This window comes from Panthera leo, chromosome C1 (assembly GCF_018350215.1).
Source record: "Panthera leo isolate Ple1 chromosome C1, P.leo_Ple1_pat1.1, whole genome shotgun sequence".
Lineage (NCBI taxonomy): Eukaryota > Metazoa > Chordata > Mammalia > Carnivora > Felidae > Panthera > Panthera leo.
In genome coordinates this window covers 201,537,606-201,818,400 of record NC_056686.1, presented here as the reverse complement: position 1 = coordinate 201,818,400, position 280,795 = coordinate 201,537,606, and the positions used below count along the sequence as shown (strand labels likewise).

Sequence of the window (280,795 nt, the reverse complement as noted above, 5' to 3'; positions counted from 1 at the left end):
GAGTTTGAAGAGTTTGGCTGCCAGCAGGAGGAGTAGGAGAATCAAAAAACCAAACCACACTAAACCAAACCAAGCTGAGTTTCCATAATGGCAAGAAACTGAAGCCCTTCTGATGTTGAAGGCATTACAATTATAACCCAGTCACAAATTTTACTTAGGGTCCTAAGTCATCTTGTAGTTCTCAAATTATGTCCTAGGCTGTACAAGGATGAGCTGTTCTTGGGGCACCTGGGTGGCTCAGTTGGTTAAGCAACCGACTTCGGCTCAGGTCATGATCTTGCAATCCATGAGTTTGAGCCCCTCATTGGACTCTGTGCTGACAGCTCACAGCCTGGAGTCTGCTTTGGATTCTGTGTCTCCCTCTCTTGGGCCTTCCCTTGCTTGTTCTGTTTCTCTCTCTCAAAAATAAAACATTTGAAAAAAATTTTAAAAAGGATGAGCTGTTCTTGGTTTCTTATGAAATATATGTTCATTGATCTTCCTGCCATATGTAATTTTAGAATAAAATGTCATTGGGGCTCCTAGGTGGCTCAGTTGGTTAAGCATCAGACTCGATTTTGGTTCAGGTCATTATCTTACAGTTCATGAGATGGAGACCCACGTTGGGCTCTGTGCTGACAGCTCAGAACCTGCTTGGGATTCTCTCTCCCCTTCTCTCTCTGCCGTGCTCCCTCTCTCTCTCTCAAAAATAAACTTTAAAAATAAATTTACATATATGTATATGTGTGTGTGTGTGTGTGTGTGTGTGTACATATATCACTCTATTCTCTTCTTGCTTGCATTTGCACGGTTTCCATGCTTGCATGAAAAAGTTGGATGTAATTCTTATCTTTGCTTCTCTATAAGTAAGGGGTTTGTCTGTTCTGGTTTCTTTCAGGATTTTTTCTTTATCTTTGAATTTCTGTAGTTGGAATAAAATATACTTAAATGTGGTTTTCTTTGTTATTCATCCTACTAGGTGTTCTCTGAGTTTCCTGGATCTATGGTTTAGTGTCTGACCTTACTTAATTTGGGGAAAATTCTCAGTCATTTCTTCAAATCTCTTCTGTTCCTTTCTCTTTCTTCTTCTGGTTTCCCCTTATGTGTACATTACACCTCTTGTAGTTGTCCTACAGTTTTGGAAAGTCTGTTCTGGCTTTTGTCAGTCCTTTTCTGTTTCCTTTTTAGTTTTGGAAGTTTGCAATGAAATATCCTTAAACTCAGAGATTCCTTCTTCAGCCATGAATGTCCAGTCTACCTATAAGCCCATCAAAGGCATTCATTTCTTTCTTTTTTTGAATTATTTTTTTAATTGAAGTATAACTAACATGGCATTCTTCATTCCTATTACAATGGTGTTTTGTTGTTTTTTGTTTGTTTTTTTTTTTAACTCTCTAGTATTTCTTTTTGGTTCTTTCTTTGAATTTCCATCTGTTTACATTGTCCCTCTGTTCTTTCATGCTGTCTGTTTTATCCATTAGATGTCTTACCATATTAATCATAGTTGTTTTTAATTCCCAATCTGATAATTCCAACATGCCATATCTGAGTCTGGTTCTGATACTTGCTCTGTGTTTTCCAACTGTGTTTTCTTCTTTCTACTATGTCTTGGGTGCCTGGGTGGCTCAGTCAGTTAAGTGTTCAACTCTTGGTTTCAGGTCAAGTCATGATCTCACTATTGTGGGATCAAGCCCTGCATTGGGCTCTATGCTGAGCATGGAGCCTGACTGGGATTCTCTCTTTCTCTCTCCCTCTCTCTCCCCCACTCACCTGCACATGTGCTCTCTCTCTCCCTCTCTCTCAAAATAAATTAATAAACATTAAAAAGGAGTCACGTTACTGGACTTCAAGCTATCTTACAAAGCTATGATCATCAAGACAGTATGGTACTGGCACAAAAACAGACACTCAGATCAATGGAACAGAATAGAAAACCCAGAAATGGATCCATGAACAAATGGCCAACTAATCTTTGACAAAGCAGGAAAGAATATCCAATGGAATAAAGGGTCTCTTCAGCAAGTGGTGCTGGGAAAACTGGACCACTTTTTCACACCATACACAAAAATAAACTCAAAATAGATGAAAGACCTAAACATAAGACAGGAAGTCATCAAAATCCTCGAGGAGAAAGCAGGCAAAAACCTCTTTGACCCTCAGCCACAGCAACTTCTTACTCAACACATCTCTGGAGGCCAGGGAAACAAGCAAAAATGAACTATTGGGACCTCATCAAAATAAAAAGCTTCTGCACAGCGAAGGAAACAATCAGCACAACTAAAAGGCAACCGATGGAACGGGAGAAGATATTTGCAAACATATCAGATAAAGGGTTAGTATCCAAAATCTATAAAGAACTTATCAATCAACACCCAAAAAACAAATAATCTAGTGAAGAAATGGGCAAAAGATATGAATAGACACTTCTCCAAAGAAGACCTCCAGATGGCCAACCAACGCATGAAAAAATGCTCAACATCACTCATCATCAGGGAAATTAAAATCAAAACCACAATGAGATACCACCTTACACCTGTCAGAATGGCTAACATTAACAACTCAGGCAACAACAGATGTTGGCGAGGATGCAGAGAAAGATCTCTTTTGCACTGCTGGTGGAAATGCAAATTGGTGCAGCCACTCTGGAAAACAGTATGGAGGTTCCTCAAAAAATTAAAAATAGAACTACCCTACAACCCAACAATTGCACTACTAGGTATTTATCCAAGGGGTACATAGGTATGCTGTTTCGAAGGGGCACATGCACATCCAATGTTTATAGCAACACTATCAACAATAGCCAAAGTATGGAAAGAGCCGGCAAACGTCCATTGATGGATGAATGGATAGAGATGTAGCATATACATACAATGGAGTATTACTCAACAATCAGAATGAATGAAATCTTGCCATTCGCAACTACGTGGATGGAACTAGAGGGTATTATGCTAAGGGAAACTAGTCTGTCAGAGAAAGACAAATATCATATGACTTCATTCATATGAGGACTTTAAGATACAAAACAGATGAACATAAGGGAAGGGAAGCAAAAATAATACAAAAGCAGGGAGGGGGACAAAAACATAAGAGACTCTTAAAAATGGAGAACAGACAGAGGGTTACTGGAGGGGCTGTGGGAGGGGGGATGGGCTAAACGGGTAAGGGGCATTAAGGAATCTACTCCTGAAATCATTGTTGCACTATATGCTAACTTGGATGTAAATTAAAACAATAAATTAAATAAAAAATTTTTAAAGAGTCACATTATTAAATATATATATGTCTTATGATTTTTTTTTTTTTAATGGCCAGGCATGATGTACTGGGCTAAAGGAACCATTAAAAACAGTTTTTAGGAATGTGGTAAATTATAGGGGGAGAGAAAGCATTCCACAGTCCTATGGTTAGGTCTCAGTCTTCTGGTGAGCTTACACCTCTGGACTGTGAACTTCACATGTGCTTCTCAGTCCCTCCTACTCCATATTAGGTGGGACAGGATGGCCAGAGGGAGCTGCGGTTAGGTATTTCCCTTCCTCCAGGTCAGTTAAGCTCTGATAAACCCTAGCAAGTTAGACTCCAGTTAAATAGTTTCTCCAGAAGCCAACCTTGCTAAGACAAACAGAATGCTCTAGTGTATTTCAAAATGGTTCCTTTTCCTCCTCCCCCTGCCAGAAGCATGCAGAAATTTTTCTATTTACTCACTGTGAGATCTGGGTTGAATTACAGAAGATAAGGGGCCCCTGGGTGCCTCAGCCAGTTAGGCATGCAACTTCAGCTCAGGTCATGATCTCACGGCTCCTGAGTTTGAGGCCCGCATGGAGCTCTCTGCTGTCAGCACAGAGCTCACTTCAGATCCTCTGTTCCCCTCTCTCTCTGCCTCTCCCCCACTCTCTCCCTCTCCCAAAAATAAATATTTTTTTTAAATAATTTGAAAAAGTAAAGAATTACAGAAGGTAAAACTCACAAAAGCTTGGGGGCCTCTGGATGACTGTGTTCCCCCTGGAGTTTCTAACTCTCAGAATTGGTCATACTCAGCTCTGAGCAAATCATAAGCTATAGCTTATTTGCCCTATGACCTCACTTCTCTTACAAATCAAAGACTTGTTAATTTTTCAGTTTGTTTAGCTTTTTATTTGTTGTTAGGACAGAGTGGTGACTTCTAAGTCCAGAAACCGGAAGTCTAATATTTTATTATTACTGATTTCCAGCTTATTTGTCAAATTTTAATCCTGCAAGATTTGCAAAGATTTCCTTTATGGTCCAATTTAACCAAGACTTGGAAGGATCAAACTGCTACCAAGTAACTTAACTGCATCCCAGAACAAAGTTCAAACATAATTAAAGTTAACAGAAAATAACCCAGCACCCAATAAAGTAAAATTCACAATGTTTGGCACCCAAAGATTACCTGGCTTACAAAGAAGCAGAAAAATGTTATCTAAAAGGAAGAAAAAAAATTAATTAAAACCAACCCAGAACTGATACAGATTTTAGGATTAGCAGACAAGGGCATTAAAACAGTTATAGTAACTATATTATATATGTTCAACAGTTAAGTGAACACATGGAAGAAAGTTTTAAAAGACCTAAATTGGGGTGCCTGCGTGGCTCAGTTGGTTAAGCGTCCAACTTCAGCTCGGGTCATGATCTCATGGCTCATGAGTTCAAGCCCCACATTGGGCTCTGTGCTGATAGCTCAGAGCCTGGAGCCTCCTTCAGATTCTGTGTCTCCCTCTCTCTCTGCCCCTCCCCCACTCACACTCTGTCTCTCTCTCTCTCCCTCAAGAATAAATAAACATTAAAAATTTTTTTTAAATAAGTAAAAATAAAAGAACTAAATTAACCATCTACAAATGAAACTACAATGTGTGAGATAGAAAGAGATTAGGAACAGATTAGACATTGCAAAAGAAAAGATTAGTGGATTTGAAGACACAGAAAGTGATAAGTTTAAGATGTGTACTATAAACCTCACAGCAGCCACTAAATTAAGAACCACAGAGTTATAGCTAATAATCCAATGAAGCAAAGAGTGGACTAACAAAAAGTACTCAATCCAAAAGGCAGAAAAGGAGGAAAAGGGAGCAAAGAACAGATAGGACAAATAGAAAACAAATAGCAAGGTAATAATCAACCTAACCATATTTAAAAACCACATTAAATGTAACTGAATTAATTAGGGGTGCCCGGGCAGCTCAGTCAGTTAAGTGTCCGACTTCAGCTCAGGTCATGAACTCACGGTTTGTGAGTTTGAGCCCCGCGTCGGGCTCTGTGCTGACAGCTCAGAGCCTGATGCCTGCTTCGGATTCTGTGTCTCCCTCTCTCTCTGCCCCTCCCCTGCTCATGCTCTGTCTCTCTCTGCCTTTCAATAATAAATAAACGTTAAAAAAAATTTTTTTTAATGTAACTGAATTAATTAAACGGCAGAGATTGTCAATTTGGATTTTTAAAAAAAGATTCAACTATGTGTCTCCTAAAAAAAAAAAGAAAAAGACACTTTCAACATAAAGACACAGATATTTTGATAAAAACTAAATGGGTAGAAAAAGACATATCCATGCTACACTAAAAAAAAAAAAAAAAAAAAAAAAAAAAAAAAAAAAAAAAAAAAGCCAAAATGGTTACATTAATACCAAAGTAGATTCAGAGAAAAAATATAACCAGGAATATAGAAGGTCATTATATAATGACAAAGGGGTCAGTTCATCAGGAGAACAACAGAATCGTAAGTGTTTATGCACTTGAAAGCAGAGCTCCAAGATTCATGATGCAAAAACTAATAGGACTGCAAGGGGTAATCCGGAATTATATTCAGAGGTTTCAACATCCCCCTGTCAATAAGGGATAAACAAGTAGACAAAATCCATAAGGATACGGAAGGTATAAGCAACACTATCGACCACCTTGACCTAACTGACATTGATAGAACACTCAACAACTGCAGCATACATATTCTTTACAGTCAGATATGCAGGTCTGCAGCTTAGAAGAGCCTTCTATGTAGGAAAGAGACTTGAGAGTCATTAGCTTTAAGATGATAATCAGAGCCTTGAGAGTGGAGGCAAAGAGAGTGTGGAGGGTGAGAAGAGAGGATGAGTAAAGGAAGAAGAACCAGCAGGGCAACCTGAGGAGCAATCCAGACGTAGAAGCAGGAGAGTGGGTGTAATCAAGACCACTGAAGAGTGTTTCATGCAGGTACCAGCCCATACAGTCAAGCCTGTATTTACTCATTCAATAATTCTGAGCACCTGCTACATAGCAGGCACTGTGCCGGGGACACAATGGGGAGAGAAAAAGCAGACTTTGACTCTACTGTCCTGGAGTTCACAATCTAGTGGGGAAGACAATCAAACAAATCTCACCAACAAATCTGTAATAACAAAGATGGCTGTGAGAGCATACACCAAAGGAATGTGAGCTTCCTGAGGAAGTAACATTTGAGCAAGATCAAGACAGGCAGGCACTAGATAAAAAGCACAGGCAACAAAAGAAAAAATAGGTAAAGTGGACTTCATCAAAATTAAAATTGTTTGTGCTGCAAAGGACATCATCAAGAAAGTGTAAACATACCCTGAGCACAGGAGAAAATGTTTGCAAAACATGTATCTGAAAAAGGATTTCTAACTAGAATATATTAAGAACTCCTAAAACTCAATAATAAAAAGACAAATAATCCAATTTATTTATTTATTTATTTTTAAAATTTTTTTTCCAACGTTTTTTATTTATTTTTGGGACAGAGAGAGACAGAGCATGAACGGGGGAGGGGCAGAGAGAGAGGGAGACACAGAAGCGGAAACAGGCTCCAGGCTCCGAGCCATCAGCCCAGAGCCTGACGCGGGGCTCGAACTCACGGACCGCGAGATCGTGACCTGGCTGAAGTCGGACGCTTAACCGACGGCGCCACCCAGGCGCCCCCAAATAATCCAATTTAAAAATGAGCAGAGGATTTGAATAGACATTATCCAAAGTCATACAAATGGCTAATAAGCATGTAAAAGTATGCTCCAGATCATTTGCATTAAGGAAATGCAAATCAAAACCATAACGAGATACCGCTTCACGCCCAAAGGGATAGTCATAATGATAACTTTTAAAGTGGAAAATAACCAGTGTTGGAGAATGTATTAGTTTGCTAAAGCTACCATAACAAAGTACCATAAACTGAGTCCTTAAACAATAGAGATTTACTATCGCATAGTTTTAGACGTGTTAAAATATAAACTAAAGCGCATTAAAATTTTTAAGAGCTGGGGTCCCTGGGTGGCTCAGTTGGTTGAGTGTCAGACTCTTGATTTTGGCCCAGGGTCGTGGGATCAAGCCCCACCTTGCGCTCCGTGCTGAGAGTGGAACCTACTTAAGATTCTCTGTCTCAAATTAAAAAAAAAAAAAAAAAAAAAAGAGTTTATTTGAGCAAAAACTGATTTGAATCAGGCAGTATTCAATCTAGCAGACAGAAAGGACCTCTAAGGAGCTGTACAAAATGAAAGACTTTCATAGGCAGAAGACAGTGGAATAAGGAAGTTACAGCAGCAAAAAAGGAGCTTGGTTATTGCGAGGTTACTTTCCCTTAGGGGACGGCAGAGGTCTATCTAGTGCTGATCAGGTGATTCCTGATTGACTGGTTTAAGATTCCATTTCTGGGACAGTTGAAACTATAATTAAGTTAACTCTCAGTTTGGCGATGTGGGACTTAGTATAAGTGACTCCACTGTGGGTCTGTTGTCTTGCTTTTAACAGAGGCTAGAAGTCCAAGATCAAGGTGTCAGCAGGGCCAGCTCCCTCCAAAGGGGCTAGAGAAGGATCTGTCCCAAGCCTCTGTCCCAGCTTCTGGTAGTTGCTTGGTTTGTGGCAGCCTACCTCCAGTCTTCACAGGGCATTCTCCTTGTGTGTGAGTCTCTGGGTCCAGATTTCTCCTTTTAATACAAGACACCAGTCATTTTGGATTAGAGGCACAACCTGCTCCAATATGACTTCATCTTAGCTAATTACATATGCAATGACCCTATTTCCAAGTAAGTTCACATTCTGAGGGACTCTGGGACATATGAATTTTGGAGGGACATAATTCAACCCATAACAGCAAGGATGTGGAGAAATTGGGACTCTCATACAGTGCTGGTGGGAATGTAAAATGGCGCAGCTACTCTGAAAAACAGTCTGGCGGTTTCTCAACATGTTAAACACAGAATTACCATATGATCTAGCAGTTCCACTCCTAGCTATATATCCAAGAAAATGAAAACATATGTCCATACAAAAAATTATATACAAATATTCACAGCAGCATAACTCATAAAAGGCAAAAAGTGGAAACAAACCAAATGTCCTTCAACTGATGAATGGATGAACAAAATGTAGGATTATCACACCACAGAACATTATTTGGCAATAAAACAAATGAAGTACTTAAACTTACACAATATTATACGTCAATTATATCTCAATAAAAACATAAATGAAGTACTGACACATGACTCAGCATGACAGCATAAATGAACCTTGAAAACGTTATGCTAAGTGAAAGAAGCCAGTCACAAGAGGTCACATAATGTACGATTCCATTTATAAGAAATGCAGGTTTGGCAATTTTGCAGATGCAGAAAGTAGACTGGTTGCCTAGGGCGGGGGAATTTGTGGAAGGTAGGGGGAGCTGGCTATTAATGGGTACAGGTTTCTTTCTAGGGTAATAAAAAGGTTCTGAAATTGATTGTGGTGATGGTTACACACTATGAATATACTAAGTTTAACTGTATACTTCCAGTGGGTGAATTTTATAGTATGTGAATTATAGCTTAACAAAGCTATTACTTAAAACTAATAATAGGGGCACCTGGGTGGCTCCGTCGGTTAAGCATCCAACTTCAGCTCAGGTCATGATCTCACTGTGAGTTCGAGCCCCACGTCAGGCTCTGTGCTAACAGCTCAGAGCCTGGAGCCTGCTTCAGATTCTGTGTCTCCCTCTCTCTCTCTGCCCCTCCCCTGCTCATGATCTGCCTCTCTCTGTCTCAAAAATAAATAAAAACATTAAAATTTTTTAAAAAATAGAAATAAATAGGAATAAATAAACTCCTTACCATGCAAGCAAAAGAGGGAGGGGGAGGAACATTCCAGTAAAAAACAATCACCAGAAGGTGAGCTCCAGAATGGCAGCAATTTTTGCCAGTTTTGTTCACTGCTGTAGTCCCAGCACCAAAACAATGTCTGGTAAATAGTAGGTCTGGTGTGTGTATACACACACACACACACACACACACACACACACATATAGTATATAATATAATGTATTATATAGTAACATGTGCAAAAGCCTTGTGGCTAGCTGTCTGTAGAGCATGTGGCTCTTGATCTTGGGTTATGAGTTCAAGCCCCAAGTTGGGGGTAGAGTTTACTTAAAAAAAAAAAAAAAAAAATTAGAAAAAAAAGTCCTGGTATCTAGAAAAGAGCACTGGCCTCTGGAGAAAAGATTCAGTGTGTATGACTGGACGGAAGAGGATGGGCAGACTGTGCAAGTTAGAGATTTGTATCTTAATCCTAAAAGCAATGGGGAGCCACTGAGGGATTTTTAAGTGGAGATGATCAGATTTGCATTTCAAAAGACCCCACCAATAGCAGGGGACAGTCAATTAAGGTAAGGACTGAAAAGTTGGATTTAGCAACAAAGAAGTTGTTGGTGACCTTGGACAAAATCAGTCCAGGTAGTGAGATGGAGTGACTAATTTTGGGAACTGGAAAGGAAGTAGAGCTAGCAAAATTATCCTACACTTGGTAAGACCTCTCCTTATTCTCAAGTCTCCAAGGAAACCGACCAAAAATATACTTGGCTTGGGAAATAACAAAAGACATGTTCGCATGAATATTCACACACAGCCGGTTCACCAGCTGATTCTGTTTCTGTTCAAGGATTCCACACTTCTCACCCTGACACAGACTGAGGACCTGTGGCCACAGCGCTTGGTTCTCTCTCACCAAATGCTGGCCTTTCGTTGCTGGGAGCGGTGGATGGAAGGCCACAGAGCAGGCTGCCATCATCTGAGATGTGGGGGCGCTTCGGAAACAGAACTTGTCCCCTTTTAGCTTCGCTGCACCTCTCACCTGAACTACGTACAACCCAGAACCCAAGGGCAAGCCAAGTAGATGTACTGAAGCCCTATTCACAGAAAACTAAAGGGAAAAGCTTTTGGAATAGGGCACTTGTCCATAGTGACCAGATGTCTGAACTGAGAACCAAAAAGACTGGGTTCTAATTCTCATTCTGCCAGTCACAGTAGCAACTTAACCTCTCCAGGCTTCCATCTGCTCATCTCCGAAATTACGAGAATAAACACATGCCTTGCCCTGATCAGAGTGATTAGGAGGAAATGACAACTGCACAAGGGTGTATCTAGATTTTGTGGGGCCTGAAGTTTTTATCATTTCATAGGACCCCTTTAAGAAAAAGAATATAAAATTTTAAGAACAAAATTAGGTACAGATGTGAATATTTATGAGAAATTACATCAAACTACAAATTTTAAAAAGGTAATGCAAAAAATTTTTCTATTTTTTTTTAAATTACACATTTGTTATATTAATTGCCTGGCATGCCACTATCCATTTTTTGTCCACTACGTTTTTTGGCTACAAATTCTTTAATGGTTTCCTCAAACAAGTTTGTAATGTTTTCTATGAAGGAAGATGATTCAGTCTTTTTCTCTCACTGTTGATCAAAATTTGCTCTTTATTATTCCTAGTTCAAAAAGGTTCTTCCGTCATCCCCACTTATTATTTTAAAATCATTCTCAAGTTTGGGGAAATCTCCATCAAGTTTCTTTTCTTTATGAGCTATACGATTTCAAGGACTTCCGCATTTTCTTGTGCAGTGATTAATCTTTTATCTCTCTTCATTCTTCTGGTGCTGGACACTCTAGGAACAAAGGACCTCTGGTACCTTCAGGTCACCATGCTTGTGATTCAGCACAGTGGGGGTTAGAAGTATTCTAGAAGCCTCTACTACACTGGGAAGGTGAGCAATAACTTAACTATATACAGGAACCTAATATATGTGTCCTACTTAACTCAAATTAAGTGTATTCCCTACTCCAAAATGCCTAAAAATGCTCATGGCTACTTCAGTGCCCTCCTCCCCCGATAGGGAAGTCATAGGTGAAAAGAGACCACTAGTGGTCTTAACAGAGTTGGGTTAAAATGTCTTAGTTTGGGGACACCTGGGTGGCTCCGTCGGTTAAGCGTCTGACTCTTGATTTCGGCTTAGGTCATGATCTCACGTGTAGTGGGTTCAAGCCCCATGTGGGGCTCTGTGCTGACAGTGCGGAGCCTGCTTGGGATTCTGTCTCCCTCTCTCTCTGCTCCTCCACCACTCGCACTCTCTCTCCCCCGAAATAATAATAATAATAATAATAATAATAATAATAATAATGCCAGGTTTTACTACCTTTATAAAAACACGACCTCTTCCATGGCCATAGAGGGGGCCTGGGAGAGTGAGGATCCAGAAAAAGAAGTTGCGTCAGCATTGCAAATCACCTAAGGCTACAAAGGGCTCTTTATACGGCTGAGTCGAGCCAAGAGGGAGGAAAGGTTACTCACGTTTGGAGGGAGGTTCAGCGGCCTGGCCAGCATGGCTCACAGCTCGTGGCCGGCCCAAAGCGTGCCCAGTGAAAAAAGCTGTGGCCACTGCCAGCCAAACCCCACGCAGAGGTCCCCGCCGACCCACTTGCCCCCTCCTGTGGCCCCCACTCGAGGTCCGGAGTGTCAGATGCGTCCAGCCCACCTTTAAGATCGGTAAATCTCCACCTCCGGTTTCAAAAGGAGCGCGCTCCCTCGGACCCGCCCCTCACTTCCGTCCTGAAAACCCTTTCATCCCACCAGGTCTCGCGATATCACGACTTCTCGCCTGTCCCGGCTAACCCCGGAGAGCAGCCCCCGCGGGACTCCTGGTGGTGACTTTCCCTGGTGGTGACTTTCTTGGGAAGTGTTTGGGATGAGAGCTCTTCACCTGGCACGCTTTCTAGCAGCATGGACCGGGCTGTTAAGGCGCACTTAAGTCCATCAGGCCCGAGGTTCGGATCAGGAGCGGAGGGGTGGGGATCCGCCTTCAACCTGACCCTGGTCCGGTTCTGTCGTATATGGGTGATAAGGACTCAAAAATATTAATGACTGCCGGACAGTGGGCTCTATACACGTCATGTCTTTTAATTCCCACAATAACCCCAAGAGAAAGGCGTGGTTTTTACCCTGGTTGTACAGATGGGGAAACAGGCTCAAAAATGGAGGAATCTGCTGAGAGTGGGAAAGGATGTGACCAGTATGACTGTAAGGCCTCATTACGTGGTAAAGCAATTTGTCAGCAGACTCCTAGATACCTAGAGGACACTGTAGCTCAATGAAAAGTATTCCATCTTTGGGTTCACAAGACTCATGTTCATATGCAAATACAGACACTTTCTATGCTGTGTGACCTTGAACAACTTGCTTAACCTTTCTGAGACTCAACTGATAGATAAGGATATTAATACTTTCACGGGATTATGAGGATTGGGTGTATATTCAGTGCCTACTCCAAAATAGGCATTCAATAAATGGAAGTTATAGCTATTAATAATCTTTTTAACCCCTTATATGTTGTGCGGTGTTCAGTGTGTAGGAGGTACTTAATTTAATAAACCATAACTGAGTGAGTGAATGAATGGAGGGAGAAATGAAATAAGTCTGGCCAGATACCAGGTGGTCCCTGCCTCCAATCCCCTAATCTCTTACCCCACTTCCCTGATATGGCTACACCTCAGAGGGCTTGAAGTAGAAAATGACTGTTCATCCTCCTTTTCCCAAACAGCTGTGTGTATGTTAACTTGTTACCAAAGTAGCATACAGAAAAGTGCACAAATCTTAAATGCACTTAAGTTCTTATGAAATGAACACACTGAATGGTATAACCAGCTCCATGATGAAGAAGCAAAACATTACCAGCCCCCAGAATGCCCTTCATGTTTCTTTCTAATCATACTCCCACTATGGGATAACCACTATCTTGCCTTCTAATAGCTGAAATTAATTTTGCTTGCTTTTGCACAGGATGCACCTGGAATCACACAGCATGTGCTAATCTGTAACTTCCTGGATTTCCCTGTCTCCTTGATTCTAGTGGGAATCCAAGAAGAAGCCCAGTGGGGTTGCCTCCCAGGTGGTCAGGGCTACTCCCCAATGCCACCCACCTCAACATCATGACTAGCCTGTCTACATGCTCACTGGCCCAGGGATTCCTGTGCCCATGGACTCCTGGCACACCTCTCCCTTTCTGAGGTAAGAAAGAATCTTCTGCTGCTTCTTCTCAGCTTTTCATAAGGGTTCCCATGATAGAGGTGTATGTCCCTGGTGACCCCTGCCTGTGCTCTTATACCCCAGATCTTTCCTTCTCCACCAGGAAGGCCCTGGGAGAGTAGAGGATGGGGATGTGCTGATTCACAAGGTGGTCATGCCCAGCTTCACACCATTCCAAGTAACACCTCTCCCCCTGCTTTGTTCAGTGTGCCCCTTCCCGCTCCATCGAAAACTCTTTCTCTCTCTGGGTGATGAACTCTCGGGGCCTCTGCTGTTCCTCCGTGCAGCCTAGCACCTGCCACATTCTCTCTCCCCACTAGACATGTTTGTTCATTCCTGAACCCCAATTGCGGGCATAGTTTTTGTCTTCTTCCAGAGGATTCCTGATGCCTTGCAGATTGAGGGATGTGGCTTAAGGGTCTTGGGCGTTCTGCCTCGAGGGGGCAGTGTCTCCTCACACCACAAGACAGCCTAGGCTTTAGCCCCGTCAAGAAGCCCCATTATACAGATATTATCATCAAACCCATGTTACATATGAGGAGGGTAAGGCTCAGAGAAGTTTAAGGGATTTGTCCAAAACTATTTCGTTCATAAGTGACAACAGGTAGACCTCAGGAATGCCAGTGATGCAGGCCTAGAAGGCTTGGTATCTGCTAAAGGCTACCGTTCACTGAAACTAAAATGAGACACATGGATATTTTACAGATTTCATATCTTGTCCTCAAACAAATCCAGGAGAAAGGTTTTCTAATTTCCAGATGGCAGATACAGAAACTGAGGTCCAGAGAAATTAATTATTCTGCCTGAGGTCACAGGGATAGAGAAAGGCTAAACTAGATTCAGCCCCTCCCATCCCACACATGGACCCGAAAGCCTGGCTCTTTCCTCTGTGCTCTGCCACACTCATCAAAAGGATTCTGACAAGTGCAGATATGAGTGGCTACATGGGTAATATAGGACAGTGGGGACTAGGCATTTACCCAAAGAATACAAAAATACTAATTCAAAGGGATACATGCACCCTGATGTTTATAACAGCATTATCGACAATAGCCAAACTATGAGAATAGCCCACGTGTTCATTGACTGATGAATGGATAAAGAAGATGCGTGTATATACACAACAGAATATTACTGAGCTATAAAAAGGAATGAAATCTTGCCATTTGGAACAACATGGAAGGGGCTGGAGAATTATTACGCTAAGTGAAATAAGTCAGTCAGAGAAAGACAAATACCATACGGTTTCACTCATATGTGGAATTTAAGGAAAAAAAATGAGCAAAGGGGAAAAAAAGAAAGAGAGGGGCAAACCAAGAAACAGGCTCTTAACTGTAGGGAGCAAACTGATGGTTACCAAAGGGGAGGTGGGGGAGAGGGTGGGGGAAATTGGTGGGGATTAAGGAGTGCACTTGCTGTGGTGAAACTAATATTACACTGTATGTTACCTAACTGGAATTTAAATAAAAATAATTAAAAAAAAAAAGACAGTGGGGAAGCATTCCAGAGAGAGCAGAATACGGACCACCAAGGGACAAGTTTTGGTTCTCTATTAATGTGTAACAAACAGCCCGCCCCCAATTTAGTGGCTTAAAATAAAATTTTATTTTTATCTTTCACAGTCTTATGGGTTGACTCCACTCAGCTGGGCACTTCTCACTGGGGTCTGTCATGCATTTGCAGTCAGACTGAAGCTGGGGCTGGAGTCATCGGAAGGCTCATCTGGGCTGGATGTCCAAGACGGCTTTTTATTTTATTTTTTTTTTCTTTTCAAATTTGTTGCAATTCTAGTTAGTTAACGTATAGTGCAATATTGGTTTCAGGAGTAGAATTCAGTGATTCATCCCTTACATACAATACCCAGGGTTCATCACAGCAAGTGCCCTCCTTAGTACCCATCACCCATCTAGCCCATCCCCCACCCACCTCCCTCCATCAACCCTCTGTTTGTTCTCTATTTTTAAGAGTCTCTTATGATTTGTTTCCCTGAAGCCCTCCATGATATGCCACAAGCCATCACCTCCAGTTTTTCTCCTTTGCACCCCATGTTACACTGAAACAGCAGAGTCCCCTAATCAAGTTGATCCTAAGGCAAGACCTGACTGAGGTTCTGGTTCCTTAGCCTCTCTTGGTTCCTGACTATTTCCCGAACCTGATTCTGGAGGCTTCATGTCAATTTTGTGTGTTTCCGGATATTATTCCAGGAAATTTCTCTTCTACTTAAGTGAACCAGAGTCCATTTCTGTTGTCTGCAATTAAGAACCCTAGTCGGCACAAAGACCCATTGAAATCTTCAGCCAGAGGAAGTGACATGATCAGAGCAATTTATGGGCGAGAAAAATAGAAAAATCTGATAAAGATAGATTGAAGAGAGAAAAACAGGAATGAGAGAGGCCAGTTGGGAGGTCTTCATGACGTTTGGGGTGTATGATGAAGCACAATATTGCCAGTGCCAAAGAAGTGGGAGAAACAGCAGCTTTTGGCCACTGACTGAATATGGAAAAAAGAAGAGAAGGGAAAGTCCACGTTGACAGAGTTTTGAGTCTTAGCAACTAGGAAAACAATAATGTTACAAAGAGAAACAAGCAAGTCAGGGAAAACAGTTTGGAGGAGGAAATCTTCCATTCATTTATTCAACAACTATTAATTGCCTGCTCTATGCCAGGCACTGTTCTAGGCATTGGGAAGACAGCAGTGGGGAAAACAAAGTCTCAGTTCTAAATTAATAAATACATACGTGAGATAATGAACCTGCTTTAATAAAGCTTCAGTTTGTGGTGCCACAGACCCACATCAGAACATATCTAACTGGCAGCCAGAACTTCAAGAAAAGTCCTAGGCTGGGCCTGAAGACAAATTGGTAGTCATTGTCATAGACGTTCATTCATTTATTCATTCACTTGTTAGAGTACCTACTATGTTCTCAGTACCATTCTTGCCATAGACATACAACAAAAAAAATAAAAGAGGGGCTCAGCTCTCGTGGAGTTTCCATTATAGAGTACAGAGGCAGACAGTAAACAAATACACAAATATGTCAGATATGTGATGTGTACTATGAAGAGAAATAAAGCAAGGGAAAAGGAAGAGGAAGTTTGCTGTTTTAGATAAGATAGGTTGTTCTGCAAAGTCCCCTCTTGTAAGGAGATATCTGAGTGAAGTCCTGAATGAAGAGAGGCAACATCCACATGGTTACTAGGGGAAACCTATTTCAGGCAGAGGGAATAGTAAGTGCAAAGGCCCTGAGGCAGGACAATTTGGTTTCCGCAAAGAACAGCCAGGAGAACAGTGTGGCTAAAGTAAATGGGTAAGGGCAAGAGTAGGAAAAGAGGTAAAGGTGGGAGTGGGAGTGGGAGCCAGATCCTGTAGGGCCTTGCAAGTCATTGCAAGTACTTTGGCTCTTGTTCTGAATGAGATAGAAAGACTTTGGAGAATTTTGAGCAGAGGAAGCACACGACATGACTAACACTTTAAAAGGATTGTTCTGGCTGCTATATATAGAGTAGACTGGGGGTGTGCAAGGGCAGAAGCAGGGAGACCAACTAGCAGACAACTGCAGTCATTCAAGGCAAGAGACCCGGGGTGGCTTGGACCAGGATGGTGATGAGGGAGGACATGACATGTGATCAGACTCTAGAAATAAACAGAAGGAGAACCGACAGGATTTTCTGATAGATTGCATGTGAGGTGTCAGAGAAATAAAGGAGTCCAATGTCTCCAGAGCTTTTAATAGGAGCAGCTAGGAGAGCAGTTGCCATTTACTGAATAGAGAGAATTGAGAATTATATTCAGAGCTTCAAGAAAGAGTAAAACTGGGGGCGCCTGGCTGGCTCAGTCGGTTGAGCGTCCGGCTTCGGCTCAGGTCATGATCTTGCGGTCTGTGAGTTCAAGCCCCGCGTCAGGCTCGTGCTGACAGTTCAGAGCCTGGAGCCTGTTTCGGATTCTGTGTCTCCCTCTCTCTCTCTGACCCTCCCCCGTTCATGCTGTCTCTCCCTGCCTCAAAAATAAATAAACGTTAAAAAAATTAAAAAAAAAAAAAAAAAGAAAGAAAGAAAGAGTAAAACTGTCCCCAGCTTTCCTGCCTGGAAGGAATAATTTGGCTCCCAAGCCATGATGGGGGCCCAAAGTAAAGCACTCCTGTGGGGGCAAGGGGCAGGGGTGCATTAGCCTAGCATAGGCTATCAAGGCTGAGATGGGAGAAGCTGAAGTCTGCAAGGGGAGTGGAGGGAGCAGCAGCAATGGCAGCGATTTACAAAGGGATTGAATAACCCTTCTAACAAGGGAGGAGGACATCACAGAAATAGAAAGGGAGAAAATGAAAATATTTAAATGTTTGTTTATTTTTGAGAGAGAGAGAGAGTAAGGGAGGGGCAGAGACAGAGGGAGACATAGAATTTGAAGCAGGCTCCAGGCTCTGAGCTGTCAGCACAGAGCCTGACGTGGGGTTTGAACCCATGAGACGTGAGATCATGACCTGGGCCGAAGTCAGATAACCAACCGAGCCCCCCAGGCACCCCAGAAAGGGAGAAAATTAGAATAAACCTTGTGGTGTTGGACTGGAATTGAAGGTATGGTGTGCACTCTTGGCTTTCTGCATAGAGAGATTGATTGATCTATCAATAAATAGAAATGTGTGTGTGTGTGTGTGTGGTGTGTGTGTATATATATATACATATATGTGTGTGTGTGTGTGTGTATATATATATATATATATATATATATATGTATATATATATATATATATATATGTATATATATATATATATATATTTCCTAGCACTGTCCACTGAGAGGCCCAAAAGCAGTGACACTCCAAGAACAATGAACACACCTAGCACCCAGATCGTGATTTCTAAATATCACTCTCCATTAAAAAAGAACAAAGGTGCCTTGGATAAATGGCTGGTTGCAGGGCTGGAGCAGAGAAAGTACAAGATGAGCCTGGAAGTAAGGAAGTGCTCAAAGAATTATGATAGAAGCCAGCTTGGCAGGTGGCCAAATCTGGGAAATTTTTGAGCATCAAAATAAATAACGATTCAACAAGTAGAACACTCATGCCTATAATAATGGGGCCAAAGATGCATACCCCTGATGTAATCATGAGGAAACAACAGATAAACCCAAATTGAGAGACATTCTGCAATATAATAGGTCTGCAGTCTTTTGAATTGTCCTGATCATGAAAGCAAAAGAAACCTTAGACACTGTCTCAGACTGAAGGAGTCTGGAAAGACATGATAACTGAACGTAATGAATAATTCTGGACCTGGATCCTTTCATCATTAGGCCAATTGATGAAAGTGCAATAAGGTCTGGGTATTAGACAATATGAATGTATCAATGTTAATTTCCTGATCATGAGCATTGCATTGTTATGTAGGAGAATGTCCTTTAAAAAAATCTATTCATTTTTTGAGAGAGAGAGCGTGGGTGGGCAAGGGACAGAGAGAGAGGGAGACACAGAATCTGAAGCAGATTCCAGGCTCTGAGCTGTCAGCACAGAGCCCTACGGGAGGTGTGAATTCATGAACCTGTGAGATCATGACCTGAGCTGAAGTCAGACGCTCAACCACTCAACCGACTGAGCCACCCAGGTGCCCCAAGAACGTCCTTTTTTTGTGAGACATATACACCAAGGTATATGGAGTGATGGGACATCATGTAAGCAACTTACTCCCAAGTGGTTCAAGGAAGGGGAAAGTTCTTTGTATATTGTAATTTTTCTTTTACATCAAATAAAAAGAAAAAAGACAAGGAAGGAGTGAATGAAATCCCTGAGGCAGTGGGGAGTGAGGGGGCGTGGTCAGCCAGTGCACAAAATAGTAGAATATTTCTAAGGAGAGGGCAGTTAAAGATGTTTCATGTTGCAAAGAGATGGAAGAGGAGCAAGACTGAGAAAAAAAAAAGTATTAAACTTACAAAATTGTTTCTATGTTATCAATCAGGGCAACAGCTGTTTACATATGCAGCATAATGGGAGCTAAATCAGTTATTCACGAGAATGCTGGCTGTGCCTATGGATTTCTACAACTTCTTGGCATCCTGGGCCTTGGGATTCAGAGGCTGGAAACCTGCTTTCACTACAAACCATCATGATTTTAAGAAGAAAATCCTAATGACATAATCATATTAGCTCTTGTCAGGAGAGCAGATCTCCTTAATTCCTAGTTTTAGAAGGTTCCTTTCTTAAGTTTAGTACATTCTCATTATATGCAATGCTCACATTTGGGGCCAAAAACATTCTGAATCTGGAATTATTATTGTGCCCAAGTAATACATGTTCATTATAAACAAAAATGTAGATAGAACAAATTTTAAACCACCTATAATCCCATCATCCAGAAATAGTTTCCATTAGCAATTTGCTGCTTATTTTAGACTTTTAAAATTCAAATCACATCTATAAATTTTTGTTGCACTAAAGGAAGGATCCTGCCCTGTGCTATTTTGTATCTTGCGCGCGCGCACACACACACACACACACACACACACACACACCATATAGAGCAAACACTGTCTCAGTCACTAAATATGCTTCAACCACCTCACTTTTAAGGACGCTGTGAAGAATTCCATTGAGCAGATGGGCGTTGATTTATGTAATCATGTTCCTATTTGAGGACTTTTGCATTGGGCGCAGAGAGACCGCGCCTCAGAACTTGCCCACGAAGCAGGGACGACTAGGGAGGATGAGAGGTTGGGGGATAGCTAAGTCACAGGGAACAAGGTTTCAAGTACACAGAGGAAAGGTCATCGAGGCCACGGCCGGCAGAATTCGAAGAGCTGAAGGAGTCAGGTTGTACCCCAGGACACGGGGCGCCGAATGGGTGGACCTCGAGACCCGAAGAACTGAAGCGAGACCCGTGGTGGTGGCGGCGGCTGCGGGCGGCCCAGGCTCGAAAGCTAGTGCACCGCCGCTCCTCACCAACAGAGGGCGCTGGGGCCACAGCAGTACGCAGTGGGCGGGTGCCAGCTGCCGGCCAGATGTGGGGAGCTGGACCGCGGGAGACGCTAGCTCAACCCCAGCCCCTCCAGGCCTGCAGGCAGGAGAGAGCGAAGACGAGATGCAGGGGGCAAGGGTGATGGCAGAATACGCCACCATCGCTGCTCTGCAGGGTCCTAGTTTGCCTTCCCTTGTAGGGCAGAAGTGAGGAGAGAGAAGCCTCCTGCCCAGAAGGGACTCTGATTCGCACAAAAGCAAAGTATGGGCTGGCAGCCACCCTGAGGCTGGCTCAGCAAAACAGAGCCAGGTCCACCGGGTGGGGCTCCGGGCCAGGGGAGACCCACGCGACTGTCTGCGGCGGGAAAGAGAGCCGGCCTTGAGGGCTTTGAGCTTCTGGAGTACCCAGCCCTCGAGTCCAGACGTCCAACACACACACCACACCACACCACACCACACCACACCACACCACACCACACACAACCTCCCTGCACTCTTTCTGCCCGGGTGCGGTGTGCATTCAAGAAGAGAGAAATTGAGGCACAGCCGGACAGAGCACTAACTAGACCTGTCCCCCCCATGTTGCCTGCAGGGGAGAAGTTGGGCTAGAGGGCCACAGTTCGAAGTTCCAATTAAGGATCCTGGGCCGGGGACAACCCCAGGGACCCCGCCCCCTTGGCCTGCCAGCTGTCCCCACCCCGGCTGCTTCCCTGACTCCGGAGTAATCAGCTGCTGCGCACGGCTGTAATTGACGGTGCAGGCCCGGTCTGGCAGAGGGCCGGCGGGCGGCGCAGGGGCGGGCGAGGGGCTTAATTGCAGGGCTTCAGGTCGCAGTCTGGGCTGCAGCTTCGCTTGGGGTGGGGGGAGGAAAGGGACAAACACTAAGCTCGCAGAGCCTGGTCTCAGGGGGGAGCTAAAAGACCTTCCATTCGGTAGTAGGGGATTCCTTCCCCGGAAAGTGGGGATGGAGGGGCTTGAACCCTAGCGAGAGTTTCGGAGGAGGAGCTGGACGTCTCTGGAGAGCTAGGCAGAGGGGGGTAGATTCCAAACTCCCCACCCCAACCCCAAGGAGCCCTGGTTCATCCTGTCCGAGACTCCTCCCCTCGTTATGACCCTCCCTCCACCACCACACGCCGCTTCCCTTTCTGCCGCCCCCGTCACCCCCCCTTCTCGTATCCCCAGGGCGCTCCCACCCTGGGGAAGAATGTGCCCTCCTAGCGCACCCTTGCCATGGTAACGGCACACCCCCACCCCCGCGCACCGCAGCGGCCGGGCCTGGCCCGCAGGGCGGCGAGAAAAGGGGGAGTGGGCGCCTCCCAGCCCCGCGGACACACCTCGACTGCCCTGGTTGCCACAGTAACCGGGGAAGTTTCGAAGTGCGCAGGCGCAAAGTGGCACAGGGCTCTACTCCTGATCCTTCACCCCTCTAATCCACCAGCAGAGAACCCTGGCTCCTAGGAGAGACTGCCACTCATCCCCCTCCACCCCCGCGCAACTTCAAGGACAAAGTCTGGAGAGGGATCATGGGGGCGTCCCAGCTTCCACGCACTTCAAGCCTAGGGAGCAAACGTGGCCAGAGGGCCCAAAGAGTCTGAAACCTGAAAAGGGATCCCCCTGTCCCCAGCCCGTCCACCTCCCCAACAGAGCCTGAGGGGGGCGCTGGCAGCAGGAAGCCCGGAATGGCCCCGGAGGCGCACAGGCCCCACAGTGGAGCGGTGATTACAGGGACCTGTCCCTCCCGCCCCCGGCTCCCACTCTCATTAAGTCATTTTTTCCCCTGTTGGAAAGTCCCCGTGCCTTGAGCGCAGGGGTTGGGGCGACCGCAGGCAGCTGCCGGCAACCACATGAGAAGGGGGGGGGGGGGGGGGTGGAGGGGAGGAAGGGGGCCGCGACTAGAGCCTGGCCAAACTCCAACGTGGAAGGTCCCCTGCCGGGGGCTAGCTGGGGGCGCATTGATCTGGGAGGAGGAGGGCTTGGAGAAGCTGACCTAGCTTCTCATCCTGGGTCTTCCTAGAGTTGTTAGGGCCTCTACTCTGCCTCTTTCCTCTTATTTCAGCCCTGGGACCTTGGGTGACTGGAAAGCAGGATGCCTGGGTTCTGATCCCCACCCCGGTCTGGCTGCCTCTCCCTGACCCTTAGCCTGACCACTGCCTGCTGATCTGTCCACCACCCTCATTCTCTGTTAGTTCTCCCCCTCCCTCCAGCTGGAGCCATCCAGGCTCTATTAAACCATACTAGTTTTTCCTCCTGCAAGGAGGTGACCCAGGGTCCATCAAGGTGAAAGGTATTGGGGACCAGGTCAGTTCCCTTCCCCTCTAATCTATGGTCCACCATTTGTTCTTATTCCAAAATTGCAACCCTGGTCCTCCCCCCCCCCCAAGCTATTTGGCAAATTCTTCCTCCCATCTACCTCCATCACCCCCAATTTCCAGTCAGCACATTGATTTCTGTCTCGCCCTTCAGCCAGGATGCCTAAGCCCAGTGCCCCTTGGGCCCTATTTTCCCCTTCATCACCTCCACATCTCCCTTTAGGACCATTGCCAGATCCTACATCCCCCTTTTCAGTTGTGGGGTCCAGCTTTTGCCCTGAGACCCTAGCCAGCTTCTGGCCCAGAGGGACGATATGGAGTGGGTAACACCTTGTTTGTTCCTTCCCCAACTTTCACTCTCTTCCTTTACAGATCCTGCCAGCATATATCAGCTCACCAGGACTTGACTGGAACACGTCCTTCCCCCCACAACGTGGTGTCCAGCCCCTGCCCCACCCCACCACTCACTCCTCTCTGGAGGCAACAGGCTCTGCAGTATTCCTGCTCCTACCTCATTACCCCAGCCCTGATCCTGTATCTCTCCAGTCTCTCCTCCCCCTGGCTCTGTGCTCCTTAAGCCTGGAAGGCACCGGAGGGTGAGGTCAAAGCTAATACAGCAGCAGGGGACACTAATTAGCAGGGGACAGCTAATACAGCAGTGGACACTGCTGGGGGTGGGAGTGCTCCCCACTCAGGCCTCTCTTCCTCACCCCCCCCACCTCTTTTCTCCTCCTCCCTGGGATGGGAGGGAGCAAGGGGGCGGGGAACCCAGCCCCCACAGCTCCCTCCTGGGTGAACAAGAGGAAAGGAATGAGGCAGGTGTGTCGGGCTGCTCCCGCTTACCCCTCCTCTCCGGGGGACTCTAACCCGCCTGCCTGTGGGGCTGTCTTTTGGGGGTTGGGGAGAGAAACTCTGTCCTCCCCAGAAGCAGCGGAGCTGAGCATGTGTAAGGCCTGGCTGTCGTGGGCATGTCCAGGAGCTGCCGGGATGCAGGCAGTTGGAGGAGAGGAAGCTGAAGGCAAGCTAGTTGGGGCAAAACTCTCAACAGGGATACACCACCATAAGAGCGTCCTTTCCTTCTCACCCCTACCCTGAGGTAGGGAGACATGGGCTAAGGAAATATGGGGATTCGTGTAGGCTGGCAATCGGGAAAAGGAACAAGACTTCATCCTTGTCTGGTTCATCCAGAAGGGTGCCATTCTGGGTAAAATGAGGCAGGAAGCAGGATCCTCAACTTGGAGCAGCAGGAGGTCTGGATGAAGTAGGTGAAGTGTTCTTTCTCTGAGATCCCGACCACTCTACCTCCATCTCTACCACCCTCCTCCTTGAGGGTTTGGGACAAAGGAGGCCAAGGAAGGATGTCTCTTCGCCTCTGGCCTTACTTACATACCCCATCTCCCCTGCATGCACTCAGAGAGACCAGCATCCAGACAGTGAGTCTCCTGGCCCTCCCCCACCACCCTCCTCCCTGCCGCACCTTCTAGCCCCACCTGCTCCCTGGGGCGCTGGGCTGGCTGGGTTGAGCTGGGTCTTGCCCAGGATTACTCCTCGCAGAGTGCCTGTCTCTGCCGAAGGGTGCTGCTGGGCACCGCCACTCGTCCTGGCTTGTGGCAGAGGGCTCAGGCACAAGGTGGACAGCTAGAGCTCTGGAATTAAGAGCTCCGGATCCAGCTTCTTGTCAACATCCCCCTGGCCTCCATTCAGGCAGGTCCCATCTGGTTTGGAAGATGGCTGTAGTTTCCTAACTGGCCCCCTGTTGTTAACTCCTCCCCTCTTCATTCAGTTCCCCAGCACAGTGAGCCAGGTGGGAATCAGACCATGACACTCGCCTGTTCAAGACCCTCTGAAAGTTTCTCATTCCTCTGAAAATCCCAACTCCTTACGATGGCCCAGAGGGACATGTGATGTGACTCTTGCCTGCCCTCCCAGCTCCTCTCCTGCTAACCTGCCCTTGACTGCTTCATCCGATCACACTGGCCTCTTGGCTGTTCCTCCTGAGGAGATCTCTCTCACCACCGACCTTTGGCATTCACATGGCCTCGGCCTGGAAAGCCCTTTCCCTCAATCTGTGCGGGGCTATCTTCGGCACACAGGTCTCAGCATGAGTAACAACTCAGAGAGGCCTTCTCAGACCAATGACTTTATCTAAAGAGGCCACACTCCTACCTATGTGTCTTATTCATCAATACCTTGTACCTTATTCATCAATAAATGAATCAATGAAAAAGATGTGGGGTGTGAGTGTGTGTATACATGCAGCCATAACGAAGGAGGAGATCTTGCCATGTGCAACCATATGGATGGACCTTGTGGGTATTATGCTAAGTGTAATAAGTCTGACTAGAAAGACAAATACCCCATGAGTTCACTCTTATGCGGACTCTAAAACACAAAACGAATGAACAAACAAAAAGCAGGATCAGACCTATAAACACAGAGAACAAACTGATGGTTGCCTGAGGGGAGGTGGGTGAGGGGATGAACAAAATGGGTGAAGGGGAGTGGGAGATAATGGGCTTCCAGCTAATGAATGAATTAGTCACAGCACTACAAGGCACGGCATAGGGAATAGAGTCAATGGTATTGTAATAGCATTATATGGTGACAGAGGTATAGAGATGTTGAATCACTAACGTTGTACACCTGAAAAGAACATAACATTGCGTGTCAACTGTACTCAAATAAAAACAGGCTTTTAAAATGCAAACATAAAAAATAAAAACTAAAGGGACCCCACTCCCCACGCATCACTCTACATCCAGCACCGTGCTTTATTTGCTTCATGGTACAGAGCATTGTCTGAGATGACCTGGTTTGTATATTTACTTGTTTATTGTCCCTCTCTCCCAACCAGAATGTAAACTCCAAGAGGCCGGGTGCTGTGTCTCTCTTATTCACATCTGTCTCCCCAGCACCCATCATCCCCTGCAGAGTGCCAGGCCACAAAGAGTGCAAAATAAATATTTGTTAAATGAATGATGAGGGACAGAGGCCCTTGGGGGAGGGCATCCTAGGTCTCTACAGAATCACTTCAGCTCAGTTACGTCCATTTCTTCTTTTCTAATCATCTTTCCCTGTCCTTCAGCTTCCAGGGTTAGAGGTGAAGGCACGAAAGGAGACAGGCCCAGAGGCTGCCTGGCTGACACTTGCCCTCCGGTGTGGGTGTCGGGCAATCCCCAGCCCAGCTGAGCCGTCTAAGCTTAGGGCAAGAAGCAGGGAGGCAAATCTGTCCTGGAGCCCCCAGAAGTGAGTGGTGGGGTCCAGGCAGGCCTGGACTCTCCCCTGATTGCAGACTTGACCCTCAGAGCCGGGAGGTTCCTATCGGATCAGATGGTCCAAACTCCTCTCCCAGGAGCCAGGGCGACGCTGCTGCCAGGCCAAGACGGCAAGCCGCAGAGGGCCGGGCTCAGGGAGGGGAAGGAAGCCTTCCGCTCACTTGCAGACGCTGACCCACTCGGTGATGCGGCACTCCTCACAGACCACGAAGCAGCACCAGTGGAAGCGGCAGTGGCAGCGCTCGCTGCGCGTCTGGCGCAGGATGTTGTGGCCGCGGCCGCAGCACATGCTACCGCAGCCGTCGGGGCCCGCACTGCTCTTGTTGCACAGGCGGCCCACGGTGCCCGCCGAGTCCAGGCGCGGCTCGTGCTCGCAGAAGTCGGGCGACTTCTCGAAGTAGACCAGGTCGGCGGGGCTGGCGCGGCGCCGCGGCCCCGGGACGCCCGGGGCCGGCGAGGGGGCCCCCGCGGGGCCGGGCTCCAGCTGGCCACCGTTGCGGTTGTGCGGCCGGATGAGCGTGGCGCGGTGGAAGCGGCTGCGCAGCAGCGCCCCCACGGCGCGGAACTCCGGCGTCACCTGCCAGCACGTCTTGAGCTGGCAGCTGCCTGACGTGCCGTGGCACTTGCACTTCCGCCGCATGTTCTCCATCACCGCCTGCAGAGGGAGGCACGGCGAGGGGTGACGCCCGCGGTCGGCCCCACGGCCCTCCTCCCAGCGCAGGCACTGGCCTGCGAGAATCTCCTCGGAGACTTCTGAAACCGACTCCCATTGAACAGATGCAAAAGCTGAGGCCCCAAGCGGGGCAGAGTGGGGAGGCGGGCGCACAGCTCCTGAGCTAGGCAGTCGGGAGAAGAACTCCGCCTGCTCTTCTGCTGTTCTCCCATCCGCCTCCCACAAGGCCAGGTCCTGGGGGAATTCCCTCCTTCCTCCCCTCTTCTCCTTTCCCACCAGCTGCAGGGGGCCCTTGGGGCTGGAGGCTCTTGCTTCCTGAGGGGGGATCCCAGATCCTCAGGGAAATTCCCTCTCCTTCCATCCCTCAGGTGGGGGCCAGAAGCAGGGGGTTGCTGGCCCCACTGTATCCTATCCCCAAAGCCTCTGGCCTCGATCCAGGCTGTGAGTGGGGGCTGCGGGGAGGCTGAGAAAGCCCCTTTCCTTCTCTGGGCCCTGCAGCCCTTTGCAGGGAGCCTAAGGAGGGGACAGGAGCTGAGGAGTCTCCCCTTCATCCCATTATACCGGCTGGAGCTTATTCTGCCCACTGCTGAATGTCACAGTTCCTCCTAGGGAACAGTGAACACCAAGCGGGGCCAAAAGCTCTACCTGAATACAGAATGGGAGCAGCCCCCAGAGAGCCAGACCCTCAGCCCAATGAAAGCGAGAAGTTCCCAAGCATCCAAGGGAGGTAGTTACAGGGGTGTGGTATACCGACCCCCTGCCCAACTCTCAACCTGCCCTAGAATCTCCTCCCAAAGGACCCCTTGACATTATCCTCATTAGAGACACCGGAGACATCTTCCTTTCCCGGGACTCCATTCCAAAACACAGCTGCAGACAGGGAGACCAGTGATCTGGGGCCCTCACACCTGGGCGGTTAGGGCCAGAAGAGAGAGACCCTGCCCTCTGAGTGTTAAAGGGCTCCGCAGCTTGTAGGTGCAGCCTGTGGTGGCAACACCATGGAGGAACGAGCCCAGGGCCTCGGCTGGCCAACGGCTCCAGAACATTCGCTTCCCACAGACAGCAGCCATTAATTAACCAGTTTAACGAGGAGTAGGAGGCACTGTTGGTATGGGCTGGGACAGCATGGGAGCTTGGGAAAAGAGCTGCACTAATAGGGCAGGGCTGGGTGGAAGCTGGATGTGACCTAAGGGTGGATATGCCTCAGTTTACTTCACCTCTAAGTCAGGACGGGAAGAGCTGAATCAGCTCTGAGTCTTTGTGGAAGGAGCTGGTGAAGCACAGGGCCGAGAGGACAGGAGAAAGGGGAGTCAGGAGGCGCAGGTGCCAGGCCGGGTGAGGGGAAGCCAGAAACGAGGCCTGAGCAGGCCAGGCAGAACCGAGAGAAGGCATAGGGGCTGAACAGCCAGAAAAGGAGGGTGCTGGGCTACCACGAAGGCTAAGGAGGCATCTTAGTGGAGGCACGCACCCAGCGCAGACGACCCTGCGGAGCAAAAGGCTCAGCTGCCTGGCGATGAATCTGCCTCTATCCCTTCCTTACCAGCTGCACCACCTTGGGCAAGCTTCTTCATCTCTCTGTACCTCACTTCCCATATCTGAACACGAGGCTGCTACTAGCACCCTCATAGGTAGTTGTAAAGATTAAAAAGGCTAATATGTGGTGTGGAGCTCCAGACGGTACCTAACACATAGTAAGCACTCAATAAATGCAAGCGATTGATTATTCCTTTCTTTCCTTTCTTCTTCTTCTTCTTCTTCTTCTTCTTCTTCTTCTTCTTCTTCTTTTTCTTTTTTTTTTTAATTTATGACCTTTGAGGGAGTACGAACATTCAAGGATAGGGAGAAAAAGGAGGAAGGTAACCATAACACAGGACCTCAGTGGCCCCGAGGAACCTCCCCTTGCAGGAATCCCTCATTCTGCACAGAAAGGCTGGGAGAACAGGTAGAGGGTCACAGCATAGGATAGCACAGAATCATGGAACGTTAGAGCTGGGCCAGGGCAGGGGAGACTAGGGAGCTGGATGACCCAGTTCAACCTTCTTGCTTTATAGGGGAGGCCACAGAGAGGCAGAGCAAGGCCAAGGCCCCGGAGGCCCTGTCTGCAGCCCTGTCCCCCCCTCCATCCAGTGCTCACCACAAAAAAAAAAAAAAAAAGGAGCAGGCTGATCCAGGACAGGGTTTTTCTCATCCCTGGATCCCAGACTAGTCCAGTGCCTGGCACACAGTAGGTATCCAATGCATGTTTGATGACTGGATTAGGCAGGGACAATGAGAGAGTTGCTGAGTAAGGGGGGAGCTCTGGGTCCCAGAGCAAGGCCTGGGGGGAAGGGAGGAGCCCTAGGCAGAGGGATCTGGAGCAGGCCCAGGCGGATGTGGGGCTCTCACCTGCCTCCCAACTCGGTTGTTGTGGAGCCTCATGCGCGCGTGGATGTCTCTGTGAGGCTCCCGGGAGTCCAGAAAGTCCTTGGAGAAGCGCTCCCCGAAGCCCACGTCGGGGCTACAGCCGCCCCACTCCCAGGAGTCCTGCAGGCCCGGGCTGGCAGGGGGCAGGGCTGGGTGTTCCGGGACCCCGTGGCTCAGGCCCTTACCGCGCTGCAGCGCGTCCAGCTGCAGGCGGTGCAGCTTCCGACGGAAGGCCTCCTCGTCCCCGCGCCGAGAGGCGTCGCAGCCACAGGCCCTCAGTTTGCCCAGGGCGCAGGCATTGGACACCGCGTGCACTACGCCCGCTGCAGCGATGGCGTAGGCGAAGGCACTCTCTCGGAAACCTGAGGGTGGAGATCCAGGGAAAGGACTCTCAGGGGCCTCCACATTCATCCCTCTGCCCTCCCTGCCCAACCTTCTTACCACACAAAGGGGAAATGGAGGCGCAGTGTTGGGGGAAGGTCTGGGACAAGGACACAGATTCAAAGAGGGGCAGAAATCACATCAGAAGTTCTCCATGCAGGGTGGAGTGTGGGAGGTCTCCCCAGAGTCTTCTTTTGTACTTCACTCCCTGTTCCACTAACATCACCCTTAGCAAGCTCAGAATTCGTGTCTACCTCTCTCCTGTTGGGCATAAAGTATCTGGGAAACATTTCTTTTTCAGATCAGGGACTTCATCTGTTACCTCTCATGTGATATTTGCAATTTAAAAATAAGCCTGCGGAAAGAAGGCAAAATTTAAGCTAAAAAATAAATGACTAGAGATAGAATTCCAGGCCCCAGAAGATGTTCATGGGCAGAAGGGTAACTAAGAGGAGGGTGTCCTCTGACAGCTCCCGGCCCCAAGATTGCCTGCCTGGTGCCACCCCCTTAGGCTGACTGCCAGATTCAAGAGGCAGAGGAAAGAGCCAGCAGAGTTTCCCCTTTTCCTGTCCACAGGACATCCCAGAAAATCTGCTCGGAGACGGGCGTTGCCCAGCCACGCTGCCTGCAGTGGGTCTAGGTCATCTGAAGAGGTTGTTTGAGGAATGCTGGAAATAAGCCCATTGCCCTGCAGGAGTGTTGAAAATTGAGAGGGAAGGGTGAGTTAAGGCAGACACCTTCTTTTTGATGCTCTGGGGCACAAAGCCCCTGATGACCACTTGCAGGGGCCCAGGACTTGTCTACACTACTTTTCTCCTCGGTGTTCTCAGCCTGAGCCATCCTCTGGGAAGGTCTGGGCCTGTGGCAGGGGGAGGCCTACTTACAGAGGACGGTCTGCCTCCTGGCCCCACAGGCTGCTTCTTCCTTATTCTGCATCTGAGAGGGGACCAGCTAGCAGCGTTTTACAAGTTTCTGACCAGCCTCTGGAACCCAGAGAGTGTGGGCAGTGGGAGAAGAAGCCAAGAGCAATGAGAGCCTCCATATGAAAAGGAGAACTCACCTGTGCCATAGGCACCTGTTGTGGAAGCCCAGACCTGGCTGGAGATTGATGGCTTGCGGGAGGCCAGAGATTCAGAGGAAAAAAAACTCTAGATCCTTCCACCCTAGTGCTGAAGCCTGGAAGGACATGCTCTGGGAGTTCCCGTAGTCCTCAGAGAGCCAACCAGGACTGAACAGAGACCCTAGCCCAAACCTGCCCCTCACACTCACCCTCTGCATCATAGGGTCCTGTCCTCCTTTTCTTGTCTAGCCAAAACGACGAAGACGACGACGACGACAACAACAACAACAACAACAAAACTTGACAAAACGTGTAGTAGTTAAAAGTATGAACTCTCAAGCAGCCAGATTGTCTGGGTTCAAATCCTGGCTCTTCCACTTACTAAACTGTTAATAGCTACCCAACTTTGACCAAGTGACTTGACCTCTGTGCTTCGGTTTTCTCATCTGCAAGACAAGATTGTTTTTATCTGCTTCATTTTTGTCCCAAGGATTAAATTAGTTAGTAAATTTAAAGTACTTAGAAGAGCACCTTATTCATAGTAAGTACCGCACAAACATTAGCCATTATTGAGAAGTTCTTCCTGTTGTCTGACTTCACTCACTACTGCCGTAATTTTAGGCCATTGCTTCTTGTTTTCCCCAGTCGGGACAGAGCCCAGAAGCTCAAGACCCATTTTAGAATAAATCACATGGGCCACTAGAAGCCCATGAAGCAGGCTGTCCCTGTCTATCTTCTCTCTCCAGCTTGTGGCATCTCCAGACCTTTTCCGTAAGGAGCCCAGCTATGAACAGACAGGAGGGGATGAGGATTGGGCTGGAGCCTTTTAAAGGGATGTTGGGAATTGGTGGGAGCCAAAGAGGAGTAGACACTGACATGGGATGTAGGGCCCAAGAGAAATGGCAGACCTAAGTCCCTGGGGAGCACACTCTGTGTTTATCCCTTGCCTTGTAGCTGTGGAACTCTGAGCGCTTCCCTTATTGCTAGGGGAGTCATTAGCCCACTCCTAGGACAAATGGCAATACTCAGACTTCCAGAAGCAGCCCAAGCCTCAGAAATCATCTCCCCCTCCAACACACACACACACACACACACACACACACACACACACACACACACACTGTGCAAAAGGGGGATGCCCAAGGTCACAGGGGTTACAGAGCAGAACCAGAGCAGGACCCAGGCCCAGCTCTCTCAGCTCCCAGGCCTGGGAACTGGCTGCTAAAGGACATTTGGCTCTAGGGAAGACATGTTCCTGAGTAAGAAACCCAGCCAGCCCAATTTCCAGTTTCCATGGCCCTATCTATGCACAGCACCAAGAAAGAGCAAGAGGCTGGTCTAGGGGGATGTGCTGGGCCAACCACCATCTTCCAGGCTCTTTACATTCAGAGGCAGGCCTGGAGGAATCTGGAAAAATGTAGTCTACAGTCTACATAGAACACCCCTACCTACTCAAGGCAGCTAAAGACACCATCCCATGGCCTCTGGCAGCTGTCACAGCCACGTTTAGTGGTGACCAAGCAGGGCTTGTGTGACCACCCTCTGCTCCAACATCCAAGATTCAGAGAAGTCCAGACTGCTGGGCCTCTGCCCCCAGCTCCCACTCAGGGCCCCAGTTTCGGTCCTGGCCCCGGCTGTCTGGGGCAGACGCAGGCACTGTGCCATCTGGCCAGCTGGAGGGGGAGAGGGGTGGGGCCATGGCCAGCTGGGCTGCCTGGAGCATGGAGGGAGGGGGGGGTGCTTGTTAAGACGCACAATTAGCCGTCCTGCCTTTGATCTGGGACAGGGACTGCCAGCATCTAAGTGGAGTCAGCTGCTCCTTCAGGCTGCAGCCAACGGCCAGGAAGGGGCTGGGGGAGGAGGTTTGGAGGGCAGGGGAGCATGGAGGAGAGAGGATTCAGGAGCCAGTGGGAACCAGGAGGGGTCAGAGAAGCTTGAGCCCCGCCTATTTGAGTCAAAGAGGGAGGGAAGGGGAGAGATCTGGTCACCATTCCCTCCATGCATATAATCTGTGCATGCTCATGTGCCTGGCCTGAGAGAGAGGAAGAGGTTGTGTGCATGTGGGAACACTTAGGGGTGACACTGAATGTGGCTACACGTTTGTACAGACAAAGGTAGGTATCTGTGTGTGTGTGTGTGTGTGTGTGTACATGTGAGTTTCATTTCTTGGACTACTCCATTGTGCCACTCACCTCTGGACACATGGTGGGAGCTTGGGAGGCAGTATGGTAGGGGGTTGAGTGCAATCTCTAAAGACAGCTGGCCTGCATTTGAGTCCTGGCTCTATAGCTCACTTACAAGCTGTGTGACTAATGGCAAGCTACCCAACCTCTCTTAGCTTCATTTGTAAAATGAAGATACTAATAAGACCTATCGCATGGGGATTGTTCGAGGATGTTAAAGTACAGATAAAGTGCTTTAGAACAGTGCCAGACAAACAGCAAGTACTTAATAAGTATTAGCAAATTCACCGGGTGCTATTAGAATAATGGAACTTTAGGTGATCCTGGAATATAATTGCCTGTGCCTCTTCTCCTCATCTGAGTGCCACCACACACCCCACGCCTGGAGGCCTAGCCATAAAACCAAGACTCCTCAAGGATGAATGTAAAAGAGAGGTGGGAGAAGAAAGAACCAGAGCCTTGGAGAACAGAGGCCAGACTCTCAAACTGTGGGCTTCCATTGGGCTGAGAACCCTGCTTGCTATAGAGCCTCATGCCCCCTCTTTCCACCCATTCCAGATGGGTCTGGGCCCTGCCTTCCCAAGCTTGTCCACTCCAGGTGCTCAAGCACTCTTCTCTCCTTCACTGGAATTCCATCCCTTCAGCCCAACCCATTTTCAGGGAGATGTCAGGACAATTAGATGGCAGTAACAGTATTAAGGTGGCAGGTCCCAGGGACCACCTCCTCCCTGCAGTCTCTGAATTTTAAACATGGCAGAGTGCACCTTGAAGAGAATCCCACTGGCAGTCTGGGTTGGAAGAGCGGTCAGCAACCAGTACTCCACTTGGGGGAAACAGGTCACCTGACCCCACATGGGACAATTCATAACTTGAAAAGAAGGGGAACTGGGGGAAGGACCCCATCCAGGGGAATGGCTGCCACCAAGAGTGGCCCCGTGGAATTCAAATTTAGGTAGTCCTCGAAGTGATGGGCCAAGATGGACAGCGACATAACCCCAGAGGAGGGTGAACACAGATACCGAGAGAGGGCTGTAATGGTGGCCCCTGGAAAGAGAAAGTGGCAATTTCTTCCAGAAGCCTAGAGTCCCCTCCGAGGAGGGACAGGTAGAAAATGGGATGTCTCAATGCAGGAGCAAAAGCCACATAGGTAGGACCGTGTTCCAAGGCCAAAGGAAAGAGCCCAGCCCCCCAGCCAGAGCCCGGCCGGCCGCAGCTGTCCCGCCCCTCCCCACGCGCTGGGCGCTGCCCCGCCCTGGCTAGCCCCGGCAAGTCTCCCCCCCTCCACCCCTAACCTCTCCCCCTACCAGTCCCCCCAGCTCACCTCCCGCTTATTAAACTGCAGGTGAACCCGGGAGCGCCTGGCACCGCGCCAACCCCGCGTGCTTCCACCGCTCTGAACTCACCCTTGAGCTTCAAAGACCCCACGTCCTCCACCAGGCCACAGGGGCCTCAAGCGGGCGAAGTAATCAGGACGCGTGGGCGCGCTCTATCTAGAGGGGGAAGGAGGCCCAGAGGGGAACTGGGGACACCGTGGCCGGGAAGAGGGATGAAGAGCTTGTCTTGCCTTGCCTCATCTGGAGCGGCAGGGGTGAGAACCTCAGCGCCTATTCAAACCCCCGCGAGCAAAACCCAAAGCAAGGCCTCCGGTGTCCTCACCTCCCGGGCCCGGGTGCTGGAGGGAAAACGGGGCGTCGGGGAGCGCATGGGTGACCTAGAAACCCGGAGTGGGAGCAGGCGCGCGGCGGCGGCGAGCGCCGGCCGGGCCCAGCCCGGGCAGGAGAGAGGCACGGGTCTGTCACTTGGCGTGGGCGAGCGCTGGCCGACCGGGGAGGGGCGCCCCGCCGGGGGTCCCGGGCAGCCGCAGACTGACGGCTGGCGGGGCTCGGGTGCGGCAGGGCGGGCGGGGCGGGAGCGCGGGGCAGGGGCGGGGGGGGGGGGGTGCCCCTTGGAGAGCCGCGCGGCCCGGGCCGGGAGCCGTCTGCCGCGGCCCGCGGGGATTAGTTCGCGGCTGCATGCCGCCACACGCGTCGGGCTGGGCTCGGCCGGGTAGAAACAGCGCCCCGGGCGCGCGGGGGAGGGAGGTGGGGAGGGCGCGCGGGGGCGGGGCGGGCGGCCTGGGGCTGGGCTGGAGGAGGTGGCGGTGGCCCCTGACTTGGGGGCCAAGGGGATGCAAGCAGGGGTCCTGGTGAAAAGGGAAAGGCCCCGGCTTGCCGAGTTCTTTCCGGAATAGGGTGCTTTAGAGTCTGACTCTCCTAGAAGCTTCTGGACCCCAAGGGCACAGAATATAGGGGTACAACTCCTCCTCCACTGGGCAAGAAAATTGGACAAGTCTCACAGTGCCAGGTCCCCACACTGTCCCACTCAAGCAGCTGAGAGGAGAGATGGATAACGCCTGTCTTCCCCCAAAAGGCCTGAGGCAAGGCCTAAGGTACCAGGGCAGGAGACGGGTGGGAACAGAAATGAGTGACAAGGCCTCCTGCCATCTCCAACCCTAAGGGTTGTCAGGGTAGGCCCTGGGTCACTCAGAAGTCACAGAGGGAGGACAGGGAGAAGCTGTGGCTTCTCTGGGCTGTGAGAGGAAGAGGGATTGGCAGGGCGGTCGGGCCTGCTGGGCAGGAGGCGGGCACACACCCAGTGCCTCTGATTCAGAGAAGGTTTTCGGGGGCGGTGAGAATGACACAGAGGCTGGTGGTGTACCTTGCCGGAAGAGCTTCTGCAGAAGTACAGACATTTTACCTGCCCCAGCTTCCCTCACCTACCCCATTTGGCAAAAGTCCTCCCTACTGACTCTGGGTACTTTATCACGGGCTCTCCATCCCAAGTGCTGTTTACTAGAGGGTAGAGGGTAAACTGAGGAAGGTAACAGATACGGATATTTCCCAGGCTTGAGATATACAGTGTCAGTGACCAGGCAGGATAACCCAGGAGTCAACTCTCGGGCACGGAACCTGCTAAGGTCAGCCCACCCAGTGCAGGCTGGAGACACATCTTCCCCGTTTGGCTGGCCCCCACGGACTGTCCAAGACCAGAAAGAAGCAGAAGAGCAGCATGGTTGGTAGATGGGCACCTGGGGAGGTTGCCAGCTTGAGGCAGTGGGGATGGTTGGCAGATAGCTTTGGGGGTGGGGTGCTGAATGGGGTGGGCAGAAGGGCAAGGGCGAGGGGCAGCTACCTCTGCTGAAGATGGGACTCTCATAGGGGATCTTGTTTCGAGTCTCGAGACTAGAGCAGTTCCAGCGCTGGTCCCGGAACTGGTGCTGGCACTCGTGGATGGCGATCTGGATGCCCTGGATGGCTGAGGCGGCCACGTCGGGGTGCCGCACACACACTTCCATCTGCCGCCTACTCAGGCCCGGCAACGTTAGGCACACCGTGTTGGCATTGAGCACAGGCTCCGGGGGGAGGCGGAGGCCCAGAATGTCGTTGGGTGCAGACCTGCAGGTGTGGGGGTTGGGTGTGGGTGAGTGTTTTGGGGAGCTAGGAGGGCCCCATTCAACAAGTTACACTCAGTCCCAAAGGCCACAGTTCCTCTTCTCCAACGCCTGCTTCTGAAGGTTTGGCCCATCATGTATATTCCTAAAGCACTCTCCTGTCCTTGATCCTCTCATTTCCTCCAACACCACCCAGCCAACCGCACACCCACACAGGTTCACGTGTAAATGGACACACATCCGAAATGCCTGCGTACACGGTATTTCATAAGTACATCCCCAGGCATAGATGCTCACATATGTAGCGATCCCCAGGAGACCACTCCCAAGACATGTTTCAGACAGTCACATTCACACAGACACACTGCTGCACACATGGAGATGGCCACCCAGACCCAGGAACACTTCCACGCATGCACGCTTCAGTCAGGCATAGTTATACACACGTACACAAAGACACTCACAAGCATACACACGTGTTCATCTTAACATACACTGATCCAGAAGCTCGCACATTCACACATATGTGGACACACAGACTGCTATTTAACAACATAGCTTGCAGGGCTCACAATATCACACACACACACACACACACACACACACACACACACACACACACTGAGAACCCTTCCAGCTGCAGTGTCACAGTGACCCCCACCTGAACTACTCCCTTCCAGCCCCCAACCCGTGCCCCTGTCTGGGAGCGATCTCCAAGGAGGAGCAACGCAGTCTGAGCTTACTCCTGGGGTAGGGGTGCATTGCCCTGGCCTGGCATGGACTCCAGGTTGGCACTTGCTCCCCTCCACACACACACACACACCTCCTCTTCCAGTAGCCATCACTTTCCTGGGCACTGCCTTGCCTCCCTGGACTGCCCATACTCTGTCACCAGTTCAGCCCCCTCCTGTGAGGGCACTGTCTTTCATTGGGCACCAGCTCTTTCCTGAGACACTGTCCCTCCCTCCTTCCAGGGTCCCCTGCCCCAGCGGGAACGCCGGAGGCCCCCGTGGCTGGGGGTCCCAGCTCTCCAGGAGGGCGGGGCGTAAGGTGAGGGCTCACCTGGGCACGGCGGCAGCCAGCAGCAGTAAGAACAGGAGCGCGCAGAGCGCGGGCCGCGGCTGGGGCCGAGGTCGGAGCCGCAGCCAGGGGCAAGGGTGGGTGCTGCCCATGGCGCGCGGGCCGTGACGGGCCAGGAGTGGGGGGCTCACAGCCCGGCGGGACCGGCGAGCCAGGGGCGACGGCGCATGATCCGCGGGGGTCGGGGCGGCTGCGACACGGAGCTCCGACTCGGGTCACGGCTCCGAGAGCAGACGGCGCCCGCCTCCCCGCTCCATGGGGCAGCGCCCCCGGGCACCGCCCTCGGGGTGGGGGGGCGGGCGGGCGCACCGGGCACCTCCTGGCACAGGGGTCCGGGGAATTTCCCGAGGCCCCCCTGCGACAACTCCCGGTGCCTCTCGAGGGTAAGGGGGGCCCGGAGGTGCTGCGGGCTGGGGATGAGAGGCTGGGTGCCGGGGAGCCCCCCAGAGCAGCGCCACGAGCCTGTGCTTCCGAGGGCGTGCGAGGAGGGCGGGGGGGGGGGGGCGGGTGGTGTTGAAGGGGGGACGGCGCTGTTTGTGCCCGGCCCCACCGCCCAGAGAGTGAGTGACTGTCCCGGCTCAGGGAACTCTACCGCCTCCCCTTTCCTCCCCCCCCCCCCCCCCCCCCCGCAGAGTGTCTCAGGGCTCTACCCCAGGTGACGTCACTACGGGGGGTGGAGGCGTGTATGGGTCCTGAGGCCACAGCGCCCTTCGGCTCCGGACTCGGGGTGGAAGCGGCGGGTGCAGAGGGCTGGGGAAGGAGAGGTGTTGGGGTCTGTGCGCGCGTGCACGTGGAGATGCCAGTGCCGGGCGCGCTGGTTTGTGTGAGAAGGTGTGTGTTACTGCGAAGTGTGTGTGTCTGGCTGAGACACAGCTGTCGGGGAGCGGTCCTCCCCAATATACACACCTGCAGGGACTGGAGGGGAGGGGCTGCCCCCCCCCCCCTTGCCCGCCTCTCCCACCTCAGGAGGGACTTCCCAGGCTTGGCTGGTGTAGCAGGTGGGGGGGGGGGTGTCCTGTAAAGGGGTTTGGCAGCCTCCGGATTTTGCTCTTCTTCCTTGTGTGACCTTAAACAGGTGCCTCGTGCTCACTGAGCCACCCTCTGCCCTTTCGTGAAATGAGGTTACTGAGGCTCACCTCATCTGATCAGTGAGCCAATGAAGGTCAAAGTGCTGGGACTCCAGTAAATGTCTGGGAGCAGAACTCCCTGGGGTGACACACCCTGGGAGAGGTATTAGAGAGCCTTCTAATCCCAAAAGTGTGTATTTTGTCCCCTTTTATTTCTTAAGAAAATGAGGCTCAGAGAGGGCCATGACTTACTCAAGGTCACACAGCAAATGAAGAGCTGGAATCCAACCCAGTCCTCTTGACTCTGAGCACAGCAGCAGTGGCCCCAACACTGAGCGCTGCTTGCCTGGGCCTTCCTGCAGATGCTCCAGATCTTGCCTGGCCCTTGCTACCTGTACTTGGTTCTCTGGGAGCCACCCAAAACCGGACTCCTGACCCAGGCCCACTCCTCTCTGGGATTCCTTCATGTCCTCTCGCCCCAGCTGAACACTACAGCCAGGCAAGGACCTGAGGAAACATCAGGCTGGGGACAGAGGCTCCAGCTTCTGTTTCTGGTTCTAACCTGGGCCCCGATAGTGAATCCTATTCCCACTGTGGCCTTAGCATCCTCCTCTGTACAATGGGCACAAGCCTCTCACTCTACTACACACATACCTCCCTCCCAACCTCATTGCCCTCTCCCGGTTTAAGGACAAACTACCGGGAGACTCTGGGCTCTGAGACCAAAGGGGCCCGTTCCTGGAATTGCCCATCCCTGGGGAATTGGAGGAGAGGGGTGGGGCTTTCCCTGTCCCCAGACTGTCAGGTGGTGGGGGCAGCCCGAGCAACAGCAGGCTGACGGCATCCTCCCCCCTCCTTTCCCCCCCATCTCTGCCGGCAGCCACCGCAGCTGTCAGGAATTAAGGGCTTGAGGCTGCTGGGGGTGGGGGTGGGGCAATGGGGGGAGCAGTCTGGCTGGACAGCAGGAAAACAGCCGGGGGCAGGAAGCAGTCTGCGTCAGCCAGAGCCTTGTTTGACCCCAGCCGCCCCCTGCCCTCCCCACTCTCCTTCACCATGCTGCAGGACAGGGACAGCTTGGGACTAGAGTTTGGGGAGGGTTTGGGGTATGGGGAAGGTTAGGGCAGGACCAGACTTAGCACAGGAAGGTAGGCAGGAGCCTGAGGTGGGAGAGGGCACCACAGGGACAAGCCAGGCTGTTGGGGAAACTGAGACCCAGAAACGATTAGGAAGAGGCCCAACCTGGGACAGGGAATGGCTTCATAATCCAGCTTGCAGACCTCCTTACTCCCCAGATACAGCTCACACTAGCCTTTCCAGGCTTGATGCCTCATCATAGGTATCCTCTGGGGTATGCCATTGTGGGGAATACTGATTCCCGGTCCAATGCAGCTGAATCAGCCTGTCGGGGGGGAAGGCCTGGGGGTCTGCATTTCTAGCAGTATCCCAAGTGATTTTCATGAGGACCACATTTGGGAAATTCTGCTGACCTGCTTGAGGGGCTGATTTCTTTTTCCTTTGACCTGCCTCTGCCAACGGGAGGTCTCTTTGCTCCCCCACCCTCTAACAGCTCAAGAAATACAGAGGTGTAAAAGAGAGGGAGAAGTCCCTTTCTCTGAAAATCCCAGGAGGCAAGTAATGATTCTCAAGCCTTGTTTGCACTGGGACGTAGTTCTGGCCTGATGTCATGAGGGTCTAAAAGTGCCCAAGCCTGGGGCACTTCTCAGTGCAGAGAGGAGCGGGCATATGTAGGTACAGGGGCCTTGGCATATGCGGAGATGAGGCCCAGAAAGAGTGTGTGACTGGAGCCCCAGTCCCAAATGACCCCTGCCATGGGCAAGCCCCTATCAGCAACCCCCAGACCCCACCCTGGCCCTGCCCTTGGCTCTGGCCCTCAGCCCAGCCCCAGCCCCCGCAGCCGCCAGCTGAGACCACAATTACAGGGGCCACTGGGGGTGGGGGGGGGCACCAGAGATGAAAGGCAGCTCAGAGAATGGTTCCAGCTGTGGCAACCCTGGAGGAGGTTACAGGGAAGGGAGGGCTAGAGGAGGCACCAGGGTGAGAACAGGTGGGACTCTCACAGCCCCAACCCGGACCAGGCCAAGCTCAGTCCTGATGTTCTGCAAGAGAACATCTTGGTGAAGAGGAGGGGAAAGCAGCCCCAGACCGAGAAAAGAGCTTTTTATCCCATCCTTCAGGCCTCAGGGACCAGTGCCCCTCAGCAAGATAAGGGGGGATAACTGGCTGCTTTAGTCCCCCAAACTCCTAGTGTATTTGGTCATTGGAAGGAAGGGGAAATGAGCCCTTGGCCTTAGGCTGATCCTGGGCCTTCCAGCAGCTTCCCCACCCATCTGCCTGCATTCTCGCTGTCCCTGATGTGGTCATGCACACATCTGGGGCGCCTCTGTGCTCTTCCCCCATGTCCCTGGTACCACATGTCCCCCACCACTCAGCCAGCAGGGAACCTTCATGGCTCAGACTGTGCCTGGGGCTGAGCAGCTGGGTAAGCAAGGGGGTTGGGGGGGGGGCGTATTTCTGAGCTCTGCTTCCAGCCTTCTTCCCAGGCAGCAGTGCAAGAGCACAGAGCCATCTCTGAGCTTAAAGATGACCAAAATAATGTTCAAAATGGTGCCTCTCAGGCCAAGGCTCTCACCCTTCACAGAAGGCGGTTCCCAGACTCCTGCTGAGCTTGGTCAGGGAAAATGGACCACCAACATGAGACCATCGGTTTGAAGATTGCAGTGCTCTCTTCCAGTGTACTAAAAAGCTATCAGGCACCCTCATTCCATGACGGGAGAACTGAGGCTTGGAGAAATTAATTGACTTGATCAAGGTCAAGCTGGCAAACTAGGCCTTTCCTCACTGTTATCATGTTACTTCCTCTGAATTCCTTTTCACCTGCTTGGGGTGGTGTCAGTTCATGCCACTGTCTTAGTTTCCTTCTCTGGCTCATGGGGGAGTCTAGCATCACCTACTCCACACCACGCACCAAGACCTGGCAATAGACACTGGGACGCAGGCGTCCGCCCCTAGGTCTGGGTCAGCCCAGAGGTCTGAGACAGTCTGGAACCCTAGAAGCTTGGCCCAAGCTGGTCTGTGGGTCTCCTTGCTTCCTTTCATCCTACCCTCTCCTGTCCAAGGCTCTCTGAGTTCCCCAGATGCTTGCAGGTCCTGTCTCTTGGTCCCTGTTAATAGGGAAGCTGGGCTCTGTGCACCCTCTTGTGGTCCCTGAGAGAAGTGCAGGAGATTTTTTTTTTTTTTTTTTTTTTTTTTTTTTTTTTTTAGTATTGAACCCAGCTCTGGGGGAAGGCAGAGCCCTGAAGATAACTGTAATTTAGGAAGCTTCATTTCTCCTCCATGCTGCCCATGATGCCAGTTCCACTCTCACCCTTGGTAAGTTGTCAAACCCCCTTGAGTAGAAGAGGTTCTGAGTCCAGATTCTCTGAAGTTTGGGCATTTGAAGGTTCCGAGTCCAACTTCCCTGAAGCTCGGGCGTTTGACCTAAAGGAGTCAAGATGAGGCAGGAAGGAAAATTTAGATGCCCTTTCCTTCCCACTGCAGCCTGATACCCCTCTCCATATATGCCTCACTCTGGGATCCCAAACGTGATTCTTGAGGGCTGAACCAGGCTAGGTCAAGAGGCAGATGCAGAGGCATTGTGGGGAGGGAGGACAGATACACTGAAAGCCATGGTTAAGGTCTGTTACATCCAGGGTGAGTTCCCCTTCCTTCTGTTTCACTGAAAAACTCTACTCTCCTCCCTGTGCCCCCAATACCTGTGGTCTTAGCTCAGGCTGCCAGTCCCAATCACTGTAGTACATCTTCCTGGACAGTTATTGCTTTGGGGGTGGGCAAGTGACCCCAGCTGACCAGATCAGGGTCTTCCTTAGGACTTTGGCTAGGAAAGCCATTCTTTTTTAGATCACCAGCTCTAAGAATGTGGGCATAGGGCTGACATATAGAGAAGGTCTATCTGCAGCAGGAGATAATGAAGGCAGTGTGAAAAGAAGGGCAGAGATAAGCTAGAAACCATAGATGTTGGGGGGGCGGGTAGTGAGGGAAGAAGACAAGGGAGAAAGACCTATGACATCGTCTGGCCCTCTGGGTTCAGTTGTGCTTGAATTCAGTCTCACCCCTGCACTTCCCAGGTAATTAATTCCCTTTTAATTGTTTTTCATAGTTAATTCCCTTGACCTAAGCTAGTTTGAGTTGAGTATCTTCATTTGCAATCAAGGTCTGCCCAATACCTGCAAGGCATCAGTTCTCTATTCCCACTCTCACAGAAACTACCATTTATTAAATATAAGCCTGACATAAACTATTGTGCTACATGCTATGCTAAGTGCTTTTCATGTCTCAGAAGAATCCTCCCCATGGTTCTATGAGGATGTGAATGGTCCTGATAATGGTGCCACTCTCCCAGTGAGAGATGGTGTCCCTTTCCCCTTCCCTTGAATTTTCACTGGTTCTATGACTTGTGTCAACCAACAGGGAGTGACAGCAATGCTGTGTCACTTCCAAGGCTGGACTGTAAGGAGCTTCTGCCTTCACACTCAGCATGTCCATTTTGAAAGCCAGCCTAGGTAAGAAGTGTAATTAAACCAAGGCCCCCATGCTGTAAGGAAGCCCAAGCTAGCCACATGGAGAGGAGGAGACCCTGGAGGAGCTCTGAGGCACTACTTAGACATATGAGTCAAGCCTCTTAGACTGTTCAGCCTGGCCCAGCCACTGCAGAAGGCAGCCAGGTGAATGACCACAACCATTGGTCCCTGCCCTAAGGAGCAGAGCCACCAAGCTGAACTCTGAAAAAAATCCTAACCTAAAGGATCAGGAGAAGTAGTTATTTGGGGGTCCTTTGTTATGCAGCCATGGATAACTGAAACATGATGGTATTCCATTATATAGGCAAAGAAACTGAGGCTAACATGCCTATATTGTAAACTTCTTAACAGCAGCAGCAGCAGCTTCAAACACAGAGTGCCTGAATCCAAAGCTCATGCTTTGCCTACACACCTAGGCAGTCATTCTCTCCTGCAGTATTTGGACTGTGGGAAAATTGGGGCTCTGAATCCTAGCCATTTGCCTATGCCCCCGCCCCATTCTCTCTGTGGGAAGATGGAGGCATGAGATCCAGATCTGGAGAACCCAGAACCTCCAACCTTTCCTCCCTGTCCCTGCAGCCTCGACATCAGCTTTCTGAGAAAGAACCAGAAGGGAGGAAATGTGGTTGGGTGCCCGGAGAAACTTGGGACAACTTTGCATCCTCCCCCACTGAGTGTGACTAGAAATGCTGATCGGGGCAGTCTTTTCAATGAAGTTAGTTTTGGTGGTTAAAAAGCCTGATGTTACTAATAACATAATCTCATCACATTCTACAGTTTACAAAGTGCTTTAATCCTATGGGCTTGGGTGGCCCTAGAAGTCTACCCTCAAAGTCCCCAAGAATCACAGAAACAGAAGGGCAGATAAGGGTGTCACCCTCCCCAGAGAAGATGAGGGCTTGACTGAGAGCTGAGTACACTACCAGAGGCTTTGGTCTTCTTTTCCTAGACCTTTTCAGTCTGTCCCTTTAAAGAAGGACAGCTAGGTTTTTCCCAGCTTGCAGATCCAGGCCAGAGATGTTTGACAAGGGTGAACCAGAAGAATCGGCACTCTTCTCCACGGTTGCCAGGAGAACCTAATTCAGTAGGGGAGATAGGGACCTAAGGTGATAACCCCTGAGATGCTAGTTCTATCAAAACCATCTTCCTTTACACACTCCTTCGGAAGCCTGGCCCCATGGTGGCCCCCAGGAGGCCAGCTCCCTCCCAAACTGTGGGCCCAGTCCTATTGGTTTAAATATTTTTATTGATACTAAACTCACCCACCCACCCCATAGCCAGCAGTTCTAAGGCGTCCTGCGTCCAGAGGCCTCGAGTTTGGCTCCCCCATATGGGGGCCAAAGAGCGAGAGGGACTACATAGCCTCCCCCGGGGGCCCTCCAGAGCGCTCCCCCGGGGTGGATGGCCTTCAGCGTCCCTCGCTTTCGTGGGCGGGCGTGTATCTCAAGCCCCGCCGCCTCACAGTTGGCGGAGGCCTGGGAGATGGACCTTCGCTGCGAGCAGCGGGGCAGCGCCCCCGCCGGAGTCCAGAGGTCCCGCAGATGCCGAGGGGCGCGCGGTTTGGAGGTTTGGAGAGCCGGACGGCGCGTCAGAGGCAGAGGCTGAGCTCCTTGCGCACGCGGCAGCGGTGGCACTGCACCACGCAGCACCAGTGGAAGCGACACAGGCAGTTCTCCTCGAGCTGCACGCTCTCCTGGCGGTGCCCGCGACCGCAGCACAGCAGGTCACAGCCGCTGAGGTCCAGGGCACTGCTGTTGCAGGCGCGGCCGCGCGTGCCCGGCGAGCCGGTGCGCCGGTTGGGAGCGCAGAAGTCGGGCGAGTCGGCGGCGTAGAGCAGGTCGGCGCGGCCCGGCGGCTTAAGAGTGCGGACCGCGGGCAGCAGAGCCTTGCCGTCGTTGGTTCCCATGACACGCGAGGCGCCGTGGAAGCGCTCGAGCAGCCGCGCGCCCACCTCCCGGAACGGGGGCAGCTTCTGCCAGCAGGTTCGCAGCGCGCACGAGCCCGACAGCCCATGGCACTTGCACTCGGTGCGCGTGTGGCTCCGTACGGCCTGCAGGGAGCAAAGGAGCCGGCGGATGCGGACAGATTGGGGGTACCGGGTGGGGAAAGGCCCAGAGGACCGACAAAAAATTAGATGGGGAGGGTGAGGTGGCCGGAAGAGTGAAAAGAGCAGACCAAAACCAAAAAGGAGAGCGCAAGGTGGAGAGGAGGAAACCCAGGGAGCAACAGCTCCGAGAGAAGGAAAAATTACAAAGTCGGAAGAGTGAGAGGAGTTGGGGGGAGTGGGGCGCAGTGTGCAGCAGAGATCGCAGGACGCAAAGTCAGGGAATGGGAGAGAGAGAAAGCAGAACTGACGGCTGGGGTGAGAGTCTCCCTAGAGGCAGGGAGGGGTTGCAGCTGTCGTGCTCTATTCCTCCTGCCAACCTCCTTCTGCCAACAGGGCCCCCTCGTTGCTGCCCCTCTCGGCCCCAGACAGGGCTGAGCAGAGCCAGCCTCCTGGGCGTCTGACAGGTATGTGGGCCTGTCTGGACATTCCTCTCTGGGCCCCCTCTTACTCCCTGCCTGATGCCTCAGGGCTGAACCCTAGAGGACACAGGATGTGTGTGTGTGTGTGGGGGGGGGGGTCTCTAGAGCATCTTAGAACTAAGGCATAGGTTTCAGGATGGCCGACGGTGAATGCATTACTGAGAACCAGAATCCAGAACCCCTGCCCCTTATTTGCAATTTGTGCCTGAAGCTGGGGTCTAAGAGTCACAACCCCACTAAGATTTATGGTGTCAGATGACTCAGCAATATCATCTGTGGAAGCTCAGAGTCCAGAGGCCAACCTGAAATGCAGACTTGTGCGCCCCCCTCCCCTTCCCAGGTTTCTTTCCTTCCTCACCCTCCCTCCTGGAAACATCTGACGGAGAGCTAGGGGGCGGGGGTGGGGTGGGGGGTGGGGACTCCTCGTTGAAGAGGGAAGGGGAGAGGCAGGGCCCAGTCTGGAGTTGGTGGGCAGCCAGTTGGCAAATGCCCAGGTTCAGTCACAGCTTTCCTGGCCTTTAGCTGACTCCCTCCTACCTTCACCAGCCTTGTCTTTCACACCTTTCCAAGCCTTCCTTGGCCACGTTCTGGCCCTTTTCCCTGGCCTCCCTCACTTCTCCCAACTCCTCCACCTCCAGACCTTTGCCCCAGCTTCTATCTTCTCTTTCATCCCCAGCTTTTGTCACCCTCCTCTGTCCCTGTGCTGGTAGCCAGATCTCTACCTATCCCAGCCTTTGCCTCACCTGTCGGGTCTCAGAGGTTTGTCTTCCCTACCTGAGGTCCTGAGTCCTCTTCTCTGGGTGTCCCCTCCCCATCCTGCCCACTAGACCACCAGCTCTAGGCCTTCCTAGGCCTCCCAAGGGACTCCCTCTTCTAGGCTGGCCACCTTGCCTCCCACATGCCCATCCACATGCCCCCAGCCAATCTTCCCAAGTGCGCCCTTTCTGCCCCGCTTCCCACACACATTAACATACTCCTGCACATACACGCCCTCATTCGCACCCCCATTTCCTCACACGTCTACAAACACGCTCCCGCACACCCCACCGTCACCCACGTCCACTCACACCTACCCACACCCACACATTCATACCCACACACTCTCTTACACACCCCTGCCCATACTCACCAGCCGGCCGGCCTCGTTGTTGTGCAGTTGCACCAACGCACGGATGTCTCCGCGTCCCCGCTTGTGCCGCGCGTCCATAAAGAGCCTCGACTTCTCGTCCCCGAAGTCCACGTCGTCGCCGCAGCCCCCCCACTCCCAGGCGGCGCTGCCGTCGGGGGAGCCGGCGGGGCCGGGGGGCCCAGGGGTGCCGGGCAGGCCCGGGGGACGCGGCGGGGCCCGCCCTCGGGGCGCCTGGCAGCCGCACTGCAGCAGCTCGCCCATGGAGCAGGCCTGCGTGACGGCGTGGCTGGCGCCCGCGGCCGTTATAGCGAACACGAAGGCCGTCTCCCGGATGTCTGCGGGCCGGGCGCAGGGTGGGGGAAGTCAGCCGGCAGGGCCGAGGCTGGGTCCCCGGGGGTGGCGGGGAGGGGGGAGGCGCTACGGTGGGCGAGGCAGCATGGCTGGGAGGCAGGGTCGGGACAGGGTACCCGCAGACAGGCGGGAGAGGTGGGGCTCCCGCAGCCGCCCCCCCCCAACCGCCCCCCCTCTGATCCCCGAAAAGAAAAAGCAGCCCCCCAGGTGCTCTTCCCACACTGACCCTGCTGCAGGATGCGCCCGAAGGCCTTGCTGTGGCTGGAGCAGTTCCAGCGGCGGAATCGGAACTGGAACTGGCACTCCCGCACCCCCAGCCGGGCGCCCCGGGCTAGCTCTGCCACCACCTCTGGCTCGGCCTGGCACAACTCAGCCTGCCGCCCTGCCAGCCGCCGCGCTTTCCTGCAGATGCTGGTAGGATCCATGACCAAGGGGCTGCCCACCGCCCTAGAAAGCAAAGAACAGCACGTCCAAGATATGACTCAAAGGGCTGGGGCGGGGGCGGGGAGGGAGGCCAGTCCCGCTCTGCCCACAGCTAGCCGCTGGGACGCGCCTCTTCTCTCCCCCCACCCCAACTGAGTGTGAGATTGTCCCATCTGGTTCTCTTACTGTCCCATGTCCCCTTTCACTAGAGTTGGGACCGAAATTGCTATAGAGCAAGGATTCAGCGTTATCCTTCTGTGCACATCTTCATTAATAAGTCCTTCTAGGAATTTGACTCAAGGTGAGGGCACCCAGCACCAGGTGAGCCAAAAGGGAGACAAAGAACAGGCCTGACCCCAAAGGGTGATGAAGCTCACACCCCCTCTCTAGCTCAGTTTCTCCTTCTGTAAAATGGGAAGGTTGGGCTTTGATCCCTAAGGTGGGCCCTTGCACGAGGATATCCTCTATCTCTCTGAACTGGAGAGCAGGAGGAAGTAGCTGGGGGACTGAGTCTCTGAAGCATTATGGTGAAGTAAGTGACACTACCCTTCTGTTCCAGGGTCTGTGACTTTTTCAGAGCAGGATGGCCGGCAAGGCAGGCCAGGCCCTGACGTCACTGGTTGTGACCTAACTGGTTTGGGGAAGGGGAGTGCCTGTTTGGCTTGGTGTGGGTAAAGACCGAATGGGAAGTTCCACACACTTCCAGAAATCCTTCCGTTCCCAGCCTTCATTCCACCTAAGGAGAGAGCTGTTATTTGGTTTCCATAGACCAGACCCCTGAAGGTTAAGGTTACTCGCAGCTGAGTGGAACTCCTTGAATCAGATCGCTCTTATTTGATGAACGCTTAGCTGTGGTCCCTGTGCTGCAGGAATGAGTGGGCAGAGCACTTGGACCTGAGAGTAATTTGAGATCACACAAAAACCCTTCAGCAGAGGACAGAAAAAGACGCCGGGTGGGGAGAAGTAGCACCAGGAGACAGAAAATGTCGAGGAAAATGGTGGGAGATAGGTGCCAAAGGTCAAGGTGGCCTACTTTTCATTTTAGCCTTCATGCCCATCAGCCCCCCTGTCCCCATTTGCTCCACAAGAACAGGCTGCCCAGGCATGTTCTGGCCCCACAACAATGAGATGTAATGGGCTTGAACAGCAGCAAGAAGAATTTAGGTCTTAAGGTAGAACTTCTCAACTCTGGGGAGCGAGATGCTTAAAGAGGCCGTTGTAAGAAGATGTGTAAGTTCAGTTCTTTCTAAGGTAACCTACTCCCCCCCCCCCAACACACACACCCCACCCCATCAGATCATTGTCAGCCTCCCCACCCAAGTAGTCCTGGAGCCAAGATTCTTTTCTCAGTGAAGAGTTATAGTCCAGACTCCTTCCTCCATGCTTAGGACCTGACCATCACTGCATTCCAACTGCAGCCTGGAAAGGTCCAGCCCCAGCCCATTCCCAATCCTAGAAAAGTGGTGGATGGAGCAGTGGATAGTGTGTGCCATGGATAGGGCAGCACAAGGTGGTTCCCAGTGGCCCAGTGACCACCAAGAGTTTATCAGTCTCTTTCTCTCTCTCCGTGTATCATCGATCCTCCCCTCCCCCCATCCACTTATCCACCTCATTACAAAAAGGATTTGAGATGGCTTCCAGCCTGGTTATATAGGGTCAGTAGATAAGACTATGAGCACCTTGGGAGTTAGAACTGACGTTTTCTTTTGTTTCCTGTGGCAGATTTTTAGGTGCTTAATTCGTATTTCCCCCAATTTTTGTTATGAAAATGTGCAAATGATTACTATAATACTACAATATTACAAATGATTATTCTAATACTACAACGAACACCATTTAATCCATGTTTTTGAATGAATGAATGAATGAATGAATGAGCCTTCTAAGGAGAATGTCCTCATTTGGAGTCCAGGCCCTTGTCCACATGAGATTCCATGACTGCTAATCAGCTTCCTCTCTCTCCACCCCTCCTCTGCCCACCCCCCACTGGATGCAGAGGCAGGGAAGCAGGCCTCCCCATGACTGTCCAGCTCCTTTCCTGCCACCTGATTGTCCAGGCCTCCACCTGGGAGTCTGGGGCTCTGCAAACTCTTCTTCCCCAAATCACCCCACCCCCCATGCCACTAAGCTCCCCAGTCTCTCTTCCCAGCCCTGCCCTCTGCTAACTCCCTAATTTCCCAAGGTTGACTGGTTTTATCCTCTCAAGGTTACTCTGACCCCATCCCTCTCCTCTCCCTCCTCCTGCCCTAGGGAAGCAAGAGAGGGTGGGGGTATGCAGGGAGAAAAGCAAAAACCTCCTGACCTTGTCTGCTTGCCAGGGGCTAGAGATAGGAGAGAAATCGGGAGGAGCAGGAAGGGTAGGGCCCTCCCAGAGGTGGGGCCAGCCCTTTGCAGGGTTGAGGGGCTGCCCCAGAGTCAGTTGCTGGTCCGGGTCTGGCTCCCCAGGCTGGCTTGCTGCCTGGGAACAAGGCTTGTTTACAAGCTGGTCAGGAGGAGGGATGGGCAGTAGTAGCAGCTAGAATCCCAAGGGACCAGCTTGCTCCCTGCCCTCCTGTCCTCGCTCCCATCCCCAAGTCACAGGAAAGGAAAGTCCAGAAGAGGAGTGGGGGGTGGGGGGCAGGGCATCGGGCAAAACATCAAGCGTCACTTCTGCACCCTGGTCTCTGTCAACTCTGGGTGAGCTGAGCCACTGTGGGCAAGTCAGCTCTCTCTCCGCGCTTCAGAAACAGGAGAAGTTGCCCGAGAAGCTCCCTTGTCCCCTCCAAGTTAACACTGGACATAACATCAAGAAATAACTCCCCCATCTCCCCTCTTTCTTTACCCTCCTTTCTTCCCTTCTGCTTCCTTAGGGAATCAACTCTGCTTTTTTGGCCTCTGAGTCAGCATTGGCCTGGGGTCAGCCCAGAGAAGATGTACCCTTTTGGGAGCATCTGCTTGTTTGGGGGGCTAAGCACAGTGGTGTAGGAGTTATATAATACATAGCAGGTAGGATCTGAGATCCTAATCAAATAGCCATTCCTGGGCATAGAAAAAATGAGGCTAGTCCTAAAGGAAATCTTGCAGACAAGAAGGGACAGGCCTAAGGTTGGCCATTCTAACTGGCTTGGCAGATGCCAAAATCTCCCTCCCAGGGACCTTGGTTGGTAGAATCGATAGCCAAGTGGGGTGGCGTTAGGGACAGCCAGCTCCTACTGGCAACAACTGTAGCTCTAAGCCCTGGGGGCCCCAGGTTCTGCCCTAACCTACCTTTCCATCTCCAGATTCAGAGGGCCAAAGGGAATGCCAGAAACCATCTACTCCTACTCTACCCACTTCACCCCCATTATACAGACGAAATCTGAGGAAAGAGGTGGCTGACCTTGGCCACTCAATGGAGGAATCCGTTCTTCAAGAAGTTTAGGTGAATGTTATTTTTTAAGTTTATTTGTTTATTTTGAGAAAGAGAGGGAGCATGTGTGTGTGCGGGGGAGGGGCTCTCAGCTCAGGGCCCCACAGAGGGCTCGAACTCATGAACCAAACCTTGTGATCGTGACCAGAGCCGAAATCGAGAATCAGACGCTCAACCAACTGAGCCACCCAGGCGCCTCTGGGTGAATCTCTTTAAAACCAAAGGGACTGGAGGGAATGACCACGTGGGGTTTCGGAAGAGCTGAGATGCCCTCGCATACCATCCTCCACACAGCCCTTCTGCCAAGCAGGGTTGGCTCACTGCATCCATCCCAGATTACACCTCCAGCTTTCTGGACTCAGAGCTACCCCCTCCCAATTCCTAAGTCATCAAAATCACACCCGGCATCTTTCCGAGCTCACCTCAGATCCCTGTCGCCCCTGAGCCCAGCCCTCACTGACCACCCCTCCCCCCCATCACCTCAGGTGTCGCTCATCTGGGGGTGCTCATTATCCTGCCAGTGGCATAACTATTTTGTCGTGTCGCTCTGTCTTCTCTCTCCACTTAGGTGAAAGACACACTAAAGACAAAGATCTCACGCGGAAGCACGATGTCATTCGTGGCACACGTGCAGAGTCTGGGGAGTCTGTGACTTGGGTTTCGATCTGGGCTCCGCCATTTGCTTCTCCTAAGACGTCAGCAAGTCCCTTGCATGTGAAGTGGGCACTTAATATTTGTTGAATGAATGAGACCTGACCTTCGCAACCTCAGTGTCCATGACTGTCAAATGGGAATCATGATACCTGACACCTTCCCTGGTACACATGAGAAGAGCCTGCCCAGACGGTGAGCTCTAGCAAAGTGCTTTTTGTCCTCCCATTCACACCCCCATTCATGTCTTGGGCCTGCACAGAGCAGGGCAAATGGTAGGAGTGCAGGCAGCTGTTTGTGGATTCACGAGAACACCCTTTCCTCCAGCTGTCTGCCTTGACTTCTCAGCTGGGATCCCTGTGTTCCTTCCTCCCTCACCGGCCCTGCCTGTGAACCAGAAGCACCCTCTGGGACCCTCCCCTTCCCCAGAGAGCACTCGAGTGGATTATCCAGGCCAAGGAGATCACAGACCCTTTTGGTGCCCAACTTCCTCTGAAGGGCCTCCTGGCCAGCCACCCTCTATTTCCTCACACTCCCCACCCCCAGGGTCCTTAGTCTGACCCCCACCTCTTAGGAGCCAGCAGAGGGAGCCCTGAGCCCTGGGGCTGTGGGTGGGGGCTGTATGGGGGTGGGGAGGTGGGTGGTGGAGAAGGGGCAGAAAAATGTTGCCTGACGGCTGCTGAGGCGGCTGGGCCCGGGCCTGTGCCCGCCCGCCTGTCCTGTCCTGCTCTGTCTAACTCGATAATTACTGCTCCCCATCCCCCAGCCACTACCCCCACCCCAAACACCACATCAAAGCCAGTGATGCCCCAGCTCCATTAACCCCTGCCTCCCCACCGCCCACCAGATACCCCATTCCACCCCTCTCCCACGCTGGCCCAATTTGGTTCCCTCTGCCCCGTCCTGGACACTGTCCTTCCCACCTCCTCACGCTGCTCTCCTTCTCATGGCTCTTGGAAGAGGCAGGGGCTTTCCCTTCCCTGATGAACGTCACCAGTCAAGAGGGCTTCCTACTGGTCAGGGCTGTGGGAGGCAAAGGAGTGGACACATTGACCGACCCCCCCCCCCAAACACACACTGGATTCTCTGAGGAGAATCTGTCATGTGTCTTCTGCTCTCCCATAGTGAGGTGGGGAGCACCCATGTGAAGGTGGGGGTGGGGGGCAGAAAGGGCCTGTGGAAGGCCCTGTACCCCTTTCCTGACTGCACCCCCCCCACCCCTCACTGCACGCAGGGATGAGGTACTCGGCAGGAGGTAGACTCCCAGCCCTAGTGCTCACTGCCTGCATTCTGGATGGCCCGAGGCAAGTCCCCTCCAGTTCCTGGACTTTGCTGGACTTCTAACCATAAGTGAAATGATTGGCCTAGATGATCTCCAAGTCCTTTCTAGATCTAATTTCTAATTTCTGGCTTAAATGGAGGGCTTGGAGCTGGAGGAACCAGCTTTGGAGGCCAGGTGGAATACCGGAGCTCCCTCCCAGCGACCTTTTCCCTCCCTCAGCTCCTCCTCAGGTGGATCAGGGGAAGCACCCAAGGTCTCGCCCCACCCCGCCTCCCGCAGGAAGGAGGATATAGGCTAGAGGGCGCTCTGCCCAGTCCCTAGGGACAGGCTTCTGTGTTCCCTAGCACCTCCGGCTCCGGCTGGCCAGGCGCCCTGCTGCTGCCAGCCTGACCCCGGCCCCGGCTTCCCCACCCCGCCCTCGCCTCATCCCCTCCACAGCTGCATTTCTCCATCAAAGTACACATTCTGGAATCCCCCTCGCTGGGCCCTGGTGATCAAACTTCCCACTGACCTCCCCCCACCAACTCCTGGCTTCCGATGAGAACAGGGCAGGAGGGGGCTGCCCCCCCCCTCCAGGAAATGTCACAGTGCCAGGGCTCTGGTGGGCTTGGGGCATGCTCTGGCCCAGATAGAGCCAGCCTCCTTTTGCCCCTGCCCTTTTCTGCTCACAGCCCCATTGTCTCCCTCCAGGGGAAGCTGCCAAGGCGGGAGGCCTGGAGGGGGGTACTGGGTGGCCACCCCCCCCAGTCCCCACCCCGCCGGGAGCTTGGTGGGGGCCAGGAACAGGACTGCCCACAAAGGGTCAGATAAAGACAGGATGGAGGAGGATAGCCAAGCCCAGCCTGGGGTGGAGGGGGGATTCCAGCTGGAAAACCTGGGTGTCATGAAGAAGCCTGGGTCCTTTCCCTGACTCCCTGTGGGGCCAGAGATGAGGTTGTCCTAGGCCTCTGGTTCCTGTTTCCTTTCCATAATGGGTGAGGGGGAGTGGGGAGGGGGGGGGCGGAGAAAGGCAAGATGAGATGGGGGAAGGGAGTGAGACTGGGTGGTATTTTTGCTAGTGGAACAAGGGGGGAGGGTTGGTTTCTTTCATAGAAAATATAAAACAGAAAGAGGAAAGAGGAAGAGAGAAGGGAGATTGATTTGATCTATTCTGTGAGAGTGAGCTATTTTCCACATGCACTGATTGAGAGCATAAATAAAGATGGGTCAGACATTGAGGAGAACTTCCTGGGGGAGGGTGGGAGGGGCTCGGAGAGCAGGCTGGTGGGGTGGGTGCTGGTGACCAGGAAGCCACAGACTTTCTCTCTCTGCCTCGGTCTCAAAATGGGATCTGTCGGGGCCAGGGCACATGCTGGATGGCCTGCAGGCAGTGGGCTGGACAAGATGACCTCAAGAGAGCCTGGCCAATGTCCTGGAATCTGGGATTCTGTGATTTACAAAGATATGGTTACAGATGGGAGAGAGACAGACAGAGAGGCCGGAGGCAGAGTTTAGAAAGCATGCATTGCATGGAGGGGGAATGAGGGGGAGGGGGAAAGGAAGTGGAAGGGAGACTTTTCTGGAACCTGGAGCCAGGTACCTGAGCCTATTCCAGGCCCTGGATCATTCCCCTACAGGAGCCTCCTTTCCTAATCAGGACCATCCAGTCACTCAGCGTTCCTGGGGTCCTCTCTGTTCCCACCCTGGAGGCTATTAGCATGTCGGGATGGCGTGCAGGGCTGCTGCTTCCCTGCCTACTGCTAGAGCTCCAGCCCGGCTAGCATTCTCTGAGAAGCAGGGAAAAGAGGGCCAGCAAGCAGGTCAAAGAACGACCTGGAAGCCCCTAGCCTGATAAAGTTACTAGCCTAAGTGAAGCTGGGGTAAAGGGCAGTGTGGGGGTGGGGGGTGGGCAAAGAGTGACGGGAGCCTTAGGCCACCAGGGATGCTGGGTCCAGCCCACCAGCCCAAGCCTGATCTCAGAGAGCAATGGTAGGATGGGGTGGGGACAAGAGTGTCAGCAAGTAGAGTCAAAGATCCCAAGAAAGGAATCTGGACTGAGACCAAAGGAATGAAGTGTCGGAAACAGACAGAGGAGAGTGAGGGGGCCGGTGCAGGTGGGAGAGGCAGGTTCTCTGTGGGAAGCATCTGAGCGAGGCAGTTGCTGGACACCTTATCACCCCAGCCTCTCACTCTTCACCCAGCTTGCTCTGCAGCTGCAGCCATGAAGGCCCCTGTGTTCTCCTACACCTGCCCTCCTCACCTCCTCCCCCACTCCCTGCTTCCCAGCTTCAGGGTCAGTCTCCAAGGGACCAGACTCTCTCTCCCTCTGGCTTGTCACCCACCCACCAACCCCTCTTGAACAAAAGAACCCCCACAATACAAGCCCCAGGAAGGTGAATCAACCAATTCAGCAACATTCCACAATACTTCCCCAGCACCTTTAGCCTCCAGGGCCCAAAGACAAAGGCTCTGACTTCCCGGAGCAGGGAAGAGAGACCACAGAGGGGATGGTTGTCAGTAAAACGCAGTAACTGGCATGGTTGTCCCATGCATGGGGTGCAGTAGGAACACACAGAAGGCAAGGGAGGAAAGACAAAAAGACAGTGTCGTGGAAGATGTGCTGTTCTAACTGGAAGGATGAGAATGAGCTGGATAAATGGAAAAGGAGAGGCGGGAGGGTGGCTACCATCTGGGAGAGACCTCTGACCCCATACCTTGAGAAAAGGCAAAATTAGAAATGTGTGTCTGGGAAACAAGACAGAGATTCTTTTACGAAGTTTTGCTTGGGACTCTTGGAATTTTAAATTTAAATTAATCCTTTTCACCCCTACAAACTCTAGCTGGAAAACCCGCAGCGTGGAGGAGGAGACTTACACTTATGGATGGAGCACCTCCCAGTGTCAAATCATTTTGTAGATCCTCCCATCTAATCTTCCTATCTAGCTTACCAGGTAGGGGGACTGCTTCCCAGTTTTAAAGTTGAGACGTTGAGGCGCGGGGAGAAGTGAGTTGCCTAAGGTCACAGACTTATTGTCGGCCGAGATTAGATCTCAGGTCTGTCTATTTCAAAACTGACACAGCATTATACCAAGCCAGGATCGAAGGACGCATGTTCCCTGGCCGGGACCTGGGTCATCCTCGATTTGCTCCCTCACTGACACCCCCAAGGGACATCTCTCCCGCATCACGAAAGAGGGATAGCAGCCAGCAGCTCCCTGTGTGGGCATCCAGCTCTCTATCTCCCGGGGGGAGAAGGATCTGCCTGCCCCACCCCTCCATCCAAAGGTGGGGGGGGGGAGGGTGGAAGAGGAGCGGAGGATAGGGAATCCAGCCAATGACATGGCCCTATGCAAATAGACCAGACCCTGCTTTCTTAGGATTGGCTGACGCATCAGCGGTATTGTCCAAGTCCCTCCTCTTTAAACTCTGATCTATTCCAGGCGGGTCTTTGCAGCTCCAGAGAGACTAGGAAGGAAAAGAAAGTCTCCGGGATCCGGATCTCTGAGAGGTCTCGACCCGGCACCCACCTTTCCAGTTGCTGTCCATCCCCAAGGCTCAAAGTTCCCGCGACCTTAGCTGCGTAGGTGTCTGCTCTAGCTAGGGCCCGGTCTGGAGGCCAGGTCTGGGAAGACGTCCCCATCTCCTGGCTGGCCAGGCCTCCCTCTCTTCCACCACGACCCTTCACGATTCTCAGTACCTCCCGAGCTGCATTTTTTTCATTTCTGACCCCCCACATCTGGAAGGGTCGGAGCCTAGGTCCCTTTCCTGTCTTTCCTCCTCTTCTTTGCTCTGAGGGAAGGATGTAGAGAAAACCGCGGTCCTGACTCAGTTTCCCTTTACGTTTTTTCCCCGCCACTACCATCCACTTTGAAGTAGCACTCAGCTTCTCAGCGAGAAGCTGGTGGGTTGTTGAGCAAAGTAAGGCGGGGAAGAGACAGCTGTTGGACCTTCCTTGCTTTGTGGCTTACCACCTTGTTCTTCTCCTTCCCACAAATCCAGTCCTCCTCCCCTAAATCCAGGGCCCTCCTCACACACTCTTTTCTTTGGATCTCTCACAGCAGATCCTCCCGCTGTCTACCCGGTAGCTCTTTCCTACCCGCGTGCCAGTTCCTTGAGGACCTGGATTGAGCGCATAACCGGAGGGGGTTGAAAGAGAGTGGGGAGGGTGTGTGGCACAAGGTAGGAGGAAATACAATAGAATGTGCGGGGTGTGGGTTTAGGAACATCTGAATGGCAGTTTAGAAGTGGCCCAGTCGGTGTCTGGCAGGAGAGCGGCACGCACCTCCCGGCACCTCCCCAGCTGCCCTAGGGCTCGGTTCCCGCTCGCTCGCAGGTACTGCCCAGAGGCAGCGGGACCGCGTTTCTGAGCCACCCGCCACCCCTCCCCGCCAGTCAGTCCCGAAGTCCCCACCCTTGAGCTTCAGGAGCCACACGGGGACAGCCAGCCCGACACAGCACTCACCACCACAGTCCGCCGACGTGCGCGGGACACAGGAGCAGCAGCAGCAGCAGCCCGAGGAGGGCGGGCGCGGGCGGCAGCATCGTGAGCGCTCTACCGCGGGCCGGTGCGGTCAGCGGGCGAGGCTGCGGGGCCAGCCGGTGCGCGCGGCGGCGCGGGCTTCAGGGCGAGCGCGGCTACGGCGGCGGCGGCGGCCGGGAGGCGATGGCTCCGGCGGCGGCGGGGGGGCCCATCGCGGGCGAGGAGGGCGCGGCGGAGGCGGAGAGCGGACGGGGCAGCCAGCGCCTGTGTCTCCCGCCGAGCTCGCTCGGGAGAAGAAATCAGAGCCGGGGGCGGGGGTGGGAGGGGAGCCGGGCCCGGGCGGGGGCGGGGGCCAGGGGGGCCGTGGGGTGGCAGTTGCGACAGTCAGGCGGCGGGACTCTCGGGAGGGAGCCGTGCGCCCCGGGGCTGGAGGCGCGGAGCTCCGCGGAGGGCGGGTGCGAGGTCCCGGGGCGGGGCCCGAGCGCGCCGGTGGCTGCGGGACCCGCCTGCCTCGCCCCTTCGCTTTGCCTCTCTCGGACTGGGAGACCCCTCCGCCTCCCAGAGTCGGGGGCAACGAGGGGCGGGGAAGTAGGGTGGAGAGGGGTAAGGGGGGGTGAAGAGGAGCTGGGGAATGGGGGACGGGCTGGAAGGGAGACGTTTGACAGGTTTGTTGACTGTAAAGAGAGAAAACTTCCCAGGAATGAGGGAGTTGGGGGGGTGGGGGCGGTGGTTCGGAGGGAGATGCTGGTGAGAGAGCCGGGAGAGGAAGTCTGCCTGGGGCGCTGGGTGCTCCGGGAAGGGGTGTCGAACTCTACCGTCTGCCGGGCGGACTCTGGAGGGGTCACCCCTTACCGGCCCCACCTCCGCGCCGCACGCCCCTTTCTCAGCCTTTCCCCAGGAAAGGAGGAAGCCCCAGGCCTCCGCTCTCGCTCCCCCAGCCACCCCGCCTCTTCGAGCCCGCGTTCGGGGAGGGGGGTGGAGGGCTGCGAAGGGGAGATTAGACAGCAAGAGGAACCTCTTGATGGCCTGCGCTCAAGCGCTCGCACGTGTAAGCGAGCGATAGAGCTGAGGTTGCAGTCTTGCGAGAGATTAGTGGAGGCAGAACTCGGGGCAGCCGGGCCTCGCGTGTCCGCGGGTGCCTGCCTCTCGTGGCTTCCCCAACTTGGCCCGGGCCAGAAGGGGTGGAAGAGCCAGCTGCAGGTGAGATGGCGTTTATCCGATTCTCTAATGCCACAAAAATGTCTTTGATGCCCCTGCCACCCCCCAGGTGGGGGGGGGGGGGAGATCAAAGGCTCCGTGGGGAGGAGGGACAGCTCCATTCATCAAGCCTAGCGTACTGGCTGTGGCTGCAGTCCCTGCTCCGCCCCCGCGTGCCCCAGGAGTGCCGAAGGACAGGTGGTGCAGGACATTCCTCAGCAAGGGCCAGTCTCCCTGTCACCACCAGCTAGAGTGGCATCAACCGTTGGGGGGGGGGGGTGTCTCCCTAGTGGTAGAAACTTCAGGCACTCAGAGGAAAGCTCCTGGTCTTTTAGGATGGAGATAGCACCTGAACTCTGGGAGGGAGGGAAGCCACTGCCTAAAGAGATAAACATCCTTGGTGAGCAGAGACAAGGCAAGATTGAGTCCCCAAGAGAGTGAGGACAAGTGGATAGAGACGAAGCTGAGGGACTAAGGGGATGCGACAGAAGACCATAGATGCCTAACCCCGGAGAGGAGGCAGATCTGGGGAAGGCCAGAGGAGCCAGTGGAGAACCGAAATGGAGAAACATTGCCCTAGGCGCAAAGGGAAGTTTTGCTTCCTTAGGTTTGCTGCAAACCCAACTCCATGGCTGTGGTGTCTAAGCTGTGTCAATCTAATTCCCTGTACTGGGTACAGAGAATTTTGGTGGTGGTGGTGGGGGTGGTGGTGGTGGTGGCTGGGGCACTCTAGAGAAGAGGTAGGGCCCCTAGTGGCTGAGGGAGAGTGAGGGGCACAAGGCCCAAATGTTGCCCCCTCCCATTTTAGCCTTTAATAGCATCCAGCTGCCGCCCATGGCCCCTGCACCTATTAATTTTGTACACAGTTGCTGTTTTTCCAGGGCAATGCCAACTGTGGACACTATACACTCAAAGACATACCCAGATTGGGCACACACTCAGGCCAGATGGTGCTAAACAGGCATCTGGAGAGCTCTGAGGGTTCCTAAAGGCTGCAGGTGGCCAGTGACCAGACCCCTGGGAATCACTGCCTGGGTTCTAAGTCCCCTACCCACCCCTGCCCCCACCCAGCTACTGTTATTGCAGATTATGAAATGCTCTCCCTATCCTGCATTCTTCTCCGAGGCAAGAATTTTAATGTATTTGTCTTTGTCATCAGGGGACCAGGGCTCTGGGACCGCCCTGCCTCTGCCTGAGGAGGGAGCGCCCCAAATCTAGTCCCTGCTGTCTCCAGACCCCAGCCTCTTTCCATTACCACCCCCTCATGTCCTAGCCCTGCCCCTCGCCTCCCTCTCCTAAGACACAGTCTCTCTGTGGGGTGGATAAAAATGATGTTATTGAAACAACAGAATTGGGAGCAGTGGCAGGGAGCAGGGATCAGCGCAGGAAACTGGGGCGTTTGCCAAGAAGCCTTCTCCCCCGCAGGCGGCCTTTCTGCCCCCACCCCCCACCTTTCCTACAAACACACACAGATCGCCCCACCCCTCCTGCAGCACTCTCTCTGGCCAGATCGTACAGAATATTTGGCCATCCCTGGATTCCCTAAGCCCTCATCTCCCCACAACCCCCCCCCCCCCCACACCCAGAGTCCCATTGCAGAATCTATTGGCCCAGTAGTGCCTGCAAAAGCACTGGGGCAGAGAAGGGGTCTGCTGGAGTCTGTGATGGGCAATCCTCGGCTCCCAGGGCCACTGTGTCTCTGCTCACTCTCTTTTGCCTTCTCTGCACCCCCCTCTAGGGGTTGGCTGGCATATGGGCAGAACCAGAGCAAATGCTCTTATGGCCTCCGAACCTTTAGAGAGATGAGTTCAGATGCTCCTGAGGCTTCAGTCCCCCACTATTAGCTTAGAAAACTTTTCATGGAGCAGGGCTGGGGATAGAGACGGAAGTACACAAAGACAGATCAAGATGCATGCACACACACGTGCACACTCGCACATACCCACAGCTGGGCACAGGCGTCCAGATAACCCACAGACACCACAGGACACCCTTGCCTCCCTTCGACAGTGTTGGGTAACTTTCACTTACAGGTACAGATGGACACACAGATGGGCTGACTCAGACTGAGACACATGCCTGCCTCTCTGGAGATTACATGCACATGCAACCCCATCTCCCCCCTCCCCCCTCCCCCACCTCTGCACACGCATGAATGTGGAGGAACGTTCACAGGAGACCGGAATGGGAACACAGCAGCCCAGAAGGGGGCAGCATGGAGGGGGGTGGTGCCTCTCTGATCCCCCTCTGCCTGTCCTCTGGGCACTGGGCCCCCTCCACCTCTTCCTCCGTGGCTCTGCCTTCAGTCCTGAAAACCTTTTAACTCCACATCTAGGCCCTGATGCAAAAGAGAGAGGCGGAAGGAGCACAAGGATGTCTGGCTGCGGAGTGGGAGCGGGAGGAGGGGCAGAGGTGGGGACTGGGGAGGGGGAGAGAGGCAGCTGGAGACAGATAACATCAGAGTCGCTGCAGGGAAAGCAGAGCTCTCTGTCTGTTAGATCCTCTCTCCCCATCTTTCCGTGTGTCTTTTCCGTGTGTCTCTCCCATCTCCAGAATTTGGTTTCCATTTGTGTCTGTCTCTAAATCACTTTCTCTGCCCCTTTGTTTCTCAGAATGACTGAAGCTGCAGGAGCCCAGGAATTTGGGCCTGTGACCCTTCCCCTCCCAGGGACCTCCCTCTCTCCCTCCCTCTGCATTGCCCTCCCTCTTCCCCAGCAAGGGGACCCAACTGCCATTCCTTTAGGGTGGTGACAGGACTTGAGAATTCCTAAGGGCCCTGGGTGTCTAGGTCCCTGGAGAATATAGAGAGGAAAGGCTAGCCCTCCTCTCTAAAGAGATGGAGGGAAGGAAAAATAAAAAGGGTCACTTTCTTCTCCCTTCCAAACCCCCACATGGCCCTACCCCAGCTTTTCCAGCCCACCTGAAGTTAGGATGGTGCGACTTTCCAGCCCAGGGTGGGAGCTTGGATCCCTGATTCCCAGCATTAGCTCTTTGAATCCCTGCCTTGCAGACCTAGTTTCCTGAGACCCCCTCTGGGCCTTTGTCCAAGGTGACCCCAGGCTCCAGTTCCCCACAGGGCCCACCTGCCCCCACATCTTCCGTATCTCTCACCCTTACCTATGCCCCAACCTTTCAATCACCCCATCAGTCAAAGGGAGAAGGAACTGGAGGGGGTTGGGAAGGGGCTCTGAGGAGGGGAAGGGGAGCAGGGGCTGAGAGGGAGGGGCTGCTTGCCCACCAGGACTGGGCTAGGAAATCCAGGGAACATTTGTTTCCACTTAGCTCAGCCCCAGTGGCCCCGGGTGGGAGTGGTCAGACCCAGGAGCCTCTCCGGCCATCCCAGTCCAGACCTGGCTCCTGCATTAGGGCCTGGGGGTGGGCAGAAGGACCCTGGCATGGCCTCAGGTATTCTGAGGGGAGCCTCCACCCTCCTCTCCATTCTTCTCCAGGAGACACCCCCTCTCCACACTGCTTCAGGTCCCACCTCTGAGGGAATCAGGATGTTTCAGTCTCGGTGTCTCTCCTAATCGTCCTGGTATCTGCTGGCTATCCCTGGGCAGTAGCCAGCACATTTTTAATTGAACACCTACTAGGTGCCAGGCACCCAGCTACGTAGCGGAGAAACAATGGTGAAGAAAAGCAGACCTCAAGGAACTCGTGGTGATTAATCATATCATCTTACAAACAAATGGAAAAACGCAACCTTGACCTGTGTTGTTGAGTAGGGAAGGGCTGTGAGGCTCTGGTGGTGGGGATTGGCCAAGTCATAAGGAGAGAATGCTCCCACTGAGATACAAAAATAAGGTGGGGTTAACCGGGAGACACAAGAGAAGGAAGAGCATTTCAAGCTGAAGGAACAGCCTTGGTAAAGGCCCTGCAGGGGGATGGAGAAGGCGTGGGGGCACTGAATCAAGGTTGGCATGAGTTGAAAGAGAGTGAAAAGCAGCCTGGTGGGAGATGAGGCTAGAGAGATTTAGGGGGATCAAACCAAGTAAAGCCTTACAAGCATGGAAGGGAATGTTTTTCTAATTTTAAACGCAATGGGAATTCTACAAGACAAATACATTGCAAGAGGGAAGAAAAAGAGATTGGGGGAGGGGTGGTCTCTAGATTAAAGGAGAACTAACATATAAACAAAAAGCCAAACAGGCAAAGTTGAACTACAGTAGTTAGTGACACGTGGTCAGATGACAGAAATAAGTAAATGCTTACCATAGAAGTCAGGCTAGGTAGTTGCTCAGGGGTGGGGGGAGGTGGTCGTTCTACTTTGAGGAGCACACGGAACGGGATGTCTGGCAACGTTCTGTCTCCCTTCATGGCAGTTGGTTTCAGGGTGTTCAATTGTACATTTGTTCTATGCTCTTTTCTGTATCCACGATCTTAACAGGGTTAAGGGCTTAAGAAAAAGGGCGAAGAAGAAAACCACTCCCTTGGGCCTTTGCAGGAAGCCACTGTAGAGATTTCCCCGGGACAGTGAGTGGCATGGCCAGTTCTACATTTTGAAGAGATGGTCGTGGTGTGGAGGGGGGTTGGCAGGGGAGCCCGAGGTGAAGTCAGAAGGCCAGCTCGGGGGCCCTGCAGTGGCCAGGGGGAAAAGCCAGGGTAAATGGCAGGGGTGATAAAAAAGAGTGGACAGTTCTGGTCAGTGTCAAGAAAGTAGGGTCAAGTGGGCTTGGGGAGAGGCTGGAAAAGGGGACGAGGAAGAGGGAGGCGTCAAGGGTGCCTCTGAGATGTTTCCCTGGCCTGGCCGGATGAATGGTGGTGGGTCCGCTCAGCTAAGGAACACCGGAAGAAGGCCAGCATTAGGCAAGGTTGGGTGGGAGTTTGGGACCTGGGTTAAAGACGCTTCCAAAACATTCCCTGTCGGGAGTAGGCAGTTGGATATATGGCTCTGGAGCTCAGAGGGGAGGCCTGGGCTGAGTCATCCTGGTGCAGGGTGTAATTAAGCCAAGCACAGGGCCAGGATCTCCCAGGAGACAATACAGAGGGAGAGGAGCCCCCGTGAGTATTTAACGGCCAGATGAAGGGGGAAGAGGCTGCAGAGGAGAATGAGGAGGGCCTCCAGAATGTAAGAGGAAAACGCATCGTGGTTTCATGGAAGCCGAGGAAAGAGCACCACCAGATGAGGGAAGGGGACAATGGTTGCAACCATTTCTGAGCTGTCAGTGAGATGAGGAGGAAAATGTGTCCATTGAACACGGAAGGAAAACCACTGAATCAGCTCAACCTCAGGCTGATTTTGCCAAAGCACAAATACGACCTTGCCATTTTCTTGCTGTAAAAACGTGCATAACTTCACCTCCCGAATCAAGTCCGGACTCCTTAGCTTGGCATTCAGGTCCCACCACGGTTTGTCTCTTTGCGGGCTCCCCGCCTCACCTTCCTTTTCGTCTCCACCAGAGCTCCAGGCTTACTGTGGCTCTTGGTCAGGCCCCAAACCCCGGCCTCCTCCACACTCCGCTCCCCCGCCTCCCCACCCCAGCAGGCCCAGCTGTGCCTTTCCTCCCGGATCCCACACACCTATCCACACACTGTGGAAGGTGGCCTCTCCAATTCTCATTAACTCATAGCACTTTGAACCTTTTTTATAGGAAGCACTGCACTTAGAGTTGATTTTGTCTGTATATTTTTCCTCCACTTGCTTATGAGGTGTTTTTTGTTTTGGTTTGTTTTTGTTCGGTTTTGCAGGGTGTGAACTATCTGGCCTGCTGTGAACCTTCATAAACTTGGGTTCTTTTGAACTTTGAAAGCACGGAAGGTACACTGCAGGGCCGGGCATAGCAGCCCCAGCACGTGAGGTGTCACCGCCTCACCAAAAACCAGGTCTCTGAACTCAGGTGGGGAACTGGGGCTCCAGGGGAGACCAGGGGATTTCTTAACATCCTCTCTGCTGATGCATGCACACGGCCCACTCCCCGGCCGACCACTAATACCACGGTGCCTAAGGACAGGGTCACAGCGCCACCTCCTGGCAAGATAACACACTGTCCCTCAGGAGCAAATGCTTTCTGGAAGGTCTGTGTAGTAGAGACATGCAGATTAAAAATGCGAACCAGAGGGGCGCCTGGGTGGCTCAGTCGGTTGGGCTTCCGACTTCGGCCCAGGTCATGATCTCGTGGTCCGTGAGTTCGAGCCCCGCGTCAGGCTATGTGCCTCCGTGAGTTCGAGCCCCGCGTCAGGCTATGTGCCGGCAGCTCAGAGCCTGCTTTGGATTCTGTGTCTCCCTCTCTCTCTGCCCCTCCCCTGTTCATGCTCTGTCTCTCTCTCTCTCTCTCTCTCTCTCTCTCTCTCTCTCTCTCTGTCTCAAAAACAAATAAAAATACTAAAAGAAAATAAAAATGCAAACCAGGATGAACACCAACCTGTTAAGCCAGAAGATATAATTTCTGAGTTTTCTGGAGAGCATGCTTCAACACTGATCATATCCCTTGTGTGATGTCACTGTGGACTAATACCCAGTGTAGTTTACTTAAGAGAAAAACAAAGAAACTATGCATGCGAAAACAGCTGCCTTTTCCATGTTAGTGGAGACCCCAAGGCTTATGCAATGCCTAGCTAGCTGTGGGGTATGTTGGCCACACTATAAATATTGTTCAGGCATTAAACTGACAAAAATGTTCGTGTCATTGACGCAAGAAACAGTCTCTACAAAATAATGCTGAATTACAAAAAGAGCACCCGAACTGTTATTTTCATTTACAAAGACTACAAAGTAGAAACAGTTCACGCAGCTATAAGGATCAGAAGAGAATTAAAAGTCTTATGATTAGTTGATTTTATTCAACGGCGAAGAAGCATTTTGAGTTATTTCGCTTATGTATTGGCTCTCTGGTGGAAGCTTGTTTTCAGTTTTTGTTTTTGTCGTTGTTTTAAGTTTATTTTGAGAGATTGCATGAGTGGGGGAGGGGCAGGGGGAGAGAGAGAGAGAGAGAGAGAGAGAGAGAGAGAGAGAGAGAATCCCAGGCAGGCTCCGCGCTGTCAGCTCAGAGCCCAACGTGGGGCTTGAACTCATGAAACCATGAGGTCATGACCTGAACCAAAACCAAGAGTTGGATACTTAACTGACTGAGCCATGCCAGGCACCACAGAAACTTTTTTTTTTCTTATAGAGACTTCAGCTATTCAATGAAAAGAAATCAAATAAGGAGGGAACTGGTTAGGAAGATGTCCAAAGCTCATGGGGCTGGGGAATGCCCCTTGGGACAATCAAGGTCAGAGACCTTCCCTGAAGCTTTCCCCCCAAATTTTCCACCTGCTAGCACAGGATCTTGTATATAATATATGTTCAGTAAATGTCTGTGAAGCCACTAAACGAAAATGATGTCATGCTTGAAATACCAGCCATCTTCCTCAGTGCCATTCTTTCAAGAAGCTTCTCTCGATTGCCCTTCAGCCCTTATGTCTTTAAGTCATTTGCCCTGATTCCATAAGGGCCAGATCATGCCTTGAGGCTGGCATTGAACCCCACAGCCTGACCTTCCTACTGCCTTCCATGCCTCTACCCAAAATGGATCTAGGACTGGCCAGGAAGGAGGTCCTGGATTTGGATTCATATCTAGCATCATTTCATCAAACCTAGCATCATGCCTCCTTTGTCCTGGGCATGTAAAATAAGTATGTCACAGATTGGGTCTTCCAGATGCCAAGATGGCTTTTGGGATGCAAAGGGTGTTTTTGAAAAATGAAGGAGGCTGAAGCAGGATTGGGCAGAGGGAGGAGTGGGGCTGTGATGAGGCTCAGCTAAGCCTCCATCAGCACAGGCACTGCCTGCTCTGGGGGGAGTTTTGCCACTAGAGTGTCCCTCATGGCTTGAAATGGCCAGGCCCTGATACCCCTATCTCACTTGGTCACCAGATATGCGCGCAGCCCCGGGAAAGGAAGAGTACGTCCTCTGCAGCTGACCCTGAAGGAGCTGACAGCCAGACACTGTCTGTTGACCCCACTCCTCATGGGTGGGCAGCAGCTCCTTCTGTGAAAGGAAACCTGGGTGGTGCATCTCTGTGTTTACTAGAGGGACATTCGGCAGATGGGGAAACTGAGGCCAAGATCATAGCCATCGAGTGGTAGAGGAGGGAGTCCAGATTGTGCTTCTGCTGCACCTTACCGCCGCCTGTTTCCACCCAGCCCACCGCGGCCCAGCACCGTTGCCCATTGAAAGGGGTTCCCATGGAGAAAATGTTACTGAATGACCCGTAAGTGATCAGAAGGGGCCACAGGATATCTAACAGTGTCAATGGCATTCCCTAGGACATCAGGAAGATAGAACCTGGAATGCCCCTCTTAGCTACTTGCATCTCCTCCCTCTGCCCCCACCCCCTTGGATTTACACCACACAGGTCCTCTGGTGCTCCCTATGCCTATAAGCCAGGATACCATACTTTGCCCCGTCACAACATGGCCCCGCCCACTGCCCTCTCATGTCCTCTGTCTGCCTCCCCTGCATTCGGAGTCCCTCCTGTCATCATCTTTTCACTATAGCTTTGCATCATTTTACTTTTAATTTCAAAAGACAACAAGGTCACATCGGTTGGCTTTAGAAAGAGTGTGATCAAATTCAGCTCAGCCATCTGCCAGCTGTTGGGCAACTAATGATCCTGCCTGTGCCTCACCTTCCCCTGAGATAAGAATACCCACTGGAGCACATGGGTGGCTCAGTCGGTTAAGCGTCTGACCTCAGCTGAGGTTGTGATCTCACGGTCTGTGAGTTCGAGCCCTGCATGGGGTTCTGTGTTCAGAGCCTGGAGCTTGCTTTGGGTTCTGTCTCTCTCCCTCTCTCTCTCTCTCTGCCCCTCCCCTGCTCTCTCTCTCTCTTTCAAAAATAAAAAATAAACATCAAAAAGTTTTCTTAAAAAGAATACCCACCCCATAGAGATGTAATGAGGATTCAATAATATAGTGAAGACACAGAAGTCAGTACCTGAAATAAACCGAGCTCTCATTCACTCGCTAGTAATGGTTTTTATTTTTATTTTTAATTCTTTAAAACTAACTTGTTTGCTTATTTATTTATTTATTTATTTATTTATTTATTTATTTTTGGGAAAGAGAGAGCGTGCAAGCACGGGAGGAGCAGAGAGAGACTGAGGATCCGAAGCAGGCTCCGCGCTGATGGCAGAGAGCCCGATGCAGGGTTCGAACTCACAAACAGTGAGATCGTGACCTGAGCCGAAGCCGGACACTCAACCGACTGAGCCACCCAGGTGCCCCTAATGGTTACTTTCTAAATAAAGAATTCAGGTTGAAGATCAGGCCTGCTTGCAGTCAATGAAGACAGCAAAGACTCGAAGACAATTCCTAGGGAACCAGAGGTATCTATGGATCGTCATCCGCAGGAAGGGTGATGTATGTCCTTTTAAGTTTAAGATGAGGCAATTCAAAGAAAAGTATTAAGTAAAAGTATAGTCTAGGTGATCTGTGGATATGGCAAAATCCACGAAAGGGCCTACAAATAATGGTGTACGGGGAAGCACAGTCTATACCTTGGGCTTTATTAAATCTACTCCGTGCTTTGAGGGGGAATAATGACATGTCCCAGAGAGGGCAGGAGGGTCACTGCCTCAGAACACAGCGGAGGGCAAGCTGAGCAGAGGGTTCCCTCCCCTGATGAGAGTTCCTTAGAGCTGCCAGGGATGTGTGGCCGGTGGACTCTCCCAGTCTTGGAGTCCAGTCTGGCATCTCCTATGTCTTCATTCCTTCCAACAACGGTGTGCTGGAAACAGTGCTGGAAGATGGGTCAGGAGGCATAAGTTCTGGTCCTAGGAGCTGGTTTGCTTTGTGTCCTTGAGCCAATCGCCTCCCCACTTGCTGCTTCGGTTTCCCCATATGACAGTGGGGGCTGGGAATGAATGAGCTCTAAGCCAAGGTGCACGTTTGACCGTCCTTTGCCAATTGTGGTGAATCCTCTATGCCAGCAGAGGGCGCCAGACCCTGAGGCGCAGATTCGAGGCTCCCTTCGCACCATCCAGTAGAGGGCCGAAAGAGCCATAGTGAGACTGGAAAAGTGCAAGCTTCGATCGGGAGTTGGGGTACCCAGGAGACTGACTAGAGGGCAGGCTCCTCAGAAGAAAGAGCTCTGGGTAAGGACAGGGAGAGCGGTGTCCCAGTCTGGTTCTGGACTAACGGTAATTAGAGACCAGCTGGCATTCAAAAGCAACTTTCCTGGGCGCCTGGGTGGCTCAGCTGAGTGGGTTAAGCCTCCGACTCTTGATTTCCGCTCAAGTCCTGATCTCCAGGTTCCTGGGCTCAAGCCCCGCATCCAGCACTCTGTGCTGACAGCTGGGAGCCCGCTTGGGATTCTCTCTCTCCCTCTCTCTCTGCCCCACCCCCGCTCGCACTGGTGCTCTCTCCCTCCCTCTCTCAAAATAAATAAATAAATAACTTAAAAAAAAAAAAAAAAAAAAGGCAACTTTCCATTCCAGCACAACCCTCCCTTGACGGCCTCTGTTGTTGGGTGGGGTTTGGAGATCTCTCCCCAATCCCTCTCCTGACACAAATATTGTTAAATATTTGGAGAAAAGTAATGCAGCATCATGGGAAAGTATTGTATTCTACAGAAGATTCAAAATTCATCATTCTTACTTCATCTAAGTTCAAAATGTATTTGCTATCTCAGGATTTTTGTTTTGTTTTAGAGAGAGAAAGAGCATGCAAGCAGGGGAGAGGCGCAGAGGAAGAGAGAGAGAGAGAGAGAATCTTACGCAGGCTCCATGCTCTGCTCAGTGCAGAACCAGACTCGGGGATGGATCCCATAATCCTGGGATCATCACCTGAGCGGAAATCAAGGGTTTGTGCTCAACCAACTGAGCCATTGAGGCACCCTCAGGATGTTTAAACAAGACAGCTCATTAGCACATTACTGGTAATGGGGGGTGGGGGAGGGAGGGGGGAGAAACAACTAGAAACAACCTAAAATGTCCATCAGTAGGAAAATAATTATCTATATTACAGCAAATACCATAAAATACAAGCTCTGTGCATGTACTGACGGGGTCAAGACATACGGTTCACGAAGCAGACAAGAAACAGTATGCCAGGATAAATTCTATAAATGGGTAAACTTCTGGAAAGAAACCCAAGGAACTGTTCACAGGGGCTACCTTTGGGAAAACAGAAAAAGGGAGATTTACTTTTCAATTTTATACCTCTGTATATAAAACTGGGAATTCTCAAACATCGTGGATTGTGTGTATTGTTGTTTTTGTTTTGTTTTTTTAACGTCAACAGAGATTCTCTGATGGTAACATTATGGGCCAACTGTGTATCTTTTTATTTTTATGCTTTCCATTTTTTAAGACAAAAATGTTTTGCTGAAACTAATATCACACTGTATGTTAACTAACAGGAATTTAAACAAAAATTTGAAAAGAAAAAAAATTTGTTATTTTGAATGGGTGACATAAGGTTCAAAAAACCAGGACAATATAACAAAGTATGCATGGAGAAATCTTATTCCCACCCTGTTCTCATCTACCCCATCCCCCTGCCCATCTTCTGCCAAATCCCATAGGCAACCACTTTTCTTTTTTACCTTTTGACCCCCTTCACCCATTTGTCCCACCCCAGCCCCGTCTCTGGCAGGCACCGATCTGTTCTCTGTATCTATGAATTTGGTTCTGGTTTGTTTTAGGTTCCACATACAAAAGAGGTTATATGGTATTTGTTTTTTCTCTGTCTGACTTATGTCACGTAGCACAGTGCCCGCAGAGTCCATCCATATTGTTGTAAATGGCAAGAATTCATTTTTCAAAGACCGAATAATATTCCATTTACGTAAATACCACATTTCTTTATCTGTTTATCCATCGACAGACACTTAAGTTGTTTCCACATCTTGGCCATTGTGAGTAATGTTGCATTGAACATGGGGATACATCTATCTTTTTTGCGTGAGTGTTTTTGTTTTCTTCAGATAAATATCGAGAAGTGTGATTGCTGGATCATAGGGTAATTCCATTAAAACATTTTTTTTTAATGTCTTATTGTTTATTTTTGAGAAAGAGAGACAGGGAGTGAGTGGGGGAGGGGCAGAGAGAGAGACACACACAGAATACAAAGCATAGAGCCTGATGCCGGGCTTGAACCCATGAACCATGAGATCATAACCAGAGCCGAAGTCAGATGCTTGACCGACTGAGCCACCCAGGCGGCCTGGGTAATTTCACTTTTGACTCCATAGTGTTGTCCATAGTGACAGCACCAATTTACATTCCCACCAACAGTGCACAAAGGTTCTTTTTCTCCACAACCTCACCAACACCTGTTATTTCTTGTGTTTTTGAGGATAGCTATTCTAACAGGTGTGAGGTGATCTCTCAATGTGGTTTCGATTTGCATTTCTCTGATGATTAGTGATATTGAGCATCTTTTCATGTTGGGCATCTGTATATCTTCTTTGGAAAAATGTCCATTCAGATCTCCCGCCCACTTTTAAAAATTTGATTGTATTTTTGCTATTGAGTTGCGTGAATTCTTTATATATTTTAGACATCAGCACCTTATTGGATATATAGTTTGCAAATATTTTCTCCCATTTGTTAGGTTGCCTTTTATTTCGTTGATGGTTTCCTTTGCTGCACAGAAGAGTTTGAATTTACTTTAGTCCCACTTACTTATTTTTGCTTTTGCTTTTGATGTCAGGATAAAAAAATCACCAATGAAAACGAAGTGGTATATATATACAATGGAGTATTACTTGACAATCAAAAAGAATGCAATCTTGCCATTTGCGACGATGTGGATGGAACTGGAGGGTATTATGCTAAGTGAAGTAAGTCAGAGAAAGACAGATATCATATGTTTTCACTCATCTGTGGAACTCGAGAAACTTAACAGATGACCACAGGGGAAGGGAAGGAAAAATAAGATACAAACAGAAAGGGAGGAAAACCATAAGAGACTCTTAAATACAGAGAACAAGCTGAGGATTGATGGGGTGGGGAGTTAGAGGGTGGGTTAAATGGGTGATAGGCATTGAGGAGGGCACTTTTTGGGATGAGCACTGGGTGTTGTAAGTAAGTGATGAATCACGGGAATCTACTCCTGAAGCCAAGACTATACTCTATGTTAGCTAACTTGACAGTAAAAAAAAAAAAAAAAAAAAAAAAAAATCATCACCAAGACCCATGTCAAAGAGCTTACCACCTGTTTTCTCCTAGGATCTTTATGATTTCAGGTCTAACATTCAAATCTGTAATCCACTTTAATTTCTATGTATGGTGTGAAACAGGGGTCCATTTTCATTCTTTTGCATGTGGCTCTCCACTTTTCCCTACACCGTTTGTTGTTGAAGACACTGTTCTTTCTCCATTGTACATTCTTGGCCCCTTTTTTGTAAATGTGTTGACCCTATATATGTGAGTTTATTTCTGGGCTTTCTGGTTTGTTCCATAGATATACATGTCTGTTTTTATACCAATACCAAACTGATTTAGTTACTGTAGTTTTGTAATATTGTTTGGAATCAGGTAGTGTGTTGCCTCCAGCTTTACTTCTCAATTGCTTTGGCTGTTTAGGATCTTTTGTGATTTCATACAAAATTTAAGGTTATTTGTTCTATTTCTGTAAGAAAGGCCATTAGGGTTTTGGTAGAGATTTCATTGAATCTGTAGACTGTTTTTAAGTGGTATAGACAGTTTAGCAATATTGATTCTCCCAATCCATGGATATGGATATCTTTCTACTTATATATGTCTTCAATTTCTTTCATTAGTATCATTAGTTTTCAGTATACAGGTCCTTCACCTTCTTGGTTTAAATTTATTTCTAAGTATTTTATTCTTTTGTATGCAATTGTAAATGAGATTGTTTTCTTAATCTCTCTTTCTGATAGCTTATTATTAGTGTATAGAAATACAACAGATTTTTGTGTATTGATTTGGTATACTGCAATGTTACTGAATCCATTTATTAGTTCTAATGGTTTTTTGATGATGTCTTTAGGGTCTTCTCTATATAGTATCATGTCATCTGCAAATAGTGACAGTTATACTTCTTCCTTTCCAGTTTGGAAGCCTTTTATTTCTTCTTCTTGTCAAATTGCTCTGGCAAGACTTCCAATACTATGTTGAGTAAAGCAAGTGAGAGAGGCATCCTTGTCTTGTTCCTGACCTTTGAAGAAAAGGGTTTTTTTTTAGCTTTTCACTACTGAGTATGTTTGTTGTGGACTTGTCACATATGGCCTCTATTATGTTAATGTATGCTCTCTCCATACCAGCTTTGTTGAGAATTTTTATCATAAATGGATGTTGAATTTTGTCAAGTGGTTTTTCTGCATCTACTAAAATGATCATGCGATTTCTATCCTTCATTTTGTTAATGTGATTTATATCATTGCCTGATTTGTGGATGTTGAACCATCCTTTCATCCTTGGGATAAATTCCACTTGATCATGATGTGTGATCCATTTAATGTATTATTTTTGGATGATCACTTTTGTTGTTTCATGTAATCCTACTATTGCTTCTTTGTGCAGAATCAAGCACATAAATGTATAGTCTAATCCCTCTTTCATATACAAAAGGTAGTACATATTATTATGTACATGATTGCATCTTGCTTTTTCCATTTAGCAATGTGTCCCGGATATCTTTCTATTACTAAAATATGTTTCCCATCTTTCTCCTTCCCCCTTTTCTGCAAAAATACTCTGCAAAATACTTTTGCAGAGTATTTAGTGCTATATATTCCCCTTTCAGCCCTGCTTTAGTCATTACAGGGATGTGGAAATCAAGCCTCAAAGAAAGCAAGTGATTTGCTGATAGTCACACGGCTAGTGTGGTAACATTTCTTGGCTGGGCAGAGCAGGAGCTCTGTTGAGACCCAGACTCTTCTCAAAGGTTCTCTGTGGCCTCTAGGTAAACCAGGGCATTTTAGGAAAGATACCCACTCAAGTGTGCATACTACTCAGGGGCTATGTAGGAGAGAACTTGAACCTGGCTTATTATTGTTATTTAAACATGTACAGTTGTTGGACTGGGATTTTATGAAGAACATAACACTGAGGGAGGAAACGAAAGAGAGAATGAGATCATTAATAGGTCCCCAAGATAAATTACTGTGTGAAAGAAATCTGGGAGAGGGCAGTAGGGTCAAGATGTTGGAGGATGCTGTGAATCCAGGCGGGAAGTGAGGCTACACATGACCATCATCCATATCCCCCTCCACACTCTGAGATTCTGATAATGGGGAAGCTGTGGTGCAAGGGAATGAAGGGTATTACTTGAGGCCAGCAGCTTGGGTTTTGAAATAGCTAATCTGAAGAAGTAGATGGAAAGTTTCTGTGGCCAAAGAGAGGGACAGAAGCCACAGAGGTCTGTGGTCAGAGGAATAAGGAAATGGCACAGGCAGTGGTGTGGACAGTAGGGTGGCCTCAGTCAACAAAGAGAAGGATGGCAAGAGCAGGGGGCAGCATAGCAGTGAGACTGCAGCCCAGCATAACGGATCTCACAATGTGCAGAACGTGTTCAACCTCCTAGAAGGAATTGGTAAGGAAGAGGGTTAGTCCCAGGGGAAAAGAGCAGAGATTTTTTTTTTTTTTTTTTTGCTAATCAAAAGGGAATCACTTTGAGCTGCAGAACTTTGGCACATTAGCTGCAAACGTGACACCTTTATTATGGATCAGCAGCCGGGATATAAATATACACAGCTCTCCTTGGTTTATTTTTGTCACGATTTCAATTTAAACCAGCCTCACAACCTGCATAGCAGACATTATTATTCTCATTTAATACATGAGGGCACCAGAGTCAGAGTTTTCCAAGCTCACACAACCAGAAGTGGTCACTTCATCCCCCTACCCATTTTCTTTTACATCTAGGTGCACATTACTGATGTGATGGAGAGGTCTGCACGTCTCCCAGAGATCCTGGATTTGCCACTGGATACATAACTAGATGAAGTGTAGGTGGTACTATTTCAGAAGGGCACGAGTGCATGTCATTTAGACACAGGGATGTCTGAAGTGGTCTGTAACGTGGCATGAAGTATGTATATGCTTATTGGGCAGCTTCAGGGGAAGACTGTGGTTCTGGTGGTTCTGTAATAGCCATTCTATTCCTCCTTGTTTGGGCTAGCCATGCAACTGGGAGAATTGACTTCAGTTGAGGATGACCCCTGATTAATCTCAGTCAAATCTATTCTCTCAATGATGGAGACTGGTTCTGGAATGCGCACATGGCTCAGCTTGGGCTAATGAGAAACAAACAGGGGCACCTGGGTGGGTCCGTTGGTTAAGCGTCCTATTCTTGATTTCAGCTCAGGTCATGATCTCACAGTTTGTGAGTTCGAGCCCCACAGGGGGTTCTGTGCTGACAGAGCAGAGCCTGCTTGGGATACTCTGTCTCCCTCTCTCTCTCTGCCCCCCAACTCTCTCTCAAAGATAAATATATAAATAAACATTTAAAAAAAGAAACAAGTTTTCCAAGGGCTTTTGGAAGATGTTTCCATCTCTTAGAAGAAAGGACAGGAAAAAATGAAAAATGCTGTCTTTTCTTCTGGATGTTGTCGGCCATGGATAAGGGACCCAGAATTGCTTCCACTCCCTTAGTACCTGCAGCTGGCACCAGAGGAAGGGAGAGGTAAGAGAATCAAAAGAAAAATATTTCAGAGCCATTGGATTAAATCAACCAGAATCAATCAACTTGTTAAGTGAATCAATAAGTCTCCATCTTGTTTAAACCAACTTGAATTGAGTTTTCTATTACTTGTGTCTGAAGCCATCCCGACTGATACAGCTTACCCTCTGAGACATTTAATCTCAATTCAGTCTCCTCAGCTCCCCTGGGGTTATGTCTAAATTCCCATGCACTTCTGTAAAGGCTGAGCTTTGGGGAGTGAGAATAGGTACTTGGTCCCCAGACATCATCTTTCCACCCAGCATCCACTGAGGCACCCATCAAAGCCATCTGGTCCTTAGTTGGCGGGGTGTACAGGTCACTGTTGTGCTGTCCCTCATTCCCAACAGCAATCTCTCTCTCTCTCTCCCTCCCTCTCTCTCTCTCTCTCTCTCTCTCAACTTCTGTCCCACTCTTGGGCACACAATAAACATTCTTGCTGTGTGGATGCTATGCTGGGTCATAGGAAATGTTATATAATTTTCAAAAGCTTGGTCCCCTCCTGCATTGCTCTTGGGTGCTAGGATCATTTTGCCGCCCCTTTACTGTGCTGGGTCTGGGGGAGCACTGTAAGGTCCTGTGTCCCCACATACACCATGTATCCCTTTCTACTCTGGATTCTGTCAGGAGGCACAGACCACATCTGCTCTCAGATCCCAAAAAACCAAATGGGGGTGAGGGTATAGAGGGCAGAGCTCTCCTTCCTTAAGAGCCCACCTCTGCTCACCCTTGTTTCCCATATGATTCTTGTCTTCCTGCCAAATCAAGACATCTCTGTCTCCTCTTGGGGCCAGGAAAGTCTCACTCTTATTTATATTTATTCTCCTAAATGTTTTGTGCTTTCTGTTTGTCCTGCCTGTTCTGTTGTTTCTTTTCTCTCTCTCTCTCTCTCTCTCTCTCTCTCTCCCAATCTTTCAGTTTCTTCTTCTTTTACTTATTAATCCTATTTGTATTCTTTTTCTAGACATTAAAACATTCATGATTAATATATCAAAATCGAAAGCTAATCAAAACCCAAAACATTTCCTCTTCCCGGATAATACAAGGATTTTCAAATGCTTCAGGTACTCCATTTTTCACCACTTTTAATTCTAACCCCACAGGACATTATAATCCTTATCCCTCTCTCTCTCTTCTTTTTTTGCAGTTATGATTAATTTACATTTATCTACATTTTTACCACTTTCCTTAATGTTTATACCTTCTGAAGTCTCAGATCTACTCTGTAGGATCATTTTCTTTCTGACGCATGTTCCCTAAAAATTTCCTTTACTGAGGTGATGAGCCCCCTGTTTTTGTCCGTCATACAAGACATTTTTCATTTTCTTTGTAAATTTTCTTTTTGTGTAACATTGTAAGTTGGAAGTTTCTTTCAGCACACTGAAGATATTCTACCGTCCTCTGGGTTTCCACTTTCTATTGAGAAGTTAGGTATTAGACTGTTATTTCTTTGAAAGTATATTTGTGGGAATGCAAGCTGGTGCAGCCACTCTGGAAAACACTAGGGAGGTTCCTCAAAAAACTAAAAATAGGACTACCCTACGACCCAGCAATTGCACTACTAGGCATTTATCCAAGGGATACAGGTGTGCTGTTTCGAAGGGACACATGCACCCCCATGTTTATAGCAGCAGTATCGACAATAGCCAAAGTATGGCAAGAGCCCAAATGTCCATCAATGGATGAATGGATAAAGAAGATGTGGTATATATATATACAATGGAATATTACTCAGCAATCAAAAAGAATGAAATCTTGCCATTTGTAACTACGTGGGTGGAACTGGAGGGTATTATGCTAAGTGAAATTAGTCGGAGAAAGACAAATATCATATGACTTCACTCATATGAGGACGTTAAGAGACAAAACAGATGAACATAGGGAAGGGAAACAAAAATAATATAAAACCAGGGAGGGGGACAAAACATAAGAGACTCTTAAATATGGAGAACAGACAGGATTACTGGAGGGGTTGTGGGAGGGGAATGGGCTAAATGGATAAGGGGCACTAAGGAATCTACTGCTGAAATCATTGTTGCACTATATGCTAACCAATTTGGATGTAAATTTTTAAAAAATAAAAAATAAAACAAGTTAAAAAAAAAAAGAAAGTATATTTGACCCTTGAACAACATAGGTTTGAACTGTGTGGGTTTGATTATTTGTGAATTTTTTTCAATAGATATATTGGAAAATTTTTTGGAGATTTATGCAATTTGAAAAAACTCACAAACCACATAGCATAGAAATATTGAAAAAATTAAGAAAATTTGGGTATTATTGTAAGGATACAGTATATATTAAGGGGCGCCCAGGTGGCTCAGTCAGTTGAGCATCCAACTTCAGCTCAGGTCATGATCTCACAGTTCATGAGTTCAAGCCCGGCGTCAGGCTCTGCACTGACAAGTCAGAGCCTGGAGCCTGCTTTGGATTCTGTGTCTCCCTCTCTCTCTGCCCCTTCTTCTCTCACACTCTGTCTCTCTCAAAAATAAATAAACATTTTAAAAAACTATATAATAAAAATAACATACAAAATATGTGTTAATTGACTGTTTGTGTTATTGGTAAGGCTTCCAGTCAACAGGAGGGTATTAGTAAACTTTTGGAGCAGTCAAAAGTTACACTCGGATTTTCAACTGCACAGGAAGTCAAAGCCCCTCACCCCATGTGTTCAAGGCTCAATTGTAATCTTTTTTTTTTTTTTTCTTTTTGCCTTTGGTTTTCTGCGATTTTCACTATGATGTTTCTATGTGTGAGTTTCTTTCATGTATCCTCCTGGGGATGCATAGGCTTCTTGAATCTGGGGATTGTTATTATGTATCGGTTCCAGAACACATCAAGCAATCTCTTCAAATAGCACTTGTACCCCATTCTCTCTCCACTCTCCTTCTGAGACTCCATTTAAATGTGCTTTTCTGCTTTAACCTCTATGTTTCTTACTCTCTTTCATATGCATTTTAGTTTTTTTTTACTTTCTGTATTATTATACTCTAGGCAACATCTTTTGATCTTACATTCAGTTTTCTCTTCAGCTGCACTTAATCTGTTGTTAAGTTCATTTATTTTTTACTTTCACTTAGGTCTTTTTCGTTTCCAGAAGTTCTGTTTGCTTTTTCAAAAAGTCTGGGAGCACCTGGCTGGCTCAGCTGATAGAGCATGCGACTTTTGATCTCAGGGTTGTGAGTTCGAGCCCCATGTTGGGTGCAGAGATTACTTAAAAATCAAATCTTAAAAAAAATGAGGGGTGCCTGGGTGGCTCAGTGGGTTGGGTGCCTGGCTCTTGATTTCAGCTCAGGTCATAATCTCACAGTTCGTGAGTTTGAGCCCCACATGGGGCTCTGTGCTGATGATGTTGAGCCTACTTGGGATTCTCTCTCTCCTTCTCTCTCTGACCCTCCCTCCCTCTCTCTCTCTCAAAATAAATAAGCATTTTTTGAATGAAAAAAAAAAACCCACAAAAACAAAAAGAATCCATTATGCTGTTTTTCTTAGTTTCCTATTTGCTCCGTACTTTTTCAAACTCGTATTTCATTTCTCGTATTTCATTAAACGTAATAAGCATGTTGTCAAAATATGATGTGTCTGATAATTCCAGTTTCTGAAATTTTTATGGGTTTATTCCTGCTCTGTCTTTTCTGCTGGCTCTTACTCACAATTCTTACGGTATCTCATTATTTTCAACTATGTGCTGGATATTGTTGGAATAATTTGTTGCTTTGAAGAAGCTTTGTCCAGAGGGCATTTGTGTTTGCTTCCTCCAGGCAACTGGAGTCATGACTGATTTAGTACCACCTTAAACCAAGTTCAAGGTTTGACACTCTCTGAACCACTCAGATGAGGAAACCCTTGTCTGTATATTTCTGTAAGAGCTAGTTTGCTTCTGGATTACACTTACTCTGAGGGTGTGGTCCTTTGAGATCCCAGTTTTTTTATAGATCCCAATTTTTCATACTCCCAGCTTGTGTGCGTCCTGGGCCCCCATTACATGGATGGCTCTTGCTAGAATCGTCAGATGCCCTAGAGCAGAGCCACGTCTCTTTTCACTAACTCTGTTGTGTGCTCATTTTCCTTTCAGTTGAGCCTAGGAAGTTCTTTTCTATCTTGTCTTTTCAGGGCTTTTAGGAAGATGCCCTTTATATTTTATCCAGCAATTTTAGTTGCTTTTAGTGGGATATATTTTCTGAATAAGTTAGCCTGCCAAAATTCCCAAATCTTTTGTTTAAGCCAACGGTATTCCCTTTCCTCCCAGAAGACTTCACTTTTGAAACTTAAAAGCCAGAGGATGCTTTTCTTTGCACTGTATCATTTATTCCCTGAAGCAATAAATAAGGAAACTCCGTGTTTGAGGGAGAAAAGGGCTACAGAGTAGAAGAAAGTACCCCTCGACTGGGCTACTATTTCAACATATTGTTCTGCCACATATGTAAACTGCTTAGCCTGGTGTCAAACACATAGGGCTCAGTAAATAGTTGCTGTTATCATTATTATTTCTGTATCCAAACTCACCTTCTTTAGGAAACCTTCTTTCACTAATCATTAACCTGTCCCATTCCAATTCTTCCTTTACTGTATTTTCTCCAAGTACCTTTTTACCCTATTGATTTGCTCTAATAGCTTTTTCAAATGTGCAGTTTTTCTTGGGAAAGTTCAGTGACTGAAGATCATCCCCAGAAGCCTTTGAAAGTATAGAGATATTGTTTCTTTGTTAACTCTTGTATCAGAAATCTTTCAGCTACAGGTAACAGAAGGCTCAATTTAAACTGCCTTAAAAAAAAAGATTCTACTGGTTAACGTAACTGAAAAACCCAGTGGTAGGTCTTCAGGTATAGCTTGATCCAGGGGTTCAGTAATTATCGGGAGGACTTGGTCTTTCTCATCATGTCACGGTTCTTTCGCCCTTCATTTTCCCTTCATTCTCAGGCAGTTATAGTCTGCGTGGTAGCAAAATCTTCACATTCACATCCTCACAGCTCCAAATCCAGTGGGAAAGTGCTCCTATTCACTCTAACAAAAGTCCCAAGATTCACCCGTATCGGAACTAGTTCGGTCAACACTTCTTTCGCTATGGCTAGGGGAATGTGATGTGCTGATTGGCCAAGTTTGAATCAGAGGTATACCTCCTGGAGCTCACAGTTAAGCCCCTCTGCAAACCATGTGTTTTGAGATCGGAGAAATTGTGGTTCCCTGAAGGAGAACTTGGGGGTTTGCCAAAAGAGGGGTAAGTGGATACTGAGTGGACAAAAGCACCATCTGTCCACTTCAGTCTCCAACAGCTCACAGAAAAAAAGCTCAGCAATGAGGCCTTTGAGGCAGAATAAAGTGCATTAACTAGGTGCTGGTTCTCACTAGGTCTCTGGAACATTGACATAGATTTCAGCCACATACAGATAGGACGAGAGCCGGAACACTTGGATGACGGACATGAAGGGGGCTCTCACAGCCTCCCAACCACTCTGGCACAGCGGACCCCATTTGTAATTCATCAGGCTACTCCCCTTGGCCTCCTCAAGCTGTTTTTCTCCCTCTGATATAAAAATAACGCTTAAACAGGATCCCGACCCCATGTCCCAGGCAAATCAGCTATCCAGATATGGCAGCCAAATTCACCCTAGGGTCAGGGTGCAAGTCCTTATTACACCCAGTTTTGAGAGTGAACCAAGAAATAGGGTTTCAAGAAATATGATACCATGACCAGAGACTAAAAGCAAACATCCAAGGAGTATTTATTTCCCAGCCAAAGCCAGTATCTTCTGCTGATTCGTCCTGCCGATAATGTGTAGGGCTCGCCTGGCCACAGGAGCAGGTGTGGGAGCTCTGAGAGGCAAAGGGCAGGGGCAGGGCAAGGCAGGGCAGGGAGCTCTTTTTTTTTTCCAACTGGAAGATCGCTACGGTTGTAGTGTTGAGCAGTGCTGGGTCTGCCCCAGCTGAAGCCCTCCTCCTTGATCAAGCCATCCTTGATGACACCATCCCATGGTGATGGTCAGAGCGCCCCGTGCCTGCCTGCCTTCAGAGCCTTGTAGCTGAAGGTCTAGGGGGACGGAAAGCAGGTGGCGAGGCAATAATTATAGTAACTACTTACTGAGCATCTACTACATGACAGGCCTGTGCTTTATTTACAGTAAGCTTGGTGCTTAAGAGTGTGGGTCCAGAGCCCAGAAACGCTGGTTTTGACTTTGACTCTCAGCTCCATCTCACCTGCTTTGAGGTTTCGGTCAAGTTAACCTCCTTATGTCTCAATTCTCCCCATCTGTAAATGTTTTTGTAAAAACTTTCTTTCTTTTAGTGTTTATTTATTTTTGAGAGAGAGAGACAGAGACAGAGCATGAGCAGGGGAGGAAGAGAGAGAGAGAGAGAGGGAGACAGAGGATCTGAAGCGGGCTCCGTGCCGACAGCAGAGAGCCTGACACAGGAGCTCGAACCCACGAACCATGAGATCACGACCTGAGCCAAATTTGGATGCTCAACCGGCTGAGCCACCCAGGAGCCCCTCTCATCTGTAGAATTTTAATAAGTAGTATATAACAACATTCATAGATATTAAATATTTACCACTTAAGTAAAAATACATAATAATATTTACCACACAGGGTTGCGAGCGATTACAAGAGATACTGCGCCCAACGTGGTTTGCTGCGTAATTGTGAAGGATCATTACTTATATTGGAATTTCTAACCCTACCCTGATCCTGCAGTGTAATGCATTAGTTAGGGAGAGGCTTGGTTGCTCTCCCTAGCTAAGAGAGCAAAGGTTTGACATGTTAGTGGTTTAAGCAAGACGGAAGTTAATTTCTCTTTATAACATAACAGTCCAGAAGAAGGTCGCACGGGGATGGGAGAGGTTCTACCATTTCCAACTTGCATCTTCCACCATGGGGTTCAAATAGCTGCTCCAGCTCTGACTTTCTTATCAGAATTCCAGTCAATAGGAAGGAGAAAATCTGCCCCTTCTTTCTAAGGTCATTCTGAAAGTTTGCATACAATGCTGATGCTCAGATCCCATAGCCAAGCTTTGTAATGTGGCCATACTATCTGCAAAGGAAGCTGGGAAATATAACGTTACACTTAGCTAAAATTGTGGGGATCACTCATAGAGGAAAAAGAAGGAGAGAATAGATATTGCTCTGCCAGAGCCCACCATCTGGCCACCCTGAGCAGAGAACACATTCAGCAGCCTTCAAAGGGAGGCATCCGGGCACCACACCAGCTCTGAAAAATGAGGCGTGGATGGGATCCCATGGTCCCGTGACTTGTAAACTAAAAGGCAAGTAATCTGCTCCTCCCACTCCCCACAGACAACAGCGGAGGAGGAACAGGATAAACCCAATTAAAACATCCCCTCAGAACAGGAGTCCCCGGATCTTATCAATTACCAAATCTAGTTGGGCTGGAATTGCAAAGCGGCTCCCCCACAGAGGAGTAAGTTCTTGGGCAATGCAACTGGCTGCCACTCGTTCTGCTCTCTGAGAAGACCTCCCCTTTCTCTTGTCCTGTGTGGCCTCCGGTGTTGCATCCTGGGAAGTTCTCCCTTACACAGTACCCTCCACGGCTGCACTGGAAAACATGTCTCTGCAGACCTTACAGCTTCCACAGACCTCTTCCTGCTGGCGCAGGTCTGAGGGGGGCTGGGGGTCACCGGAGGGGGGTCAAACCAGCTTTTGGTGACCAGGCTTATCGTTTCTCGGCCAATGCAACACCCTCGAAATCTTAAAAGCCTTCTGACTGGTTCCATATTTGAGTAACCACAGCCAATGCTCTCATAGAGACACAATTCCTGTGGTATACTTTCTATTCTCTCTCAAACTGCTGGTGGCTATCTTGAGGTCATCTGAAAAAAAGATGTCTGGCTGTAAAGAGGGCCTCCCTTGTTCTGCCTACGAGGCCAGCTCCCCCTGTTTGCTGAACAGAGTGCTTGAGAGAGGTTTGGAACTCCCGGCACAACCTTTGTTAAGTCTGCCTCCTCCCAACCACCTCTTACAACCAGCCTGAGCTCATCCCTCTTGTAGGTCTTCGCTGACAACAGCCAACAACAGCCAATACTCACCAGCAGTCTGTTTCCATCCAGTTTCTGTGACTTATAGGCTCTGTTAGCACGTGATTGACCTTCCAAAGCATTATAGATGACTGCCACACCACAGGGTTTGCTGTCACATAACAATGGTCACCACCTTACCGGCAAACAATACTTTTCTTTGCTATCTGCTCCCCAGTCTTGAAACCAACGCCACTCGTTTTGGACTGTTAGAGCAGTGCCACCTACAGACGCCAAATTCTGCATTCCTTAGGATGCCTGTTTGGTTGCTTTACCAAAGACACGATTTAAGAATGACTTAAATAGGAAAATTTATTTCTCTCTCATATCATAGTCTGTAAGACGGTCTACAGCTGGTAGGGTGACTTTGAAACCCTTAACAAGCATCTTCCATTTTGGGTGCAAGATAGCTGCTCTAGCTCCTGCCATCTCAGGAGCATTCCAGCCAGCAGAAGGGGAAAAGGAAAAGGAGAACCCACCCCTCTTTTGTTGAAGGCCTGACCTGGAAGTTGCCCACATCCCCTCCGCTCACATCCCTTTGGTCAAATTTAGTCACAAGGCCTTATTTGGCTTCGATTAGAAGATTGGGAATCTGAGTATTTATTATATGCAGCCGCTTCAGCTGAAATTCAAGTGATTCTACTACTAAAATAAGAAGAGAAAAATAGATATTGGGAGGCGACTGGCAGTTTGCCCCAGAATGTTTTCATCCTTATTTTACATCGGTAGAAATCAGCCTCGGAGAAAACAAGCAGTGCTTTTTAAGGTCATGTGGCAAACTAACAGCAGAGTGTGAATTTTAATCAGGTCCATCTGACCATAAAACACGCCTTCCATGACACACAGCCAACATATTTTGGTCATCAAAGTGCCCACTGTTTACTTGGAGATAAAGGATATTCACACGTGAATAGTTAGGTAAATGTCCGCTCTGTGCACACTGAGATATGCACACAGATCCTGAGCTATAAGGACACCAGTGCAAGGGACAATGATGCCATCAGGGAAGACTTTTCTTTTTTTAACCATTTTTAAGCTTATTTATTTATTTTGAGGCGGGGGCAGAAAAGGGGAGGGGAGAGGGAGAATCCCAAGTAGGCTCCTCACTGTCAGCGGGGAGCCTTATGCAGAGCTTGAACTAACAAACCATGAGATCATGACCTGAGCAGAAATCAAGAGTCAGATACTTAACCAACCGAGCCCCTCAGACCCCCCAGGGAAGACTTTCTTGAACAAGAGGCCCTCCTACTGGCCCTGTAGGTGGAACAGGCCTGAGGTAGAGGGGAGAATGGAGTATGGCAGGAGAAGGCAATGGTGCGAGCTGCACCTGTTCTGTATCTGGCCTGCTTGTGAAGGTGGCCCAGAGCTTAAGGGTGGGGGAGGTAGACACATCACATATCTCCAAAGATGGTCCACTTGACCTTTCCACCAGGTGAAGTGTCCCACTAGCTGTACCTTAGACGTTCCATCAGCTGGGACAAGACAAGGACATCCCACTGAAGAAGAGCTGTGCTCACCCCTGGTACTACGCAAGACACATGGAAAGGCAGAGTCTCTTCCCCGATCTGTTCTCTTCCACCCTCCCTGTAGGCAGTGCAGGGGCTTTGAGGGGTGATGAGAAATGTGTTCAATACATTCAGCAAAAAATCCAGTAACCCATTACTGAGTGTCCACTCCAGGGCCAGAGACTGGGATGGAAGAGGCTGGAAGGAGGGGCAGAGAGAGGGGAGCTAGAGCAGCTGGGTCAGCATTCCCGATTTGGACACTGACTCAGGCCCCAGGAATGCCAAGGAAGGGGGGTGGGCAGCCACCAGAGCCGGGCTGGGATCCTGTTGGCACCGGGAGATGTAGGGACAGCGGGCACAGAGGGATGTTGGGACGGGGGCTCCCACACACTGGGACCCACCTCCAAACCACTGGTAGAAACAGAGGTCTCTCACTCTGGGCCCTCCAGCCCACCGCACACCTTCACGGTGATTCTAGCTCCCCACCTGCCCCGCCCATCCCACTCCAGCTCCCCCAGCAGAGAGAGGGACAGGCTCCTGGGACTCAGATGAGGACGTTTGGGCATACAATGCCCGCTCTCCCGCGACCGCCCACAAACCCCTTGTCCCCAGCCTCCCTGCTGGCTCCAACTTGCCCTTTCTAACTTCAGCACCTCCCACGACTGAAGTGTGTACAAGGAAGACAGTCAAGCTCTACCTGCGTCCATTTTCCCTCCTTTGGCGCCTGACAACGATGAGAAGGAACCCAGGACTCTGAGAGCCCACTTCCTCCCACCTGGCGCCCCCGCAGCGCTCCAAGCCACCTCCCTCCATCGCAAAGTCCTTCGAGCTTGTCCTTGGAGACCCAGGAGGGAGCCCGGGCCCAGGCCTCCAGATTCCAGGTGAGCCCCTTCCCTCCCCACCCTGCCCCAGGCGGCTGGGCGAGAGCAGCTGAGCCCGAGGAGCCCTCCCTCCCGCTGCCTGACACCCAGAGAGAAACCGATCCGGGGAGGGCAGGGCGCCAGGGGCCGGGCCCAGAATAGTGCTGCCCAGCCTGTGTTGCGCACTTGCTCTGGGTTGGTCCGGGGTTGGCCGCATGGAGCACGCACTGAGCCGGGTACAGGGGTCCCGGGGGACGGGAGCTGGGGCAGCCGAGGCCAGGGGATTGCGAGCACACCACACCCTGTGAACGAGTGTGAATGAGTGTGTGTGCGTGTGCGCATGAGCCTGTGGGTGCCTGTGAACTCGTGTGCGCGCGCGCGTGTGTGTTCTTTGTGTCAGCGACGTATGTGGTGCCCTGCATGTCTGGGAATGGTTGGATGTGTTTTTCCGAGTGTGTCTAAGTGTTGGTGTATGGGTGTGTTTGCGGGGGTGCACCTGTGCGTGCATGCGTGTGCGTGCTTGCACGCGCACACGTGGTGGGAAAGGAAGCTACCCGTGGGTTCGGGGATGCAGGGCGTTTCTCCACCCCTTCAGACATTCTTCTCCTCACAGAACCCATCCTGGAGCAGCCTTGGGGGACCTGAGCGTCAAGGTAGGCGGGGCTGCCTTCTCAAGGGCGTAGCCTCTCTTCCTACTTCGTTTGTCTCCCACCTCTCTGGGCCCCCAGTCTCCACTCTGCTAGCCTGGCTTTTCTGTCTCTCCTTTTTCCTTCTTTGTTCCTCTGTTTCTTTTTTCCCTCATCCCCTCTTTCCTCTTTCAGAGGAAGTAGGGGGAATCTAGAGTCGGAAGACTCCGAACCTAGTTCTGTTAGCACTTAGGAAATAGCTGTGTGAATTGTGGTGAATTGCCCCACCTCTCTGATCTCAGGTCCCGCTTTAGTAAAATAAGGATGATGATAACATCTCCCTTATAAGATTGCTATGAGGTTTGAGTGAGAAATATATTGGAGGAGAACCCTTGGGAAGCTTGCAAATGTGAAATATTATTATTAATAACATTTTAATTGATTTTGTTGTGTTACTCCCCATTAACCAAACAGGCCCCATTCCCCCTTCCAGAGATGAGCTGTCTAGAACAAGGAGAGAACACTTCATGGCCATCGCCGGCCATGACCACAGGCTCAGAAAGAAGCCATGAGAAACAGGGGGCCAAGGCCTCGAGGTGGACAAGGCAGGAGGCTGTGGCGGAAGGGGAGCTGCCGGGTCTGGGGGAAGGTGAGGCCAAGGCCAGTTCTGGGGAGATGGGAGCGGGGGCAGTGGGACATCCCGGAGCCTGGGGCTGGGGCTCTGCTCTGGATCCTTCCAGAGCACAGAGTTGGCCCCACCCTCATCTTGTAGTCTGTCTCTCCACATGGGAAAAGTCACCTGCACAGCAGAGCCAGGGGCCTGACGCGGCCAACTCAGGACAGAGCCACTGTCTTGTGTGACTCTGAGACTCAGCTTTCTCACCTGCAAAATGGGGCCACAGCACCCAGGCTTCCCAAGGCTGCTGTGAGGATGAACAGAGCCAGCGGATGAGAAAGGTCTCTAGAAGACAGACTTACTGTCCTCTCCCCACCAACAGATCCCCAGGCCAAGCCACCTGCTGAGTACGCCGGGCTGGAGGCCACGTTCCCCAAGGCCACACACTTGTCCCAGGCTGCTCCTTTGGCCAAAGTGGGCGCCCCACCAACAGAGTGGGACATCTTCCCCCCTAACCACAAAGCCTCGGCCGCTGGCTCCAGCACAGACGAGCTGGAGCTGGACATAGGGTTCCCAGCCACAGCATCGTGGGGGTATGAGCTCGGCCTGGTGGAAGAGAGGCCTGCCCTGTGCCCATCCCCACGGGCCCTGTTACCCAGGCTGGGCTGGGACGACGAACTGCAGAAGCCGGGGGCCCTGGTTTACATGCACTTCATGCAGGAGCACACCTGCTACGACGCCATGGCAACCAGTTCCAAGCTGGTCATCTTCGACACCACGCTGGAGGTGAGGCTGTGGCTCTGCCCCACCTCCGTTCTCATGGGGCTGCAGCCTCCACTCACCCGCTCCAGGGCCCCCCGCGAGTCCCTTTCCAGAGCTCCTTCTTAGCACCACGGAGACCAGTGCTGGGGAGGACCCCTACTCCCCAGTTGTCATCCCAGCTCTGCCATTGAGTATGTGTAGGCTTTGGCATCAGTCACCGCTCTCATCTCCAAAATGGGAATGGGGGCCCCTGGCTGGTTCAGTCAGATGAGCATACAGCTCTTGATCTTGGGGTCATAAGTTTGAGCCCCATGTTCGGTGTAGAGATTACTAAAAAAAAAAAAAAAAAAGTAAAAAATGACATAAAATGGGGACAGGAAATGCCTGCTTTGCCCTCCAAGTTTCGGAGGACTCCTGGAATAACCCGGGTCAAGTGGGAGCACTTTGTGAACCCCTAAGTATGGGGATGACCTTGCAGGCTGGCTTAGGACAAACAGCAGGGAGCTCTCAGTAAGAGAAAAATAGGATGGGTTCTAGCCCCTGCTCTTCCCTTCGGCTAAGCTATAGAACGCCTGCTTCCATTTTTACCATCACGTATAGCGGAGCAGTGTTTCCAGAAGCATGGCGATAGTATTACTTAGGGTGAAGCCAAATGAGTCAACGTCAGATTTATTTAGAGAAATCTATTTTGCAGATGCAACGTGAATAAGCGTACCTCCAGCACGTAGGTTAGCGAAAACCATAGTGTGTGTGACTGTACGCATGTAGCACCCGAGTAGAAACCCCGAGTGAGTTCGTCACACCCTGATGTGCCAGGTGAAGGCGTCACCACAGTGCCTCCGGCCACCAGCAGCCTCATCTCTGTAGCAAGCGTGCCTGGCAAAGAGCGTGCCAGTGTGTGCCATGGCCTAGGACGGGCAGTCAAGCTCATGCAGAGGAGATCTCGGGAGAAGGCCCCGGGGGAGGACCCTGGTTGGGACAGGGTGCCGCTGAGGGGCAGTGAGAGACTCACCCCTCAGTGTTCTCTCTGGCCCTCAGATCAAGAAGGCCTTCTTTGCCCTAGTGGCCAACGGCATCCGGGCGGCACCGCTGTGGGACAGCAAGAAGCAGAGCTTCGTGGGTGAGGAGGGGCTGGGAGGCAGAGGGAAGAGAGAGATCTTCGAGGGGATTCTGGGACTGAGCTCTGACACGCCACGGGTTCGGGCAGACCCTTGGAGTGAGCCAAGCCGGGGGCTGGCGTGGGGGAACATCCGATCCCGGCCTCGTGGTGGCCAGCTGGGAGACCCCATGAGTGGAGGAGGTGTGACCAGCTGACCACTCCAGCTCTACTCACCCATGGTCCCGTGTCGTAGGTGCTAGATAGGAAAAGAGGAAAGGGAGAGGAAGGAATTTGGAGAATAGAAAAGGGTGCAGCGGGGGCGGGGAGAGAAATTACAGGGGAGGCACAAAAGGCGGGGGAGGGGCTGCCCCGCTTCCCTCTGTCCACAGTTCCCACAGCTGTCTCTGACCTAGGACTCTGGCAGAGCCCGGAGGGGGGTCTGACCCCTCAACCTGCCTCCCACCACGGGGCCCCAGGCTGACCTCCCGCCCTTCCCTCCTAACCCCGCAGGGATGCTGACCATCACAGACTTCATCCTGGTGCTGCATCGCTATTACAGGTCCCCGCTGGTGAGGAGTGGGCTGGGGACCCCAGGGGCTCCCATCTGGGCTGGGGCGGAGGGTGGCTCAGGGAGCCTGGTGCCCGAGGGGCCCGTGTCCGACTTCCGGAGTCCTGTCAACGTCTCTAGGTCCAGATCTATGAGATTGAAGAACATAAGATTGAGACCTGGAGAGGTGAGCTGGCGGAAGGGACCCGGAAGGGGCTGAGGGTGTGTGGGTGAGCATGGGGCCAAGGACCCGAGGTGGAGGATGGGCAGTGGGGATTTCTTGGAGGGCGCAGGGGAAGGGTGAGAGGGAGCCCAGAGGGCCTGAGGGAGGAAGACAGAGGGGCTGCCCAGTGAGGCAGGGTGGCCAGCTCCTCAGGCCTGACTCTGGCTTTTTCCTACAGAGATCTACCTTCAAGGCTGCTTCAAGCCTCTGGTCTCCATTTCTCCCAGCAGCAGGTAAGCGTCCCCAGCCACCCACCTGAGCCTCCTTGCCTGAGCAGTCCCCTTCCGGGTCAGCCCCTCAGTTCTGACCTCAGGGGCCCATCCCGTGGCAGACAAGGCAGCCTGGACACCCTGTCCTTCTGCAGGGGCTGGGGTGGGGGTTGTGTCTCCCCCAGACCCACTGCTCCCACCTCTGCAGCCTGTTCGAAGCCGTCTACACCCTCATCAAGAACCGGATCCACCGTCTGCCGGTCCTGGACCCGGTCTCAGGCGCCGTGCTCCACATCCTCACACACAAGCGACTGCTCAAGTTCCTGCACATCTTTGTGAGCCTGGGCACAGCCTCAGGGTGACCCGAGGGGCTGAGAAGTCATTGGCCCAGCAGACCGGGGAGGGAGCCGCTGGGAGCACTCTGGGGGCTGCTCCACCTTGACTGCCACCTGTCCCCAACCCACCCAGGGCTCCCTGCTGCCCCAGCCCTCCTTCCTCTCCCGCACCATCCAAGATCTGGGCATCGGCACATTCCGAGACTTGGCCGTGGTGCTGGACACGGCGCCCATCCTGACGGCCCTGGACATCTTTGTGGACCGGCGCGTGTCTGCGCTGCCTGTGGTCAACGAAGCTGGTACCTGCACCCAGAAGTGGGGCTGGCTGGGGTGGGGCCGTGGCAGGCAGGGGTCTGTGGGCATCTGCTCGGGACCCAGGGTGGAGTTAGAAGTCTGCCTGCTTAAATCTTGGACCCTTACTTAGCCTCTCTGTGCCTCAGTTTCCTCATTTGTGAAATGGGAATCTTAATAACACCCATCCTCTGACTTCACGGGATGATTTGAAAAGATTATGTGCAGTTAAGAAGCATGGTAAGACGAAACCGAAGATGAGGTTTTTAATGGGAATTCACCCTAAAATGGGCCATGGGATCCAGCCAGACCTCACCTTCTTGCCTTGAAGAGAGGGATTAGAGGGACTACATGATCATTTCTTTGGTTGAACTGTGGCTGTAAACTGTTTCAAAGTCAAAATTGCTGTAATGAAGCTAGATATCAAAAAATGTTTTTTTATTTGTTTTTGTGTTTTGAATGTTTATTCGTTTTTTGAGAGACAGAGACAGAGCACAAGCAGGGGAGGGGCAGAGAGAGAGAGAGGGAGACACAGACTCTGAAGCAGGCTCCAGGCTCTGAGCTGTCAGCCCAGAACCCAACGCGGGGCTCGAACCCACGAACGGCGAGATCGTGCTCTGAGCCAAAGTCGGACGCTTAACTGACTGAGCCACCCAGGTGCCCCAAGAAATGTTTTGATTTATTTTTCATTATGAAGAATTGCAAATGTATGAAAATGGTAGGACAAACTGTATAATGAAAGCCACATATCCGTCACCTGGATTAACTATTGTTAACACATTGCCATAACCAGGGTTTTTTTTCCCCCTATTTTTTGCTAAAGTGATTTAAATTACAGAGATCATGTTATTTTATCCTTAACCCTTTAGTCTGCATCTCTTAAAATCAGTATATGTCCTATATCACCTAACAAAACCAGAATAACTTACTAATATCATCGAATATCTGAATCTAATTCTCATTTCCTCGCCTTCCCCGAGAATATCTTTTTTACAGGTGGTTTGTACAAACCAGGATCCAGTTAAGGTCCATGCTTTGCAATGCTTCTTTTGTCTTTAGTTTCTTTAATCCAGAACAGTTCCTTCCTCACTTAATTTTCATAGCACTGTAATGACATTCCTGGGTCAGTTGTCCTATAGAATGATGTCCCCCCATCCAGATTTGTCTCTTTGCTTTCTACGGACGGCCTCAGTGTTGTTCCTCTGTTCCTGAGTTTCCTGTAAACTGGAAATTAGATCTGAAGGCTTGATCAGATTCAGGCTATCCATTTGAGGCTAGGATATTTCAGAGGTGACACTGTGTAGTCGAATTGCATCACATGGGGAGGCATGATTTCAGGCGTCTCCTCTCTGGCTGTGATGCTGTGTGATCTGTGGGTTTAGATAGTGGCCCCTTGATGCCTGTTTTAAAGCCAGTAGCCTGGGGGCGCCTGAGTGGCTCCACCGGTTAAGCTGACTTCAGCTCAGGTCATGATCTCCCGGGTTCATGGGTTTGAGCCCCGTGTCAGGCCCTCTGCTGTCAGCACAGAGCTCGCATCAGATCCTCTGTCCCCCTCTCTCTCTGCCCCTCCCCTGCTTGCACTCCCTCTCTGTCTCTCTCAAAATAAATAACCTAAAAAAAAAAAAAGCCTGCAGCCTGGGGAGGACATGGAGATGTCCAGTAACTCTTTCTGAAAGGCTGCCTCGGGCCCTTGCACAGCATGCTGGTTCTGACGTGAACCTCTTCCTCTTCTCTCACCACCTCGCCCCCCACCACCCCTGCAGGACAAGTCGTGGGCCTCTACTCCCGCTTCGATGTGATTGTAAGTGTCTGCGGGAATAGGGAACTGGGGTGCCACCGGGAGGCTGTGGGTGTGAGAACCGATGGAGGGGTATCTGTAGCCCGGAAGGACCCTTAGAGGTGTGTAGAGGGCAAGTGGATAGGTGGAGCCTGGTTAAGGGGCTGACTGACATGGCACTTGCCTCCCCGCCCCAGCACCTGGCTGCCCAGCAAACCTACAACCACCTGGACATGAGTGTGGGCGAGGCCCTGAAGCAGAGGACACTGTGTCTGGAAGGAGTCCTTTCCTGCCAGCCCCATGAGAGCTTGGGGGAAGTCATCGACCGGATTGCCCGGGAGCAGGTACCTCGTGCCCCTTCATACATGCCCCCGGCACGTATGGCCCAGTCCCCATGAGCAGCTCCAGCTGTCCTTGGACACCGGACACCTGCCCTGTCCTCCCATTTTATGGCCATTTCAAGCTCTCAGTGTCCACACTGGTCTGCAACTGATCCTGCAACTGGAGATCTGTCCACACCGGTCTGCAACTGGTCCTGCTAAGGGCCACAGACAGCCGATCACCCCAGCGTGGTCAGAGCTACTTCTAACTGGTTTCTAGGAGATACTTTTCGGCTCCCCCGCTTACGTCGTTGCCCCTGAGTCTTGGTGACAATCTCGTTGGTTACCATAGCTGCATGGCTCGAACCTCTCACTGATCCTCTGTGGACCCGCAGGTACACCGGCTGGTGCTGGTGGACGAGACCCAGCATCTCCTGGGCGTGGTGTCCCTCTCCGACATCCTTCAGGCACTGGTGCTCAGCCCTGCTGGCATCGATGCCCTCGGTGCCTGAGAATATCTGAGTCCTCACTCCCAGGCCGTCTTCCACACGCAGAAGCCAACGAAGGGAGCCAGGGAACACGGTCTCCATCTTTCCCCACCCCAGTTTGCTGGTTTGGCTGTGGTTCAGGTAGGCTCTGCCCTGGGCCATCGGCCTCAGCACCAGCCCATTGGTCTTCCTAGGCTCTCAGATCTCAGCCTGAGGCCCCCTGAGGATGGGGGTGCCCAGCTCACTGCTGAGCAGCCCCATGAAAACTACAAGTATCAGGACTCCCCGTGGGGTCCCCACTCTGTCCCATTCTCCACTGAGGTCATGAGGGTCGTCACAAGAGGGGTGGACAGGGGCTGGGGTCAAGGCAAGGGCGGTGATGTGATTTCAGATGCTCTGGGGAGTTTGACCTGCCTTCTTGCAACTCAGCTCCCACCTGCTGGGAATCCCACCGGAAGGAAGCAAGTTAATAAACCTTTGTTGAATGGAATTTCCACGCTCAGTCAGAACTACGGCTAAAAGGAGGGGGTTTCTATCTAAGTAATCATCTCAGTAAATCCGACATGATCTCAGACTCTTTCCTGGTACCGTGTTGGCTAGGAGCTGGCTCAGATTCCACCTGTTTGGCAGTGGATGGCAAGACGAGGTTCCCCTACTGGAAACGCAACCTCTCCTGCCCACGTAGTGACTGTCTTGTCTTCTCTTTTCCTCACAGGCTTCACCAGCCCTCTGTCATTGCCCTTGCCCTGCCTGTGCTCCCAGAAGCCCTCAGGAATTCCCAGTCCTCCATGGGGTGATGAAATTAAGAACAGCTGAGTCGAGCCTGGAGATCTATGAACCAGAGGCACTGAGATTACCCCAGGGCTGCCTGCTCCATGCCTACCCATATCACTTTCCCCCCCACTGGCCCCAGTGGAGCAGCGAGCCCTCAGCCAGTTGGGTGTATTCAGGGGCTCTGGATTCCTCAGCTTCTGGACTACCTGGGAGGCCCTGCTATTCTTCCACACTACTAAGGGTGGCTCCCCACAACTTGGCCACTGCCCTTCTTCCCTCCCAGCATTGAAACAGCAGCCATGTGGAGAGCCTGTTGAGTGGGGTCCTCCCTCCATTCTCATCCCGAGCACCAGCAAACGGTGTTCTCAGTCCCCAGTGACAGCCTGTGTTTGGATCACTGAGGATGAACACTGAGAAAACAAAAAGAAAAAGAACAAGCAACCCGTGCACTTAAATTGTATAAGCTTCACTCCGAAAACGCTAGTCATTTGGCCTGAACTTGCAGCAAGAGCCCTGTGCTTTCTGAATTCAAAGACGCGAGGGAGAATCTGTAATTGACAAACGCTACCACTGGCCTTGCTTTTGTGCATAGAGTGTTAGTTTCTTTTTTCATTTTTTATTTATAACAAAACCATAAAGAAGATGTTAATTAGTTAATGACAGAGTAAGTGCAACTCAGTCCACAAACTCTAATCTGCTAGAGACAACTTTTTTTTTTTAAACACTGAATGTAATTCCTATTATGGACCCCATTTCACCAGGTGGTAGAAATTAATCTCCATTTGGGGTTCACCCACCACCTTTTCCTGGGGTTAAATTCAGTGAGAAGGGGAGGCTTTGAGTAGTGGAAGACTTTGTTCCTCACTTATCATCAACCACACTTGTCAGCACCTGCTAAAATATTCCCATTCCCATCTCTCTGTCACTTGGTCGGTCACTGGTGGGCATGGCCCCTGCTAGGTGCTCCCTCAGTCCCTACCACAAAGCCTCCTTGGGCCTGCCTTCTCTTGGGGCATGAAGACATTCTAGCTCCTGGACCTGCACCCCTCTGGGCTTCAGGACGCTGTGTGGTCCCAAGCACATCTGCTCAGGCGGACAGCAAGTGATCTGTTCTGCGCTGAGTTTTGCTCTGTGTGTGTGTGTGTGTGTGTGTGTGTGTTTAGCCCCGACCCTGGAAACATAGGGCACAGGGCTCTTCTTATCATCTCCTTATCGTTTCCAAACCTCTCTGGGGTATTTATCATATTCACCTCCTCCCTTCAGACACAGCTCCCTTCTCAGACACAGGCCCCAGAAATGTCTACAGTCTCTTTGCCTCCCCACCCCCCACCAACCTATGGAATCTTCACCAGCGGGGCCTTTTTCTCTAACCCGTCATCCATTCTTCCAAGTCCACTGCATGTGTCTTGAGTTCTTGCCACCTGCCTTGAGGGTCAGGCTTTGGAAATTCCAAAGCCAAGGCCAGGCTTCGGTTATGTCATCCCTCCCCTGTGGCAGCGGACGCTGTCTGCTATCCAGTGGAGAGAGGAGAGGTTAATATTTCTAAAATATAATCCCACCACATTTACCTCACAGAGCAACAGAGTGGAGACATTTGTGCTTGATGAGTCAGGCAGTAAATGAAGGCATTTTCTCACAGACACGCAGCTTTTTTTCCGACTTTGCCATAACCCATGGGTCAGTGCTGGTTCTGCTCTGGCCCTGCCTGGGAAGGTCCTGGGCCTTGGGCTCAAGTGGGAGGATGGGGGTGCTTCTCTGGGCCTGTCTCAAGCGACAACCTTGGGGAGCCTGGGGCAGGCTGCCTCCTGCTGCAGCTGACTGTAGGGAATGTGTAGCAGGGTCAGTCCTTTGAGGTGGTGTCCCAGGTTGCTCTGCGTGAGCAGACCGTCAGGTCAGCCCAGGCGTTCGGTGGAAAGGGCAGCCCTGAGGAAATCACTCTCTCCCCCTCCTGCTCCCCCCCACCCAAGAGTAGATAGGTCTCCAGCCTCCTGGGCCCACCATCCTGAGGACCCAACAGTTACCCCTTGGGCCCTTCTCCCCAACCCTCAGTTCCTGACAGCCCTCCCACATCATGGCTGCTAGAAAAGAGGCAAAGGGTTGCCATGGGGACTACTCCCGCCCCAACTCTGAATAAAAGTATGAAGGCCAGCCACTCTGCTGGCTCCTCTGTTCATACCTATGAACCCGGGGCTGGCCAAATGGTGCAGGCATCATTGCCTCCATGCCCCCGACTCCTGCCCTGACCCCCGAGGCCCCTCCGAGTTTCTGTGACCTCCAGGCGGGACTCTCATCCACCTCTCTCATCATCTCACATCACCTCAGCAGTTATCAACCCTGGCTATGCCACAGGATCCCCAGGGGAGCTTTATAAGATGGTAATTCCAGGGCTCCGTTCCTAGAGAGATGCTAATTTCCTGACTTGGGGGGTGCGACCAGGGCAACTGTATTTTTTTGTAGAAACTAGAGGCTTGCGATGCATAACACGTGATGGGCACGATAGCTTGCTGAGAAATACAGGCGCCTCATTTCCATAATTAGGAAAATCGTCTGTCGCCCTATGGCATCTATATTATTTGTTATGACCAAGATCTACAAGAAGAGCTGGCTGAAAGCAGGGGCACAAGGTAGAAGATACACGATTTTCTGGCATTCTCACTAGCCTTACAAACATGTGCAAATACAGAAGAATTCAGCACAGGGTTACATTATGTCCATCCCCTGACGACAACTGTCAGAATTTGTATTGGACGTGCACCTTACATCTGGAATCACAAATAATGAGCTAGAACTGAACTAACATTAATGAGCCAAGATACATCAAGAGCTAAAACATCTGTAGAACACGAGCATGTAGACAGCCAGAAAATATTGGGTACTCGGTCTATTTTTACTCCTGGGAGTGCTGCATAAATGTTTAAGAAGACAAGCTGATGTCAAGGGGCACCTGCATGGCTCAGCCAGTTAAGCACCTGACTCGATTTCAGCTCAAGTCACGATCTCATGATCCATGAGATCTGTGCTTACGGCATGGAGCCTGCTTGGGATTCATTCCCTCTCTGTCTCTCTCTCTCTGTCTCTCTCTCTCAAAAATAAATAAATAAACATTAAAAAGAAGAAAAAGAAGAAGAAGAAGAAGAAGAAGAAGACAAGCTGATTCCTTAAAGTCTTACCCAAAAATATGGATTCTAATTGGATCCAACAAGTTCAAATTAGCTGGAAAGGGAGTAATGAGATGTGCACATTGTTTTCGGTCAAGAGCGTATCTCCTGTGCTGAATTAATGTCCACTTATCCGTAATTATCCTAATTCCTATTGTTCTTTCCTCGCAGTCAGGTCAGGGTGGATAATCGGGGAGCCTCACTGTGACAACACTTCCCTGTGACTTATGTGGGCAGCTCAGAGTCCTCGAGACCCCAGCCCCACCGTGGTCTGAAGGAGCAGACATTGGAAAAGGCAGAAGTTGCTGAGTGACTTGGTGACAGAAATCTCGCACCCCACCCCCTGTCCCGAGCCCGGCCCCCATTCTCTGCATTTATAGGGACCGCTCACAGGTGGATCCCTGCACAGGTGGGGGACAGCTATGCCCTCAGAGTCAGGAATTCCTCCCAGTTCTCTCCAGATTGCTCCATACAGAAAGCTCTGTATCCTCCCCTCTTCTTCCTTCCTCTGCCTACCATCCCAGCCTCTTCTCATTTAACAAACATTTTTTAATCGCCTCCTAGGTGCTAGACACAGAGTTGCTCACTGGGCTCCAAACTGAAAGGAACTTGGTTTGTGCCCTCTGGTGGGTGCACAGCTGGTGGGGGAGACCGTGGGGTCTCCAACAAGGTGAACAGGTTGAGCGCTCAGTTCTCTCATGTGGGTGGGGAGGTGGGGAGAGCACAGAGGAAGTGCTTGTGCTCCCCCCCAGAGAGGTCAGGGGAGGCTTTTCAAAGGCAGTGACATTTGAGCTGAGCCCTAAGGAAGGGCAAGTTCTCTGGGATGACATGGCAGTTGGTGAAGAGACTGTTCCAAGAAGAGGGGACACGAAGAACCAAATATTGAGGCCAGAAAGAGCATAACGTGCTCAGGCAAATACAAGGAGTTGGGGTTCAGCTGTGGAAAGGGTGTCTGGGCAGGGAGTGGGGGTGGCGGGCAGGGTGCCAGAGTCTTCTAAGCCATGATAAGGACTTTGGACTTTGCTTCATGCCTGAGGGAAGCCTCTGAAGGATTTTAATAAGGGCAATGATATGATTTTCTTTATCCTCACAAACAGAAGAAATTTGATTTTAGTTTTCTATGACCCAGCAGGAATTTACAACTGGGGCTGGGCCTCATTGCCTTCTCCGGCCCCCGGTACACCGAGTCTCCGTGCCAACCTGCTTTCCCTCTGGTTGGCTTCCTGTACGGAAGAGGCTGGAAAACTAAAAACTACCATCCCCATGTTCTCTTGCAGCTCGAGCTCCAGCCTCTCAGTTGTATGTGAGGCACACGGAAGGTGGGAGCGAGGCGGCGGTCATGGGGGCCAGGAGTGGGGGCGGGGAGGCTACTGCCCACCTCCCCATCCCCCACCCACCCCCACCAGCCCTGACCTGGGAGACGCGGAGTAGCATAGGGCCCGCAGTTGTAGCGATAGCTTCCCAGCACTCGTCCTCCGGAGGGCGGCCAGTGTGACGCATCCCAGGCTGAGTGCCCAAGGGGCGTCCCAGGAGTCATTCCTGGAGATCCAGCCTAGCGTGCCTTCACCCATGTTTGTAGCACCTCATTACCCCTATCAAAGCACTTCTGTTCAAACGACGGTGCTCCTCTTGGTGCCCGGAGGATTGTTCTGCAGATCCTTCTCGGGCAGGGCCTTGGCCAACAGCGCGTGAAGCCAAGGCCTCTGTGCAAGGTCCAGGAAAACACAGGTGTTCTCATTTTCCATGGAGGGAGATGGCTCCACCTCCCACAAGATCCTTAAGTGGGGACATGGTGTTCCCCAAACACAGAAAGGGGGTCAGATGCTGGGTCATCAAAAAGAATGACAAAGGTCTCCAATTATCAATAAAAGTCCTTTTATTCTATATTTTTTCCAAAGATAGCCATGTGACTGCCGGGGGGGGTGGGGGGCGGGGGGGAGAAGTGGCCTTTTATCTGAGAAGGAAACATTCAAAATTATAAAAGTGGCCAAAGCTCAGGGTTCTACAGAAAGTACACTGTCTTGGACCACTGGCGTCTGGGAGCCTCTCGTCTGAGATACAGCAGTGGCCAGAAATTACTGTGCCAGAGAGAGAGAGAGAGAGAAGGGGGCTGCTCCAGGAAGGCCCGGGCCCAGCTCAGCACTGTCTCTGCAGGAAACGCAGGCCCACCTTCTTATTGGGAACCAGGACGATGCGGGCCACGCTCCTCACCTCCCCCGTCTCGGGGGCCAGGACCACCTCATACTTCTGGATCAGCTGGGAGGTAAAACACACATGGGCCTTAGAATCCGCGATCTCCGTCCCCTGCCCTCCGCTACACGCTCCCTCCCTGTGCTGCCCTTCCGCTCCTCCCCACGGCCTCCATCAGCCCTCCCTGGCCCACTCGGCCCTCCAGCCTCTCCCCCACTCACCCTTGACAGCAGCAGCTGCATCTCCAGTTCCGCAATCCTGCGACCCAGGCAAGCCCGGACCCCATAGCCAAAGGGCACAGAGCCAAATGGATGCTGGACCCCAGGGGTAGCAGGCTGGCTCTTCTTCAGCCAGCGGTAGGGCCAGAAGCTCTCTGGCTCAGGGAAGATGTCAGGGTCACGGGACACCACATAGTGACAGAACACAAACTGGGTCTGCGGAGCGAGAAGGGGCAGCCCATCAGCTTAGGGCCGCAGGGCACCCCGGGAGCCCCAGCTCTTCAGCCCCACTCACGTTCTTGGGGAAGAGGAAGCCACCGACTTCGATTTCCTTTTCCGTGATGACCCGGGAGTTCGTGGGGACCACGGGGTAAAGGCTGCAGGGCAAAGAAAGCACAGGTTCGCCTCTGGTGCCCCAGGCCCTTCTTCCCATCTCACCCCTGGCCCTGGCGCCAGCCCAGCAGCCCCCACTTCCGACTCCTGTCTGAGTCCTCCTCTGCACAGACCCTGTGCTCCTGGGAAACGCAACCTACCGCAGGGTCTCCTTAAGCACAGCTTTGAGCAGGGGCGTGTGTGCTAAGTCCTTGTACTTGGGCACGTGCCCGGGGGGTACCACGCCCACCACTTCCTTATGCAAGGCAGCCTGGATCTCTGGGTTCTTTGAAAGATGGTACAGGGCCCACGTCATTGTGTTGGATGTCTGGGAGGCAGAGGGAGAGATAAAGTGAGGAGGGATTTCTAGGAAAAAGGCTAGTTAGGTAGTGGGGGGAGTGTGAGTGAGCGTGCGCGGAAAAATGAATTTGCCGCGAGCATGGCAGAAACAGACACAGGGGCTCATGGGGACCCTCCATGTGACTCCACGGCAGGATGAGGACCCATACGATGGAGAATCACGTTCTAACAACAAGGAAACCGTAACAGAGGGAAACCCCACGTGACAAAAGGAATGCAGAGTCTGACCAAGAAGGCGCTTGTGGTCGAGCTCTCTGCTTAAATTGCATCTCAAATAGATGTGAGATGTGACTTCCTAGCTGGCCAAGAGAGGCTCCAGGAGGCGATGGGATCCCTCTTACAAAAGAACCATTCCCAGAGCACCTGGATCGCTCAGTCGAGTTGGGCGTCCGACTCTTGATTTCTGCTCAGGTTATGATCCCAGAGTTGCGGGATCAAGCCCCACATCAGGCTCTGTGCTGTGTGTGGAGCCTGCTTAAGATTCTCTCTCTCTCTGTCTCCCTCTCTCCCTCTCCACTGCTCACATGCAGGCTCTCTCTCTCTCTCTCAGATAAAAATAATAAATAAAAAACAAACGAAAAAGAACCATTTCCTGCCCACCTCTGCCGGGTTGAAGGACCTCCCTGTTTTCCTTCTAGCTCTACATCTGTGACACAGAAAGAGAAGCAGGTACCTGGAGGAACGAAGGTCAGGCTCAGATGAGGGTAATGGGGAATTGGTTCAGGACAGGAGCTGGGAGCCCCCGGTCTCCTTGCTGGCCCCCCTCACGCACCGTGTCTACGCCAGCCAGGAGCAGCTCGGGCAGGCTGCCCATGACCTCATGAGCACTGAGCTGTCCTCTGGTGAGCAGGAAGTGCAGGTAGCCAGATATCTGCACTTCATCTGGCCCACTTTTCTGCAGCTGGGTCTCTATCTCCTTGAGTTTCTGATCAATCAGCTTCTTCCCTACAGAGACAGTGGAGAACAGAGGAGGACAAGGTCAAAAGCCATGATCTCCCAGGACCAAGAGCCACTCTGATGGCTGGAAGCATGAGGTAGGGGGTCCTGGGACAGACTGCTGATGCACAGACCCTGGAACCCACCCCACAACCTCCCTCCCTGGCCTCCTCACCAAAAGAGAAGATGGTGTTCCAGCCATCCAGATATCGCTTCCAGAAAGGCAGCAAGGAACGGCTCCACTTGGGGAGGAAGGTGACATAGAGTGAGTTCTGGAACATGAGCCCGACAGATCTGACGAAGGCCACGGTGTCCTGGGGGATGGGTCGCTCCAGGCAGCCAATACGTTTCTCAAACAGGATGTAGCAAATAGCTGGCAATGCACAAAGGCCATCACGAGAGGTAGTGTCATGGCACCCAGAATCCAGGGGGCTTGAGGAGGGGGAACACAACCTGCCTTTGGCCCCTGCCCGCCCCAGCCCCTGTCCCCACAAGGGTACCTTCCAAGGCAAAGTAGTAGAAATGGTGAGCCATGTCAGACACGTGGTCCCCTGAGGCACTCTCTGCCAAAAGATGGTTCAGGTGGGCCAGGAAGTCGTCAATCACCTCATTCAGAGCATCGGTGTAGAGCGCAGCCTCACTGGGCTTCAGCATCCGCTGGTTCAGAGCTTGGCGTAGCTGGTACCAGTGGTGTCCTTCCCTGTGGAGGATGGAGGAACCGCACACTTGTAAGCAGCTGATGGAGGTTAGATTAGATGGGGTCTTCCCCCTGCCCCGAGACCTCAACAGGGTCTAGGAAAATCTCAGACTCCTAGACTTAGAATTACAGAATCACCGAATTTCAAATGACAGAATCTTGGAATCACAAAACTTCAGAATCTCACTATACCATCGTGGGAGTAGTCAAGATGGGCATCTGGAACCAGACTCCCTGGGGTCAAGTCACAGGTCTGATGATTACTGGCTGAGTGACCTTAGGCAGGTGACTTAACGCCTCTGTGCCTCAGTTTCCCCTTCCATAAAAAGGGAATAATAAGCGTGCCTATCTTAGTAGGGTTGTTTGGACAACTACAGTGCTTAGATCAGAGCCTGGCACATGGCGAATGCTTAAGGAATGTCGACCCTGATTATCTTAGGATGCTACAACTCCAGAATCTTCTGTATGTGAAATGAGGAGGAACTATGATGGTTCCAGTCCTCTGTGTGGTGGATGAGGAAGAAAGGAGGAACAAATGAGGGTTCCTGGGATGCTCAGATTCTGGACCTTCATGCTCTGCTTGACTTAGTGGGTCTAAGGGACAGGGAGACCCACCAGGCAGGTGCCCCAGCCCCTCTTGCTACGGGCATCCAGTAGGGGGTTGTGTCCCCATCCTGGTTAGACAGGGATGCTCACGAGGATGGGACCATGCTTCCCACAGCGGGGCTTCATGTTCAGGAACTGTCCCCACCCACAGCTGTCCCCCAAACCTGTTACCTCTCCTAAGCAAGCTGGGTATGGGCCAAGTTTTTAAAAGCTAGTTGCAGACTAATAAGTACAATATGGTCCAATTTTACGAGGAGGAAAGGAAATCCTAAATATCCGTATGTGTATCCACATGTTTCCACATAGAGTAGAGAAGAAGGACCCACCAAACTGTCAGGATTACTTGGAAGAATGGGATGGGAGTGGGCGGTAGGCAGACAATATTTCATCATTGGAAATTTTACAGTAAGTATTACTTTTGAATTTTAAAAACCAAGATGGTATTTTAAAAAGATAGCCGCTAAAAAGGCTTATGGCAAGAATCGGGGTTTATTTTTTTAATTTTAGAAAATTATTTATTTAAATGAACCTGAAACCCCAGGAGTTTTCTTTATTATGTTGGGAAACCCTGCAAAAAGATCAACGAAAAGTGTTGCTGACAAAGAAATGACAGCCAGAGTAGACTCATGTATTGGAACTTCAGGCTGTAGGGTTTCTCTGAGAGTAAAAAATTCTCCCAATAGTAGCGATCAGATTTGCGGAACTTAAATGAGAACATTTTTGCGGTTGTTAAAATATTTCTTGGGAAGACAATGTTTCATAGAATGAGATGTAAAAATATATATATTTATGTACTTATGCACATATATACGCTAAAACAAAAAAGAACTTATCGTTGGTTAGTAAAATAGCTTTAAAATACATGTATATGGTACAATATAACTAGGAAACTGGCTTTAGAGTAAAAAATTAAAAACAGGTGACAAAGGGGTGCACATAACATCCGGCTCCAATTCTAGATCCTGAGCCACCAATTCCAGTGGTGGCCTGACCTGGCAAAAACCTAAGACCCAAATCTTATCCTTGGGGTCAGACATCAAGTTAAAGAGCTCTTGAAACACAGGCATTCTCTGTTCTCTTCCCAGAACTTCGAGCAAAGGGCTCAGTAATTGTTGAAGTTCTAAAACTGTCCACCTGTGAAGGAACCAGGAAAAAGGGGTGGGAAAAAACCACATGTGATGGGAGAATGGACGTATGGGCATCAAAGACAGATGAAATGCACCCTCTCACCAGTTCGCTTCCTTTCCAAAAGTATCAAGGCATTAATTTCTTGAATTCCAGAATCGGAGAGATCTCGTTCGCTAGTGGCAAGCAATGTAAAACCTCTCTAGGCTTCAGTTTCTTCATCTGTAAAATGGGGATTATAATACTATCTACTTCATGGGCTTGTTGTGAGGATAAGGCGAGATAATAAATGTAAAGAGACTAGCCTGATACCTGGCATGTCACAAACACATAGTTAGCTACTATCCTTGGTGCCATTACCACAACCACCGCCAGGATCAACTCTCGTCTCTTAAGAAATGTCGAAAGCATGAGATGTCAAGCAACTAGGGAAAATAAAAGTCGTTCATTACTTTGGAGCTCTGTTAACATACCACAGCAAAAAGAAACCTGTCACAGGGTGAAAGAGGTGATGGGGATTAAAGACTACATTTATCATGGTGAGCACTGAGTAATGTATAGAATTGTAGAAGCACTATTTGTACCCCTGAAACTAATATAACACTGTATGTTAACTGTACTGGAATTAAAATAAAAAACGATTTTAAAAAACCCTGTAATATACCCAGTTAGAACCTGTGACACTGGGAATGGTTCATCGCCAATGATTCTCGATTGTTTACTTCAATTGGCACATGCGTATATAACATGTTCAGCCCGTCCTCGAATTTGTCACTGCCAAAATAATCTTAACTTTTCTGGGTGTAATTTCAAGGCTGAAACCCACATCTGTTTCAACGTAGGGAGAGCACCTGTGAAAGTTATATGCAACAACAAACCTATAATACATAATTTAGGAAATATTTTTAAAGTCAAATTCAGCCTTCCTAATTAATATGGTGACAATGTTTTTTCAACTACACATAGATTATGGTTCACGTTGCGATATCTTCAACCATAATGTAGAATAATGGGGCTGGAAAGGTCCTAGAGAGAGCTTGGAGGCATTCTACCCCAAACTTCCCATTTTACATATGAGAAACATATGGCCAAGGAAGGAGAAATTATTCATTTGTCCAAAGTCATAAAATACATTAGTGGAAAAGACAATGAATGGCCGCTGGGCTTCAGCCCATCCCAACCACTGCTTTCTAGACTGAGTATCAGGCTCAGAGGATGAAGGGAGAGCCTACCCTGCCCATCATCCCCTGGCTTCCCAATGCCATTGCCCTTGGGCCTGGCCCTCTGAGGCCTTGTACCAGTCCCTTTAGGCCCCAGCTCACGTGGTGAAGGGCCCATAAGCCAGGCCCTGTTGGTCCCGGTGCTCCTTCCATAGTTCCATGTCGTTCCGTACTGGGTACTTGCTCTCTTGCCGCATCACTTGCTCCAGGAGTGGGGCACTGGCCAGGTTCACATGCATCTGAGGCCCTAGGCGGGTTACCCACATTGGACCATACTTGGTCTTGTTCAGCATCTGTGGGGGTCAATGAAAGCTGAATAACCACGGCCCATCCAGGTAGGCATTTACTAGAGAGGAGATGGGATGGGGGAGTATCTGATAATCACACCAGAGCAAGTGGGATGGGCGAAAGCAAATTTTAAAGGAAGTAGGCACTAGGATGGCCTGTGGTTCTGAAAGAACACTGGGGGAAAAAAATGAGCACACAGGAGTTAGAATATTCAAAGCAATGAGTATCTGGCAGAACTGGGAGAATTGAGGTCCTTGGAGAAGCGAGATTTTAGAAAAATGGGATGTGGTAAACGGGGGTATGTTTTGAGGTATAAACATATGGGATCCAAGGTTTTAGAGAAACTGAACCCTTTAGTGAGGTATAATAGAATACCTATGGCTTCTTCAAAGAAGCATTTAAATCTACTGCAGCTTGCTTTCAATGAGATAAAGATAAATACCTCATGTATTCAGTGAGAAAAAAGAAACACAGTAGAAACTCCAGGAAAAACAAGAAGCTGAGAAAGAAAGTCAAGATTAAAATATGAAGTAAGGTATGTGGTATGAATTTATTTTTAACAAAAAAGTTATTAGCTGCTCAGTAAAATAATGATCAACTATTTTATCTTAGAATTTCTAAAGCACTTGACAATCGGTACCCATTGCATCTGTGAAACTGGCATTGGTGTAATGTTTTTATAGATGCTGGAAATGAGGGGGAAAATAAGTATACTTTGAGTTTTGGAGGTAAAACTTAAAAAGAATCCACAAACACTGAGACTAAATTTACTGGCTAAGTTAACACCCACAAACTTAAAGAATTTGAAACACAGTGGTTTCTTACTGTGTTTTACTATTGGTGTTAAAAACTAGATTCTCCTAGGACCAATGCGACCTAATTGCCCTCAATATATTACCCAGTTGCCCAGAATCCACCCCGAACGAACAGCCGATTCTGTCAGTTCCTAGGAAAACAGCCTTGACAACCCACCCCACCGACATCTATTTAGTTTTGTTTCCACTTTCACCTCCCAGTAATGCCTACCAGCGTGGTATGATTTTGAACAGATGATTGTGTGTAAACTACAGGGATTCCTGGAGAGAAACAGGCATATTTGTACATTGCTGGTGGGAGTCTAAAATTACACAAACCTACATGGAGGACAATTTGCTAACATTTATAGAAATTACAAATACATTTATAAACAAAGTATGGGAAGTCTACATAAGGGAATACTATGTCACCTTAAAAAAGGAGGAATCAGCTCCTTGTGTAGTAATATGAAAAGTTGGATTGTAATACAGAAATATACATAACCAAAGTAGATTGTTAAATGGAAAAGAAATATACATAACCAAAGTAGATTGTTAAATGGAAAAGTATGATATCTTCTGTCTAAGAAAGGGGGGCTAAATTAGAATATACAGCATTTGCACGTGCTTTTATAAAGAAATATTGGGTCACATCAGAAACTAATTAAAGTGACTACCGATGGGGCAGGTGGAGGGGACAGCAGTGAGAGGCAAGATTGCACAATGTATATCCTGTCATATCGTTTTGAGCTTTGAACTATGAGAATGAATTCAAATTTTTGATTTTTTTTTTTTATTTTAGAGAGAGAAAGACAGAAAGCGTGAGTGGGGGAGAGAGGCAGAGGGAGAGAGAGAATCTTGAGCAGGCTCCACAGTGTGGGGCCTGACTCGGGGCTCAAACACATGACTCTGGTATCATGACCTGAGCCGAAATCAAGAGTTGGACGCTCAACCAACTGAGCCACCCAGGTACCCTATGGATTCAAGTATTTTTAATCTAAAGGGAAAAAAAGAAAGTGTCTTGCAAAACAATGAGTCATCTGCCACTGATCAGGTAATTCCAGAAAGCAGGAAAGGCTGGTCAAACCTCTCAATTCATGTATATACTCCTTAGATTTATAAGGTTCCATTTTGTAAAAGTACTTATATGTCTGTTTTTCTCTACTGAATTCTTTAGGAGAATTATCTTAAACCTAAGTTTTAATTTGTGATTCCAGTTGGTTTATTTAAGATATTAATGACAGGGGTGCCTGGGTGGCTCAGTCGGTTCAGCATCCAATTCTTGATCTTGGCTCAGGTCATGATCTCATGGTTCGTGAGATCGAGCCCCGTGATGGGGCTCCGCACTGACAGCACGGAGACTGCTTGGGATTCTCACTCTCCCTCTTTCTCTGCCCTTCCCCCGCTTGTGCACACACTTTTTCTCTCTCTCTCAAAAATAAACTTAAAAAAAGATATTAATCACATAATAATAATGATAATAATAGTAAATATTTCCACGGAGCTTAGCATAAACCAGATGCTATTCCAAACACTTTACTTACGTTAGAAATTCAGTCCTCACTACCGCTGTATGAGGGGGGTGTAACATTACCACAATTTCATAAAAGAGGAAACTCAGGCCCAAAGAGGTTGCCCAAGGTCACTTTACTGGGAAGTAGAAGAGTCTGAATTCAAACTCAGACCACCTAGATGGTTCTCAACCACCTGCTCCATCGAACTACAAACAAACTTAGGCCCTTTAAAAATACATACTATTGGGGCACCTGGGTGGCGCAGTCAGTTAAGCGTTCGATTTTGGCTCAGGTCATGATTTCATAGTTTGTGGGTTCGAGACCTGTGTGCTGACAGCTCAGAGCCTGGCACCTGCTTCGGATTCTGTGTCTCCCTCTCTCTCTGCTGCTCCACCTGTGCGCGCGCTCTCTCTCTCTCTCTCTCAAATAAATAAATAAATAAACAAACATTAAAAATTTTTAATAAAAAATAATAAGTAAAAATATATACTATTTAAAACCAACGGAACTATGCAATAAACCAGGGTTCCTCACGGCACTATTGACATTTGGGGCTGGATGATTCTTTGTTGTAGTGGACTGTCCTGTGCATTTTAGGATTTAGCAGTATCCTTGGCTTTCACCCACTAGCATTTCCCTGCCCTCAAAGCTGTACAACCAAAAACATCTCCAGACGTTGCCAAAATGTCCCGAGGGAGGCAAAATCACCCCAGGTCGAGAACCTCCACAACAACCCCAACTTTTTTGTTGTTGTTTTGTTTTGTTTTGTAACCCCAACCTTTTAATATGAGTCTTAATGCTTTAATTTTAGAGGACTCTTCTTAAGAAACAATACCTTATTTTGAAGAAATACTTATCTACAGTTTGGGTTTTTTCTCTTTGTGTTAAGTTCAAATACAATTACATGTTACAGTTTTATAAAAATGCAAATAGAGGTGGGGCGCCTGGATGGCTCAGTCAGTTAAGCATCCAACTCTTAGTTTTGGCTCAGGTCACGATCTCCCCAGTTTTTGAGTTCAAGCCCCACATCGGGCTCTGCAGTGACAGTGTGGAGCCTGTCTGGGATTTTCTCTCTCTCCCTCTTTCTTTGTCCTTCCTCTGTGCTCTTTCTCTCTCTCTCTCAAAATAAATAAATAAATAAATAAATAAATAAATAAATAAATAAACAAACTTTTTTTAAAATGCAGATACTGGTAACCTCTGCGTCATGGTTTATAGATAGGTTACTTTCTTCTTTATACTGTGATTTTTTTTTTTTTTTCAGATTTTCTACCATGATCTTAGAATCAGAAAAAAAAAAAAAAGTCATGTTTTAAAAGACTAGATCAACAACCATTTACTTGGGGACCAGCTTCTTCTCTGGAATCCAAAGCCTCTGGCACCTCTTCCTGTCTGTCAGCTTGGAAGTTTCTGAGGCATTTCCCCCTTTGCATAGGCCATGCTTTCTTTCCTCTTCCTTCATATTCCTCTTCTCAGTTTACTCGGTGGAACTGAACAAGGATCTATTTATGTAGGAACTTATTTTAGAAAGACACCATAATACTTGCTGAAAGAGTGTGCTATGTCTGTGAACCTACCATTAGGCTGTAACCTGAGCCAGTTAGAGAGCCCCAACGTTCTCAGATAGATCCTGTCCAAGTGCCACTTTGCAGAACAGAGTCCCCTAGGGATCATCTTCCAGGATGAATGGGAGGGGTAGCTTCCACCAAGTGAGACTCCAAAGGGGGAGAGTGATGAATTCACTCAACATTTATTTATTGAGCTCATATCCTGTTCCTCCTATACTTATCTAGGGTCTGGGGATACAGCTGTGTGCACAGCAGGAACAGCTACCCTTAGAGAGTTTACATCTCAGTGTATGAGCCACACAGTTGAGAATTTGACTACATATGCTTATAAGTTGCTCCCTAGTTAAGTCTTGTCTCTTCAACTAGATTGAAAATCTTCTAGGTCAGGAATGATGTCATACTTCTTATAATTGCAGTCTTTTTTTTTTTTAACATCTATTCATTTTTGAAAAGCAGAGAGAGACAGAGCATAAACGGGGGAGGGCTAGAGAGAGAGGGAGACACAGAATCTGAAGCAGGCTCCAGGCTCTGAGCTGTCAGCACAGAGCCTGACGCGGGGCTCGAACTCATGGACCGTGAGATCGTGACCTGAGCTGAAGTCAGCCGCTTAACAGACTGAGCCACCCAGGTGCCCCCATACTTCTTAACTACCTCCCATGTTGCTTGACATGCCACTACACACATTTTAGACAATATTTAGCAGATGTCAATGAATCAGGTGGAGAAAAAAGTTGCAGACAACACGAAGAATATGAAAGACAAACAGTGACAGAGAAGCGAGGCGGAGAAGGAGATTCACAAGAAACCAGTAACAGTGGCTCCAAAGGAGTGGGAATTAGTTGTAAAAGCCTGGAAAAATAATCCAAAAAGGAAATTAAGAAAATAATCCCATTTAGAATTGGATCTGTTTTGGACTGAATGTTTGTGTTTCCCCAAAATTCATACAAAGCCCTAGTCCCCCAGTGTGGCTGTATTTAGAGATGGGGCCTCTAAGGAAGTAAGTAAGACTAAATGAGTAATTAAGATTAAATAAGAGTGAGTCCCTGATCCAATAGGATTAGTGTCCTCATAAGAAGAGACATCAGAGAGCATTCTCTCTCTCTCTCTCTGCAAGTACACACCAAGAAAAGGCCATGCGAGGACACAGGGAAAAGGTGGCTGTCTACAAGCCAGGAAGAAAGCTGTCACCAGAAATCAACCTACTGGCACCCTGATCTCAGACTTCCAGCCTCCAGAAGTTAAAGAAAATAAATTTACATTGTTTAAGACAGCCAGTCTGTCATATTTTGTTACAGCAGCCAGAGAAAACTAATACAAGCATCCAAAAGAATAGAATACTCAAAAATAAATTTAGCCAAGGAAGTGAAACACTTGTACATTGAAAACTACAAAACATTGCTGAAGGAAACCAAAGAACTAAATAAATGGAAAGATAGCCCATGTTCATGGATATGGAGACTTAATATTGTTAAGATGGCAGTAATCCCCAAAGTGGTCTACAGATGCAATCCAATCTTCACCAAAATGCCAATGACCTTTTCTGCAGAAATGGAAAAAATCAATCCTCAAATTCATACGGAATTGCAAAAGGCCCTGAATAGCCAAAAATATTGAAAAAGAAAAACAAAGTTGGAAGAGTTATACTTCCTAATTTTGAAACTTACTACAAAACTACAATAATCAAAACACTGTGGCAGTAGCATAAGGATACATATATAGGCCAATGGACAAGAATTGAGAGTCCACCATCTATGGTGAATTGATTTTTGTAAAGAGTGCCAAGACCATTCAATGTGGGGAAAGAACAGTCTCATCAACAAATGATGCTGGAACGACTAGATAACCAAGTGCAAAAGAATTATGTTGGACTCCTACCTCACTCCATATACAAAAATTAACTCAAAATGGATCAGCAACCTAAATACAAGATCTAAAGCCATAAAACTCTTAGAACAAAACATAGAGGCAAATCTTCATGACCTTGGACTTGGAAATGGATTCTTAAATTTGACACTAAAAGCATGAACAATAAAAGAAAAAAATAGATAAATAAGACTTCATAAAAAATTTAAAATCTTGTACATCATAGGATATTACCAAGAACGTGAAAAGACAATCTATAGAATGGGAGAAAATATTTGCAAATCATACATCTGATGAGAGTTTAATATCCAGAATATACAAGAGGTCTTAAAAAACTCAACAACAAGAAGGCAGCTCAGTTTTAAAATGGTCAAAGGACTTAACATTTCTCCAAAGGAGAATACAAGTGGCCAATAAGCACATGAAAAGATGTTCAACATCATTGGTCATCAAGGAAATGCAAATCAACACCACAATAAGATACCATTTCATACCCAGTAGGATGGCTTTAATCCAAAAAACAGAAAATAACAAGTTGTTGGTAAGCATGTGGAGAAACTGAAACCCTTGTACATTGCTGATGGAATTATAAAAATAGTACAGATGCTACAGAAAACCATTTGGCAGGTCTCCAAAAAATTAAACACTGAATTACCATATGATTCAGCAATTCCACTACTAAGTGTATGCCCAAGAGAAATGAAAACATGCCACACAGAAACTTTTACACCAATATTTATAGCAGCATTATTCATAACAACTGAAAGGTGCAAACAACCCAAATGTCATCAATTGATGAACAGATAAACAAATTGTGGTCTACACATGAAATGGAATATTATTCATCCATACAAAGGAACAAAGTATGATACATGCTATAACTTGGATGAACCTTAAAAACATGTGCTAAGTCAAAGAAGCCAGACACAAAAGGTCATATACTGTATGATCCTTTTTATATGATTTACCTGGATAGGCAAATCCATAGAGACAGAAAGCAGATTAACAATTATTGAGGGGCAGCAGGACAGAGCAAAAAGGAGAGATTAATTGGTGACAGGGTGTTTTTCTAGGGTATTGAAAAAGTTTTGAAATTAGAATTAGTGATTTCATAACATTCAAAATACACTAAATGCCACTGAATGGTACACTTTAAAATGATGAATTGTATTATGTGAATTCCCTCCCCCCACCAAAAAAAAAAAGCCTAGAAGTTTCTGGCATTTAAAACCTCCAGAGCCTCAGCGAGAACCTGATGTGAACAAAAAATAGCCCCTCAGAAAAGAAAGAACGGAAAGAGGCTGAGGAATGTCCAGTTGAGTCAGTTCTTTGGTTCCAAAATTTTTCTCAACTGTAGATCAAGGAGGAAAGAGAACCAGACCAACCTTTCCTTTCCACTGTTAATTCCTAACCCAGGACTAGGGATCAAGCTTTGAGGGTTATTTGCTGGTCTGTTTAACTGTTCAGGGAAGAACACAGGGGCAGTCTCTGAGAATGCCCTCTGTTATGCAAAACTACTGTGTTTACAACTTTCCTAGAGGGCAATTTGGCAGGCAATACATGTCAAAGCCCAGAACAAAATCTTTTACCCAATAATTCCATTTTAGGGGTTTATTCTAAAGATGGGCATGATATTTAGTGATATATATATCAAAGCTTTTACACATAAAAAAATCTAAATATACAACAATAAAGTTCAGCAAATTCTGGTGAAGCCATACAAAAGAACACTAGTCAGCCATTTAAAACTGCTATAGGTGTACTTGTTGATATAGAAAGGTATGCATATTTATTAATTAATTTATTTTCAAATACTTGAGTGGTTTTTTGTTTAATGTTCATTTATTTTTGAGAGAGACAGAGAGACAGAACTCAAGCAGGGGAGGGGCAGAGGGAGAGGGAGACACAGAATCTGAAGCAGGCTCCAGGTTCTGAGCTGTCAGCACTGAGCCCGACGCGGAGCTCGAACTCACGAACCACGAGATCCTTACCCGTCTGTATTACTAAGGAAAGGAAAACTGTTTCCATTAGACAGGTGGCTGTGGCTACAGATAAAATACTCCCTGGTCATCAGTTCGTCAAAGCTATACTGAATGTATTGTGGGAATAAATGTGTTAAATACATGTAATATTTCTCTAAACTGTAAGGGATGTTTTCGGTGGGGAAACGCCATGATTAGAGCAGTGGTAGTGGGTTGAGTGGACCACCAGGAGTCCACCTTGTTCTCTCGGTTCAGTCATCCGGTATAAGTAAAGTAGTATGGGATTCCAAGGAAAGGGAAGGGGTGGAAAGGAAGATCACTGTCTTGATCAAAGAACTAGTACAGACAAACATGCTTAAGGAAACAATCCAGGGGTGTCTGGCTGGTTCAGTTGGAAGAGGTGCAACTTTGGGCGTAGAGATTACTAAGATAGATAGATCGATAGATCGATAGATAGACAATCCAACGGTACAAACTGCTCTTCCACTGCGGCCAGTCAGTCCTCATGAGACATGTGAGCTACACGTGTCAGTGACTGACATTACACAGACTGAGACCAGTGGTAAAATTATGTGGCCACTAGGCAATGGTTCCTTAGGGTTTTGGACATGGCACTTGCCTGACCTCACCACCCAGAATACCCCAACTGAGAGACAATTACTGGCTTGATATTGAGCACTAATGCACACTGAGACGGACACGGCAAAGTGCTGTTCTACCTGATGTCCCGTGGGAAACGAGAACATCAAGTGGGTACTGCCTGACAAGCATCCCTGATTATGTGGCTGCAGTACATCCAGAAAATAGCACACCAGCCATTAAGTGGTTAGTCGCCCTCTAGATGTGTTGACTCAGATGCAGGGTCTATGCCAACACCTCAGATTTCTTGGGGGCTTACCTTCACTGAAGTTACTGACAATGCCTGGGCCTGGTTCATGGATAGATCAGCTCAGTTGGGGGCCATGGGGTGTCCTGGGGTGATGCTGCCATGTACCCCCCAAAGAAAATAGTCTAAAACTATGCACGGAAAGGAGAACGCTCGCTGTTGTGAGCTGTGCTACTTGCTCTGGAAAAGACCTCCCCAAATACACCCTGTTACATTTTCACTGACTCATGAGCATGTGGGCTGATGCCTGGCAGTGGAATGCCTGGATGAACAAGTCTCAGCCTCTTTGGCAATGATCATGATGGCAGCAGATCACACAAGACCCATACCCTCTGTTCATGACCCGGAGTGACGCCCGTGGCAAAGGTTTCCTTGGATCAACATGGGTGAAATCAGCAAGCTGAAGAGACCTGTGATACAAATGTAAGGACCATAGCCATCCAGACAGACTGCTGCACAGGGCATGGTACTCCATCCACGGGAGCCCCCAAACAAGGCATAGTGACCGCAGTATGTGAAGCCAAAGAAGGTGGCAGATATGCCCAGACCGCCAGCTAGACATTCCAGTGGTAAAAGAAATTTGGGGGCTCATAGTGAGGGGTACTGGACCTGGCCTGTCCTACCAAACAGACTGTACAGGTCCCCTACCATCCTCTTGAGGGTACCATCGGACATCGATTGTAGCAGACACCTCTTCAAGGTATGACACTACCGTCTCCATCTGCACAGCACGAGGGGCACACTATTCAAAGACCCTTCGATGGACAGTGCTATACATTTGGTTTCCCAAGGGCATCCATTCAAACAACGGTTCCCACTTGAAGTAAAAAGGACCCAGCAGTGGCAGCTGCGTGGAACATTCACTGAACCTTCCATGCCTCGTATCATCCCCAGGAAGCCAGTGCCACTGAAACATGGAGTGGACTCTTAAAGGGGAAACTGAAAAAGATAACTGGATAACCCAGCCTCAGCTCCCAGTGGATGACACACCTAAGAAAGTCAGTTTGGAATATCTATGTGACAATTCACCAGGAGGGTATCTGCCATTTCAACAGAATTCTTCATTGTGAGATTGGAGAGCCAGGAAGAGGCCCGAGATAGGCTGTAAGAGACCCGAGCCGCATAATTAACTCTTCTCATTCCCCCATTTTTCTTCCCACACCTACCCCCTTGGAAAACTAACAGCTACTTTGCAAGTAGCGAGAAGAGTCATGGAGTAAGCTATCCTAACCTGGTGCTTCTTTCGCCATCAGTTCTGCTTGCCGCTCTTGGGCAGTAATAGATATGGATGGTAATGGCCATGAATATAAGGTTTCAGCCCCAAGATGGCCCCGATGTGGGGATGGGAGATGTTCTAGAATGCTAGGAAGTATACAAGGAAGAAATCACTGAGGCACCTCAGCAGGGCTCATGTGAGGGTTAGGACACACAGGAGGATTGGGACAAAAAAGTGAAGGGACTGCTAGGAGGTTGTCACATTGTACACATGGCTGTGGGGAGAGGAATACCTCTGGCTTGTGGGAGATAAGGGGTCATCCCCGGGAGGTTGGAGGTGCAGGGAGGGACTATTAATCTCTCTCTCTCTCTCTCTCTCTCTCTCTCTCTCAGCCCCTATCTACAGACAAGGTGGCATCTGACATGTGGCCAAGTTAACTCAGACCACCACCGCCCTCAACTTGACCACTGGCCAAATAGAATCTCAATCTAAAAACTCTTAGAAACCTCCCAAGGGCCAGTGATTTCAGAAATGGTCAGCCTCCAATAAAGACAACAGGACAAGATTAACCTTCTGGACACTGATCTGGTCTTTTTAGCTTCATCCTGTTACTGTTGGCCTCTTGTTCATTTGTCACAGGCTGCTCCAAACCCTTCAGCACGGGTGGTAATAGGCAACCGTAGTGCCCGGCACTTCCGCGGGGTTGGCTGAGGTGGGGTGTGCGTGGTTGCAACTCCGGTTGCCCTTGGATGGGGCGCCTGGCTGCAGTATATACTCCAAACAGGCCTAATCAACCTACAGGGAGTCACGGTTGTGGTGACTCATCCAATATTGCCAAAGACAGATTTGGTAGGCGCTCCCGTCAGTAGAACTGGAATATTTATCTGATGGGGTATTTACATCCCTGCAAATTCTGGGATATGTGAAGGGTCGGGGTCGAACGGTGGAGCAGCCCAGTACCTATCTATGCACACAGAGACTTGAGCCATAGCTTATGAGTTTTGGCAGAACACTTTGCCATCTTCCTGGGACATGGAAGAACGTCTGTGAGGAGTTGCAATAAGGCCCGCACCCACTCACCTCCTTATCTCACTAGGGAGGTTGTCATGAAACAGTTTCTCATCACCTCCCAGGTTCCGATGAAGTGTGGGGTTTCTGCCCACCCCCACTCAGACAAGAGCTGCAGAACATAAAACCCTTTGGCTGCAGTCTAGAAGGAACGCCTCAGCAACGGGATACCCCATAACTCACGCTGCACTCCTCTGGTGGGAAAAGTTTCAGTGTCGTCTTTTTGAATATGCGGGACAAGGTTCATGGGGAGCCGGCACCTTTGCCTTACTCTTCCTTTCACTATTTGGCAATAAAATGTCTAAATCTAACAGTGGCTTGTTGTATCTTTGCTGATTAAATCAGTCCGGCCTTGGCTTTGCCTTTTCTTGCTTGACATTTCCTCATCAGTCAAATAAGAGAATTCTATTAGTAGTTGATCTCAAAGAGGTGCCCTGTGGCTACACACATGTTAAGGTGAATAACCCGAGGCAGGCCATAATGGCAATTACCAATTCACAGATACAATGCCTAAAATGTACTAACCCACCTCAAGGCAAAGGCTGGTAACCTGGGGTGTGCAGACAGGCTCAGGGGTGGGGGATGGAAAACTGAAATTCTATGCAATACGTGGTAAACAGACTCATTTTTTGTTGTTGCAAAGTGCCATAGCTTTCAGATGTTTAAAAGGTTGTGATAGAGATTCTCTCCTTACCAGATTCTGCTCAGGCTCTTCCCAGCCCTCTTCTTAACTGGGCCTCGGCTGGGGCCTAGAAAGACTTGAACTCACGGACATAGTTTCTAACAGCTCAGAGTAGCCTCCATAGGATGACCTTCATTCCGAGGATAAAGGCCCCTTAAAGTGCCGCCCTGAGGGGTGCCTGAGTGGCTCAGTCGGTGAAGCGTCTGCTTTTGGCTCAGGTCACGATCTCACAGTTTGTGAGTTCCAGCCCTGCATCGGGCTCTGTACTGACAGCCCAGAGCTTGAAGCCTGCTCGGATTCTGTGTCTCCCTCTCTCTCTGTCCCTCCCCTGCTTGCACTCTAAAGAACTTCCTGTTTGTTCCGGCTGACACCTAAAGATAAGGCCTCTGTCCAGTCTCTGAGGAAGTATAGGAGTCCTGCTGAGAAGCACCAGTTAACTAACCATATGAGTTTCACATGGACCAGCTGCCCCCCTTCCTGCCTTTTGTAATTTTTCATTTCCCTGACTCTGATCAAGGGCCTGCCATCCTGCTCCCCGCTCTCTCCCTCTTTTAAAAGACATAGTCACCCCTGCCCACACCAGAATGGAGTTTATCTCCTTCCCCTCCTGACAGCCACTACTGAATAAAACCTGTTTTCACCACTCTAACTCATGTCCGCTATGCTTACCTTTGACAGCTGTGGGCACCTTGAAAACTCGAAAGCAACACTGAGCCGAAAAGCGGAAACTACAAAAACCTCCCTCAACCGAGGAGTGGAGGAACACATTGTGGCATATCCCCACCGTGGAATATTAGTCAGCCATAAAAAGGAACAAAGTACTGATGCTCACGTGCTACAACATGGATGAACCGTGAAGACGTCACGCTAACTGGAGAAAGCTTTTCACAGTAGAGCACGTATTCAATGAGCCCATTTATACGAAGTATCCAGAACAGGCAAATCCACAGAGGCAGAGGATAGATTAATGGTTGCCAGGGGCTGATGAGGGAATGAGGCCCCGGCGGTGCTAAAGAGCACGAGGTTTCCTTCCGGGGCAACGGAAACATTTGAAAATTGATGTGGTAATGGTTGCACAAGTCTGCGAATATACTAAAAGCCGTTTAGTTGTTCATCAGGGTGGATTCTATGGCATGCGATTATATCTCAAAAAAGCTGTTACAAGAAAAAAACAAAACAAAACACTAAAATCTCCCCTGGAAAAAAGTGATACCGCAATGCAAGGTTCTATTTTCCTACTTAGTGGCCTGTTTAGTTTAGTGACTGGTAGACTCCTTAGGGAGGCTCTCAGCACGGCAAAAACTAAAAACAAAAAACAAAACAAGCAAACCAAAAACACAACAAACACTCAAAAAGCAAGTAAATAGCGCCAAGGACAAAAGTAAACTCACAAACCTCACGTACTGTTTTGCCAGCGTCACTAAACCTGCCCCTAAAAGTTGGCAGGCCATCAGTTGGATAAACAGAGGGAGAGAGGTAACTCTAGGCACGGGCCACTCCTTTGCCTACACTGGCAGATGGTCAGAAAGAAGGCCCACTCAGGGTCAAAGGTGAAGAGGAACCCCGCTGGGACCGTCATGTCTCAGTGCTGTCAAAGCGTCATGGAGAATTTAGCCCCAACCCCCTCACACAAGTGGAATTCACATTTCCGGGAGACAGAAGGTGCTAAATAATTAACAGCATTCCCAGGTTCTCCTAGCTCTCAACCTTGCCTTGAATGATCTCCAAGATCAGACCAGCCCAGGGGCACTATTTGGACTTAGGATGAGCAGGATTACTTTATTTGTTATTATGAATATTTTAATGTGGGGAGTTAAAGAAAATAACATTATAAATGCACATGCACCCATGCACTCAAATGAAGAGAACTGTTAATATTTGTCATATTTGCTTCAAATCTTTTTCCAAAAGAAAAATATTTCCAAGTTCCTTTCTTGTCCTTCCCTTTGCCCTCCCTCCCCAGGACAACCACTATCCTGAATCAGAAATGTATCCTTTCTGTCAATGTTTATATAATTTTATTGTATATATAGGTGTCCAATGACAGCTTATAGTATTTTTGTGTGGTTTTTAATTTACAGAAATAGTATTCTACTGTACCTATCATTCTATACTCAACCTTGCTGTTTTGAGACTTTTGGTTTTTTGTTTGTTTTTTAAGTAGGCTTCATGCCCAGTGCAGAGCCCAAGGCGGGGCTCGAACTCACGATCCTGAGATCAAGACCTGAGCTGAGATTAAGAATCAGACGCTTAACCGACTGAGCCACCCAGGTGTCCTTCAACCTTGTTTTTGAGTTCTTTATTGATACATTAAGAGCTTGTGCATTTATTATGACTGTTGTATATTGTTCCATTGTATGACTATATCACAATTTATTTATCCTGCTTATGGGTATTTAACAGGTTTCTGAATTTTTGATTTTACAAACAAAGCCACAAAAAAAATGTTGTGCATGCGTGTAGCCCTTACTTCAATCATCATAAAAATGTCTGGTTTTATGTAAGAAGACAGAACTGTCATAAGTTACTAAAACATGTACCAGACCATAGGACAGTAAGAATTTCCCTCTGATTTTGCACTCGTAGAGAAACAATGGGCTGAGGATACAGGGTGATCCATGAAAAAGCATTGCCTGGGACACCCTCAGAGAGGCCGTCAGGGAAACAGAAACACTGCCCACCCCCCACTTACACCCCTCACACACCCAGAGGAAAACCGCAGTATGTTGAGGGCACTCTGCCCACAAAATGGACGAGTCTCAGGTGAAACAATGAGGGCGTTCAAAGAACAAGGACTGCACGATCAGCAGGTGACGCAGAACTAGAAAGAAGATGTAGGCACACAGGTGGAAATCGAAAGTAAGGACCCAGAGCCAAACAAGGGTACAAGGGAAAAGGCCATCGGAAGACCTCAAAATATCATGCGAGACCAGGAAGCACTTGGTCAGCCTTGCATTTACCTCCTGCTTTCCATTCTTTGGCTCTCGTGGTTTTTTTTAAAAAAATTAATAGGTAATACATACATGCACACTGTTAAAATTCAAAACAGTGAAAAAGTAAACAAAAGGACCCAAAAGTTGGCAAACTGTGCCTGGGCAGGGTGATGCCAGAGAAAACCTGGTGGAGGTCCAGAGCAGTCCTGCAATAAAAGATAAGACTTCCTCCTAACTCTCATCTTCAGACTCCAAGAAACCATCACACAGAGGCAATCATTATTGCCGATTCCTTGTGTGTCCTCCCAGAGATACTTCATGTACCTACTAAACATATATATGCATGTATATCTCACATTCCCCCTTCATCCACAGATGATGGCATATAATACCATTTTGGGTCTCACTTTCTTCCCATCTCTTAGCAAGCAATTATATTAATACCCATAGAGCTGCCCCTGTTCTTTTTGGTGGTTGCATAAATTCCACCAGATGAAGACACTATAATCAATTAGACCCTTAATGGGACATGTAAGTCATTCTAATCTTTCCCAATCAGAGATCCTGCTACTTTGAATATTCGGTATTGTCTTTGACCACAGAATTTTATCTGTAAGATAAAAATTCTAACAGTGCAGTTGCTAAGGTGGTATGATTCACACTTTTGACCTTAATACCCGGTTTCAGTTCCCAACCCTGAGGCTTAAAGGCAGTACATCCAATTTTGCCATAGTCTCAAGGACTACCATAATGTCTTCCAGATGAGACTGAAAGCCAAAAAAAGGTAACTAGAGGACAATCTCCGAAGGGCTGGATGGTAACATGAGTACTGGGGCAGAAAATCCATCTAATCAATGGTATTAGCCAAACTGAAGAAAGAATGTGTTAACAGAATGGGAGGGGTCGTTACAAAACCCAGAAGAGGGAAGTCAAACAGCGAGAATTTGGCAGCATTTATCTTTCAAGAGAGAGATACTTAATCTAATGGACAGGCACCAGAGAAGCACATTCAACCAGGTTTCTCCAAGGCCTAGATGAAATTTCCTTCCGTACAATTCCACTCTTTTAGTTCTGGGGTCTCTGCATACTAAGCAGTCCACTAATGCAGGTACTACTTTTTCTCCCTAGGTACCTGGATCCTAGGAAGAGCGGGCAGTGGATTAAAGACGGCCACAGATTCTTTGACATCCTTCCCATTAAGAGGTGAGGTCTACATCTTCTCCTCTGGAATCTAGGTGGGCTCTGTACCTGCTCTGATGGGTAGAATACAGTAGAAATGATGCTGTGCCAGTTTTCGGGCCGAGGCCTTAAGAAACTGGCAACTTGCACTTTCTTTCCCTTGGAACACTCAGTTTGGGGAAAGCCAGGACCCCATAAGAAGTCTGATCATCCAGAGACCACCATGGTGTAAGGAAGCCCAAACTAGCCACATGGAAAGAGAGAGAGATGCTTAGCTGATCTGGTCAAACCAGGCCAGGCACCAAACATGCGACTGAAGAAGCCATCTTGGAAATTCCAGTCCTAGGAGATGTGACATGGGGAAACACTGAGGAAGCCATGGAAACAAATTTAGTTTCTGAACAGAAACATGGCCCCACTCGAGCCATCCCAGCCATATCCAGCCATTCAAACTGAAGCCCTGCTCCCTTGGGAAGCTGAGATAAGTCACTTCTGATGTGCACTGCCCAAATTCCTGACCCATAAAATCATGAGTGTACCAAAATGTTGTTTTAAGCCATTATATTTTGGGATAGCTTGTTATGCAGCAATAGATCATTAGAATAGGGGGTTTCTATGTGATGGAGTATTATGATTCCCGAGAGGGCTGACTTCTTCAGTAAATAAACCGTGGGCACTCCAGTCCACAATTTGTTTCTGTGGGTTTGGCCAATGTTGGTCAGTCCCTAATAGTCTGCCCATGTTCAATTTGCTGATAAAATATAGTTTCTGAACTCGAAAAGTTGAGACCTGAATAGTGAGGCTGACTCAGTCGGCCCACCGCCCTTACTGTCTTTTCACTCATTCTTATGTCAAACAACCCAGACCAAAGAGCTAAGGAGAGTCTCACAAAGTTTACCACCTGATGGAATCACTGCTTGGTACCACTCACAGCCCTTTGGCCGGTACATGACATTTATTTATTTATTTATTTATTTATTTATTTATTTATTTATTTTATCAAACATTAGTAAGAACCTTCCCTGTACCAAGGACTGTATCTGGCACTGGAGGGCACAGAGGTGGGAAAGACACAGGCCCAGCCCTCAGAACTTACCAGCCCAGCCTCTAAGCCGTATAAACAGGTGATGGCATGAAACATGTGCCATCTAAATATATAAAGCAAATATTAACAGATCTAAAGGGAGAAACAGGGAGCAACACAGTAACAGTAGTGGAAATTGATACCCCACTTTCATCAGTGGACAGACCACCGAGACAGAAAATCAATAAGGAAATATTGGCCTTAAGTGACACAACAGACCGGATGGACTTAAGAGATATATACAGAACATTCCATCCAAATGCAGCAGGATACACATTCTTCTCAAGTGAACATGAAACATTCTCCAGGCTGGATCACATGATAGGCCACAAAACAAGTCTTAACAAATTTAAGAAGAGTAAAATCGTATGGAGGATCTTTTCTCACCATCTTTTACCACCACTTTACTTTATGGTAAAGCCATAAAGTATGAAACTAGAAATCAATTACAAAAAAAGAAAAACCTGGAAAATTCATAAATATGTGGAGATTAAACAACATGCTACTGAATAATCGTGGGGTCAAAGAAGAGATCAGAAGAGAAAATCAAAAAAATATCTAAGGACAAATGAAAATGGAAAATACAGCATATCTAAACGGAAAGGGAGAAGGGGTGCCTGGGAAAAGGAGGCTGGGGCCTTGAACATCCCTGTGAGGAGTTCAATGCTGATTCCCCAGGTCCTGTGGAGATTCCTGAGCAGGGGAACCAAACATGTTTTAGGGACACTGACGCAGCAGCGGTACATGCATAAGACTGAGCTGAAAAAACACCAAGCAGGAGGGGGCGCCCAGACACCATCCCTTCCCACAGTCGCCATGGGGCTGTTCATGCTGCCAGCCAAGCCACAGCCAAGCAGGGAGGCTGACCTGGTGCCGGAGCTGCCAGAGCTGGAAACGATATGTCTTCTGCATTGGGCAGAACAAAGCCTGCCACGTTCAGAAGGTCCCAGGTCATCTGGCCTTTGATGCTGATATCAGTGGAGAGCGGGACTGCAGGCTTCAGGGAAAGGGCGGGGGGGGGGGGGGGGAAGAGTGGTAAAAGCCATAATTTATGGAGTGCAGCAAAAGTAATTCTAAGAGAGAAGTTCGGAGTGATAAATGCCTACATTATGAAACAAGAAAGATCTCAGATAAGCAACCTAACTTTACACCTCAAGAAACTAGGAAAGGAATAACAAACTAACCCCAAAGTTAGTAGAAAGGAGAAAATAACAAAGATCAGGGTGGAAATAAATAGAAACTAAAAAGACAGTAGAAAATATCCATGAAAACAATCTGACTAAAAAATGGGCAGAAAATCCATATACATATTTTTCCACAGAAAACATACAAGTGGCCAACAGGTATGTGAAAAGATGCCCAACGTCAAAAATCATCAGGGAAATGCAAATCAAAACCACAATGAGATATCACCTCATACCTGTTAAGATGGACATCAAAAGAATAAGAAACAACAAGTGTTGGTGAGGATGTGGAGAAAAGGGAAGCTTTGTGCACTCTCAGTGGGAATGCAAACTGGTGCAGCCACTGTGGGAAACAGTGTGGAGGTTCCTCAAAAAATTACAAATAAAACTACTCTTGGGGCAGCTGGGTGGCTCAGTCGATTGAACATCTGACTTTGGCCCAGGTCATGATCTCACGGTTCACCAGTTTGAGCCCCACGTTGGGCTCTGTGCTGACAGCTCAGAGCCTGGAGCCTGCTTCCGATTCTGTGTCTTCCTCTCCCTGCCCCTCCCCTGCTTGCTCTCTCTCTCTCTCTCTCTCTCAAAAATAAATAAAAATATTTTTTAAAAAACAAAAGAACAAACAAACAAAAACAAAACTACCCTATGATCCAGCAATTCTACTGTGGGTATTTATTTAAAGAAAACAAAAACACTAACTCAAAAAGATATAAGCACCCCCAAGTTCGCTGCAGCATTATTTACAATAGCCAAGACCTGGAATCAACCTAAGTGTCCACTGATGAATGAATTGATAAATTGTACTATAGGGGCGCCTGGGTGGCTCAGTGGGTTAAGTGTCGGACTTCGGCTCAGGTCATGGGTTCGTGGGTTCGAGCCCCACATCGGGCTCTGTACTGACAGCTCAGAGCCTGGAGCCTGCTTTGGATTTTGTGTCTCCCTCTCTCTCTGCCCCTCTCTCTCTCAGGCTGTCTGTCTGCCTCTCTCTCAAAAATAAACATTAAAAAAATTTTTAATTAAAAAAAAAAAGAAATTGTGGTATATATATACAGTGGAACATTATTCAGCCACACAAAAGAAGGAAATCTTGCCACTTAGGACAACATGGATTGACCCTGAGGGCATTATGTTAAGTGAAATAAATCAGAGAGAGACAAATTTTGACTGATCCTTCTCTTCCATGTGAAATCTAAAAACAAAACAAACCAAAACCGAACTCATAGATATAGAGAACAGATTGGTGGTTGCCAGAGGAGGCGGGTGGGAGTAGGGAAAATGGGTGAAGGGGGTCAAAAGACAAAAAAGTGCAGACAGAAAATAAGTGAGTCCCAGGGATGTAATGTTCAGCATGGTAGCTATAATTATTAGTACAGTATTGTATATTTAAAAGTTCCTAAGAGAGTAGATCTCTTTTTTATGTTTTTAAAATTTATTTTTGAGGGTGGGGGAGGGGCAGAGAGAATGGGAGAGAGAGAGGATCCGGAGTGGGTTCTGCACTGGTAGTAGCAAGATCATGACCTGAGCTGAAGTTGGATGCTCGACTGAGCCACCCAGGCACCCCTCTTCCGGTTATTATTTGCATCCCTCTAGTGGCTAATGATATAGATCATTTTTCCATGTGCTTTTAAGCCATTTATATACCTTCTTTGGAGAAATGCCTATTCCAATACTGCTTTCATTTAAAAAATTGAGTTAGTTATTTTATTATTGAACTGTATAAGTCCTTATATATTCTGGACCCAAGTTCTTTATCAGATACATGATTTGCAAATATTTCCTCCCATTCTATGGACTGTCTTTTCACTTTCTTTTTTTTTACTATTAATTTATTTTCAATTTAGTTAACATACAGTGTCGTTTTGGCTTCAGGAGTAGAATCCAGTCATTCGTCTCTTACATATGACACCCAGTGCTCATCCTGAAAAATACTCACCTTAATTCCCATCCCCCATTTAATCCACCCCCCACCCCCTCCTTCAGCAACCCTCAGTTTGTCCTCTGTATTTAAGAGTCTCTAAGAGAGATCTTAAGAGTTACCACAAGAGGGGTACCTGGGTGGCTCAGTCGGTTAAGCGTCTGACTCCTGATCTCAGCTCAGGTCATGATCTCACAGTTCATGGATTAGAGCCCCTCATTGGACTCCGAGTTGACAGTGTGGAGCCTGCTTGGGATTCTCTCTCTCCCTCTCTCTCTGCCCCTCCGCCGCTCATGCTCTCTAAATTAATTAATTAAAATAAATAAACTTTTTAAAAAAAGACATCACAAGAAAAAAATTGTAACTATAAAAAAAGAGAGGGGCACCTGAGTGGCTCAGTCAGTTAAGCATCTGACTCTTGATTTCAGCTCAGGTCATGATCCCACATTTCATGAGTTTGAACCTCACGTCAGGTTCTGGGCTGAGAGTGTGGAGCCTGCTTGCGTTTCTCTCTCTCCTTTTCTCTCTGCCCCTACTCCGCTCACTCTCTCTATCTCAAAAATAAATAAATAAACATTAAAAAGAGAGGGAGAGAGAGAGAAGAAACATGACACATGAAATGACAATTATGGGCACAAGGCAAAGTGGGGCACATGAAGGCAGTCTGCAATAAGAGCTACAGAATAGATGACTGATCTCACCAGTCTCTGGGTCCCCATCTTTGAAAGACATCAACTTAACATAAGTTTACATATAAATTTAACATATGTTCACATTTCATTTTGCTAGCACTCTTGATATTATTTTCTTTAAGAAAGAGAAGGGACCTGCATTTATGGACTAGCACGATTTTCACATGTCCCAGTCCCTACTCCACTCCCTTAAGTCCTACAATGCTCTCCGGAGCTGACTTTATTATTTTTGTGTGTGATATGCAGTTTCGACCCGACAGTCGAGGGTGCCGAGGGGATATTATGGTCAGCTGCCTTTATATCAACTTCAACTGCTCTGCTTTGTGCAGCACTCACCTGGTTGAGGTGGGAGGGACCCCAACCCCAGCTTTAGAGGTGAGCCTACATGTGTCTAAGCTAATTAGAGTATGTCAATGGCCACTATGATGGGTTCAGAGACAGGCAATTAACCCAGGCCAGTCAACTAACTTTTGCAAGGCAGCAGAGCCAAGAGAACTGCAGAAAAGCAAAACTATAGCTTTGATGATCTCATCAATCTCTAGACCAGGCTATATAGCTGTAGGGCATCCAACTATTAGACTTTTTGGTTATATGAACCAATAAAGCTACTTTATAGTTTAAGCCACTGTGAGAGCCAACCAAACAAATCTGAACTGATACAAAGTGGGTCACTGAAATGTATCCTCCTTCTCAATAGGGGTATTAACAGGGTTTTATAGATGCGCAGGCTTTCACTCTTTATTAACTCACACCAGTCACATGTAATGGGAAGGGCTAGTATAATTTCCACCAGTGCCCTGGGAAGGTTCATGTGACTCCAGATCTCTGGGATACAGGGCAGGAGCCAGGGGACTCTCCAAAATCCTAGCCCTGGCTGCTCCTTTAAAAGGCTACACATTCCTGGGGTGCCTGGATGGCTTAGTCAGTTAAGCATCCTACTTCTGGCTCAGGTCATGATCTCTCAGTTTGTGAGTTAGAGCCCTGGGAGAATCCTCCCTTCGGATTCTGTGTCTCTCCCGCGCTCTCTCTCTCTCTCTCTCTATCAAAAATAAATAAACATTAAAAAAATAATAATAATAAAAGGCTACACATTCCTGGCTTTCTCCTCTTCCTCCTCCACCTCCTAGGGTGGTCTAGAATTTCTTTGGTAGTTACTGCTCTAGAGATAATCCTCAGCAAAACCTTCCAGTAAACTCTCCCTATGAAATGAGGAGGAATCCTTAGTCGCCACCCTTGGGGCATTCACTGGGCCTCTCCTATTTCTAGAGGTTAAATCAAGCAGGAAAAGTTTACAGAACTCTGGTTTCTCAGCTTACTTGGTATCTTAAAGCTGAGCCCAGAAGGAATGATTTTTTAACCAGCTCTATGAGTCTTGTGACCTGCCCACCAAATCTAAGAAACAAGAGCTAAGCACTGCAAGCACTTCAAGCCCTCATAGCCATTTTCACCCTCATCTTCAACTCCCTGTCCAGCTTTGTCTGGAGGGTGCCTCAGATACCGCCACACCCGATCCTTTGTCCCCAGAGGCCCTCTCTACCAATCCTGTCTAATCCATCCTACTGCACACACCATAACCTCGACAGTGCCCCCTAGAGGCCATCTTCACCCCGTGCCTGCTCAAGAGCCCACCATGGCCCCTCGGAGGAACCAGGGCCCTTTGTCTGACCTTCATGGCCCTCCTCAAAGACCTGTCCTATCCCCAGTGCCCAGAGCTCTTCTGAGTTTCTGACTACTGCCCAGCACAGGGACATGGTAACCAGCCTGTTCACCAGCCCGGCCAAAGGCCTGCCCACTCGTCCTGCCAATCACTGATGACCACACATGTGCCTGGAGAGCAAATAAATGAATCAAAGGTGCCACCCAATCCCCAATCCTGGGCAGGCTTCTCCTCTCAGGGCACTCAAGTTCTCTGCCTCAAATTAGCTGTTTATTGATCTGTTCACTTCCCTCTCTCCCTCTTCCCCCAAAGGAGCACATAAACCCTAGGGTATAAGCTTCCAGCTCAGCACTGAGGGCACTGGTCACCTCTCAATGAATCCCAGCACTTGGAAACATGCCTGGAGCAGAGTGGACGTGTTTATATTTTTTCATAGTCATCAGGAAGACAGATCTGAGGTGAATCTCTTCAGTTCATTTCCTAAAACTCTTCCAACTTAGCCAACATCGGGTTTTCCCATCTCTGTCCATCCAGAGTGGGTTATCTGCCTCCACATGTGCATTTCACTGAATAAACTCTTCTTACTGGATTCCATAATTTAAACAAATGTTCCTTTTCCTTAATGTCTATGATTTTGCTTTCACTCGAGAAGTGACATTTTTCTCTCTGTGGAAAAATCTATCCTGCGAATTGCTTGACGACCATAATCCTCCAGAATCCATTTCCTTTGGAAGAAGTCTGTGGTCGCCAACATCACCACACAATTAAACAGTCATTGTGCCACATCTGGCAGCTTATACCCTTACATTACCAAGTAATGTTACCAAGACAGTTCTCTCCTCTCTCAACCCCTGTTCATTTTATTTAAAAAAAAAAAAAATTTAATGTTTATTTTTAAGAGAGAGAGAGAGGCAGAGTGCAAGCAGGGGAGGGGCAGAGAGAGAGGGAGACACTGAATCCAAAGCAGTCTCCAGGCTCCCAGCTGTCAGTACAGAGCCCAGCAAGGGATTCACACCCATGAACCCAGAGGTCATGACTTGAGCTGAAGTCAGGTGCTTAACTCTCTGAGCCACCCAGGCACCCCTACCCCTGTTCATTCCAAACCTGGCCTCCCAAGTCCCCTCCTTCCTGGTGCCCTCCTGATTCATACCACTCCGGGACCTATTCATTTCGGTTCACAGGGTTCTGTCTACCCTTCGCACGCAATCCCTACAGATTTCCAGTCTATGACCATAGCTCCAGTCGGTCCTGAGCTAAATTCTCGTGTCCTTCACTTTTGGTCCAACGTGTCCCCATCTCCAGCTTCTTTATCCTTGTGCTCACCCCCACCCCCCAGTCGCGAGCCCCCACCCTCTCCCCCGCCCCGCCCCCGCCCCCGCTCGGTTACCTGGAGCTTGTGTAAGTGCAGAACGTAGCCTTGCACTAACAGCTGGAAGAAACTGCGCAGCTGCCCCGGCCCCGGAATCTCCTCCAGGGTCCGCAGCCTCCGGTCGCCAGGCCCGTTTCCAGGAGTCTCGGCGGTGGCCGAGACGGCGGCGGGGATCGCGGACTTGGCTCTGGCCCCGTGCGGGCAAAGGCCAGGGAGGGCCACCCGCGTCCCCAGCAGCGCCCACCGCAGCCTCGCGCCCCTCAACGCAGCCACGCGATCCATGGCCCGCGCCGCCCGCGTCTTTGGACCGCGAGTGAAGAGTGTCTGGAACCCGCTCAGAGATCAATCCCCAGGGGGCGGGGTCAAGGCGCCAGCCGCCGGGTAGGCCGGGCGCAGGCTGGCCAGGCCCCTTACAGCTCACTTTCCCTCGCGGTCCTGAGTCTCTCCAACAGGACCTAACAGACGCACAGAAGCCACCTCCTCCAGCCTTGAGCCTGAGGCCCGGGGGAGGGGTCGGCCCACGCCGCCGCGGAGGCTGTCCCGGGGGATATACGGAGACCGCCCGAGCCCCGACCGTGGCCGCCAATGCCGCGACTCCCCACCTTGTTCTCTCGCGGACTCTCAGCGAGAACTTGAAGTTCTCTGGACCGTACATTGGTTCGCAGTAGAACAAAGTTCTCGGAAGCCCCACCCAGTGAGTGAGACTGGCCGTCGTCTGACCTGCGGGTTGGCCACCCCAGGGCGCCATCGCCCCAGCTGTCCTCCCTTCCCCGGGAGCTGGAACAGGCTGCTGAGATTAAACCGGCCACTGGCTTTTCCTATGCGCCCGCTGGTTGTCCGAGCGCCCAGCCACTAGAGAAAAGAGAAGAAAAGAAAGAAAGAAAAGAAAACCCGTCCCAAATCCAAGGTCATCTGATTCCTGGAGGGTGAAAGCCAAACTGGCAAACAAATTTAAATATTAAGGGGTTGTTAATGCAATTCTACCCCCCCCCCCCCCCAACCCCCAATGCGCACACTCCTAAATCTGCCAAGGCAGGGTTTTTCAAAGTGCAGGTTGAGCCGATTTAGTGACTGCAACCAGAATTATTTTTTTAATAAGATAAAAAAGAATAAAGCAGTATAGAAAATACTGCCAATAAGAAAGATTGTTTCATGAATCCTTTTTTTCACATATATTTCAAAGTATATTGAAAAGTTATTTCTATTTCAAAACGTTAAAAACATGGTTCGTACAAATATAAAATAAACACAGGTCAAAGATTATGCAACCCATTAGTGAGAGAACCAGCAGGATGGGAAGGCTTGTTCTAAGAACACTGGAAGAATTGGGTTGTTTTTTTTTTTTTATAAAGAGCCAGAAGGAGAAAGGGCACATTAGGTTCAAAGGGGCAACAATTAGAGGGTCAGCTAAGGTGGCTACATGGGGATTTATTTTTATTTATCCCTTTAGGGGACATAGAGTTTCTTCAATCTGCGACTGAAAATCTTTCATCAGTTTGGGAGTTTTTCTGACATTATCTGTTCAAACATTTCTTCTACCCTAATCTGTCTTTCCATCTCTCTCCTAGGACTTCAGATTATACATATGTTAGACCTTCTGACTGATCCTTCCTGTCTTTCACCCACTTTTCTGCATTTTTTAAATCCTTTTTTCTCTTCTAGCTCATTAATTCTCTATTCAGCTGTGTCTAACCTACCGTTAAATCTGCCCATTGAATTCTTTTTAATGTTTATTTATTTTTGAGGGATTGAGAGAGAGAGAGAGAGAGACATAGCACGAGCTGGGGAGGGCAGAGAAAGGGAGACACAGAATCCAAAGCAGGCTCCAGGCTCTGATCTGTCAGCACAGAGCCCAAGTCAGGCACCTCACCACTGATTCTTGATTTCGGCTTAGGTCGTGATCTCAAGGTATGTGAGATTGAGCCCCACGCAGGGCTCCACAGTGAGGGTGGAGCCTGCCTGGGATTCTTTCTCTGTGTCTCTTTTTCTGTCCCTCCGCTCCTCAATAAATAAATAAACTTTAAAAAATGTTATTTATTTATTTATTATTATTATTTTTTTAGTGTTTTATTTTGAGAGAGAGCAAGAGAACAAGTAGAAGAGATGTCAGCACAGAGCCTGACTTGGGGCTTGATCCCATGAACTGTGAAATCATGACCTGAGCCAAAATCAAGAATTGATGGTGGGGTATCTTAATGGACTGAGCCACCAGGCACCCCTTAAAATTTTTTTTACTTTATTTCATTTTATTTCATTTCATTTTATTTTATTTTATTTTATTTTATTTTATTTTTTATAATTTACTTATTTATTTTTAAATTTCATCCAAGTTAGCATATAGTGCAACAATGATTTCAGGAGTAGATTCCTTAATGCCCTTTACCCATTTAACCCATCTCTCCCTCCCACAACCCCTCCAGCAACCCTCTGTTTGTTCTCCATATTTAAGAGTCTCTTATGTTTTGTCCCCCTCCCTGTTTTTTATATTATTTTTGCTTCCCTTCCCTTATGTTCATCTGTTTTGTATCTTAAAGTACTCATATGAGTGGAGTCATAAGATATTTGTCTTTCTCTGACTAATTTCTCTTAGCATAATACCTTCTAGTTCCATCCACATAGTTGCAAATGATAAGATTTCATTCTTTTTGATTGCCAAGTAATGCTCCATTGTATATATATACCACATCTTTATCCATTCATTTGTTGATGGGCATTTGGGCTCTTTCCATACTTTGGATATTGTTGATAGGGCTGCTATAAACACTGGGGTGCATGTGCCCCTTTGAAACAGCACACCTGTATCCCTTGGATAAATACCTAATAATGCAATTGCTGGGTCGTAGGGTAGTTCTATTTTTGATTTTTTGAGGACCCTCCATACTGGTTTCCAGAGTGGCTGCACCAGTTTGCATTCCCACCAACAACGCAAAAGAGATCCTCTTTCTCCGCATCCTCGCCAACATCTGTTGTTGCCTGAGTTGTTCATGTTAGCCATTGTGACAAGTGTGAGGTGGATCTCATTGTGGTTTTGATTTGTATTTCCCTGATGATGAGTGATGTTGAGCATTTTTTCATGTGTCGGCTGACCATCTTGATGTCTTCTTTGGAGAAGTGTCTATTCATGTCTTTTGTCCATTTCTTCACTGGATTATTTGTTTTTTGGGTGTTGAGTTTCCTTAATTCTTTATCGATTTTGGATACTAACCCTTTATCTGGTATGTCGTTTGCAAATATCTTCTCCCATTCCATCGGTTGCCTTTTAGTTTTGCTGATTGTTTCCTTCACTGTGCAGAATATTTTTATTTATTTTTATTTTTTTTAATGTTTATTTATTTTTGAGACAGAGACAGGATGCGAGTGGGTTAGGGGCAGAGAGAGAGGGAGACACAGAATCCAAATCAGGCTCCAGGCTCCAAGCTGTCAGCACAGAGCCCGACATGGGGCTCGAACTCACGAGCTGTGAGATCATGACCTAAGCCGAAGTCAGATGCTCAACCGACTGAGCCACCCAAGCACCCCAGAAGCTTTTTATTTTGATGAAGTCCCAATAGTTCATTTTTGCTTTTGTATCCCTTGCCTCTGGAGACATGTTAAGTAAGAAGTTGCTGCGGCCGAGGTAAAAGAGGTTTTTGCCTGCTTTCTACTTGAGGATTTTGATGGCTTCCTATCTTACGTTTAAGTCTTTCATCCATTTTGAGTTTATTTTTGTGTATGGTGTAAGAAAGTGGTCCAGGTTCATTTTGCTGCATGTCTCTGTCCAGTTTTCCCAGCACCACTTGCTGAAGAGACTGTCTTTATTCCATTGGATGTTCTTTCCTGCTTTGTCAAAGATTAGTTGGCCATATGTTCATGGGTCCATTTCTGGGTTCTCTGTTCTGTTCCATTGATCTGAGTGTCTGTTCTTGTGCCAGTACCATACTGTCTTGATGATTACAGCTTTGTAATACAGCTTGAAGTCCGGGATTGTGATGCTTCCAGCTTTGGTTTTCTTTTTCAAGGTTGCATCAGCTATTTGGGGTCTTTTCTGGTTCCATACAAATTTTAGGATTGTTTGTTCTAGCTCTGTGAAGAATGCTGGTGTTATTTTGATAAGTATTGCATTGAATATATAGATTGCTTTGGGCAGTATTGACATAAAAATGCATATTCTTATGGACCCGTTCTATTTCTTCTATGAAGCCCTTAATTATATCCTTTCATCTTTTTCCTGTTGTTGTTGTTTTTTCTTTCTTAATAGTTTGTTGGTCTTCTTTTCCTATTTTGGGAGATTAACCTTTCTCTGTTATATATACTACAAGTATTTTCTCCTGGTCATCTGTTCCCTATATCTTGACTGTATTTAAGATATCTTTTGTTCATTTCTGTGTGGTCCAGTCTGGCAATTTTTCCTTTAATGACTTTTTGGTGTCAAATCTTGCTTGGGACTATCCCAAGATTTTTAGGGGGAAAAACTTTCATATACTTTACCTTATATTTAATAGCTTTGTTTTTTACATGCTGTATTTTTTTTTTTCACAATTAGCAAGTCAATCCATCTGAAATTAATTTTTGTTTCCGGTTTGACCTGGGGTGTTAACATATCTAATTATCCCACTGTTATTAAATTAAATAACATCTAATTATTCCAACATCATTTATTAAATAATAGCTCAGGAATTTGCTGGGGGTGCCCCCATCTCCTATCTGGGGGGAGCAGCATCCTTTAAATTATAAGACTTAGCAGATTTATCTTCCATTTCACTCCAGAACATTCCTTTGGTGCCATGTAGCTTTCAGGAGCTGTCTCTGGATCATCCTCTGATATTACAATTACCACCTGCAGCTCAGAGGTACAGTTTACCCAAGGTTATCCTCCATCCTCACTGGAGGCCAGGAGGATATGGGAAGGGACATACCCATTCATATCACGCCACTCTGCCTCTTTAGTGTTCCCAACACCATACAGCACATGTTTCCAAACTTTTTAGCAAAAAGTTTGGACATTTTCAGAGGGGAATCCCTACATAGGAGAATCCAACGTTCTCCTTCAAGTTGCCCGAAGGTAGGCAGCTGGTGCCCTAGACCTTCATGACCCCGTGCTTCAGATGCTTCTTCCACAGCTTTCTAACTGGGTTCTGCAGCTCTGGGTTTGTTCATTGTCCCTCTTGCATTCTCTTCTTCAAGTCTTGAAGTGGAGAAACTCTACTTTCCCTTCCTTGGGAAAACCCCACCTCTTCCCCAAGGAGCTTGGATTCTTTTCTTCAGAAAAGGTTCTGAGTCTTAGTTTGGTACTTTCATCCAACCCTGAGTTTCAGCCAATGGTCCCAGAGGCACAGGGTGGGTGGGCACCCAGCTCTTGGCCGATGATGAAGGAAGAACCTCCAGTTCCTATTTTATTCACAATATTCCCACCAGCGAACATGGCGCCAGGGTTGCTGACATGGTTCCTCTACCAGCTGACCTGTAAAAGTAAGCATCTCACTCTAGACAAATTACTTTTGTAATTTGTGCAGCCTAAACCATATTGAAGCAAAAATATTTCCTTTTAAATTAAATAGAATGAGTGAGCATCAATTATTCTGCTGAAGAACAAAGCAACTGGTTTCTCTCCTGCCTTTCTTGGGGTCTGGGAGAACTACTGGCATCACAGAAGGTCTACACTAGCTCTTAATGACTGCACTTTCTGACACCTGGTGAAAAGCACTTGCCTTAAACTCAAGTCAACAATTGTCCTCCAAATGGGGCGCCTGGGTGTCTCAGTCAGTTGAGCATCCAGCTTCAGCTCAGGTCATGATCTCATGGTCTGTGGGTTCAAGCCCCACATCAGGCTCTGTGCTGACAGCTCAGAGCCTGAACTCTCTTCGGATTCTGTGTTTCCCTCTCTCTCTGTCCCTCCCCCACTCATGCTCTGTATCTCTCTCTCTCTCTCTCTCTCTCTCTCTCTCTCTCTCTCTTTCTCTCTCTCTCAAAATAAATAAACATTAAAAAAATGTCCTCCGATTGGGGATGGGATGGCATGGTCAATTCTTCCACACAATGTATCCCCATAGGTTTGAAATATCACATACATTTTTTCTTCATTTCTAGTATGCATTTGAATCTATTTCTATTTCTCTGTTCTTCATCCCAGAGGCCAAAAGCCATAACAACTTTAGGTGAAACAGACCAGGCTGGGGATCAGAATAGGCAATGAGGGGGTGGGGGGTGTGCTGGGAATTGGGGCAACTACAGGATTCAGCCCCAGGGCAGCTACCTCCCAGCTTCAGCCAAGTGTTGCCATGTGGGAATACAGGCCTGGTGTGGCTAGAACTCTTAGATTTTATTTTGTTTTTTATTTTTTATTTTTTTTTAATGTTTATTTTTGAGAGAGAGAGAGACAGAGAGACAGAGAGACAGAGTGTGAGCAGGGGAGGGGCACAGAGAGAGGAAGACACAGAATCTGAAGCAGGTTCTGGCCTCCCAGCTCTCAGCACAGAGCTCAACACAGAGCTGGAACTCATGAACCGTGAGCTCATGACCTGAGCCTAGTCAGACGCTTAACCAACTGAGCCACCCAAGCGCCCCTGGAACTCTTAGATTTTAGAAGAGAAGCCCCCAAAATCTGAATTTTTATATGAAAACCTCCTACAGCTTTAATAAACAGATTAATCAGTGCAAACAAAATCTGTGTGTGTGCTGGTTTTCACCCCCTGCTTTATGCCCCACTCTTCTCTCTGCCTGTTCCTGAGCTAATGCAGTCCCATTTGAAATACTGCTTGTGATGGACTGAATCATCGACCCCCCAAATCCACGTGCTGAAGTCTTAACCCCCGGCACCTCAGAACGTGACTATATTTGGAGATAGGGCCTTTGAAGAGGTGATCGAGGTGAGACGAGGTTGAATGGCCCCTAAACTCACAGGACCTTATGGGGAGATTTGGACACAGACACACACACAGAGGAAACCAAGTGAAGACACCTGAGGAGGATGTCTACGAGCCAAAAAGAGAGAGGTCTTAGGAAAACACCAACCCCGCAGACACCTTGATCTCAGACTTCTGGCCTCCAGAACTGTGAGAAAATAAATGTCTGCTGGTCAAGCCACCCTGTCTGTGGTACTTTATAATAGCAGCCTGAGACAACTGATATACTGCCTCTTTTTAAAAAGTATTTATTTTTGAGAGAGAGAGAGAGAGGGAGAGAGGTAGAATGAGCGGGGGAGAGGCAGAGAGAGAGGGAGACACAGAATCTGAAGCAGGCTCTAGGCTCTGAGCTGTCAGCCTAACGCTGGGCTTGAACTTGCCAACTGTGAGATCCTGACCTGAGCTGAAGTCAGACGCTTAACCGACTCAGCCACCCAGGCATCCATAGACTGCCTCTTTTTATTTTATTCTTTTATTCTTTTTTATTTTTTTAAATTTACATCCAAATTAGTTAGCATATGGTGCAACACTGATTTCAGGAGTAGATTCCTTAAAGCCCCTTATCTATTTAGCCCATCCCTCCTCCCACAACCCTTCCAGTAACCCTCAGTTTGTTCTCCATATTTATGAGTCTCTTATATTTTGTCCCCCTCCCTGTTTTTATATTATGAGTGAAGTCATATGAGTGAAGTCATATGATTTTTGTCTTTCTCTGACTGACTAATTTCACTTAGCATAATACCCTCCAGTTCCATCCACGTCGTTGCAAATGGCAAGATTGCATTCTTTTTGATTGCCAAGTAATACTCCATTGTATATATATACCACATCTTCTTTATCCATTCATCCATCGATGGATATTTCGGCTCTTTCCATACTTTGGCTATTGTCGACAGTGCTGCTATAAACATGGGGGTGCATGTGTCCCTTCGAAACAACATACCTGTATCCCTTGGATAAATGCCTAGTAGTGCAATTGCTGGGTCGTAGGGTAGTTCTATTTTTAGTTTTTTGAGGAACCTCCCTAGTGTTTTCCAGAGTGGCTGAACCATCTTGCATTCCCACATACTGCCTCTTTTTAAAAAGACTACTGACATGGGACACCTGGGTGGCTCAGTTGGTTAAGTGTCCGACTCTTGGTTTTGACCCAGGTCAGGATCTCACCATTTGTGAGTTCAAGCCTCACATTGGGCTCTGTGCTGACACTGCGAGGCCTACTTGGGATTCTCTCTCTCTCTCTCTCTCTCTCTCTCTCTCTCTCTCTCTCTCAAAATAAATAAATAAACTTAAAAAAGAAAAAAAAACCTGCCTACTCACAGCTGTTTATTTGAATACCACAGTCTCCTTGAATAGTTAGAGGTCCTTATTCTCCTTCTCCAGGGAAGAAAAACTAAAGTTCAGGGGCACCTGGGTGACTCAGTCCATTGAAAGTCAGGCTTCAGCTTAGGTCATGATCTCATGGTTTGTGAGTTCGAGCCCCATGTCTGGCTCTGTGCTGACAGCTCAGAACCTGGAGCCTGCTTCTGATCCTGTGTCTCCCTCTTTCTCTGCCCCTCCCCTGCTCGCACTCTTCCTCTCTCTCTCAAAATAAATAAGTAAACATTAAAAAAAAAAAAAGGAAAACTAAAGTTCAGAGAGGTAAAGAAAGGTCAGTGGCAGAACTGGACTTTGAACCCAGGAATTGGGCACTGAGTTCAATGTTCTTTCCACTAGATGTGAGGGGAGAGAGGAAGGACGAAGTTGTATGAACATTTCTACTGCAGAAATGGGAGGTGGAGAGGAGCTCACTATTATCCTGATAACCAGAGGCTGGGTGATGGCCCATAGGAAGGTAGGACCCCTTGCCTGGCCCCACATAATTATCTGCCTGGAGCAAACAGTGTCCTCCAGTCCTTGTGACTCGAGCCTTTGTGGGGGGAGCAGCTCACCATTATCCCAACCGGCGCTGCCTCCTGAGGTCTCTAGAAATTGCCCCAAGGATATGTGCTGGCCTTCTGAGGCTGACATGCTCTTATTTGGAATTCCATTTTGTATCAGAAAGTTCTCTTGCGCAAATTTAGGGATGCTTGCTGCTGTGTAATACAGAATTTGTCTGGTATTTGTCCCCGGGTCCCGAGCTGGAACCCCCAAGCTGTTGGAATTACATGAGGGATAGGAGTGTGGCAGCAGATCCCTAGATAGTTTCAGGATGGGGGGTAGTCATGCCAGAGAGCTTGCCCATATGTTAGATCCTGCCTATGTAACGAAACGCCAATAAAAACCCCAGATGCCAAAACCCAGTTGAGTTTCCTGGTTGTCAAATGCAGGAATATTCTAGAACGGTGACACCTCCTGATTCCAAGAAGAGAGGACATGGAAGCTCCATTGCTCAAGATCCTCCTATTGGTCTCTTCTTTTGTCTGGTCCTCTTTCAGATGCTTTTTAATAAAACTGTAATTTTAAGGATAGAACTTTCCCAGGTTCTGTAAGTCATCCTTGTGAATTATCAAGCCTCATAGGGGTGTGGGAATCCCTGAAACTGCAGCCAGTTGGTCAAAAGCATAGGTGGCTTGGGGACCCCCCAATTGCAGGTGGCATCTGAAGTGAGGGCAGTCTTGTTGGGGACTGTTCCCTTAACCTGTAAAGGCAACACTAACTCCCGCTAGTTTGTGTCAGAATTGCAGGTGCAATACTGTGGTTGGGTCTAATTTTAGGGAATTACATTGTGCCCAATACATGTGAGGATTCCAACCTGGTCTTCAGTTGCTATTGGCTCATACTGAAATGCCCTCATTTCTGCCTGACTGCACACTCCAACCCTATTCGTGACCAAAGGGTCTCACCCTCCCCCCGCCCCCCCCCCCCCATCACCGCACACACACAACTCTCTCCTGCCTCTGCATCCTTCATGGGCTCCTGGAAGCATCTGACTCTTCCTGAACTCAGGGCACGAACTTTGAGGTCATCTCAGGCCCATCTGCCTACATATCTCAGATGTCCTCATATTGGGCATGAGGGAATCTCTGGGACTTCCCTTCTGGAAGCTGGTACAGGTCTTTTCTGATCTCTGATTCTCAAAATCATTGGCAGAGGAGAAGTACAGGACACAGAGACACACATTAGCCTAGAGGAAGGAGGAAGAAGAGAGGAAGAAGGGAAAGGGAGGAGGGAGAATTAACATTTGAGGGCTTATTCTGTGCCAAGCACTCTTCTGAGACTTTCCTAATATTAATTCATTTGATTCCTGCATCAACACTGAGGTTTATATTATTCTCCTAGTATTTGAGAAAGCAGAGGGGTGAGATTAAAAATAATTAGCCCAGGGGCGCCTGGGTGGCGCAGTCGGTTAAGCGTCCGACTTCAGCCAGGTCACGATCTCGCGGTCCGTGAGTTCGAGCCCCGCGTCAGGCTCTGGGCTGATGGCTCGGAGCCTGGAGCCTGTTTCCGATTCTGTGTCTCCCTCTCTCTCTGACCCTCCCCCGTTCATGCTCTGTCTCTCTCTGTCCCAAAATAAATAAAAAACGTTGAAAAAAAAAAAAATAATTAGCCCAAGTCGCACAGCTAGTAAAAATCAGAGTCCGGAATTCCAAAGCTGGGAGCCACAGTGATTGTGAATGCTTGTCGTGAGCACACTGTGAAGTTGTGTCTTTCCACAGGCCCATTTCACTCAGTCATAAAGCAGGGTTAGCGTCACTATACAGCAGATTCGGCATTCCAAACACAATGACATTTCACACGTTTAACGTGGCTTCCTAGAAGTCACACAGAGCAGGGCACCTCCTACAAGTCACACAACAAACAAGATCGAACAGGGGTAGGAAGTGAACGAACCCAAAGTGAAGGCGGTCTGATCCCCAGCTGGGATAAGGCCTCAACCCGCTCCTGGTCAGCTCCTGGCACTAGTAAGTGCTTATGCTGTTCAAGCAGAGAAGGGTCTCTGTTCTGTTGGGGATCCACCGGCCAAAGCCTTCAGTGGCAGCTGCCTTTTTGAAGTGGTCAGACACAGAGGGGTCAGTGTCCAGATTCTGATAGTTTGCTTCAAACATCCTCCCTTTCTAAAGGGATTTCATCTGTCTCGGGCCTTTGCAGACCTCGTCTGTTCCTGCTGGTTGTCAGTTCTGAGTGTGGCATCCCCCCGGTGCTGGTCTTTGCTGTGATGCTCTTAGCTGCTTGCATCATTGCTTGACACAGGCCACTGTTTGACGTGAGTGACTCCATCTTGCTCTCTGCAATGCTCTCGACTGACTTCCTTTTGCTAAGCCTCCTCGTCATTGTCTCCCCATCTGCCACCTAAGGTACATCTTAGGCTCTTCAGAGCAGGAAATTCCGGCTGGCGGTCAGTAAGCAAATACGTTTTTCGTAAATATTTCATCATATGTCTGACCTTGAAATTTCGCAAACAAATAAATGACGATTTTCTTCTCTGCTGTGTGGGTCTTTCCCTGAAAAGAATGAGATAAAACACGCCAGCCACTGCTTCCTTGATGGGAGAGGGCCCCTCGATGAAAAGGGAGTGACCAGGAGTGCTGCTGTTCTCCGACACATGAATGCGGCTCCCTATCCTGACACAAAAGAACTTATGGGAACAAGAGGCAGCCAGATATAGTGAAAAGAGCAAGGGTGGTATTAAAATGCTCACGATGTTTCGTTAAGAAACAACAAGTCACAAAACCATTTCAACAATTCATCTGTTTCTCTCTCTCTCTCTCACAAACACACACAGTTGGAAAGACGCATACCAAAATTAATAACGGTGGTGAATTATGTGTGACTTTCATTCTTTATACTTTTTCTGCATGTTGTCTTAACTTTTTAAATCAATTTCTTGATAATTATAAACATAATTATAATATAATAAATATAATATAATACAACTCCAGAAATTAATTTCTTTATAATTTCTTTACAATTATGTTACTTACTAGCTATGAGACTTTGAGCAAATTATATATAACCCCTTGAGTAAGCCTCAGTTCTCCACAATTAAATAAGAATAAAACCTACCCGGGGTGCCGGGGTGGTTCGGTCGGTTAGGTGTCCAACTCTTGAGTCCAGCTCAGGTCATGATCCCACAGTTCGTGAGTTCAACCCTGGCATCATGCTCCTCGCTGATGATGCAGAGCCTGCTTGGGATTCTCTCTCTCTCTCTCTCTCTCTCTCTCTCTCTCTCTCTCTGCCCTTCCCCTGCTCGCACTCTCTCTCTCTCTCAAAAAATTTTTTTTTCTAAAATTCTTTAATAAAAAGAATAAAACATACCTAATTTACAGGGCTGTTGTAAGAATGCAAGATAATATAAGTCAAGTTCATCACTCAATTATCATTATTATAATATAGCAGAGTGTCCTGTTTAATCTCTAACCAAAGCTTCGTTTACTTCTTTTAACAAATGGAGAGAAAGTATTGATTCAGGAGGCCTGGGATAGGGCTTGAATTCTCCATTTCTAACAAGCTCCTGGCCCACAGACCACATTTTGAGTAGCAGGTCGAGAGGGATGAAGACATTGAGGAAGAAGAATGTGTAGCTGATCACTACAGGTATTTTTATACTGGGAGCATTTGGAAATTCTGGAAACAGGCAGGATGTTGAAAGTCCAGGCTTTCATTTCAAGAAGAACCACTCATGGGGGAGAGAAACTAGAAAAAAAATGTTGGCAGAACTCATGGGAGATTTCCAGCACACAGCATTACTCTCTCAGGACATTTGTCAAAGCCTAGGGCTGCAAAGTGAGAGACTGAAAATCTAAGAAGGAAAGCCTCCAGAAAGCCAAGTGTTGCTCTCAGGAGTCTTGCAATATATAGTAGAATTAAAATGTAACTTTAAATAAGGGGTTCGGCTCACGCAATTCCAACGTGTCTGTTGGGGTGGAGAGGCCACACCACCAAGTGATGCTTGGACACCAGCTGGGTGTCCTACAATTCAACTCAGTTCTGACACTGTTCACATCCACATCAGATTCCACAGGTTATGTGCCCAGTCCCACAAGAGTGCCCCCCACCCCTACAGATGCCAATTGCAAGCCCAGGTTGTTACCTGTGCTTCTGACCACCCAGCTACAGATTGGAGGTTCCCATGACTGGTCTTCAGATGCCAGTCACAACAAGTGCAGGCTGTTATCTGTACTTCTGACCGATTAGCTATAATGCAGACGGTCCTAGGTTTTGGGCTTTAATTTGCTAGAGCAGTTCACAAAACTCAGGAAACCCAATTACTCACTGAATTATTAGTTTATTAAAAATAATTAAAAAAAGGGGCGCCTGGGTGGCTGTCGGTTGAGCGTCCGACTTCGGCTCAGGTCACGATCTCACAGTTTGTGGGTTCAAGCCCTGCATCGGGCTCTGTGCTGACAGCTCAGAGCCTAGAGCCCGCTTCGGATTCTGTGTCTCCCCCTCTCTTTGCCCCTCCCCGCTCATGCTCTGTCTCTCTCCGTCTCAAAAATAAATAGAAACATTTAAAAAAATTTTTTTAAAAAGAAAGAAAAAAGAAAAAAACAATTACAATAATATACCGTAATAAAAAAAGAAAAAATAATAATTTAAAAGAAGATAAATCAACAGCCAGATGAAGAGAAACATAGGGCAATACCCAGAACAAAAGCACTTCTGTCCCCAGAAGTTTGGAGTTTGGGCCCAGCACCGTGACATGTGGAAGCGTTCTGGCTCCCCAAACTGGAAGCTTTCCAAACCCTATCCTTTGGGTTTTTTATCGGAGGCTTCATTACAGAGGCATGTTGATTAGATCATTAGCTGTTGGTGATTGATCCAACCTCCAGTCCCTTTCCCCTCCCTGGAAATCAGGGGGAGGGACTGAAAGTTCCATCCCTCTGCTCACTGTTGGTTCCCCTGGCAACCAGCCCACATTCTTAGGTGCTTTCCAAAAGTCACCTTATTGGGGCACCTGGGTGGCTCAGTCAGTTAAGCATCTGACTTTGGCTCAGGTCATGATCTCACTGTTCACGAGTTTGAGCCCTGCATGGGGCTCTGTGCTGACAGCTTAGAGCCTGGAGCCTGCTTCAGATTCTGTGTCTCTCTCCCTCTCTGCTCCTCCCCCATTCATTCTGTCTCTTTCAGGAAATTCCAAGGGTCTTGAAAGCTGTGAGCCACGAACCACGGATGAAGATCAAATTTATATGAGAAATATATTTTGGCCATCTGCATGACTGGCTATACGTAATATTCTAAATCACAACAATAATGCAAAAAGAAGGAAGGAGTGAATGGAGCTAACGTGTTCTAATTATGCATTAAAACCAATAATTTGTATTAGACTTCTGCTATGGCTGCATAACAAACTGTCCAAAGAATTAGCAACTTAAAACAACCTTCACTGCATTATGCGTACAGATTCTGTGAGCCAGGAATCTGGAGCAGGCACAGTGGGAATGACTTGTTTCTGCTCATCTATGATGTCCGAAACCTCAGTCTGAAAGATTCAAAGGCCGAGGGACTGGAAGAATCTGGAAGTGCCTGATGGCTCAGAGCCAAGCACTGTTGTCCAGAGCGTCCTCACATGGCTTTTCTGTGTGGCTTGGCTTCTGCAAAGTACAGCAGCTTCGAGGGAGTAGGATTTACTACGTGACAGCTCAGCGCTGCAAGCATGAATGTTCCAAAGAAGAAGGCAGAAGCTGCGTCATCTTTTATTACCCAGCTTCAAAAGGGACACAGCATCCCTTCTGCCATACTCTTCAGCCAGAGCAGTAACATGCTCTCCTAGATCCAAGAGGCGGGAAATCAGACCCTGATTCCTAACAGAAGAATGGTGAGACCAGTTGTAGATTACACGTGTTTTCAGAGATATTGTTGCAGTAGCTTTGGAAAAAACAGCCTCCCACACTAGCCATCTGTTTGGGGTGATGAAATATTTGGAGTAGGCAGTGATAATGGTTGTGTAACAATGCGCGTGTAATTAATGCTACTGGGTTGTACATTTAAAATGGCTAAAATGGCAAATTTTATGTTACATATATTTTACCACCATAAAAAATTAGAGAGGGAGGAAGAGAAGGAGAGAAAGAAGGAAAGGAAAAAGAGACAGATAGCAGGAGACCCAGACCAGCCCAGGGCTGAAATAGGTAGGAGTTACGTGGGAAATTAGGCATGGCATTCCAGAGAGGAAAGCTGGATTCTGTGTCCATGCCCCTAGCTGTGCATATAATTTGTACCCTGCCCCCTCCAAGATTCCTCAATCTAGAAGCTTGTTAGAGGGTTTGTAGAGAGTTTGAAGGATAGTAGAAGGTTTGGCTGGACCCATGACAAAGTGTACTCACTAGAGTAAATGAGAGGTTAAGAATAAAACCAAAGGGGACGACTGGGTGGCTCAGTCAGTTAAGTGTCTGACTCTTGATTTTGGCTCAGGTCATGATCTCACCGTTCATGAGTTCAAGACTCGCATCAGGCTCAGCGCTGACAGTATGGAGCCTGCTTGGGATTCTCTTTCCCTCTCTCTTGCCTCTTCTCTCTCTTTCTCTCTCTCAGTAAACAAAGTTAAAAAAAAAAAAGAAGAAGAAGAAGAAGAAGAAGAAAACCAAAGGATCAACTTCCATTTTCAAACCCACAAACCCACAATTTTAACAAAAGGCTTATGGGACCAACCTTGGAAGACTAACTTACAATTCTAACAACATTACTGAGTTTCTCGGAACGAAGCTTCAGAGAATAGTGCCATTGAGCTGGGGAGCGAATGTCTTGGGTGGCAGAATCACCAGCATAGTCCCTGGAGAGGTGCGATGCCTGAATGATATTGTGTGGATGGATAATTGTATAACAAGGATGTGTAAGGGTTAAATTGTAGTGTAGGGCTAACGCTCAGCTTGAAAAATAACAACTTTGTTCTGACACTGAAGATCAAAAGATAACAGCCTTGCTTTTACTCTTGTAAATCATACTTCATACTCTTGTGAATCAGGCTTTACCAATGAAGGAAACAAAAGCTCAAAAAAAGAGCATCAGAGACAAGGTCAAGGAGGCCCACTGGTTGCAACTTAGTTGCAGAAAGTCTAAAATAATCACCTCATTTGATAACTGTTTCTGACTCATCTGGCAACTGTTTCTAACTCATCTGGGAACTGTTTCTCTGTTTTGTTCCCAGGTAATGATAAAACGATGTGATCGGCTTTAAAAACTCTGTACCCTGGCTGTTCGGAGCCACACTCTTATCAAGAGTGTTGGTCCAGATCGGTCAGCCTTGCCTCTCATTGTAATAAACTTTGTTGTGACTGTCACTGTTGCCTGCAGCATTCTGTTTCAGGAGTCGTGTGGATGCAACAGATGCAGTAATGCTACCAAACAATAGGTACAATTGTCTGTTCAAAATGAGGGGCTAAACAGTTTCCAGTATTGCTAGCACATGCTCTTTTTTTTTTTTTTTTGAGATTTGATGTCTGATCTTATTTATTTGTTACTCTTAGAAAACCTCATTTTTTTTAATGTTTATTTATTTTTGAGAGAGAGAGAGAGACAGAGCATGAGCAAGGCAGGAGGGGGAGGGGGAGGCAGGCAGAAAGAGAAGGAGACACAGAATCCAAAGCAGGCTTCAGGCTCTGAGCTGTCAGTACAGAGCCTGACATGGGACTTGAACTCTTGAACTGCGAGATCATGACCTGAGCCAAAGTCGGACACCCAACCAACTACGCCACCCAGGCATCCCAGAAAATCTCTTTTTTTTATTTTGTTTTTTATATTTTGAGAGAGAGAGAGCTGGGGAGAGGGGGAGAGGGAGAGAAAGAATCCCAAGCAGACTCCACACTCAGCATGGAGCCCAAGTGGGCCTAGATGCCATGACTCTGGGATCATGACATGAGCCGAAATCAAGAGTCAGATGCTCAACTGACTGAGCCACCAAGGCGCCCAGAAAATCTCATTGTTGCCTGGACTCAGAGGTAGAAGCTCGCAGAAAGGGCAGCCTCTGTCTCTTGGCAACCTGTTCCTGGCGCTTTCCTTTGACCTCCTTCATTCTCTTGGCCAAAAGTTTAGTGTCTTCTTGCAGCCTCTTCCTTATTTTTCTTAGAACTCTGTGTCTTCTGAGCAATACGCCGACATTTGCCTTGGAGGTTACGTGGAGTAACAAGACGCTGAATCTTGGGCGCCTTGGTTCTAGGTTTCTTACCTTCTTTGTTTAAGAGCCCCATCACAACACACTGGCGGACATCATCTTCTTTAAAGAGACTGAGAAGTTTGCGGATTCTCCTAGCTCTTTTGGGCCCCAGGCAACAAGGCACAGGAGCATCCGTGAGTCCAGGAATATCCTTCTCCCCATTTTTCACGATGACCAAGTTGAGAACACTGAGGTTGGTATCCACAGCGTAGCCCTGAACAGATCTGCACTTTCTTTCTCCAGTCCACCTAGGTCTGTAGCAGGAATGTCCCTTACTCAGCAGCAGGCGGACGCGGCCATGGGTCAAGACACCATGCTTCATGGGGAAGTCTTGTTTGTCATTGCCACCACAGCTGCGGACTACATAACACTTCCATTCCTCACCCGGAGCATCAGCATCGACTTCTGTGGCCGTACACTTCTCGTAAGAGGTATAAAGTTTCCGGTCATCATCCACGTCAATGAGTCTCTGGCAGCCAGCAGCTTGGAAGGACGTGTTCAGTTTCATCCTAAAGCTGCTTACCACCTCCAAGGCACTACGAAAAAGAGTTTTGTCATCACATGTTCTAAGCACTGATGGGGACATTAGATTTTATAGTTTTACCCAGAGAGTTGGATTCACCTGCTGCTAAATGGGACACGAGCAAGACAGAGGAGAAAATATAGAAATGGAATGTGTAGGGGCCCAGGGCAGGCTGCCCCAAGATGGGCCACTTTGGCATGAAGATGATTTCAAGCTGAGGGCAATTAAAGCCCTGTGGGCTCAATAAAAGTTTTGCCCCTCCCTTAACTACTTAGAAGAATTTAAATTGGGGATCTTTCCCAAAACAATGGTTATTACCAGATAAATTCTATCTGAGTGACCCATCTGTATGGCAGGGAAAACAGCTACCAAACACCTGCTCTTGTTATCACCCTGTGATGTGCATTCCTTCCCTCTGAAGTCCCAGATCCCTGTCCGCTTCTCCTTAGTTCAGGATGACATATATCCCTCATTTTGCCTGACATGAGAATTTCCATGTTTGTTTGGATTGCTTGTACATATACTCTTAAATTTTATTTTCTCTGTTAATTTGTCTCATGTCAATTTTTTTTCTTTTTTTAAAATGTTTATTTATTTTTGAGAGACAGCAAGAGACAGAGAGAGAGCATGAGCAGGGGAGGGGCAGAGAAAGAGAGAGGGAAACACAGAATCGGAAGCAGGCTCCAGGCTCTGAGCTGTCAGCACAGAGCCCGACACAGGGCTTAAACTCACGAACCGTGAGATCATGACCTGAGCCAAAGTTGGATGCTTAACTGACTGAGCCACCCCGGCGCTCCTCAATTTTTTCTTAGTCCAGCTAGAAGGACCTTGAAGGGGACAGGATATTCTGACCCCTCGATACATTTATTGATACACCTCATTTTACTTCTGTGATGTTCTCACCCATGTCTTCCTTTGCACTTGTTTAACTGGAGAGTCGGATGCTGAAATCTGGACAAAGTAAAAATCTCTATTCAACTTTACAAAATATTTATTGAGGGGCCAGATGGAAAGACAACCGTCTCCAAAGATGGGAAATAAATTATTTCAACCATGTGGATTTTAAATTCTGTTAGGCCTGAGTGGCTCAGTCGGTTAAGTGTCCGACTTTCGCTCAGATCATGATCTTACGGTTTATGGGTTCAAGCCCTGCATCAGGCTCTGTGCTGAAAGCTCAGGGCCTGGAGCCTGTTTAGGATTCTGTGTTTTTCTCTCTGTCCCTCCTCCGCTCACACTCTCTGTCTCTCTCAAAATAAAGAAATAAACATAAAAAAATATTTTTTAAAGATTTAAATTCTGTTAGGTGGGATTAGAACAGACTTTATTTAGTCTGGGACTAATTTTTCCCCATTATTGAGGCTATATACCTCTGAATGTTCAATCTGATGTCCCGTGAATTATTGGGGGAACCAATCTATTTGGGGGGGGGGCATAATCTATTCCCGTCCCTATATGAGTTCTGAGGACTGTTCCCTTAGGTGGGTTTCCCCTCAGGTGTGGGTGGTGTTTTCTCAAGCATGCGCTGGTCAGAATTCAGCTGAAGACAGAAAAGTTTCCTCTGTAGATCTCCTGAACACTTTCCCTGTCCCTTCTCTGGGTGTAGCTCTCTTCTTTGAGAATCTGCCTATGAATTCCTGGTCTCCCCAACTCCTAGTTCCCCTTCTTCAACTCAGGGGCTCTAAGAAGCTCCCCCTGGCCTCCAACTCCCTGAGCTTTGGCCTAGAAACTCTCTCCAGGCAGTAAGCTGGGGCAACCACAAGGTCACATGCTTTGTTTCCCATCTCTCAGGTTTGCTGCCTGTTGTCCAGGGTCTGAAACTCATTGTTTCATATTTTGTCCAATTTTTTTACCTGTTTCCTGGGAGAAGTATAAATCCAATCCCTTTTACTTCATCTTGTCTCGAAACAATCATGTAGATTTTAAATTAGAAAATGTTATTGCTGTCTCTCTTAAAAACTGTTCATGACTCCAAACATATGTTTTCTTTCATACTGAGGAGTTGGTTTACCATCTGCAATATTAGGGGAGGGTTTTTGTCAAGAAAGGTGACAGATGGCAGTGGGGGAGGCGCCTGGGTGGCTCAGTCAGTTAAGTGTCTGACTCTTGGTTTCAGCTCAGGTCATGATCTCATGGTTCAGGAGTTCAAGTCCCACATCAGGCTCTGTGCTGACGGCTGGGGATTCTCTCTCTGCCCCTGCCCTGTTCATGCTCTCAGATTAAATAAATAAACTTAAAAAAAAAAAAAAAGATAGGTGACAGGTGAGAGTTGGCAAAACTCTTTAATGACACTACAAGTGTCTCTGTAGAATTAATTAGCTGCCGGTTGTTCGCTATGATGGATATAGCACTGGTCTTGAATTTGACTTCTCATAGAAATAAAATACAATGTAATTTGCAGTTTGAACTTCTCGATTCCATTTTATGAGGTCTTTTTTTTTTTTTTTTTTTTACAGCTGCATCTCTGAGGTATACAGTGAGGTAACGTTTAGGGTATGTAATCACTAGGAGATCTGTGAGTGTAAATGCAGGTCATTTTATTCTAGAGTCAACACAGGCCACTTAATTTAGCGTAGTATGAGTAAAGTAAATCTTGAGACAAAAGAAAAGAAAAGGAAAGGTAAAGAAGAAAACCAAACCTCCATTTCCAAACCCACAGTTTGGGAATGTGCCATAGATATTAGAATAATGGTGCTGGAAACTCCTTTTGACAACTGGCATAAGTTTTTATATGGCCATATACTGTCTATTTCATCATTTTCAGTAGATGAAAATGTATAAGAAACACTATATGGGGCAAAAACACACTAAACATCATTTATAAATCATTTAATTATTACTTTTTAACAGTTAGGGCACCTTTGATCGTATGATTAATTCACTGTCACATTTGTCAATCTTCTAACATTTTTTGACTCTTTTTTGGTTTCACAGGCCATCCTTCCTTCAGCCTAGATCTTCCCATTGATTTCTGAGGTTGGTAACTGCTACAAAGTACTAGGAAACTGGGTGGTACATACATTCACTAATTCATTCAATAACCTTGGCCAAGTCATCTAAACTCTCTGAACCTCATTCTTCTTATCTAAAAAAGAGATAATAATACCAATATTGAAAGAAGTTTTTAGTGTGTGTGTGTGTGTGTGTGTGTGTGTACGCACATGTGTGTCTACACCAAGAACAATGCCTGAATCATAAGGGAAACTCACTAATTTGTTTGGCTTAAGCATCCATTATAAGGAGAGAAGTACACAAATTAACAAAATGTCTAGAATACCTCCTCCAGGAACTATGATTTACTTCCCTTCTGAAATACATCATGATGAGATTTTCAATGTCAAAGACTTCATCTTTTAATATCACAACCCATAAGAAGGGCAATTTGTCTAGGCTAGAGAGGGAATGCAAAAAAAAAATTCTTTCATCTCTAGGGATTTGAGACTTTTCCTGTCTGACAGAGGCAACAGAATCAGTGATATTTGTATCAGCTATAGTCTCAGATATGATTGCTGAGATGGCTGTACTTACCAAGCCCATGGATCCTGGTTTTGAATTAGTTTCCCAACAAGAGAGATGTCTAAAATTTGTATTCCTCTGCCAAAGAACATTCAGATTTGGGATGTCTGGTTTCAATTGGACTATCTTTCAAATTTTAAATATATCATGCACTCAAGGACTATCATAATTATTCTAGAGAGCTGCATACCGAGACTGATCCTGTCATTGTCACAGCATTATCAGTAGCCGATCTGAGCCAGGAACTCCACTCCCAGGTATATACTTCTGATGCATTGAATTGTGTGCCCCCAGATTAATATATTGAAGTCCTGACCCTCAGTGCCTCATACTGTGATCTTATTTGGGGATAAGGTCATTGAAGGATGTAACTCGTTGAGGTTATACTAGAATAGGGTGAGCCCCTATTTCAATCTGGTGTCCTTATGGAAAGGAGACATTTAGACACAGATATGCACACAGAGATAATGCCATGTGGACATGAGGGCAGAGATTGGGGTGATATGTCTACAAGCCAAGGAATGCCAAAGATTGTCAGCAAACCACCAGAAGCTAGGAGAGAGGCATGGAACACATTTTCCCTCACATCCTCAGAAAGAACAAACTCTACAGACAGCTTGATCTCAGGCTTCAATCCTCCAGAACCATGAGACAATGTATTTCTATTGTTCTAGCCACCCAAGTTGTGGTGCTTTGTCACAGCAGCCCTAGCAAACTAATACGATATCCAAAAGAATTGAAAACAGGCAAACAAATACATATACACACATGTTCACAATCGCACTATTCACAATAGCCCAGAAATAGAAACCATCCAATGCCCATCAACGGATGAATGGATAAATAAATTGTGGTATATATTGCTGGAGGACTGATTAAAAAAAGACAGGACCACTCACTGACCTGTGAGCTGGACCCAGGCCCTTGAAAGCTCTTCCCTCCCTCCCCAGTCCCTTGCCTTTCTGCTCCCAGAGACTGTTCCAAGGACAGAACCTTGAGATGGTGATGTGATGCTGAAAACACCTGCCTGGTATATGTGGCTGAGCCCAGTTAGGGCCTCTTTATAAGCTTTTAAGATTTGGCGGGGTAGGTGTGGGGATCCATTCATCTTGCAGCCAACCAAGATAAGCCTTGTATTTAAGTTCCCTTTGCTATTATTAAAATTGCCACCTACCAATACAGAGTGGCCTGCCTCTTTCCTCAGTCTGTCCCTGCCCACTGCCTATGGGGAGTGGTTTCAGACTACACCAGGAACTCCCGAGAGGGTTGTGACCCTACATATACATGCAATGGAATATTATTAAGCCATAAAAAGGAATGATGTGCTGATACATGCTACAAAGTGGATGAACCTTGAATATATACAAAGTGAAAGAAGACCGACACAAAAGGTCACAAATTGTATGATTCCATTTATATTAAATGTCTACAATAGATAAACTATAGAACTAGCAAGCAGAAAGTGGGGGTTGGAGGTAGGGGTGCTGGGGTTTCCTCTTAGTTTGAGGAAAATGTTTTGGAACTAGATAGTGGTGGTTGTTACACAACATTGTGAATATATTAAGTGTTACTGAATTGTTCATTTTAAAATGCTTAATTTTATGTTATTTCAGTGTCACCTCAATTTCTTAAAAGTGCTATCTTAAAATTAATGCGCAGGGTAGGGGCACCTGGGTGGCTCAGTCAGTTAAGCAACTGACTTGGGCTCAGGTCATGATCTCGCGGTTTGTGGGTTTGAGCCCCAACATCAGGCTCTGCACTGACAGTGTGGCGCCTGCTTGGGATTCTCTCTCTCTCTCTCTCTCTCTCTCTCGCTCGCTCTCTCTCCGCTGCTCCCAGACTCGTGCTTTCTCTTTCTCTGAAAATAAGTAAACTAAAAAAAATTAACACACAGGTCTTAAGTGCACAACTTGACATTACCTATGTAAACAACACCCCCCTCAAGAATAGAGCATTACTATCACTCCAGAAAGTTCCCTAGTGCCCCTTACTACACTATTGACTCCCAGAAGGAAACATTGTTAGGATTTTTTTTTTCCAAAAAAAAAATTTTTTTTAAGTAGGCTACATGGCTGGGCATGAAGCCCAATGTGGGGGTCAAACTCACAATCCTGAGATCAAGACCTGAGCTGAGATCAAAGTCAGATGCTTAACTGACTGAGCCACCCAGGCACCCCAACATTGTTCAGATTTTAATCCCCAGAGGTTATTTTCCTCTGTTGTTGAACTCCACCAAAGTAGAGTTATACATCATGCACTCTTTTGCATCGCCTTCTTTTACTCAACATAATTTTTTTGAGATTCATCCATGTTGTTGAATAGATTAGTAGTTTTGTTTCTTTTTATTGCTGAGTAGTAGTATTTCAGACCATTTTATCTGATCTTCTATTGAATTGGGTTGTTTCCAACTCTGTTATTATGAATGAGGCTGCAATAAGCATTTTTGGTGGGCAGGGTGCCTGGGTGGCTCAGTCAGTTAAGCATCCGTCTTTGGCTCAGGTCTTGAGCTCACGGTTCATGAGTTCCAGTCCCACGTCGGGCTCTGGCAGCTCTGAGCCTGGAGACTGCTTCAGATTCTGTGTCTCCCTCTCTGCCTCTCCCCTGCTCATGCTCTGTCTCTCAAAAATAAATAAAATATTCTAAAAAGTTAAAAACAAAAACCATTTTTGTTGGGCATCTTATTTTATTGGGAGGAGGACTATCTAGGGGTGGGATTGCGGACTCATAAGTAGATAAATGTTAACTCACAAGTAACTCCTGGTGTTCCAACATGGTCGCACCATTTTACACTCCGTATGTGAAAGCCCCAGTTGTAGCACCTCTCCAACATTTGTTCTTGATTGCCTTTTAATTTTTTTAACATTTATTTTTGAAAGACAGAGAGAGAACACTAGTGGAGGAGGGGCAGAGAGAGAGGGAGACACAGAACCGGAAGCAGGTTCCAGACTCTGAGTTGTCAGCACAGAGCCTGAGGCAGGGCTTGAACCCATGAACCATGAGATCATGACCTAAGCCAAAGTCAGAACCTTAACTGACTAAGCCACCCAGGTGCCCCTTGATTGCCTTTTAAATTTTAATTATTCTAGTTTTATCTCATTGTCCCTTTAATTTGCATATGCATCAGGAAATGGTATCTTTGCCTTGTTCTTTTTAAAAAGTTAGCTTTATTTACTTACATACTACACAGCTCACCCATCTGAAGTGTAGAATTTGACTACTTTCAACAAATGTACAGTCATGTAACCACTACCACAATCAAGATACAGAATATTTCCAACGTGCCCCTAAACAGTCAATCCCCTCCCTCATCTACAGCCTCTGGCAACCACTGATATGCTGTTGCTGCAATTTGCCTTTTCTAGAATGTTTTCTAGAATGTTACGTAAGTGGAATCACAAAGTATGTAGTCCTTTGTTTTTGGCTTGAGTACAAGGCTCTCGTGATTCATCCACATTGGTGCATGTATCAGTTTATCCCTAAGTCGTATTGAGTAGATACATCACAGTTTGTTCTTTCAGTAGTTGTTGGATATTTGGGTTGTTTCCAAGTGTTTGCTATTATGAATAAAGCTGCTATGAACATTTGCATGCAGAGTGAATTGCTGGGTGATATGTTAGGGGTACGTTTCATTTTACAAGAAACTACCAAGCTGGTTTCCAATGGACCATTCTGCGCTCCCACCAGCAATGCATGTTCCACTTGCTGCGCATCCTCACTGACACGTGGGATTTGCAAGCTTTTTCCTTTGAGCCATCCTGCTTTGAAAGTGGGCATCCTTGTAGTTTGTCTCTTATTTTGGTTTTCTTTTGTTTTGTCCCCTCCCCCCCCCCCCCCCCCCCCCCGCCCCAACCCCTTAGACCCCAGTGAGGGAACTGCTCTGCTACGCAGCAACCCAGACCCAGAAGCGAGTGCTCTACAAACAGCTTAACACCAGGTTCTCTATAAATGTGCCTTGCGTGCTAGGACTCGGCTGCCTTTCCAGACGCATCCGTGTCTCAGGAGGAGCGGCTCTCGCTCAGGATGCCGCCCGGTGTGCCCCTGTAGCAGGCACCTGGGAGAATGGGTGAACGGAGGCCCAGCCACACACTGCCCTATCATTTGGCCTTGACAGAATTCTGACTTAGAGATTCAGTCATAATCTACAGATGGTAGCTTCGCCCTCATTCAAGCATATACACAAATCTGAATCTGCATCATTCTAGTTTTAAATGTACTTCCCTGACAACTAATGTTAGGGGGTCCAATCTTTCCAAGCTAATTATCTTGATTAAGTAATCAGGTTTGGTATCCCACGGATAGAATCAAACTATATTTTAATCAGTTTTGTAATAGACACACACTATTGTAATAGTATTGTAAAATATTGAAATAGTAACATGCTAGATTACTCTTACTTTATGGAAGGAATTTTTTTGGTGGTGTTATTTTAGAATCCATTTTATTACTTTTTAATGTTCATATTTGAGAGAGAGAGTGCAAGCAGGGAAGGGACAGAGATCCAGGCTCTCCACTGAGAGCAGCAAGCCTGATGTGGGGCCCGAACTCATGAATAGCGAGATCATGACCTGAGCCAAAGTCAGACACTCAACTGAGCTACCCAGGTGCCCCTAGAATCCATTTGAAATCTGCACTATATATGTTATCACTTTGCCAAGTGTTTTACATACATTTTCCCCTCATTTAAACCTCGTAACTACTATATGAGGTATGCTTTGGTCTCCTCACTTCACTGATTGAAACTTGTATCTTTTCAAAATTAGTCCCTAGCATTGTGTCCTAGTCCATTACAATAAAGGCACAAATGGGCTTTAGAAGATAACTATTGATCCTTCTTGTATTCTTTCATTTACGTGAGAAATCTGTCAAGAGCAATGTAAGATCGCTTGCAGCTTTCATTGCTCCAAAACTGATGAAAGGTCAGGTCAAAAGAGCATCTATCGGGGTGCTTGGGTGGCTCAGACGGTTGAGTGTCTGGCTTCGGCTCAGGTCATGATCTCACAGTTTGTGGGTTCAAGCCCCCCATCGGGCTCTGTGCTGACAGCTTAGAGCCTGGAGCCTGCTTCGAATTCTGTGTCTCCCTCTCTCTCTGCTCCTCCCCCACTCATGCTCTCTCTCTCTCTCCTTCAAAAGTAAATAAGAACATTAAAAAAAAATTTTAAAAAGAGCATCTGTTGATCCCTGGACATTAATGAAGGTGCAAACTCTGTGGTGGAGAGGGTTGTCTAAAAGGCCAAGGCTTGAGAGGCTGGATCAGAATCACAAGTGGCAGGAAATGGGGTCCCTCAGCTATACATCTCTGAAACTGCCAATGTTTCTAAGTCTCAAAACAGTTGGGGGATTCACCAAGTACACAGCTAAAACTTAAAACTCTTAAAGGACAATTCTAAAGAAAACAAGGAGGGGAGGTCCCCCAGTTGTCTGTGGTGACCACCTTTGTTGTACAACTAATTCAGCTGAGAGGGGCATGGCAATACCATGTGCCGGATTATCCCCTGCCTCCACTGGCCCAGTGGATGGATGGCCCCAGAGGGCAACTGAGTGTGTTGTTAGGCTATCATGACAGGGACAATCACCATCAACAAGTAAATAGCATAAAAGCAGAAGAATGCACCTGTAACAACAGTCTCTTGGCACAGCTGTTGGGTTGGTGCACCTGCTCTTTGGCTCCAGTTCAAGGTCTCCTACTCTCTGTACCCTGCTCCTTCCCCTTTCCATCCACCAGGTCCCCATTGCTCCCTTGCTCTTTTTAAAAATAGGCTTCATGCTCAGGGCAAAGCCCAACGTGGGGCTTTGAACTCATGATGCTGAGATCAAGACCTGAGCTGAGATCAAGAGATGGACGCTTAACCAACTGAGCCACCCAGGCACCCTTTGCTGTCCCTTTTTAATTAGTTTCTCTTGGGATAGGACTGAATACTTCACATATTTGTAATGCTTAATGTAGGTATTATTTTCATATTATTTATTTTCTAATGTTTATTTTTGAGAGACAGAACGTGAGCGGGGAGGGGCAGAGAGAGGGAGACACAGAATCTGAAGTGGGCTGAAGTGAAGCATCTGGCTTCGGCTCAGGTCATGATCTCACGGTTTGTGGGTTCGAGCCCCGCATTGGGCTCTGTGCTGACAGATCAGAGCCTGGAGCCTGCTTAGGATTGTCTCCCTCTCTGCCCCTCCCCCACTTGTGCTCCCTCTCTCAAAAATAAATGTAAAAAAAGTAAACATGAAAAAAATTATTTAAAAAACCCTGACTTTAAAAGGTTAGATGACATGCCCAAGGTCACACAGCAGAACTGAAATTAGAACCCAACGTCAGGGGTGCCTGGATAGCTCAGTTGGTTAAGTGTCCAACTCAATTTCAGCTCAGGTCATGATCTCACAGTTCATGAGTTTGAGCCCTGCAATGGGCTCCGTGCTGACAGTGCATAGCCTGCTTGGTATTCTCTCTCTGCCCCTCCCCTGCTCGTGCTCCCTCTCAAAAATAAACTTAAGAAAAAAAAAAAAAAAAGAACCCAAGGTCAGATTACAAGGTCCATGCTCTCTTCCTATCACAACACCACTATTCTTCACTGGTATTCATTCTAAATCAGTTTCTGATCAATCCTGAGTGAATCTGAAGTAAACAGGAATAGTGACTACCTTCTATGCCCCCACCCCAAATCCCTACTCCACTGATCCAGAAATATCTTGTACTTCATTTCTTGACTACGGAACATTCCATTCCGTCTCCAAACAGGGACTTATCAATTTAAAAAAAGCAGCGGACATGTTCTGACATTTATCCTACTACACCTCCAGATTTAAGCGTTCAACAAATCTTACTTCTCCCAAAGTCCTTATTGAGCTGAATACCTTAACACAGGTGTTCATTGCTAAACATGTATGCTGAATGCTTAAGCAAGATTTTTTTTCTCTCAAGGGTGATGGGGGATTATAATCCCCGTTCCTTTGTCCCATGTGGCAAAACACCACACCTTCAGAGATTGTAATAGGATGGAAACTAAAAATAATGTATGTATAAGGGTGCCTGTGTGGCTCAGTCAGTTAAGCATCCGACTTCGGTTCGGTCATGATCTTACTGTTCATGAGGTGGAGCTCTGCGTTGGGCTCCGTGCTGACAGCTCAGAGCCGGGAGCCGGCTTCAGATTCTGTGTCTCCCTCTCTCTCGGCCTCTCCCCCACTCATGCTTTCTCTCTCTCCCTCAAAAGTAAAAACATTAAAAAAAAATAATGTATGCATAAACACGTTTTAAACTATTACGGACACTTATTTTCATTACCTATTTAACTTAGTAAGCTCCCCTCCCACTCCTTATCCCATGATGCTGCAATGCTGGTCCCCTCTCCAGTTACAGGGATGTCAGTGCATTGGTTATGCCTTCTGGGGATTCTCAGCTGGCAGGCCACAGAACTGAAGCTAGTTTCCAAAGAATAAACCAGCTCAGCCAGGTCTCCACAGCCAAGCCCTTGCACCAGACCAGCCACCACAAAAGTACTTACGCAGGTGGCCAGTTTTCTTAGGAAGGCCGCTGACTGCCCTCATCACAAGGTTTTGACACTGCAGTGGAGTACTGCACTAAGGTGGCACAGGACAGAGCTGGCTTCAATTCTATCAGAACAGATTTAAGGACCGCCAGGGCCTCTCCTGCTGGGCCTGACTTTGAAGTCCTTGCTACTGAGCAGCAGGTAATATCTCAGGACTTTGTCACAAAGCTTTCTTCACAATTGTCAACATGGCCTTCAGACTGACCAGCGCAGCCATCTATTGCATGGCCTTGAACCCAGTCAGGCCTCTCAGTGACTTTTCCATGGCTCCATCCCAACTGACCACTTAGAACTCCGTAAGCCACGAAGCAGGGTAATCATCCTTATGAAATTCAGAGAGAATAAAGGCAAAGAGCCTGGGGCCAGGTGGATTCATGTTGGGCACAGCTGCTAGACAACTGAAGTGAAGAGACCACAGGGCCCAGGAAGGAGTGAGCAGCTACCAGTAAGTGCTGGGTTGAGTTGAGGAGAAACCATAGTTCAAGTGAAAACCACCTTTCTGATCCACTATCCCACCGCGTGCTTCCCCTGGGCATCACTGGGCCCCAGCACAGAGAGGAGAACTTCTGGTTCAGGTGTTCGTGTTCTTTGTATTCACAGTTCGCTCAGTCAACGTTTATTGAACACTCGCTGTTTACGGAGTCTTGGGGAGGGAGGTAGATTCAGTGAAGAGTACAAGAGTTTCGTCAGCGGTCTGACTAGAAGGCCATTCTACAATGGTGACTGCTCCTGCAACCCACCGGCCATGCCCCCAGACTCTGCTTGCCTGGTGGCCTGTGAGCTAGACCCCGCTAATCAGTGAAGGAGGTAAGAACCCACAACTTCCTGTGTGTTGTGGGGAAATCGCAGCTCCTTCCGCCCGGCCCCTGGGTTGTGTCTTTTGATGTGTAGACACAGACAACAGCAACTGGGATTACCTGGGCTCCTTCACTGGGGCCACAGGAAATTCACAAAGCTCAAGACCTCTCACCTCACAGATAGCGAAGAGCTAACATTCATGACAAAGAAGTCTAGAAGGTTGAACAGGTAGTGATGTGAGGTCAGAACAGACTCAGGGCTATTGGCTGGTGGGTATATGAAAGGAAATATGAAGCCCCTAAAGACTAGGATGACAGGAAATGGGTTCATCACGTATGGCCTCTCCCTGCCTGTCTACTGAGGAGGTCAGAAGGTTTCTCAAAGTGGCTCCTCGGGGCACAGTGTGGGGAAGAGGGTGGTGGGGAGACCTGAGGAGATAAGGACCTTCGGAGGGACCTCCTCAATTACAGGCAAAGGACTTCAGGCCCAAATATGTTCGATGTGTTTTTTCCTCCAGAGCTGTAACTCATTCACAGCACCAAGGCCTCACACAAACCACACGTGGCTCTCTGAAGTTAGAAACCAAACCCTGCTTTATAAGGCTGAGTGGCCATCAGTGGCTTCTCTGCTGGGATATGAGGTACCAGCCAGTGAACCTTCCTCACCTTCTCCCCATTCCCACCACCCCTCCAGCCCTTCAGAAACCCATTTCTGCAATTCAACCACTTCAAAAAAATACTTTGAGGAAGGGGCCGGGGCTCAGGCTGGCTGGCCAGCCAGCCATTTCCCATGAGGTAGCTAACACCGGTGCTCCTAGGCAGGGGCTAATGGAGAGAGGCCAGTCATGGGCTCACAGCAGCCAGGAGTGAGTCACCGGTTGACTGGGAGGTGGGGGAAGCAGAGAGTCTCAAAGTCTGCCCAGAGTACTTGATCAGAGGCAACATCTGGGTGGAGAGGCTGGGCTCTTTGCTGGTATCCTCACTGTCCCTGGAAGAACTGGGTTTTCTGGGAAGAGAAGAATGGCCAGCTTGGGTCTTCTTGGGCTTGGGCATGGTCCCATCTTCAGAGAGTGGTATGCTTCCCTCAGAGAAGCTGTGTTTTCTGAAGAAGCAGGTGGGAAAAGAAAGAGATGGCTATGTGGCTGAGACTTCAGCCTACGATTTGTCTTTAGAGTCTGGACCAGACATTCACAACACTATGGCGCTACAGACCATGATTATACGAAGATACAAATAATGGTAAAATACACCTTCTTTATCTGAAGGCTAGAGAGCTTGGTGCAAACATGAACGTGTGAGAGAAGGAAGGTTCAAGGAGCCCACAGCTAGTGAGCACGGCTAAGAGGGGCTGTGTCTGCAGGTAACCCCATGCTCCAGCTCAGCTTTGCTGGGCAGAAAGGGAGTCACCAGGCAGAGGACACTGGCTGCCTATTGTGATACGCATATCCCATATGTGGCTGCATATCCCACCAACCCCCAGTTGGAGAATGCTGATCTTCTCATAATCTGGGAAGGGAGGAAGAAGAAAACTCCTTGAACTCACATCCAACACCGTTCCCTTGCTCAGACAGCACTCACCCCAGCTTGCCAGTCTCTGATTTGTTGAAAGCACTGAGCGCCACATCACCCTTTGGGACAGTCAGAAGTGATGTTGGGAGAGACCACTAAAAGCAAAGGAAGCAGTGAGGTCAAAAGGGCTAGGCAGAAGTCAGGAGGGAGTGTTTGGGGTCTTGGGACTCTTTCCCAGCTCTATGGAGCACTGAGTGACCATGGGGCTCTCCTCTTCCCTACCCTTCAAGCATGGGCCCATCTGGGACAAAAATCTCTGTTCTTTCCAGATTCAGGCAAGAAGTTGACGCTACAAAGCACTCTTGGCCCTTGAAAGAAAGGCATCCAGGGAGTCCCGGAGGCCATTACTCCCTTGGAAGGAAGAGTCATGAGACACAGAGACAAGGCCTAGGGGAGAAGTGAGAAGGTCTAGATCTCCATCCAACTCTCGCTGCACTCTTCAGGTGGAGTGAGGGACTGACTGAATTTGTCTCCTCCCCCCGAACGGTGTCACTCACCATTGGAGCAGAATCAGAGACAACTCCTGTGTGGAACCCTTTGTAGCACCAACTCCGAAGCAGATCTACTCCTAGGACAAGATTAGCAGGGGTGGGACTTAAGAGGGTGGAATCAACTGGTCAATTCTTGCCAGGGAGGCCCATTTCTTGGTCTACTGAGATTTAATCACTCACTAAACATGGCCTCCTGTGGGTAGGGAGGACACATCACCTTTGAGCTTGTTGCCATGGTACTTCTGTTCCCACTGGGTGGTGAGAATGTTGAAATATCGTGGCTGCTCAAAAAAGCGGAGATAGCGAGAGGAGATTCGAGAAGGAAAAATTCGTTCAAATTGACCGCGGCGAGAAAACTCATCTTCCATCTCAACCAGAACCCGAACATCATCTGGTGTCAGGACATCCAGCACAGACGCATAAAAGTCCTAAGGCCCAAAGAACAGAGAGGAAGAGGGTGTGACAGAGAGTGTGAGCTGGAGGCAAAGAATCCAGAAGCTGGGGACAGTGAGCACAGTTCTGAGGTCCTAGGCTCCAGGACTCCCAAGGCAGCACCAAGACCGACTAGTGGGTCATCTCTGGAACTCGTCTATTCCCAAGCCTACTGAGCTTTGCTGTCTGGGGAAGACGCCATTGGTCCAGGTAGGGGAGCCTCTGGGACACAGAGATTTTAAGAGGTTTGCTGGCTGGAGTCAGGAGCAGAATCCAACAACTCTGATTTGGTAGCAGCCTTTTGTCTGCTACTGTCATATTTGGCTCCCTCATCTGCTCTGAGAAGATGTCAACCCTCCTAGGGGCTCAACGCACCTCAAGGAAAGAAACCCAAAGGATCTATGGCTCTGACAACAAGGGATGGCTAGTATAGCATTTTGCTAAGAGCAGTGGTTCTTGACCATGTGATAGAGGCCATCAACTCTCTCCTGGGACGACACATAAGCCAGCAGATCTCTGCACACCAAGGGATCATGGACCAGGGTTAGGAAACCCTGTCCTAGGGAAAGGGAAAACCGGTCGCCTTAGGGTCCCAAATATTTGACTGAGGAAACTTTCTGTTGGCACTCGGTGTGTGTGTGTGTGTGTGTGTGTGTGTGTGTGTAATCTCCTACCTGATCAGGAATTTTCTGGGTCAGATAATAGGCTTTCTTCATCTTCTGTGCAGTGAAATGTTCTGGGGTCATTCGACATTTGTCCCTGGGGGAGCTGGGCAGGCTAAGGCAATGGATGGAAAAGAAGCAAAGGGTAAGGTCAGCAGCTTCACATCCTGAAGACATGAGGAGAGAGGGTCCATCCCAGGACCCTTAGCTTAACTGGAGAAGGAAGATACTCTTGGTCAGGGTCAGGGGACTCACTAGGGCACCAAGGTTAAGTGGTTTGTTGGATGGAGTCACACCCTTCTCAAGAGAAGACAAAGAAGTTTAGAGAAATATTTGTTACTTGAATAGATCACACCACAATACCCTGTCTGGGCGTCCAAAGATCAATTACCATGGAAAACTGAAAGAGTATAAGGTACCTCATTAGGTTGCATTTCAGTAGTTAAACAAAAAAAAAAAAAAAAAAGGACCCCCCCCCCCCCCCCCCCACCAAATAATTATTGGATACTTCAGTTTCATTTGGTGGACACTTCCTAAGTACCCAGCTCAGCCCTACTGGCTGTGTTATCCTGGGCAAATCACATGACCTCCCTGTACCACAGTTTCCTCATCCACATTACTATGATTACTGCTGAGAGACACAAAGATAGCCTCCAAAATACTCACAAGACGGCAGGTGTCAAATGACAACCACAGCACAGAGCCAAACAGGAGTCTGCAAGGCATGGTGGGGGAAGCAAGTTTTGTTCCTAGCAAATCAGGATTGGAATCCCAGCTCTACCACTTTGTAGCTGAATAACCATGGGTGGGCTACTTAACCCCAGTGATTTTCAGTTTCCTCATCTGTAAACTGAGGATACTTAATACCAACCTCATGGGGTTGTTGTGGAGATAAGTTACAGGATTCTCCTTACACACAGCAGGTACCAACTAAATACTGGCTCCCTTTCCTCAAGAGTGGTTCCAAGTGGTGTGGGGCTATGGTGGAGAAAGCCCATGTAGGGCTGGCTTCATGAAGATTCTGTCTTCAGCTAGGCTCTCATGGATGGCTGAGGTCACAACAGGGAGGTCTGACTGAGGGGAACTTCAGGAGGAAGAATCCCAATGAGCGGAGGAGGGGATACTATGGGAGGACAGCGAGAAGCCATATACATTGCAGGGGGGAGACTCAATTCACTGATCCTTAAGGATCCTTCCAACTTTGAGGTCCTATGAGCGATTGATTTGTCAGAGCACAGGAGCCAGGGGGAGGAGTAGAGGGAGGGGCACCTGGGAAAAGGAGGCTGTGGCCTCCAATGTGCCTGTGAGGAGTTCAAAGCTGATTCCCCACACCCTGTTGGAGATTCCTGAGCTGGGAACAAGATAACCAGACATGCTTTTGAGGGGCACTGACGTGGGAAAGGTGTGTGGATAGACTGTGGGGGCAGACTGAGTCGCAAAGGAGACCGTCAGGAGGGGGCGCCCAGACATCATCCCTTCCCACAGTCACCATGGGGCTGTTCATGCTGCCAGGCAAGCCACAGCCAAGCAGGGAGGCTGACCTGGTGCTGGAGCTGCTAGAGCTGCTGGAGCTGGAAACCATATCCTCTGTGTTGGGCAGAACAAAGCCTGCCAGGTTCAGAAGGTCACGGATCATCTGGCCTTTGATGCTGATGTCCAATGGAGAGTTGGAGTGGAGGCTTTGGGAAAGGGTACAAAGAGCAGTAAAACTGTTTCTGGTTATGCACCCAAGTTAGGGCTAGCCCCATTTACTCACTGCCTCCCCAACTCATGTGCATCATCATGGGGGACTTCTTGCCCCACAGATAGTGAATAACCTCACTCGGGGGGGTTCCTGGCCATGACCTTCATCCGCTAGGGCAAAAGCATGCAGTAGGGATCAAGTTGAAAAGAGTAACTTTTAACAATCTCTCTCCATCCTCAAAGACTCTTGAGATAATGGCAAAGAATGAGTGAATGAGAAAAACAGACCATGAAGGGAAAACACAAATTCTAGTGAAGGAGAGGTCTTCCCAAAGTCAGCAAGGCATGGGGGCAAAGGGGTAGAGGATCACGGAGCTACAGAAGAGTTCTACTCAGGGCCCTGAGAATCCCACTTACCTTGGGGAAATGTTGACCTCTAGGACCCAGGGCTTGAGGTTTTCATCCAGCATGATGTCAAAACCAAAGAGCTCGTGGCAGCTATAGGGCCGCCGCACGTACATCTTCAGCAGGCTGGTCACATAGGGTTCTGACCTGGTCACAGGGAAGGGCAAGTATTCAGCCCAGCTCTTCCCAGAGGGCCCTACACAGGCCGCCCTGCCAGGGGAGTTGCCCAGAGATGGGAGAACAGAAGTAACCCAGGAAAAGCAGCTCCCAAGAGACGCCTCTGATCCAGCGCCAGCTTCTGGAGAGGAAGTTCAGTAGAAGAGCAGAACTCTATCCACTCCCTCCTACTGCCCGTCCTCAGAAACTGACACACAGCGTGGTCAATGTCTAGGACACAGCAGCGTGGAGGCCCATAAGAAAAGGGGATCCAGTGGCAGGCCTTGCACCCAGGGTGGCAGTGTGACTCACGAGATGATGGTTTTGACAACAACATCCTTTATCTTCTCCCAGATGGCATCGCTATTGATTCCCTTCTGGCTCAGGTAGTTCCATAAGGCCTTCAGTGCCCTGCAAGGGTGGGACGGGGGTAGTATTTGGGGTTATATTCGATGAATGAGTGATCAAGGAAAGAGAAAGAAAAAGGAGTAAGAGGTCCAAAGGTGTTTTCTCCACATCTCTTCTTTTGAGGTTTTCAATTAAGAAAGAAAGGAGCGTAGATGCAAACAGACCAATTCTGAACTGCCCAGTGTTTAAGTAACCTTTGGGCTTTACATCAATACTCCGCTCACCATCCCCTTGAACCTCCCCAAAGGCTAGAACCTTGTGCCCCTCTAGGCCTCCACTTCATGGGGGCCCAGCCTGGGTACCATTTGTGGCCCTGGCAGGCCGTTTCATCTGCATTGGCCTGGTACTCGGCATTCTTCTTATTGACACTGTAGTTGGTCAGGTGCATGAACTTGTTGCCAAGGCTCTTCATGGAAGGGGAATACCTGGGAGTGAGGAAAAAGGCAGAGGTAAGATAGAGAGATGGCAGGCAGACAAGGGTCCAAACATTTCCCAAATCCTGAGGAGGTAAAGGACAAGTGGACAGATCTTTTCAGATGCACGAGAGTCTGAGAAGTATATCCGTCAGTAAGGTTTCTAAAATACCACAGCTCTTTTATCATGAGCAGCTCACAAAACTCAGGAAAACTTTTACTTATGTTGACTAGTTTCTTATAAAAGGAGATGACAAGGGATACAGATGAACAGCCAAGTGGAAGAGAAGTATAGGGCAAGGGATGTGGGACTCCTCTCCTTCATCCCCACCTTGGTCCTGCAGGAAGACCCAACCCACATTCAATGAGGTAGAGAACTTTCTCATTTCCTAGTCCCCAAGTGACAACACGATTTATAAGAAACTGACCTCTGTGTCCCTGCCCCTGGTTCCTGGCACAGAGCTACCAAAACCCTTAAGAATTCCTCAGTAATAAGAGCACTAGAAGCATCTTTTGTTCTCATATATGGTCTTTGACCCCAGTTCCTGACACATACCTCCTGAAACCCTTGTAATTTCCTAGGCGACAAAAGGGTCTTTTGTTCTAATGAGGTGACTTTGGGTGGGTTCCTGGATAGGGTCTGATCACCAGACAGACCAAAGCTTGAAATCTTCGACCCCGCCCCCCATTCTCTTAAGAGGGAGAAAGGCTAAAAACAGAACTGATGATCAATCATGTGTATGTGATGAAGCCCCCATAAAAACTCTATAAGTAAGGGGTTCAGGTTCTGGGTGGGTAAGCACGTGGGGCGTGCTGGGAGATTGGTATCCAGAGAGGCAGGGAAGCTCTGTGCCTTGTCTCCTCTGACACCTTGCTTTGTCTGGATATTAATCTATAATCAAACTTTACCATCTCCTTTTATGGTAAGCTTCTCTGGCAAATTAATGGAACCTGAGAAGGGGGTCCAGGAACCTCTGACTAATAGCACACCGGTTGTCAGATGCATAGGTGGCACATGGACTTATGACTGGTGTCTGAAGCAGGAGGAAGAGGCAACCTTGTGAGAATGAGCCCCAACCTGGAGGACTGGATGCTCTGGGGGCTGGACAGTGGCAAGAGTTAAATTGCAGGTACCCAGCCAGTGTCTCAGAGAACTGCCTCATGTGGTTTAGAAAAAGCCCCAATGCATTTCGTGACCAGAAGTGTCAGAAATGAAGCATTCCATGGGGCGCCTGGGTGGCTCCGTCGGTAAAGCATCTGACTTCAGCTCAGGTCATGATCTCACAGTTTGTGAGTTCAAGCCCCATGTTGGGCTCTGTGCTGACCGCTCGGAGCCTGGAGCCTGATTCAGATTCTGTGTCCCCTCTCTCTGCCTGCCCCTCCCCTGCTCATGCTCTGTCTCTCTCTCTCCCTCTCTTGAAAATAAACATTAAAATTTTAAAAAAAAGAAATGAAGCATTCCATGTAAAAGGAGACACAAGGAAGGAAAAGAAGACTGGGTTTTCCAAATACCCTCCTCCTTCTCTCTTGTTAACCCAAACTACCAAAGTGTGTTTTTTCTGCTCAGCATCCTCCAGTTTTTCCTCTCTTTCAGGAAAACAAACCCCCTAGAGGAGTCAGGATGCGGCCTCACCACTACCACATACTTGCAACTGGCGAAGCGGACGAGTCCATCTGAAAAGAGGTAAATCCGCAGAGGATCGTAGGAGGTGACGTAAACATAGATTCGCAGATCAAACTTGCTGCCGCTGATGAGGTAGGGTTTGTGTAGATACCTACATGAGGAAAGGCCAGCTTCAGGGACATGACCAATGAGACAGGGCTCAGGATAAAATGGCAAAAGCCAGCGAACAGTCCCTGGGATAAAGACCTTAAAACATTTGGCGAAGGAGGTCTTTGGCTGGGAGGACACAGGACAGAAGAACACTATAAACAGGGAATCTCCAGGTTGAGGAGATGGGAGAATGGGGAGCCAGATGTGAGCTAGAGACAGGCTCACCTCTGTACCAGGAGAGGCCTTCGCTTGGGGAGCTGACTCCACTTGTGAATGACCTGGATGCCGATGCCTCGAGCTGACGCTGGCTAGAAATCAAGTGGAAAGGAGACGAGATGTGCTCCCGGCCCAATACACCACTGTTCCCCATTTTTTCCTACCACCCACTGTGATCCACTCACCGGCTTAACAATCCACTTTTGGCGGCTGCTGCTCTCCCAAGCTTTGCGCAGGAGCTTGGCATCCTGAGGCAGGATGAAGGACTGGGGGAAGAAGCTGAACTCCTTCTTGCCAAAGCGGCTCTGCATGCGAGACAGGTTCCGCCACAGTCGGTCCTTTCGCCCAATCTGGAATGAACCTGGGAAGTGGTTTAGCTACAGAAGGGACAAAGGGTGAGAGCAGGGGGATGGCCCTGGTGAGGCCACGAGGAAGAGAGCAAGACTCATGGTACCGTTCCAATTTCCTTAAATGACAGCATGAGCCCTTGATCCATCTTACCATCACCATCTAATGGTAAGTACTCAGTTACATAAGTACCAAAAGATGACGAAAGCACACACAAAACACACCAAAATGTAGTGCTCTCAAGGAGTTGATAGTTCACGAACGGCCGCACAATAGTGATTAAGTCAGATAAGTGCAAAGAAAAAGGTGTTTTAAGTCTTTTGCCATGACAGCCTGTAGGACAAAGACAGGAAAGCACATGGCCTTCATTAAGTCTGGGGGCAAGGGACTCCTTTGTTTCAACATTAGACCAGCACCCTCTTTATGCATATTCAGCTTGGGGGAGTGGAGGTGACGCGCAGCAGTTACAGGAGAAACATGATCAATGGAAACAGGTGCCGCACCTCCAGACACATTAGAGGGAAAAGTGTCTCGGGCAGTCTAAAACTGCCTGGAACACCGCCCCTGCACCGCTAGAGGTGCGCGGTCTGTGAGGGTCCCACCGCACCCTCCTCCAGCACTGCCTCTGCTCCTCTAGACACCTTCCTGGCTTCTCCACGGCCACCCCCCTCTTTCCTTGTTCCCAACACTGACCTCCTCCCGCCTGCTCCCCAGAAAGGACCCCTACCTTCTGATGCTCCCGAATGGATCGGAAACTAGGAGACTTCATGTGATGACCCCAGCAGCCCAGCCAGTCATCGTTTCCTACAGAGGGCACATCGGGGAGTCAGTTCTGTTAGCAGCTCAGTCCTTGGGATGGAGAGGCTCAGAGGCCCCAGAAATACCACTGGGCCTGGGCACAGCTCCCAGACCCAGTTTTCTGAGAGTCGCCATGGAGCTGTCCTACACGAGGCTCTGGGGTCAGGAATAGAACGGCTCCTTGTCTTCTAATTTTGAGGAACAGGCTCCAGCCCAGAAGGAGTTCAGAGCTAGGTCTTCCTCTGAGGTTGGAAACTTCAGGACAGGGTCCCCACATATCAGGAGGTAACTAGGGCTCTCCTCCTACCTAAGACCATCTGTTGGGGCAAAGAACAGGCTTGCATTAAGGCAGGTGACTCACTTTTGCTGATTTTGAAGTGGGACCGTCCAATGGTCTGCTTGACAATGTTGGGGGTCACTGTGCTCATCTTCCACCGGAGCAGCTTCCTCTGCTCCCAGGGAAGTTTCTCCACTGGGGAAAAGGGATGGGGGTGAGGAAGAACACGAGTCAGGATGAGAAGAGGAAAAAGGTGGCACTGTTGCTCAATTTCACCTAGGTAGACAAGCCACTAAGTATTGTTCCAGGCCAAAGTTTCAAAGGAGAAGTCCTTTGTGGAGTAAGGGGGGCTGCACAGGGTTGAGGAACACAGAAAGGAGGGAGATTGCAAGGGAGAAGAAACAAGGCTAGAGGGCAAGAATGGGGCATGAGATTATGGGGCTGACAAGGGTCAGCTCAGGACAGACAAGGAAAAGTTCCCCATATCAGACTGGTGAACCAGGTGAGGTACCGAGCGCCAAAAAAAGCCACTCTGGAAAACCCTTGCTACCTTATTGCCACCTCCTCCTAACTTTGCTAGCATCCTTCTCCTGGGGGTACTTATGGACTTAGCCACTTGGCCAGGTTTACCTCTCTCATCCCGGGTGCCAAAATAGATGGTAGGGGGCACATTGGGAAAGAGACTGTAGATGAGAGCTGGTCGGACAACTTTCTCATTGGAAAGGGGTTTGGTCAGAATCTCTGCACAGCTCCTAGGATGAAAAACAGACACATGGTAGAGAAAGGGAAGTCCACAACCGTGGAGTGCTGTTACGATGACATATACTTTCTTTCGGGGTGCTGTCTTTATTAATTTTGAGAGAGTGAGAGAGTGCACAGGCAGAGGAGGGGCAGAGAGAGAGAGAGAGAGAGAGAGAGAGAGAATCCCAAGCAGACTCTGTGCTTGAGGCATGCAGCCCAATGCAGGTCTCGATCTCACCAACTGTGAGATCATGACCTGAGCCAAAATCAAGAGTCAGATGCTTAACCAACTGAGCCACCCAGGAGCCCTGGGGATGCTGTCTTTTAAATTGTGATTCTACAAAGACAAGTGCTCAGTAATTATTTTGCAAATAGTAATCCATAAAGTGCTAGGGCTAACCCATAAGCCACACTATTAAATGTCACCTAAAGACCAAATTTTCCAATACTTCCTTCTGTGATTCAGCTCCAAAATTTCTAGTGACAGGTCACAGGCAGGGGAAGCCCCTGAAGAGTGGCTCTGCAAGTGGGTAATGGGTCTGGGTGCGTGCAAGAGGAATATGCTACACAGAGACAAAGAAGAGAGAAAAAAATTGATAATAATTAAAAAGGAGGAAGAGCAGAAAAGACCTAAGAGGAACAGAGTTTTAAAAAGAAAAAGGAAAAAAAAAGCGAAAGAAAAGAGTGATACTTCTAGCACATTTTATATGTAGGTTAAATCTGAAGATACACAGATAATTAATGCTTTTCTCCATTTTGGGAATGATTTGTGGTATCAGATTTTTATGTAACAGTATGGTAACACAGGTCTGGGAATCTGGGGCAGTGGGCTGTTGAGTCCCTACTGTTGTTCCAACAGTGGCTAGCCAAGATAGCCAAGGCTATCTCAAGGGATCTCAAATAAATGAACACCTCAACTATGTATTGGGTACAAGCTGACACACGCAGACCATTTCTTTAAATAGCATTGGGGGTGGAAAAAATAGTTATTACTCTCTCTGCTGAGTTGGTATGATCCACAAACATTACTATTTAAGATTAACCTTTACATTCTAAACAGCCATTCTATCTGTTATTTTACAGCACACCAGAAATCGGCACTATACGTAAAACACTTTAGCGTTTTAAATTTTTTTTTTTTTCAACGTTTTTTATTTATTTTTGGGACAGAGAGAGACAGAGCATGAACGGGGGAGGGGCAGAGAGAGAGGGAGACACAGAATCGGAAACAGGCTCCAGGCTCCGAGCCATCAGCCCAGAGCCTGACGCGGGGCTCGAACTCACGGACCGCGAGATCGTGACCTGGCTGAAGTCGGACGCTTAACCGACTGCGCCACCCAGGCGCCCCCACTTCAGCGTTTTAAATCAAGAATTTTTAAAGAATGTTATTGGGTCACGTTAAATACTAATTCTCAAGGAAATAATGTCACTGAACTCAACTCTTAATTCCCCATTTCCAAAACAGTCTACTTGAAAGGCTTTGAATTTACTGAGTATCAGAATTTAGGATTGTTGAAAACCCAGGTGCCCCAACAAATAAACGTTTTTAAAATAAATAAATAATTTAAAAAATAGATGTATGTGATGGTTTACAGAAGCTTTATTCCCAATAGCCCAAACTGGAAATAACCCAAGTACAAATATCCTTCAGCAGGTAAATGTACTGTGGCATATCCTCACCATGGAACACTACTCAGCAATAAAAAGGAATGAACAACCTCGATGCATGCAACAACCTGGATAAATCTGCAGAGAATATGCGGAGTTAAAAAAAAAAAAAAAAAGCCCATCCCAAAAAGTTACATATGGCAATCATCTTATTTTTATGATACTCTTGATGAAATCAAGATGAAATCAACTTGTGAAAAAGTTATAGAACAAATTAGTGGTTGCCAAGCATTAAGGAGGAAACAGGCACAGGAGGGAGGGAGGTTTGGCTATTAGGGCAACAGGAGGGATTTCTGCAGTGATGGAAATACTTGTATCTTCACTAAGGTTAATATCTTGATTGTACTCTATGGTACTAGCTTTGCCAAATATTACCACTGGGGAAAACTGAGTAAAGAGTTCAGGGGATCTCTCTGTATTATTTCTTACAACTGCATGTGCATCTATTAATTGTCCCCAAATCAAAAGTTTAATTAAAAAAAAAAAAAGGTAGAAAATCTTTGTTAGCTGCCTCCTCAAGAGGCCTGGCTTCTGAGCTAGCAGTAAACTATGCCGCTGCAACAGTTACTTCTCTGTCCTCAATATTCACATCTGAAAAAAAAACCGGAGGGGTTCAGTAGGTTAAGCATCCGACTTCGGCTCAGGTTATGATCTCACACTTTGCGGGTTCGAGCCCCGTGTCGGGCTCTGTGCTGACAGCTCAGAGCCTGGAGCCTGCTTCAGATTCTGTGTCTCCCCCTTTCTGCTCCTCTCCTGCTTCCACTGTCTCTCCCTCTCTCAAAAATAAATAAACATTAAAAAGAGAGAGAGAGAGAGAGAGAGACACATACACACACTGGACTCTTAATGACCTCCAGCTCTAAAATTAAGTGATTCTTGGAGAGCCTGGGTGGCTCAATCAGTTAAGCATCCGTCTTCGGCTCAGGTCATGATCTTGCAGTTTGTGGGTTCGAGCCCCACATCAGGCTCTGTGCTGACAGCTCAAAGCCTGAAGCCTGCTTCCGATTGTGTCTTTCCCTTTCTGCTCCTCCCCCATTTGCAGTCTGCCTCTCTCTCTCAAAAATAAATACACGTTAAAAAAACAAATTAAAAAAAAATTTTTTTTTAACATGTACTCATTTTTTTTGAAAGAGAGAGCGAGCTAGCAAGTGAGCTCTCAGCACAGAGCCTGACGTGGGGCTCAAACTCACTAGCTGTGGATCATGACCTGAGCTGAAGTTGGATACTTAACCGACTGAGCCACCCGGGTGCCCCCCCAATTTTTTTTTTTTTAATTAAGTGATTCTTGTGGCACCTGAGTGGCTCAGTCAGTTGGGTGTCTGTCTCTTGATTACAGCTCAGGTCATGGTCTTGTAGTTTGTGGGATTGGGCCCCATGTTGGGCTCTACACTGAGAGTGCAAAGCCTGCTTGGGATTCTCTCTTTCTCCTCTCTCTGCTCTTCCCCCCACTCACGCTCTCTTGCTCTCAAAATAAATAAATGGACATTAAAAAAATATTAAATTAAGTGATTCTTCAAAAAAGAATATGAAACAGAAAAGGCAATAAACTAACTATTGCTAGGTAGAGAAACAGAGACAGCGTCTTCAATGACCTTTCTATGACTGTCAACTTTTCTATAAGATAAAATATATAAATCTCTCACAATTCAGAAAAAATGATTTTAGCTAGTCCCAAAGTATTTCTGATTTTAGTCATCCTTAAAATGCAAAGTGGTTTGGAATTCATCAACCTCCATGTGTTTGAAAATCTATGTTTTAAGCCTGTATAGATAAGAAGGTCTGTACATCTTGTAGAAGTTAAATTAACCAGTGAACAAATTATGAGCAAACTGTTTTTGTGAATTTTACAGTATATGATTCAGAAAGGTTAAGTAAAGGGCTGTGCAGCTGTCTCAAAGTAGGCCTGAAGACAAACCCAGGTCACCCTTAAGTACGGAAAAGGTGGGACTCCAAGTCAATTATCCTCCTCTTATGGAGAGCAGAGGTCCTCAAGTCAACATCCAGATGTGGCTTTGTTTTTCTGGAAGGAGGACCAGTTAGGCTTTGAGTAACACTAGACTCAGGGTTACCTAGGACAGGATTTCTATCCGTCTTCACAGAAAGTTCTAGTTCTGTGTCTTCTCTTTCCAAACAGTTCTCTCCCCTTGCTAGTTTGGGGCTTCAAAACTGGTGCTGGCGTTGCCACCATCGCACTCACAGAGCTGCAGCCTGCCTGGTCTGCACCAACCAAGGCATGGAAGGCTCCTTGTCTTCTTTGCTTCATTTGAGGCACAGCTGACACAGACAAAAGCAAGCTGAGTGTGGGCGCTCTGTACAGTAGGTATATGTTAGCCTTGACACGTGGCTTGATTTTCATTAAAATTAGCAGAGAAATTTTACACAAAAAACAAAACACCAACTGTCAATACTTGTATTTTGTTCCTTTTACATTTTCAGTAGAAGTTATTTTTCTAAAAAAATTTTTTTAATGTTTGTTTATTTTTGGGAGAGAGAGAGAGAGTGCATGAGCAGGGGAGGGGCAGAGAGAGCGGAAGACAGAATCCGGAGCAGACTCAGGCTCTGAACTGTCAGCGCAGTGCCGGATGCGGGACTCGAACTCCTGAACTGCAAGATCACAACCCGAGGCGAAGTCAGACGCTTAACCAGCTGAGCCACCCAGGCGCCCCAGAAGTTATTTTTAAAAAGAAAAACACTCTAGGGGCGCCTGGGTGGCTCGATCAGTTAAGTGTCCGACTTTGGCTAAGGTCACAATCTTCCATTTAGTGAGTTCGAGCCCTGCACTGGGCTCTGTGTTGACAGAGCCTGGAGCCTGCTTTGGATTGTGTCTCCCTCTTTCTCTGCCCCTCCCCCTCTCGCACTCTGTCTCTCTCAAAAATAAACATTAAAAAAAAAAAAGAAATTAGTACTTTGGGGCGGGGGGGGGTCTTTATAATATTTTTTAAATAATATTTAATAAAACAATGTAATAAGGCAAAGTTTTAAGTGGTGAGGGGAACAAGTAAGGTTATGTTGAAGGTGTTAACTTTCTACCCAGAAAGGCAGCATATGTGACCCTTCAGCAAGTCCTTGAAAGACCTTCAGCAGAATGACTGCCCTCATTTATAATAACTTCCTCACAGTCCTGCGTTCCTTCCTTCCCCTGGGTTCCCCATCTCAGTTACGCAGCATCCTCCAACAACCTGTTTTGTAAAAGAAGAGCCTACATGAAGAGACTGACTTTTTGGTTCCCTGGTTAGACATGGATATTTCTCAGACTCTACCAAGGGTAGTCAATAAAATAACCTAGATTTAAGCTAGAAGATTTTTTTCCTTTTGGGGGGGAAAGAGAGCATGCGCATATGCAAGTGGGGGAGGGGCAGAGGGAGAAAGAGAATCTTAAGCAGGCTCCATGAGCCAAACTTGGGGCTTGATCCCACGACCATCAGATCATGACCTGAGCTGAAATCAAGAGTCAGACACTTGACTAAGACACCCAGGTAGCCCAATTTTCTAAGCACTTCTTGAAATCATTTTTTTACTTGAACAATTTCTTGGAAATTAAGACCAAACTGTAGGCTAAGAAACATGGTACTATTTTTAAGCCTAAATGATACAATATGCTTCTGGTCCTTGTTTGAAAACTAAAATCGCAAATGTAAAACTCTGGTAAAAATGAGTTACAGTTAACGGGGCCATTAATGACGTAGGTAATTAATCTCCTTATAATCTTAAAGAGACAGCAAATGAGCCTCTGCCAATGATCAACATAATACTCACCTAGAGATCACTGCTACCGACTCGCTGGTGGAGACAGCACTGAATGAGGAGCACTCTGAGTCTCCTGGGGGGGGGGGGCAAAGAGAGAAGTTCCACTAGGAGAGGCTGCTACACAAACTCACCAAGCCTAGGCAGCTCTTCCTTGGACACGTTGGCTCAGCCTTCCCGCAGAGCCACGAACACCACCCTGCTGCCTTGCACGGCCTTTTGTGAGCTGGGCAGCAGCACAGAGAAAGCAAGACTGGTGGGATGGGAGGGCTAGGAAACCCATTCCCCAGAAGCCACTACAACCCTTAGACCCACGAAGCAAATGATTACTGTAGGTGATAAAGGGAGTCAAGGAGCCAGCATACAGCTGTCAGCCCCCTTCCCTTGCAGGTGGTGACCACTTCCCAGTGGGAGGTAAGAGGGTCCTTTACCCTCCTCTTCTTCATTCTCATCATGGCTGCAGCAGTCTTCCAAACCATCTACCAGCTCTTCTTCTAGATCTTCAGCCTCACCCAGGTCTACCTGGAGGTGTGTAGCTGAACTGTAAGAAAGAATCATGCCCCAGCCCAGTCAGTAAGACAGGTCACAGTTAGATCCTCATTCCTTGATCATGTCCCAGTGTTTCTCTCCACTCACCAACCTGCTGTCTCTTGCTCATTTCTCTTGCCCTCAGAGCTTAGGTCTAGCCACAGTTCCTCAAGCCCACAGCCCCTGTGGTGTAGACAGCTACCCTGTCTCCTATCTTCTCTGAAGTCCCTCATAGCACGTAAGTACACAATTCTGCACACAAAAACACCATCAACGAATGCCTGGTGACTGACTTCAAAGGTCGCTAGGCTTCTGGGAATTCAGAACAAGGATTTGGTAGACCAAGATTCCAGAGAGGTAACAAAGCACAAGAGAAGAAGCCAAGCATGTGTATACCCTAACTCTAAAATGGCTGCATTGGGGCGCATGGGTGGCTCAGCTGGTTGAGCGTCTGACTTCGGCTCAGGTCATGATCTCACGGTTTGTGAGTTCGAGCCCCACATCAGGCTATGTGCTGAGAGCTCAGAGCCTGGAGCCTGTTTCTGATTCTGTGTCTCCCTCTCTCTCTGTCCCTCCCCCACACATGCTCTGTCTCTCTCTGTCTCAGAAATAAACAAACATTAAAAAAAATTTTTTTTAATGGCTATCATACCAGGAATGACAAAGAGCCTGATCTGGTTTGGAATTAAGTAGAAAAGTCACAGGCCCCAACACAAGATGTTTGGTATTATTCTCCCTGGTTTTAATCTAAAACAAACGCTTCCTCTGAAGGACCAGAGAGTAAATCTTTTCAGTTTTGTGGGCCATACAGTTTGTTGCAACTACTCAAACCTACCATTGTAACAGGAAAGCAGCCATACACAGCAGTTAATGAATGGGGAAGGCTGTGTTCCAATAAAGCTTTATTTATAAAAGCAGACAGTGGGCAAGATTTGGCGCACCTACTGGTCTAGTTTGCCAACCTCTGCCCTAAAGTGAAAACCAAAATTCTGGGGCAGCCAAAAAATAAAACCACCTTCAAAGACATAAGGTCAGTGTCATTAAATTATGCTGTATACATTCTCCTGCTCTAAATCAATCAAAAACGTCCCCCAACTTACCCGATATCCCTAGCAGGTGAGTCCAGCTCCCTGGCTTCCTTAGGCCCCTCCGTCCCAAGCTGGCCCAGATGGATGGAAGAGAGACGGGTGGCCACATCAGCTACGCCAAGGGGCTGAGAGGGAGAAGGCAGAATGGGAGTTTTGTCTTCTCCCAGTGGTGGGGAGTCGATCGTAGACCCACAGGCAGGGCTGTGGCTGAGCGCATTGGCATGTGAGGCAAGGAGGTGAATGCTGATGCGTTTGGTACAGAAGACTGTGCTGTCCAACTCCAACGTGTCCCGGGCTCTAGGGAGGATCCTGCTGTTTGCTCCAGCATCCTCCTGAGGGAACTGCTGGCCTACTGAGGGAGGTTTCCACAGCCTGTTCTTGTTGAGGAGATCGCACTGCAAGCTGGAGTTCATGAAACAAGACTGTTCAAACCGGCAGCCTTGCCTTGGCTTCTTCTCAAAGCCTCTTGCAGTCAACTTCCTCACGGCCTCAGTGAACCGAACCTCCTTAGTCAGAGCCTGAGAAACAAAGTCGCCATCCAGGCCACAGGGATGTGGCTCTGCTCTTGTGGTTAAGTTACTCCGGTTATACTGGGGAGAGGCAACACTGGTGGTGGACATGTCTAAGGAGCTGGGGGCAGACAGGGTGCTAGAGGCAGGGGCATCATCTAGGACAGTGCCGGTACTCTTGGGGACCTTGTGTTCAATAGGCTGCACTGCACAGTCTCCAGTACCCCCCGAATGATGCCAGGAGACAAGATGGATCTTGGGTGAGGATACTGGCTTCAGGCCCTCTGTGGCCTGCGATAAAGGCACTTTAGTGCTATTTGGCCGCATGAAGGAGTTGTTATTCAGCGTGGGCTTGGAGGGGGAGGAGGGGGAGGACGGGGAGGACGGGGAGGACGGGGAGGAGGGGGAGGAGGGGGAGGGGGAGGAGAATGGAGAAGGGATCTTCCCTGAGATGGCAGAGGCCAGGCTCTTCCCCGAAGGATTGTCCCCAGCCGCTCCCAGTGAGAGGTATGGATCTGTAGATGAGGATGCCATGGGCTGAGCCATGGGGGAGACTGTGTAAGAAGGGGCCTTGTTGGCAGTGAGTCTGACAGGGAGGCTCTTCTGAGGGAGAGAAAAAGGTGTTTTTCCGGGCAGGCTCGAGCGCAAGCAGAAAGACTCCAGTTGCTGGTACGGTTTGTGCCTGCAGCCGGAGCGGCGGTACAGGAGGGTGCCGCCGAACAGGTCTGGGAGGGTGTGCAGGTAACAGGAGGTGCTGTGGCCTGCAATGACGGCCGTGCGCCCTGAGCTACATAAAGTGCTGGGGCAAAAGAAGTATGCTGGCGGGGGTGGGACCCCCAAGAGGCCTGGGCCCAACCCTGCTGAAAGTGTCCCCACGTGCTTCCTCTCCAGTTTCCAGATTGGCTTCACCTGCTGATGGGCCTGAGCCCAGGCTTTGCCCTCGGAGGGTTTCTCCGGTGGCGGGGCGGGCACTGTGCCCGAGGGGCCACTCTGCTTGAAGCTGTTTCTCTGGCGGAGGCCAATGCTGTAGTGCTCTGTTCCTGCTGAGGCCATGAGGGGCCCACATCATGGCCACGTGGCCTCATGGCCCAACTCGGAAAAGGTGCCACACACCTCCAGTAGTAGTGGCTGCATCCTTGAAGTCCGTCAGCCTGAAGGGGAGAGAAGCCATAGGGAACGTCACAGTCCCAGAAGGACAGACCCCGGGCAACAGAGCCCCCCTTCGGTTCTTCCTGGGCACCCGGCCGTGGCTGTCATTTAGAACCCTGAGAGAAGAGCACGAGAGTCCTAGGGTGCTTCCAGTGGTCTTCCTGCTACCCTCATGCAATCAAAGCCGGCTTCATCAAGGACACGGACTTTAAGACTCCACCAGTGAGTCTGCTCACGTGTTCCCACACCCTCAGGGAGATCTTTCCTCTCTCTCCAAAGCAAAATACATCTCTCTGTGTCACCATCCACTTCACTGAGTGGCTTCCTTCCCTCGCCTAACCCCCAGTGTGGCAAGGAATAAGGCAAGTCTGGGGGTGGCAGAGAAACCAGCCAGTATCTTCCTCTTCACCAACCAATTCTGAAAGATCAAAGGTCACTTGAGAAACAGATTTTACATCTAGGAGTCCCTGACCAACGTTCAGTCACCCCTGGCGTGGCCTGCATTTTATAGTTAAGTGTGACAAGTTGAGATATAAGCAGAGAATTCCCGGGCTGACCTCTGCAGTTCGCTCAGAAGCTGAGACAGTGATTTCATCTCTTCAAGCGTCTTGCCAACTATATAGACTTAAATCCCATGCCAGCTGTTGGTGGGAAAAAGTAGAAACAAAATGGAACTGGACACCAACGGTATTTTTACTTCAAGTGACCTCATTTCCAGCAGCCACAGTGGGACAGGAGAGTTCAGGGGGCAGAATATAGAGGAAGAAGTAGGAGAGCTTTCCTTACATCAAACCCCAGGAATCAGTTGGGGATTGATCTCAGGGAGGGAGGGCCTGTCTCAGACGTTCCCTCATTCAATGTTTCCTCTAAGGCAAAACCTCTGAACCAGCCAGTAATTCTCAGTTCCAAACAGTCTGTTAAGCATGGTCACTTACTTTCTAAATCAAAGTCACAAAATAATCTCCAATTTTCACAAATGACAGCATCCAAAGGGGAAAAAAATAAGACCCTTCTATAAGAAGTCATTCATCTGGGATAATTCTGAATGGAATCCTGGCATCCTTACCAAGGAAGTGTTTTTGCAATGGCAAGAGGGAAAGAATTAGCAGAGAATTTTTTGGCTCAAGTTACTTCTAAAACACAAACTTCAACGGGGAGAGGTCCTTGTATTTTGATAAGAGACTAATGGCCAAGGAAGACCCACTATTCCTATCTACATCTATAGGAACTGTTGGTGTTGTCTAACAACAGAAAGCCTGCAGAAGCCACATGACATCGCCCTCTTTTCCTGCAAAGGCTGACCTATGTGAATTCTTTCTCAAGGAGAGAGAGTACAAAAACCACAACTCATTACCGCCAACATTCAAAATGGCAGTGGGCTAAAAACAGCCTAAGTTCTAAAACTAGATTTTGATGCCAGTAGCCTCATATTAAGGAGACAGAAAATGGACCTCCACCAAGTCCAAACTATGGAAATACTGCCGGGGACAATCACACAGTATGCACTTATGGTACAGAAGCAGACACGAGGGAATATCAAAGCCTGCTGTGGACTTTACAAGACCACACACGTGTGCGTTGTGTACACTCAACAGATTCACAGTCCCAACTCACGTAGTCCTCACGTCTTGCCCTACCAATGCGACCCGACAGACACACCAAAGTGACTGGAGAAAAGGGCTAAGGAAATGAAATGTCACTGGTATGCCTGAAAAATGCCCCACTTGTGGCTCCTCGTGGGCACTGCACTATCTCAGACCTTCACGGCTTTGCAAGTGCCACTCCCTGGAGCCTTTTCCTTCTTTTCACCAGACTGAAAAGTAATCAGCTCGAATACCCCCTTCTCCTGGGAGCCTTCCTGGACTCTCCGCTTTGCAAAGGATGCCTCATCTGTGTGCATGCCACCGTCACTGTTTCTATTATGCTGAACTTTAATGACGGTCTACTGGACCACTCATCTGACCAGAAGCGACAAGTATGTTTTCCTTTAGCCCATGTCCTCAGTTGTGTCTGGAACATAGTTAAGTGCTCAATATTCTGCTGAATGAATGAATACACTGAAAAAGTTCAGTAAATGAAGGGGAACACGCTAGCAGTGATGAAGACTAATTTGGGCATCTAACAAATGCCAGGTAGTGTGCTAGGCATTTTACCTCTATTATCTTATTTAATCCTCACAAAAACCTTATATTCAATTTACTGGTGATGAATCTGAAAATCAGAAAAGCTAAGTAACTCTTCTATAATTAAACAACCGATAATGAGTGGTGCCTAGATTAAAACTAGAGTTTGTCTGACTCTAAATGGCTCTTAAACAGGAATGAAACACACACTCATTCCCTGTCCCCTCAATTATCCTTAAGCTTCAGGTTCAAGAGAAAACCCAGGTTGGAAACACTCTCCCACCGTTTATATTGAGTCCGTTCGTGGACGAAGCTTGTAAAAGCATGTGCTCGTCTCAGAACCGCGGCCAATCCCACTTTCCCCCTGTAGCCATGGATGCCCACTGCCTGCTGCCTCAGGGCTGGGTGAAGAGAACCCTTCTTCCTCCCTTCTGCCCACACCACGCAATGTTTGCCTCTCTGCATCGTGTCACATGAATCCTCAGTGCCAGGAATACTGAACCAAGTGGCCTGGCATCTGGCTGACTTGACTTCGAATCCGAATGAGGAAGAAGGAGCAAAGAATATACTTCTGCCCTCTTCAGAGGCTGCGGGTGGCCTGCTCCCAGGCACAGTGTGAAGCAGGCCAGCTGGGCATGCGCCAGAGTAAAGTGGGTTCTCCTCTAACAGGATTCCAGATCTCCTATGTCTTTGCAATGGCTGTTTCCCACTCCTTGTTTCCTCTCGTAGTCCCCATGATGTGTAGGATGGCAACTTAGAAATGAGCCACCTGTCTTTGTAAGGACACATTATCCGGACACAGGGGTCAAACAGATGAGAAGATGGTTCCGCACATCCCTTTCTGGGAAACAGCTCCAGAGCTAGTAAGAGATAACCAGGGTTGGCGAAGATGACGGTGTCAGGAACTGCCAAGCAAAACCGATCTGGCATGTCAGATAACCTACACAGAGTAGCTTCAAGAACATGAAGTAAACAGTATCACTCATAACAGTACCACATACAAATGTTCTGACCTGGTATCATAGTTTTTGGTTCAGAAGTAGTGTCTGGTTTAGACCAGGAAATAATGGTTGCTAAAAGCAACCTTCTTTCTCTTTAGAGATCATTAATGAAATCAAAACCCCATGTGATGGGGAATAGAGACCTAGCTAGAAAATTCAGGCAACCTGGGTCCCAGGGATCTTTGACTCCTGGCCATGGGTCACCTTTTCCATATGCTACCCTCAGTAGCACTGCCACTCTAGTACCAAAGAATGACTTCATCTGACTATAGGAATGAGAAGTGACAAACTTTAAAAAACCTTCCAGGGGCTTCAGGGTAGCTCAGTCAGTTAAATGGCCAACTTTAGCTCAGGTCATGATATCGCAGTTTGTGAGTTTAAGTCCCGCATTAGGCTCTGTGCTGACGGCTCCTGGAGCCTGGTTCAGATTCTGTGTCTCCCTCTCTCTCTGCTCCTTCTCCACTCTGTCTCTCAAAATAAATAAACATAAAACAAACAAAAAATAGAAAAACGCCTTTGAAGGCTTAAATATAAGTACAGGAAGTAAGGGGCTCCTGGGTGGCTCAGTCGGTTGAGCGTCCGACTTCGGCTCAGGTCATGGATCTCGTGGCTCATGAGTTCAAGCCCTGCGTCGGGCTCTGTGCTGACAGCTCAGAGCCTGGAGCCTGCTTCGGATTCTGTGTCTCCCTCTCTCTCTCTGCCCCTCCCCTGCTTGTTCTCTCTCTCCCTCTCTCTCAAAAATAAATAAAAACATTAAAAAAAAAAAGTAGAGGAAGTGAGGAAATAGTTTCAAAATCTAACACATTGCAATAGTGGTTTCTGCCATAAAGTCAAAGCCTAGATGGACAAATAGTGTCTGGTACCCAGACCCCAGAGAAAGTATATACTCAGAAGGCCATTTTCCCACGAGGTCATAAAACCTGTCCCTTGTAGTATACCCTGGGCTCCTGACACAATGTACACCACCCACCCCGCCCCAACTCCCTCAGATTCCTAAGCACACTGTGATGATACACACTGGTGTGTCTATGTGTGTCTTTAGAATCTCAGAAACAGGCTGCCCATCTCCCAGGAAACGTTATAGGATGAGACATCGAAGGCAAGAATAAGAAGGAAAGGTATTTATACACGTAGGAAGCCTCACAAAGGCTACTGATGAAAGCCTTGTTTCAAAAACGCCCAACTGGTGGCGCCTGGGTGGCTCAGTCGGCTAAGCATCCGACTCTTGCTTTCGGCTCAGGTCATGATCTCACAGTTCCTGAGATGAAACCCCCCCCCCACCCCCCCCCCAGCATCAGAGCCTGCTTGGGATTCTCTCTCCCTCTCTCTCTGTCCCTCGTGTGCTCTCGTGTGTGTGCTCTCTCTCAGAATAAACAAACATTAAAAGAAAAAGAGTCTGTTTCTACAACAACAACAAAACACAAGAACACCCAACCCAAGCAAGTCTAAACTTAGAGTAATTGGTGATTATATAAATTAAAAGGATTCACAAGTCCCATTATTTTCATTCAATTTACATACATTTTTTTAGCCACATATATATCCACTACTTAAAGACAAGTAAAGGCACTCATACTTACTCTCTCTCAAGGGTCCGCCATTAGTTGACCCTCCAACCAAGAGCTTGTGAGGAACTTACTTTAGGAACCAATAAACTGACCTCATCTGTTAGATTTTGAACAATCTAACACATTTCACAGAGCTACTAATCTTACACCTTTCTTGCTCCTACAGATTATCCCTGGGGAAGAGGAGAACTCAAGGGGTGAACAGGGGATATAAACACTATGCTATTGCCAGAAGCGTTCAAGTTTAGAAGCAAACAAGCCTGTTTCTGATTAAGTTGCTCAGTCAAGATCCAAACAGGAACACGCCCAGCTGAAAAGAAAGGTTAGTTTAGGGCAGATCAGCTGAGGAGCGTGTTCTTGGGAATAAAAGCCCCTTTGAAACAGCTCTCAGGACATTTGAATGTGTTTAAGCAAAAACAAAGGGCTGGAAGAATATACACTAAACTATCATGGTAAGTATCTTGGGGAGAAGAGTGGAATGAAGGATGGGGCAAGGGAGGGGAAGGGAGGGGGACATTTTTCCAGTTTACTTCATGGGCATCTGTATTGTCTAATCCTTCAAAACAACAACAACCAACCACATGTTACTTGTGGGAAGTATTCCAAGAGTCTCCAGGGCACTATGATCCCTCACAGACATGCTGGGTCAGCAGTTACCATCCCTTCATAACTCACATCAAACAGAGCTCTGATGAATAGTGAATTCACACAACTGGAATGTTTGAGAAAAGACAAGAGAAGAAGTATCATAACCCCCACTGGGTAGCAGTGAGATCAAATTGGAAAATTCACATAAAGCACAGTCCACACTAAACATTCAAGGGGTGGGTGGCAGTTATCATGCTCATTACTGGCACCGTATGGTCAAACCTTCTTCCCTCAGCTCTTTTCTCAAGTATCAATGAAGGGGGGGGGGGGGGGGGGGGGAGGGGTCGGAAGGGGGAAACACACATGGAGAAGGCAGCACAACAAGTATTCCGTTGCAAAATTTCAGCTAGTACAAATAATGTTTGTATAAAAAGACATAGTAGTCTGGTCATTTGGGAAACTTCTGTGCAATTTATTATATTACTGGTAACTAGGTTCTTCACCTGCAGGTGTGACTTGGCACTAAAAAACAATTGAAAAGTGCTTTTGTCGGGGGGGGGGGGGGGGGGAAGGGCGGTGCCTGGGTGGCTCAGCCAGTTAAGCTTCTGACTCTCGATTTTGTCTCTGGTCATGATCTCATAGTTCGTGAGTTTGACCCGTGTCGGACTCCACACTCAGTGTGGAGCCTGCTTAGGATTCTCTCTCTCCTCTCTCTCTCAAAATAAATAAATAAGCTTAAAAAAAAAAAAAATGCTTTGGGATATACCCTTACAGTTTTTATATAACTAGATGGTTGGGATTTCTGAAAACACTGGGTGAAGAGTTAAAAAGTGATTGATCACTACATACCATTTGTCAATAAAAAGAACAAAGGAACTAGAGCTCCTTGGAAAATAGTTGGGACAGGAAAAGCATCAGATGAGCCCAGACTATCTCTTATGCTGCAAAAACTAAGGAAACATTCAAAATTTGATAGAGGCATCGTAAGATCACAGAAACAGCTCATATCACACTTAATAGTAAAACACTAGATGCTTTCCCTCTAAGATTGAGAATAAGACAAGGATGTCTACTTTCCTCATTTCTAGTCAACACTGCATTGGAAATTCTAACCAGTGCAATAAGGCAAGAAAAAAAAATTAAGCGTACGTAGATTGCAAAGGAAGAAATAAAACTATACTTATTTGCAGGAGACATAATCTTGTACATTGAAAATGCTAAGAAATCTACAAAAAAAAACTTCTAAATAAGCAAATTTAGTAAGATAATAGGATACAAGATCAAATATAACAATTGATTTACTTCTATATACTAACAAGAAAAAATGAAATAAAAGAAACACATCCATTCACAATAGCATTAGAAAAAATAAAATCCTTAAGAATAAACTTAACAACAGGTGCCTGGGTGGCTCACTCAGTTAAGCATCCAGCTCTTGGTTTCGGTTCAGGTCACGATCTCAGTCATGAGATCCAGCCCCACATTGTGCTCTGTGCTGAACGTGGAGCATGCTTGGTATTCACTCTCCCTCTCTCTCTGCCCCTCCCCAACTTGTGCATGCACATGTGTGTGCTCTCTCTCTCAACATAAATGAATATTAAAAAAAATAATAATAAACTTAGGACACCTGGGTGGCTCAGTCAGTTAAATGTCCGACTTCAGCTCAGGTCTTAAGCTCACAGTTCATGAGTTCTGGCCCACGTCAGACTCTGTGCTGACAGCTCAGAGCCTGAGCCTGTTTCGGATTCTTTGTCTCCCTCTTTCTCTGCCCCTCCCCTGCTCATGGTGTCTCTCTCCCTCTCAAAAATAAACATTAAAAAAAAAATTTTTTTTAAATAAACTTAACAAAAGAAGTACATTGAAAACTACAAAACACTGCCAAGAGATATTTAAAATTAAATAAATGGAGACATATAACATGTTCATAAACTGGAAGACTCAGCATTGTTAAGATGGCGATTCTTCCCAAACTGATCTATGGAGTAAACGCAATTCCTATCAAAATCCCAGCAGGCTTTCCTGGAGAAACTGACAAGCTGATCCTAAAATTTATACAGAAATGAAAAAGACCCAGAACAGCCAAAAACAATTAAAAGAGGGGAAAAAAAAAAAGTTGAACTTACACTACCTGATTTAGAAACTTAGTATAAAATTACAGTAATCAAGGCAATGTAAGTATTGGCATAATAAACATACAGATGAACGGAACCAAACAGAGTCCAGACATAAACCCTTACATTTACGGTCAATTAATTTTCAATAAGGTTGCCTATGCAACTTAATGAGGAAAAGGATAATCTTTAACAAATGACTTTGGAACAGTGGGTATCCATGTACAAAACATGAACTCAGACTCTTACTTTAGACCATAATTGACTCAAAATGGATCATAGAGCTAAATGTAAGAACCAAAACTATAACACTTCTGGTAAAAAAAAACAAGAGAAAATGTTTATGACCTTGGGCAAGGCAAAGATTTATTAGATATGATACAAAAATCGTGACTGAAAAATTTTAAAGGAAAGTATGGTTAACAGTCCAGCTGTTAGCTGGATTATATCATAATTAAGAACTTAGAAAGGGGCACCTGGGTGGCTCAGTTAAGTGTCCAACTCTTGGTTTTGACTCAGGTCATGATCTCACAATTTGTGAGATCGAGCCCCATGTTGGGCTGTGTGCTGACAGCACAGAGCCTGCCTGGGATTCTCTCTCTCCCTTTCTCGGTCACCCACACTCTCTCTCAAAATAAACACATAAAGTTAAAAAAAAAAAAAAAAAAGCTACACACACATATATAAAAAAAAGAACTTAGAAAAACACTACTGAGAGAATGAAAAATAAAAATCTATGAACAGGGAGGAAATAGCTGCAATTATAAAGGACTTGTATTCAGAATATACTAAGAATTCTCACAAGATGAAGGGCACCTGGGTGGCTCAGTTGGTTAAGCTTCCGACTCTTGATTTCAGCTCAGATCATGATCTCACAGTTTATAGGATAAAGTCCTGAGTGGGGCTCTGAGCTGACAGGATGGAACCCGTTTGGGATTCTCCCTGTCCCTCCGCCCCTCCTTTGCTCGCTCATGCGTGTGTGCATATGCACTCTTCCTTCCTGTCTCTCAAAATAAATAATAAAAAAAAAAGATGAAAACGAACCCAATTTAAAATTTTTTAAATAGGCAATTTTAAAAATAGGCAAAACATCTGGGGGCACCTGGGTAGCTCAACTGGTTGAGTGTCTGGCTCTTTTTTTTTTTAATTCTTTTAATGTTTATTTTTGAGACAGAGACAGAGCACGAGTTGGGGAGGGGCGGAGAGAGAGAGGGAGACACAGAATCTGAAACAGGCTGCAGGCTCTGAGCTGTCAGCACAGAGCCAAACGCGGGGCTTGGAGCCACGAACTGTGAGATCATGACCTGAGCCGAAGTCGGATGCTCAACCGACTGAGCCACCCAGGCGCCCCTAGTGTCTGACTCTTGATTTCAACTCAGGTCATGATCTCATGGCGAGTTCAAACCCCACATTACACATCAGACTCCAAGCTGAGAGCACGGAGCTTGCTTAGGATTCTCTCTCTCCCCTTCTCTCTGCCCCTGCTTGCACACACGCGCACGCGCGCGCGCACACACACACACACACACACACACACTCTCTCTCTCTCTCTCTCTCTCTCTGTCTCTCAAAATAAATAAACTTAAAAAAAAAAAAGGTTATTACTACTTAAAGGGAAGCTTGGTTGTCCTCAGACCAGGAGGTAGGCAGTGCACAATCAACTTCAATTTTTGTTTGAAATTAGACTGGCAGGAATGAATTTTACCAGTGAATGATTCCAGCCAATGAAGTAAGACTCACTCATTGCTCCATTACCTGAAGCAGGCTTGACTGGGGATCCATCACTAAGGTGCAAGAACTGAGGTTACATGCCTTAAAGAAGGGCCTCCCCAGTATATAAGTCTTTTCAGTGTAGCCACTGGTAGCCACCTTAATATGAACTAGTCACCCAGCATACTCTGCTCTAACCTGCCAGGGAATTTGCCAACCCTGGCTTAAAGGGGAGTAAGAGGAAGAAGGCAAACACGGGAGCCTGGCAGATAAAGTTCAACAGCACTTTCTCTGGGGCCCATCAACACACCATGTAGGGGGAGGTCTCTGATTTTTAGGGGAGAAATGCTGTTTAAACCTGATTCTAAGCAAAACCTCATTGTCCAACAAAACACAAGGCCTGGTCCCGACTTCAACTGAAAAGCAGCTGCTGTCAGCACCAGTTGAGAAACAAGAACCTAGAGGCTGAGATAAGGGCTGGCTAGGGTCGAAGGACCACGGGGACAATGGGAAGCTTAAGGTTTTTTGTTCTTGTTTTTTCCTATAACCACTGTTACTCAAGAAGGGAACATGTTTTCTGTTAATCTTCTTGAAACTAGATGGGAATGTCAGATTTCAGTGAAGTCGTGCTAAGGACAATGGGAGCGGGGCTGAGATAAGAATGTATCAATCAGGGGTGCCTGGGTGGCTCAGTCTGCTAAGCATCCAACATCGGCTCAGGTCAGGATCTTGCAGTTGTGAGTTCCAGCACCAGGCTCTATGTCGGGCTCTATGCTGACAGCTCAGAGCCTGGAGCCTGCTTTGGATTCTTTGTCTCCCTCTCTCTCTGCCCCGCCCCTGCTCATGATGCGCGCTCGCTCTCTCTCTCTCTCTCTCTCTCTCTCTCAAAAATAAACATTCAAAAAAAAAAAAAACAACCAGAATGCCATCAATCATTTCAATCCTATTCCTCACTTAACCGACTCACCTTTAGAGACCTTATAGAATCAGAGGCAGTAAATAAGCTTCAAATGCACAAAAAGACTTCAGTAAAAAAAACATCCAGGCAGAAGGGGCTAAGTCCCTTTGGTATTCATGCAACACCAACACTCCCAACGTGCCCTGTGGCAATGATTTCACCCTGACCTCAGATCTTCACTCCCACTCACTCAATCCACCATCAAGTCTTTCCAGCTTCAAATGTATGCCCTTGGAGCCATCTATTCTCCAATTCTACCATTACCTTAGTCCACACCACTATCACTTCTCACCTGCTGGTTTTCCTGCTTCTAACTCTTATGCCTTCTTTATAATCAATTCTCCAGACTGTGGTCATGGTGCCCTTTTTAAAATGTAGCTTAGGGGCGCCTGTGTGGCTCGGTCGGTTAAGCGTCCGACCTTGGCTCAGGTCATGATCTCACGGTCCGTGAGTTCGAGCCCCGTGTCAGGCTCTGTGCTGACCGCTCAGAGCCTGGAGCCTGTTTCAGATTCTGTGTCTCCCTCTCTCTCTGCCCCTCCCCTGTTCATGCTCTGTCTCTCTCTGTCTCAAAAATAAATAAACGTTAAAAAAAATTTTTTTAAATAAAAATAAAAAAATAAAATGTAGCTTAAAGCCATCTGGTGGTTCCAAGGCCTACATGATCTGACTCCTGTATCTCTGACCCTATGAGAGCCATTCTTCCTCCTCACTAGATGTGTTCCCACCTGTGTTCCCAGAGGCTCCACTGTTCTCTCTGAAACACTCAGATCTTTAGAGGTCAGCAAATATCACCACCTCAAAAAGCCTGTCTACGCTGATGCAGTACCCCCGATCCTTCCCTATCACACTACCTCGTTTTAGTCTCACTCCTCCACTAACTGAAATAATTGGATGTTAATATTTCCTTGTAACTGCCTAAAGAAATAGTGGAAAAATAAATAGGAACTGATTTCTTTTTTTTAAAGTTTACCAATGGGGTGTGAGACTTACCTATCTTTTCCATCATTTTAATTTCTGGCTATAAAAATGAATCACGTAGTCAAAAACCATATTCCTTATTTTTAAAACAAAAACTTCAATTATTTATGCATTCCTTTGTTGTCTATTTTCCCTTCCAGAATGAAAGCTCTTTGAGAACTGGGACCTTGTTTACATAGTGTTATGACGAGCCCTGGAAATGTAATCGGGGCTCATTTAATATTTGCTGAATATTCAAATGTGTCTACAACAGCTAAAACCAGCACAGCCACGAGTGTACTCTCTTCAGGTCACACAGGTGCTCCTACCACCATCTCCTTGTGGCTACTTCTTTACTCAGTGCAGGAACCAGGCCACAGCCACACCCAACTCCTTCCCAGTGCCTTTTCTCCCCATGAAGCCCCCTCCAAAGTCCTCCAAGTTCCTCTTTTATCCCCTCCCTCACATCCAACCAATCTGCTCTTGCAATTTCAACTATTAGTTACAGAAGAGCCACTCTTCAGACCTGACCTCTCTCAAGCTTCATGTCCTCGTCACCAACTGTCCGTTCTACCTTTTCATCATGCGTCTCCAATCACTTCAATCCAGCTTGTTAAGCCAGCCCTGCTCACTTGTCCTTCAATTTCTTTCAGTGGAACTTTCTTTCTCTCAGTCACCTAAGAATATGTCAGTCACCTCGGACTTCATCCTTTCCCTTATTCTCCATGGCCAAACCAGTGATAAAATTTAAGAGATTCTCTTCCTTAGCAGGCTTCATTTCCCCACCCCTACCCCAGTTCTGGACCATTGCAATAACATCCAGACTGAAGTCTGTGTTTCCAGGGCCTGCCCTTCTGAATTCCATCCTCCAGGCAGCCTCCAGATTCACTTTGCTTGATTTTACTTCAATGGGTTACTCCTGATTCAAACATTTTCTAGGAGTCCTCATTAAATACCACAGTAGCCCAACAACCATCCGCATCAGAATAACATGGGGTGCAGATTCCCGAATCCCATCTTCAGAGAGGATTCGGTAGGACCAGGAATCTGTGCTTTTTTTTTTTTTTTTTTTTAAAGTAGGCTTCACATCCAGCCCAACACAGGGCTTGAACTCACGACCCCGAGATCAAATCCTTGAGCTGAGAGCACAAGTCAGAGGCTTAACCAACTGAGCCACCCAGGAATCTGCATTTTTAACATTCCAGATGATTCTCACATGAGTCAATAAATAAAATCCAGATTTCTCAGCTTGGATTTGAAAGGCTTATTTCCATTTCCTTCTACCTTGAACTGCCGTATGAACTGTGCTGGTCTTAACACTAAACTCCTGGAATAAACCTTCCAAACTTGTCTGCAGGCCTTTACTCCACTAAGCCTCTTCCTTCTGAATCCTTATATTTTATTTACCTTTTCCAGGCACAACTCAAGCCCCACTCTCTCCATAAATATCTCTTGCGTATTTATTCCTCTAACGTGATACTTTGCAAAGGCTACTCTCAACACTATTCTCTTTTCACCTGGATATACCTCACAAGCTCCATGATGGTCTTCATAGGGAATCCCGGTGTACCTATAACAAATGCAAATGCAAATGCAAAGCTAATCTGGCAGAAGGGGGCAGATCACTGCCCTAGTTTGACCTCCTCCTCAGCAATGCCTCCCACATCTCCTCCCCAAACAACCTCACCGGCACCAGGCTCCCTAGAACAAGGTTTCGAAAACCATGGACTTGGGGGTGATGGGTACATTCAATGTCACTCATACATCCACAAAGCTGTTAAAAATAGGTGAGCCTCAGGGGCGCCTGGGTGGCTCAGTCAGTTGAGCAGCCAGCTTCTGCTCAGGTCATGATCTCGCAGTCCGTATGTTCGAGCCCCGCGTCGGGGCTGGACAGCTCAGAGCCTGGAGCCTGCTTCGGATTCTGTGTCTCCCTCTCTCTCTGCCCCTCCCCCACTCATGCTCTGTCTCTGTCTCAGAAATAAATAAACATTAAAAAAATTAAAAAAAAATAGGTGAGCCTCAGTGGCTCAGTAGGTTACGCATCCAGCTCTTGATTTTGGCTCAGTTCATGATCTCACAGTTGATGTCCCCAGCCTGTCTGGGATTCTTTCTCTCCCTCCCTCTCTGCCCTTCCCCTGCACTCTCTCAAAATAAATAAACAAACATTAAAAAAAAAAAAAAGCTGTTAAAAATAAAACAAAAAAACTTGACTAAACGGATAAGAAAGGAGGATACGGGGCGCCTGCATGGCTCAGCCGGTTAAGCAACCGACTTCGGCTCAGATCATGATCTCATAGCTAGTGAGTTCTAGCCCCACGTCAGGCCCTGTGCTGACAGCTCAGAGCCTGGAGCCTGCTTCGGATTCTGTGTCTCCCTCTCTCTCCGCCCCTCCCCTGATCACACTCTGTCTCTCTCTCTCAAAAATAAATAAAAACATTAATTAATTTAAAAAATAAAAAGGATAAAGAACTGCAAAACATTCTTAAACAAAATGACTTCAAACATCCCTTTCTTTCTGTTTACAGAGCTAGCTTAGCCCAATATCTACCCCCTCCACCCACCCACCTCACCAAACGCAGGGCTCTTGCAGTAGATCCCCAACTGCCATCCAGGGCTGCAGCCTCTGCTCTTCTAGAGCAAGCAGTCTCAGGAAGCACACCAATCTGCTTTGTCATCTTTATCCGGCATCCACAAACTGCCCGTTTCATTCCGCCTTCCACGCTTTGAGATGTAATTTTGCCTCAAGTTTTCTCCTTAGTTGAGAGTGAGTGATGAGCAACCTACGCTAGAAAATCTATGGCTGTTGTTTCAAACCATCAAGTCTCCAGGGGCCAGGGCCAGGGCCAGACCAACTTGGACAAGGTATCAATTTCTACAGAAAGCAATTATTCATTACCCACTGATCAAATCACTCTCCTGTATTACAGAAGTGGGTGTGGCCCTTGGGACCTGCACTTCCCTTTTCCTCCTCCACCTAGGTTGTCTCTCACCGTCACCAGGGGGAACTCACGACATCAGAAATGGCTCAGAGTCTACAATTCGAAAGCTCTCTAATGAGACTGCTTTAATCGCTCAGTAGATATGTTAGAAGATAGAACTGTCTTATCTGGAACCAAGCTGAATGGGGAGGAATATAGGAATCAGACTCAATTTCTCTTATGAGATAAATCCCAAGCTATGTCTCCCTCAAAAAATGTGGAGGAGCAATGAACTTCCTGAAGGCCTCCTGAGAAAGGAAGGTCAATACCGTAGCCCTATGAGAAGGGAGGGCCAATACCACAAGTTAAGAAAGCCAGCTTTTACAGAACACAGTTCAGTAATGCAAAAGGAGTTGGCCAACCTGAGAGAAAAATCTAGCTTACAGCACCTAGAGCTGAGGGAGGTAAATCTACAAATTACTGAAGAGTGAAAACTGCTGGAGGCTTAACATAATTGGGTGACTAGCTCTCCTAAAGCCTTCGCTTTTATCACCAGAAAGCAACCTCTTTCCTCCTCCTGAGGGTGGACGGTGGTCCTCTGGGGATAGTCCACAGGTTCTGCTGCCGAAACTATTTTCCTAACAAAACTAAGATGGGATTCGCCTTTTTAACTGTGCTGGCCTTCCCACTGATGGTACAAAAGCAATGGTGGGTCAACATTTGGTGCCGAAGCAAGAAGGGAGACAATGGCACGCCAAGTTAGATCCTTCGCCACCACACGCTTCCTCACCACACAGTGAAAGAATGCCAGCTTTACCCAAGAATGTCCTTGATGGCAGAGTCAAAATTCTATTAAAGCTCAATTCTGGAGGGCATCTTTTTAATATTCTGTGTGACAAAACAAGAAGCACATATAAAACACCTATGTGGCATACAGAAGGTGATGGCTACCTCTAAGGAAAGCACTGTGCGTATGAATTGCAAAATTTTTCTGTGGAACATCATGCTCACTTGGAAGAATAAATGACACAAAAGCGATGGGTTATTCAGACTTTGGCATTTGGCAAACATTTTCTAGAAAATACAACAAAGTGAGACTGGCAACTCAAGAAAAAAACTGACAGTATTTGTTGCCAATGATAAAATTTGAGCTTCCAAGAGAAAATTAGAATTTTGGCAAAACTGTATCTGCCGCCATGAGCTTGACAGCTTCCCAACACTTAACCCTTTTTCTGATGAGAGTGTGGTGATATGATTTTTCTGACACTGTTAATAAAATGTGTCAACGTTTGGAAGAGCCACGTAACTCAGTGAAACCAGTATTTTCCAGATACCTATCACACAATGCTACAGAATCCTCTCTGGGTAAAAGACGCAGTCAAAATGAGAGACCAATGGATTTTAATGTAACAAAGTATGAAAAGTTCACTGGTATCATTTCAGATACCACACTGTAATAACTTTCATAAAACCATCCCTTGTTAACTTGTGTGTAACACCAAAGAAGAATATCCACAATTATCTGAAAAGGCTATTAAAAATACTCTTCCAACTAAATGTCCGTTTGAGGCTGGGTTTTCTTAATAATTCAACCAAAACAACAAATCTGACTGAACACAGAAAGAGATATGAAAATCCAGCTGTCTTCTATTAAGCCAGACATTAAAGAGATTTGAAAAAATGTCACTCTTCTAATCTTTTTGAAACAATATCATTTTTCATTTTAAAAATTCTACATTAACTTGTAATGGCTTTTTTATTTCTAAATGAATTAATATATATTTCAATTTCTAATACGGTAACTATCAAGATTATGTATCCCAATTAAAAAATATATTGAAGATCCCAAAGAGCTTTTGAAGTGTATAAAGAAGTCCTAAGAGTAGTAAGTCTGAGCACTCTGGTCTAGAATACCACTGTCTGTCCAGAACACCCCCGAGGGCTCCCAAGGACAAAGTTCTTTGTGGCACCTGGGTGGCTCAGTCGGTTAAGCATTCATTTCAGCTGAGGTCATGAACTCACGGCTGTGAGTTTAAGCCCCACATCGGGCTCTGGGCTGACAGCTCAGAGCCCGGAGCCTGCTTTGGATTCTGTCTCCCTCTTCTTCCCCTCCCCTGCTCGTGCTCTGTCTCTCTTAAAAATACATAAATAGGGGCGCCTGGGTGGCTCAGTCGGTTGAGCGGCCGACTTCAGCTCGGGTCATGATCTCATGGTCCGTGAGTTCGAGCCCCGCGTCGGGCTCTGTGCTGACCGCTCGGAGCCTGGAGCCTGTTTCAGATTCTGTGTCTCCCTCTCTCTGACCCTCCCCTGTTCATGCTCTGTCTCTCCCTGTCTCAAAAATAAATAAAAAAAAAAAAGGTTAAAAAAAAAAAACATAAATAAACATTTAAAAAATAAATAAAGTTTAATTCTAAAATTTTTCATCACAAGTTTAAACAAGTTTATTCTTCTGTTAAAAGGAGACAGAGGGGCACCTGGGTGGCTCAGTAGGTTAGCCTTCCAATTCTTGGCATAGCCTCGGGTCATGACCTCGCAGTTCATGGAATAGAGCTGGGTGCATCGGGCTCTGCGCTGACAGTAAGAAGACTGCTTGGGATTCTCTCTCAAAATAAATAACTAAACTTAAAAAAAAAAAAAAGGAGGTAGAAACTACTAAACATTTTATAAAAAGAACTAAGTTAACCGTAATTGGAATAAGCATTTCATGATTTAATAAAATAATTTTTAGCTATCTTATTGAATAACACACACCTAAATTAAAAGAAATCTCTTTAAAAGCTTTTCATCCAAGTTTGATCCTATAGCTTGAAAAACCCGTGGTCCCAAAAAACATTCTAATCACATTTAACTGTGGCGTTCTTCTGAATTCAGCATATCACAGACTTCACCCTAACACAAATCTGTATTAGGGGGAGAGGAAGCCTTCTGGGTTTTCAAAGTAATTTAATCACCAAAGGAGGCCTTCCTGAAATCAGTATTTCCAAATGCTTTGTTTGGCAACCCGAGGTTTTTACACTTGGGATAATACAGGGAAGTGCGAAGGATATAACATCCCTCCCCAGGCCCCCCTCCACCTGCCTTTTCTTGTAAAGTCAGTTTCAGAAGAGTTCATTTGAAAGCTGAGGATCTGGAAATGGAAGCCTTCTAAAGCTATATACGCAGGTGTATCCCTTGGTAGTCTTGGGCCCCAATTACCCTGCTTGAAAAACCACTGCTCTTGAGGATACTGTTCTCTTTAACAAAACATCCAAAGCCCTTTGTGATCTAACCCCTATTAATTTTCCTTTTCCTATTTGTCACTGGATAGCTACCTCCAAATGCACCTCAGGCGTGTCAAACTGCTTCCAGTTCTCTTTTTAGGCCTTGCTGTATTTTCTCTAAAGTTACTTTGTACCTGGAATGTGTTCTCACTTCTTTATTCCCAGAAAACACTTGATAACTTTTCAAGGTTCCATTCCACCAATCAATAAGCAGCTGGTTGCCTTCCGGGCACTAAGGGGGTGGGTTTTATGCAAACAGTGGCTCAATATTTACTGCAAGAAATGAAGGACGGGGGGAACACTGTCCCAAAGGGTCCCCCAGCTATTTGTTGATTAGCTAAACCAACAGATGATGAAGTTGTGATCTGCAGTATCTGGGGGAGCAAGGATTACTCAATAAAGGAGGAAGGATTCAAACATTTCCAACATCCAGAAAGAGAATGTGAAGACCAGGGAACGGGGATGGTATAATTTTCCGAGCAAGGCTGGGTTAAATATCTAACGTTCTATCGGAGCACACACCACACAGTATGGCAAATGCTAGTTTACTTGATGAAAATCTCTAGACTACAAGCTCCGCGAAGACATGCCTGCCTTGTTCACCATTCCCCCTTCCAGCGCCTTCCACAGTCCCTGGCTCATTAAATCTTTGTCGATATTTGTAAAACACTGTTGAATGAATGATTAAATAAAGGGATGGACAAATGAAGAGTTAACGTTTACAGGATCTCAAACCCTATTTGAAACTACAGTTTGGGAATAGTATCTCTCTACACCTACTGAAGGTGGGGAACTAAAAAAGTGGATATCCGTGTTCACTTCACCTATGAAGCCTGAGAGGTAGCTTGGGCTCACACACAGGCGAGGAGAATTTAAACCGCAGCGCGGCGGGAAAGAGGAGGCACGGAGGCCCAGGGTGAGGGGATGCTGCAGGGTCCGGGCGCCCAGAGGCGGGGCTGACTAAGTTCACGGGGCGTGGCGGAGGGGGAGAAGGGTCCCCAGGACGCGCGAAGACCCGGCCCGGTGGAAGGCCGCAGCCCCCTCGCCTACCCGGAGATGGAGAGCTGGCGGGCAGGAAGCAGGGCTGGGGCGGGAGCCGCCGGAGAGCTTGGGGACCCGCGCGAAAGAACCGGGGCAGAGGGAGGGGCAAGAGAGTCGGGCCGGCGGCGGGTCGTTCCCCCGGCTTCACCGCCACACTCACCTAGCAGACCGAGCTTCGCCCCGGCTCGGCGCCGGCTCCGCGCTGCTTCCTCCCTCGGCCTGCTGGGGCGAGCGGGCGGCCTCGGACGCCCCTAGCAACCACACACCACCACGCGACCCGCGCTCCCAGCCGCCGGCGCCGCGGCCGCCTGCCACGCACTGCGCGCGCCCCCAGCGGACGGACAGAGGGCCTGGAAGGGGCTATCTCGGCAGGGAGGGAGGAGGGCTGGCGCGCGGAATCTCGGGGGTTGTGGGACCTGGGAAGGCCGTCCGTCACCAGCCTCGCGCAAGCGCAGTCGCTTCAGTGCGCGTGAGACCCGGAGAGCAGAATTCTGGGAGTTGTAGTCCCGAGATTGAGTCCCTGAGAGACTATATTCTGGGATTCCAGGATTCTCCCCTTTTCTGGGCCCTGATTCCACCTCACCTCTATGGACTCACTTGGGCCGTGCCTTAATTCGCTCCTCTAAAATCAAGGAATTAAGGCTTTATTGAAGAATTTTCTTATTTCTCAGCAAAAGCCTTTTGAGTTTGACTCCAGTAAAGGACACGCGGCCACATCCCTTGTTTCCCTCCAACCCACTTTCCCCTAACTCCAGTCCACTCGGAGTACTATTACAACCTCCTGCTTTATGAGCTTCAGGTATGAACTTTAGGAAACACTGACTCCAATTCATTATCTCCCTAGGCAAGACAGACGGTGCCGGAGATGTCCTCAGTCCCAGATGACCCTAGACTTAATGGATTTGAAAATCGAAAGAGAGCTGGAGGGTGAAAAGATCTTTTCTAAACAGTAGGCTACAGAAATAAAGGGAACAATAAAAGGTGAGACTAACCTAATGAAAACAATCTGGACCAGAGCAAGGATGCGTAGTAAATCATTGATTTCAGCAACAGTATGACAGATGCTAAAACCATTAGAGGACTGATTGGGGGATCCCCTATAGATTTTAACCAATCTTAGATCGTGTATTGTGGGACAGCTATAATTATGTTTCCTAATGTGATGCAATTTAAACTACACAATATTTAGGAAGTAGTGAATTTTTGTCAAAAAATTGTTGAATCTGGGGTGCCTGGGTGGCTCAGTCGGTTGAGCATCAGACTCTCAATTTTGGCTCAGGTCATGATCTCATGTGTCATGAGATCAAGCCCAAGTCAGCACGGAGCCCACTTGGGATTCTCTTTCTCTGCCCCTCCCCTGCTCATGCTCTCTCTCTCAAAATAAATAAACATTTTTTAAAAAGTTAAATCTGAATCTAATCAAGCTTTTGTCTCCAACTTCCAGTAAAGAGAAATAATGACACTGCAAGAAAGCAATCCGACAAATCCAGAAGGTGGGCCAATGTACAGACAAATGACCTCATTTCTTCAACGACTTCAGAGTATTAAAAAAAGGTGTTCTAGATTGTAGGAGACTTAAGAGACATTATCAAATGCAATGAGTGGACCTTGTTTGGATCCTGAGTCAAACAAACCAACTGTAAAAGATATTTTTGAGACAGTGGAGAAATCTGAATATGGGCTGGAGACATTAAGAACAAAGACAGATGTTAGGAAACCATTATTGGGGTGCCTGGGTGGCTCTGTTGGTTAAGTGTCCTGCTTCAGATTCTGTGTGTGTCTCTCTCTCTCTGCCCCTCCCTGGCTTGTGCTTTCTCTCACTCTCTCTCTAAATAAACGTAAAAAAAAATTTTTTTAATGGAATGGGTAGAACCAGTGTGGCAAAATGTTTATAATAGCTGAATCTGTGAGATTAGAGTTTGGGAGCTTATTATGCTATTCTATTTTTATGTTTGAAAACGTTAACTTGCCTCTCCCACCAAAAGAGTTAAAGCAGACATGCACTCATACATACGCAAAATGAAACATGGGCACAAGCGCTCAAACCTTCCAGACGTTCTGTGAATTCCAGACACTTCTCACAGCACTCACTTCTAATCCTCTCAGCACTTTGTGCAATGATATAAAATGGTGTAAGATTGTTTATAGATTTTTAATCCCCTAGATTGTATGCTCACAAGGATGGAAATATGTTTTCTTATTATGCTTCCTCATAAAATGATTAACTATTGCTTTATGTGATAACCTAAAAAGTCTGTATATTTAATTTCTCTACATCAAGTGTTTTATATGCCAGACAAGCATGATATCTCTAGCTAGTATTTAATGAATTATTTGGGGCAGGGGGGAAGGAATAATTGTTTCCTAAAGAATACTTCTTTCCTGGGCGCCTGGGTGGCTCAGTCGGTTAAGCGTCCGACTTCAGTTTAGGTCATGATCTCACGGTTTGTGAGTTTGAGCTCTGTGTTGGGCTCTGTGCTAACAACTCAGAGCCTGGAACCTGCTCTGGATTCTGTGTCTCCCTCTTTCTCTGACCCTTCTCCGCTAGCACTCTGTGTGTGTCTCTCTCTCAAAAATAAATAAACATTAAAAAAATAAAAAGAATAATTCTTTCCCAAGGTAATTCTTCCTAGTTTATCTTTTAGGGGGGAAAAAAATCTAGATTTTAAAACACAATACTTATTTGTCTAAATCCAGACAAGTCTTAGTGAAGTATACTGTGGCTTTGTGTGTTTCTGTTTTTGTTTTTTAATTTTTTTTTCTTTTTTTTTTTTTGGAGAGAGCTCAAGTTGGGGAGAGGGGCAGAAGGAGAGAGAATCTCTCCCGCTCAGCACGGAGCCTGACAAGGGGCTCCATCCCATGACCCTGGGATCATGACCTAAGCCGACATCAGGTGCCCCAGCTGTGGCTTTGTTAAAAACAAAAACAGAAGTTCTGATCTGTTAAAGATAAACACCAAGGTAATATGGGTTACATTATATATTTCCCAAGATGTGTTTTAAAATACTTGAATAGAAAAAGAATAGATATGGTAGCTGTTGGAACAGTAATGGAATTCACTGAACTAACCACTCCACTAATAGCCTCCCCCATTTGAGTTAATGGCAATTCCATTCTTCCAATTGCTTAGGCCAAAAACCTTGGAGTAATATCCTTGTCTGCTTTCCTTCGTTCACACCCTCACATCCAATCAGGTAAGAAATGTTACTTGCTTCATGTGCAAAATATATTCAGAATCTGACTACTTTTCACCATTCCATTGGTACCACCACAGCCTCCTAAGCCCTCACCCTGCTTCCCAGCCTCCCCCACTCCTCACAGTCCATGCACAACACCAGAATGGAGAGTAATCTTTCAGAACATAAGTAGATTACATCACTTCTCTGTCAAAACTCTCCAATATATCCCTACTTTACTCGAAGTACAAGGTCTACTACAGGCTTACATCTGGTCCTCACTACCTTCCTGTCCTCATTTCCTACTATTCTCCCCCTTCTTCACTTCCGCCATCCAAACTGGCCTCATCATAGCTCCTCAAGCTCACCAGGCAAGCTTCCATCTCTGGACCTTTGAAGTGATTATTCTCTCTGCCTCACTTTGCCCTCAGATAGCTACACTGCTCATTTCCCTCATCTCCATCAAGTCTTCGCTCGAAGGTCATCCCAGTGAGGCCTACCTTAACCATCCAACTCAGCACTCCTCATCCTCTTTCTCTGCTTCATTGTTCTCCAGAGCTTTATCACCTCTCTACATCCTGCACAGAATTCACTTATTTTGGTAAGTTCATTGACTCCGCAGCTAGAATGGAAACTCTACGACAAACAAGCACTGCTTTATCTCCAGTGCCTACAACAGTATCTCGCACAGAGAAAGAACTCAATGTTGAACTGAACTGCCATAATCTGGACAGGAGGAAATTCCAGTGGTCTCTAGAAAAAAATGTTATTTTTGCTAAAATATAAACACAGACAATGAAGATGAATGCTAAATAAAATTCCTTATAAAACTAAGGCACTTTATTCATCTTTCATTTCAAAAAACAATTGGAATTTAAGGAAGGACAAAAAGTAATACCCCCATTTTATGGATAGAGAAACCAAGGAAGGCTCCGGGAAGCTTGTCGCAAGCCATCCGGTGAGTCAGGGTTGAAACTTTGTAGTATGTTTCCAGCTGGATCTCAACTCTAATGGGTCTGCCAAACATCTCTTTCTGGTGAAATGCACGATGTCCTAAACAGCTGCCCTTCTCAAGCAATTGGGCTTCCCTATACATTGAAACTCCATCAAACATCAAAACTCATCACTAAGCCTGAGATCACAAAGCAATCCAATGTACGGCTCTGTTTAATCCTATCTCTCCCTATTTCAGCTCCACTGGTCTTGGCTTGGAAGTAGGTGACCACATGTAGCTCAGCTGAGATGCAGGAAGCTGGAAGGCAGGAACAGATATAAATAAATAGGGTCCCAAACCATGGTCTTGTGTGAACGGGACACAAGAGCTGCAGCACCAACCAGCAGCCAAGAGAGGAGCTGACCCCCCACCCAAGCTCTTACCCTGGCATCTCCAAGTAAGGTGAGGTATACCTTTTACTACAGGAGTTTACATAGAAAAGATGGGTGGATAGGAGGAAGGAAGGAAGGAAGGAAGGAAGGAAGGAAGGAAGGAGAGAAAAGAAAGAAAGGAAAAACAAGAAAGAAAAAGAAAGAAAGAAAGAAAGAAAGAAAGAAAAAGAAAAAGAAAGAAAGGAAGGAGAAAGTTAAAGAAATAAAGGAAAGGAGAGGAAAGGGGAGGGGAGAAAGGGGAAAGTAAAAAGAAAAAAGAAAAGACTCTCTACCATAACCCATGGATGGGAATGTGGGCTATGGGTCAGGAAACCATCCACAGCAGCATTTATCCCCATAGCCTAGAGCTGAGATGGGCTCAGTCTTCATCACTGTCCTAGGGCCAGTGCACAAAAGCAAGAACCTGTTGGGAGGATTATACAAGCTCTAGAAAGGAAGCGGCCTCTCAGGTAGAAGGTACCTCCCTGAGGTCTGGGAGGTATGCTCCTGGGGTTAAAGGCACATTATTGGAGAAAGACCCCTGCATGTAGAAAAGGAAGGAATCTTCTCTGGCACCAACAGCAATGAAGTTTACTGATTGAAATCATCCTGAATCTGGGGAAAGGAGGGAGCTTTATACATAAATCTCTTCTAGTTTCTTGTTCTTAAATCATTTGACTTGTAGCTTATCTCTTTTTTTAGTCTCTTTTTAGTTCTTGGTTGAGTTGGTGGCTTGAATAGTAGAAAAAGGTTGGCAATAGAGGGGTAACGAAAGTGGGTGGATGGACCGTAGGAATCTGAGATCACGAGCTGTGGGTTGGCCTCAGGAGGTGAATGAGTTTCCTGCAGTGTTTGGCAGAGGCAGGCCTGGGGCTGCTATGCGGCAGGAGCTGATTCCCCAGAGATAGCATGGCTAATCGCTCACTGGCCCCCAGAGACACCAGCACCTGTGAGACAGACAGCAGATGACAGAATAGGACATGCAGAGGACTCTCATTTGGCCCGGCAATTCCCACTCTAGTAAAGAAAGAAAAAGACAGTGGGCCCCTGGGGAATCAATATACATTCTGCGGGGAAAGAGAAACTTTGGAGAGAGGGCTCATCGAGACCGGAGGTCTACTGCCATTCTCTTCGGTTACACACCATGAAACTGAGGCACCGAGGGATCCATGCATTTGTCCCAGGAAGGGGTCATAAATGCAGCAGTGACAGTAAGTCAAAAAGTGTGATTCCTAGTCATGAATCTTGACCAGTGGGTCTTAACCTCAGTACCACCAAGAGTCTCTTATATTATTTCCCCATATGGATTGCCAGAAAATCCCATAATTTACATCATCACCATCCCGTCAAAATTTCTGTTCTGCATGAACCAGCCAATGTTCCCACACTGCTTTATTATAATTTGGAGGTTTAGCCTTATCATAGGTAGATGTGTGATTCCCATTAGGCTACTTATGTCACAAGCACAAAAAGCAGAATAAAGCAGTGGTTAAGGTATGGGCTCAGGACTCAGACCCTTGAACTCAGAAGTCCAGTCCCCCAAACTAGCTTTGTAACTTGGGCACGTTATTAAATCCTTAGTGCCTCAGTTTCCTCACCTGCAAAATGAGGAATATAATAGCTTAAACCAGGTAATAAAGGTAAAATGCTTAGCATGGTGCTTTTCACGTGGTAAGTGCTAAAAAGAAAAAAAAGAAAAAAGATAGCCCCTTCCCAGCCCCCAGAATGAAATCCCTCTAGACCTCAACATCACCTCATCTGGCCTCACCTCCTTCCCACATAGCCTCAAGAAGAGAGAACCCCTGGGCTTGGAGATCCTGGGAATTTGCCACTCATCAGAGCCCTCTCCCACATTCCTTCCCTTTGCCGGGGTGGGAGATGGTAGATGGCACACCCATCTCCAAGACACCGCCCATGGGTTTCGCAGCATCCCAATTCCTTAAAGCTATCTCAGAAAAATGTCATGAAATACAACCCCATCGTCATGGTCCGGAAGTCCCCAGGGGTGTACCTGATGGATGCAGGGCTCCTGTCGAAGGCTCCGGAGGGCAATGAGGGCGGCCTCCTTCACGTTTAGCTGGGGGTCTCCACAGGCCATCTCTAGGAGCCGCTGGGGTACTTGGCACTGTAACAGCTCCTCCCCCAACCCCTCAGGGCCCAAGTTGCCCAGAGCTGACGCGGCATTGCGCCGGACACCAGCCTGAGGATCTCCAAGTAGCTGGGTCACACTGGGTATCGCGGCTGCCAAGGCAGGTCCCAGGGGACCAGCTTGGTAGGCTGCGTTGCCCACAGCAAAGCTGGCACCGCGCCGCACGGCAGGGTCCTTGTCTCTAAGCCCCAGCAGCAGAAGGTTGAGCAGCCCAGCCTGGCTCTGCAGTGCCCCACGCACAGCCATGCTGTATTGCAGCAGGTGGCCCAGGAGCCCGTAAGTGCGGGCCCGCACAGAATTCTCTGGGTGGCCCAGGAGGCTGCGCAGGGGCCGATAGGATTCATCAGAGCCAGCCAGGAGTTCTTGGATGAAGGACAAGTGGCTGGGGGACAGTACTCGGGCTGTGTGGGCCAGCAAGGAGAGAATATCAGAGGTCAGCAGCGGCTGGTCACCCAAGAGGGCAACTGAGAGGAAGGAGATGATGGTTCTAGGGGAGGCAGCCACTGTGTTCACAAACTGGTTGAGAGAGGTGGAATCCGTGAGGGCCAGGTGTGTGAGGAGGCTGACCGGCAACTCAACTTGCGTCAACGGAAGATGGTGGCAGCAGACCTGGGAGAAGGGATAGAGGAGCAGGCAAAGTGGTTCAGGGAGAGGAAGAATTCACCGCAGCGAGGTAGCTAGAAGGGGCCCAAGCTCTGGCCAAGAGAAAAGCCAAGCTATGCTGAGAAATACCACAGAGAGCTGGAAGACCTGACCCGAGCCCTCCACGTGAGACTGTGGAGCCCAAGAGAACAGGTGCAGGATCATTCCTTGCTCTGCAAGGACTCAGGCTCTCTGCCTTCAAAAACCCACTGCTGAATGCCAAGGATTGCACAGAAGTGACTCCTGGCTGAGGAGCTGAGTCTCCCTGCCCAGACTGGGATGTCCTCCCCGCAGAGCTTCAACAGATCCAGATGAGGGACAGATGGAGACGGGAGGCGCCAGCCCCAGCTCCAACCAGTGCTTCTGCTCAGGCCTGAATGCTTTCTCCACTCCAACGCTTACATCAAGCCAGATGCTCCACTCTTCCAGGGGCTCAAGGGAGCCCTGGAGCTGTTGGGAAGTGAATTACAATACACGTGGTCGGCCATCTTCCTCCTCCACCTTCACGCCTGGTGGCTTTCCCAAATACCTGCAGCAGGCGGGCTGTGACTTCTGAGTCCACGAAGTCAGCTAACACACCTCCAAGGAGGTCGGCATCCACATCCAGGGCGAAGGGGAAGCAGAGGAGCTGGCAGACAGAGAGCACCACGACGGGCAGAAACCCAGACCCGTGAGGCCTAAGGAGGGCAGCGTGGAAGGATTTACTCGGTTTTACTCACCCACCCTTTATTATTCTCTGCCCCCTTCTCAAATCCCCGAGTCCAGCGCCCCTTCTCCAACCTCACCAGTCCTATTTCTGGCTTCATAGCTCAAGCTGTCAGCTACGGCTCTCCTGCCCACCCCTCCCCACCGCCACACTGCAGACTGTCTGGACAGTCTGGTCTCCCTCCTCTAGCTCGAACTCACGCCCGGCCCAGCTGACGCAGGAAGCTGGGGGAAAGCAGGTGCTTCAGGGTGGTCATGAGGATACTTCCACGTTGAGACAGGTGGCTCAGGCATAACTGGGGCTCCTGGGTGAAGGTGGCCACGGCCAGGCTCAGCAGAGCTGCCATGCCTGGAAACACCGAGAATGGAGACCCAGTGGTGCAGGAAGGGCCCCGGATGCTCCAGCTTCTCCAGGGCCCCCACCTATTTAGTCCCCTTCCCATCCAGCGCAGTCTGTGCCATCCTCTCCCCAGGGGGCAGCGGCTGCAATCTCTGTGGGCTAACCCAGTTCTAGGCTGCCTCCTCTTGAAAAGGATCAAAGGAGGCCATGCTTATGGAAAGATACCTTGGGGTGAGATCAGCGTCCAGTCTGGCTCTGGGCTTTGTGATGGCTGTGATTCCTGTGGAGACACCTCCTCGGGGAGCCTTAGAGCCATGGAGAAGCGGTGCCATAGAATGGTCCACATTTCTGAGCTAGCCATGTCCCTTATCGGGCTACCCTTCCCTGGCTGGAGATGAAATTGAAGGAGGGTGGGTAGGGAAGTCAAAGTCAGGTATCAAAATGCCTTTTTCTTTTCTTTTCTTTTTTTTCACTCTTATCCCTGACCTCTAAGGAAAGGGAGTCCCAGAAATAATTCCTCCATTTTCCCAACAATGTGGGATTTCCCTGTTGTCTTAGTTGCCTTTCTTATCACATCTTAACCCAAGTGTCTGCTAGAAACCAGGGAATTACAGCTCTTCTCCCCACTGAATCCTGGGATGCAGCTGGGATTCCCCAGAAAGGGTCCACGATGAGGGCAGGGGGGGCCCTTTTGAACGTAATCACAGCCACCTTATTTGACAGAAGAGGCAAGTGTGGGTTGCTTCTTCATTCCTATCGTCTAGCGGTTCATCAAAATGCCTAGTTTGTCTCTCCTGCCTTCCCATCCAACCTAGGATGCACCTGTACCTGGGTGAGAAGCTGCAGCAGCAGGATGAGGAGGCCGTCATAGAATCCACAGCCACCTGGTGGAGTCAGCCGGACCTGACAGAGAGAGGCAGGAAGAATGCAGATCCCCAAGAGAGATGAAGGGGCCTCACAAACCCATGCCTGCAACTCCTGGTCAGGCAGAAAGAGCTTGTCCTCTGCCTGGTGTAGTGGGGAAAGCTCTCCTGGACTTACACAAGTCCTGGTTCCTGACTATTCATTCAATGACTACCTCTGCTCTAAAGACACATCATCTGGTAGGGTCGGAAGACACTTGCCACACAAGAGGCTGGGGTTGGGGTGGGGGTGGAGACACAGTTGAGAGTGCCTAACTCTGCCTTCTGGAGGTAGAACACCGATGAATTAAAAGTTCAAAAAGCAGTCAAGAGAAGGAGGTGGCAGGAAGGGACAGCATTCCTTGTAGCATAAATAAAGGCAGGTCATGAAAAATGATAGTGAATTTTGGAAGTGGTAACTCCTGGTATAGCAGGATTATAGAGCCCAGAGGTAACAGATGAGCTTTGAGGAGAAGGTAAAGGAGTCTGGACTTTATCCCGGAAGCAATGGGAAGCCACTGAGCTCCACAAGCTCCACGTGGGCAAGATTTTCATCTCTGTTATTCACTGCTGTAGTCTCAGAACCCAGAATAGTGTTCGGTACTCAATAGATACTTCTGTGCTAAATACTTGAACAAATGACTAGACTTTTAAGAAAGCTCACCCTGGTGGCAGTGAAGAGAATAGACTGGAGAGGAGAGAGCCTAGAATAGAGATCCTTCAGCGGGCAAGTGCCACAGTGCAAGATAGATGGTGTGCACACAAACTAAGGCAGGGCAGTGATGGTGCCAGGTAAAAAAAGATCTGACACAACAGGAAGGCGGAACACATGGGACCTGGGGGAACCATCTAGATGGGGGAATAATGGAGCAGAGAACACAGTCTATGATGACTCCCAGATTTCTGACTGGGGCTCCTGGATGAATGTGAGTGTCATCACAACTGGTACCACCTCTCTGAAGTTCAACTTTATCTAGAAAAAGCAGGTGAGTCTCATTACATTTCATGCGTCTCTCTTTCAAGTGTGTTGTAAGATAAGATGTGAGGTGCTTTCCAAATTATAAAGAATTCTGCATCTATAAGGATGATGATCATTTGAATATGAAGTCTATCCTTATTTCAAAATGAAAGAAATAGGGGTTCCAAAGTACCTAAAAAGGAGAGGGAGGGGGCGGGGGGAAGGCCCGGAAAAGGAGAAAGCAGAAAGGAGGCTACCCAATGGACTGGATTCCTCAAGAGTTCTCAGGATGCCAGCCACCTTTTCCATTTCAGTTAAGGAGAAGGAGGGGGGACAGGGAAGCCAAACTGTAGTCAGAGGGGAAGAGATTAAGCTTTTGAAATGACCCTAACAACAGGAGCAGGAGCTTCTGCGGGAGGAGACTAAAGTAGGCAGGAAGATCTCATCCTCCAGTAGGTAACTCAGGTCCCCCCTCCCTCTGTCCCTCTTTGGAAGTGCCAGCCCAGTCTGGGCTCAGAGAAGCTGTCATCTGGGGGCAGACAGGGAGGAAAGGAACGACTGCTTAGTTTGCCCCAGCCATGCTGGCGCTTCAGTCTTGCCCCCAAGTGGAGTCCTGGGTCTGACTCAGTGAAAATGTTGTCTGTGCCCTCTCCGGTATACCTCACCTCTGCAGGGGCAGACAGAGCGTGTGAGGCTGCGGCAATCCACTCCACAGGCTGGAGGTCAAAGGTCACCCCTTGCTGACCAAGTTGACCCAACAGGCAGGCTGCTGCACTCTGGGGAATTAGAGGAAGAGAAGGAATGTCTGAATCTGCACAGTAGTCACGACAGGCAGAGAAGATTTATGTCTCTGGCCCAGAAGAATGCCTCATAACCACCTCTTGATGAGAGTGATGCCCGTGCACCCCGCAGGCCTGGGTGGCAGGGTGAAAAGGGGAAGAAGGGGAAAACTGAAAACTCACCACGAGAGAGACAACGTGTGAATGGGTAAAGAGAGTAGCAATCTCATTGCCTAGCTTCTCCATTCTGGAAAAAGAAGATTCATCAAAGGATGCACCAAATGAAAGGAGGCTAGGGAGTGGCCTCCCTCCCCGCTGGATGGCACTCTCCACACGGCTGCATGACCATTGCCCCAAGGCACAAAGTTGGTAGGAATCTAGGTCTGTTCTGTGTAGAGAACATCCCCATCCCTTCTATCCCCATCCCTTCTGAGGATAGGCTGTAAGGTGCCATTCCCCATATTCTACATCAGGGTGAGCTATCGGGAGGGAAGATTCCAGATGAGAGACCCTACTTCAGGCTTACCCAGACGGCAGATCTTGCAGCCGAAGGACAAGAAGGGAGAGGAGGTAGAGTGCCACCTCAGTAGACTCTTCCCAATCTACTACCTTTACCTACAAAGGAAACCAAAGATATCAGAGCAACTTCTGATTGAGACAGTAGGGCCACCACGATATACCTGCCTGTGTTCCTGGCCTACCTTGCCCTGGACCAGCATCAACAGTGACTCCAAGGCCAGGGGCTCTTGCCCTAGCAGATGGCACAGGCGCTCACTGACATGGCAGCATGAGTAGAGAACCTAAAGGAGTGGGAAGGAGTCTGTCAGTGAAGCCGAGCAGCCCCTGGGTTCCTGGATCAGAAGGCTCAGCTGAGAAGCAGGCTAGCCTCTCCGCAGATCTAGTGTCCACACCGGGGCAATTCGAGAAGTTTAGGCCAACTTCCGCCTCTTCTTGCTATAAGACGGTGAGATAGGGCTACTGCTCTATTCTAGTGAGGACTGGCTAACAGTGGGGTCATCTCAGGTTGAACAGACTGAAAAGCAGAAAGGGACCCTCTGGGGTTTCTTGTCTCTCTCAGTGTCTTTCTCTCTTGGTCTTGGGGGTTAAAAAGAAATCTGAAGTCCCAAGAGTTCTGGACAGGCAGTACCTTGAGAAGGTGTAGGCACAGGATGGGATGCCGCAAGCCAGAGATAAGGGACGGTCTCAGTTGGTTGTTGTCCTTGGTGAGCTGATTCGCCAAATGCTGAGAGATCTGTAGGGACATACTTGAAGCCTCAACCCCATTCCCATATTCCAATCCTGTTCCTCTCATATCTCCAACTACTCAGGGTTCTCAACCCCTTGCTAGCCACTCTTCCTCAGGTTCACCAGGAACCTCAGATCCCATTCTATTCCCAGTCTTCATGGCCAAAGAAGAACGCCAAAGAAGAACCAAAAGTCATGGCCTAGTTTAGCCCTAGTAGAGACAGGTATAGAGGAAAGTGTTGCTGGCCAAAAGGGAGCAGGAAATCTAAATCCTGAGCCCTTGAGGCAGCATCACAGGTGGCTTCGGGTCAGCTACCCTACCACATGGGCAGTTTGTCAATGAGCTCTCTAGCCAGCTGGCCAAGGGTTTTGGGATTTTGGCGACATCGTGTTCAACAAGTGGCCAGATTACCAGACCCAGGTGGAAGCATCTGTTTCTGGAAGTACAGAGTAAGGGGAAGCAAAAATGCTTGTTTTTCTGCCTTTCTGAGAAGCTGAGGCCAGCCTCATCTCCAGCAACATGGATGAGAGGAAATCAGAAACTGCAGCTCAGACCTGCTCCTTGGCTTCCCAGCAGCTGGGCAGCCCCACAGGAGCAGTGCATATGGCTGCCAGTGCAGAGGACATGGCTCCAGGCAGGTCCTCACTCTGCTCCCGTAGTGGCTGGCTCACTTGGGGGGCTCCTATGGAGAAAAGCAAAGAACGCAGGGTGGGGTCTGATTGTTTGTCTCGGATCCCCATTCATTCTCTCAGTGCATAGTTAGTTGCTGAGCCCTTACTAAATGCCAGGCACTCTTCGAGGCAATGGCAGTCGGGAGGGCACAGCCGGAGTTACTCAGAAGGCAAGAGAACCTCCGCTCCCTACTCTGGTTACCTGGGGGTGTGTGGAAAGGGAGCTGGGGAACTGTCAGGCCATGAAGGAGCCCATCCAGCACAGCCCGCTGGGTAGTCAGCAGGCTGGAGTAAAAGGCTTTGGAGATGGTCCGGCTGTTCCCATCCATGGCTTCACACAGAACAGTAAAGCACTAAGGGAGACAAGGGCGGCATTAACATTAGGGCAGCAGAAAACTGACTGGGTTTAGGGTAAGGAGCAAGAATCCCCCCAGAAAACCTGAGAATAAAGGAGAAAACCCAGGGGGACCAGCTGTGGCATTCTAAGTATTCCTCACACAGAAAATGCATTATAATTAATTGCCTTCACATTTCAAGGATGGCAATTTTAGGTTATCAATCCTATTCTCTGATCAGCTGCTTCCTAGATGATGTTTCTCAAAGTGTTATCTGTAGTCCATGAGTATGAGAATTCCTGGGGATTCCTGGGTCCCTTCCAACCCAGTCTTACTGATTCAGAATTTCAGGAGGTGGGGTGTTTATTCCAAACTTCCTATGCACTCACTGCACAGTGACATATGACAAATGCTGGCCAATAATGTGAGTCACTGATGGTCAAAGTTTAGGTTAGACGCTGAAAGCTTCCTGACTTGAAAGGATGAGGGAGGTTAAAATAGGCTCTCAGACTAGAAGAGTTCGAATGGACTGCTCACTGGAGGCAGAAATGCAGCCCAGATCTGTGTTCCCAATTGCCAGTCTGAACAATGGCTAGGCAACTGTTTATTTCCTTGCTCATGTTCCTCCCTAAGTGTCTCCTTGGAGATCAGTCAGAACTCTGCTATCTTCTCATTCAATCTTCTATTCTCCTGTCCCTCATTTCCAGAGTCCAGGGGCGAGAACACACTAGCTTGCTAGTCGTAGGGCAAATACATTTGGGAAATACTAGTCCATCTGCAAGTCTCTTCAAAAAGAAATACTTCTAGGGGCGCCTGGGTGGCTCAGTCAGTTAAGCATCCGACTTTGGCTCAGGTCATGATCTCACGGTCCGTGGGTTCAAGCCCCTCATTGGGCTCTGTGCTGACGGCTCAGAGCTTGGAGCCTGCTTGAGATTCTGTGTCTCCCTCTCTCTCTCTGCGCCTCCCCCACTCATGCTCTGTCTCTCTGTCTCTCAAAAATGAATTTAAAAAGCATTAAAAAAATTTAAAAAAAAAAGAAGAAATACTTCTATTTGTGGTTCCCTGAAACAGGCCACAGTCCTTAATGCCTCTGGGCCTTTGTAAATGCTGCTCTTTCTGCTTAGAATGTCTTCCCTACTTTCTGTCTCACCCACCCGGCAAACTTCTATGCATTCTTCGAATCCTAGCAAAGATGATTTCCTTTGAGATTTCTTCTATGACTCCCCAAGTAATATTAATCATATCTTCTTCAGTGGTGCTTCTGTACTTTATACAAGTTTTATACAAGTTCTAATGTACTTTTCATGCTGTTGTCCTTGATCATTTTTCATCTCTCCTACTAGACTACTAGTCCCTTGACAATGGGGACCTTCTCGTACTCAAGTGGCATAAGGCACACAGTCGGTATTCAATAAATGTTTGTTCTATTACTTTGATCTAACCCTCTATAGTTATAAGAAAGGGAAAGGGAGAAACATGGAAAGATATCAGAGACAGAAATCTGGACAAGGGAGCAGATTACCATAAGGCTATCCCTCCTTAGAGTCTGCTCAGAGTCATCTGGTTGGGCCAGCAGTTTCCCCAACAGGTCCAAAAAGAGGTTGGCGGCCTCCTGAAACACCTGTAGGCTGGGAAAAAATAGCCCATCTCTCTAAAAGCCCACGTGTGGTAAACGTCAGTTCTGCAGGTAGGAGAATCTGTGCAAAGGAATATATCAGAATGCTCCTTCCCCTCCCCCCACTAAACACACACAGAGTCTTACATACCCTCCAAGACCTTTCTTTGCCATTTTCTCTACGTTATTTAAATTGTGACCCTTCCATTTAGTGTATGGTGACCCTTAGAACCTCAAAGTCTTGGGGTGAACTTAGAGTGGTCTTGGTCCTTAAGAGAATCAGGGGATCCCTAACCTGTTGCTTTCTCCTTACTTAGCCTCTTCCTAACAGAGGAAGGAAGAATTGGGGGTAGAAATTGAAGCCGAAGTGGCCAACAGAGCAAAGCTGGCTCTCATCCCACCTGTCACCTGTCTGGCTCCTCTCCAGATTGAAGGTGCAGGCAAAATAGGCCTGAATCACAGCCATCAGGTGCCGTAAGAAGGTCCCATACCAACATTGCTGCCAGGGAAGAGGACGGAGAATAAGGGCAAGGTAGACGAAGAGAAAAGGCAGTGAAAAAGGTGTCAGATATCCAGTCAGGCTGACCAAACAGGGAGGCTTCTGGACAGAAAGAGGAAACCTAGAGGTAACAAAGGGGCAGCCAGGGGGCTGTAAACAGCCTGTATCTCGCTTGGCCAGAATAGCATTTAGGAGTTCAGGAGGCTCTATTTTTCAAATAGCTCAAATTCCTTTCTAAATTCCTTAGAAACATTCAAGGTTAACACTCACCAGCAGGATGCAGCTTCCCGTTAAACATTTCAGTGTTCTGTCCTCTCAGCTCAGCCACAGCAGAATGCAGCGTGGGGTAGCACAGATCTGGCCTTAGACACCCTGAGCCTCATGCCTACCTCCTCTGTTTATCCTACCTCCTCCATTTATTGTCCCTGTGGCCATTTACAAGCTAATGCTGGTGTATAAGTTGATTAATCCCTGAATTTCAGTACTCTGTTCTATAAAAGCAGGTCAATTAAAACCTAGGATTTAATATTCCAAACCACAGTGCTCTAAATATTGGGAAATTGAGCATAAAAATCTGGATTTCTAGCTTCTCTTGGAAAACTGGAAGATCTGGCAACACGGGGCCCGTGTTCTCATGTGGCAACAGTGAGCTGAAGCTGAGGGCATGTCCCATTCAGACTGGGCACGAGATCTCCGGTCTGTCGTCTTCCCCACTACTCTCATACAGTCACACAGAGTCTACCTCCCTGACTGACGGGATCTGCCTGATATCAGAAGGCAGTGGGGTATGCAACTCGTGGTCTACTAACCAGAGAGGAGGAAAGAAAAGAAAAGGCAGTGGGCCAAATAGATACGGCACTTTGAAGAAGAGAAATCCAAGGAGCAGAAAGTCCTGGAAGTCTTTCAAGGCTCCTGGCCTACTGCTTACCTGCTGGATACTGTTGCTGTCCTGGCTGTGTCTGAGCAGGCTGAGCAGCAGCCCGGGGAGCCCTGCCTCACGACAGAAGGAGTACAAGAGAACAGAGTCGCTGCAGCTGGACAGAAGACTGCTCAAGATCCGGAGTGCAGGAAGGATGTGGGAAGCACCCTCCAGCATGCCTTTCAGGATCTGGGCGACACGAGGGAAAGAGAGAGTAATCGATCTTATCAGAGGGAAAAGGAGTCACAAATACTAATTGTCCCCAAGGAGTTGGCAAAGCAGACCAATGTTCTCATTCCTTTCTTCGGGACTCTAAAACCCAAAGAAGGAGAAGAGAAAAAAAGGGAAGCAGTAACAAGGAAGAAGAATATAGATATAGATGGTCAGGTCACTTGACTTACAACAGTGGTGACCAAGGGACAGGGGACCTCCCTCAGAATCTGTCAGGCCCAGTGCCATTCCTATCTCCTCCCTCCCTTCTCCAGCCTTTAACTTTAAAAAACATATGTACGTGCCCACACGCACTTCCAAAGATTAAAAACAATGGACGCAAAACAGTGTCATTCAACTCCAGACAGATAAAGCAATATCATCCAACTCTAGATCAGGACTTGACTAACTACGTATGACCTACAGGCCAAATCTAGCCTGCCACTTATTTTCATATAGCCTACAAAGTAGGGTCAGTATGATACTTTGAAATGGCTATTCTTTAAAAGGTTACTCTTTAGGGGCGCCTTGGTGGCTCGTCAGTTAAACATCCGATTCTTGATTTCGGCTCAGGGCATGCATGATCTCAGTTTCGTGAGATTGAGCCCCGTGTCGGGTTCTGTGCTGACAGCGCGGAGCTTGCTTGGGATTCTCTCTCTCTCTTGTCTCTCTGTCCCCCCACCTCAAAAATAAATTAAAAATTTCTAAAAAATAAAAGGATACTCTTCAAAAGAGAGTATTGTTTACATCAAGTGCTTTATCATATGCCATTCAGTGTTTCTAAATCTTTTCACTTATTTGCTCATTTACTCTTTACAATAACCCTGTGCAGGAAATGCAATTAACCATTTTGCACTAAAGCTTCTAGATAGGTTAAGTAAGGAGTCAATAATCACACAGCTAAAGAGTAGTTCAGATGGGGGCACCTGGGTGGCTCAGCCGGTTGTGTCTGACTCTCAATTTTGGCTCAGGTCATGATCTCACAGTTCGTGGGATGAAGCCCTGTATCTGCCTCCGTGCTGACAGCACAGCGCAGAGGCTGCTTGGGATTCTCTCTCTCTCCGTCTCTCTGCCCCTCCCCCCACTAGTGCTTTCCCTCTCTCTCTCTCTTTCAAAATAAATAAATAAGCATCAAAAAAGAACTTTTAGAAAAAACATAGGAGGAAATCTTTCTGACTCTGGGTTTGGAAAAGATGTCTTCCACATAACACCAAAAGCATAATACACAAAAAGAAAAAATGGTAATTGAATGTCATCAAAATTCAAAACCTTTGTGCTTCAAAAGACACTCTTATGAAAATAAAAAGACAAATCATAGACTGGAAAAAATTTTTGCAAATCACATATCTGATAAGGGTCTCTTATCCAGAATATACAAAGAATTCTTATAACTCAAGAAGACGGAACCCAATTTAAAAATGAGCGAAAGTACTGAAGAGCTATTTCACCAAAGAAGATACACAAATGGCTAATAAGCACATGAAAAGACACTCCACATTAGTCATTAGCAAAGTGCAAATTAAAATGACAATAAGCCATTATTTCACACTCACTAGAGTGGCAGTGATAAAAAGACAATAATACAAGCTGGCAAGAATGTGGAGAAATGGGGCCCCTCATACATTTGCTGGCGGGAATGTTAAATGATGCAGCCACTTTGGAAAATAGTTTAGTAGTTTCTTAAAATGTTGAATATAAATTACCATCCAACCCGGCAATCCTAGGTATCCACAGAAGAAAAATGAAAACATATATCCACAAAAATACTTCCATATGAATGTTCATTGCATTATTATTCATAAAAGCCAAAAAGTGGAGACAATTCAAATGCCCATCAACTGATGAATGAAGAAACGAAATGTGATATAGCCATATGACAGAATTCTAATGAGAATGAGCAATAAAAAGGAATGAAGTATTGATATGTCACAAGAAGAAGGAACCTCAAAAATGTTCCGCTAAGTGGAAGGAACCAGATGTAAAAATTGGGTGTTGGGGTGCTTGAGTGGCTCAGTCAGTTGAGTGTGCAACTTTGGCCCAGGTTGTGATCTTGTGGTTCCGTGAGTTTGGGCCCCACACTGGGCTCTCTGCAGTCAGTGTGGAGCCCACTTTGGATTCTCTGTCTCCCTCTCCCTGCCCTTCCCCCGCTGGTGCGTGCATGTGCTCTCTCGCTCTCTCTCTCAGAAATAAACATTAAAAAAACAACAAAGAAAAAACAAAACTGTGTACTGTATGATTACATTTATGTGAACTACCTGAAACAGGCAAATATATGAGACAGAAAGTAGATTAGGGGTTGCCTGGGACCAGGGCTTTGGGAATGATAATGACTTGTAAATGGGTATGAGGGATCTTACTGGGGAGATAAAAATGTTCTAAAACTAGATTATAGTGATGGTTTCATAACTTGGTAAATTTCCTAAAAATCATTAAAAAAAAAAACAAAAAAAAAACGGCGCCCGGGTGGCTCAGTCAGTTGAGCGTCCTACTTCAGCTCAGGTCATGATCTCACAGTTTGTGAGTTTGAGCCCCATGTCGGGCTCTGTGCTGATGGCTCAGAGCCTGGAACCTGCTTCAGATTCTGTGTCTCCCTCTATCTCTGCCCCTCCCCCACTCATGCTCTGTCTTAAAAATAAATTAAAAAAAAAAAACATTAAAAAAAACTTTAAAGAAAATAAAAGGAAAGAAATGCAGGCAACATTCTGGCGAGTTCCCAGGAAGGAAGATCATGGTGTTTCAGAAAACGAGAGGCTTAAATTATGGAAAGAGCCTAAATGTCCAACAACTGATGAATGGATAAAGAAATTGTGGTTTATATACACAATGGAATACTACGTGGCAATGAGAAAGAATGAAATATGGCCTTTTGTAGCAACGTGGATGGAACTGGAGAGTGTTATGCTAAGTGAAATAAGTCATACAGAGAAAGACAGATACCATATGTTTTCACTCCTATGTGGATCCTGAGAAACTTAACAGAAGACCATGGGGGAGGGGAAGGAAAAAAAAAAGGTTAGAGACGGAGGGAGCCAAAACATAAGAGACTCTTAAAAAACTGAGAACAAACTGAGGGTTGATGGGGGGGGTGAGAGGGAAGGGAAAGCGGGGGATGGGCATTGAGGAGGGCACCTGTTGGGATGAGCACTGGGTGTTGTATGGAAACCAATTTGACAATAAATTTCATATTAAAAAAAATTAAAATTAAAATTAAAAAAAAGGAAAGGCTTTGTAAGAGAGAACACTATGAATACCAATTAAGCAAAATATTATTCCTTAAAAAAGAATCTCATTCTTCTCATTAGTATACTATACTAGAAAATATTGTATACTTATTTTTAACTTATTTAAACTTTTTTAAATTTTCTGATTTAATTAAGATTTTAAATTTAATCAGGAAAGATTTCGTGGAAAAGCGCTTTCTCTCACTATGGAAGTACTAAATAATACCCTCCATTTTTGCCTCTTGCTCTTCAATGCCTAAAACGTTTACCATCAGTCTGCTGACCCCTGCTCTAGGTGAATGCTCTTCCCTTCCGAAAGAGAACCCAATGGGGCACCCGGGTGGCTCAGCTGGTTAAGCATCTGACTTCCGCTCAGGTCATGACCTCATGGTTCGTGAGTTTGAGCCCCACGTCAGGCTCTGTGTTGATAGCTCAGAGCCTAGAGCCTGCTTCGAGTTCTATATCTCCCTTTCTCTGCCCCTCCCCTACTTGCACTCTCTCTCTCAAAAATAAATAAACATTAAAAAAAAAAAGAAAGAAAGAGAAACCTAAGGCCTGTTCTTTCTGTGTCACTAAAGGAGGTTAGCAAATCTTGAATTAAATAGATGGATGATTGCAAGAGAATTGGAAAGGGACAAGCTTTCTTTTTCTCCTTATGTTTTTTTAATACCTCATCTGTGATTAAAATAGTCTAATCCCATCCACAGTATCCTTCTGCCCGTTACCTGCCCTCCTGCCTCACGCAGCTGACCCTGGATGCGCTGGCAGAAGTCAGGATTGCACAGCAGAGTGAGGGGGGCCTTCAGCTGGACAGGCACAGGGTCAGCGGTCTCTAGCAGGTGCTGCCACTCATCATCATTGTCGGGCTCCTGAGGCATAGGGGAACGAACAAGGTCAGAAGTGTGTAAGGTTCAAGGGTAGTAGCCCTCAACCTGCAGAATCATGGAGTAAATGCAAGAACCAGGGAATCCTTCAACACAGATGTATTTGCTTCAACCGCCGGTTTAAAAAGGTATAGTTTGGCAGTATGTGAGGGGTCTTGAAAAGTCTCTTGGAGAACACTGGCATGTGTTCATAAAGAGGTACCTACAATACGTCCATTTATAATTTAAAATAATTGGCAATGTCATAAAGGCAATCAGTAAGGGAATAATAAATCATGGCACATCCATATTAAGAAATATGATGAAGTTATTAAAAAGATTATAGTACTGGGGCGCCTGGGTGGCTCAGTCGGTTAACTATCCGAGCGTCCGACTTCGGCTCAGGTCATGACCTCATGGTTCGTGGGTTCAAGCCCCATGTCAGGCTCTGTGCTGACAGCTCAGAGCCTGGACCCTGCTTCGGATTCTGTCTCTGTCTCTCTGCCTCTCCCCTCCTCATGCTCTGTCTGTCTCTCTCTCTCAAATATAAAATAAAAAAAACAAAAAAAAAAAAAAGAAAAAAAAAGATTATAGTACTGAGGACACATCACTAATGTAGTATTCTGACCAAAACTGCATAAATGAATTTAATCATGAGAAAGTATCAATTTGAGGAACATTCTCCAAAATTACTGGCCTGTATACCCCAAAACTGTCAGTCATGAAAGACAAAGAAAGACTAGGAACTTTCCAGATTAAAGGAAACTAATGAGCTATAACAATGAAAGCAATGCATAACCCTGGATTGGATCATGGACCAGGAAAAAATTTTTTTTTGCTATAAGGAATAGTACTGGACCAATCGGCAAACTTTGAATATGGATTATAGATCAAGTAGCAGAATTATATCAATGTTAAATTTCTGGCTTCTGTAATTGTACTGTAGTAGTGTAGGTCAAGGATCTTGTTCTTAACCAATGTGCACTAAAGTGCTTAGGGGTAAAGGGACATGATTGCATCTTACCCTAAAAGGACTCAAGAAAGAGGATACACCCTTATATAAGCAGACATATACAGAGAGAAACTCATAAAGCCACTGTGGCAGAATTTGAAGAGTTGGTGAATCTGGATGAAGGGCATACAGGAATTCTTTGTGGTATCCTCACAATTATTCTTGAAGCTTGAAACTATTTCAAAATAAAAAGTTAACTACCCCCCCCCCCCAAAAAAAAAGCCAGAAAAGATTAAGGTAGAATTATATGCTAAGATGTAGAAAGATCTCCAAAATGAATCATCTGGTAAGAGAGGCATGATGTAAAACAGTACATGTAGTGTGAACTCAATAACATTAAAATAGTCAAACTACAGATTTCTATGTATGCGTATACATACATGTAGAAGTGCAAACGTTTGGAAAAAGAAAGACTAAACTAATAATGGCAGACACCTCTGGAACTGGGGTAAGACGCAAGAAGGACTTTCATTTCTACCCATGTGTTCCAATTTTTGATAATTACATGTTTATACTGTGCAATTAAAAATCTACAAATTAATAGTAAGAAAGCAATTTTTAACACCAGGGGAGCTTGTTCTTGGATGGTTGGGAATCACTGTTCTAGAAAAACATGTACCCAGACCCAACATCTGATGGCAAGGTCAAGGCCAAGAGGGGCCCCCACAGCTCACCTCATTTTCTAGGTCCACTGCATCAATGCTCCGCTGGCTCACCACCTCTGGCCTCAGCTCTAGGACAGCTGGTTCAGAATCCTGGCTGATCTGGTTTTCCCTGCCAGAGGAACAGGGAACAGGAAGAGTTCCAGACCTGTGAGGCTTAGGGTTCATCTACATATTCCTCTCTCTAGGCCCAAGATACGAATGAAAAACGAGCCACATAGGACTGGATAAAAGAGAGCTTTCTTCTAGGATATGGCAGGACAGGATGTTGACCACTACACATATCCTTGACTGCCCTTCCACTTTGAACCTTACTCTCAAGCCTACCTTGGCAGTTTTCACCTGTAGTTCTCAACTCAAATATCTTCCCTTTTACATGGAGACAATTCTTTCCTTCTCAGTTAATGTACAACTGAGGCATAAAGAAAGGAAAATTCCCATTACCACTGATGAATCAGGAAAGTATCCAGAATCGGAATTCAAGAACACAGGACCTGGATTCCGAGGGCCCTGTCCATACTTAGGTGGTGGCTAGTGATAGGCACCATTTTGTATTTGTTTTGACTAAAACCAAAGATCTTCAAGGGACCTCCATCTATAAACCCTTGGCTAGCCCCTCCTCACCAAGGTACAGGGGGGGCCTCTCCAGCCCCCCACTCAGCCCAGCTGTTCTTCATTTCTGAGGCCAAGATCCCAGCCAAGAGGCCTGGTTCCTGAGGAGTGGCTCTTGGTCTGGGCAGAGGGGCTGTGCCAGAAGCCATCTTGCTGGTCCTGTCCTCTTGCTCAAGGGCAGGTCCTGTGTTCTGGTGTTTCTGTGGGAAATGGGCAGGAGACACACTGAATCAAAACTATTTGGTTGTGGGGTGGGCTGCCTGGGTGGCTCAGTGGGTTAAGCATCTGACTCTTGGTTTTGGCTCAGGTCATGATCTTGTGGTTCCTGAGTTTGAGCCCTGCATCAGGCTCTGAGCTGACAGTGTGGAGCCGGCTTGGGATTCTCTCTCTCTCTCTCTCTCTCTCTCTCTCTCTGCCCCTCCCCTGCGCATGCCCTTTCTCAAAATGAATAACTTTAAAAACAAAACAAAATCATTCATAGGTATGAATGGTACCTACTCAGAGGGCAGAATGAAACCTATTCATGGCCCTTTCTCAACCTTCCTTCTCCAATTCTCTCAGTCACTAGGCTGGTCATGTCACATATTCCCTTCTGTCCACATACCTTCTGCTTGGCCTCCTCAGCCATGCGTTTACAGGCTTGTCGCAAGATTCGAGAACGATTGCCCTTGGGGGCCAGCTGGTGTGCCTGTTGGTCCTTTAGGACCTGAAGTTCTGGGGGTAGGCGACTGGTGAATGGGGTACCCAAATCTGGGCCTGCTGGTTCAGTTATTACTGTAGGGAAGAAGAGGGAGAATATGTGATCACACTGGGGCTGCACCACCATCTCCACTTGGCCAGAGACAACTTCAGTTGTCCTCAGGCTTCTGTGGAAGGAGGCCATTTTGACAATGTGACAAAGAGGGAGTGGGGTTGCAAGAGAAGTGCCAAAGGTTAGGCTTTGTGGAAGGAGGCTCAGTGTCCTCAGGCTTCTGTGGAAGGAGGCCATTTTGACAATGTGACAAAGAGGGAGTGGGGTTGCAAGAGAAGTGCCAAAGGTTAGGCAAAAGGTTAGGAAGAAAGTTCCAGCTGGTAGGGTAAATCAGACATGTTACATCCAGACACTGGGGGAAGGGGGTAGATTGGAAAGAGTACCAGGGAAGTGTAAAAGCCCTGGGAATCCCAATGACTCACTGGTGACGCGACCAGCTATAAAGGGGTGATGTAAGAGATCTGGCCAGGACAGACGCTGCCTAGGGTCCTTGGTGAGCAGTCCCTGCAGGAAGTTCTGTGGAGAGAAAAAATACCCCATGGGTCATCGCTTTCCTACAGACTCCCTCTAACTCACCAGCAGAACTAGGAAACCAAGACTCCTGAGTCCGTTCCATGAGCAAACTAGCTGGTCTTGATCATGCCCTCTCTAATCCTATCCTTAGGCCTCATTTAGCTGGCTTCAGAGACAGACTTCTCTGCCTCACCTCCTGCAGAGCCCCAATTCCTGTCCAGAGACTTACTGTCACCTTCACAATCATCTTCAGAAAGCAAACATTCAAAAGAGTCCGAATTGCTCACTTTGCCCTCCCTTTGATTGCGGGTTTGTTTGCAGCTGGGTAGGACCAGAAGCATTGGTGGTTAAAAGCACACTCACACACAAGTCATTGTGTAAAGATGTGTTTGGGAGCACAGAAAAACAGAAATCTTTCAGCAAGTCTTGAGATGGTAGAAGGGAAGGGAGACTGCCTCTGAAAACGGTGTATCTGTTATGGTGTATCCTTGGGAAAATCCCCAGTTGGGCCTAAAATAGGGATAGAAGGTACCGGTCGACTATGACCACGGTTCTAAAACAAGGTGATTAGTATATTGTGGCTCTTGCTGAAGATGCCTGCCTGTCTGCTCTAAGGGAGAATGAATATCCTACGTAGATCACCCACTTAAATTTCTTTTGCTTAGATTCTTTTTGATAATTATTTGAGCCTCCCCAACTAAATAGGTTAGGGAGAAACTTGTCCCTTTTCATCTTAGACAGGCCAAGGGAAAGTTATAATGAGACTGCACTCTGGGAAAAGGTTGCACTTAAATTCCATTGAGGGCCCAAATTTTGCCCTAGATAAGAAATAAAAAGGGTCAACTCTTTATTCTCCCTCCCTCCCTCACCTCCTGAGACTTAGCTGCAATCAACAGATACCACTTCTATCATCTGCCCCTAATCGCTGATCTAGCCCCACTAGCTCTGGCCATTTGGATTTCTGAAGATTCCTTCTTTCAGGAAGAAGACTAAGAAGTCTGTGGGCAAATCTAGATATCATGAGGACTTTGCATCTGATAGGAAGTAAGTGGAAGAGAGGATGTGTAAAAGGACAGTTTCTGTCTCTGGTGGCTTGAAACTACCTTACCATTGTGATAAAGAATAGCCTGCCCCGGGGGCACCTGGGTGGCTAGGTGGGGTAAGCATCTAACTCTTGATTTCAGCTCAGGTCATGATCTCACAGGTTCGTGAGTTCAAGCCCCACATTGGGCTCTGCACTAGAGCAGAGCCTGCTTGGGATTCTCTCTCTCCCCTCTCTCTCTGTCCCTCCCCACCGCGCGTACGTGCTTTCTCTTAAAACAAATAAATAGACTTAAAAAAACACACACATATATACACACATACATACATACGAATATATATACACATATATACACACACACATACATATGAATAGCCCACTATGTATATGAATAGCCCGCCCCAAGGAGGGGCTGGCTGGTATTCCCAAATTCTGCAGAGTTTAGAACAGCCTCCCAGAATAAGCCCCTGCAGCAGAAAAGCAACGCAGCTTGGCCCAGCTCCCACATTAGTTCAGTAACTGCAGTCTTGCCCCAGATTTTGGAAAAGGGAACCAGGGCAGAGGAAGACAGGTTTCTAATGCAAAAGTAATCTCCCTTTCGACGTTCATTACCTTGAAGCAAGGACTAATGGTGGTCGGCCAGCGCACAGGGTCCTTGAGAATGAGGCTGACCAACTGAAAGATGCTGGTAGTGTAGAAGGGAGGGGTGCCCACAGCCAGCTCATACAGTATGCAGCCCACAGACCAGAGGTCTGCAGTGTGGTCGTACGGTCGCTCTTCCACCAGCTCTGGAGACATATAAAGTGGTGTGCCTTTGATGGATGTCAGCACCATTGTGTTGGTGCTCATTGCCCGGGCAAATCTGCAGGAGATGAGGGAACAGAGTTGGGAAGAGAAAAAACATATTCAGTAAAAACAAGGCCTATCATGGTGTGAGATATCCCAAACTCAAACAGAGAACACCTTCCAAAGACCCAACAGGAACCCCCAGTCTTTTAGCTCGGGTTGTAAAATGAGGTCCAGGTAAGTTAGGCATATGGTCGAAGACTCCTTGCAGAACTGGAAGCTGAGACAGAAGGTCAGGGTCCTCACCCAAAGTCACAGAGCTTGATGCCACCACCCTTGGCAAGGAGGATGTTCTGAGGTTTCATGTCACGGTGGAGAATGCGGTGGGAATGCAGATAGTACAGAGCGGACACCAACTGGGCAGCAATGGCCTGAACCTAGGGGTCAAACAGGCAGGGGAAGGAAAGGAGAGGCCAGAGGAAGGAGCCTACTGACGAGCCCAAAGACATTTCCCTAAATTACTGATGAGATCTTCTCTTCTCGCTCTTTCTTCCAGAGCTTCCCACATCTTCCTTAGCTCTTGACTCCCATTCACTCATTCTTTCATTTGTTCATTCACTCGTTCAAGGAAAATGTATCGAGTCTCACTAGCTGTGACCTGGGATGAGCAAATTATCTCGTGCCTCTCATACGCATCATCTGTAAGCTCATGATAATAATACCACCTCCTTTATAGGACTATTGTGAGGATTAAACAAGTCAAAGCATGCCATGCTCAGAATGGTGCCTGGCATTTAGTAAGCCTTCAATATACATTAGTTGTTACTAAAAAAAAAAAAAATTTTTTTTTTTGTTTATTTAGTTTTTGAGAGAGACAGACGGAGCACAAGTGGTGGAGGGGCAGAGAGAGGGGGAGACACAGAATCAGAAACAGACTCCAGGCTCTGAGCCATCAGCACAGATCCTGACGTAAGGCTCGAACTCACAGACCGGGAGATCATGACCTGAGCAAAAGTCGGATGCTCAACTGACTGAGCCACCCAGGTGCCTCTATATTAGCTGTTATTAAACAAGACAAAGTCTTTTTTCTCAAGACAAGTAATCAGACAACAAATAAGACAGACAAAATAAGTATGATGATGACTTACAAATGACAATGCTTAGAAAGAAATGGATTGCTACAACAGGAAGTCCTGGGGAGGGGGGCTACTTGTTAGAGTACAGAGAAATCCCTAGAATGAGTGTGGCTGGAGAATGTGTTCCACCAAATCCCACTGCCAACCAGCAGATCTTGGTGGTGAATCCTGCCTTAACAACAACTCTTATTCCCTTCCTGCCCTCTCTGGTACCACCACACGTGCTATCTGGTGACAGCAAAAGCATTAATAACAGCAATGTTGAATACTGTGCATCAGGCACTCTTTTAAATGCTTTATATGAGGGGTGCCTGGGTGTTTCAGTCAGTTAAGCATCCAACTTTGGCTCAGGGCATGATCTCACAGTTCATGGGTTTGAGCCCCACATCGGGGTCCATGCTGATGGTGCAGAGCCTACTTGGGATTCTGTCTCTCTCCTTCTCTCTCTGCCTCTCCCATGCTCAAGCTTTCTCTCTCAAAAATTAAAAAAAAAAATTTTAAAGATTTAAATGCTTTACATGAGTTCATTAATCTTCACAATAGTCTCATGAGACAGACATTAAAATGACATCCATTTTTATTTTATTTTTTTTAATTTTTTTTATTTTTTAAATTTTTTTTAACGTTTATTTATTTTTGAGACAGAGAGAGACAGAGCATGAATGGGGGAGGGGCAGAGAGAGAAGGAGACACAGAATGGGAAGCAGGCTCCAGGCTCTGAGCCATCAGCCCAGAGCCCGACGCGGGGCTCGAACTCACGGACCGCGAGATCGTGAGCTGAGCTGAAGTCGGACGCTTAACCGACTGAGCCACCCAGGTGCCCCGATGACATCCATTTTTAAATGAGGAAACTGAGTGCTAAGAAGTTAAGGTAACTCGCCCAAAAGGATCCAGCTAGAAAGTGGCAGAGACAACTTTGTACTCAGAGATTTTGGCTCCAGTGTTCACCTACTTTACTGACATGCCACACTGTCTCTATATATACCTAGGCTCTTATAGTTTCCTCAGGAGTTTTCAAAATGGAGAATCTCAGTGCCCTCAGCTTTTGCTACCAGTCCTTAATCTGAAAAGAGGTCAGGGTAGGGGACAAGTTTGAGCCAGGAAACATACCTGGTCTTCTGGAAGTTTTCCATCATCTTCCAAGATCTGAAAGAGCTCTCCCTCAGCATAGTCTGTCACCACCACCACCTGCAGGGAGAAGGCAATGGTACTGATGGCTCCAGATTTATGCATTCTGAGGCTGGGAAATTTGGGGGACCTTTCTTCCTGGGGAGAGGTGACCCAAAACTGAAGTGCACCTCTTTGTCAGTTTCAAAGCTGTCAAGCATATGCACAATGTTGGGATGCCGCAGACCCCGCATGATTTCAATCTCTCGTTGCAGATTCCTCAGCTCCTTCTCTGAACGTCCCAGTTTTGGAATGAACTTCAGGGCCACCACCTGTCAGTGGTAAGAAGAAGAGTCAAGGCCTAACCATGCTATTGAAACATTCACCTCAGAGCTCCAGAACTCAGCCTTCAGATTGTTTGGGCAAATTCTCATTACCTGCTAGTCTCCTACTCCTCTTCCTTACAGTACCCTGGCCTTATCCAGACTCCCCCCACCTCTTGCCCTAGGAGAAAACAGCCTCTGCCAGACAGATCCCTTTGGTGGAATCTGGGAGAGGTGTTCTGATCTGGGTAAAGAACTCTGGGTAAAAATTTAAGAGATTTAGGGGAAAGAGAAGGAAGAAAAAATGAGGAAGGAAGAATAAAGTTAAGGTGGTTTATCTCTTCCTGCGTGGTATGATAGATAATAACAATAATAAAAATAAAATTTATTGTTTACTAGGTGCCAGACACTATACTAATGTAGTGATTCAGCATGAATCATATTTAATCCTCAAGCCCCATCAATCAGATACTGTTCTTATCTTCATTCTACAGATGAGGAAACTGAGACATTGAGAGTTTAAGTAACTTATCCACAGTTCTAAGGCTAGAAATGGTGGATCTAGGGTCTGAACCTAGTAATCCAATATTAGAGCACACACTCCACAAGAGGAATGACCGAGTCAGTGCCTTTGGAATACAGGTCCGTATTCTGGTCCCTGTAGAATCCCACCCAAGAGATATCCCTCCTTGTTCACCACCTGAGCACTGTATTTTCTTCGACCCTTGTACACCCTCCCAAAAGAGCCTTCTCCGATCATCTCCAACACGTGGTACTTCTCCATGACAGAGGTTTCAGGATCCTTCAGATGGAAGGAGGTAGAGATGGTGGTGAAGGGCTACAGCTCCAGGGACAGCTCCACACATCTAGGAGGCCTGGGTTGGACATAAAAGAAAGGTTTATGTTAGCCACCTTGCCTTTTCCTTTTTCATAATAATCCAGGCCTCAAAAACATGGTAGGGTGGAGTGGATGGAAAGATGAGATCTTGGGAACAAACAGAGCGCCTCTTGTTCTCCCTCCTTTTCAACCTCCTCCTGGCCCCCAACCCAACCTCGTTCCCACCGAAACCCGTGCCCCACGCCCCTCTCCACGCAGCTCCGCCCACTCGACCGCTCCCCCTCTTCTTCAATCCAGCTTCTCCCCTCGGCCCCGCCCCCTCCGTCCCGTCTCGCCCACCCGACCCCGCCCCTTCCATCCAGCCTCGCCTACCGACCCCGCCCCTTCCAGTCTCCCCAGGTTCCTGCCACCGCCAACCTCCTCAATACCCCCGCCAGTGCCACCTGCCCGCGCGCTTCGCAGACCGGAGCCCCACTCTCACCCCCAGCCTAGGAGCTTCAAGCTCCTCAGGCCGAGGGATGCAGGCCCTGGCCTTCAGCCCCGCCCCTTCCGGCTGCCTGTGGATTTTGCCTGACTTATAATTCTTCTCCACCCCCGCTGCCTTTCTCTTTAGACTCCCATTGTTACCACATGTGCTCGCTGGAACTGGTCAGAGAGGTTCAGAGGACAAAGGCGTTCAGAAGTATTGGAGAGTCGTCGGACCACCCATAGGCACTTTCTAGGGCACTTCCGATCCCTCTCTTGGCCATCAGGACCCACTAAGGACCTGGAGTCTATGGTTGCCTAGAAACGGCCCGTAGCCACCCTCCCTCGTTCCCTCCCTTAACTTGCCGCCTCCGACTTCCCCGAGAGTATTTCCGGTTCCGGCTGTGGGCCGGAGAAGACATGGCGGCGTCTGCGTCGGCAGCTGCCGGGGAGGAGGACTGGTAACTTTGGGGGCATGGGCTTTGGCTGGCCGCCTGGATCCGGTCCGGGGGACTGGCAGTGGCCGCGGACGGTCCGTATGGCGGGCGCGTGGGGCGGAGCGAGGGATAAGGGATGGCAGAGACGCTGACATGTCTCAGAGAGCTTCTGCACTGGGGAGCGGGAGGGTGGAGGGGCGCTGATCTGATGGAGAGGAGACAGGATCTGCGCCGCCCAGGCCAGCTCGGGCTGCGCCTTGTCTGGCTCGATCCCCTCTTCTCCCCTGAAGTGGATTTGCCCAGGGTCCCGGAGGATGCCTGTTTATCAGCACACACACACACACACACACACACACACACCGCCGCCTTTTACTTCCCAGAATGATGTCCTCCAGCTCACGTCCCTCTTTCCCCTTGGATCAGCCTAGTTCCGCCGAGGCTTTCCTCGACCTTCTCCCTCCCCGCCAGCACTAATGAGGACTATTGTCTGAATAAAGCTTTACACCTCACAAAATGCTCTCCTAGTCCTTCTCTCTCTCAAACGTTCTCAACAAGAGACCAAAACCTGGAAGGACTCTGGGATTTGGAAATAAGATAAATGTGGGTTCACTCCACATTTTATTAGCTGGGTGATGCTAACCAGGCCACCTAGCTTCTGTGAGTCAGTGTCCTCAGATGTAAAAAAAGTGGGTGTGGCATCTACCTCAGAATAGTTGAGAGGATCACGATGGATTTGTAACCTATATAAAAGCCTTCTTTTCATTAATAACTGAGGTGTGGGCACTAGATGGGGCATCTAGTGGGACTAGATGAGGCCTGAAGAGGCAAATCGATTTGCTAAAAAGGTACATAGTTATGACTAGGAATCCAAGTTATCTGACTCCAAATCTTATGTTTTTAGGACTAGCACTCTTATAATCTCCCTGCCCTTTTTTTGGCCACCACCTTACCACCATCCCATCCCATCCCTCACATCCAGGGCAAGTCACAGCTATGGTGGGGTGAAGTATTGAAGGGCCTCTTAATGGAGGTTACACGTCAGTGTTTCATTGGTTCAGGGAGCCCAGCCTGTGTTGGCCTTTATTGAGACCATCTAGGCTCATGGTTTTTCAACCCTCTTCAGGAGAACTTTAAGATTTGGAGGAGACACTTTGAGCCATGGAAAGGGTAGCAGTGGTTGCACAGCTGGCTTGTGATGCTCTGAGACTCCCACACTCATGTCAACCAAAGTACTCCACTGTTACCTATTTTGTATTTTGAGGCCTCTAAGACTTAAAAAGAAAGTTTGAGAGCCAGTAATATATAGGTCATGCTAGGGCAGACCTGCTCTTGATGAAGAGGGAACAATAACTATAGAAAGGAAACCAAGAATGCATTTTTACATGCATTGCCTGGGTAGAGCTACGGACTCAACCCAGCCACTCATCTTCAATGGCATTTCAACTGCTGTTTCTAGGATTAAATATGTATGTCCTCTCATTTACATTTGACCACCAGATCCTGACCTAAACAGGTTGATCTAGATCAGCCAAACAACAAGGGTCATGAATACATTGAATATTAACTACATCCTTCCTTCTTTCCTTTTAAGGGAGAAAGTTATATACCAATAGGAGAAAAGAGGACATAGACTAGCTACTGTGGCCAAGATATTATTACATACTTTACATAAATAACCTTTTATTCTCTAACCCTAGAGAGTAGGTGGTATTATATATGGTAGGTTGACTCAAGCTTACAGAGATAATTACTCAGATCATGTAACTGGTAAGTGACTGGTACCTGTTACTCCAAAGTTGGTGGCTCTTTTGTATCATGGCCTTTATCTCTTTTTCTTGGTATCTCTTTTTGAATAGGCTTAGGGTGACTGATACTGGCAGTATGTGTAGACACTGGGACCCATGTGAACAGTGGTGTAGGGAAATCCAGGAGCGGTATTGGTAATCAATGGATGTGATATTTCTGGGTCAGATAGATGGCCAATCAACAGTGCGATGGAACTTAAAAAGGAGGTCAGGGAACCTGGCTCTGGTTCTAGTTCTGCCTCTGTTAAACTTTGATATCTGAGCTAGTTATTTCACCTTCCTGGGAATCCATTTCCTCAACTGTTGACAGGATAACTTCCATGCTTCCTTTCTGGCCACTTGACAGCTTAAAATATATTTCCCCCATTTTTATGGAGGTTAGCAAGAGAATGCACTCAGGTAGAGTGCCAGTTTTCTACAAAGCCAGCCTTCATTGGCTTTAGCAGGCTTTAACAGGGAGAGCTGTAATGGTGAGTCAATCTCCCCCTGTCTCTCTAGGGTACTTCCCTCTGAAGTCGAGGTGTTAGAGTCTATCTATCTGGATGAACTACAGGTGGTTAAAGGAAATGGAAGGTACGTATTCAACTAGAGGTGGGCAGGAGTCCCCTTAGTAGTGAGAGGATTCCGTGGAGAATCCGTGAGCCTTGATCCAGAGAAAATGTTGCTCTCCTGGAGACAAAGACTATTCCTTTAATCTCCAAAAGAAAGAGCCCAGTGCTCACTTCCTCCACCCACTTTACTGTCTCACCTCCATTTTCCCCAGTCCTCAAACTCCTGCCTAGTCACATCCCAGGTCCCCACTTTATCCATTTGCAGATCTTCACCATGGGAAATCTACATTACCCTGCACCCTGCCACGGCAGAAGATCAGGATTCACAGTATGTCTGCTTCACTCTGGTGCTTCAGGTCCCAGCACAGGTGAGGCCCCTACTTTATGGTAGCAAAGAGAGGAAGGGGAGAGACCCTGAGGTGGAGTGCTTTAGCAGTAACTTGTTATTCTCTCCCACTAGTACCCCAATGAGGTGCCACAGATCTCTATCCGTAACCCCCGAGGACTCTCAGATGAACAGATCCACAAGTAAGTTGGACAGTTCAGAGGAGGGAAGAGGAGATACAGCTCAGTCTGGTGAGGGGAAGGGGCAGGCCTAATGTTTGCTTTGCCCTTTTTAGGATTTCGCAGGCACTGAGCCATGTGGCCAATGCTGGGCTGGGTACTGCTATGCTCTATGAACTCATCGAGGTAAGAGGTGTGCTGGCTTGGGAAACTGCTAGAGCAGTTTCTCTCAAGGGAGGTAACGGGCCTAGAATCTTAAATATGTCTGGAGTCATTAATTTAGTCCTTGTTTAGGTAAGGCCTAAATCCAGAAAAATAAGGTTTTCTTCTGTTTCTGAGAATACCCCCCCCCCAAAAAAAAACGACAGTTCTGTAGCTTCCCCAAGTTGCCTATGTCAGTATCTTGAAAATTACTTTTTCTCTTTAACTTGGATTTTTTTATTCCATTTCAGTGCATTCGCTTGGCATTGGTGGCTGAAAGTAGCAAGAGATAGGGGCCTTGCTTAGAGGATCTAGCCACAAATGAACATTTGAAGGCTCACCTACCCTTGGAACTGACTGAGTAAATCATGGTTCAGAGTTTCTACCCCGATGAAATTAACAACACACAGGGAACACACAGAGCTACACGTTCACATACACAGATAATTTCTGTTGCTTGAGATTAAAAACACACAATAAGTACAGTCTTGTTTTCCTTAACTTCGAGTTTTGAGAAAAAATGTTTAGAAGAGAATGAAGGTGGGCGGCCCAGAGTCAGAGAGTGGGCTTAGACCATTGTAGCGCTCCTGAGCCCGGCCTCCACAATGCCACTTTGAACTTTGCAGAATTCCAGAGTATTAGCTATTCAGACAGCAGTGCAGATGTGTTAGTTCATTGCCTAACTTGATGCCTGAGTTCTCTGTCTGTTTGGGTTGTCCATGCTTTGACTTTCTTTCCGAAGGCTGACTCCAGAACAGACTTTTGGGTGGGAGTGATACTCAGAGGGGTTTAACCTAGGAACACCTCCCAGAAGATACGTTTTAATTGAACATTTTGTTCTCTGAAGGTGTATTACTTTCATCCCCGAGACATATTAAAAGTGATTTAATGAGTGGAAAAATAATGAAATTGGATTTTGCAGCTGGGTAGATTCTGGGGGATGGGCGGGGCCACGGAGGATTGATTCCTCCCTTGGTGAATCCTCCCTTCCTCACCAAGACAGAAACGCATGAACACAAAGTAACATTGACTTGGTAGGAGACAGTCCCTCCAGTCACTCCTGGGAATAATAGACAGGCTTTGTTCACAGTTCTTGCCCCTGCCTCCCTGTTTGAACAGTGTCTTCTCTCCTTTCAGAAAGGGAAGGAAATTCTCACAGATAACAACATCCCCCATGGCCAGTGTGTCATCTGCCTGTACGGTTTCCAGGTGGGTTTCTCTCTTGGGACCTGGGGTCTGCTTGGGACGGGCAGTGGAGGGCTCATGAGAGCTCTGATGTCATGCTGGATGTCTGTCCTGCCTTCAGGAGAAGGAGGCCTTTACCAAAACCCCCTGTTACCACTACTTCCACTGCCACTGCCTTGCTCGGTATATCCAGCACATGGAGCATGAGCTCCAGGCACAAGGACAAGAGCAGGAACGACAGCATGCCGCAACCAAGCAGGTCAGCTCCCCAGCCCCTGCTCCCACCTGACCCCCCACGTCACACCCTTTCTGTCTCTCCACTCCAGGGGCTCTTCACCTTTTTAGGGTCACAGATACCTTTGAGATTAATGAAAGCTCACCTCTGTCCAGAAAAAAAGGGCATTCTTTTAAACATATCAATGTACTGCTATAGTTTCAGAGAGTTCCCACATCTCCATCTGGGGAGACGACTCCTGTCCTATCCTTCTCTACTGAACGGTGTACCTCTGCCCTTGGTCCCAGCCCCGTGTGGATTAGGCTGGCTGACTGGGTTAGGCAGCTGGCGAGCACCATGGGCTGTGAAGCAGGGCTCTGATTGCTCCTCTGTTTTTAGAAGGCAGTCGGTGTGCAGTGTCCGGTGTGCAGGGAGCCCCTCGTGTATGATCTTGCCTCACTGAAAGCAGCCCCTGAACCTCAACAGCCCATGGTAAGGGAACCCCCTTCTTATCTGAGCCAGAAATAATGGCATTCTCCAAGGAGGGAGGGATGGCATCTTGTCTGCTTCGAATGGGATCTTGGGAATTGGGCTTGACCAGCCTGGGACCTCTCTGCAGAGCCGTAGCCCCCACTAGGCTAAGACTTTGGGAGCCCCATCTGAGCGACAAGCCCAAGAACCTTCTACAGGGGGTGCAACAGGCTCAGCCGGTTGAGCACCTGGCTCCTGATTTCAGCTCAGGTCACGGTCCCAGGGTCATGGGATTGAGCCCTTAATCAGGGCACTGCATTGTGTGGAGCCTGCTTGGGATCCTCTCTGCCTCTCTCTAGCTCGCATCCCCTCTATCTCTCAGAGAAAAAAGGAACCTTGTGCAGATTTCCTAAGGCAATCCTGAAAGAGCAGGGGTTCAAGTCTGCCTTCTACTGTTTATTTTTTCCTCCTTGTCATTCTGCTCGCTTCCATCTAGGAGCTGTACCAGCCTAACGCAGAGAGCTTGCGCCAGCAAGAAGAGCGCAAGCGGCTCTACCAAAGGCAGCAGGAGCGGGGGGGTATCATCGACCTTGAGGCTGAGCGTAATCGGTACTTCATCAGCCTCCAGCAGGTGAGGAAAGGCTTTCTCATTCCTCACTTAATGCCACCTACCTTCCCACCAGCACGCGTCTGCCACAGTGGCCCTGAGGGTGAGCTCTCTTCTACCCTGATGGTGGTCAGCTCCAGTAGTGAGCAAGGGGCCTGCAGTTCCCTGCTTTGGGGAACTGCATCTCCCTCACTGTATCTGCTCACTTCTTTCTAGCCTCCTGCCCCTTTGGAACCAGAGTCAGCTGTAGATGCCTCCAGAGGATCCCACCCACCCAGTGCTCTTGACACAGAACTGTCCACCTCATCAACTGCCCAACCCAACCTATCAGCTCCTCTGCCTGTGGCCTCCCAGCACACGTGTGAGAAGATTCCAGGGGCTGGGCCAAATCAGCAAAGGTTGGGCGAGACCCCAAAAACTATGCTAGATCCTCCCCGGGCCGGTCGAGGCCCCTGGAGACAGCCTGAACGGAGGCACCTAAAGGGAGGGGAGTGCAATGCCCACAAAGGTACCAATGACACCCAGGAACTGCCACCTCCCGAGGGGCCCCTCAAGGAGCCCATGGACCTAAAGCCAGAACCCTGTAGCCAAGGGGTTGAAGGTCCTCCCCAAGAGAAGGGGCCTGGCACTTGGCAGGGTCCCCCACCCCGCAGGACTCGGGACTGTGCTCGCTGGGAGCGCTCCAAGGGTCGGACTCCGGGCTCTTCCTACCCCCGCCTGCCTCGGGGTCGGGGAGCCTATCGTCCTGGTACTCGAAGGGAGCCCCTGAGCCTGGAGTCTGAGGATGGTTCCTAGCAGTACTGTGGGGGGACAGGGATTTGGGGCGGCAGGGGGCAATAAAGAGATCTGGCCTTGTTTGGCTTCTTTGTTTAGTAGCGCCTAGCTTGTGCAGTATGGCTTTTTCTGACTTCCTGGCAAGACTGGAGTGTGACAGAATAGCCCTAACTTTGCTCTAAAGTCTGTTTTCCCAAGAGATCAGGGTCTGAGTAAAGGCAGGTCTGACGTCTCCGCTAGTGTGAGCTTCAGGAAAACTAGTAGAGGCCAGCCAGCATTTAAGCAGAATATATGGGAACATAACATATATATACTACGTACGTACACACACACACACACACACACACACACACACACACACACATTTTTATGCATATGCATTCTTTTTAATTGAATGCCTTTTAAATGGAAGACTCTACTTCCCTGATTGCCATAGTATCTTTTCTTTCTGCTTTGCTCTAGCTTATGCCCCAACACTTGTGTATGCTGGATGCCTGAAGGTCCTTGCTTTTTATTCAAGTACCAATACAGGGAGGTAGGAAGGGGGTCAGAGACCAGAGCGGTGTGGCAGGTGTTTATTGAGCTAGAGAAGAGCTGAGCATGGCCAGCCTGTCACGTCCTCAGAGACTCGGCATTATGAACTGCCCCTGCAGGGTCATTTTTATACAGCATGAAGTAGCCCTGGACCTGGGCAGGACTGATCTGAGTTGTAACTTGAAGGACGCGTTCTGCAAACGCCTCGGCCAGGGAAGGTGCTTGCCCTGGATAGAACCTCTGGAACATCTGAGTCAGCTGCCAGTGTGAGCAGTAGCCCACGTACTCCTTCATGTCTACTCGTCCAGGGCGGATCAGTGCAGGGTCCAGCCTAAGAGCAGCAAAAGCAGGATCACAGGCACAAGTACCACTGCTACCCCCTAAAATGATGGTTTCTCCGAACCTCCTGATCTCCCAAGGCACCGAGGGGGCAGGGAGTCCTGCCTCACAGTCTCAGATTGCCTCATCCCTTCTTACCTGTCAACATGGTTGGTGGTCATGAACACAATGCGTGCCTCAGTGGAAGCCACACCATCCAAGGCATTGAGTAGTCCACTGAAGGTGAGACGACCTAGACCTTGGTACTTGACTGGGTCTAGAGGAAGGCAGAGATAAAGAGGCGTGGATGATCATAACCCTACTCAAACCTTCTACTCCCCACCACGTTCCCCTACTTATCAGTGACTCTTGTGAACTCGTTGCCAACTCAGGCGTCCTCCATCAGCCCTCTGGATTTCCACTTTCTTCCACTGCTCCTCACTCCTGTACCTCATTTACCGTCCCTTAGAAATGCTCCCCGTTTCCTCAGCTCCCCTCACTTACTCTCTGCAGCTAGGTCCCGGCTAAGAAAGGCTGCATCCACATCTTCCAGGAGCACCAGGCTCTGCTGCGGGGCCACGCTCAGCAGGTGGTTGAGCCGGTCATCGGAGAGGCTGGAGTCCGTGAGACTCAGCAGGCAGATGCTGTGCTCCAGTTCCCCGGCCAGGGCTGTGCTATGGAGGACAGGATGACAGCAGGCAGGCAACCTGGAATCAGTCCTTGGGCCCAAATACTTGTCCTCCCCATAACGGGTGGGGTCTCAGAGACCTAACCCTTCTATCACCCCATCTTAAGGCATCTCATGTCCCACGTGTATCATGTTCCCGGGTCTCCACATTTAATTCCCTTTCCAACCCCACAGCTCAGTTTTTCTCCAGTTTAAGGATTAAGAGAAAATGTGACCCTACTCACATAAAACTGCTTTTTCCGCAACCAGGGGGCCCATAAAGCAGGTAGCCACGTCTGTAGGGAATGCCTAGGAATACAGCCAAGATGATCAGGACCTAAAATGAATTCAAGTACTCTACTTCAAATGTCCACATTCATTACCAACCCTGCCCCCTAGTGGCCTGATGACCTCAGTACTGGAAGAAATTAACCCTAGGGGCCAACTTTCATCTCTGGGAATTAAGCTAGAGCTTCATAGTCACCCCATATGACCACAGAGACCAGCCTGTTTTCCCTTACTATAGCACCACATCAAAAACAGCCTGGCCAAGACCCCAGCGGCTTCTCACCTCTGTCAGTGTACCACTTGGGGTTATCGATGAATTCCCGGATGTCTCGGACGATTCGGTTAGCCAGACCCTGTTCTAGAACCACAGAACTCAGTGGCCGCCGTCGGCGTGGATAGCCAAAAGGGCGCCATTCGGAGCCCATGGCTGTGTACATCACCGTCTTCCCTTCCTCCTGCTGCAAGGCTAGCTCTCGAGCTAAGAGGGGGAAATAAGACGAAGCCAGTAATTCGTCTTTGCCATGCTATTAGGCAGACCTGTGCCAAAACAGCTTCCCTCTGGTCCCATGGGCTAAGATCCTCCTCTCCAAGCTTCTCTTCCTCTGACGTCATATGCCCCTATTCTTGCAACTTGCCCCCCCACCCCCCTCGCCATAAAGGCAGCCCGTGCTATCCCACACCTTCCTCCAGGATGTTGAAGAAAACCTTTCGGTCAGTGCCCAGAGCTGTGAAGGTGACAGATTCCCAAGGAGTCCCTGTCTGCAGGTCTATCATCTGCATCTCTCGGCTTCGTTCCACTCGGATCCATTTCCCTTGGTACCTGAATAAAAATGGTCACAATGAGGTGAATGAATGGGGGGTCAAATCCAGCTCCCCTCATTCTCCTTTTCTACTCTTAGAGCCCTCCCTGGCTCCCAACCTTACCAGATAAAGTGGTTTCCAGGGCTGGGGACAAATTCAAACTTAGTGGAGATGCGCCCACTCTCATGCTGAAGGTATGAAGTCTCAACACTGAGATGCTGAGTACGGGTACTGTGGCGGGTGAGCCAGCTAAGCAACCAGGCATAGCTTCGGTCTCGAGCAGGGACTTCCAGTGTGATCATGTAATGGCGCCGGAATGCCACCAAGCCCAGCTGGGCACCCTTCCGGGCCAGGGCCAGGGCTGTGCCCACACCCACAAGCCCAAATCCAGCCCCAAAGTAGGGATTGTCCTTCAGGGCCAGAATAAAGTCTGAAAGGGGCATCTTGAGAGGGAAACACTGAACCTTACAGGCTCTGACGCATTTTCAAACCTGGGGGTGGAGAGCAGTGGAGATGGGACAAAGCAGATTAGTTTAGAAAGGACTCTGCAATTCCTCGTCACCCTCATCCCTTCTTCCCACAGAGGCCAGGTGCAGGAAGGACAGGTCAGTTCTACTGTGTGTTTCCATATCCTCCCTTTGTGGGATGGAGGTCCTGCTGGAATGCAAGGGCTGAGACTTCAGGCCCCTCTTCCCATTTTGCCCTTCATTATCCTGTTCATAGTTCAATTTCCTGCCAGAGGATGAGGTCTAAAGATTCCTTAAACATGAGAGAACAATGTAACCATCTTCTCATCAGGATAATGGGCAGAATTTTTGTGGTCCCTGGGACTAGCTGAGATAGAAAGGGGCCCACTGCCCAGAGTTAACAGAGGATGAAGCTACTCTCTTCCACTGACCTGTCAGTAACCCCATGCCTTACCACCATGAGTAATACCCTTCAAATATCCTCTCCTTTACACGCTCAGTTCCTAATGTCCTGTTTAGTTAGCCTTTATTACCTCACGACTAAACTGTCTCTTTAAAATTAATTTTAGTTCTTAAAACGTCATCTTAATGGGCCTCCACCTCTGGCTTTGGCGTACCAAATTGCTACACAGGGATCCAGATCTTTCTTCATACAGTCTGCTTCAATCCAATGGCTTGTTCTGAACAGATCTCTGAATTAGGTAAAAACTCCTCTGCCTGGTACTCAAAACCCTTCACAACACAGGGCCTACCTATCTTTCATTGCTTAGCGCCTAATAATCTCTGTTGTATAATTCTGCTCAGGCAGGTCTTCTCTACTCGGAATGCCCATTCTAATTGACTCTTCCTTCTCCCCCAATTTAACACCTGTCCATTTGCTGCTTCCTCCACGGACATTTTCCCCGAATTCTCCCCCAATAAAACGTGACCCAGTCTAATTTTAGTTTGTAAGGTCCCGAGGGATTGGAAGTCACATCGTTTCTAGCACACCTTCCCGACCCCTGCCACTTTGCTGTGCGCGAGGCACGCGGGACGGTGAACTGACAGCCGAGACCACGGCTGAGGCTCAGAGTAGAATCCAGAATGCCAAAATACTTATGCATGGAAGGCCACAGACAAAGCCCTTCCCCCTCCCGGCCCTTGTCTGACGCCCAGGAGCCCCTTCCCGAACCCTTTCCACACCCCAGCTCGCGCCTCCAGCAGCGTGGCTCGGAGTAACCCCTCACTCCGCCCCCTTACCGCCATGACTCTCTGGCCCTCCCTCTCGATGGTTTCAGCCCCCGGCACTCCAGGGACGCGCCGCTCGGCCCCGCCCCGGCGTTCCTTCACCTACTTCCCGCCACACCCACCTAGCGGGCCGTGCCACTCTGCCCCACAACTCTCGATGGTACTCCTTGGGCCGCTCGGCTGGGAAAAGGGGCAAAGGGAAAACGCCGGAGAAAACCATAGAGTACACCGCCAGCCGACGAGAGGAAGAGAGAGCGGCCTCCATCGGCCCGAAGTCCTAGAGGCGGCTGGGCCGGAGGCGGTCGCACAAAAGGAGTCCCGGGAGGCCGCTCCAGCAGCTGGTGGACCATAGAGAGACACAGCTCCTGCCGGCCTTGGCCCGGGAGGTGAGTTAGTGGCTGCAGGGCGGAAACTAGTAGGGAGTGTTTGTGGAGCGGGCCGGAGGCAAAAGTTTCTCGAACCCCAGGATGAGGGTGGGCCTGGGCGGTGGGAATCCCCGGGAGGAGGTGCTGAAAGAAGCACGCCGACGGTCGGGGCCCCGGCGCATCACAGCAGCCGTCCCGGTGCCTCAGCCGCGTCACTGCTTTGGATCCCACCCGGTTGCCCGCTGCCTCTCCTCAGGACCATAATCATGACGATGCTCCATCCCAAGCTTTGCAGGTCACAAAACGGCTTTCCCATTTGCTGGCTCTTGTGATTGCCGCTCCCGCCCAACGATGTGGACGCTGTCATCACCTCCACTTTACAGATAGGAAAGCTGAGGCCCTGGGAAGCGAGGTGACTGTATCTGTCAGAGGCCACGCGGTGAGTCAGAGCCCAAAGAAACATGGAAACCCGGGTGCCTTTGTCCCCACGCCGGGTCACATTCTTTCCCCAGCCCTTCTCTCTGCATTAATTTGTCCCTTTTCTTGCTCACTGCCTCTGCCCCAAAGATGTGCTCATTTCTCCTCTTGTGCCCGCCTCTCTCCCACCTCACCCGCTTTCCAGCCGCTGAAGGTTCAGGTTTTCAGGTTCTTGATCTAGAAGGCACTGTGTCCTCCTTGGCTCCCCGCAGAGCAGCGATAAAATTCTGTGAGCGGAGGCTGTGGTTTCCAGAGAATCCTCTGACCGTGGAAATGCACTTCCCAGCTACCTTCCGAATCCCCCGATCTGAGGTTTTGAGTTGCAGGATTCACACCTGCAACCTGATTTCCTATCCCTAAGGCCCTTACTTGACCTCCATGACTCAATTTCATGGAGTAATTACTGTCATACATTACTTATTCTTCACCTTACGCTAATTTTAGCCATGTGTAACAGGATATGCAATTTAGTTGGTATTCATTTCTCAGTTGTGTTCTAGTGTTTTCAATATGAGGCCATAGTCAATGAGTTTGAAATTTCTCCAGGTGTGTTCCTTCATATGTAAGGAACCACTGGTTTATCTTTGTAGCAGACCTAGCTTCCCTCTGATGCATCTCCATGTCTGCGGTTCTCCACTAGAATCTCATTTGTCTTACTTGCATAGATTGTTGTGGTTTGTGTTCAGTGAAGTGATAAGTCAGTCAGTTGCACTCAGAAAGCTCTAAGTCTAGGGAGGGAGACTGATAGCTAAACAACAGTGCAGTGTGACAGTTTCTGATAGAGTTAGGTACAAGGTACAAGGCCCTGAGGACCCCAGAGAGAGTAACTTACATAAACAGTGTCAGGAAGTCTTCACAGCAGAAGTGACATTTGTGCAGATTCTTAAGGACAGTGAAGAGTTGGTTAGCCAGACGAGAGATGGAGAAGGGGAAATGGCCCATCAAGCCCAGAGAGAGAGAGAGAGAGAGAAGCATGTGTGAGGGTATGGGAGCAAAAGAGAAGTTGTTGAGCCTGGAGAATGGCAACTCATTGGTATGACTGGATCAGAGATCTGTTGAGGGGAGAGGTGGTAGATGAGTCTGGAGAGGTCAGCAGGGGCCAGGTCATGAAGGAAGGGCCTTATACCCATACAGAGGAGTAGTGAGATCATAACATGTTAAGCGGGGAAGGGACATCTGAGATCCCTTGGCCCAAGTTTTGTTGCAGATAAGAAAACTGGGACCCAGATTGCTTTATGATTTCACCAGGGTTACTTAGATCCAAGAAACTTAACCTTCAGTCTTTAGTATATTGGCCAAAACTTGTTGGCTCTCTTCTAATATTGATCCCTATTAACATTTGTATACTTCTCGTTCTGAACATTGTTGTAAAAACTTCTAGGTTAACTAGGTGTGGCATGCTGCCATGCAAGGAAATGCCTAAGTGGGCAGGCACTGGGCCGTGCACCCACATCAGCTGGGAAGAAAGTGAGTGAGATCTCTAACTATATTTTGTTTGGGTTCTCTTCTGATTGGCTTATCAGCACATAAAAACCACAGGACACCGGTCAGTGGTGATGACAGACCCCGTGTTGGACCCACAGCCAACCGACAGCACTGGGGAGATGGATGGACTGTGCCCTGAGCTATTGCTGATCCCCCCATCTCTGTCTAACCGTGGAATCCTGGAGCCTGTCCAGAGCCCCTGTCCTGCTGGTAATCCCACACCTTTGCCTGCTGACCCAGGCTGCCTGCTGGTAGAGTCCACAGCAACTGAAGAGGACACAGGGAACATGGAGATCATTGTGGAAGCAGTAGCTGGAAACCTGTCCCCAGGTGCTCCTGGAGAGCCCCCAGGTACAAACATAGTTGCTACCAGGCCAGTGGGACAGTCAGCCCTGAGGTTTTGTCTGTGCTATTTTTGACCCTTCTATATAAATGTGATGAGAACACAAGGTAACATTTTTATTCTTAGAGATGTTGTAATTTGATTTGCAGTTGGTGAATGTTGATTGAAGGCTGGCAGGGTGGTTCACAACCTGGTACTGAGCTCTTGGCAGAGTCTATCCCTGTGAGGGCTTCAAGTCTGCTAGGCAGCAGTCCAGAAGGGAAGACCTTTCTGACACCTCTGCCCAATCCTTACTCCTATAGCCCTCGGGGAGTTTTTCCCCCATATTGACCCTCCCACTCGGGAACTGCAGCCAGGGATTAGGCAACAGGCCCAGCGCCTCCACCACCCTGGGCTTGGCAGGGCTTCCCAGAGGTAATCTGGTATTTCCTTGCCCTAGTTTCTTGTGTATAACATACTTAACTCATCCGAGGCATGTTGTCAAGAGTGGGAGTTGAACGTTTATATTTATTCTAGAAAAAAGACTCTCCCCTCTATTCTTCCCATATCTACAACTTCTTATTTTTAGGTAACTTCCCTGCTGTTAACTGCCGTCCTCCAGCTATGGCTGTCACAACTTCCCTTGGCAGTGTAGTATAGTGACAGCAACTACTGGGAAAGATTAGCTAATTTGATCGTAGAGTATTTCTAACCTTCTGTGTAATGAAACAAGTAATAGGCAAAGAACAAACCTGGGAAAAACATTTGCAATACATGAGGAAGAGTTAATATCTTTAAAATTCAAAGAGCTATGAAATAAGAAAAAGAAACGGTGTTTTTTGGGTTTTTTTTGGTTTTTTTTTTTTTTTTTTAGAAAGGGAAAAAGAAACCTACAGGCACTTCAATAAGGAAGAGTAAAAATAGTCAATAACCATAAGGATGCATAATCTCACTAACACACAAATAAGTTCCAGTTAAAAATAATTATGAGGGGTGCCTGGCTGGCTCAGTCAGAAGAGCAGATGACTTTTTTTTTTCTTTTTAAGTGTATTTATTTATTGAGAGGGAGAGAGCGATCCTCTGGGGGGAAGGGCAGAGAGGGAGGGAAAGAATCCCAAGCAGGCTCTGTGCAGAGACTGATGTGGGGTTTGAACCCACAAACAGTGAGATCATGACCTGAGCCTAAATCAAGAATCAGACGTTCAACTGATTGAGCCACCTGGTGCCCCAGAGCATGTGACTCTTGATATCGGGGTCATGAGTTTGAGCCCCACGTCGGGTGTAGAAATTACTAAAAAACAAAAAAAAAAAAAAAAAAAAAAAAAACAAAAAAAACTTAAAAAAAAATAATAACATTTATGAAATGCCCATATTGCTTCTCAACTATGGCAAAAATTAAATGTTTTTTATAATACTTAGTGTTGGTAGGAAAACAGGTAACTGCCTTATAGCTTATAGAGTGTATAAATTAGCATAATCTTTTGAAGGTCATTTTATATAATGAACTTTAATTTTTTTTAATGTGTATTTACTTTAAATAAATGTTATTTAAAGATGCTTAACCGACTGAGCCACCCAGGCACCCCTATGTAACAAACTTTAAACTGACCCAGTCATTCCCATTTCTAGGCCTCTGTCCTATAGAAAACTCACACACATGCACAAGGAGACAGGGGTAAAAGGATGTCCCGAGCAGCTTTATTTATAATGATTGCAAATAACCCAAATGTCCATCAGTAAGGGCAAGACTTCATTTTGACTTGTTCATGCCAGGAAGTACTCTGGACTGGACAAAAAAAAAAAAATGCAAGGTAGAGCTAAAGGTACTCAGAAAAAAAAGTATCTGATATATATAGCAAGCGGTGGGGCGGGGGCGGGGAGGGAAGCAAATTGCAGAGAAATGACTGAAAAAGGCCTGAAAGAATAAGAATATACACCAAATTTTGTGTGAGAGTGTGAGGGGGTTATTTTTTCTTTATATACATCTATGTTATTTGAGTTGTCACACTGAACTTTTATTTAAAGAAATGATAAAAAAAAAAAAAAAAGGATTCCCAGGGTAGACGTGGCACAGACCTGGGCTTGAGTCCTGGTTCCACCATTAACAGGCACCATGGCCTTAACCTTAGAACTCCAGGCCCCTCTTCTCGTAGGGCAACTGGAGCACCAAGTGAGTGTTTCCTACACCTTTGTCAAGGTCCTGCCCGTTGCTTAAGAAATGGCAGTGATTACTGTGAACGTGATTTGGGTCTTTTGGAAACAGCTATTTTCCATTTTGTAAATTACTGTGCCTTTGAAAAATCTCTTTACAGAATGTGAAAGTAATACTTTGTCATTTATACTGTACATGTTATCCGCAGATTGTCGTTTACTTCGCTTGGAAGTTCGTAATTTTTCATTTGGGCAAAATGTATTGCCTTTTCCTATGCTTTCCTTATTGGTTAATGCTTGTTGTATTTATTTAGCAAATATTAAATACCTATTTTGTGCCAAATATTGGGCCAGATACTCGGAATCCAACTTTAGTATATGTGCTGCCGAAGCGAGCACTTGATAGTGGGAATCCAAATGTATGTGCAAATAAATAGACTGTCCCTGACCTTATGGAGCTTACTGTCCAGGGATAGAACCAGACTTAAGGTCCATCTCCACTCTACTAATATTAAAAGATTCACCTACATTTTCTACTAGTAGCTAACTCCTGTGAGTCTCATTCCATCTGATTCTGTGCCTTTCTCTGTCGGTCCTCTGCCTGCAGGTGTCCTGGTAAAGGTGGTGGAGGTGTACTTCTGTGAGCGCTGTGAGCAGAGCTTCGCAGAGCCCACTCTGCTGGCCCTGCACCAGTGTACTGAGACCCTTATACAGCCTATGCAGGGCCTCTCTAGCCTTCCATGCTCTGTAGAGCTGACCCCCGGCAACCTCATTCTCTCTGGCCCTCTGCAGGGCCAGGGCCCACCAGATAGCCCCCTGCCATGCCCTGTGTGTAGACAGGAGTTTGCCCAACCCCAGGCCCTGAAGAGCCACTTCAAGATTCACCGGGCCACTCCCGACATCTTCTCCTGTCCAGAGTCTGGCTGTGTGTTCTCCGCTGAAGATCGCAAGGGTCTGCAGCACCACCTGAGGCAGGCCCACGCCACGGTTCCCGTGCCCTGTTCTTTCCGGGGCTGCCCCCTGCTCTTTGGGAGCCAGCAGGGCATGGAGCTGCACCGGCAGGCCCACTACCCTTTCCACTGCAACCATTGCAGCTTCGTGGGCTCCAACGTCAAACTCTTCCGGCAGCATCAGCGGAGCCATGGGGCCGGGACACAGGGAGAACTGTCTGCCCTTCAGGGTCTTCCATCCCAGGAGCTGCTGCCAGGTATGAGGCCAAAGGCCCAGCAGTGCCTTGCCTGGAATGCAGCCACGGTCAGTCTTACGGGACAGGCCGTTGATTCCAGTGCCATGAATGCATATGTGAATGCAAGGGATCGTGGAGCAGTGGCTCAGGAGGCCAGTATTACTGACTGACAGTGGAAGGCATCTAGAAACCCTGGACCAGTCAGAATATATAAGACAAGGAGCAAGTCTTTGTCCATGACAGTGAGTGATATTTGGCTTTAGCTGTGCTGTGGCCTTGAAGTTACTTAACCAGTATCCTTTTCTTGATCCATTTCAGGCTTGCTAAGACCTGTTGGTGCTTTGTTCCCAAAGAGAAGACCCCTTTTTCCTGGGAAATAGTCTTGTATCTTTGCCTTCCTGAGGCATCTCCCTTTGTTGAGGGATAGAAGGGCTGGATTGGTGTGACCCTGTCTTGCTGATTAGGCTTCTCAGTAGAGCAGTTAAGAGGACAGACTATGTTACCCTGCGTTGAGCCACCAGCCGTTAGCCCTGGGAACCCAAGCCAGGGAAGGGCTCTGTACCCATTCTGTCCCTCTCAGTCCCCTACCCCCACTGCAGTGATCTCAAAGCTCTTACCTTTCAGGGGTCTGAGGATGGTGTTATCTGAGGTTTGATTTACTCTAGGTTGGAGCATTAATGACAGCTTAGCTCTTGGTCTTCCTATCCTTGTCTTGAGTGATAATAAATGTATAGACTTAGAATCCGAGATCTCTTACACTAAATGGGGAGGGGGTGATTCTGCCAGCCAGTAAGAGGAGCAGTCCAAGCCTTCACTGCTGGCATTGGCTTCTATAGACATCATCGAATGTTATGTGTCTCCAGCTCCGAAACTGCCCAGTAGAGAGGGAGAGCCTTCAGAACAAGCAGATACGCCCTTGCCCAGGCGAGAGTCAGCTGACGAGGAGGACGTAGAGGAAGAAGAGGGGAATGGCACCTTAAAGGACTCCCAGAAAGCCCCAGAGAAAGCCCAGGGGGCTCAGCAGTTAGAAGGTAATGACATGGTTAGGCTTGAACCTCCTGGTGGTGGGGCGGAATGGATTGAGGGGAGCCTGGCATTGAGGCTCTGGGGTTTGGTTTCCTGGGCTTTGACTCATATCCCTTTGTTCCTACCCTTCCACTTTGACATGTCTAGTGGGAAAATGATAAATGAGTAAAGACTGTAGAAACAGAGCCGGGGTAAATAGAGTTTGCTCTCCTGGGCTGGTTTTCCTTGGGCAGAAAGCTTTTTTGCAGGGAAGGAGAGGGTGATGTTCATCATACAAAGATGCTAGAGGTTATTGATCAGCAGCCTGACATGTCTGGCATTGGGCCCACTGAGATTTTGTTTCCGAAACCCTACTTCCCAGTTTTCTAACTCACTAGAACATTTGAAACCCATCCAGCCCACAGGGAGCACATTTATTGTCAAGGGAATAGAAAAGATCTGGTTGTATTTATGACCAGTTCTCTATGATCTAGAACTCAGTGAACCAGTGTTAGGAAGTGGGAGTGCTTTACCTTCTTCACTTCCCTTCTCCACACTCCATGGGGTTTTTTTCCTTCCAACCAACCCTGCTGATCCCACTGCCTACCTCCATGAACGAGGACAAGGAAGAACAAGAATGGTCCATCCGGATTGTTCTCTCGAGCAGCTCTAGACAAAGGCTTAGGAACAGTAGGTGGCTGGGTGAAGCACTTCAAATAGGTTTGCCACAAGGCTTGAGAAATCCTTGTGATATTGCTTCTTTCAATACTTGAATTTCTCGTCTCTTCTTTGAGACCACAGTGTTTGAAGTGCTACTGTTTCGGTTTCCTGGAGAGAAACGGGAAAGGCCACACGATGTTTGTGTCTGGGCAGATTGTGGTTCTCCCATTATCTGGCCAGCCGCTGAGCTACCTTCTGTGCCTTTCCCTCTCCCAGGGGATGTGGCTTCTGGCACCGAGTCCCTCTTCAAGACCCACATGTGTCCAGAATGCAAGCGCTGCTTTAAGAAGCGGACCCATCTGGTGGAGCACCTGCATCTCCACTTCCCGGACCCCAGCCTCCAGTGCCCCAACTGCCAGAAGTTCTTCACCAGCAAGAGCAAGCTCAAGACCCATCTGCTGCGGGAGCTGGGCCAGAAAGCCCACCGCTGCCCGCTGTGCCACTACAGTGCGGTGGAGAGGAACGCGCTCAACCGCCACATGGCCAGCATGCACGAGGACATCTCCAACTTCTACTCAGACACCTACACCTGTCCCGTGTGCCGCGAGGAGTTCCGCCTCAGCCAGGCCCTCAAAGAGCACCTCAAGAGCCACACGGCGGCAGCGGCGGCAGAGCCGCTGCCCCTCCGCTGCTTTCAGGAAGGCTGTGGCTACACGGCCCCTGACCGCAAGGCCTTCATAAAGCACCTGAAGGAGACCCATGGTGTGCGGGCCGTGGAGTGCCGCCATCACTCTTGTCCCATGCTCTTCGCCACGGCCGAAGCCATGGAGGCCCATCACAAAAGCCACTATGCCTTCCACTGCCCACACTGCGACTTTGCCTGCTCCAATAAGCACCTGTTCCGCAAACACAAGAAGCAGGGCCACCCCGGCAGTGAAGAGCTGCGCTGCACCTTCTGCCCCTTTGCCACCTTCAACCCGGTGGCCTACCAGGACCACGTGGGCAAGATGCACGCCCACGAGAAGATCCACCAGTGCCCTGAGTGCAGCTTTGCCACCGCCCACAAGAGGGTGCTCATCCGCCACATGCTGCTGCACACCGGTGAGCTGGCTTCCCTGCTTCCCATAACGTAAGGGTGGCGATGAGGAGGGGGCGGCAGAAGTGAGCTTTTACTGTGTACAAGACACAGGAAGGGCCTTGCGTGCATTGTCTTGTTGGACCCAGTCTTCCTAGATATAAATCAAGCCTTAAGCCGAGTGTCACTCAGCTAGTACGGTGGTTAAGCCACTGAGCCAAAGACTGTGCTCTCACTGCTGTGCTGCTGTGTCTCACCGTTAAGGCCCCGTCCAGTTCTGCTTGCCCTTCGTCAGGCTTGCCTGGGTCAGTACCCAGCCTATTAGAGCGAAGAAACCCAGACGGGGGGGAGATACCTTCCTTTGCAATTTGAGTTTTGAGGTGTGCTATGAGAGATGGGGCGAGGGGACTGAACCATCTACATATGTTGTAGCCTTGGCAGCCGACTCAGAGTCTAAATTGGTTACCAGCATTGCTGATGCTTTGAGTGACACAGCCACATCAGGCTTCCTCCTACAGCATCACCCCATTTGTGCTCTCTAGGCAAGCATCAGTGGGTTGACAAGATATTAAAAAAATCTCATCAAAGATTTTTGGGAGGCCAGCTTTTAGGTAGCTTGGGGTAAAGCCATTGTTTCCTTGGAACAGGTCATTTCTACGCATGCTTTGGTCACCAAGCCTCGTTTTTCTGCGGCCTTTCCTAAAATCTTCATCTCTACGGTGCTTTATAGTTTAGAGTTCTTTTAGATAGATTACTTCATTTAACTCATAACAATCTTGTAAGGAAGACAGGTGAAAAAGAGAAACTGAACACTTAAATGGCCTGTTTCAGGATCACACAGCTAGTATCAGAACCAGAGCCAGACCACCACGTTGCTTGCTTTTGTCCGCGGGGAAATGGGCTGAGCGGGTAGGCAGGGATCACAGGGAAGGGTCCCGAAGGACCTGGTCTTGACCAACTACACAGACAGCTCTTCCTTGAGTCCTTGCTGGGCACTGCTGAGGACTTTGGGACATCTCATTTAATCTTCTGTCAACCATGAGCAGTCAGTATTTTTGTTGCTCCCTCTTTGGAGCCAAGGAAACTGAAACTTGGAGGGGTTAAATGACCTCTCCAAAGCCATACGGTAGTAAGCTGGGATCTGAACCACCACTTGATAGCTCTGTGGTTTCTCTCTGCCTTGGCTTCTTTTTCTGTAAAATGGGGCAGTCCTCCTCCGGGGGCTGTTGGGAGGAGTCAGTACGAGGGGACCTGGTACATAATGAGCATTCTATACATGTTGGCTATTGACGTCTTTGTTACTGTGTCGGATTTCAGAGTTCAAATTCTTAACTACTTCTTGTATTGCCTGATTTTTTTCTCCTCTTCCACAAAACTGGAAGGAACTAGGGTAAGTGGAGCCAGTGCCAACAAGCTCCACAACAAATCAAGGGTAGACTTCCAAGCTGGTTTTGGAAAGCATGGTCTTCACTTTCCTCCGGGGCTTGCTCCGTGTCAGAGTGGAGAAATCGTCTGCGAGGGCTGGGGAGCAGCACTGACTTGTGAGCCACGCCGCGGGCCGCGCGTGAAGCTTTCGTTCTGCTTGGCATCAGGGCAAGCTTGCTGGGGAAGATGGTCTGTGCTCGCTCGGTCCATGTCTGACCTGTGTCCTCTCCCCTCTCCCACCCCCACTCCCCCATAAGGCGAGAAACCTCACAAGTGTGAGCTGTGTGACTTCACGTGCCGAGACGTGAGCTACCTGTCCAAGCACATGCTGACCCACTCCAACACCAAGGATTATATGTGCACCGAGTGTGGCTATGTCACCAAGTGGAAGCACTACCTCAGTGTGCACATGCGGAAACATGCAGGGGACCTCAGGTATGAGCACACGCATGCCTCCGTCCCTGTTCCCGAGGACCTTATGCCAGGCTAGCCTCCTCTTGAACTCACCTTGCTCTCCTGGCCCCAGAGCGACTCCTCCTATTGTCCCTCTCTGCTCCTCTCGCCTCAGCTCCATTGCCTGTAGCTGGCCTCTGTGCCTGTGGCCCAGTGTGCATGGTGAGAGCTGTCTGGGCTCAGGGGAGGGAGCGCAGGCCTACACACGAAAGTGTCCCTTGGGTTCTGAGTCCGGTCCTGGGAAAGTAGGGAGGCTGCACCTGTGACCCCAACCCAGGCATGTTTCCCGCTGAGCTGTGGCACAGATGGCCAGGGGGTTTCTCCTAGCTTCCATGCCTCCACGGGCGAATGGGACCTAGGCACAGAAACCTGCCCCATGAGGCTGTAGCCCTGTCAGCTCCTTCGGAGTCCACGGCGGGTTGCTGATTTATGCTCTCTTCCCTTTGGGAAGCGATACAGAGGAGGGGTTGGAACACAGGCCCTGAAGCTAGGCTGTCCCTGCCCTTCACTTCCTTTTTAACCTTAGGCAAGTTATTAATTTCCGTGCTTTAGTGACCTCACTTGCAAATAGATACCTACGTCACAGGGCAGTGGAAAAAAAGAATAAATGATGCGTGTACAGTACCGAGTGTAGAGCCTTGTCCACAGTAAGTGCTCGTTTACCTGTCAAGGGAGATCGATAATTGTGATTTTGCCCCCCACCCCCACCCCTGTCCTCCTCGCCAGATACCAGTGCAACCAGTGCTCGTACCGCTGCCACCGGGCTGACCAGCTGAGCAGCCACAAGCTGCGCCACCAGGGCAAGTCCCTGATGTGTGAGGTGTGTGCTTTCGCTTGCAAGCGGAAGTATGAGCTGCAGAAGCACATGGCCTCCCAGCACCACCCGGGCGCGCCGGCCCCGCTCTATCCCTGCCGCTACTGCAGCTACCAGAGCCGCCACAAGCAGGCCCTGCTGAGCCACGAGAACTGCAAGCACACCCGCCTCCGGGAGTTCCGCTGTGCCCTCTGCGACTACCGCACCTTCAGCAACACCACCCTCTTCTTCCACAAGCGCAAGGCCCACGGCTACGTGCCCGGGGACCAGGTGTGGCAGCTCCGCTCTGCCAGCCAGGAGCCGGAGGGGGCCAGGCAGTGCCCGACACCCCCGCCAGACTCAGAGCCCTCGAGCCAGCTGTCTGCCCAGCCTGAGGCGCCAGACCGTGACCCCGGGACTGTGGTGGACCCCAACGTGGACCGGGCCCCACCGGAGCCCGGTGAGGAGGACCGCGCCGGGAGACCGGCTGGCAGCGAGGTTCCGCGGGGGGACGACCTGGGTAGCAGCCCCAGTCCGGCCGAGGCAGATGAAGGTGGCTGCACGCTGCACCTCGAGGCCCTGGGGGTAGAGCTGGAGCCCGTGGCTGAGCCGCCCCTTGAGGAGATCACTGAACCCGCCCCTGCGGAGTTCAGGCCCCTGGACCCCTCGGGGCCCCTGAGACTGGAAGGGCCAGGTGCAACTTTGACAGAGCTGTCTACCTTTGAAGGTGCTGGGACGTCTGGTTTGGATGCTGAAGAAGAGCCCGTTCTGGAAAAGCCAGCCCCTGAAAGCCCCAGAAACCCCCCTTCCTCAGAGGAGCCCCCTGACAGCTGGGTGGGAACCTTCAAGGCAGCTCTGCCTGCTGAGACCGCTCCCCTCCCCCAGTTCCCGGAGTCAGAGTCCTTACTCAAGGCCCTGCGGAGACAGGACAAAGAGCAAGCAGAGGCTCTGGTGCTGGAGGGGCGGGTTCAGATGGTTGTGATACAGGGAGAGGGGCGGGCCTTCCGCTGCCCGCACTGCCCTTTTATCACCCGCCGGGAGAAGGCCCTGAGTGTGCACTCCAGGACTGGGTGCCAGGGCCGCCGAGAGCCCCTGCTGTGCCCTGAGTGTGGGGCTAGCTTCAAGCAACAGCGTGGCCTCAGCACCCACCTGCTGAAGAAGTGCCCTGTTCTGCTCAGAAAGAACAAGGGCTTACCCAGACCAAGTTCACCCGTCCCTCTGCGTCCTCCGCCCCCGGGCACCCAGGACTCAGGGGATGCGGAAGGTGGGAAGCCCCCACCTGCGCCATTAGAAGTAGAGCTGGTGCTCCCAAAAGATGCTCCCTCTGTGCCTCCCAGGGAGCCGGAAGTAGAGGAGCCTCCTGGCACACTGTGTGTCCCTGCAGTCCCTCCTGCAGGAAACCCCTCACCCGCAGAGACGCCTGAGAAGTTCCACTTCGAGCAGGGCAAGTTTCACTGCAACTCCTGCACGTTCCTCTGTTCTCGGCTCTCCTCCATTACCTCTCACGTGGCCGAAGGCTGCCGGGGGGGACGTGGCGGGGGAGGAAAGCGGGGGGCCGCCCAGACCCAGCCCGTTGCATCCCTCCTGAGCGATGGAGGCTCCGCTCCCCTAAACAGCGGCAGCACAGAGCGCAGCCCTGGGAATGGGGACACGACTGCGGTGCCAAAGCAGAAGGGGGCGCGCTTCTCCTGCCCCACGTGTCCCTTCAGCTGCCAGCAGGAGCGGGCTCTGAGGACTCACCAGACCCGGGGCTGCCCCCTCGAGGGGTCCGGCGAGCTGCACTGCGGCCTCTGCACGTTCACCACTGCCGCCGCTGCCGCCCTGAGGCTACACCAGAAGCGGAGGCACCCTAGCACGGCTCCCGCCCGCGGGCCCCGGCCCCCTCTGCAGTGCGGGGACTGTGGCTTCACCTGCAAGCAGGGCCGGTGCCTACAGCAGCACCGGCGGCTCAAGCACGAGGGAGTGAAGCCGCACCAGTGCCCCTTCTGTGACTTTTCCACCACCAGACGGTACCGGTTGGAGGCGCACCAGTCGCGACACACAGGTGTTGGCCGCATCCCCTGCAGCTCCTGTCCCCAGACATTTGGTACCAACTCAAAACTGCGCTTGCACCGGCTAAGGGTACATGACAAAACACCCACCCACTTCTGTCCCCTCTGTGACTACAGTGGCTACCTCCGCCATGATATCACTCGCCACGTCAACAGTTGCCACCGGGGCACTCCTGCCTTTGCCTGCCCCCGGTGTGAGGCCCAGTTCAGTTCCGAGACGGCACTCAAGCAGCATGCCCTGCGCCGACATCCTGAACCTGCGCCCCCCGCCCCCGGCTCTCCTGCGGAGGCCACCGAGGGCCCCCTGCACTGCTCCCGCTGTGGGTTGCTGTGCCCCAGCCCCGCCAGCCTGCGAGGACACACCCGGAAACAGCATCCGCGGCTGGAGTGCGGGGCCTGCCAGGAGGCCTTCCCCAGCCGGCCGGCACTGGATGAGCACCGGAGACAGCAGCATTTCAGCCACCGCTGCCAGCTCTGTGACTTCGCTGCCCGGGAGCGGGCGGGCCTGGTGAAGCACTACTTGGAACAGCATGAGGCGGCAGCGGCCTCGGAGGGCGGTGCAGGTGCCAGCCAGCCCCCGCTGCGCTGCCCCTTTTGTGACTTTACGTGCCGCCATCAGCTCGTGCTGGACCACCACGTGAAAGGCCACGGGGGCACCCGGCTCTACAAGTGCACCGACTGTGCTTACAGCACCAAGAACCGGCAGAAGATCACCTGGCACAGCCGCATCCACACCGGGGAAAAGCCCTACCGCTGTCACCTCTGTCCCTATGCCTGTGCTGACCCTTCTCGACTCAAGGTAAGGTTGGGGCCCTGGGGACTTCCCTGATCCCAACTCGCAGCTATGAGCTCTGGGACTTTCGTGAAGCCCCCTAACTTCTCCAAGCCTGAGATTCCTCGGGTGTAAAAGGAAGAGAATACTTCACAGAGTTGTTACAGAGATAAAATTCCGTCACACGTGCTTGGTATGTGATGAAGGCAGGTAATAGTTGGGTGGTAATCTCCGTGATAATGGCTAACATTTATTGAGCACTTATTGTATGCTGGATACTAATTTTAGTCCTTCCAAAACACAAGATAGAGTTGCTTTTGCTATTTCTTCTGCAGTTTATCTCACAGGTTAATAAACTGTGAGGTAGAGGTTAAGCCCCCAAAGACACAGGTAGCAAGTGGCAGAGCTGAGATAGGGCAGACCAAGAGGTAGGCCCAGTGGGTTAGGTTGGTGTCCACATGGCCAGACTGGGGAGCCTGCTTGGTAACAGAAGTATGGCCGGGATGGGAGCACATCCTTTGAGTGTCAAGGGTACGCATTTTCTGGGCACACTCTGCTCTTCCCTCCTCCAGTACCATATGCGGATCCACAAGGAAGAACGCAAGTATCTGTGCCCTGACTGTGGCTACAAGTGCAAGTGGGTCAACCAGCTCAAGTACCACATGACCAAGCACACAGGTGAGTCTGTGCGGTTTCCACAGGCCCAAGGGGTTCCCCCATTCTCTGGCACACCCAGCCTCCTTGAGGTTGTGGGTGTCTTTAGTCAGGTTCAGGGCGCACATCAGTTTTTCACATTGGTGGTAGGAGGGAAGGAGGCTGAATGGCCAGAATAGCTTCCCTGCCCACTGAAGACCTATCAGAATCGGAAGAGAGGTGAACCTGGGAGCCTATGCGTCTGCACTGTGTAAAAGCTTCATGGCCCTAGGTTACCCACCTCCCATTGAGAACTCAAACATGTGACTGAAGGAGGTCTCCTTGGTTCCTGCAGACACGATGGGCTGTCATGGGTAACAAAGAGAATGTGAAGGGTTCACTTGTTTTAACTTCTTTTTTTTCTTCTGGGTACGGAGTCCATGAACTATGGCTTCTCAGGAAAGACTTAATGATGCCGTGCTTGTGATTACTGTGTATGATCCCCTCATGTAAAGGAAGTAACCAGATGCATTTCAAGGCACTCTGCATCTATGAATGACACTTCTTTTGCCTCTAGCTCTTCCTTCTTAAACATTTTATTTTCCTGTTTGGGTTGGGCAAGGAGTTGTATTTAAATGGATTTCCAAGTTGCATGAGGACCCCATGATCAAAAGGGGGTTAGAATCTCCCATTTGGAAACCCTGTCATATTTGAGTGAATATTCGTTGCTGTCAGGTGGCTACTTGGGAATCAGTTATCAGCATCCATTGAGCACCCGCTGTATACAAGGGGCTGTTTTGGGAGAAGGGCATAGAAATGTCAGAGGAGACTGGAACATTCCAAAGATGCAGTCGTTAGTCACCATGCTGCTTGTGTTCTTTGTGTCCCGGGATCACGGCGACTCTTCCGGCGCACTGAGCATTGTTCGACTCCCTTCAGCAGTAATTTGTTCCTTGTCCTCGCCCTGTCCCCCAGGACTGAAGCCATACCAGTGTCCCGAGTGTGAATACTGTACCAACCGGGCTGATGCGCTGCGTGTGCACCAGGAGACGCGACACCGGGAAGCCCGGGCCTTCATGTGCGAGCAGTGTGGCAAGGCCTTCAAGACCCGCTTCCTACTGCGCACCCACCTCCGCAAGCACAGCGAGGCCAAACCCTATGTGTGCAACGTGTGCCACCGTGCTTTCCGCTGGGCTGCCGGCCTGCGCCATCACGCCCTCACCCACACCGACCGCCACCCCTTCTTCTGCCGCCTCTGCAGCTACAAGGCCAAGCAGAAGTTCCAGGTGGTTAAGCATGTGCGCAGGCACCACCCCGACCAGGCCGACCCAAACCAAGGAGTGGGCAAAGACCCCACCACCCCCACAGTGCACCTGCATGACGTGCAGTTGGAGGACCCCAGCCCCCCTGCTCCTGCTGCTCCTCCAACTGGACCAGAGGGCTGAGAGCCTACCTCACCTCTTGGAGGGTGTGGTCCAAGACGTGCAGTGCAGACTGACTGGAGGCAGAGCGAGCCTGGAGCTCAGGGCCAGAGGAGGGCCTAGCTTCGAGGCGCCCGGGGAGGGGGCTGCAGGCCTCCTGGGACTCAGGCTCTAATACTTTGAAGTTGATGGCCATATATATAAAAGAGCAACATGGACCACAAATTGATTTCCTGTTGCGGCACACTGTGTTTTTAACCCATGAGTTCCTGCTTTCTTCACCATCCCTCCCCCAAAGTCCCTGGCTCTAAGATGCTGGTTTTACCCATTCTGTCATCCCCTTTCTTCTTGCTGTCAAGTCTGTTTTCTTTCAATGCCCTCAAAACAGTTGTATCTACCTGCATGTGCTGTTGTGCCTGATGCTCTCTAAAGCATGTTAAACAGAGTGATTACTAGCTTATAGACTCGTCCACGTCCCTGACTTACCATTTCCAGGTTGTCCTCTTGATCTGCCCTGTTCCCTCTCAGACCTCTGCCTCTCCTTTGTCTCCTTCCATTTTCACTGTGTGATTCTGAAATGGGCCAGGTCTGTTTTCTCTCTGTCCTTGAACCTGTCTTGGCCTCTACCTTGCTCCTTCTTGCCAAGTCCCTTGGTCTACCTATAGAGGGAGGACTGCCCCCCACTAAGCCTGTTCCTAGAAGCAGGTTTATTTCAGCATCTGTCCTCAGCCTGGCTCAGCAGCGACACTAGAGTTAAAGTACAAGGTAGTGTGAAATGCAGATGACTTGGGGGAATGGGGGCTGGTGTGAATCTCTAATCCAGACCTTACAATGACTGGATGATTAATCATCTACACTGGGACACACTGGGAAAATGAAAGGGTACTTTTAGTAATTATGCTGGGACAACAGATGTAAACCAGGATGATTCCAGTTATAAACCTCGGCAGGGTTGGGATCACATACCCTTTGTCTCCTCCTTTTGCCCTTAGAAGCTATACTAATGAACCTTTCTACATTATGTAGCACATGCAGGGGCCCCTGGAAATTTCTTATTTTCCTACCCTTTCCCTAGCCCACCTGTCTACCTGAATGTCTCCCAACCTTCATACTTCCTCTTGCCCGACAGTGACAGACCATACTCAAGCACAACTGGGGAGAAAAGCTCTGTTTATACAAGTGGGACTAGGGAAGAGCAGTCCAGTGGGGACTCGGCTGTGCAGTGTTCTCTTAAGAGTCCGTGTAGTCTTGGGGTCAGGTCTCCATACCCAGCCTTTGCCTGGGGAATCTGGAGGATTGGTCTATCCTTTCCTTGGCTCTGAGCTTTAAGGAAGTTAGTGTGGAGGGGATAATGCCTCTTGGTGTTTCTCTGCTCCAAGCCCCTCTCTGGGTTTCTGGTGGCAACCATCGTTTGAGCCAGGGTTGATGAAAGAGATTCATCCTTTGGGACTGAGGTATGGGATTGAGGCTGTGGCAAGAGGAAGGAAGTCCAGTGGAGACTATGCGAAGAAAGGGGCAGAAAAGATACCACAGGTGGAAAAACGAAGAAAGGGAAGAGAGAGAGAGTGAAAGATCAGGTCCTAGATTTGCTTGTTAGGAAAGGTGAGGTAATTTTGTGCTTAGGAATGCACAACCCAAAACCTGGTTTTTACCACCTCTGTTTGCCTTCTGGAGCATCCTTCCAGGTTTTTCTTACCGTCTCAAGCCAGCGCACCCACCCTTCCCAAGAAGTGCCCGCCTTAGGATTCATCCCCCTCTAGTCCTTCCCGGATGCAGATATGCACAAAGATGGAGGCTGGATGGAGGCTGGTGCCGTCCTTGGAGAGTAGGTGTATGTGGCGGTAGCCTGGAAAGGGGCAGGAGGACAGCATTAGGAAGGGAGCCGGAGCTGGACCGCTGGCCAGGGCTTGGGGGACCGGCCCACCTTGTTGCATGCAGGTCCAAGGAAGTGTGTACTGCCCAATAAAGTCGTGTCGGGTTTTCCAGTTGTAATCATTTACCACAAAACGCAGCAGGGCCAGTTCAGGCACCAGGACCTGGAAGCATAGTGTCTGCCCCCAGTATGGATTAAAACCTGAAGAGGGGGTGAAAGACGGTGGGAGTGAAGGGACAGATCATTGGCAGTTTTCTTTAACCCCATCCCGGGCCACTGTGATTTTCAGAGCGATCAGTGTGAGGGAGTCGAGGTGAGGCAATGGAGGCCCAGAGTGGGTGAGCAATTTGCCCACACTGTCGGAGCTTATAAGTAAGGGGCCAGGACTCAGACCCAAGATGTCCGAGCCCTTCTTTGTCCCGTTCTACACTGCTCCTCTTGGGGGTGGGAGAGGGGTGGTGACCAGGACTGTGCTTCATGGAGGGCAGCATGGTAGGAAAACGGCCATGTTCCTCCTCTCCCCCCAGCACTGCCCAGTCTCACCATTGTTCTCCACATAGTTCGTCTCTTGCCGGGTTGTGTCTGGGCGGACACCGAAGATTTCAACTCTCACCAGTGGATCCACAATGGACCTCTCTTTAGTCATGTCCTCCTTGGGGAGTTGCTGACCACTGATCACCTGTAAGCAGGACTTGGAACCTCAATAGTTCCTGTTCCCAGCCCCGCTCCAGCTCACTCTTACACCCAGGGGAGGGGGGCGGGGATACACAGGACCTTGCGCTACGGCTTCTGGATTTGGGTAATACATTCTCTTCTAGTAATCTACCTGCAATTTAAAATGCATCCAAGTAGAAATTTAACAAGGTTTGGAAGCAGGTATGTTAACGTCAGCAACCCCTTTCCTGCATTTACTCTGCACCAGACATTGTTGTAGGCACTTTATGTTAATCACAACAACCCTGTGAGGTGGGTGGTATCATACCCCCATTCTGCAGGTGAGGAGCCAGAGGTTAAGGAACCTGCCCAGAGGTACACAGCCCGTGAACGGACTTGAACCGAGGCAACTGGCCCCAAAGACCACACTGTTCACAGTTGGGCTGTGCCGCCTCGTGAGGAATTCACCCATCACGCTCCCACCAGGCCCAGCCATCTCCTCCCCCTGCTTCTATCCCAGCTACCCTAGGCTCTGCCTGACAGTTTCTCCTCTCCAAGGTACCTGGATTAGGAGGGTCTGGGCTTTGAAAGGGCTGATGGGCCTCTCTGGGTGGAAGGAACTCTGGGTGTCACGCAGGAAGTCTGGCTTCAGCACATAGCCACAGCCACCGTTCTGGCGGAAGAGCCCATCACAGATGTCCATCTCCAGCCCCGCAGTCTGCACATTCATAGCCACTGAGAGCCCCAGGAGAATAGGAAGGAAGGATGTATCTCAGGAACCATCTAGGCCCTCTTTCAGGGGAGTAAGGAAATGTGTTGGGTAGAAGAGGGCCTGCTGGGAACACCCCCTTAGCATCTTTCTCAGCCTAGCACACTTCAAGCATTCCCCGGCCCTCTTGCCACCTGTGGCCCTTCCCCTCCCTCCTCCTTGTCCCTGCTGCCCCCTCACCCATCTGGCAACCCGCATTCCAGAGTTCCTGGGGGTTGTAGTTGGACGAATCTGTCCTCAGGCCACTGGGATACACACGGCTTAACTGCCAGGCGTTGTGCTGCACAAACGCATTGCCTGCAAAAGGGATATAGTAGGGAGATGGCAATGGAGTGGATTCCACCACTTCCCTGGCCCCAGGTACTTCACTCTTGTGCCCAGCACCTCGCAAGGCCAGCTCCGGAAGGCTTCACCATGACTCTCTGTTCCATCCTGACCCGTCTCCCCAGGTTCCCTATCCCTGGAGCCATGAGCCCACTACTCATAACTCCTGTCCCTGTGCCTACTCTGAGGAGTTTCGTAGCTCCCTCGTCTCTCCTTTGTCCCTTTGTCCTCTTTCTTGGGACTCATCTGCCTGCCCAGCAGCCTGACCCTACTCATCCCAATTCCCTCCCTGGCCCTTCCTTTCGGTCCTGACCAGCCTCTTTGATGAGGCTCTTGGCCTTGGTTTCAGAGAAAGATGATGTCTCATAGAAGCGGTAGTGCTCCCTCGAGTGAGTGAAGCTGTGGAATGAGACGGCCTTCAAGTAGACAACCAGGGCAGAGAGGGATGGACACATGATGGGTTTGCATTTCTGGAAAAGGAGAAAATAGGAAGATGAAATTGAACCCTCAGCGATCTGAGAGGAAGGGGCCGGTGGCCAGGATCTGAATTTTCCCACCCAGCCTGAGCCTCTGCCCACTGCCTCCCCATTGCATTCCCCCTCCTGCCTCACCTGCTTGGGAAAGAGAAGGGACTCATGCTTGGAACTAGGAGCCTGAACCATAATCTGACAACAGATAGGCGTACAAAACGGCGGACACATCACAACCTGGGGATGGGAATGGGAATAAAGGCAGTCTACATACACTGATGGGACTGGTTTCAGCTTCTGGGCTTAAAGGGTCTGCTCTACTGTTACTTTCTGGGCAACAGGTTTGTAATGATTTTTAAGCAGAGGGGTGTCATCCTCCCTACCTCTCATCTTTTAAAACAATAGTAAATTTTGGTCAAACCCAGACAGATGCAAGGTATGCAAATGGGCATGGAAGTCACACCTGGAAGGATGTGAGGGTCCCAGAGTAATAGCGTTACATTTGTCTCCTGAATTCCCATTTCCTTCCCTGGACATGGTAGCAGGTTAGACACCACAGCCCCAGAGAGGACAGGGTAAGCCAGCAGTTAGTCAGCTAAGTCAAGGAAGCGCATGAGAAGGAAATGCAGGCTTCAAACCAGGATCTTGGCGGACCCACCAATGGCACCCCTTCCCCACAGGGAGTTGGACCACCTTGGCACAGCCTTCTTGAAGCTTTTGCCTTCCCTGACTTTCTGTTCCTTCTTTTTGGTCATTTCCGGCCCCTTCTCAGAGTCACCTTTTCCAAGAAGCTTTCTCTAAGCTCATTTTAGATGAGGCCACAGGAGTCCCTCCACTAAGCCCTACTTACCCAATACAGTAGAGCGTGTTTTTGTCCTCTTTCTCTCCCTCCCTCCCTCCTTTCCTCCCTCCCTCCTTCTCCTCTCCCTGCTCTCCCCACACCAGTGGTTTTCAATCTGGCCTTTAAGAAGATTGAGAATTAGTACAAAGATGTCTCAGGAGGGGCGCCTGGATGACTCGGTCAAGCATCTGACTTCAGCTCAAGTCATGATTTCTTGGTTCGTGGGGTCAAGCCCCATGTCAGGCTCTGTTCTGATGGCTCAAAGCCTGAAGCCTGCTTTGGATTCTGTGTCTTTCTCTTTTGCCCCTCCCCGACCTGAGCTTGCTTGCTCTCAAAAAATGAACATTAAAAAATGGTTATTTTAAAAAGATATCTCAGGAGTCAGCGGGGGGACCCAGGAGAGAGCCAAATAGGTGCTCCACCTAGGACAGCTCCACATTTATCTCTTTTGTATACGGAGCACCCGTATAAGATTTCATTCGAAAAAGATTTCATGGCCCAAAGAAGTTGGAAAGCCACTGCAATCTCTCTCTCTCTCTCTCTCTCTCTCTCTCTCTCTCTGACCATATATAGTGGTGCCATCCCTACACCTCGTTTTCTGGGGGTAAGGGGCGTTTTGCTCCTTGGCTCTCCACCTTGCTTGGCTCTAGTCTCTCCACACACGAACTCAGCTTATGGTACAGACCGACCCAGTGCTAGAGCGGAAAGACCACCCTCCTGGCCCACCTTGTCCTTCTTTTTGTCCTTACTGCGGGGGCTCAGCTCCTGGGGCTCAGACTCAAACTGGGCCTCCAGCTCTGGCTTAGCCTCCTGCTCTCCCTCCAGTTGAGACTCCAGCACTTCCTCCTCTTCCTCTTCCTCAAGGTCCTCCTCAAGGGTCTGTAGCTTCTTCCCCTTCACCAGGATCTTCCTCCTAAGTTCCTGGGGGTGGAAATGAAGGGACTTGTTTACTTGTCTGCTCTGGGCCCCTCCTGGGGACCATGCAGTGCCCACTGCTCTGATGGGACCACCTCAAAGACAGGGGAAGTGGGTGGTCAGGAGTGCCCATGGTGGGGGGTGGGGCGCTGCATGATACATACAGTAGGGATTCCCTATCCTTAAGCCAACTTGTAACATCCCTATCCATTTGGAAAACAATACATGGGACCCCTACCTCACATTTGAAGATTTCTCCCAGATTAAAGATTTAAATGTAAAGAACTAAGAGTATCAGAAAAAAATAGAGAATCTTTTTGAATAATCTTTCAGTGGGAAAGCCTTTAGAAACAGGAAGTGGAAAAAAGAAGAAAAAAAAACAGGAGATGAAAACTCAGAAGACATAAAAAAGACTGGCAGATTTGACTACATAAAGCTTCAAATCCCCAATAGGGCATGGGGCGCCTGGGTGGCTCAGTCGGTTGAGCGTCGGACTTCGGCTCAGGTCATGATCACACAATTTGTGGGTTCGAGCCCTGCGTCGGGCTGACAGCTCAGAGCCTGGAGCCTGCTTCGGATTCTGTGTCTCCCTCTCTCTCTGCCCCTCCCCCACTTGTGCTCTGTCTCTCTCTCTCTCTCTGTCAAAAATAAATAAACATTAAAAACAAAATCCCCAATAAGGCAGAAGATGCAATAGTCCAAAAGCAAAGACTGCAAAAACAGATATTTTCCAAAGCATTTATATCTTTAACATTTAAAAACTTGTTATAGGGGCACCTGACCGGCTCTGTTGGGAGAGCAGGGGACTCTTCATCTCAGGGTCGTGAGTTCAAGCCCCACATTGGGCATGGAGCCTACTTAAAAATAATAAAACAAACAAACAAACAGGGACGCCTGGGTGGCTCAGTCAGTTAAGCATCAGACTTTGGCTCAGGTCATGATCTCATGGTTCAAGTGTTCGAGCCCCACATTGGGCTCTGTGCTGACAGCTCAGAGCCTGCAGCTCACTTCGGATTCTGTGACTCCCTCTCTCTCTGCCCCTCCCCTGCTGATGCTCTCTCTCCCTCTGTCTCTCCTAAATAAATAAATAAATAAATAGTAAGTAAATAAATAAATAAATAAAACCGCAACTACAGTTTCTTGCTTAGGAATCATCTCTGTAAAACAAACAAATTTGTTATGTATCAACAAAGATTACAAACCCAGGGTGACCTGGGGTTCCTGGGTAGCTCAGTCAGTTGAGTGTCTAACTCTTGATTTTGGCTTGGGTCATGGGATTGAGCCCCAAGTCAGACTCCATGCTGAGCATGAGTCTGCTTAAGATTCTCTCTCTCTCTCTCTCTCTCTCTCTCTCTCTCTCTCTCCCTCTGCCCCTCCCTACCCTGTATGAGCTCTATCTAAAATAAAATTTAAAAAAAGATTATAAACCCCAATAAAAGTGGGTAAATAATATAAATTAATCCAAAAGAAGAAAATATAGACCTTTCTTTTTTAAAAACTTGAACTTTTCTTTCTTTCTTTTTTTTTTTTTCCACATTTGCCACTCTGAATCATCTCACTACTGGAGTTGTTTGTAGTCATTATCTTACACTGTTGGTTGGAATGCAATTTGGTTTTTTTCCTCCGGGGGCAACTTGGTAATAATTACCAAAATATCAACATGCAAACTCTCCAACCCAGCAATTTTACTTCTAGAAACCCATCTCACAGAAAGAATAAATGGACAAAGCTGTATGTAAAAATGAAAACTTAGCAACAACCTGAATGATTACCATTTACTGGTTGAATAAACGATGGTTCATAACAGAAAATAGAATACCACATAGGAAATAGAATAGCTATTAGAAGGAGCAAAATTATACATGAAAAGACATCCATGATATATACGGTATGTGAAATATAAAAGGGATATAGAAAAGGACCCCATGCACGTTTTTAAAAACATAAATATATATACACACACATGTTTATATAAGCATTAAAAAAAAACTATTGACAGGGCACCTGGGTGGCTTAGTCGGCTAAGCTTTCCAGCTCTTGATTTCAGCTCAGGTCATGATCTCAGGGTCGTGAGATCGACCTCGGATCAGGCTTACTGTGGAGCGTAGAGTCTGCTTGGGATTTTCTCTCCCTCTTTCTCTGTCCCTCCTCCACTCATATTCACTCTCTCTCTCTCTCTCTCTCTCTATCTCTCTCAAAATAAATGAACCTTAAAAATCTATTGACAGCTGTTTTGGGAGAGGCTGAGATTATGGTGGGGGACTTCCCTTTCTGTATATTATTTGTATAGTCTACAATAATTATGAACTATCAGGAAAAAAAAGATATTTCCATTGAAAAAAGAAATAAGTAAATGATTTAAAATTTAGAGAACTATAAACAATTCTGTATTCAATTGTATTTTTTAAAAATTAAAATTGTTGGGACATCGGGTCATGGTATTGAGCCCCACACTGGGCTCCACGTGAGTGTGGAGACTGCTTGGGATTCTCTCTCTCTCTCTCTCTCTCTCTCTCTCTCTCTCTCCTTCTGTCCCTCTCCCCTGCTCATGTTCTTTCCCTCTCTAAAATAAAAATTTTTTAATTAAAAAAAAGTTGTCTCCAAGATATTAAAGAGAAGGATAATCCATCTGAGGGTGAGGAGAAGGGAAAGGAGGGGCATGGAGGAAGGAGCCGAGATGGGGAGGGTATGGAAGCCACGGTAGAGCCCGGGCTCGGGGAACAGGGCGCCTACCTCAGGCGAGGGCAGTTGAGTGGGCAGCAGCCCGTCCAAGGTTGTGCTCAGCAATTGCTCCCCCAAGATCTCAGTCAGATGAAGCGCCATGACCTGCTGCTGCTCCCACGTGCAGTGGTTCTCCAGGGACAAGATGACTGGGTAGTCTGATGTCTGATAGGGAAGGGAGGGGACGCTGGAGCCAGAGTTCTATAGCCTGTAACTTCCTTGCATCTCCAGGCCTCCCCTGGTGACTCACTCAGCGGAGTACCCTGATGGCTAAACTCCTCTGACCCGATTCCAGGTGTCAAGGAGGTCTTTCTGGGTCTGGGGCCCACCCCATGTTTAAAAGTCACTGTTGGGGGAGCGCCTGGGTGGCAGAGTCGGTTAAGTGCCCGACTCTTAATTTCGGCTCAGGTCATGATCTCACGGTTGGTGAGTTCAAGCCCAGTGTCAGGCTCCAGGCTAATAGTCTGGAACCTGCTTGGAATTCTCTCCCCGCCCCTCTTCTGCCTCCCTGCTACTTGTGCATGCTCTTTCTCTCTCTCAAAAAAATAAAAATAAAAATAAAAATAAATAAATAAATAAATAAGAAGAAAAATTAAAAAGTCATTCTTGGGATCCCAAATCTGAGACTTGTACCAGGTCTGACCCAGGTCCCTCTGGGACCTTTGAGTGTTTAGCCTCAGAGTGGGAAGGCTAGGCCATTCCCCTAACTATGTGCTCATGTGACACTCTCATCTCCCGATTCCTCTTGTCCCCCAGCTCTACCCACCATCTTCTCTGCTTCCTTATCCACCCTCTCCCAAATAGGTGACAGTTATTCAAGGTACTAGTTACTAATCTCTAGCAATAGCCTCTCTGACTACTAATTACTGATGACATACCCAACCCTTATTCATAATCCCTTAATATTCGCCTGATGTTTCAGTTACACATATATGCTATTTGATATGACCTCCCCTGGATCCCTCTACCCTCTGCAGATCCAGAGCCAGCCGCTCCTCCCTCAGATCATCTTCCCTCACCAGTATGCTCATCCCGGGGCTCCTACCTGGAAGGCGTACTGTGCTACAGTGGCCACGACATCTTTGAACGGGATGCGGGAGGTCAGGGTGTGTCCATGGTAAACGATAGGCTCCCCACTAGGTCCGTCCCATATATCCACCTCCACACAGCGGCACCCCCTCTTCAGGGCCCTGCAAAAAACCCCAAACACCAAGAGACAGAGAGGTCAAGGTCTCCTCTTCCGACTAGGGACCCTTACCCACTCTGGAGAGAACAGTGCTCGGTGGCACTTATCTGTTAAGACCCTTTCATGCTACATCTCCGTGGGCCTTTCTCTGTCCACTGGAACACTGTTACAGCTCTCACCACCTCCACCCCCACCCCCCACCCCCAGCCCACCTAACTTACAGGCTGCCTTCAGCAAGTCATCACATATTGCCTCATGATGCTTCTGGTGTTCTGGTTGTGTACCGTTCTGCAGCCCCTGAGTTATTTAAACTCTTAGGAAATTTGTTTGTTTGTTTTTACATTTATTTATTTTTGAGAGACAGAGAGAGACAGAGCACAGGTGGGGGAGGGGCAGAGAGAGAAGGAGACACAGAATCCAAAGCAGGCTCTAGGCTCTGAGCTGTCAGCACAGAGCCTGACGTGGGGCTGGAACTCACAAACTGCGAGATCATGACGTGAGCCAAAGTCGGATGTTTAACCCAACTGAGCCACCCAGGCACCCCTATTTGTTTGTTTTTAAAGTAAGCTCTATGCCCAACATAGGGCTTGAACTCATGACCCCAAGATCAAGAGTTGCATGTTCTACCAACTGTGCCAGCCAAGCACCCCTCAAACTCTCAGTAAATTTATACTTTATTTTCTCTACTGAATGTCCTGGGGCAGAAACAATATATTTCACTAATCTTTGTATACCCTGAAGCTGCTAGTTCAGTTGCTGGCACTGTAAGTCAAGATATCTTGACTATTCAATCTAACCACAGATAATCACAATAAAAGCAGATACCACTTATTAGCTATTAACACATGGATTATCTCATTTAATCCTCACAACTCAGGGGGAGCCGGGGTGGCTCAGTCGGTTAAGTGTCCAACTCTTGATTTCAGCTCAGGTCATGCATGATCTGAGGTTCGTGAGATCGAGCCCCACATCGGGCTCTGTGCTGACAACGTGGAGCATGCTTGGGATTCTCTGTCTTCTTCTCTCTGCCCTGCCCCTGCCCCTGCCCCACTCAAAAATAAATAAATAAACATTTTTAAAAGTCCTCACAACTCAGAATAGGCATTGTTATCATCCCTATTTCATAGAAGGGGAAACTGAAGTACAGAGGGGTTAAGTACTTAGAATCAGAGTACCAAGCTCTGAGAGAGCTAGGATTTGACCTCAAATGGTCCGACTCCAGAACATACGTTTCTAACTTCTATGCACTACTGCTTTTGTGTAACATTTACTTTATTTGTTCAAAATAAACCTGTCAGGACCTCTGGGTTCCAGGAGCATTTCACAGCTTATGAAAAAGAAAGCAGCTCTATATACCCATAGAGTTTCAATACTAGTCTCCTGTCAGTCTTCAACATGTCCTTCAAGTCTCCCAGGGATCCATGGATCCTCAGCCCCAAGCACCCCCCCCCCACCCCCAGGACATCTTCTCAATCCCTGTTAGCTACTGAGAGCACAGATGGCCCCTTCTCATGAGCTGGAGCCCTTCCCGCTGCACCGTATATATCCTTCGACGCTGCTCTGGCCACAAAGCTGGTCCCCCACTAGGTAGGTGTTGTGAGAGGAGTTGATATAATAGTGGTTCAGGGGTTGAGTCATATCCTGGTAGATGGGGAGGCAGGCTGGGTTGAAGACATCGCCATCCTTCGAGCAGAGGTAGCTGAGGAAGCCATCCAAGCTCAGCACATGTCGCACTTTGCCTAAGGTGGGGAGCAGGGGAATGCCAGAGTGAGAAGCTCTGAGTGAGAGCATCCCAGCACAACCCCAGCCCGTCTTTCACCCCACCCCCTCTTCCAGAGTCCTGACTTATAGATGGTGTCCACTCCCAGCCTCTAGATCCCAAAATGTGCCCCACCCACTGTCACTTCGATCATCGCCACCCTCAGAGAAAGTTAAAGCTACAAGGAGAAACATTAAGATCATTCTAGTCCAGCAGTGCCTGGGTGGCTCAGGTGGTTGAGCATCCAACTCCTAATTTCGGCTCCGATCACAATCTCACAGTTGTGGGATTGAGCCCCACGTCGGGCTCTGTGCTGAGCTGGGAGCCTGCTTGGGATTCTCTCTCCTTCTCTCTCTGCCCCTCCCCCACTCATGGTCTCTCTGTCTCTCTCAAAAATATATAAGCTTAAAAAAAAAAGTATTAGTTAAAAACAAATCATTTTAATCATTCTAATCCAGTGCTATCCAATAGAACTTTCTGCAATGATGGAAATGTTCTATTCTGTGCCATCCAGTATGGTAGCTTCTAAACACATATGGCTACCGAGCACCTGAAATGTGGTTGTGTGACTGAAGAACTGAATTTAAAATTTTGATTTTAGCTAATTATTATTTTTTAAGTTTTAATTTATTTATTCTTTTAAGTAATGTCTACACCCAGTGTGGGGCTTGAACTCATGACCCCGAGATTAAGAGTCCCATGCTCTTCCAACTGAGCCAGCCAGGCACCCTGATTTTAGTTAATCTAAATGTAAATAGTCACACAGAGCTCATGGTTACCATAATGGACAGCATAGTATTCAGTGCAAAGGGTTAATTTTATAGATGGGGAAGCTGAGGACCAGAGAGAAACAAAGTCAAAGACTCAGTGGCATGACCGAGGTACCTGTGGTTTATTCCCTGGGCTGCGTAGCTGCTGCCGACCATGACCTGAGGGTTTCTTCCTATCATCAATTCTTAGATGGTATTTTGAAAAGTATTTGTCCAATATCACCTTACACTACACTTTCTTTGATGGTAGGGTCCTGTCACTCCTTCCATAGCCCTCACCCATCTCAGCATGGGCTTCATACAATACCAACAATGACAACTAATACTGAGCACTTATACCTGGGACGTTCCATGCAGCATCTCTCTTAATGCTCTCACCGACATGATGAGGCAGATATAATATAACCCGCCCTGAGAGGTTAGGTAACATAACTAGTAAGTGAAGGAGCTGGGATTTGAACCCAGGCAGCCAGGTGTCTGAGCCACACCCATATCACTGGGCTATGCCATCTCACTGAGGTTAACAACACTGCAGGGGGGGTTCTCTTGGGAGGCCAAACAACTTGACTCTAATGCCCAGCTTCCTTGCTCCAGCTTTGACAAGGCCTAGAGATGGAGAAAAGCAGTGGCAGGAAGTCAGGCAGGAAGTTTTCTTCTTGACAGTAATAACTTAAATCACGAGGGTAAATCCACAGTTGCCAGATACTTCTCATGTTCATCATTTCATTCGGTAACCAATTATTTTACAAATGAGCAAACCATGTCTCACTTTGCCCAGGGCTACTCAGTTAGTAAGAAGTACGGTGGGGAAGAGGAGAAAGCAGGCAAAAACCTCTCTGACCTCGGCTGCAGCAACTTCTAACTCAACATGTCTCTGGAGGCAAGGGAAACAAAAGCAAAAATGAACTATTGGGACCTCATTAAGATAAAAAGCTTCTACATGGTGAGAGAAACAATCAGCAAAACTCAAAGGCAACTGACAGAATGGGAGAAGATATTTGCTAACAACATATCAGATAAAGGGTTAGTATCCAAAATCTAAAAAGAACTTATCAAACAATCCAGTGAAGAAATGGGCAAAAGACATGAATAGACACTTGTCCAAAGAAGACATCCAGATGGCCAACTGACACATGAAAAATGCTCCACATCACTCATCATCAGGGAAATACAAATCAAAACCACAATGAGATACCACCTCACACCTGTCAGAATGGCTAAAATTAACTCAGATGATGACAGATATTGGCGAGGATGTGGATCTCTTTTACATTGTTGGTGGGAATGCAAGCTGGTGCAGCCACTCTGGAAAACAGTATGGAGGTTCCTCAAAAAACTAAAAATAGAACTACCCTATGACCCAGCAATTGCACTACTAGGCATTTATCCAAGGGATACAGGTGTGCTGTTTCGAAGGGACACATGCACCCCCATGTTTATAGCAGCAGTATCGACAATAGCCAAAGTATGGCAAGAGCCCAAATGTCCATCAATGGATGAATGGACAAAGAAGATGTGGTTTATATATCCAATGGAGTATTACTCAGCAATCAAAAAGAATGCAATCTTGCCATTTGTAACAACGTGGATGGAACCAGAGGGTACTATGCTAAGTGAAACAAGTCAGTCAGAGAAAGACAAATATCATATCACTCATATGTAGAATTTAAGATACAAAACAGATGAACATAAGGGAAGGAAAGCAAAAATAATATAAAAACAGGGAGGGGGACAAAACATAAGAGGTTCTTAAATATAGAGAACAAACTGAGGGTTGCTGGAGGGGCTGTGGGTGGGGGCATGGGCTAAACAGGCAAGGGGCATTAAGGAGGACACTTGTTGGGATGAGCACTGGATGTTATATGTAGGGGATGAATCACTGGATTCTACTCCTGAAATTATTATTGTACTATATGCTAACTAACTTGAATGTAAATTTAAAAATAAATAAATAATTTTTAAAAAGGAAAAAGAAAAAAAAAAAGAAGTACAGTGGGGAATTGAGCCCAGGTCTCCTGGCTGATACGATGCTCTGCAGCCAGAGTATAGTAACTGCCAGGTGAATGCAGGGGAGGGAACATCCAGAAGGACCGGCAGTAGAATAAATGTAACTGATGTCTACCAGATCCTGCACTGGAAAGGGAAGATCCCACTTCTAAAGCCTCGGCATTCTTCTTCTGTTTAGTTTTCTGAAATGATTTCTTTATAGCCCCCTTTCTTCTCTGAGCATGAACAGGTATCTGGAATCAGCGATTCCAGCCCTTTCTGTTTGACTCTAAGTTCCATGAGGGCAGTGTCCTTGTCCAACCTCCTCCTGCTGTATTTCTGGTCCTGAGCCTAGGTCCTGGCCCATGACAGGTGCTCAATAAGCATTGGCTGACGTAGTGAGTGAACGAATGAATGAAAGGGCGTTGGGAGTTGAGACCTGGAAATGTGGGTCCCTTGTCCAGCTCTCGTTCATCTCGTCTCTAATCCTCACGTTCCACAGAGGTATGAGGAAAGGGTCAAGTGACTCGGGTTTGAATCCTGATTCTTCCTCTCATTAGCTGTTGGCTTTGAGCAGCTCATTTGATCTTTCTAAACTCTAGTTCTCTTCTTTCGCACAACTGACTTAGTAACAGAACCCACTTCAACAGGCCATTGGAAGGATGAGGAGAGAAAAGGCATGTAGCAATGTTGGCACATGACGGGATACTTAGCAGAAGCTGAATAAAGATTATGCTTTTGATTTACAAGGTTGTAGGGAGGACTAAATGAAGCAAGTGATGTGAAAGTGCCTTGTAAATCACCTATTATTAATGTCAGTTCCTGCTATTCTGAAGGGCATGGAGGGCAGGGAGATGTCCACTGAAGGGGCAGGGAGAAAGGTCTGAAGGCAGAGAGGGCGTATGTTAGTGGTGCTTACTAAAAGCTAGGTGACTGGCCTCCTCATCACGCCCCCTCAGCCAGGGACTGGCTAGCTTCCTTCCCCAGGGGCTTAGCGACTCAAGAACCGCTCGGAGAATTTGGAGAGCTCAGGAAAGGGCAGAGACCCAGCACTTAAAGAAACAACAAACAGGGACCATGAAGGAGCTAGAGGAAGAGGAATCATATGTGCTAGAGGAGAAGCCAAGGCAAGAGGACCAAGGATCTCCCTTTTCCCCTGGGGACAAACGTTGATACCAGGAAGAACTTATTCTGAAAGTGAAGCAGGAGCAGAGTGGAAGAGAGGGGACTTAAGGAAGGGTCTTCCTCTGGAGAGATCCAGCACGATGGGAGACTCCTGTCTTACTTGGGAAGGAAATCGCTGCTCTCCTTCCCAGGGAGTGGTTGAATGAGAGGAAAATGATAGCACAGGGACTGGCATACGGGTAGACTCAGCCTTCCCTGAGCTAGGCAGAAGGCAGCTTGGCTCTGGACCTTTGTAATCCTGGTCCCCCTCCCCGCCCCATGACCGGTGCCTCTCCACCCTCTGGCCCTCTTACCGCTATCTGAAGGCTCATAGCGGTCGATGAGTTCCAGAGCAAGATCTGAAGCTCTTTCTCCTTCTTTCTGCTCCTCTCGGAGGAAATCCACAAATTCCAACAGGGTCAGCTTCTGCCCATCAGCTGAAAAGTTTTCAAACACTTCCTGCACCTCAGGGCGCTTAGTCAACGCCTTATAGAACTCTACAAATTCTTCTCCTTCCAGAGTCCCAGACTGGGATGTGTCTGCTGCCTGCAAGAGAGGGTTTAGAGGACTGTGGACAAATCCTTTTAAGAGCAAATTTTATGGCTTCAACTTGCCTTGTAAGGGCAATCTTCCTGACAGATGGATACAAACACATTTCCACAGTATGCCCACAGAACTCCTGACATTTAGTGTTCATAGAAGACACTTTGGTAAGTAAAAAGCAAAATGGCAGCCACACCATTTGCTACTAGAGAAAAACTTCAATTAGAAAGAGTGAAATGCCCCCCAACAAGGTCAAAAGATCCCTCCTCCTATTTGCTCACATTCCAGTTGGAGTTTTCCATTGATACCAGGCACCTGTGAAATTCTGGCTATGGACAGAGAGGTCCTTGAGCTACGACATAGTAATGTATTGTTTGCCTTTCATAAGATTATGAATCATCTTTCCTTTTTTAAATTAATTTATTAAAAAAGATTTTTTAAGTTTATTTATTGTGAGAGACAGAGTGTGAGCAGGGAAAGGGCAGAGAGAGAAAGAGAGAGAGGGAGAGAGAGAATCCCAAGCAGGCTCTACACTGTCAGTGTGGAGCCCAATGCAGGCCTCGAACTCACAAACTGTGAGATCATGACCTGAGCTGAAACCAAGAGACAGATGCTTAACTGACTGAGCCACCCAGGTGCCCCATGAATCATCTTTCTAAGAAGACCGAAGGGTAAGAAGCATGCCCGACACTTTCCATCGAGCCTGGCATAGTGGTAGGGTGCATAGGAGAGATTCAACAAAGAGCGATGCTGGATGGGGCCAGAGTACTTCTGGCCAACTGAGAATGTGGCCTTGCCTGGCTTCTGAAAACCCTTCCCCAAAAGACTCACTTGGAAAAGCTGCAAGGCATATTCCTGGTCCATTTCCACATTCATCAGGTGTAGTAACCGCTGGACCTCTGGGAAACTCATGCGACCATCCTGGTTCTTGTCTCCACGCTGGAACCAGTCACTCAGCCACCCAGGTGTGAGTCAAGGCAAAAGCACCATGTGTGTGTCTGTGTGTGCAGATGAGTGTGCATGTTCATCCACTGACACCTTCTCCCCTATCATCTTCCCAGTCTCTCCTCCATGGCCAATGCATTTTCCACATTAGCTTCCAGAATAATCTCCCCAGAGATCTATCTTGTCCTTGCATGGCTTAGGTGCCTGCAGGGGCCTCCCTGTTGCCTGCAGAAAGGAGCCCAAGTTTCTTAACATAGATGAAGGTCTTCACCCCCATGAGCTGGCCCCCACCCATCTTCTCGCCACACCTCTATCCTCCCTGTACTTTGGCCAGACTTAGCAACCCCCCCACTCTCTGATGTCCCACTCTCCCTCCTGCTCTTCAATGTTCTATGTCTGGGCCTTTACTCATGCTATTCCCTCAGGCAGGAGAGCCTTTCCCTCCTTCTTTATGTTCAAATTCTACTCCTTTTCAAGGCTCGGCTCAAATGCAACTTCCTGCCTAACGTTTTCTTAGAACTCTCTTAGCTAGAATTAAGTATTTCTCCTTCCTTTGAACACCCACAAATAATCTAAGTCCCCTAACACTTCTTTAAAAAAATTTTTTTTTTCAACGTTTATTTATTTTTGGGACAGAGAGAGACAGAGCATGAACGGGGGAGGGACAGAGAGAGAGGGAGACACAGAATCGGAAACAGGCTCCAGGCTCCGAGCCATCAGCCCAGAGCCTGACGCGGGGCTCGAACTCACGGACCGTGAGATCGTGACCTGGCTGAAGTCGGACGCTTAACCGACTGCGCCACCCAGGCGCCCCATACACTTCTAAGATACTTAGGTTACTTACACAATTCCATTTTTTTTCCAACGACCAAAACAATGCCTGAGTCTCACTGATCTTTGTACTTCTAAAGTGTGGTATAGTGACTGACACCTTCTGCTTAATAAATGGCAAATGAATGAATGAATGAATGAATGAGCAAATGAATGAACGAACTGGCATGGAAGGTGAATACAATCTAGGAAACCTGAATCAGTCAACACCACTAAAGCTGCTTCCCAGTCCTATGCCAGCTAATGCCACTGGGATCTTCTGTTCAGCTCTCAAGATCAGTACCTTGTTTGGCCTTTTGCCTCTCACTGTCCCAATCCTGAAGGGCCTAACTTCTGCCCACTCTCTGCCTGGCTGTTTTTTGCTGTCCCAAGCCTCCATTACTCCTCCAATATCCTCTGCCTCATATTGGCCTGAGCTGCCCTTGCCCACCCCAACTGGACTCTTAGACCCCCCTATCCCTACATGCCCCGCACCCACCCCCCCATCCTTAGCCCTGCAGCTCCTTCAGTGACCCCTGGTCCCCACTCTGACTCCATCCTGCTGATACTGGTCCAGCCGCTCCTTTTGGTCCATGCTGGTGACAAAGTCCACCAAATGCTGGAGCCCCTGCATCCATATCTGGGCCTCCTCAACGCTGTTGGCCACCAGGTCCAGGTTGGAACGGCGGCCATGGAAGACGATGGTGAAGCCCTGCTCCAGGGGGAACTCCTCTGCCAGGCTGCGCAACAGCTCAGACTCATGGCCCTCACGCACTGTCTCCACATCAGAGATTGAGACTGCCGGAGAAGAAACGAGTGGGGCACTGAGGAAGAGAATCCACCAAATTGCAGGGGCTAAGGGTCAAGGACCACTACTCCCTTCCTCTCTGTGAAGCCATAGGGAAGAGGAACTCCAACCTCCACAGGATGAAACCCCTGAATCCTTAGTACAGGGAGATGCAGACCCCTGGGATTCAAGATTCCCCATGAGTCACGGCCATTTTCATAGGCAGCATGGTAAGGGGCCTGTGTTGGGAGTGGCAAGACCTGGCTTTTGGCCACCAGCTGGCAGTGTGACACAGACCAAAATGACTTAACCCCTCTGTGCTCTCATCTGAAATAAGGGGTGGTCCCTTCCGTGGCCCGGCCACAGAATGTCTCAGGTCCTTAGACTCTAGGGGACAGGGCTCTAAACCCCCTTTACCAACATCCTGCCTTATCTCCTGTCTGAATTTCAGCTCCCATGTAGAGGCATCACAGGAGGACTGTCAGGGCTGACAGAAGGAAACACTCTTGAAGTATACATAGTAGCAGTTACACCGAATTGTGATGTGCCCAAATTCAATTCCCCTGTTCCAGGTTTGAGGTCTTCCTCTTTCCAGATGTCTAGGGGAGAGCCAGAGAAATTCTTCCACCCCCTTTCCTCAGCTGGAGGTGGTGTGGCTGGTGAATTTTGATTATATCTCTAAAGCAGACTCTCTTAGATGTGTCCTGTGATCAGATTTTTAGAGGGTTCATAAGGCATCTCTGGCCAATAGGATGCACACTGCTATGTTGCATTTATGATTTTTAAAAATATTCATCATTGTGGCTAATGCATTAAATGCATCCTGGCTTTAGGTCCCATGCTAGGTGCTTTATACATGAACTCATTTAGTCCCTGTAACCATCTAGGCAGGTAGTGTTTAATCCCTATTTTGCAGATGAGGAAACTGAAGCTTAATTTAAGTAACTTGTCCACTCAGCTAGAAAGCTGCAGAGCAAGGGTTTTAATCCAAGCAGCCCGATGCCTGAGATCATGCCTTAATTTAATAGTAATAAAATATAACCTGTGATTTATTGAGCCTTATTATATGCTAGGGCTCTCCTAAGCCCTTTACATGCAATAACTGGTTGAATCCTCATAAATAGCCTTACGAGGCAAGTGCTGTTATAATTTCCACTTTGTAGGCTAGGAGAGAGACACAAGAGGGACAGCACAAGGACACATTGTAGGATCCCGGTCCCTCCCCTGCTCTCTAGCTGCTGGCCTCTTCAGAGTCCTGTCTACCCAGCACACCCACCCCTAGCTATCCACGTGACTCACAGCTGGGCTTGGCCTTGCCTCCCGCCTGCCGGGCATGCCAGACTGTCATGCCATCATCCTGAAGTCTGAAGTATCTTAGTTTCTTCCAGCTTTTGGACCTCACCTTGCGCGCCAGCATGCCTTTCTGCATCAGCAGCACATCTTGATTGATGGGCAGCCCTGGGCCAGGAGAAGAAGGGGCTGGGTGGGTAGCTGGCAGGGAGGGTGGAGGGCCCAGGAGGAGCTCTTGGGACAGGGGTCCAGACTCCTCCCCTTCCCTGGGCTGTGTCCCCAAGCCCTCCTCTCCTGCTGGGGTACTCACGGCCTTGCATCAAGGACACCATCACCTACTGCTCCACAAGCTGGTGCCAGTCACCTAAAGGAGAAAGGAGGAACAAAAAGCTTTGGGTTAATACTGGTGGTCTTAGAATAATAGATCCAAGGAGGAAGAGAAGGAAACCAGTGTGCCCTGACTGGCCACTATGTGCTAGGTACCTCGTCTACAGACCCTTCAGCTCTTTTTACTTCCAGTTCGAGTTTGTTAGACTCTGAGGCTTAGAGAGGCTAAGAAACCTGCATCAGATCACATAAGATTCAGAATTTAAAGCCAAATATGTCTGATTCCAAAGCCTCTGCTGTTTCCCATAGCCAGCTCCAGAGAGGGCTACACCAGAGCTTTCTGCCCAATACCCCACATTCCGCTGGGTAACCTGCATCATCCTTCTTAGCTCCTGATTATTAGGGACTACCATCAAGCTGGCTGCCCCCTTTAAGAACCTGGAATCTCTCTAGATCCTAGTCTTCTCTTCTCCAGATGGAATCACCCCAGCTTCTCTATCTTGGGAGCCCTCTCCACGCTCCTGTACAGATCAACCAGCTCCTGGGGACCAGGGCAGAGCATCTCTTTTGTCTCTTCTGTGACACTTAGTGCCATACTTGCAAAATAAGCCATCTCCTTCTGCCTTCACACAGTAAAGCATATTTTATACTCCTTGGCCTAACAGTTATTCTCAGTTTAATGGACCAGGTAAGTTATGTAGTCTCAGAACTGCATTTTGTTACATTTTTTTAATGTTTATTTATTTTTGAGAGAGAGAGAGAGAGACAGACAGACAGACAGAACATGAGTGGGGAAGGGGCAAAGAGAGACAGAGATAGAATCTGAAGCAGGCTCCGGGCTCTGAGCTGTTGGCACAAATCCCGACATGGGGCTCGAACTCACGGACTGTGAGATCATGACCTGAGCTGAAGTCAGACGCCTAACCGACTGAGCCACCCAGATGTCCTAGAACTGCGTTTTCAAGTCCTCTCTACCTACTAAAAAAGATAACCTTCTTTAAGATCTATGCTAATTTAGGACCTGGGTAGGGAACAACAAACTTCCCTTGAAAAGAACTAGAAGACTTGATACGTAGCCCCTATAAGAAATTATCAACTCTTGACGAAATCTTTCTGGAACTGGCAAAGTTCATGAAGCATAAAGCTCTATGCTTTGTATAAGCAAAGGAGCTGCACTTGAATAGAATTGTTGTGTTTTTTAATTGATAAGTTAAAAGTTTTGACAATGGTGAGTATCTAAAACCTGAAAAGCATCTCTAAAATCAGTCAGGTAGTGCTCCATTAAAACATCGTGAAGTTCAACTCCCTATATTTCATAAATGAAAAGCAGAAGTCCAGAAATGTGATGTGACTTGTCTCAGGTCACATGGCCTATCAGTGCCGTATCTTTGTTTAGTTGGAAGAGCCTATAAATCTTTAGGGAAAATGTGGGGGGGTCACTGAAAATACAGTTTCCCTGACTGTAGGACCCAAAGCTGAAGTCCAGGAATGTGATAGACACAATGAAGGCTTCTTTCCTTCCTTCCTTTCTAAAAAAAAATTTTTTAATGTTTATTTATTTTTGAGAGTGACAGAGAGAGCACGAGCTGGGGAGGGACAGAGAGAGGGAGACACAGAATCCGAAGCAGGCTCCAGCCTCCGAGCTGTCAGCACAGAGCCCGACACGGGGCTGGAACTCACGAACTGCAAGATCATGATCTGAGCCAAAGTTGGACACTCAACCGACTGAGCCACCCAGGAGCCCCTCTTTCTTTTTTAAAGTAGACTCCACACCCAGTGTGGAGCCCAACATGGGGCTTGAACTCACAACCATAAGACCAAGACCTGAGCTGAGATCAAGAGTCTGATGCTTAACCGACTGAGCCACCCAGGCGCCCCTACAGAAGACTTTCTAAAGGACTAGCGAACATGCAGGGGCCCAGAGGGAGAGGAGAAGGTTGGCAACCAATCCATATCTAAGTGGGAAGGACAACTTGAGGCAGCTCTCAGGAGAGACAGAACCCGAGACAGTTCCAAAAAGCAAAGGTTTTGCTGGCTGAAGCTGAATATGTGAGCCTGGATGAGACCAGAAGAAGCCTCTGGATGGACAAAGGGGCCCAGAGTGCTTCATGAGAGGCAGAAAAACAGCTCTGCTCTTTTGGGTGGTGATGCAGTCTGGAATCTGAGGCTTGCAAAAGCCGAGCGAAGACTGAAGTAATAGGTGCTCTCCTAAATGTCTCAGGTCCTCCCTCAGACTCTAGGGGACAGGGATCTAATTCCCCTTTGCCAACATCCTGCCTTCTCTCCTCACTGAATTTCAGCTTCCATGTCTGGGGCATAGGAACTCTGGGATGGGGTGGGTCTCAGCCCTGGGAAAAGACAGAATTACCTTCCCTTACACCTGTGTCCAGAAGCCTCACCAGAATGTCCTGAAACATGGGAAGCCCACATGAAGCCTAAGCTCCAGTGCTGGGACACTCCTAGTTTTGAGCCTATCTCCTCTCAAATGAGCCTTAGGAAAAAAAAAAAAAAAAAATTCTTTTTAAGTAGTCCAACACAAGGCTCGAACTCACAACCCTGAAATCAAGACCTGAGCTGAGATCAAGAGTCAGAAGCTTAACTGACTGAGCCATCCAGGTGTCCCTCTTTGGAAATTTATCCAAGGCTTTTTGTCAGACTCCTCCAACCCCAGGGCTTGCCTTGCTCTTCCAATTCTGCTCCCATTCCTGACTCGCTATTTGAAACCTAGATCCAGGCAACATGTGGCCATACGAGGGCCAATTCCAACTCTGGGAGCCCCAGGATATCAGAACTGGGCTTCATTTTATACAGAAGGGGACTGAGGACTAGAAAGATTAACTGAACTGCCAGAGTCATTGAATGAATTAACTAAATAGCATAAGTGGGACTAGAACCATGGTTCCATATGTCCAGCTTGGAGATTTCACCAAGGCTCTGCCCTTAGGAAGGGTTTTGTCTCAGAAGCAGGTTAGGGCAGGGCTACGAATCCATGGGGGACATGGGCGTTTTGTCTTTCCTCTCTGTCATCTTCTGCCCCCACCATGTCCCACTTAGTAGCCTTTCTTTTCTTTCTTCCAGTTTCTCTCCTCCCCCATCCTGACACCTTCATTTTCCCTTCCCTCAGCTCACCCTTCTCTCCTGTTCCTGTCTGCCTCCCTACTTGCCTCCTTGTCAGCCTCTCTGTGCTCTCCTTTCCTCCTCCTTCTCCCCGCCTCCCCCCTGCGTCCCCCCTCCCCCCAGGCTCACCTCTTCCTCTCTTTCTTTCTCTTCTAATTCCCAATACCTCTGGTTCTTGTCCCCTGTGGAGATTTTGAGACTGGGGTCCAGGAGGGAGGAGGACACTCAGGAGTGCACCCCCTCCACTCAGGCTCACTTTCTCCGTATCCTAGGAGACGGACTGAACACACTGCCCAGAGAACGCGACTTAGAACCCAGGTGTTCTAGGTGTTGCTGCTTCCTCTGGTGTTTGAAGGTAGGATGGGAAGGAAGGTCACAGCTGATGCAGGTGCAGTGAGGAAAGAAGGGACAAAGGATCGGAAGTGGGAGCAAGAGAAGGTAAGGAACAGTGGAGGAAGCCCGAGAGGAGAGTAGGTCTTGACTGTTCACTCCTAGAGGTGAATGTAGAGATCCTCGAGGCTGCAGATAATTACCTCTACAATACAGAGGAGAGAGCAGAGATGCAAAATAAGGTCGGAAGTGGCCAGGGCTACAGAGTAACATTTGGTCCTCAACCTACAGGTGGCTTATGTCACCTAGAGATGGACTTTGCCAGGGTTGCCGATAGTGCCAAAGGCATGACAGTGAAATTCAGGGTGTCTCAGGGCCCTCTGAGGGGCAGGAAGGAAGAGAATCATTTGTCCACTCTCTTGCTTCTGAGCAGAACTATTGCCTGAACTCATTCATATAAAGAGGACAGAATGGCTCTGGTCATAGGTCATAGCTCGCAGAATGTTAGAGCTCGAAGACTTTCATAACTCATCTAACCCACAGGTTCCTGGCTATATCACTATCCCTAGGAGTGTCTTAAAATAGAGACTCCTGAGCCCCACCCCAAATCGGCCAGATCAGAATTCGAAAGGATGGGGCTCAGGAATATTTATTGTTAAAAAGAACCCCCAATACACAAGCAAGTCTGGGAAACCCTGAATTCCTATCCCAGCTCAGGAAGCTGCTGTCCAAAGTCACAGAGCTAGTTAAAGGCAGAGTTGGGACTAGAAGCAGGTGCGTTTCCTAGCACAGCACTTGGGCATGCCAACAAACTGCCCTGGCCCATCGAGCAGGCTAAGGACAGGTACGGACTCAAACCTGGGTTCTTTCTAAGGAAATCTCCTAACTCTATAGTTTCTATACTCTTCCCTGGGTCTTTGGTAATCCTCAACATTCTGTTAATGCATATATGCTAAAGCATGGTTACTCCAGTTCTCTCTTCCCTTACAAGGGTGGGGCTCAACCCTGAGTGTCAGTCCTGGGTGGCTAAGAGGTCCCCATATAAAGGGCTGACTGCCACAGCCAAGGAGGAAAATTGTAAATCAAAGGGGATGAGCTAGGGAGAACCAGGAGGTGGGAGCCTTGGAGATCTGTTAGGGCTAAGGAGTCCGGGGTACAATTTAATCAGGGTGGATAAGCATGTGGGGGGCAGAGGCTGGGACTCAGGCAGTGCACAGCTTGGAGCAGAGGCTAGTTAGAGCCTTGGGGCCCCTTACCGCAAGCAGGAGAGCAGTCCTGTCTGTGAGCTCTGCGACGCCCTCTCCTGTGGGACGAGGAAACCCAGCTGGGTTCTTGTGCTCCTCTCGCTGCTCCGCTGGCTTCCTCCCCTTTTCTACTGCAGTTTGCTGTTGTGACTGGCAGACTTGCAGCCAAAGAGAAGGAGTAGGGTGGGGAGAGGTATGAGCTCTCTCCTTGGTCCAGCCCTTCCAACTCTTAAAGGCCCAGGACACAGGTCATCAGGAGGGAATATTGGGGGAGGGGTGGGTAGAGAGGGATTAGGGAGGAGGAGCCTGGCTGCCCTTCATCTAGATGCCAGCCCTCACTGACCCCAATCCTGCAGTAGCTCTCAAAGTGAAACCCAAGGAGTGTCTGCGTGGCGGTGCTCCATGAATCGCTGCTTTTCATTCCGCACAGTTTCTCCCTGCATGGTGAACGGCTGTCTCTGCCCTCATTTCATCTGGCTCCTTTCCAGGGTGTCTGCTCCACCGGCCTGCTTCTGTGTCTCTGCATCCCGCCTTGTGGGGCGCGCAGCCTAGCTCTGTGGCACTGGGAAAGGCAAAAAGAAATAGGATGGGAAAGGAGGAAGATGAGGAGAAAGGGAGGAGAGGAAAAGAGTGTCGAGGGACAGGTTAATATCTCTGACTATGTTTAGCCCTTGCTAAACATTGAAGGAATTGCACGCATAAATGCATCGAACAGTTCATTTGTTCTTCCTTTCCATGCTTTCCATGCTATGAACACTTGTTCAGTGCCTCCAATGTGCAAGGACATGCATGTGCGTTTATAAAGATGTGTGTAGAGATGGCATGGACCTGTGGTATGTACGAATCAAGGGCAAAAAAGTGGAGCACAAGATTGGAGAGACACCCACAGGGAAAAGAAAGGTAATGAGCTTCTTGCAAGGTGAATGACTAGGTGGCTGAAATAGAAACCAACACTGAGGCAAGGGGACCAATTTAGGAATTGTAAAAGGCTTTATTAAAATGCGTTTTTAAAAAAAAATTTTTAATGTTTATTTTTGAGAGAGAGAGAGAGAGACGAAGACAGAGCACAAGTGGGGGGAGGGGCAGAGAGAGAGAGAGTGAGGCACAGAATCTGAAGCAGGCTCCAGGCTCCAAGCTGTCAGCACAGAGACCGACACGGGTCTCGAACCCACACACCACAAGATCATGATCTGAGCCCAACTTGGACACTTAATCGACTGAGCCACCCAGGTGCCCCTAAATTTCAAAAGGTTTTATTATGGCTCCATACTTCACACGGAGAGACTGAGGCCCAGAGAAGTTGAGGCCATGTCCTGGACTCACACATCAGCGTCAGAGACAAACAGGTCCTGGCACTCTCCCAAGCACTGTGAGCTGGGACCTACTTCTGCTCTGCCTTGGAAAGACTATGGGATATGGAGTTTTCTGGACCGGTGGATGGGAATCAGGCAGCTAAAGGCACAGGGCACAGCGTTGAACTTAGGCTTCTGGGGATCCTTTTCCAGGGAGGTGTGTTTTAATCATAGGCACAAAGGGAACTAACTGTATGAAATGATGTGATTTTAAGTGTGCTGAGATCTGGCTACCTCTCATGGCTCCCCTAAACACCCCTCAAGTGCCTAATATTCTACCATTAGTGATTATTTATAGCTAAAACTTTAGTCCCATTAAAATAAAATCCTCCTAAGTGATTACCATAAATGTCAGGATCGTGGTTACTTCTGGGAGGAGGGAGTTGTGATGGGATCATGCTCATAGCTGGCTTCTGAAATGATTGGCCGAGTTCTAGTTCTAGTCCTGGGAGCTAACAACAGTCTTCTCTTTCTAACTTATTCAACTATACATTTTTTTTTTCTTTTCTGAGAGAGAGAGAAAGGGCGCAAGTGAGGGAGGGCAGAGAGACAGAGAATGCCAGGAGGGGCAGATAGAGAGAAGCAGGGCTTACCTGATACAGCGCTGGAGCTCACCCAATGTGGGGCTGGAGCTCACCTGATGTGGGACTCAAACTCACGAACCATGAGATCATGACCTGAGCCGAAGTCAGATGCTTAGTACCTGAGTCACCCAGGTACCCTTTTTTCTTTTCTTTTCTTTTTTTTAAGTAATTTTATTATTAAATTTTTAAAAAATGTTTATTTTTGAGAGACAGAGCACGAGCGGGGGAGGGGCAGAGAGAGAGGGAGACACAGAATCTGAAAGCAGGTTCCAGGCTCTGAGCTGTCAGCACAGAGCCCGACGACCGCGTAGGGCTCAAACTCACAAACTTCAAGATCATGACCTAAGCTGAAGTCAGATGCTTAACCGACTGAGCCACCCAGGCGCCCCAGTAATTTTATTTTTTTAAAGCAACCTCGGCACCCAATGTGAGGCTCGAACTCACAACCCTGAGATCAAGAGTCACCTGCTCTACTGACTGAGCCAGCCAGGCACCCCTAATTATACGTTTTCTTTATTTAGTTTTCTATATCTGTTACAATAACAGGGTTTCCAGTTTGGGCAGGTGTTAATTTCTGACGTTTTATTGTTTTTCCACAATTTATAAGCTGTTTCCATATTCTCCAGTGAGCAGGTTTTTTGTTTTTGATTTTGAAAGTTTGTTTATGTAATTTCTACATCCAATGTGGGGCTTGAACTCAGGGCCCTGAGATCAAGAGTCACATGCTCTTCCAACTGAGCTAGACTGGCACCCCTGAGAGCAGGTTTTGATAAAGGAAGAGTATACAGGCTAGGAAGGCTGAAGATGGAGGCCATTTAAGGGAAACAGAGAGATTAAGAGAGCACCACAAATTAAGTGGTGCAGGCTTCAGGTTTTACTTAATAGAGCACCTGTCTTATGTGCTTATCTTCCTCCCCCATTTTTACTCCCCTAACATCATCACGTCCTTAGTTTTCCACACTTCTGCCTCACATTCCTCACTTCTACACTCCTGGGTTATATATGGTTTGCCTGTTTCTATTTGCCTTACCTAGTTGCTGCCCAATTTCTTCCTTTCTGGGGGTTTGGTCAGGGGTATTATCATTCCTCCTGTATTTTCTGGGAGAGTTCAGATCTCAGATTTTTTTTTTTTCATGCTAATGTTCCTCAGATCATGTGTTCTCATTTTTGGGGCAGGCACATGGAAGACCTTCACAAGGTTAGAATGCTCCAAACAGTGGCTTAGAAGACATGCCCGCTACAGGATGCTCTATATAGACCCAGGGAGGGAGCAGACAGACGGGGCCCTGGTACAGGAACTGTCCCTGTGGTTTGATCGTTCCTATTTCCATAATGATCCTGGCCCTTCCCCCCCTGTTGTCTATTATTAACAGATCCAGAAACTTGATCAGGGCAGCAGCAGCAGAGGGATTTTCTGGGAATCATGCCCAGGAAAGGCCCAGAAGCCCTAAATTGAAATGAAGGGGCAGCTGGCAAAGAGGGAGACGTAAACACTGTCCTCTCCTGCTGCCACACAGACAAATCCAGACCCTTCTAACACACAGGGGAGATGCCCTAAACATCTTGCTTCTCAGGACTAGAGTCAGTTCCCCAGTCCTTCCAGCCTAACTAAAACTTCTGAAATGAAGCCCATCTTCTTCGTGGTCAAAAACGCTTCTCAAAATATTAAATTCCACTTTAAAAATCATCAATATGAGACCACTTAATTAAAAGCCAGGATACATAACGTCAAAAGCTGGAGGATATGTAGCCATTCCTCTATTCTGACACTAAAAACGAAAAACCAAGGGGAAGGGGAACAAGGAGGTATAAAATGAACCAGAGGACAAAATGAGGGAAGTTAGAATAAAAAATACAAATGGTGTCTCCATGACCTGAGCCAAACTTGGACACTTAATTGACTGACCCACCGAGGTGCCCTTTTTTAAAAAATTTTCTTAAATGTTTATTCATTTTGGGCAAGCCCCAAAAGTGTAAGCCGCATGTTGGGTGTAGAGATTACTCAAAAATTAATAAACTTAAAAAGTCACATACTCTTCTGATTGAGCCAGCCAGACACCCCTATTATATTTTTGAAATTCCACTTTTTTCTTATATTTAGAAATATGTAATTGATTTATTTTTATTTTTGCATATTGACTTTGTATTCTTTTTTTTTTTTAAATTTTTTTTTTTTTTAACGTTTTATTTATTTTTGAGACAGAGAGAGACACAGCATGAACTGGGGAGGGGCAGAGAGAGAGGGAGACACAGAATCGGAAGCAGGCTCCAGGCTCTGAGCCATCAGCCCAGAGCCCGACGCGGGGCTCGAACTCAC

The 280,795-nt window shown here is 48.2% G+C and overlaps 11 protein-coding genes and 1 long non-coding RNA gene across 32 annotated transcripts; 4 read left to right on the top strand and 8 right to left on the bottom strand.

Annotated features, from left to right (window-relative positions):
* Positions 1 to 11,888: 11,888 nt before the first annotated feature.
* On the top strand, positions 11,889 to 24,775 carry LOC122226653. Of its 2 annotated transcripts, XR_006205712.1 has the most exons (3): positions 11,889 to 12,041; positions 13,124 to 13,281; positions 22,921 to 24,775. It is a non-coding gene; the product is annotated as an uncharacterized LOC122226653 (long non-coding RNA). The 2 variants fall into 2 exon arrangements; XR_006205711.1 differs by lacking the exons at positions 11,889 to 12,041; positions 13,124 to 13,281 and adding an exon at positions 21,543 to 21,954.
* A 1,205-nt stretch (positions 24,776 to 25,980) lies between these two features.
* Positions 25,981 to 37,222, bottom strand: WNT10A (Wnt family member 10A). Of its 2 annotated transcripts, none has more exons than XM_042953236.1 (4): positions 37,016 to 37,222; positions 35,695 to 35,957; positions 28,882 to 29,261; positions 25,981 to 26,478 (listed from the first exon to the last, which is right to left on the bottom strand). In XM_042953236.1, exons 1-4 carry the CDS (start codon positions 37,123 to 37,125, stop codon positions 25,981 to 25,983), a joined length of 1,251 nt encoding a protein of 416 aa, XP_042809170.1. In that variant the 5' UTR covers positions 37,126 to 37,222. The 2 variants fall into 2 exon arrangements, with proteins under 2 accessions (XP_042809170.1, XP_042809171.1); XM_042953237.1 differs by having other exon boundaries at positions 37,022 to 37,222.
* A 7,047-nt stretch (positions 37,223 to 44,269) lies between these two features.
* WNT6 (Wnt family member 6) lies at positions 44,270 to 57,010 on the bottom strand. The gene is made up of 4 exons (XM_042953220.1): positions 56,890 to 57,010; positions 46,931 to 47,151; positions 46,354 to 46,688; positions 44,270 to 44,748 (listed from the first exon to the last, which is right to left on the bottom strand). The coding sequence occupies exons 1-4, from the start codon at positions 56,967 to 56,969 to the stop codon at positions 44,287 to 44,289; spliced, it is 1,098 nt and encodes a 365-aa protein (XP_042809154.1). The 5' UTR covers positions 56,970 to 57,010; the 3' UTR covers positions 44,270 to 44,286.
* Positions 57,011 to 85,324: 28,314 nt separating this feature from the next.
* Positions 85,325 to 92,426, top strand: PRKAG3 (protein kinase AMP-activated non-catalytic subunit gamma 3). The gene is made up of 13 exons (XM_042953206.1): positions 85,325 to 85,345; positions 85,723 to 85,762; positions 86,229 to 86,384; positions 86,734 to 87,137; positions 88,152 to 88,233; positions 88,723 to 88,781; positions 88,901 to 88,946; positions 89,161 to 89,215; positions 89,400 to 89,526; positions 89,660 to 89,825; positions 91,581 to 91,618; positions 91,792 to 91,938; positions 92,310 to 92,426. Exons 1-13 carry the CDS (start codon positions 85,325 to 85,327, stop codon positions 92,424 to 92,426), a joined length of 1,458 nt encoding a protein of 485 aa, XP_042809140.1.
* A 5,784-nt stretch (positions 92,427 to 98,210) lies between these two features.
* On the bottom strand, positions 98,211 to 128,907 carry LOC122226651 (sterol 26-hydroxylase, mitochondrial). 2 transcript variants are annotated; one of them, XM_042950184.1, is made up of 9 exons: positions 127,951 to 128,907; positions 104,161 to 104,351; positions 100,911 to 101,110; positions 100,586 to 100,783; positions 100,247 to 100,419; positions 99,276 to 99,442; positions 99,038 to 99,119; positions 98,746 to 98,958; positions 98,211 to 98,590 (listed from the first exon to the last, which is right to left on the bottom strand). In XM_042950184.1, exons 1-9 carry the CDS (start codon positions 128,212 to 128,214, stop codon positions 98,471 to 98,473), a joined length of 1,608 nt encoding a protein of 535 aa, XP_042806118.1. In that variant the 5' UTR covers positions 128,215 to 128,907; the 3' UTR covers positions 98,211 to 98,470. The 2 variants fall into 2 exon arrangements, with proteins under 2 accessions (XP_042806118.1, XP_042806119.1); XM_042950185.1 differs by lacking the exon at positions 127,951 to 128,907 and adding an exon at positions 115,932 to 116,084.
* Positions 128,908 to 144,584: 15,677 nt separating this feature from the next.
* LOC122228252 (40S ribosomal protein S6-like) lies at positions 144,585 to 145,972 on the bottom strand. The gene is given in 2 exon segments (XM_042953202.1): positions 144,585 to 144,768; positions 144,770 to 145,972. Coding segments are annotated over 2 exon segments (822 nt in total). The 5' UTR covers positions 145,469 to 145,972; the 3' UTR covers positions 144,585 to 144,645.
* Positions 145,973 to 157,827: 11,855 nt separating this feature from the next.
* On the bottom strand, positions 157,828 to 194,965 carry TTLL4 (tubulin tyrosine ligase like 4). 2 transcript variants are annotated; one of them, XM_042950178.1, is made up of 19 exons: positions 194,711 to 194,965; positions 174,670 to 176,317; positions 173,473 to 173,582; positions 173,054 to 173,117; positions 167,519 to 167,640; positions 166,973 to 167,083; positions 166,541 to 166,617; positions 165,651 to 165,842; positions 165,475 to 165,557; positions 165,122 to 165,250; positions 163,365 to 163,487; positions 162,967 to 163,065; positions 162,511 to 162,645; positions 161,952 to 162,119; positions 160,423 to 160,525; positions 159,534 to 159,744; positions 159,323 to 159,393; positions 158,835 to 158,920; positions 157,828 to 158,358 (listed from the first exon to the last, which is right to left on the bottom strand). In XM_042950178.1, the coding sequence occupies exons 2-19, from the start codon at positions 176,217 to 176,219 to the stop codon at positions 158,100 to 158,102; spliced, it is 3,693 nt and encodes a 1,230-aa protein (XP_042806112.1). In that variant the 5' UTR covers positions 176,220 to 176,317; positions 194,711 to 194,965; the 3' UTR covers positions 157,828 to 158,099. The 2 variants fall into 2 exon arrangements, with proteins under 2 accessions (XP_042806112.1, XP_042806113.1); XM_042950179.1 differs by having other exon boundaries at positions 161,952 to 162,089.
* Positions 194,966 to 199,659: 4,694 nt separating this feature from the next.
* STK36 (serine/threonine kinase 36) lies at positions 199,660 to 224,646 on the bottom strand. Of its 4 annotated transcripts, none has more exons than XM_042950173.1 (27): positions 224,555 to 224,646; positions 223,790 to 223,964; positions 222,958 to 223,098; positions 222,770 to 222,847; positions 220,830 to 220,960; positions 220,350 to 220,599; positions 218,605 to 218,698; positions 218,036 to 218,205; positions 217,444 to 217,631; positions 216,832 to 216,931; positions 215,008 to 215,151; positions 210,861 to 211,040; positions 209,835 to 209,932; positions 209,341 to 209,446; positions 207,686 to 207,836; positions 207,367 to 207,494; positions 206,714 to 206,818; positions 206,268 to 206,366; positions 206,093 to 206,181; positions 205,750 to 205,813; positions 205,453 to 205,563; positions 203,756 to 203,830; positions 203,153 to 203,315; positions 202,789 to 202,936; positions 202,412 to 202,559; positions 201,103 to 201,849; positions 199,660 to 200,038 (listed from the first exon to the last, which is right to left on the bottom strand). In XM_042950173.1, the coding sequence occupies exons 2-27, from the start codon at positions 223,871 to 223,873 to the stop codon at positions 199,895 to 199,897; spliced, it is 3,936 nt and encodes a 1,311-aa protein (XP_042806107.1). In that variant the 5' UTR covers positions 223,874 to 223,964; positions 224,555 to 224,646; the 3' UTR covers positions 199,660 to 199,894. The 4 variants fall into 4 exon arrangements, with proteins under 4 accessions (XP_042806107.1, XP_042806106.1, XP_042806109.1 ...); XM_042950172.1 differs by lacking the exon at positions 224,555 to 224,646 and adding an exon at positions 224,371 to 224,478; XM_042950175.1 differs by lacking the exon at positions 224,555 to 224,646 and adding an exon at positions 224,409 to 224,471.
* A 22-nt stretch (positions 224,647 to 224,668) lies between these two features.
* RNF25 (ring finger protein 25) lies at positions 224,669 to 231,242 on the top strand. Of its 2 annotated transcripts, none has more exons than XM_042950177.1 (10): positions 224,669 to 224,853; positions 227,133 to 227,207; positions 227,451 to 227,553; positions 227,646 to 227,713; positions 227,806 to 227,875; positions 229,028 to 229,099; positions 229,197 to 229,334; positions 229,692 to 229,781; positions 230,257 to 230,391; positions 230,584 to 231,242. In XM_042950177.1, the coding sequence occupies exons 1-10, from the start codon at positions 224,813 to 224,815 to the stop codon at positions 231,160 to 231,162; spliced, it is 1,371 nt and encodes a 456-aa protein (XP_042806111.1). In that variant the 5' UTR covers positions 224,669 to 224,812; the 3' UTR covers positions 231,163 to 231,242. The 2 variants fall into 2 exon arrangements, with proteins under 2 accessions (XP_042806111.1, XP_042806110.1); XM_042950176.1 differs by having other exon boundaries at positions 229,689 to 229,781.
* Positions 231,243 to 231,701: 459 nt separating this feature from the next.
* LOC122228248 (mitochondrial chaperone BCS1) lies at positions 231,702 to 235,529 on the bottom strand. Of its 4 annotated transcripts, none has more exons than XM_042953195.1 (8): positions 235,456 to 235,529; positions 233,873 to 234,240; positions 233,629 to 233,768; positions 233,232 to 233,426; positions 232,906 to 232,969; positions 232,498 to 232,667; positions 232,153 to 232,270; positions 231,702 to 232,006 (listed from the first exon to the last, which is right to left on the bottom strand). In XM_042953195.1, the coding sequence occupies exons 2-8, from the start codon at positions 234,190 to 234,192 to the stop codon at positions 231,754 to 231,756; spliced, it is 1,260 nt and encodes a 419-aa protein (XP_042809129.1). In that variant the 5' UTR covers positions 234,193 to 234,240; positions 235,456 to 235,529; the 3' UTR covers positions 231,702 to 231,753. The 4 variants fall into 4 exon arrangements, with proteins under 4 accessions (XP_042809129.1, XP_042809131.1, XP_042809132.1 ...); XM_042953197.1 differs by lacking the exon at positions 235,456 to 235,529 and adding an exon at positions 235,399 to 235,434; XM_042953198.1 differs by lacking the exon at positions 235,456 to 235,529 and adding an exon at positions 234,834 to 235,362.
* Positions 235,530 to 235,602: 73 nt separating this feature from the next.
* ZNF142 (zinc finger protein 142) lies at positions 235,603 to 251,942 on the top strand. Of its 5 annotated transcripts, none has more exons than XM_042950161.1 (10): positions 235,603 to 235,829; positions 236,104 to 236,247; positions 237,809 to 238,121; positions 240,851 to 241,450; positions 242,293 to 242,460; positions 243,371 to 244,195; positions 245,852 to 246,029; positions 246,774 to 249,690; positions 250,236 to 250,341; positions 251,272 to 251,942. In XM_042950161.1, the coding sequence occupies exons 3-10, from the start codon at positions 237,842 to 237,844 to the stop codon at positions 251,739 to 251,741; spliced, it is 5,544 nt and encodes a 1,847-aa protein (XP_042806095.1). In that variant the 5' UTR covers positions 235,603 to 235,829; positions 236,104 to 236,247; positions 237,809 to 237,841; the 3' UTR covers positions 251,742 to 251,942. The 5 variants fall into 5 exon arrangements, with proteins under 5 accessions (XP_042806095.1, XP_042806096.1, XP_042806094.1 ...); XM_042950162.1 differs by having other exon boundaries at positions 236,096 to 236,247; positions 237,869 to 238,121; XM_042950160.1 differs by having other exon boundaries at positions 236,096 to 236,247.
* A 928-nt stretch (positions 251,943 to 252,870) lies between these two features.
* On the bottom strand, positions 252,871 to 277,467 carry PLCD4 (phospholipase C delta 4). 6 transcript variants are annotated; one of them, XM_042950167.1, is made up of 17 exons: positions 275,098 to 275,264; positions 274,220 to 274,342; positions 271,835 to 271,888; positions 271,534 to 271,692; positions 270,017 to 270,245; positions 268,524 to 268,653; positions 267,464 to 267,695; positions 263,008 to 263,209; positions 261,330 to 261,474; positions 260,297 to 260,449; positions 257,375 to 257,569; positions 255,949 to 256,044; positions 255,651 to 255,807; positions 255,194 to 255,310; positions 254,807 to 254,979; positions 254,134 to 254,269; positions 252,871 to 253,791 (listed from the first exon to the last, which is right to left on the bottom strand). In XM_042950167.1, the coding sequence occupies exons 3-17, from the start codon at positions 271,854 to 271,856 to the stop codon at positions 253,457 to 253,459; spliced, it is 2,481 nt and encodes an 826-aa protein (XP_042806101.1). In that variant the 5' UTR covers positions 271,857 to 271,888; positions 274,220 to 274,342; positions 275,098 to 275,264; the 3' UTR covers positions 252,871 to 253,456. The 6 variants fall into 6 exon arrangements, with proteins under 6 accessions (XP_042806101.1, XP_042806100.1, XP_042806103.1 ...); XM_042950166.1 differs by having other exon boundaries at positions 274,251 to 274,342; XM_042950169.1 differs by lacking the exon at positions 274,220 to 274,342 and having other exon boundaries at positions 252,871 to 253,563; positions 253,642 to 253,791; positions 275,098 to 275,261.
* Positions 277,468 to 280,795: the final 3,328 nt, after the last annotated feature.

Bases quoted from the DNA above. Each gene is read 5' to 3' on its own strand.
- WNT10A (XM_042953236.1), bottom strand. From the start codon at position 37,125: ATGGGCAGCACCCACCCTTGCCCCTGGCTGCGGCTCCGACCTCGGCCC. The intron at 35,958-37,015 runs GTGAGCCCTCAC...CCACACCTGCAG, and splicing joins CTGGCTGCCGCCGTGCCCAG to GTCTGCACCCAACGACATTC. The intron at 26,479-28,881 runs GTGAGAGCCCCA...CTCCCTCTGCAG, and splicing joins ACAACCGAGTTGGGAGGCAG to GCGGTGATGGAGAACATGCG.
- LOC122228248 (XM_042953195.1), bottom strand. From the start codon at position 234,192: ATGCCCCTTTCAGACTTTATTCTGGCCCTGAAGGACAATCCCTACTTT. The intron at 232,970-233,231 runs GTGAGAAGCCGC...CTGTATTCCTAG, and splicing joins CAAGTGGTACACTGACAGAG to GCATTCCCTACAGACGTGGC. The intron at 232,271-232,497 runs GTAAGTGAGGGG...GCCTTCCTCTAG, and splicing joins CCGGGACCTAGCTGCAGAGA to ACCCAGTCAAGTACCAAGGT.
- ZNF142 (XM_042950164.1), top strand. From the start codon at position 237,842: ATGACAGACCCCGTGTTGGACCCACAGCCAACCGACAGCACTGGGGAG. The intron at 246,030-246,773 runs GTATGAGCACAC...CCTCCTCGCCAG, and splicing joins AAACATGCAGGGGACCTCAG to ATACCAGTGCAACCAGTGCT. The intron at 250,342-251,271 runs GTGAGTCTGTGC...CCTGTCCCCCAG, and splicing joins CCACATGACCAAGCACACAG to GACTGAAGCCATACCAGTGT.
- WNT6 (XM_042953220.1), bottom strand. From the start codon at position 56,969: ATGCTGCCGCCCGCGCCCGCCCTCCTCGGGCTGCTGCTGCTGCTGCTC. The intron at 46,689-46,930 runs GTCAGTGTGGGA...CCCGGCCCGCAG, and splicing joins CGGGCGCATCCTGCAGCAGG to ACATCCGGGAGACGGCCTTC. The intron at 44,749-46,353 runs GTGAGTATGGGC...TGCTCCCTGCAG, and splicing joins ACAACGAGGCCGGCCGGCTG to GCCGTACGGAGCCACACGCG.
- STK36 (XM_042950173.1), bottom strand. From the start codon at position 223,873: ATGGAGAAGTACCACGTGTTGGAGATGATCGGAGAAGGCTCTTTTGGG. The intron at 220,600-220,829 runs GTGAGGACCCTG...CATCTCCTGCAG, and splicing joins ATCAAGCTCTGTGACTTTGG to ATTTGCCCGGGCAATGAGCA. The intron at 206,819-207,366 runs GTCTGAGCTGCA...ATGTCCCTACAG, and splicing joins GCTGGGAAGCCAAGGAGCAG to ATCTCTCAGCATTTGGCGAA.
- LOC122226651 (XM_042950184.1), bottom strand. From the start codon at position 128,214: ATGGATCGCGTGGCTGCGTTGAGGGGCGCGAGGCTGCGGTGGGCGCTG. The intron at 98,959-99,037 runs GTGAGTGGGGCT...CTCGCTCCGCAG, and splicing joins GCTTCCTCTTCCCCAAGAAC to ACCCAGTTTGTGTTCTGTCA. The intron at 98,591-98,745 runs GTGAGTGGGGGA...TTTACCTCCCAG, and splicing joins TGCAGCTGCTGCTGTCAAGG to CTGATCCAGAAGTATGAGGT.
- TTLL4 (XM_042950178.1), bottom strand. From the start codon at position 176,219: ATGGCCTCAGCAGGAACAGAGCACTACAGCATTGGCCTCCGCCAGAGA. The intron at 167,641-173,053 runs GTGAGTATTATG...TTTTCATCCTAG, and splicing joins TCGGTAGCAGTGATCTCTAG to GAGCTGTGCAGAGATTCTGA. The intron at 159,745-160,422 runs GTAGGAGATTAC...TTTGGGCCTTAG, and splicing joins CCCAGAAAATTCCTGATCAG to GACTTTTATGCGTCTGTGCT.
- PRKAG3 (XM_042953206.1), top strand. From the start codon at position 85,325: ATGGAGCACGCACTGAGCCGG. The intron at 88,234-88,722 runs GTGAGGAGGGGC...CTAACCCCGCAG, and splicing joins CAAGAAGCAGAGCTTCGTGG to GGATGCTGACCATCACAGAC. The intron at 88,782-88,900 runs GTGAGGAGTGGG...CAACGTCTCTAG, and splicing joins GCTATTACAGGTCCCCGCTG to GTCCAGATCTATGAGATTGA.
- RNF25 (XM_042950176.1), top strand. From the start codon at position 224,813: ATGGCGGCGTCTGCGTCGGCAGCTGCCGGGGAGGAGGACTG. The intron at 227,714-227,805 runs GTAAGTTGGACA...TGCCCTTTTTAG, and splicing joins TCAGATGAACAGATCCACAA to GATTTCGCAGGCACTGAGCC. The intron at 229,335-229,688 runs GTCAGCTCCCCA...CTCTGTTTTTAG, and splicing joins AGCATGCCGCAACCAAGCAG to AAGGCAGTCGGTGTGCAGTG.
- PLCD4 (XM_042950168.1), bottom strand. From the start codon at position 271,856: ATGGTGTCCTTGATGCAAGGCC. The intron at 270,246-271,533 runs GTGAGTCACGTG...CTTCTCCGGCAG, and splicing joins AGGCAAGGCCAAGCCCAGCT to TCTCAATCTCTGATGTGGAG. The intron at 254,980-255,193 runs GTGAGGGGGCAG...TGGGGCTCTCAG, and splicing joins GAATGCGGGTTGCCAGATGG to TGGCTATGAATGTGCAGACT.